Consider the following 221,178-nt stretch of genomic DNA (forward strand, 5'->3'; position numbering starts at 1 on the left):
AGCGCCATCAAATGCTCATCATATGTTAACCCAATCATAGATGGGTCTCGACCCGAAACATCACCCATTCCTTCTCTTCAGAGATGCTGCCTGTCCCACTGAGTTATTTCCAGCTTTTTGTGTCTATCTTAACCCAATCATTCCTGAGATTATTCTTGTAAACATCTACTAGTCCCTCTCCAGGGCCAGCAAATACTTCCACAGATATGAGGCCCAAAACTGCTTACAGTCTAGGAAATTACTCTCAAATCTCTCCCATTACAGAGATTACTGTGGTCCTGGTGATAATTCTTGGCAAACCCTTCTTTCATAACAGGAGGTCTCTGCTCTACCTTCTAAACAGCCCCAGTTACTGCTTGAAAAAAATTGAACAAATAGCAGTCCACAGCAATAGATAGCAGCAAATTTCTGAGTGTCACAGTTCTGCGGGAAAAGAATCTTCACCAGTCACCTAATTTAGATCTGGCCTGTGGCACTTAAACTAGTGAAGCTTGGCTCAGCCAAACCTATTCTTCAAAGCTGTCCGTTTATTCCAATCTATTCTTCCTCTCCTTCAGATCACACTCCCACATCTATCCCTGCCAGAAGTGTAGATGTGCACCTCTTTCAGCTTGCCTAAATAACTGGATACTTTTTACTCCTTTCAATGGACTTCAAACCTTTCATTTATAAAGCATTAATGGAGGACATTACACTTTAGAGATACAGACTGTAGGACCAGAAAATGTATAATATATAGTGCCCTCCATAAAGTTTGGTACAAAGACCCTTTATTTAATTATTTGCCTCTGTACTCCACAATTTGAGATTTGTAATAGAAAATAATCACGTGGTTAAAGTACACATTGTCAGATTGTAATAGACGCCATTTTTATACATTTTGGTTTCACCCCATGTAGAAATTACAGCAGTGTTTATACATAGTCCCCCCATTTCAGGGCACCATAATGTTTGGGACACAGCACTGTCATGTAAATGAAAGTAGTTATGTTTAGTATTTTGTTGCATATCCTTTGCTTCCAATAACTGCTTGAAATCTGCAAGTCATGGACATCACCAGTTGTTGGGTGATGCACTTCTCTGGAGATGCACTACCAGGCCTGTATTGCAGCCATCTCTAGCTTATGCTTGTTTTGGGGGCTAGTCCCCCAGTTTTCTCTTCAGCATATAAAAAGCATGCTCAATTGGGTTCAGATCGGGTGATTGACTTGGCCACTCAAGAATTGACCATTTTTTAGCTTTGAAAAACTCCTTTGTTGCTTTAGTAATATGTTTGGAATCATTGTCTTGCTGTAGAATGAACTGCCTGTCAATGAGTTTTGAGGCATTTGTTTGAACTTGAGCAGATAAGATGTGTCTATACACTTAAGAATTCAATATGCTACTACCATCAGCAGTTGTATCATCAATGAAGATAAGTGAGCCAGTACCTTCAGCATACCCATACATGCCCAAGCCATAACACCCCCACCACTGTATTTTATAGATGATGTGGTATGCTTTGGATCTTGGGCAGTTCCTATGCTTTGGATCTTGGGCAGTTCCTTCTCTCCTCCATACTTTGCTCTTGCCATCACTTTGATATAAGTTAATCCGTCTCATCTGTCCACAAGACCTTTTTCTAGAACTGTGGTTGCTCTTTCAAGTACTTCTTGGCAAATTGTAATCTGGCCATTCTATTTTTGCGGCTAGCCAATGGTTTGCATCTTGCAGTGTAGCCTCTGTATTTCTGTTCATGAAGTCTTCTGCGGAATGTAGTCATTGCCAAATCCACACCTGGCTCCTGAAGTGTTTCTGATCTGTCGGACAGGTGTTTGGGGATTTTTCTTTATTAGAGGGAGAATTCTTCTGTCATCAGCTGCAGAGGTCTTTCTTAGACTGCCAGTCCCTTTGTGACAAGTAAGCTCACCAGTGCTCGCTTTCTTCTTAATGATGTTCCAAACAGTTGATTGTGGTAAGCCTAAGGATTGGCTGATGTCTCTAACAGATCTAACTGTTTCTCAATCTCATAATGGCTTCTTTGACTTGCATTGGCAGAACTTTGTTCCTCATGTTGATAAACAGCAATAAAAGTTTCCCAATGTGATGGAAAAACTGGAGGAAAGACTAGGTGCTGAGAGCTCTCTTATACCTGCAATATGCACCTGAGCAATTACAAACACCTGTGAAGCCATGTGTCCCAAACATTATGGTGCTCTGAAATGGGAGGGACTATGTATAAACACTGCTGTAATTTCTACATGGTGAAACCAAAACACATAAAAATGGCTTTATTAAATTGACAATGTGCACTTTAACCACATGTGATTTTTTTTTCTATTACAAATCTCAAATTGTGGAGCACAGAGGCAAATAAATAAATGATGGGTCTTTGTCCCAAACATTATGGAGGGCACTGTAAGAGCTGCCACGTTGTGCTTTAGTAATGGCCAGTGTAGCAGGTGTTTTACGTGTCCTTGCAATTAGAGGGATCTCAATTAATGGTATTAAAATTACATTTCAATGAACTGATGAGATTTCAGTCGTGTATATGATTGTTCAATTGCTGAATACCATTTGGGTGTCGAACCACAATCCAAAATTTCAATGCGGTGGCATCTTACTGAATTTGTTGATCTACCATGGTTGGATTGCAGTCATGTATATCCCATATTACACATTGGGTTTGCCAGATGAGGTCTTTCTTTTTGGTTTGGTGCATAGCTACAATAGTTATTCATCTTCAAACTATTTAGAGATGTTTTTCAGACTGAGTTAAGATATGGGGTAAGTAGTCTTAAGGCAGCTACATCTGGCACCTGATTTTTATTGTCCTTGCTGCCAGAATGCTTGCAAATACTTTGGCCATTAAAAGTAACAAACACTTCTGGGTTTTGGCTTTGTAATTACGACTCATGTTTGCCACTGACCTTTACCATGGTCATAAGACTAGATACAGGTTGCAAGAAGTGAATGTTTCATCATGAGTTTATAGGTTCCCCACCTCACCAGACCTATTATGGCCATCTCACTTTTAATGCTGCACACATTTGCCAGAATGCACACAATAGGCATGGTTCAAGGTGCCATTTTGGAGTTGAGAGGGCAGCTATATGTCCATAACATTCCCACCTAGAGAATAAACTTATGAGCAACACCGGAAATTGGAGGAACAGCACCTCATATTCCGCCTGGGTAGCTTGCGTCCTGATGGCATGAACGTTGAATTCTCCCAATTTTGCTACCCTTGCTGTCTCCTCCCCTTCCTTAACCCTCGAGCTGTCTCCTCCCATCCCCCCCGTCCTCGGGCTCCTCCTCCTCCCTTTTTCCTCCCGAAACGTCGCCTATTTCCTTCGCTCCATAGATGCTGCTGCACCCGCTGAGTTTCTCCAGCAATTTTGTGGACCTTTGATCAAAGATCAGTTGGGTAGCTTGCACCCCAGCGGTATAAACATTGACTTCTCTAACTTCAAATAGCACTTGTTTTCCCTCTCTCTCCATCCCCTCCCCCTTCCCAGTTCTCCTGCTAGTCTTACTGTCTTTGACTACATTTTATCTCTGTATTGCCCTGACATCAGTCTGAAGAAGGATCTCGACAAGAAACGTAACCTATTCCTTCTCTCCAGCGATGCTGCCTGTCCCGCTGAGTTACTCCAGCATTTTGTGTCTACCTTTGATCAAAGTCAAATAGGTGCAGTCTGAAGAAGTATCCTGACCAAAACATCGCCTATCCATGCTCTCCAGATATGCTGCCTGACCTACTAAGCTAGTCCAGCACTTTGTGTCCTTTCAACTAGATTAAAGTTGAGCAGGGAAATATTGCATTCAATTTAATTGATCCTCTTGCACATTGTATCCTGTCTTAAGCAAGAACCTAATGTAATTATTAAAATAGAAGTACACATTGCTTTAATTATACAATGATATTGTGGAGAAGATTCCCTTGAATGTATTTTGCAGAAGTTTAGCTGATGCTAATCTATTTTTCTGCCTGTAAACTAATGTTAATCTCGGAATTCTAAAATGAAAATTGGCAACACAGAGATAAAGCCTGAATGTATTGATTGTCTAATCCTCTTCAATGTGATGTGTTTTATGCATGTGTGCTGATTTCAGGGCTATTAAGTGCTATTTTGCAGAGACACAAGAAACTGCAGATGCTGGAATCAACACAGGGCTGGAGTAATTCAGCAGGTCAGGTGGCGTTTCTGGTCAGGACCCTTCTGCAGACTGATTGTTGTACGGTGGAAAAAATGCAAAAGAAGTGGAGGCAGGACAACAGGTGAGTGGTTGATGGACAGATGGGCGAACAAAGGCGAAAGATGAAAAGGAGACAAGAATGGAGAAGTAAAACGAAAAGCTAGAGGAAAATATATACAGTGCCCTCCATAATGCCCTCCATAATGTTTGGGACAAAGACCCATCATTTATTTATTTGCCTCCGTACTCCACAATTTGATATAGAAAAAAATCACATGTGGTTAAAATGCACATTGTCAGATTTTAATAAAGGTCATTTTTATACATTTTGGTTTCACCCCATGTAGAAATTACAGCAGTGTTTATACATAGTCCCCCCATTTTAGGGCAACATAATGTTTGGGACACAGCAATGTCATGTAAATGAAAGTAGTCATGTTTAGTATTTTGTTGCATATCCTTTGCATGCAATTACTTACTGCTTGAAGTATGCGATTCATGGACATTACCATGGGTGATGCTGGGTGTCTTCTCTGGTGATGCTCTGCCAGGCCTGTATTGCAGCCATCTTTAGGTTATGCTTGTTTTGGGGACTAGTCCCCTTCAGTTTTCTCTTCAACATATAAAAGGCATGCTCAATTGGGTTCAGATCAGGTGATTGACTTGGCCACTTAAGAATTGGCCATTTTTTAGCTTTGAGAAACTCCTTTGTTACTTTAGCAGTATGTCTGGGATCATTGTCTTGCTGTAGAATAGAATGAACCGCGGGCCAATGAGGTTTGAGGCATTTGTTCGAACTTGAGCAGATAGGATGTGTCTATACACTTCAGAATTCATTATGCTCTACCATCAGCAGATTGAGGGGGGGTCTTATAGAAACTTGCAAAATTCTTAAGAGGTTGGACATGCTAGATGCAGGAAGATTGTTCCCGATGTAGGGGAAGTCCAGAACAAGGGGGTCACAGTTTAAGGATAAAGGGGAAATCCTTTAGGACTGAGATGAGAAAAACATTTTTTACACAGAGTGGTGAATCTCTGGAATTCTCTGCCACAGAATGTAGTTGAGGCCAGTTCATTGGCTATATTTAAGAGGGAGTTAGATGTGGCCCTTGTGGCTAAAGGGATCAGGGGGTATGGAGAGAAGGCAGGTACAGGATACTGAGTTGGATGATCAGCCGTGATCATATAGAATGGCGGTGCAGGCTCGAAGGGCTGAATGGCCTACTCCTGCACCTATTTTCTATGTATTATCTATGAAGAAAAGTGAGCCAGTACCTTCAGCCGTAATACATGCCTAGGCCATAACACCCCCACCACCGTGTGTTGCGTGGATGATGTGGCATGCTTTGGATCTTGGGCAGTTCCTTCTCTCCTCCATACTTCGCTCTTGCCATCACTCTGATATGTTAATCTTCATCTCATCTGTCCACAAGACCTTTTTCAAGAACTGTGGTTGCTCTTTTAAGTACTTCTTGGCAAACTGTAACCTGGCTATCCTATTTTGGCAGCTAACCAGTGGTTTGCATCTTGCAGTGTAGCCTATGTATTTCTGTCCATGAAGTCTTCTGCAGACAGTAGTAATTGACAAATCCACACCTGGCTCCTGAAGAGTGTTTCTGATCTGTCGGACATGTGTTTGGGGGTTTTTCTTTATTATAGAGAGAATTCCGGTTTCAGCTGTGGAGGTCTTCCTTGGCCTGCCAGTCCCTTTGCGATTAGTAATCTCATGAGTGCTCTCTTTCTTCTTAATGATGTTCCAAACAGTTGATAAGCCTAAGGTTTGGCTGATATCTCTGACAGTTTTATTCTTGTTTCTCAGTCTCATAATGGCTTCTTTGACTTTCATTGGCACAACTTTGGTCCTCATGTTGATAAACAGCAATAAAAGTTTCCCAAGGTGATGGAAAGACTGGAGGAAAGACTAGGTGCTGAGAGCTCTTATACCTGCATTAAGGAGGCAATTGAAGACCCCTGAGCAATTACAAACACCTGTGAAGCTATGTGTCCCAAACATTCTTCAGACTGAAGGGTCTCGACCCGAAACATCACCCATTACTTCGCTCCTGAGATGATGCCTGTTCTGCTGAGTTACTCCAGCATTTTGTGTCTACCTTTGATTAAAACCAGCATCTGCAGCTCTTTTCATGTGCAGTTACGATCCTGTTTGACCCAATGCCTTAAGTCCACTTTGCTGTAGTCCAAACTACATGCTAGGCCATGGTGTTGAGAAGGATCCTGTATGAATCTGAGGAGCAATCTTGATCAACCCAATCCATCAACAAAAAAAGCATCCAGATTTTTTTTCCAAACTGGTTGCTTCAATGTCGAGTAACATTTTACATTTGAAGAGCACTTTGAGGTTTGAGAGATCCATGAGGACGTAACGTGTTATATTTTTTTACTGTCTTGTGACGTTTCTAATTTATGATTAGGCATCCAATGAAACCATTGACTTTGTTGTTGTGGATGAAACCAATCAGTCCTGGAAGTGTTGCAGGAGAACAATATAATAGTGTCACCTGGCCCCTCAAGCTAAGCCTGCCATTAGATAGGATCATGGGTGATCTGCCCCATGACAACCCCTCATCTGTGCCAGATCAAACAGCCCTCAATTCCTGACCTTTCAAAACTTTGTCTACCAATAAATATTTCTGGCAATAATAGTTTCCAAAGCATAAGGGAGTTGGCAAACATTTCCTATGTAAGATTACCCCAGTAGTTGATATTAACAGAAAGACCATGGATTGAATGAATGGTTTGGTAAGTGATAGGAGTAGAATTAGGCCATTCAGGCCATCAAGTCTACTCCGCCATTCAATCATGGTTGATCTATCTCCCTCCTAACCCCATTCTCCTGCCTTCTCCCCATAACCTCTGACACCTGTACTAATCAAAAATCTCATCTATGCCGTAAAAATATCCACTGACCTGGCCTCTACAGCCTTCTGTGGCAAAGAATTCCACAGATTCACTGCCTTCTGACTAAAAAAAATTATCTTCATCTCCTTAAAAGAACATCCTTTAATTCTAAGACTATGACCTCTAGTGCTGGACTCACCCGCTAGTGGAAACATCCTCTCCACATCCACTCGATCCAAGCCTTTCACCATTCTGTATGTTTCAATGAGGTAGTGGTTGGGATGCTGCCCCAGAAGAGCATTGGAATAGTTGAGGCAAAAGTATGAACAATGGTCTAAGAGAAGTGAGAGCAGATGACATTACAAAGGTGGAGATCGGCAATTTTCATGATGAAATGCATGGCCAAAGCTTAGGGACAGCAAGGTTGCAAAGAGCTAGCACTTTGAAATGGAGAGGTGGAATCAATGAGGAATGAAGTTCATGGCAGGGACTGGAAGTAATGAGCCCTGTCCACATTAATGGGACAACATTTTAGCTCATTGTAGTGTAAGGGTTAAACACAAAAATTTCAGCTAAAATGTGGAATGGAGTTATTAGCTAAATTAGCAGCTCTACATTCCATAGCCTCTTGAAAACAAGATTCAGACGCGTTATCTAGAATTGACCTTGCACCTGTCCATGTCTGGGAACGCAGCCTTTTCCAGGCCATTCTATAGGGTGGTTTCACGAAAGGTCACTGGAGCATAGATCCTCACCCACGTGACCGCAAAATTTAACTGGGGTACAAACGTCACTTCCAGTACATGTTATTGATGCTGAAAATGCGAACTTTCAAACCTGTTAAAAACCGCGAAAACAGCCCGTTTTTGAGCTGTAAATAACTGTGCCAGTCGGGGTGACCGTGAGACACAGTTATCCTGCTTTAGAGTCCAGAAGATAAAGAAAAACGAAGGTAAAGACAAGAGGGAGCTGAAGGCAAAATAACAACGGAAGTTGTTGGCCGTGCAGATATAAAGATAGAAAATATCGGGAATTATCGCGTTTGCTCACTGCATTTCATCAAAACTAAGGCATTATTGATGTTTTGATGAAATGCAGTGAGCAAACGCGATAATGAGTGTATTTAGAAACATCCTGCGGCATGCTTTGCTGTGTACTCGGGGTTTGTGAGTGTGTTTTAGGATATTCGGGGATACACGAGTGTATGTGCCTTATTCAGTAGCAAAGATACTAGAGGCTCCTCTAGTATCTTTGTTCAGTAGTGTTGTAGCGGCGCCTGATGGTGCACGCAAGTGTCGAACCCGGCGTTCAGAAGCTGGGTGACCCGGGAGGAGCTGGGGTTTTTGTGCGATTTCGCTTTCACAAGCAGTTGTTCGACTGCCACCGTTGTGGCCAGACCTGTAGACCAAGGAGCGACTTATTAATAAAAGATCGTTCAAAGAAACTGGTCATCATCTCTGCACCGCTAAAGTGTAATGATTACACAGTGAATCAAACTCTGTTATCTGAATCCGGTGATTTATCGAACACGACACTCATTCAGAGCTGTTCTTGGACAAGTGGTATGACAATGCACGTGCAAACAGGTTTTATGTTAAGAGGCTTTTATTGAGCTGTAGAAGATTAATTCAGTTGAACTGAACGCAACCTGCTTTTAATTAATGCCGCCTTTGTGCATGCATTTTCAATAATCACTTGCACTTACCTCTGTTAGTGCCTGCAGCTGTAAAGCATCAAAAGATTTAAATATTGCTTAAAGGAGATAAATTGCTTTAATTTATTTTTTCAACTAACATCGGTGATCCCATTCACATGAATGGGGACAGTAGCCATTGTTGATATACCTCAGCGGAGATGGAAAGATGCATCATCTCATCTCATTACTCGCTTCTGATTAGCAATACATAGATATGGAATGTGTAGAGAGAATTCATTTTCTCCAGAGCTACTCCAGCATTTTGTGTCTACATAGAAAATTGCCGATCAGTTGTTTAAAATAAGTCAACCTATTCCCGACTGTATTATCCATTAAATCAATGGCTGACGAGCATCATGATTCAACTCATTATTTAAGGGCAGACAGAGTTCAAATAAATAGATTCTAAGCTTTTTTTGCTATCTTGTTTTGAAATCTGACCACGTTATTTTTTTTTCTATTACAAATCTCAAATATTGGAGTACGGAGGAAAATAAATAAATGATGGGTCTTTGTCCCAAACATTATGTATTCAGAGAGTTTAGATAATTTAGGTTTTATAAACATGAAAACAAAGGAATAAAGTTATTCCTAACACCCAACTTACAACTGTGAAAATTAAAAGATCCATCCACACAATATAGAAGGCATTAAAGAAACAAGTCAAATGAACATCACCAGATTTTCTCTCTACAACAGTGGCACAGTTGACAATCCAAAACATCTCAGCACATTTTCTAATGCGGAGAATTAAAACCAGTGAATGAAAGGCAGCTCAGGACATGTTCACAAGCTGATGCGGTTTGTGTGTGGGAAATTCCAGAAACATTACATGAAGATTCCTTGAAGTTCACTCACTGAGCTCTTTGTCACATGTCCATCAGCTTGTGCACTCTGCATCATACTTCAGAGGATAAGGACTCACTGTATGGGCAAGTTGGGCTAAAGGACCTCTTTCCACACTGCATGACTCCGACCCGTTACCATGATTTCAAGTAAAATTTGGTGTACAACATCTTTTTACCTAGTAATTTCTCTGGAGATTCCAAGGGAGTAAAATTTGCACAACAATGTGTACATCACCAAGTTTTCTCAAATTGCGTGAAGCTGCCTTAGCTGGAGTCACCATGTTGTCTCGCAGATCTGTGGTTTTTACACTGGATGTTGTGGTCCAAGGCCAAAAGTGCATTGATGTGGACTGTGCAATGAGTCATCACAACTATGTTGGAAAGAGATCAAGTCATTTGTTCAAGATTTCATCAAATTCAAATCAAATTTTCTCCACAGTTGACTTATCCTGGTGGTGCCAACAATACCAAGCAGATGTATTATTGCAATGATGTGCAGGGTCCCTCGGTTCTTATGTAGTACATTCAAACAATATGTGTGTCAATTATATAAATGCATGCAGTGCTTTGAAAGGAGATGCAAGTTCTTCATATTGGCTGATATTCAGCAATATATTTTACCTGCTTTAAATTAAATAGGATGATACTGGTTTCTGGGCCAGTTTATAAAAGTTTCTGGGCCAGTTTCTTCCCAGCTGTTATCAGGACACATTTAATCAGTCTTTACCATGCACTAAATGCTATCCCCGTTATTCCCATTAGAGTGTATCTGTGGACGGCCTGATAGTAATCATATATTCTTGCACTTGACTGGACAGCATGCAACAAAAAGAAGCTTTTCATTGTCCCTCAGTACACATGAGAATAATAATAAACTAAAACTAATATAATTCACCTCCTCGCAAAATGTAGTTCTACACTTTAATTTTCTCAATAATTCTCCTATATATATATATCCATTAATGTGCAGAAATAACAAGTAAAAACTGCAGCAGAACATTCATTTCAAATGTCATTTCATCATAAAATTCAAACAATTACTCTTATGTACAGTATTACTTTACAAAGTCCAGTAGATTCTTTGATAGAGAAGGAATTAATCATTTGTTGTGCATTGCTATTGAACCAGTCATTCAGTGTGATAAGGGCCATTTCCATTTGTTGCCCGGAGCAAAATCACTCAGCCGTTAGATCTCGAGAGTCACTTATACAAACACATCCTTGGGCTCCAGTACATGCACATGTAGGCATCACAGAAAAGTCTTTTAGCAAATCCATCAAGCTGCTTCAGGTTGGTATAAGCCAGCATTTCCTCTGATATCATCAGGTAATCACCTATTTGTGGACAAATCGTAATCTCTGGGATATTCTCTTCATCTAAGGCAGACAGAACAGTTTGGTCAGTGAAGGGGGAAAAAAAACAAAAACTTGCATCAGTCTATGCACCCAAGTCTAAGAAACCAATATACACATCAGTCTATGAAACCAATAGATTTAAATGGATAGAATTTGAGTGTTCAATTATTTTATCTACAAGACAAATGTTATAGTATATACCTATTTAAATTACGCAGGGGGAGTAGTGTGTGTGTGTGTGTGTGTGTGTGTGTGTGTGTGTGTGTGTGTGTGTGTGTGTGTGTGTGTGTGTGTGTGTGTGTGTGTGTGTGTGTGTGTGTGTGTGTGTGTGTGTGTGTGTGTGTGTGTGTGTGTGTAATATATCCAATAGAGCTTTACCAATTCGATCAGCCATACTGTCAAAGAACAGCCATGAATTTTTGCTGGCGCCATATTTCACAAATGACACATAGTGGCTGGTTTCAATGCAAAGTACTGCAAACAATTCCATCTTGTGCCGTGGAAAAGGGGCTTTGACGCAAACATTGATCGGAGAAGGAAATTTTCGGAATTGGTGGTCCTTCCTCCCCTTGTGGGAATGAACCTGAGGAAAAATCCCAGAGCAAAATATTGGAGACAAAGTGAGATTCAGCAGTTTTGGATTCATGAACAATGTATTAGAACATCTCATTATTAGTAACGATGTGCAAACGCTTTTAAATATAAAACTGAAAGTTAGATTCACCAGGGAAAGGGATTTACAAACAGGCTCCAACATGGCCCCCTAGCCCTTCCTGAGAGCCCACAAAAGACCAACATCAGTACCTGTACATACAACGTGGAAACAGGCCTTTTGGCTCTCACCGAGTCCGGGCCAACCAGTGATCACCATCTGACACACCAGGGACAATTTTATCAAAGCCAACTAACCTACAAACCTGTACTTCTGTGGAGTGTGGAAGGAAAACGGAACACTCTGAGAAAACCCACGCAGTCACAGGGAGAACGTACAAACTCCGTACTGACTGCACCCATAGTCAGGATCAATCACGGGGCCCTGCGCTGTATGGCAGCAACTCTACCACTGCGCCGCCCTGTGGTCAGTTGTAAATCAGCACCTACTGTGGCTTTTTCACACTAGATCTTGGAATGCAGCAATCTGTGGATGCAGGCTTTGATGATGGGAGGATGAATGTAGGTTTACTCATCAAGTTTATCTTAAGTTAGTAGTCAGAGGATGATGTTGATCAATTGGTAAGAGCACAGCATTTGATCCTGATGCACTTTAGCAGGAGTAATAAGCTAGGACATTATGCATGGGAGTGCCACATTGTTGGAGGGATGTGTGGGCTTTGCAGAGGGTTCAGGTTTGCCAGAATGCTGCCTCGATTAGAGGTATCTTAGCTTCAAGGAGAGGTTGGACAAACTTGGATTGTTTTCTCTGGAATGTCGGAGGCTGAGGGGAGACCTGATAGAAGTTTATATGAGAGATACATGGGCATGGTAAACAGTCAGAAAAACCCCCCCCCCCCCCCCCCAGGGTGGAAATGTCAAAGATTAGAGGGCAGAGCTTTAACGTGAGAGGGGCAAAATTTAAAGGAGATGTGCAGGGCAAGTTTTTACCCCCACAGGGAAAGTAGTGGATGCCTGGAATGTGCTGCCAAGGGGAGAAGTGGAGACAGATACAATAGTGCCATTTAAGAGGCTTTAATATAGACACATGAATATGCAGGGAATGGAGGGATATGGATCACTTGCAGGCAGTAGAAATCAGTTTAAATTGGCATTGTGTTCAGCATGGACATTGTGGGCTGAATGGCCTGTTCCTTGCGCTGTACTGTTCTGGGTACAACATTCAATGTTAGTGCTTGAGAATATTGAAAAACGGAGGGAGTTTGCTGCACTAGTCCAAAGAGCCTGAAGGTGGGGAGCAGCACAGGGAAACGGTACATGGGATATGTGCCTTCATCAGCTGGGGCGCAGAACATGGGAGCCAGGAGGCTATGTTACAACTTAATAAGACATTGGTAAACCGCAGCTGGAGTAGAGTGTACAGAACTGGTCACCACACTATATGTTGTTTGCGCTGGAGAGGACATTCACCAGGATGTAGCGTTTCAGCCATGAGAGACTGGACAGGTTGGCTTATTTATCCACAAGGTAGAGGGAGGCTGAGCCGGGACTCAATGGAGGACGACATGATTATAAGGAGCATAGATAAGAGTATATCGGAAACTTTTCCTCTTAGCAGAGACATTTTAAACTAGAGAACATATTTTTAGGGCAAGAACATCAAAGGGATCGGAGGAAGAACTTTCTCATCTAGGGTGAATTGGAATCTGGAACATGGCCTGAGTGGATAGAGGAGGCAGATGCACACATTTGAGTATCTAGCAGAGCAGCTGAATTGTGAAAGCATGGCAGGCCATGGTCGAAGTGCAAGTACATATGGATACCTGATACTCACATGGGGATGGAGGGCAGAAAGGTCTACTTCTATAGCGCATGACTCGATGTAATGAAAGTGTTTAGTTTTAGAGATACAGCGTGGAAACAGGTCAGTCAGCCCACCAAGTCCATACCGATTTTCCGTTCAGACCAGGGGCTATTTACAGAGGCCAATTAACCTGCAAATCTGTACGTCTTTGGAGTGTGGGAGGAAACCAAAGCACCCGGAGAAAATTACCAAGGTCACAGGGAGAATGTACAAACTCCATACAGACAGCACCTGTAGTTAGGATCGAACCCGGGTCTCTGGCGCTGTAAGGCAGCAACTCTACCACTGTGTCAGCGTGCCGCCCATAGAGTGGAACTAACTACATTTCAGTCTTCATTATTGTCTGGGTTCAAACCCATAATTTTAGATTTGAAATGATTGTGGTGTCATTGGTTTAGTACTCAATTAATTTGTTGATAATGAATCCATACCTGGCTGTTGCAAGTGTCACAGTACTGCTTGATAGCACCCGGACTCAGCATTGGATCCAGAAGGCACTGAGCACATTCATATTCTGCCACCACTCCACAAATGAAGCACTGCCTCAGAGCTGCAGAGAACAAAAAACAAAACTGCTACATTCTTCAAACACACAGAATGAGTTATCAGATTTGGCAAAGCTTGGTCTCGCTTCACTCATACTCCCAAGCAGTGATGAATCTAGGCTATGTCAGTGATGTAAAAGTTAATGGCAAAGCCCTTAACAGCAATGATGTACAGAGGGATCTTGGAGTCCAAGTCCATAGCTGAATGGTAGTGGCAACACAAGTAGATAGAGTGGTAATGAAGGTGTGCTTGCTTTCATCGGTTGGAGCATCGAGTGCAAGAGTCAGGAAGTCATGGTTAGGCTGCATTTGGAGTATTATGTGCAGTTCTGTTCACCCCACTGCAGCAAGGATATGGAGGCTTTGGAGGGGGTGCAAGACAGGTTTACCAAAGCGCTGCCTGAATTTGAGGATATTAGCGTTAGGAAGAAGTTAGACAAACTTGGATTGTTTTCTCTGGAGTGTCAGAGGCTGAGGGGTGACTTGATATAAGAATACAAATAATCAGCAGCATAGATAGGGTAGACAGTCGGAACCTTTTTTCCCCACAGGGTTCAAATATCAAAAAGGCATAGCTTTAAAATGTGAGGGGCATAATTTAAATGAGATGCACAGGACAAGTTATTTTTTTAAACAGAGAGTGGTGGATGCCTGGAATGTGGTGTTGAAGTGGTGGTGCTGAAGTCAGATATGACAGTGCCATTTGAAGCATGTGAATATACAGCAAATGGAAGGATATAGATCATATGAAGGTAGAGGAGATTTAACCTGGCATTATGTGTAACATGGATATTGTAGGACGAAGGTCCCGTTTCTCTGGTGTAATGTTCGGTGTTCTATGGAATACTATCTAGTATCGGCAGCTGTACAAAGTACTGTGGTTGCGTTCATTGACATGGAGTTGAAATCCACTGACTGGATAACAATGGTGTAGGAAGGAACTGCAGATGCTGGTTTAAATTAAAGATAGACACAATATCTGGAGTAACTCAGTGGGTCAGACAGCATCACTGGAGAAAAGGAATAGGTGATGTTTCAGGTCCAGACCTTTCTTCAGGGGAAAGTGAAATGAGAGATACAGACAGTGTTATAGAGTGATATAAAACAAATAACAAGAGTGTTAGTAACTGTGCAAGTTGATTGTTGTTAAAACTGAAGGAAATTCTGCCACCCGAATACAATCTGGTCTTTTAGTGACGATATGATCACAGCAATGTGGTTGGTTTTTCATGAGATCTTGCCTGTCATTCGATCAATGAAGGTTTCAAACACTTTCTGTGACCTATTGAAACTGGCACAGCTCTACCTATTTCAGGACAATGGCAGCCTTGCCAATGACAACCCCATCTCTTGAACAAATAAAGTATGTGGGTGTACATACAGGGGAGTCTGGTCAACCTGAAACATCACCTATCCATGTTCTGTGGAGAAGCTGCCTGTCCCACCGTGTTACTCCAGCACTTTGCGTCTTTTTTTGAATGCACATAACTTGCTGAGTAATTCATGTGACAAAATGTGTGACTAATACCATTTCAATCACTGCTGTTTGTGAGATCCACAGAAAGGACTCACAAGCTGCGGCACAGTGGCACAGCGATAGCGTTGCTGCCTTACAGTGCCAGAGACCCAGGTTCGATCCTGACTACGGGTGCCGTCTGTACAGAGTTTGTACATTTTATCTGTGACCACGTTGGTTTTCTCCAGATGCTCCGGTTTCCTCCCACATTTCAAAGACGTTCATGTTTGTGGGTTAATCAGCTTCTGTAAATTACCCCAAGTGTGTAGGACAGAACTAGTCTACGGGTGATTGCTTGACTGCGCCGACTCGGTGGGCCGAAGAGCCCGTTTTCACACTATCTCTGAACTAACAGCAATAGAAACCATCTGTATTCAATGTACTTGTGCTTTATTTCTGTGCAAATACTACTCAATGTACAAATACTGATAGCTGGATGCAATCACAGTATGGTGTTTATAGTGATTTGCTACTATTAAACCACTTGCACATTTTACATGCAATGCTGTTAAAGAAAAGGGAATCTTTATGACACAATTAACTGAATTATAAATATACAACCAATACTTACAGTTGTTGAGTAAGTCTGTAATATCTAGTTCCAGCGAGGGCATGATTTCTGTGAACATTTTAAACTGTTTTCCAAACCTTGGCATCTGCACCAGAAGACATGATGGGATCTGAAATTGAAATACCATTGGAAAGTTGGGAGATGCTAGTAACTATTTGATAATATAACCCCACATTGCCCCAATATTCCCTAATGCCAGCTTCAACACTTAATATCTACCTAAAATTTTAGATATTGTACACAGCACAGTTTAATTTAATGTATTATTGTCACATGTACAGAGGTGCAGTGAAAAGCTTTGTTGCGTGCTATTCAATCAGAAAGACTATACATGATTACAATCAGGCCGTCCACAGTGTATAGATACGGGATAAAGGGAATAACGTTTAGTGCAAGATAGTCCACTAAAGTCCAATTAAAGATAGTCCAAGGGTCTCCAATGAGGTTGATGGTAGTTCGGGACCGCTCTCTAGTTGGAGAGAGGAGTTGAGTTGATTGTCGCGTGTACCGAGGTACAGTGAAAAGCCTTAGTTGCGTGTTATCCAGTCAGCGGAAAGAATACATAATTACAATCTGGTTCAGTTGCCTGATAACAGCTGGGAAGAAACTGTACCTGAATCTGGAGGTGTGCTTTGTCACATTTATGTACCTCTTGCCTGATGGGAGAGGTGAGACGAGGGAGGTGAGACGTTCTTGATTATGCTGGTGGCCTTGCTGAGGCAGCATGAAGTATGGATGAAGCCAATGGGAGGGAAGTTGGTTTGCGTGATGGTCTGGGCTGCGTCCAGAATGCTCTGCAATTTCATGCGGCCTTAGGTGGAGCTGTTCCCAAACCGTGCTGTGTTGCACTCCGATCACAAGGTCAGAGAGACCTTGATCCACATTTTTATTTCAATTTATTGGCAGTGAAGTGCAAAATGCAGCATTGGAAAGAAAGGAGGTACTTGAAACTGGCCTAAAACTGAATCCATATTGTCATGAAAAGGGACCTTGATAGTTTGGGCATTACTCAAACTTACACCACATTATAATGCATTACAACTGTCAATTGACAACAATGAAATGCACTACAATTCACCAAGAGAGCCCATGATGACTTACCTTGTAAATCAAAACAGTTTTTCAAGCCAGTAGCACATAGAACCCTGAATAACTGAAGGAGCAATTTTACAATAAATACTAATACTATCGTAAGCTTGGTCACCTTAACTCCAACTCGCAATTCACTTGCAGCCCAAAATGCCTAGTGATTACACAACTTCTTTAAGAATGAATGGGCAGCACAATGGTGGTAGAGCTGCTGCCTCACAGCACCAGACCAGGGTTTGATCCTGACCTCAGGTGCTGGCTGCGTGGAGTTTTCACGTTATGCATGGGTTTCTTCCAGGTGCTACATTGTCCTTGTGTTTGTATGTTCATTGGCCTTCTGTAATACCACCCTTATGTGTAGGGAGTGGGTGGGTTAACATAGAACTAGCATGAATGGGCGATCAGTGGTCAGCATGGACTCAGTGGGCCCAAGGCCCTATTTCCCTACTGTATCTCTAAACTGGTCCACAAATTAAACTTTATAGTACTAGTGAAAACATTTGAAGCAGATTGTTCTGAATTTCTTAGTGGGTTTTGAAACGTTAATTGCGAAGCAACTCACTGAACATTAATAAAGTGAAATATTTAAGAGAAAAAGTTAGTGTTTTGGAAAAGAGAGCAACCAACCTCCTCAAATTTCAAATCACAGGAGAGGAAGGATCGCTCCAGGAGAAACTGTACCGTTGGCACTTTAACTGTGTCATCTTTATCCAGGATTATCTGATAACAGTTGCTTTCCTGAATTTTCTCACCCGACCTGAAGTGTGCACATGAAGAATAACACTATTCTTGTGTCCACATCAATAAAAATGTCATCACTTACAGCCATCAGTACAGTAACTAGAGACAAACTGTTAATAAAATTAGAAAGGGGTTAGGATTTGACCATAATTTATTTTCAGAAACTGTATATATATTGCAAGGAGACCAGTTTTAATTTAGGTTACCGAGGAAACATCAGAAGGAAAGAGAAAAATGAAGATGTAATGAGTTAATGAAGACACAAGGAACTGCAGGTACTGGTTTACAAAAAGAAAAGGCACAAAGTGCTGGAGTAACTCAGCGGGTCAGCAGCATCTCTGGAGAACATGGATAGGCGACGTTTCGGGTTGGGCAAGGCAAGGCAAGGCAAGTTTATTTGTATAGCACCTTTCACAACAAGGTAATTCAAAGTGCTTTACATAAACCATTATAAGCATTGGAAAGAAACACATATGAAATGACATTTAGATGTAAAACGATGATTAGATTATTCAGATAAAATAATTACAAAATTAAAAGCAATCAAATAGAATATTTAAAATAGAATAAAACCAGGAATAGAAGTTACAGTGCAGTATAGGTAATTAATAAATTGTATTGTTTACTGAAAGGCAGCGGCAAACAGAAAAGTCTTCAGTCTAGATTTAAAAGAGCTGAGAGTTGCAGCAGACCTGCAGTTTTCTGGGAGTTTGTTCCAGATATGTGGTGCATAAAAACTAAATGCTGCCTCTCCATGTTTAGTTCTGACTCTGGGGACACAGAGCAGACCTGTCCCAGACGATCTGAGAGGTCTGGGAGGTTCGTAGCTAAGCAGAAGATCAGAAATGTATTTTGGCCCTAAACCATTCAGTGCTTTGTAAACCAACAGTAGTATTTTGAAATCAATTCTTTGAAAGACAGGAAGCCAGTGTAAAGATCTCAGAACTGGAGTAATGTGATCTACTTTTTTGGTCTTAGTGAGGATCCTGCTGAGACACAAGTCCTTTAATTGGGATCCTTCTTCAGAATGATTTTAGTGGGGGGGGAGGGGGGAAGAGAAAGCTGGAAAATTGGTGGGGGCGGAACAAGGGGGTCGGCAAGTGATAAGTGGATGCAGGTGAGGGGGGGCAGGGGGAGGGGGCTGAGAGGCCCTACCTGAATTCCCATTCCTTTCTCCCTTTCCCATTCCACCTATATTCTTTCCTCCGGCTTCACATTTTGTGCCTCTTCTATCTTTATCCTCTTATCTCACACCTTTGCCCTACTATCTACCAATTGCTCCAGGATTGCCAGTTTATTTGTTCAAATCCGAGACAAAAATCAGTGTTTAAACTTTGTATGGCCACTGCAAGAAAACTCTATGGTTAAAAACGGCTGAGTTCCTTCAACAGTTTGTTTTTTGCAGCATCTGCAGTCGTTTGCAATCGCCATGGGTGGAGATCATTTTGGTTTCAAAATTATACAGGGAATCGATCATTTTCTCTCCCTTGCTGCCTCACAGCGCCAGAGACCCGGGTCCGACCCTGACCTCAGGCTCTGTCTGTACGGAAATTGCTCGTTCTCCCTGTGACCGCGTGGGTTGCGTCCGGGTGCTCCGGTTTCCTCACACATCTCAAAGACATACAGGTTTGCAGGTCGATTCACTTCTGTAAATTGTCCCTAGTGTGCATGGGTGATCGTTGTTTGGTGTGGACTCTGTGGGCTGAAGGACCTGCTTACACAGGATCTCTAAACTAAGAATATCAGAGCAATTGGTGAGTCCAGAAGCAAAGATATAAATTACTCAAGATCTTCGGGACATCCAAGCTGACACAGGACGTGAAAGAAATGCCCTCTTGTAATGAGCATGAGATTTATTTCAACGTTGAAATCAATTTGAAAAATTCAGAACAACTTTTTAAATGTAAAACAAAACTGTTATTATCGAACAAATATTTAGAAGGGAAACTCAAGATTAAAATCTGGGACAGCTAGTGACAGAAACAACACATTTTCATTACTTTTAATGCATTTTTTTCTTCTACTTTTTCTCTTGACAAAATTAAAGAGTTTAGAAATTAAAGCTAGAATGTATGACATTCGTAATGAAGGGCAATTTCAAAATTATGACAGAGCTTCCAAGTAAAGTCTTAAAAACTAGTCCAATTGGTACCAGAATCTTTTCAAATTCAGTTTGAATCATAAAAATCTGTTTTTCAAACTATACTTTGGTGATCACAATTGATATCAAGTGGGGAGAAACTGGAACAAAAAACAGAATGCTGAGATAATACAGTGGGTCAAGCAGCATCTGTGAGTGTGAAAGGCGTTTGCCGATATCCAGCCCTGATGCAGAGCTTTGGCCTGAAACATGGACATACACCTTTTGCTTTCACAGATGCTTGATAAGCTAAGTTCTTCCCTCATTGTTTTATGTTCAATCTCTTTTAGCTTCTGAGCTGGATTCGTTTAATGGACATGAACTGATCAGAAATGATGTCTACGAAGAAATGTCACTAGCTTAAAAAAAAGAAAATTACCTGATCTTTAGCAGTGGATCAACCGCCAAGACTTCATGCAGTAGGACATTGATAAACTCTTCTGGATCTAGAATGCAAATGATCAGAAGTTCACATAAACCGTGCTATTCACTTTAATTGTAGTTATTTATTACAATAGTTCAGGAAGATGGGCACTGGCAGATTGCACAGTGTACATTCATGATAGGTTAGTTACAGCTCTGATTTGAAGACAGGCACTCAGATCCAAAATAATGCTTGGTTTTGTAGGCTCTCGAATACAAAATATAATTGATGTTAAATAAACTGCAGTTATAAACACAATATCATTCAGATTTCATTAAAGGAAACCTTATTATATGTTAGGTTATCGCTCAAGAGTTTGCTAATAGAATATTCGGGTGAACACCTGTACTTGGCAAATAATTATAATTAAAAAAAATATCCTCTTGCATTTAATGTTAGATACAACCCAGAAAAAAAATGCACCCCCCATCTTAGTACATCGACGAGAAAGCATAGGGAAAACTTAAAAGGATCAAATTTAGACGTATTTTAGAATGCCATCGTTCTGAAGATCCTGGTGTTGGTCAAACATCAAGGTAATTGTATTGAACAATAAGGGGAACAAACCAAACATTAGAGGCCATAGGCTTAATGTGAGAAGGGCAAAGTTTAAAGGAGACGTGCAGGACAAGTTTTCTACAGAGGGTGGCGAGCGCTGGGACCCGCTGCCATGGGTGGCGGTTGAGACAGTTATTATATCTGCAGTTCCTTCCTACATTCCATAGACTTCCTTGACCACACTTTGTTCTAGATATGAGCATCTGTCCCAATTTCACAATAATGTATTTAGACCAACCTGGTTGCCATTCCTGATTGATGAAAAAAAAAAAACAAGGAAACATTGCAACTCAAAAATAAGGCGACATCAGGAGAATGTTTATACTTAACGAAAAATAAAATAGTTACCCTTCTCTGCCGAAACAAACGTGTCACATCCTAACAGCTTCCTCAATTTCATCACCTTCTCTGCATTCACAAACCCAGTCCTAGGATCAAAGTATTTGGTGGTTAACTCTTGGCATCTTGAATATTTATTTAAATATCCGGACCCTAAATTACAGAGAAAATTACAATTGTGCAACACTTCTACACTACACGAAATGACAAAGAATGAGTGGCAGGAAATCTTAATAAAAAAGAAGTGCTGGAGTAACTTAGCGGGCCAGACAGGATCGACAAAGGGAATGAAAAAACAACGCTTCTAGTTCGCACCCTTGAAAATGGTCCTGAACCGAAATGTTATGAGTTGGATGATCAGCCATGATCATATTGAATGGCGGTGCAGGCTTGAAGGGCCGAATGGCCTACTCCTGCACCTATTTTCTATGTTATCTGAAGGGTCTCAACATGAAACATTGCCCATCCATTCCCTCCACAGATGCTGCCTGTCCCACCGATTTGGCCCAGCACTTTGTTTTACTCAAGATTCCAGCATCTGCGGGTCCTTGTGCTTCTAGATGGAAATCGTATTTCTTAATCGTTCCAACAGCAAATTGATAGTTCCACTGAAACGTTGTATTCTCTACCAATTAATCTGGTGCCACTAGACCACTAGTCAGAAGAAATAGAAGTGTATATAATAAAGTGGCATAAGTAAAGGGGTATACAGTAAATCCTCACCATAATGGACCAAGGTGGGGGGGGGGGGGAAAGGGGGGGGAGAAGAGGAGCTGCTGTTCACGATTGCCAATTGTCTGCTATAACCTAGTGAGGGGGGTTTAAGTTTAACCCAAGCCAGGAGGGAAAAAAACCCATCGTGGGGGTGGGTTAAACCAGCGGGATTCTCAGGCCAGGGAGCCACTCAGCCCCCAGCCCCACACGCGGTGCGCCAGGGGAGAGCCCGGTATTCACACCGCCTTCTTGCTGCTCGCTCTCTCCCATCCCGCAAACTGGACCAGGAAGCACGCCACGTAATACCAGCTCGTTGGGTAACTGCCGAAAGGATGCAATGGGAGCATCGGTCTGCTATAACCAAAATCTGCTCTATAGAGGGCCGTTATTGCGAGGGCTTACTGTATTTTCAATCATTGGTCCACAATTCGTATCGCCAGTACATATGCTCGTTCAAATTTAGAAAACCCAATCTTCCACTTATGAAAATGACTGATGATTCCAGATCCGGACAAATAAATTAATCCTGCCCTCAAACAATTTGCACAGTAAGCATTGCAAAGTAGAAATTAATAACAAAAACTCTTGACTAATCTTCTATTTGATCCTAGATTTTAAAATCATTTCTTTATTTCAATAGACTTGACCAGCAAACTGAACAGAGAATGTCATTCAATCTGGAACATCACTGCCACATGTTGGCTCTTCATCATCAAAGTGGAACCAAAGACTATTTTTGCCCATAACTTTGAAATATTTTAAAAAAAGAACAAATCTTAAAATTGTCAGGTGCACGAGGCTTGGACGGCATGGACAAATTGGGCCAAAGGGCCTATTTCTGTGCAGTACAACTCATTGCAGAATCGATACTGTGATTCTCACTTACGTTCGCAATGGGTTGACTATATCCTCCCTCAGTATTTGTTGAATTTTCTCGTCATGTCCTCCGGGCTTGTGAAGTATACCATCCAATACTGAACTGAACGTGAACAAACTGAAAAATTAATGAAAAGTAAAACAATGAGGCATAACTCTGTAGAATTCATTCTTACCTATGTTGAAATAAATGGGCTGGAAATAGAACATTTTCTGTGAATGACATTCAGCTTCGAGAGGGGAATACTCCCTTCACACTTCCGGCCGTGACTGCAATTGACCCCAATCTACACTTGCCCTGTGTAAAATATCAATGGAGCTAAAGGTGAAAATCTGCCTTCAGGTATAAAATGAAGAACACACACGGGGGGGGGAAACAAACATATCCTAGAAATTATCCCAAATGTACAGACCCACTCGGGATATCTGATGCATCCTACACAGCACAGGGGCCGTCTCAGCAGAGACATCAATGTACATTCAATGAAACTCCACCCACCATCGGACACAAGCCCGTTAATTACGTTAATGTGGTCAAGTCCATTATATGCCAGCGATCGTGTTTGACATTCGCAAATACTTGGGATATGCATTTTTTTCCCTTTACATTTAAAGCACTGCAAAGGCTCCACTCCACACAATAAATGTCATAAAAACTAACTGAAAGTAATTAGAATATTTTTTTTTTCTCTTGGGAGCAAATTACTCTCCTTCATTTAAATTGACCGAGTTCACATCAGCTTACCCTGGGGAAAAAAAACAGTGCTGGAGTAACTCAGCGGGTCAAACAGCATCTCTGGAAAACATGAATAGGTGATGTTTCAGGTCAGGACCCTGTATTCATTATATTGCTCATTGAAATCGGCTGCAAGTTTTCAATAAAGTTCTCCAGTACTTTGGTTCTTATTTGCCACAGAAACCAAATTATGCACCGCATACAGTACATTATAGCCCTTGCTTTTTCTCTCTCTCCCTCTCTCTCTCTCTCTCTCTGTATCCCCTCCCCATCCCAGTTCTCCCACCAGTCTTACTGTTCCTGACTACATCTATCTCTGTCCCACCCACTTCCCTGACTTCAGTCTGAAGAAGTGTCTCGACCAGAAAAACGCCACCCATTCCTTCTCTCCAGAGATGCTGCCTGTCCCGCTGAGTTACTCCAGCATTTTGTGTCTACCACTTTTTAATCTTGAACCGCCTGTAGTAAAGTGTTATGGTACAACTGTCCAACAGCATAGAAAAATGGTACCGCACAACATCAGTGCTTTCGCAAGAACAGAGGCGGCACATAACAACCAATTCAAACCTAGAAACGGGAGCCTAACCTGAAAATTGTAGAGTCCAGGTAACAAGAATTGTAATGTCCCTGAATCCCTTTCATTCTCCCTGCCATCAACTGCTGCACCTCATCCTCATGTACTGGGGGAACATCCTCTTCCATTGTGTGATCATCTGCAATCATTTTCTCTAGTAATTGAAACAACCAAAATTAATATTTTTAGTTCTCACATATTAAATTCATAATCCAGTAAGTTAAATGTAATTCCAAGGCCAAATGCAGCACCGAAAAATATGCATGAAAAAAAAGTGTGGATTAACTTTTAGAGCCAAAACATAACATATAATCCCGGACTTCCAATAAGCACAGCAAGACTTAGTTTTAAAGGAGTAAAACTAATGATCAATCTTTTTGCAACCCCTAGCTCATAATTAAATATACAGTATGATTATCTCAATTGCAATCTTGGATGTTTCTGCTTCATAGAATGGAAACTTAGGGGTTTTCAAGTACTAAAATCGGGTTTTCTGCTGCTGTACTGGTTACACTTTAGACTTTGGAGATACAGCACAGTAACAGGCCCTTTGGCCCACCAAGTGGGAGGAAACCGGAGTACCCAGAGGAAACCCACGCAGTCACAGGGAGAATGTATAAACTCCGTACAGACAGCACCTGCAGTCAGGATTGAACTTGGGTCTCTGGCACTTTAAGTCAACAACTCTACCGCTGCACCACTTATTACAGAGCGTACTCACAACATTCATTAACAGGAGTGGCACAGTGGCTCAGCTGGTCGAGCCACTGCAGCATTGCATCAGAGATACGGGTTCGATCCTGATCTCAGGTGCTGCCTATATGCAGAGTCTGTACATTCTCCCTGTGCCACGTGGGTCTCCTTCGGGTGCTCCAGTTTCCTCCCGCATACCGAAGACATGCGAGTTTGCAGCTTAATTGGCCGCTGTAACTAGTCCACAGTGTGTAGGGAATGGATGAGAAAATGGGATAACATAGTGGTCAATGGTCAGCGTGGGCTGAAGGGCCCGTTTCCATGCTGGATCTCTACACTAAACATCTGCGTTATTCTGACCAAAAGGCAATAAAATATTTCAGAGCAGTCTTAGCAAATGTCCCAAAAAGCAAACAAAGAACAGCAATTTTACCTGGTGCATTAATTGGGGTTGTGCGCACATTCTTTAGTTCACGTGTGAGAAAACGTGCATCTGGTTTACAGTCTCCAAGCTGTATAAATAATGCTTTATTCTTTTCACAGACAAAATATTGCCTTTTCTCAAATGTGCCACCAGAGCCAGTTTTCTGCTCATAGTCCTAGAAATGATTTAAAAAGAAACGTTAGCTTCACATTTGTCTACCTTTGTTCATGAATAAACTACCTACCCCTGCCTTGAAAATATTCAAAGATATTGCTGCCATTGCCCTTTGAGGAAGAGTGCCAAATTCTCACTACCCTCAGAAAAAGAATTGATCTCATCTCGTCTCATTTATTATTGTCCTGGGTACCAGGGTACAAATGAAGGGTTTTTGTTTGTGTGCTATCCAGCCACAGAAAAGACAAATGACATATGAATACAATCAATTCCTCCACAGTGTGCAGTGAAATTTCATAAGGTCTCCAATTAGACAGATGGGAGGTCAAGACCACACTCTAGCTGATGAGAGGACTGTTCAGTTGCCGAATATTTGCCATGAAGAAACTGTTCCTGAATCTGGAGATGTGTATTTTCAAAATTCTGAAGATCCTGCCCGATGGGAGGGGGGAGAAGAGAGTGACCGGGGTGAGTGGTCCTTGATTATGGTGGTAGACTTGCCCGGGCAGCATAAAGTATAAATTAAATCAATGGAAGGGTAGCTGTTTTGTGAGATCTGTCTTAAATGGAGGTCCACTTAAGGAGGACCACTTATTCTTAAAGAGATCTCTACTTCTAGATTGTCCAAGAAGAAATGTCTCCTCGACACCCAACATGTGAAAACCCGTCACAATCTTATCTGTACACTGTGGATGAATTGATTGTATTCATGCATAGTCTTTGATTTGATTTGATCGTCCCTTTAGTTTAGCGATACTGTGCGGAAACAGATCCTTCAGCCATCCGAGTCCACACCGACCAGCAATCCCCGCACACTTACACTATTCTACACACACCAGGAACAATTTACAATTATACCAAGCCAATTCTGTCATACTTCCATAAGGATTTCACTGATTATACCCAAAATGTCACCTATTCGTTTTCTCCAGAGATGCTGCCTGACCCAGCATCTTGTGTCTATATTTGATAACATTTGTCAAAAAGCATCCGACATACTTACAAATATTTATCAAATTACATGCAATCATGCAGGTCAGAAAACAAAACCAGTAAAAAACTTACCAATTCAATTCCTGCCATCCTTTGCACCTTTCCTTCTGGTATACCAATCCATCTAATAACTCCGTAGACAAGAATGCTTCTTAATTGTACTTCAACCATTGACCCAACCTCAAGAGCAGGATTCTCACATCCCTCAAAAAGATCAGGGCTGATTTGAGTCAGAGCTTTGGAAATGTGTTTAGAAGAGTTCTTCCCACGGTCTGGAATTGAAGCAGAGGAGACAAATGACTTTGGAACTTCATTTGATTGTTCCATTCCCTTTCTTCTCGAAGATGTACTGATATTTTGGTATGGATCTTCGAATAGTTGTGTGCTCCCATTTTTTGCATCTGCTAAAACTGTAAGACAACAAGGTTAAACCACAGATATTTCATATTTATGGCATAAATATCACACAGAATTAAAAAAACCTCCGCAACTGAACAACCTACACAAACATATTAACTCAGATACTGAATACGAGTTTATCTTCCCCTTATCCCAGAAATGATTGGGTTAGCATAAGAGTACATGATAGCTTATGGCCTACACTTGCTGGAGTCTGAAAGGATGTGGGAGTATCTCACCAAAACCTACAAAATAATGGAAGGTCTAGATAGTGGAAGTGGAGAGGATGTTTGCAGTAGTGGGAGAGTCTAGGGCCAGAATAAAAGGAAGTACATCTAGACTGGAGATGAGGAGGAATTTCATTAGCCAGAGTGGTGCATCTGTGGAATTAATTGCCACATACAGTGGTGAAAGCCAAATTGTTGGGTATTTTTAATGCAGAGAATGATAGATTCTTCATTAGTAAAGGTGTCAAAGCTTATGGGGTTGATAGGGAAAAATAGATCAACCATGATCAAATAACGGAGCTGACTCGATGGGCTGAATGGTCTAATTCTACCTTCTGGACTATCTGACATGAGGAAACTTGTATCAAAGGTAAAAATCTCTCACACCACCACTCCAAAAGCAACCAAAATCCAAGCAAAAGAATAATGCGGTTGAGAGATGTTTCTCTCATGAAATCGCTGAGCTTTCTGCATGCCAATCACAGTGAGTATTGTCAGACGAAATAAAACACTTGGTACAAATTCCTTGGGGAATGGGGTTTCAAATTGGCCTCCCGAGGCCATCCGAGAAAGCTCAAACATTTGCTTTAATAGGAAAAAAAAACCTGTCTGGGTTGGAAAACAAGAGCTTTTTGATCATTCCAATTACTATTAATAATCTTATCCCAATAAATCAAAAGCAAAAGAGGGAGACTGGTGCTTGGCAAACAAATAGTCACTTCAGATTGCAGAGGTAGCTGTGGTTCATTTTAGTTTTAAGTGAAAAAACAGTTTAAAAATATGTTAGGGCAATGCTTTTTTGATTTAAAAAAAAGGATCCAGTATGAAATACTGCTCTTTGCAATTGCTATCTATAATAGATCATCCTCTATAAGTTGCTAAGGCTCTTTAAGGGCCTGACGTCAATCAGTCTGAAGAGTCCTGCTCTTAAACATCATCTGTCCATCCCCTCCCCAGAGGCTGCCTGACCCACTGAGTTCTTCCCGCACTTTGTGTTTTGCTTAACATTTTTCATCTTGGTTTTCTAAACCCTTCACCGTTTCCACAATCCATAATATCCTCCAGCCCTCTCAAAATCTCTAACTCTAGCCACCTTAATTATCACCAAATTTAATGATACCCTTGGCCGTTAAGGGATTATCTCCAGCATTGCTTCAAATTTAGTTTAATTTATTGTTGTCACGTGCACTGAGATACAGTGAAATACATGCTAATCAGTCAGCGGAAAGACGTTACGGGATTACAATCAAGTTGTGTACTGTGTGCAGATACATGATAAAGAGAATAGTGTTTAGTACAAGATAAAGTCCAGTAAAGTCTGAGTAAAGTGAGATAGATAGTAGTTCAGGACTGCTCTTTAGTTGGCGATAGGATGGTTCAATTGCCCGATTACAGATGGGAAGAAACTGTCCCTGAATCTGGAGTTGTGTGTTTTTACACCTCTGTACCTCTTGACTGATGGGAGAGGAGAGAAGAGGGAGTGACCGGGGTAAGGCTGGTCCTTGATTATGCTGGTGTCCTTGCTGAAACAGCGAGAAGTGTAGATGGAGGCAATGGATGGGAGGTTGGTTTGTGAGATAGTCTGATCTGTGTCGATAATTCTCCACAAAATATCCCAAGCAGTTCCCAGGTGTTATGCAAAAAATAAATTGTTGCCAATGAAACATTGAAACATAACATGTCAGGCACAGAATATCAATGCACTCCCGTTACAACGTTAAACCGTTCATGCACAAAATAAGCAAGCTTGAAACTACCATTGTACAATTTAATTTCTTACCAAATGGTTCTACTTCAGTGTTGCTGACCTGAATGATTTCTCCTGCATTAACCTTCACGCATGTATCACATTTCTTCCGACTTGATCTATTGTCTTCCTACATTGAAAGTGGGGTGAGAAAGGTGCAGAGAATAGAGAAAAACATTTTAAGTGAGGCGACATGCGAGTCACTGAAGCTTTAACAAGAAGAGCTCTACATAGTCTCTTCCAAGTATTACTTGCAAAATCTGAAGCAAATTAATAAAAACTACTTGTTCAGCAAGTCAGGAAGCATCCATGCAAAGAAACAAGACGTCGATGTACTGCTGAAGGATCATTAACCTGAAACATGAAATTATTTTTTTCAGCACAGATGCTGTCTGAGCCACTCAGTACTTGTAGCTCTTTGCTTGAATTTTCAAATTTCCTCTTTTAAACTTAATGATGAAATATACAGACAAAATAAATTAACACCAAGTAACAGGATTCTCTCTTTTTTATTTTCTTATGTTGACTCCAGAGCTTAATGCTACCCACAGGCACACAATAGCTCTAGGGGCATAATTTATCTGATGACCTAAAACACTCCAGACCAAAGCACTCAGCCTGCCAGATGATATCTTGCCAACGTGGCTTTTAATTATGCTGCAAAACTTACTCTGCTCTGGATCAAGGGTGATCTGTTTTTTTCCTCCATCCCATTCTAGTATCTTCTCCCTGTAAACCTGAATGCCTTTACTAATCAAGAACCCATCATTTCCCACCTAAATACCCAATGACATGCCCTCCAGTCGTCTGTGGCCATGAATCCCACAGAGTCACCACCCTCTGGCTAAAGAAATTCCTCATCATCTCCATTCCAATGGTATGTCCTTTTATTCTAATGCTGTGCCGCCTTGTCCTAGAGCCTTCCACTACCAGGAAACATCTTCTCCACATTCACTCAATTTAGGCCTAGTTCATGAATAATTATATTATTCTGGTTCATTGAAATCTGATATTAATGTATAAATAAAACCTGCATTCATCCAAAGGATCAAAATTGCTCCACTTGATACAAAACAATGACAAACTAAAGAAAAGTTAGATGATCTCCAATGCTGTTAGATAGTCCTTTTGAGCTGTGTTTTACACAAGCATCCAAATAATAAGGTACAGCTGATACAAAGCTTTAAGTTCATGGTCAAAATGCTGATTGCTGGACAAAAGATGATTAACCATGGAAACATAAGAGACTGCAGGTGCTGGAATCTAGAGCAGAACACAAAGAGCAGGAAGACCTCAGTAGGTCAAGCAGCATCTGTGGAGGGATTAGAACTTCCTCTCTCCCCACACCCCCACTACAGTCAGCTCCCCCCCCACCAGAACAATCAGTCTGAAGAAATATCCCAACTTGAAATGTCTGTCCATTCCCTGCACAGACGCCACCTGACCCGCTGAGTTCCTGCAACATTTTGTGTTTTGCAAGCGTACATTCTCATGAAGCTCACTTCCCAGAATTACATCCAGAGGAGAGGGTTTCTGATTATGCTACCAGCAATATCAAAGACTCACACAGCCCTGGCCAAACTCTCATCTTACTCCTGCCAACAGGAAGGTAGAAAAGGAGCCTTAAAACTGTGACGTCCAGGAGCAGCTTCTTCCCGGCAACCATTTTGCTATTAATCAACCTCCAAATAAGCTCTGACCTACATAGACTTTGGGGCTTTTTTTGTGTTTACACTATCGTTTGTTTAAATAAATATTAAGTGTGTGCGCATGTGTGTGTATGTATATGTATATATATGTGTGTGTGTGTGCGCGTGTGTGTGTGTGTGTATATATATATATATACACACACACACACATATATTATATTATATAATACACACACACGTATGCGTGCGCATACACTCACAAAGGAGCCTTACATATCCGCTGTGTGCTGTGCAAGTCCAGGGAGGAAAGAGCATTCTTCCCGCAGCACCATTTTGCCATTAATCTTTCCCCCAAAAGCATAAGACAGACACCATTGACATGCAGATGCTAAGGTGTGTTCAGCTCGGGCTTTACACTTATCGTTTCTTGTATGTGGACTCAATAAGAAGCAGCTGCAAGTGAAAATGTAATTATTCTGTTCTGTTTCATATGACAATGCAACATTCTTGACATTTTCCAAACTAGCAAGTGCCCAATGGTTCTTTACAATTCGGCATTGTAAATGACATTTACAAACTGAACCCACAATATTTTCTGGTTATTTGCTGCTTACCATCAAGCTTACTTGAAACAATGTTCCATATAGATCCAATTCTTTTTTTCTCGTGGAATTTTCAATATTCTTGACAATTCCTACCACCTTGTTGTTCTTTCGAAGTTGAACTACGTCATTGATTTGGACTTTAGCAATGGATCTGAAGAGCGGTTCGTTCTTAAAGAGCTCATATCGATGAGAAAGATCCTGGATATCAACAAGTAGCTCCGCTTCTTCCTTTTTGATTGCTTTATAATTTCCTGGTTGCAACTTTACCACTTGCTTGACGTTTTCCACAGTTGCGGACATTTCCTCACGTCTTGAGCGGTTGAAATATCCCAAAGACCCTCGCGGGACCTTTATTCCACATGTAGTAAAATCTTTTAACACAATACAATAACGTTTATCATTTTCAACTCCGCCCATTCTTTCCATGAGGAATCCAAGGCAAGGTTAGAACCTGAAAGGGATCATACCAATGGTAAATTTTAGAATATAAGACGCAAATGATTAATTTAGACACAAAGGATAAATATGATAATTATCTTTTATTGTTGTTTCACGAATATATTTAAATATAGCATTTTCCGATTTGAATGGATAACTTATAAAACAAAGCTTTTCACTGTACCTCAGTACGCGTGACAATTATAAATCTAAACCTTAGGGGTTTGCAGCATGAAAAAAGAATCATCATTCAATAGATTTATGAATGCCTAATACTGCCTGCCTGTAATCGTCTTCCCCTGTTCACTATACCACCAATTTTAGTGTCATTCATAAATCATAAATTTTTAAAATGCCACCTATGTTTATACCTAAATTGTTAATACTGTATAAAGAACAAGAAAACACAGCACAGACCCCTGAGGCAGACCTCTGGTTACAGGTCTTCTGTCTGAAAAACAATCCTCTACCACCATGTTTCCTACTTTCTAACCAATTTTGCATCTAATCGGCTAGCTCACCGTGGATCTCATGTATAGCAACCAACCAGACCAGCCTACATGAAGACAAACTCAATTATGCAGTTTTAAGCATGATTTGTGAATGCTCGCCACCTTAGAAGGGTCCGTGCTTAATTTCCCTCCACTGGTGCTGCCCAAACCACTGAGCTACTTCGGCACTGTGATTTGTTCAAGATTCCAGTACCTGCAGTTCCTAATATAATGCATCCATTTTATTGCTCCACTGCAAAATCTCCACAACGTAGGCCTGCTTTTAAGAAGTACTACTCTCTTTGAATCTCTCCAGATACTGCCTGACCCACCATGTTCTTCCAGTACTTTGTGTTTTGTTCAAGATCCCAACATCTGTACTTCCTTGCAAATTCCTCCAACAATTTGGATTTTTTTTGCTCTGGCTTGTTGTTATTAATGGCATTCTCCAGCATTTTTTGGTCAAGCACCCAACACCTGCAGTTCCTGATGTCTCCAGCACCTGTAGAGGACTGAATTCCTCCAGTATTGTTTTTTATTTGCTCAAGATCCGAGTATCTGCATTTCCTTGTGCCACCAGCATCTGTGGAGGACTGAGTTCCTCCAACATTTTGTTTTTTTTATTTGCTCAAGAACCCAGCATCTGTATGCAGTCTGTACGTTTCACCCGGGACGAGGGTTTGGGCCGCACAGTGGGCTAGGGCGAGGTTAGATGGGCAGAGCGGCCGCAGACCCATGCCCACCGGGAATGCAGTGCGCCGGGCCCCGGCACCTGTCTGCACGTAACCCCGGGGTTTATTCGATGCCTAGGCTGCTGTTACCGCCGCTGTCTCGACCCCGCCCGCCCGCTGCTGTTCAAGTCCACACACCGAGTACGCGAGAGCGTTTCCCGGCCGCTGTTGTGTCTCAACCCGGGACATACTCACCCCATCCCTCCGCCGCCGGACCGAGCACTGCGCCTGCGCCTGCGCCACCCCGTCTCACGTGATTCTTGCAGCAGGTACTACGCATGCGCCAACCCCCGTCTCACGTGATCCGGGCACTACGCATGCGCCACCCCCCGTCTCACGTGATCCGGGCCGCTCTCCGGGCACTGCGCCTGCGCCACCCCCCGTCTCACGTGATCCGGGCCGCGCTCCACCTCACTTGAGTCACCGACTCCCGGGGACGGATCTCTGCTGTCGATCATGTCCTAGCCGAGGGCAATTGAGTCGCAGAGTGATACAGTGCGGAAACAGGCCATTCGGTCCAGCTTGCCCACACCGGCCAACATGTCCCATTTACACTAGTCCCACCTGCCCGCATTTGGTCCACAAACCTGTCCTATCCATGTTGTTTAAGAGGGAACCTGTTTAAATATTTCTTAAACTTTGGGATAGTCGCAACCTCAACTACCTCCTTTGTCAGCTCGTTCTATACACCCACCACCCCTTGTGTGAAAAAGTTACCTCTCAGATTCCTATTAAATCTATTCCCCTTCACCCTAAACCTATGTCCTCTGGTCCTCGTTTCACCTGGCTGGGCAAGAGCCTGCATCTACCAGATCTATTCCTCATGATTTAATACACTGCTTTTCTTGAACAAAAAATTACATTTTCATAATAGTGAAAACATTTTTCATCATAGATTTTTTCTACCCATTCCTCTCTAGAATCAATTTGCTTTCTACCGCAAACGGGGAGAGTTTTAAACCATAATTCGCTCCGGTAATGTTACAATGACAATGCTCTCCTGTGTTGGATCTTCAGCTCAACACAGGCTACCCGGCCCTTCCGTCCATGTCACTGTTCATGTTCCATCTGCTCCTCCTCATGACTTTTACTTTTGTAAAATACGACACATAGTGCTGCAATAACAGCGGGTCAGGTAAAATCTCTGGAGAACATGGATATGTGACGTTTCGAATCGGGACCCTTTGTCAGTTACTTCTGTAAACCTATCGCCCCGTATTCACTTTCCCCACACATTTCTGTTTAGCCTCTGTTAAAGACACCTGGAAAGGCACAAAAAATCTGACGGTTGTGAGTTTGATCTTCACACGGGGCATTAATTTATCGCAGTGCTGCAGCGGATACAGCTGCTGCCACAGTTCCAGTGACGCAGGTTTGATCCTGACCACGGATCCTATCTGTACACAGTTTGTATGCTCTCCCTGTGATTGTGTGGGTTTTCTCCGGGTACTGCGGTTTCCTCCCACACTCCAAAGACGTACAGGTTTGTAGGCTAATTGGCTTCAGTAAAAATTATATATGAAGAATAATACTAGTGTATGCTGGTCGGTGCAGACTCGGTGGGCCGAAGACCCTGTTTCCATGCTGTATCTCTAAAGCCTAAAAGTAAGATACCCAGAATATAGAAGTGATAGGGAGGGAGGAGACAGATATTGTTAAGTAGCATAAGAAAATGAGGCAGCTGGAAGCAGGTAGATTAAATGTGGCAGATGCATTCGACCTCACCACATCTGCCTAATTCTCTTATATTTCCACCCATCACCCACCAATGTCTGTTTCAGCATTTCCTCCACCTTTACCTTCCCCACCTGACTCCATTCTCCCTCCACCCCCTCATCTGGATCCACCTAACACCAACTGTAGCAGAGGAGTTACTTGCAAATTTAGATTTTGGTGTCATCTTTTCAGTACTTTCAAAGATGTACTTTTTTTCCTTTATGAGTGTTCATTTTAAATATTAATTACAGCAGATGATTGGGAAAGATATTTATTGGTAGTGGCATTAGGTGCTTCTTTATGAATATATAATGTGCTGAATGTTATCAGTGCAATCTCAAATTGTCCTTGAGAAGATGGTGGTGAACTGCGTCCTTGGACCACTGCAACCTTTCTGATGATGATACATTCCAAAGTGCACTTGGGATGGGAGTTCCAGAGTTTAGACAAAGTGATAATTAAGAACTCTTGTCACAAGGAACTGCAGATGCTGGAATCTTAAACAAAACACAAAGTATTGGAGTAACACAGCGTGTTAGGCAGCATTTGTGGAAGAATGGACAGATGACAGCATCCTTCTTGAGACTGATTGGAGTGGGGAAAGCTGAAAAAGAGAGTAGGGGCCCCGTCCCGCAACATCGTCTGTCCATTTCCTCCATGGATGCTGCCTGACTCGCTGACCTCCTCCAGCACTTTGTTTTCAGGTCAGGAAACAAACTGGTGATATATATTTCCAAGGCAGGATGGCATGCAGTTTCAAGGCAAACCTGCAGATGGTGGTGTTCCTATGCAGCTGACATTCTTGGAGACACAAGGACTGCAGATGTTGGCTTACAACAAAAGATGCAAAGTGCTGGAGAAACTCAACACATCAGGCAGCATACCTGGAGAACATATATAGGTGACTTGGGGTCACCTATATGTGATCTCTGAAGAAGGATCCCGACCCGAAATATTCCATTCATATTCTCCAAATATGCTGCCTGATCCGCTGAGATACTCCAGCACTTTGCGAGTTTTTTTTCACCTGACGTTCATGGCCTTCTTGGAGGTGGACATTTCAGATCAAGAACTATCAGCCAGAAGAAGGGTCCCAACCCGAAACGTCACATGTCCATTCCATCCACAGATGATGCCTGACCTGTTGAGTTCTTCTTGCGCTTTGTGTTTCGAATTAGAAAAGCATTAGCATTTTAAAAATAAACAAGGTGCTGGAGTAACTCAGCTGGTCAGGCAGCAATTCTCCAGAGAACATGAATATGTGACGATTCAGGTTGGGACCCTTCCTCAGACTGATTGTAAGTTGGGGGAGAAAGCCCTTCTGGGGATTGGATAGTGGAATGGCTTTAGGTGTGAAGAAGTGAGTCGCTTGCTGCAACATACCCAGCCTCTGACCTGCTCTTACATTGAACATAGAACAGTACAGCACAGGAACAGGCCCTTCACTCCACTACATTTGTGCCGAACGTGATGCTAAGTTAAACTCATCTCGCCTGCCTGTACATGATCCATATCCCTCTATTCCCTGTACTTCCATGTGCCTACCCAAAGCCTCTTAAATGCCACTATCGTATCTGCCTCCACCACCACACCTGGCAATGCTTTCCAGCCCCCCACTACTCTATTTGTAAAAAACACTTGCCCCGTATATCTCCATTAAACTTTCCCCCTCTGACCTTATAGCTGTGCCGTCTAATGTTGGGAAAAAATGGTTCTGACTGTTTATGTTATTTATGCCTCTCATCGTTTTATATACTTCTATTAAGTCTCCCCTCAACTTCCAACGTTCCAAAGAAAACAAGTCTATCCAACCTCTCCCTGTAGCTGAAGCCTTCTAATCATGACAGCATTCTGGTAAAAATTGTCTCGTGGCAGGTTGATTCATTTCAGTTTCAAGTCAGTGGTGACCCCCAGAATATTGACACTGTGAGACTTAATAATGGTATGCCATCAAAAGTCAAAGGTAGGTGTTTTTTCTCTTGAGTCATAGAATTATGCAGAATTATGGAAAATGGCCCTTCGGCCCAACTTGCCCACACTGACCAACATGTTCCACCTACACTGGTCCCACCTATTGTATTTGAACTATATCCTTCTAAACTTGTCCTTTTCAGGTACCTGTCTAAATGTTCCTTGAATATTGCGATAGTACCTGCCTCAACTACCTGCTCCGGCAGATCGTTCCATACACCCACCACCCTTTGTGTGAAAAACATACTCCTCAGGTTCCTATTAAATCTTTCCCCCCTCACCTAAACCAATGTCCTCTGGTTCTCGATTCCACTACTCTGGGCGAGAGACTGTGTGTCTACCCAATCTATTCCTCTCATTGGAATTCCTCTTTGTTGGAATGGTTTTTGCCTGGCACTCCTGCAAGACTGCAAGGTTGACCTTGCTGTTCTTCGTGCCTGACAAGTTATTGGTAATAAAGAAGTTAACTGTTACTCACGTCTCGTGTAAATTATTCAGACACATGCACATGAGTGGTCAGTGCATGCATGCATGTGCAGTTGTGTGTCAGTGTATGTGTTGTCAATGCAGCCCAGTCCATAACACAAACCCTACTCCCATCCCAAACTCCCAATCACATCTACTCTATCTCAGGTACTTGAATAGGAAAGGTTTAGAGGGATATGGGCCAAATACAGGCATGTGGGACGTGTAGATGGGGCATCTTGGTCAGCATGGCATGTTGGGCCGAAGGGCCTGTTTCTGTGCTGTACTTTTCTATGACTATGACTTCATGCTGCCTCAGGAACACAGCCAACATAATCAAGGACCAGTCACATCTCTGTCATTCCCTCTTCTCCCCTCTCCTGTCAGGTAGAAGATAAAAAGACTTCAAGGCAGATATCAGAACAGCTTCTTCCCCACTGCTGTCAGACGCCTGAACAGACCTCCTGTACGTCACCCAACCTTTTCTGTCCAGAGATGCTGCCTGACTTGCTGATTTGCTCCAGCACTTTGTTTCTATCTTCGGTATATACTAGCATCTGCAGTTCCTTTCTACATATTCTGCGCACAGTTTTATCTATTGTTTACACAATGTAATGTACTTGTTCGTGTATGGTATGAAATGCCCGGATAGCACCCAAAACAAAGTTTTCGCCGTATATCAGTACCTTTGGTAATAATAAACCAATGGTAGACACAAAATGCTGGTGTAACTCAGTGGGCCAGGCAGCATCTTTGGAGAGAAGGAACGGGTGACGTATCGGGTCGAGAACAATACTGTACCGATACCACATGTAAAGCCTACACAGACAGCATCTGAGGTCAGGATCAAACCCGGGTCTCTGGCGTGTTGAGGCTCTCCAAGAATAGTTTAGTTTAGTTTATTGCCATGTGTACCGAGGTACAGTGAAAATCTTTTTTTGTTGCGTGCTGTCCAGTCAGTGGAAACACGATACAGGTGCACAACCTTTTATCCGAAGATCCAAATAACGAAAACCTCCGAATAGCGGACATTTTTTCAGTCCTTGAAGAAAGGTCCTTGAAAACGTTCACCGAGGGCGGCCCGCAGAGGTGACAGCGGAACCTCCGGTCGGTCCTCGAAGAAAGGGGAACTAAATCCCCATTCATAAAAGAGAAGGTGAGGGTATATTGCGCGGGAGGGTTAATAATTGACAATCTGCTGCTGCCTGCCCGCTGAGTTAAAAGTTCCCACGGTAGACTCACGATACACAGTGTATCGTGAGTCTTGCATGGGAACTTTTTAACTCAGCGGGCAGGCAGCAGCAAATTGTCGCTCCCTTCAGTTTCACCCCACCTACACCCCTCTGCTTCCCGGCCATGTGTGTGACCCCTTCCCTCCCCTCTCCAGCTCCCCGCGCATTGCACCGGCGCGGGGGCTTTGCACTGTCTTCACGTTGGAGCCAGTGCCAGTCACCGGAGACGTCAGGACCAACGGGACACCGACCCCCAGGCCCACTGCAAGCACGGAGAACCCAGAGACCCACAGCCAGCAGCAGCCCAGCCCCGTTCCAATTCCAGAGGAACACGCTCTCCGCTGTCCCCGTAGGGACAGAAGCTGATGGCTCGGGCTGTGGCCTCTCCGGCCACCCCCCTGTACAGGAGCTGAGACTGGGAACTGTGGGGTTGTTTGCAGTTGCAGAGGGAGGGGGCAAGGGCGGTACAGTTCCCAGTCTCAGCTCCATTCCAGGGGGGTGACCGGAGACGTCAGGACCAACAGGACACCGACTGCGAGCACGGAGATCCCATAGACTCACAGCCAGCAGCAACTCTAGCCCAGCTCCGCTCCAACTCCAGAGGAACCCGGGTTGCGGATGAGGAGGCGCAGCTCGTGCTGTGGGCGAACTGCCACTTTTCGCCGTAGCGGCCCATCGGGGAGCGGATTCCTCTGGAGTTGGAGGGACAGGGAGACACAGCGGCTTTTGAGAATGGTGGGCAATCACTTCCAAAGTTCTGCCCACACAGTCAGTACACCTCTCCTACACTTGTCTCCCGCACTAAGATCATCTCGCAGAGAATGATCCCAGCCTAACCCTCCCTATTCTCTCCTATTCTGCAAGAAAAAACTACATTGAAGACTCAAACTCGCGATCGAGTAACTGCCGGGATCGAGGCGCAAACTTGCGACCTTGCGGATACGAGCCGAGCACTCTACCACTGAGCCAGCCGTTAAAATCTACGCTAAAAATCTTGCATTCCGAAAGCCGAAAAATTCTGAATTACGAAAAGTGTCTGGTCCCAAGGCTTTCGGATAAAAGGTTGTGCACCTGTACATGATTACAATCAAGCCATCCAGTGTACCGAAACAGGATAAAAGGTATAATGTTTGGTATTAACACAAGACAAAGTCCAGTAAAGTCTGATTAAAGAAGGTCTGAGGCTCTCCAAATGAGGTAGTTGGGAGCAAATATCCTATAGCAGAGCAAGATAGACCACTCCTGCTAAATGCAATGGGCTGATGTGTAGTACGCAACGGCATGTGGGCCTTTTTTTCATCCATTTCCGTAACCTGACCCGACCCGACTCGCAGTGTAATCAACGTTGCGGGGGAACAGTTTGTGTTAATAAATTAAAATTCTGAAAATGAGGAGAAGATTTTTACCAAATAACTTTTCTTTTTACGAGGATGTTTCCGTGACCGGCTTCTGTCTCTGCACTAGTTATCTTTGCTCTGCTATGGGATCTTTGGTGCGGAGACGGAAGCCGGTTACGGAAATGGGGCCTAAAATTACCCATGAATCTGCCCATGACCATACAACATCTTTTTTGTCCAGTGATCTATCTTGATCGCTACAGGATATTTGGTTGGGAGGACAGGACTGCTCTCTAGTTGGTTCAGTTCAGTTTTAGTTTATTGTCACGTGCACCGAGGTACAGTGAAAAGCTTTTGTCGTGTGCTAACCAGTCAGCATAAATACCATAAATGATTACAATCGAGCCATTCACAGTGTACAGATACATGATAAGGGAAGAACGAAGGGATCGGGAGTGATTTAAGGATTCCCGTGCAATGATTACTCCTGACTCTCAGTTTGAAGAGGGTGTCGACTCGAAGCGTCACCTACTCCTTCTCTCCAGAGATGTTGCCTGTCCCGTTGAGTTACTCCAGCACTTTGTGTCCACTTTCGATGTCAACCAGCATCTGCAGTTCTTTCCTACCCATTTAATGATTTAACGTTTTCAGAATTAACCAAAGAAGCGTCGTGCCGCGCAGATGTTATTTCGAAATGTCCTCTATTTGACTCCCAGCGGGGCTCGGGGCACGGTGCGTTTGTACGTTAATGTTGTGATCAGAACCGTAAATCGCAGGAGGGAACAAAGGCAGCCGTTCCTGGCATATTCACACAGCGCTCCTTTAGAAACACGCCCAACCCCGGAAAGGGGCGGTGAAAAGACTGACCTATCCAATGTCGGTGATCGGGGCAGCAAATCCATCTCTACTTGCGATGCAACATCACAAACCATCGCCGCCCACACACACAAGCCTCAAAAACCAGTCGATGTGTACAAGATGTTAACCCTGCAGCGCGTGTGCCTAGATAAGCCGACTGGGTAATGTTTCGGGTCGAGACCCTTCTTCAGGTGGGTATCTTGGTCCGGCATGGACGAGTTGGGCCGTAGAACCTGTTTCCGTGCTGTGTGGCTCTGCACAGAAAGAAGCCCCATAACTTGTATCTAAATATATGTTTAATAAATTTATATATAAATGAATAATTGAAGTATATAAGGTAATAGAACCCCCGATACATGCACTATACATAAATGCGCATTCTATATATGGATACAAATTAATTTCTTCATGTTTAACGTATACATATATATGGATTCGTCCTCTCCCTCTCACCCCATCTTTTCACTCCTTCCACTCTCTGTCCACACCCCTTGTCCTTTCTCCTCCCCGTCATTTCTTCTCTTGCTTCCCTCCCACTTCTGTCCTCTCTTCCTATCCTCTGTTCCCCTCCACCCCCTCCCTTTCTCCCCATCCTCTGCCCCCTCCCTTTCTCCCCATCCTCTGGCCCCCAATCCATGTCTTCTCTCTCTCTCCTAATTCATGTCATCTCTCTCTTTCTCTCCTACCAATCCCTGTCCCCTCTCTCTCTTTCTTTGCACACGCACAATTGAAACGCGAACGCTTCAGTTCCGCACCTGCAGCGGCGTTGCAAACTCGCTTCCTCAATCCCCTCAATGAAAGCAACATCGCAGTGACGAGACGGACGGACGGAGGGAATGGCAACAGTGTATCACCGCGGGAGCCGGGCCACCGAGTGAGTGAACGAGTCGAGCGGGGTCGCTGCCGGGTGACATGGTATTTCGTTACAAAAATACATTGTTTCATTGAACGTATCTTTCCAGCGAAGCGATCGGAAAGGAGAAACGAGACACAATGGCAGAGGGCGAAGCCGGGCAGGAGACCAATCTCGGGGCCTACTCGCCTGTAGATTACATGAGCATCACCAGCTTTCCCCGCTTGCCCGAAGACGATGCCGGCTCCAGTGACAATGTCCTCCGGTGCCGCAAAGACGACGACTCGTCTCTCTGTGATCCGGATACAGCAGGTCAGTCTTATCACCGTGACGCCTCATCTTGATTTCAATGTCCAATTCCTTACATTTCTAGCTGTGATTTTGTCCAGACATAAATAATGTATAAATCACCTCCCCCCTCCCCCCTCCCCTCTTTAGAGGGTTTTCCAGGTGTGAAGGGAAGGGGTTTATCACATATTTTAAAAATCCAAATTAATATATGGTGCAAAATATTGGAATCCAGGGTATTTATTCGCTGGAGCTGCGTCACTAAACCTTCTAAGCATTGGGCTGCCAATGCTGCCTGTTTGTCTAACCTGCGTACTGACTCATGCTGGTTGAAGCTAGGTAGCAATCATGCGTTGCCACAAAACACGGGGAAGTCGGTGTACAGTGCGGCAAAGTCGTACTGGGAGTGGGAGGGCGAGAGAGAACTAAAGTCAGCTCAGTGATCTATCTCCCGGTTGCCAAACACTTTAACTCCCCTTCCCATTCCCACACTGGCCTTTCTGCCCTGGGCCTCCTCAAACTCAAATTGGAGTAACATAACATCATATTTCGCTTGGGCAGCTTACAAACCAGCTGTCTGACTTTTGATTTCTCTAACTTCAAGTAACCCTTGGAGCCTCTCACTCTCTGTCCCTGCCCCCAAACTAGTTGTTATACTAGTTTCACTGTTGTCCGGTTGAGTTTAACTCTGTAACTCAGTATCACCTACCCCACAGCCAACAATGGACCTTTCTTTGATCATTGTTGTTTCTTGCATACCATTCATTCCTGTGTTCTTTGTACCTCTTCATATCTCTCATTTCCCATTCCCCTGACTCAGTCCGAAGAAGGGTCTTGATCTGAAACGTCACCTATTCCTTTTCTCAAGAGATGCTGCCTGATCCGCTGAGTTACTCCAGGTTTTTGTGTCTAACTTTGCAGTAAAATTCATGACAGGCATCCAGAAGTACAAGGACACATTGGTGACGGGAAGAAGATGTTTCACGAGATGTTTCCCAACGTAACACAGACTGCTACAAATTAAGATGAAAGAAGTACAAAGTAAATTGCTTTGTGCCTTGACTGTACAAATGATAGAGATAATGGGGGAACTATTGCAACTCTTGCAGTGTGAGGGAAGGAGGTGTAAGTAGGAAGAGATTCCACCACTTTATATCTCTGCGCTGACGTAATGGCCAAGAAAGCAAACCAATGCCTCTACTTCCTATGATGGCTAAGGAATTTCGGCATGACTCCAATGGGGCGGCACAGTGGCGCAGCGGTTATCTTGCTGCCTCTCACAGCGCCAGAGACCCGGGTTTGGACATGACTACGGGTGCTCTCTGTCCGGAGTTTATATGTTCCTCCTGGGACCACGTAGGTTTTCTCCGGGTGTTCGGGTTTCCTCCCACACTCCAAATACGTACAGGTTTTTAGATTAATTGGCTTCGGTAAAATTGTCCCTAGTGTGTGTAGTATAGTGTAATGCAATAGTGATCGCTGGTCAGCGCGGACTCTGTGGGCCGAAGGGGCTTGTTTTGCACTGTATCTCGAAAGTCTAAAGATTCTTGCCAATTTCTGCAGATGCACCATAGAAAGCATCCTAATGGGATGCATCACAGCTTGGTTTGACAACTGTTCTGCCCAAGACTGCAAAATAAATAGTGAGTTGAGAATGCAGCCCAACTTCCACGCAAAACAACTTAACCCCCCCCCCCCCACCCCCATCAACTCCATCAATAATTCACATTGCCTCAGGAAAACAGCCATTAAAATCAAGGACCACTCACACCCTGATGATTCCCTCTTTTCCCATTTTTCTGTCGGGCAAAAGATACAAAAGCTTGAAAGCACATACTACCAGATTCAACAGCTTCTTCCATGCTATTATCAGACCTGTCATACGCAGAGGATGACATGACGATCTTCCAATCTACCTCATTATGGCCAGTGCACTTTTTATTTATCTGCACTTTCTCAAATAGTTGTAACTATATTTGTCCATAATTTCTCCACAGGCAGTATCTGCACTTTCCCCAATAACTATAACTATTTATCTTCTCTTTTGCACTGCTCTTTGTACTCATGTGCAGTATGATTTGCCTGGATAGCACGCCAAACAAAGTTCTCGGTACAAGTGACAATAATAAACCACCAGAATACCAGTGCAAATTTTGGTAGTGACCAGGGTTCTGTCGAGGGAACAGTTTCCATAAAATGCTAAAAATGGGGGGAGAATGGGAAGAACTGTTTGGTGGAACTGAAATATTGGATGATGATTGTTGCAGGAACAGGATGCTGAGGATAAAGGGTCCCCTACTCTGGTTCTGTGAGGGAGGAAGGTGAGATGAAGCTATCAGTTTGGAAAACAGAACAAATTTGGTGGAAAAGGATGTTGGAGGAAAAGGGGGATAAAAAAGAGTCTGGCACAGTAGCGCAGCGGTAGAGCTGCTGCCTCACAGCGCCCGAGACCCGGGTTCAATCCTGACCTCAGGTGCTATCTGTGTGTGGAGTTTGCATTATCTCACTGCAACTGTGTGGGTTTCCTCCAGGTGCTCTGGTTTCCTCCCACGGATGAGTTGGTTTGCAGGTTGAAACATAGAAACATAGAAAATAGGTGCAGGAGTAGGCCATTCGGCCCTTCGAGCCTGCACCGCCATTCAATATGATCATAGCTGATCATCCAACTCAATATCCTGTACCTGCCTTCTCTCCATACCCCCTGATCCCTTTAGCCACAAGGGCCACATCTAACTCCCTCTGAAATATAGCCAATGAACTGGCCTCAACTACCCTCTGGGGCAGAGAGTTCCAGAGATTTACCACTCTGTGTGTGAAAAATGTTTTTCTCATCTCGGTCCTAAAAGATTTCCCCTTTATCCTTAAACTGTGACCCCTTGTCCTGGACGTCCTCAACTGGCCTTTCCCAGTTGGGACTTCCCCAACTAGTTAATTGGCCTCTAGTGCGTAGGAAGTGGATGCGAAAGTGGGTAACATAGAACTCGTGTTAAAACAGGCCCTTCGGACCACTGAGCCCGCTCCAACCAGCAATCACCAGTACATTAGTTTATCCTACAATTTACAGAAGCCAGTTAACCTACAAACCTGTACATCTTTGGAAAGTGGGGGCAAACCGGAGCACCCGGAGAAAACCCACACGGTCACATGGAGAACGTATAAACTCCGTACAGTCAGCACCTGTAATCAGCATTGAACCTGAGTATCTGACGCTCTGAGGCAGCAACTCCACTGCACTACTGTGCTGCCCTAGTTCTATAGAAACAAGGAACTTCAGATACTGGTTTATAGCAAAGATAGATACAAATTGCTGGAGTAACTCTGTGGGTCAGGCAGCATCTCTGGAAAAAAGGGTGGATGACGTTTTTGTTTGCTCCAGATATGCTCTGCCTGTCCCACTGACGTACTGCAGCACTTTGTGTCTTTCTCTTACACTAGTTCTGTGTTATCCCCTGACTGATTCAAAGACACTGAGCCCAATGGAATTTAAACAATGACATGTATCAGAAGAGAATAAATGCGTGGAATGTCTCCACCTTGCAGGAATTATTGAGTTCCTCTCCTCCCTTGGCCTGATGTAATAATACGGTGAATGCAATTCTTGCCAAGCCTCCTTGGCAGACCCTGAAGCTACTTGTGGTAATGAGGTGTGCTGCCTCTACACCCCTGCAACACTTTGGTGTGGTTCCAACTGCATACTCCATGTACTCAATATAAATTTACCTGTACAAGATAAATTCAGATGTAAATATCATTGTAGAAACATAGAAAATAGGTGCAGCAGTAGGCCATTTGGCCCTTCGAGCCTGCACTGCCATTCAATATGATCATGGCTGATCATCCAACTTGGTATCCTGTACCTGCCTTCTCTCCATACCCCCTGATCCTTATAGCCACAAGGGCCACATCTAACTCCCTCTTAAAGATAGCCAATGAACTGGCCTCAACTATCTTCTGTGGCAGAGAATTCCACAGATTCACTGTGCAAAAAAATGATTTTCTCATCTCGGTCCTAAAAGATTTCTCCCTTATCCTTAAACTGTGACCCCTTGTTCTGGACTTCCCCAACATCGGGAATAATCTTCCTGCATCTAGCCTGCCCAACCCCTTAAGAATTTTGTAAGATTCTATAAGATCCCCCCTCAATCTTCTAAATTCTAGCGTGTACAAGCCGAGTCTATCTAGTCTTTCTTCATATGAAAGTCCTGCCATCCGAGGAATCAGTCTGGTGAACATTCTCTGTACTCTATCGATGGCAAGAATGTCTTTCCTCAGATTAGGAGACCAGAACTGTATGCAATACTCCAGGTGTGGTCTCACCAAGACCCTTTACAACTGCAGTAGAACCTCCCTGCTCTTATACTCAAATCCTTTTGTTATGAATGCTAACATACCATTCGCTTTCTTCACTGCCTGCTGCACCTGCATGCCTACTTTCAATGACTGGTACTGTACTGGGAAAAAGGGAAATGAGGACAAGGAAACCACCTTTGGATGTGGTGCAAAGAGCAAGTTGGTTAGGCAGTTGTTCACCAGCATAATCAAGGACCAGTCTCACCCTAGTCACTCCCCTCTCCCATCAGGCAAGAGGTACAGAAATGTGGAAACCTCCAGATTCAGGGACAGTTTCTTCCCAGCTGTTCTCAGGCAACTGGGCCATCCTATCAACAACTGGAGAGCTGTCCAGAGCTACTATCTACCTCATTGGAGATATTTGAACAATCTTTATTCGGACTTTACCTTGCACTAAGCACCTTTCCCTTTATCCTGTATCTGTACACTGTGGATGGCTTGATTGTAAACATGTATAGCTTTTCCGCTGACTGGATACCAGCAACAAAAAGCTTTTCACTATATCTCAGTTTGTGTGACACCAAACTAAATTAAAGTAAACCTAACCAAAGAGCTCAGAATAGGCCATGTATCCCATCATGTCTGCAGCACTCTTGGCCGACCATTTGCCTCAGTTCCAGTTTCCCTTCCATCTCCATCTCCCTTTGAACCCTTTGTGCTGAAAACCCATTAATCGGGAGTTGGGACACACCAACCTTGCTGCATGGAAGCGGAGGGGCGGCTGCTGGAAGCGACGGACTTATGCCCCTGTCCCACTTAGGAAACCTGAACAGAAACCTCTGGAGACTTTGCGCCCCACCCAAGGTTTCCGTGCGGTTCCGGAGGTTGCAGGTGGTTGCCGGAGATTGCAGGTAGTGGAAGCAGGTAGGGAGACTGACAAAATCCTCCGGGAACCACACGGAAACACTGGGTAGGGCGCAAAGTCTCCAGAGGTTTCTGTTCAGGTTTCCTAAGTAGGACAGGGGCATAAAGTTACGTTAGTTTATGTATTGTCAAATATACAGTAAAATGCTTGTTCTGCATGCTATCCAGCCAAACCTTAACGTAGACACAAGGAACTGCAGGTGCTGGTTTACAAAATAAGATACACAGTGCTTGAGTAACTTAGCAGGTTAGGCAGCATCTGTGGAGAATATATAGTACATGAGTACAATAGACTCTCTTCTGGAACAGCACGCAGAGAGTCGCCACGTTCTGGCGCCATCTTGCAACTCCCAAGGTGATTGTAGTCTCTTATTTTCTCACTTCAAGGCCCGGTATCCGGGCGGCAGAGGATCGATGAGGTCTGGCCCAGCGTAATGCCATCGGCTCCTTCCGCCGCCGCTCCGTGCAGTTGCTGCAGGCTGTGTGCTCCATCCGCTCGCTCGCCCGGTTGCTGCAGTCCTGGAGTTGGCAGAGGCGGCCACGGGAGGCCCAACAGCAGCCGGACAAGCGGGCAGATCCAGCGCAGCCTGCGGCAGCTGCACTGAGCGGCGCTGGATGGAGCTGACGGCATCAAGCTGGGCCAGGCCAACTCACACCTCATAGATCCTGTGCTGCCAAACCACCGGGCCTCAAAGTGAGAATGTGAGAAATCGCACATCTTCGGGCTTTTCAGTGATTTGGAAGTTTTGTAAGATGGCACCGGAACGTGGTGACTTTCTACGTACTGTTCCAGAAGAGGATCTGTTATAATAATAATAATAATAATAAATAATATAATAATAATAATATCTTGTATTGTCATTGCACATAAGCGCAACGAGATTTGGTATGCAGCTTCCATCCGATGTCATAACATAAATAACTAATAACATTTAGATTTAGATACCCCGAGAACATGGATTGTAAAAAGAACAGTGAAATAGTCAAAACACTTCAAACTTTAGTTCAGACTAAAGTGCAGATGTGTCTGTGCAACGTGACCATCCGAGGGAGACAGTCCAGGGGGGTGGGGAGCACTCTAGTCTAGTATGATTTGGCCGGATAGCTGGTAAAACAAGCATTTCACTGTATTTCTGTGCACGTGACAATAACTAAACTAATCTAATTGCAGTCTCAAATTTATTCAGTGACTGGACACCACAGAACTGTGAAGGAGACAATTTGCAGAATTGGATGTAGAGATTCCTGACTCCACGTCTTGAACTTGTTTCCTTTATTGAAAGACACAGTGTGGAAACAGGCCCTTCGGCCCACCAGATTCACCTGACCACTCACACAAATTCTATAGTATACCACTTTGTTATCCACTCACCCACTTACTAGGGGATGTTTAACAAATGCCATTTAACCTATAACCGGCATGAATTTGCAATGTGTGAGGAAACCGGAGCACCCGGAGGAAACACAAGCTGTCACAGGGTGAACATGCAAACTCCACATGGACAGCACCCAAGGTTACGATTCTGTTTCTCAATAGCTGCTGCCTGACTTGCTGATCTTTTTCAACCATTTCTTGTTCATTTTTGTTTCAGATTTACAGCATCTGAAATGTTTTGCTTTTTCAGCAAATAGATCAAGTGTCATAAATTCTCTTTGCCACGTTGAAAAAAAAAAGGAATTAATTGTGCAAAGGAATTTGGCAAAGAGTTTGTGAGATCAACTCTGACATTTGCACTTGTGATGTGGGCTGGAACATTTAAAGAATGCTGTTCCATTAGTATATTTGCGTCAGTGTGCACATAAATCTCCCATCCCTTTTACTTTATTAAATGTTCACGGCACATAAATATTAAATAGATTGTTAAATGAACAGCGCAGCTTCAAATTAACTTTGTGAAGCAGTCAATAAAATAAGCTGTGAAAATGGGGAATTATAGAATCCAGAGACATTGAGTCACACAAAGCAGAATTGGGTCTTTCGGCCCATCAAGTCTGTACCCACCATCAAGCCCACATTTACACTAACCTTAAACTAATCCTCAATGCAACGTGGAACTCAGCGGGTCAGGCAGCGTCTGTGGAGGGAAAAGACGATGTTTCGAGTCTAGATCCGTCTGTCCATTCCCTCCATAGACGCCACTGAATTCTTTCAGCTCTTTGTGTTTTGCTCAAGATTCCAACATCTGCAGATCTTTGTGTTTCTCTCCACAGTTGCTGCCAGACCTGCTGAGTTACTCCAGCATTTTGTGTTTTAGACTTTAGATATACAATGTAGAAACAAGCCCTTCAGCCCACTGAGTCCATGTCGACCAGCGATTGCCCCGTACACTTGCACCATCCTACATAGTAGGGACAATTTACAATTTTACAGGAGCCAATAAACCTACAAACCTGCATGTCTTTGGAGTGTGGGGGGAAACCAGAGAACCCGGAGAAAGCCCACGCAGTCACAGGGAGAACGTACAAGCTCCATACAGACAGCACCCGTAGTCAGGGTTGAACCCGAGTCTCTGGCGCAGTCAAGAGAAAAGACTAATGCCTTTAATATCTCACGCTGGGCGCAAGATTCCAGCACGTGCAGGTCCTTACGATGCTCCCCCCACACTCCAAAGACGTGCAGATGCTGGCTGACCCGCTGAGTTATTCCAGCATTTTGTTCTTTGTTCATGATTCCAACATCTGCAGTTTCTCGTGTCGCTACAAAACCAAGTGATCTGATTTTTTTTGTATGTGGAATCTCTGTGCAAAAAAAATATGCTGCTGCATTTCCTGTAACAATGACAAGATTCATTGACTGCAGTGCCGGGTTGTGATAAAGTGCTCTGTATGAATGTGTGTTTGTTCACTCTTTAAGGTGGGGCTGTGAAAGGAATAATGTAGAATAAAGGCATTCACAAAGAAAATGTGAATGACTAAACTCCCTGTCCCACTTACGTGTCCTTGGCACGCTAATTATGCGACCTCGTGGTCCCGCGAAGGTCGCGCGCGACTTCATGGGCCCGCAAAGCCGTCTGGAGCACATGACGTAATTCGAAGATGAACACAAAATGCTGGAGCAACTCAGCGGGACTGGCAGTATCTCTGGAGAGAAGCAATGGGTGACATCTCGGGTCGAGACTCTTTTTCACCTCGAAAGAAGGGTCTTGACCCGAAACGTCACCCATTGTTTCTCTCCAGAAATGCTGCTGGTCCCGCTGAGTTACTCCTGCATTTTGTGTCCATCTTCAATTTTCTTGGTCCCACTGTGGGAGTAGAAGTGTGGGTGGATCCGGACCGCAACAGTCGTGAGCCCCAGGCCGAGCTCGGCGATCATTTGCCTGCTGCTGCTCCTGTTGGAGGTGAGACGTTGTGCCATGGCAGGGTCTTGGGTCTGTCCCACTCTGGCCGCAGTTACCCAGGCCGTTGGCGCGCGAAAATTTCGTTCGCTACAAAATTTCAGAGCGCCGCGCAATACCGCGCACAACTCCATACACCTCCGCGCTTCTCAGTGGGACCGGCCCCGCGCGTCAACACGATGCCCGTGCGCCTCAACGCGATGAAGAGGTCGCGTAATTTGCGTGCCAAGGACACGTAAGTGGGACAGGGCCTTAAGGAATGTGGAGCTAACAGAGAGAAGTGGCAAAGTGAGTAAATTCAGACGTAGGCTGCAGCAGTCCAGGAGCCTGACAGAAGAAAAGGGCCGCACAATGGCTGCCTTACAGTTCCAGAGACCCGGGTTCGATCCTGACTACAGGTACTGTCTGTGCGAAGTTTGCACATTCTCCATGTGACCGCGTGGGTTTTCCCCGGGTGCTCCGGATCCCTCCCACATTTCAAAGGCGTGCAGCATTGTAGGTTAAATGGCTTCTGTAAATGGCCTCTAGTGTGCAGGATAGTTCTAGTGTATGAGTGATCATTGGTCGGCAAGGACTTGGTGGGCCGAAGGGCCTGTTTCTAAGCTGTAGCTATAAACTAAAACTAAACTAAAACAACAAGCTGGTGTCAAGAGTGAATACCATTTTACAAATGAGCTTAAAATCTCACTGCTTTCTTTGCATGAATGCAAATAATTCAGCTGAAGTATCATATGAAGTATGCGCTCGAAAATTAATGCATTTTTGTTAGTTACCGAATTAGTGGAATAGTATGACTCCTGAAAGCACGCCTACATTTTTTCTGAAATTTACCTCCCTTCCCCTCCCAAAAGAAGGCAAGATAATTTAACACAAAGATTGCTGCTCGCAATAAAGAAGCTACAACTAATGATAGTCACAAAATGCTGGAGTAACTCAGCGGGCCAGGCAGCATCTCTGGAGAGAAGGAATAGGTGACGTTTCAGGTCGAGACCTTTCTCCAGACTAAGAATCAGGGGAGTTTGACACTCGATATATGGAAGGGTAAGGTGTGAAAACGACAGATTCAAGCAGACGATGTTCAGGAAAAAGGTAGAATGGTTCATCGTTAGCTGAGGAGGTGACAATGACATAACCATCAGTAAAATTAATCAGGAGGAGAGTGAAACTAGTCGGAGAACTAGGGTGGGGGAGGAAACGACTGATGATGTGGTAGCAAAACAAATGGCAGAATCCAAGAGTTTGGAGCAGGTTCAATGGTGAGAATATGATTACTTTCAACACTTGCTATTATTAAAGGGTAAAATAGACAACACCATCCTGTCTGCCCAATTAAACCCCAGAATCATCACCTTGGTGAAGTGTTGCACTTTGGGAGGTCAATATTAGGGGGAAAGGGTCTGAAGAACGGTCTGGACTGAAATCGTCACCTATTCCTTTTCTCCAGATATGCTGCATGACCCGCTGAGTTACTCCAGCACTTTATGTCTATCCAAGGGGAAAATATACAGGTTGAACACCGATTTTCCAGCACACGGTTCCAGAGCCTATACTTGCATGATTTGCATCTTTGCATTTCACTTCTCATCTTCTCTCCTCATCTGACACCCTTTTTCCCCCCTTTCACCTCCAGTTTTTGCCACCTGTTTGTCAATCAGCCCTCCTTACCAGTGTCCACCAATCACTTAGTAACAAAAAGAGTAAGGGAATGACGCAGCAAGTCAGCAACATTTCTGGAGGGCACGGATAGGTGACATTTTGAGTTGCGATCCTTGGTTCCTCCAGCACTTTGTGTTTTACTCAAGATCCCAGCATCTGCAGTTCCCTGTGCCTCCACCTACGAGTTGTCAGGATTTGCCACAACCCAACCCCTCTCCCGCCTACTACACTCAAGGATGATGACCTGAAACGTCGCTTGTCCATTCCCCCTACAGTTTAGTTTAGGCATACAGCACGGAAACAGGCGCTTTGGCCCGACAAGTCTGTGCCGACCAATGATCACCCCTATCACAAACACTATCCTACACACTAGGGACATAGAAACATAGAAAATAGGTGCAGGAGGAAGCCATTCGGCCCTTCGAGCCAGCACCGCCATTCATTGTGATCATGGCTGATTGTCCCCTATCAATAACCACTGCCTGCCTTCTCTCCATATCCCTTGACTCCACTAGCCCCTAGAGCTCTATCTAACTCTCTTAAACTCATCCAGTGATTTGGCCTCCACTGCCCTCTGTGGAAGGGAATTCCATAAATTCACAACTCTCTGAGTGAAAAAGTTTTTTCTCACCTCAGTCTTAAATGACCTCCCCTTTATTCTAAGACTGTGGTCTCTGGTTCTGGACTCGCCCAATATTGGGAACATTTTTCCTGCATCTAGCTTGTCCAGTCCTTTTATAATTTTATATGTTTCTATAAGATCTCCCCTCATCCTTCTAAACTCCAGTGAATACAAGCCTAGTCTTTTCAATCTATCCTCATATGACAGTCCCGCCATCCCAGGGATCAATCTTGTGAACCTATGCTGCACAGCCTCAATCACAAGGATGTCCTTTCTCAAATTAGGAGACCAAAACTGTACACAATACTCCAGACGTGGTCCCACAAGAGCCCTATACATCTGCAGAAGAATCTCTTTACTCCTATAGTGAAATCCTCTCGTTATGAAGGCCATCATTCCATTAGCTTTCTTCACTGCCTGCTGTGCCTGTAAGCCAATATTCAGTGACCGGTGTACAAGCCAAAATAACAGACAAACCTGCACGTCTTTGGAGTGTAGGAGGAAACTAGAGCTCCCGGGGGGAAAAACCATGCGGTTACAGGGAGAACGTACAACTTCGTACAGAAGGTGGCAAAGACTTTCCCCTTTCCCCGCACCCCCCCCCAACTCTATCACTCTGAATTTGTAGGAAGGAACTGAACATGCTGGTTTAAACCAAAGATAGACACAAAAAGCTAGAGGAAGTCAGCGGGACAGGCAACATCTCTGGTGAGACGTAATGGGTGACGTCACTCATTCCTTCTCTCCAGAGATGCTGCCTGTCCCGCTGAGTTATCTCCATCACTCTGAAGATAGATCTGAAGACAGCACCCGAGGTTAGGATTGAATCCAGGTCTCTGGCTCTGTAAGGCAGCAACTCTACCACTGCGCCACCATGCTACCCTTATTGCTGCCTGTTGACCCATTGACTTCCTCCTGCGTTTTGTGTTTTGCTCAAATCTTTCCACCCGCTCTCCTCGCTTTGTAGATCCCGACGTGTTCCTGAAAACAGCTCGCCTTCAACGCCTGCCTTCCTCCTCCTCGGAGATGGGCAGTCAGGAGATGTCACCGCTGCGTGTGACCAACAAGGACCCGTTTTCCGCTGACTGCGTCTGTCGCCAGGATGGGCTGACTGTGATCATCACTGCCTGCTTAACCTTTGCCACCGGAGTCACCATAGCATTGGTCTTGCAGATATACTTCGGAGACCCACAGGTATCTATTCAACCTTTACTACAAAACAAAATGCACACCCTACCTATTGATCAAACACTGTTCCACATTTCAGTGCATGCCAATAAGCAATCAAGTACATTGGAAACGTTGGTACACAAAAAAGCTGGAGAATCTCAGCGGGTGCAGCAGCATCTATGGAGCGAAGGAAATAGGCAACGTTTCGGGCCGAAACCCTTCTTCAGACCCGAAACGTCGCCTATTTCCTTCGCTCCATAGATGCTGCTGCACCCGCTGAGTTTCTCCAGCTTTTTTGTGTACCTTCGATTCTCCAGCATCTGCAGTTCCTTCTTAAACATTGGAAACGTTGATGCTGAGGTGATTATGTTTGCTGAAATCACGCTCCTGTCAACAATATGGCTCTCTTTAATTAGGTAGTTAAATGGTGGCAGAGTGGCAAGGCGGTAAAGTTGCAGCCTTACAGCTCTAGAAACCCAGTTTCAATCCTCACTACGGATGCTGTCAGTACGTAGTTTGTACGCTCTCCCTTTGACCACGTGAGTTTCCTCTGGGTGCTCTGGTTTCCTCCCACATTCCAAAGATGTGCAGGCTTGCAGGTTAATTGGCTTCTGCAAATTGCCCCTGGTGATTAGGATAGAAAGTCAAGTCAAGTCAAGTCAACTTTATTTGTCACATACACATACAAGATGTGCAGTGAAATGAAAGTGGCAATGCCTGCGGATTGTGCAAAAAACTACAGAATAGAATAGAACAGAATCAGAATTGACATAATAGAAAAAAACCCAGCAATTTTTAAAAGACACAACACACCAGTAAATTAGTCCCTGGTGAGATAAGAATCCTGATGGCCTGTGGGAAGAAACTCCGTCTCATCCTCTCTGTTTTCACAACATGACAGCGGAGGCATTTGCCTGACCGTAACAGCTGGAACAGTCCGTTGCTGGGGTGGTAGGGGTCCCCCATAATGTTGCTGGCTCTGGATCTGCACCTTCTGATGTATAGTTCCTGCAGGGGGGCGAGTGTAGTTCCACAGTGCGTTCGGCCGAACGCGCTACTCTCTGCAGAGCCTTCTTGTCCTGGGCAGAGCAGTTCCCAAACCAGATTGTGATGTTGCCGGCAAGATGCTTTCTACAGCCCCTGAGTAGAAGCACTGAAGGATCCTCAGGGAGACTCTGAATTTCCTCAGCTGCCTGAGGTGGTAAACTAGTGTATGACGTGGTTGCTAGTCTGTGCGGACTCAGTGGGCTGAAGGGCCTGTTTCCATGCTGTGTCTCACAAATCTAAATAGCAAGTATGTACAGTGTTGAGTTTAATAGGAGACAATTAATTCCCTTAAAAGGATGATCAATCTAGGGAGGAATAGATCATAAAAAGGTTAGAAACATAGAAAATAGGTGCAGGAGTAGGCCATTCGGCCCTTCGAGCCTGCACCGCCATTCGATATGATCATGGCTGATCATCCAACTCAGTATCCCATCCCTGCCTTCTCTCCATACCCCCTGATCCCTTTAGCCACAAAGGCCACATCTAACTCCCTCTTAAATATAGCCAATGAAATGGCCTCAACTACCTTCTGTGGCAGAGAATTCCACAGATTCACCACTCTCTGTGTAAAAAATGATTTTCTCATCTCGGTCCTAAAAGACTTCCCTCTTATCCTTAAACTGTGACCCCTAGTTCTGGACTTCCCCAACATCGGGAATAATATTCCTGCATCTAGCCTGTCCAACCCCTTAAGAATTTTGTAAGTAGAAGAGCTGTCTTTCACCCAAAGTGTAGTGGAAGTGTTTAGGTTTAGTGTAGGTTAAGGTTTAGGTTTATTATTGGCACCTGTATCGTGGTACAGTGAAAAGCTTCATTTTACATGCTATTGAACCAAATCAGATAATGCTATACAATCAAGCCAAACTCAATCAGAATAAGTAGAGGGAAGGGAAAGATACAGTGTGCAGTATATAGTTCTAACTTCTCAGCATTGTAGTACATCAGTTCGAGCGACAAAGTCCAATGTCTGCGTGAGGATAGAGGTGAATCGGACAGTACCCTAGTTTGTGGGATACCTTTCACATTTAAAAACTACCTGGATGACCCAACAGAGCTGTCAACCAAGAGATGGAAAGTGGGCCAGCTTCTTTGATTGTCCAATAGCTTTGGATAGTCCAATGGACGTCTAGAAAGCCCAACAGCTTCTTTGATATGATGGGCTGAACGGGCTCCTATGCTGTGGATATTTAACATTTAGTTTAGGGATACAGCTTGAAAAAGGCCCTTCGGCCCACTGAGTCCACACTGAGCATCGGTCACCTGTTCACACTAGTTCTATGTTATCCCACTTTCTCATCCTACACACGACGGGACACTTTACGGAGGACATTAACCTCCAAACCCGCATGTCTTTGGGATGTGGGAAGAAACTGGGGCACCCATGCAGTCACAGGGAGAACATGCCAACTCCACAGAGACAGCACCCGAGGCCAGGATCGAACCGGGGTTCCTGGCGCTGTGAGGCAGCAGCTCTGCCAGCTGCGCCATTGTGCTGCTCGTAATGAAATTCATCTGCTGCCACATATTATAGTAATACGAGGGGATACCTGGATATGGGTGGGCAAACAAGTTTGAGTGGTTTTGTGGGATACTGGTTAGGGTGCCTTTAGGACATTGTACAGCAAAACCCTTGTTCGGAATCGACTGGGAAACCTGCTGCAATAACAACATTGCAGAAACCACAAGCAACAGTCATAAACAAAGGAAGTTTTCTGCCGATGACTCTACATTCCCCTCTTTTTCCGTGTAGATCTTTCACCAAGGAGCTGTGGTTACAGACGTGGCCCATTGCTCCGCAGTTGGTACCGAAATACTGAATCGTGGTGGCTCTTCAGTCGATGCAGCTATCGTGTCTGCATTGTGCTTAGGAATAATCCACCCCCACAGCTCTGGAATTGGAGGGTAGGTGCTTGAGGACTTAAGAATCATTCACAGAAATGTTCTTCGTTGTTCGCACAATTGTTGTTGTTCTACTGAGAGGGTGACATGTCTTTACACTCAATTCCCTCTCTGCCCAACTTGTGGATTCCTACATTAAAAAAAATGACTTTTCAAAGTTGTGTTGTGAAAGTTTAAAGTGAAGGAGGTGTTTTATTGTCATATGGCCTGAAAGATAACAATGAAATTGTTACTTGCAGCAGCACAATGGATGTGTTTGGGCAGGGACTGCAGATGTTGGTTTAGACCAGGGGTCGGCAACCTTGTTCTGCATAGCGGCCGGGACGAATGTCTGTGAGCAGATGGCAGGCCACATCTATCACCTGTACACATGGATCCCGCCCCGGATGGCAGGCATCAAATCGCGTGTTCACAGGTAGACAAAAATGCTGGAGAAACTCAGCGGGTGAGGCAGCCTCGTGCAATCCTTGCATGTCTCACCTGCTAGAGTTTCTCCAGCATTTCTGTCTACCTTCGATTTTTCCAGCATAGGCAGTTCTATCTTAAACGTGTTCACAGAAGGTGCGCGGCCATGCCGGCGGCTCTGCGCAAGATGCGGTACAGCCAGAGCTCGGCCGCGCTCGGGGCACCCGGCTGCTGCCCGGGGTGCTCGCCCGCTGCTCAGCGGGCCGGATTATTACAGGGGTGATTTTGGGTTACGGGCCGCATTCGGCCCGGGGGCCGTAGGTTGCCGACACCTGGTTTAGACTGAAGATAGACAGACACAGTCTGAAGAAGGGTCTTAATCCGAAACCTCACCCATTCCTTTTCTCCAGAGATGTTGCCTGACTTGCTGAGTTACTCTGACATTTTGTGTCCATCTTCCTTGTAAACATAGTACTCTGTGAACACCATAAACAAGAAAAAAAAGTTCAGCATGTGTGTGTGTGTTACAGCACCAGGGACCCGGGTTTGATCCTGACTATGGGTATTGTCTGTATGGAGTTTGTACGTTCTCCCTGTGACCACGTGGGTTTTCTCTGGGTGCTCCAAGTCCTCCCACACTCCAAAGACGTACAGGTTTGTAGATTACTTGGCTTCGATAAAATTCTAAATTGTCCCTAGTGTGTAAGATAGTGTTCGTGTGTGGAGTGATCGTGGGTCAGCACAGATTTGGTGGGCCGAAGGATACATTTCCACGCTATTATCTCTAAAGTCTAAAATAAGAGTGCATGTACAGGAAAGGTTGAGAGAGATATGGTCTAAATGCTGACAGGTGGGACTGGTGTAGATAGGGCACATTGGTTGGCATGGGCTAGCTGGGCCGAAGGGCCTGTTTCCATGTGCTATGATTCTACAACAATGAATCTATGCGAAAGCCAAGTAAGAATATCAATTTCCCGTTTTGGTACTTATGACAATAAAACACTCTTGACTCTTCCATCGTATCTGTCACCTTGACAGCACAAAATATATTGAAAGTCTCATTGCCTTCCAAGTAAGGTCCAGTAAAGTTGTCTTCTGATCACCCATGTCCTTTCTCACAGGGGTGGAGTTATGTTAGTTCATGAGATCAGGAAGAATGAGAGCCTCGCCTTTGACTTCAGGGAGACGGCTCCAGCAGAGGTTGAGGAGCAGATGTTCACACATGGATGGGAGGACAAGGTCAGTGGTTTTCTCCACCTATCTCTCACGTTCCAAAGGCAAAATACCGCAGATGCCAGAGTTCCGAAATAAAGTCGAAAATCTTGGAAATGCATTTGGGGAGCATTTCAGGTCGATGACATTTCATCAAAACTTTGCAATGGGTTTGCTGCTTGTTCAGACATTTGGTGAAGTGCATGAGATGCCGGCCCAAGATAAGGCACTGGTCAGACCGGATTTGGAGTATTGTGAGCAGTTGTGGGCCCCATATCTGAGAAAGGTTGTGCTGGCATTGGAGAGGGCCCAGAGGAAGTTTACAAGAATGAATCCAGGAATGAGTGGGTTAACATATGAGGAGCGTTTCACTGCACTGTGGCCTGTACTCGCTGGAGTTTAGAAGGATGAGGGGCGACCTCATTGAAACTGACCGAATAGTGAAAGGCCTGGATAGAGTGGATGTGGAGAGGATGTTTCCACTAGTGGGAGAGTCTAGGATCAGAGGTCATAGCCTCAGAATAAAAGGGCATACCTTTATAGATGAGGAGGCATTTCTTTAGTCAAATTGTGGAAAATCTGTGGAATTCATTGCCACAGAAGGCTGTGGAGGTCGTCAATGGATATTTTTAAGGTGGAGATTGATAGACTTGATTACTATGGGTGTCGGAGGATATGGGGAGAAGGCAGGAGAATGGGGTTGAGAGGGAAAGATAGATCAGCCATGATTGAATGGTGGACTTGATGGGCTGAATGGCCTAATTCTGCTCCTACAACATCAACTTTTAAGAATATTTCAGGTCGATGAAATTTCATCAAAACTTTGCAAGGATTTTTCTGTTTGCTCAGCGATTCGGTGAAGTTCATGAGATGCCGGCCCAAGAGGGCGCAGCTAGTGGATATGCTGCCTCATGGTGACGGAGACCCAGGTTGAATCCTGACCTTGGGTCCTGTCCGTGTGGAGTTTGCACGTTCTTCCTGTGACCACCGGATGCTCCGGTTTACTCCCAAATCCCAACGAAGTGCGGGTTTGTGGGTTAATTGGCCCTTTGTAAAATTGCCTCTAGTGTGTAGGGAGTGAATGAGATAGTGGGATAACATAGAACTAATGTGAACGGGTAATCGATGGACAACGTGGACTCGATAGATCGAAGGGCCTGTTTCCATGCTTTACCTCTAAACCAAACTAAAGGGCCGGTCCCACTAAACGAATTTACCCAAGAGCTCTCCCAAGTTTAAAAAAAAAATCAAACTTGTGGTAAGTACGTTGAATGTGAACGTAGCGGGTACGTCGGAGCTTGGGACGTCTCTTAGCGGCTCGTAACGCTAACGGCAGGTACTCAGGAAACGCAGCAAGCTCGCATGTTGAGAAATGTCCACGAGAAGTACCTACGAGCGGCTATTACCGTAATTCTCCGAGTTCGAATCGGGAAACTCGGGAGAACTCTTGAATTACCTCGTACAGTGGGACAGGCCCTTAAAGCTAAATATTGAACAAGCAGCCTGAAGAAGTGACCCAACCTGAAATGTTACCTATCCATGTTCTCCTGAGATGCTGCATGACCTACTGAGTTACTTCAGTATTTTTTGTCCTTTGATGTACTCTAGCATCTGCTGTTCCTTGTATAAATATTAACTTCCAATTTGTAGCCTTGAGTTTGAATTTCAATCTTGTTTGCCATTTATGGTTCTAGTCCCCTCTCTACCCTGGGCAAATCTTTGTTCAAACTACCCTGGCTACAATAGACAAAAGGACTCCTTTGGCTGCCCTCCACAGTTGCATGTTTGTGGTGGGACAACCAAATGGAGTTGTCTATAGTTCTTCAAGAGATAGGGCGGCACAGTAACACAGCAGTAGAGTGACTGCCTTACACCACCAGAGACCCGGGTTTGAACTTGACCACGTCTGCTGCCTGTACAGAGTTTGTGCTTACTCCCTTTAACTGTGTGGGTTTTCTCCGGGTGCTCCGGTTTCCTCCCACACTCCGAAGACGTACAGGGTTGTAGGTTAATTGGCTTCTGTAAATTGTAAATCGCCTCTTGAGTGTAGGGTAGTGCTAGTTGGTCAGCGCGGACTCGGTGGGACGAAGGGCCCGTTTCCGCGATGTATCTCTAAAGTCTGAAAAGGTCTAAAGCAGAGGTGGGGAACCTTTTCATGTTGGAATGCCGCATTAAGTTAGCTGTAATCTAATAAGGCCGCATCCAAGAAACATCAATTAGATATACTTCAAAATGTACATTATTTTGTTAAAATAGCCCTCATGACTTACTAATGTTTTAATTGTGGCCGTCAGTTGGGGAGGATTATGTCGTTGAATCTTCTTTTACTCTTTGGTATTTTAGATAGGTTCATTTTAAGATTAAAATAAAAATAATAAGAGGAACAAAAGCATATTAATAAAAATAAAAGGATTTATTCTACAAAATTTGGATTCATTCAAAAGGCCGCACTTAATGGCCTAGAAGGTTGCATGCGGCCTTAAGGCTGCAGGTTCCCCACCCTGGTCTAAAGCTAACTGTTTTACAGGGAGAATATACTTTAGAGACGGTTAGTATTGATAGATTGGCATTGTAACATCTTGTTGTCTTGCTTGTGCAGCCAGGTCTTTTAGTCGCTGTCCCTGGTATGATAAAAGGATTTCACCAAGCCCACCAAGTCTATGGCAGGTAAACATCAGACCAAGCAACATGGGAATATTATTAATATCATTTTCAGTTTTTTGCCTCATCTTTTACATTTGGTTTGCTTCAGAACTATTTGATTTTTCTTAATTTGTTTGTTTAAGAACCTAACCTCTGCTGTTTTGTGCTATCCTGGGTTCTGCTGCTTTAATTTATGAACGTGCATCAGTCACCTCAGAAAGCACTAAGAATGCAGTAGATCGTTCCCCTTACAACCAATCGCCTCAGGCTGCACTAAACTAGAATGGAAGCAAGTTGTCCTACAACCTGAAGAACTGCCGAAGATAAAGGAAGAATATTTGATGAGACGCAGCAAAGATAAAACTGCTGAGTCAGAAGTGTTTTAAGCGAACATTTTAATTTCTGCTCTAAAAGCGTTTGCAAGTTCCCTTCCAAGTCACAAACCGCCCTGTCTTGGAAAAACATCACCGTTCCTCCGTCATCACTGAAACTCATGACCCAACAGAACCGTGGGACTCCTTTAACAAAAGGACTGCTGAAGCACAAGAAAATGGCCGCAGTCTCATTCTCGAGGGCAAGTAGGTGTGGGCAATAAATCCTTGCTTCAATGATACACTGGTCAACCAGAGGGGCACCTTCAGCAACAGACTGGTTCCTCCAAGATGCAGGACAGAATGCCACAGGAGATCCTTTTTCCCTGTGGCTATCAAACTGTACAACTCCTCCCCCTTCAGTCATGGGGTAGACTGACTATTCTTCCCCCCCCCCCCCCCCCCACCCCAATGTTTGCACATCCCCAATCCTTTCCACTCGTCATTTTAATTTCATGTTTCATGTACCTTGTATTTTATGATGACTGTATGCAGATCAATTTCCCTCCTGGGTTAAATAAAGTTCTATCGTATCGTATTATCGCATGTAGCCAGGTGCAGTGAAATTATTCAGTAAAATTATTGCCATAAATAAATACAATCCCAGATTAAGTACAAAATGTGCAGAAACAGCCCATTGGCCATAGGCAAGAGTTGCCAGGTTTTGGCACCATTGTCAAAGTCCCATAAAGGCCCATTGCTGCCGTTGCCTCCCTCCGGATTGCCAGTGAACCATCGTCCTCTCCTCGCCCGGTCACCTTCAGCCATCGTGCCCCCCCCCCCCCCCCCCCCCGCCGGTTCTTCATACTGGCCCTTTGTTCCAGCGTCTGTCGCCGACTCCCTCCACCCTCTCTGGTCCTCAGGAACAAGCAGGGGCCGGGTTCGGCGGCGTACATCCTTCAGGCGGGTTTCCCGGTTCCGCGCCTACATCCGGGGGATTGGGGCGGCTTACATCCCGACGGGTTCTTCTGCTGTGTGGCCCATGAAAGGGCTAACTTGATGTGCAGAAAGTCCAGAGCCTTGAATTAGATTCTAACAACATTGAAGGGGAATCATTGACATATTAATTTGCAGCGAGACTTTTTGGTCAAGAACTGTGTATCCTGTACAAGATTGTCCAATAATGTTGCTGTTACTTCTTCCTTTCTTCAGGATCTCCTGGTCTGAGTTAATGTCTGCAGCATCAAAAGTTGCACTGGAAGGTTTCAACGTCACTCAAGAACTTGGTTGGTAGAATTTTTTTTATTCCTCCGATATGTAATTCAGGGCAGCGCACTGCTATTGGGAGAGTGGGAAAACTGCTTTAGCTTCAGTTTGAGATATAGCACAGAAACAGGCCCTTTGGCCCACCGAGTCCATGCCTGTCGTCGATTACCCATTCACACTATTTGTATGTTATCCCGCTTTCGCATCCATTCCCTGAACAGCAGGAGAAATATACAGAGGCTAAGGAACCTCCATCCAAGACCGCAAGAAATCGCAGAGAATTGTGGACGCAGCCCAGACCATCACACAAACCAACCTCCCTACCATTGACTACATCTACATTTCACACTGCCTCGGCAAGTCCACCAGCATAATCAAAGACTAGTCTCACCCCGGCCACTCCCTCGGTACACATGACAATAATTAACCAAACTGAACTGCCATGTATGTATTTCTAAGTACATTGGAAGACTTAAAATGTCACCACGTCACTCTCTCTGAGCAGGGAAACAATATTCTGTTGTTTGAAATGTTTTGTTGATCAAGACCCCCTAATGATTTGTTTTTAGCCTAACTTGATTTTGTTGTTTTCTGTGATTCCAGCTAAAGCAATTGATCAAGTAAAGGACAAAAATGTATCCGAGATTTTCCGTGAGATTTTCCTGCCACATGGACAGCCGTTACGGTCAGGTGCTTTCATGAAACGCTTGGATCTGGCAGCTATTTTCGACGCAATTGGTCTGGAGGGCGTTTCGGCATTTTACAAAGGAAATATCACAGAGGAAATGGCTTCAGAGGTAAAGAAGTCAAGAGAATCAAGATTGCTTCATTTTCATGTCATGTATTGTCAACAGATCAATGAAATTCTTACTTGTGGCAGATTAACAGGCCCATGTACACAGTAACGCACACATAATATAGAACAATCAAAAATACATTAAATTAACAGTTGTAATAATAGGTACATTACCCAATTGCACCAAAGTAGTGCATAACCTGAAGTTTGTTGTGACTTTAGACTTTAGAGATACAGCGCGGAAACAGGCCCTTCGGCCCACCGAGTCTGTGTCGACCAGAGATCAGCCCAAACACTAGCACTATCCTACACACTAGGGACAATTTACAATTTTTTTTTTGCCAAAGCCAATTGATCTTTGGAGTGTGGGAGGAAACCGGGGCACCCGGAGAAAACTCACTTGGTCACAGGGAGAACGCATAAACTCTGCAGAGACTGCACCTGTAGTGAGGATTGAACCCGGGTCTCTGGCACTGTAAGGCTGCTGTGCTGCTCTAGGTTGTGCAACCAAAGACACAATCCAAAGAAGATCATAGCTGCTGAGGTTAGTGTTGTGCAGTGTCCAAGAGTGCTGGGATTAAACAATTCTTAAACATGATATTCACGGCTTTCAGGCTCCTCTACCTTCTTCCTGATGGTAGAGGCGAAATAAGAGCGTGGCCTGTAAAGTGTTTGTCTTCGATGAGATTGGCTGCCTTTTCCCCATTCTCTGTGGTGGTAATTGCAATTTGAAACAGTTTAATCTGCATGACACGGTTTGCTGCAGATAAGCACTTGGCTATTTTGGGCATATTGCTGAGGTAAGGTTTGTATAGAATCAATTGGCATGGACTGAAGCAATCTGTAGAAGCCAAGATAATGAAGCATGCACTTCCTCTGCTTCTTCTATCATTAGATCTATCAATGTGTAAATATGATTACCAATAAGCCTCACATTTGGTTCAGTATCCCAGCACTACATTACAACGTACTTCTGATAATGTATTCCTTCAGGATCCTGTAGATACAGAGACCCCCATTTACATAAGAGTTACGTTCCGTGAACGCTCACACAAGTCGGATTTTACGGGTTGGAGTCACCATTCCCATCCCCTGCCCGAATCTGAGTCACACCATGGCCTCTCCCTCTTCCCCCTTCTCTCATCAGGCAAAAGCTATAGAAATGTGAAAACGGACACCTCCAGTTTCAGGGACAGTTTGCTCCCAGCTGTTATCAGGCATCTGAATCATCCTACCAACAACCAGAGAGCGGTCCTGAACTACTATCTACCTCTTTGGTGACCCTCGTACTATCCTTGATCGGACTTTGCTGGCTTTACCTTGCACTAAATATTATTCCCTTACACTGGAAATGGATCAATTGCAATCGTGTATTGTATTTCCGCTGACTGGATAACACACAACAAAAGCGTTTCACTGTACCTCAGTACACGTGAAAATTAATCAAAGTAAACTAAACTAAAGAAGGGTCTTGACCAGAAATGTCACCCATCCATGTTCTCCATAGTTGCTGCCTGACCCGCTGAGTTACTCCAGCACTGTGTGTCCATCACTGGGAGAATTAACTGCAGGGGCCGCGGAACGTTTTTGAAAGTTTGGGGGGCTGAGCAATCACTGATCACCGGCCTCAGGGGTACCCGATGAGGGAGCAGAGCGGGGGGAGGGTGGGACAATTATTTTTTGTTGTTGTTGCTCGACCTCCAAAAACTGGGGGATAATACAGGCCATCCCCCAACTCTCAGGCCGACTCTCTCTCTCTCTCAGGGCCGACTCTCCCTCCCTTCCGCTCGGTGGCTAATCACAGTGCTTCGTTCACTGCCCCATATCTCGACTGAACCGCGCTGTGATTAGCCGTTGAGCAGAGGGGAGGGAGGGTTTTGGAGGGGCAGTCGGTTTCCGCCGCGGCTGGTCGTGGTTTTGCCACGCTCACTGTGCTATTGTTCTGAGATTCTGGATGGCAGAGGTCCTCAGAAGAAGAGAAAAATACGCCTGCGGGCCGGATAATTTTGGGTTATGAAGCAAGTCCTGCCAAAAAAGTGATGGGGCTGCAGCCCCCCCTTCTTCACCCCCCCCCTCCCCCCCAGTTCCGTGGCCCATGAACTGTCTCAGTGACGTCAGGCTGCAGTCTGGGCCATTTCTGTAGCGCACGACCTTCTGGGTAAGCCCCTCCTCCATTGCCGGATGGTTTCCGATGTAAACAAGAGTGATCGCACAATGTTGTGGAAATTACAAGCTGCATTTATTGCACTGGGGATTGGGTACAGAATCATTTACATAGGTATGAGTTTACGTAAGTCATCTATTGCAAAAGTCCGGGAGTGTCTCTACCGTGAATAGCCTTACGAAGAACTTGGTGGTTCTCAAGAGCTTAACACTGACTCTCTTCTGTCTTTCCTCGCAGGTTCGGAGCAAAGGTGGAGTACTCTCCGCAGAAGACTTTGCTAACTACAGTGCGATTGTCCAGAAGCCCATTGAAGGATCGTACCAAGGTAGGCACTGACCTCAGCATAGAGGTTGAAGAGGCAGGAGGGAATAGTTAAATCTTCCCAGACCCTACCAAACCAGGAAGCTACGTGGGGATATCACCTTCTGCAGGATTTCCGCCAGGTTTTATGCCATCCTTACTTAGAAATATTATGATGGTCTTTCACTGTCTCTAGATCTAAATCCTGGATTTCTTTCCCAGAAGTGTAAAGGGAATAATATCCTCACTTCAAAATACATCTCTGTGCCCATCAAAATGTCTTTAAATGACATTGGACGGGTGCATGGATTGGAAACATTTAGAGGAATATGGGCCGAACTCAGGCTGGTGATGGGGTACTGTAGATGGGGTATCTTGGGCTGAAGAGACTGCTTCCGTGCTCATAGAGTCATACAGTGTGGAAACAGGCCCTTCGGCCCAACTTGCCCATGCCGACCAACATGCCCCATCTACACGACTCCCACCTGCCTGCGTTTGGCCCATATCCCTTCAAACCTGTGCTATCCATGTACCTGTCTAAATGCATCTTAAACTTTGGGATAGTCCCTGCCTCAACTACCTCCTCCGGCAGCTTGCTCCATACACCCCCACCCTCTGTGCTATAAAGTTACCCCTCAGGTTCCCCTGGAGGCACCTCTGGCCAAAGCTGTTCCAGGTACAGTTACAACACTGGCATCTGCCTGACAAGGGGGAGATTGCTCTGCAGTGTGCCCTGATCCCAAAAAGCAGGACAAATTCAATCTGGTTCAAACGTTCGGCCCTCAATCATCAGTAAAATGGTCCTGCAAACGAACACATTTCTCACTAATAACATGCACACCAATGCTCAAAGTAGGTTGGAGAGCAGGAGGAAAGAGTAGGCTCAGTCTCAAGAACAATCTCAACCCGAAACATCATTATTCCTTCTCTCCAGAGATGCTGCCTGACCCGCTGAGTTACTCCAGCATTGTGTGTCTATCATCAATGCTCAATATGGCTTCACGATCATAAACTTCCCAAAAATGCTCAATATAGATTTATGATCATAACCTACCCACCAATGCTAACCAACAATCGGCCTATCAGGGAAACACCATGCCTGAGGTCATCTGTTGCCGGCCTGATTTGTCCTGGTCTTTTCTTGCTTCCAGTCCCATCCCCCCCTCCCACCCCGGACAATATCTGAGGAAAAGTCCCAACCCAAAACGTCACCTGTCCGTTTTCTCCAGAAATGCTGCCTGACCCGCTGAATTACTCCAGCACTTTGCGATTATGATCGTTGCTCAATATGGCTTCATGATCTTTACAAAGAAAGTTATTCTTTTGGGGAATGGGCTGGTCAACAGTAACGGTTATTTTGTGGTGTTTTGCAGGTCGCTTTGTGCTGACTGCTCCCCCCCCACACACGGGAGCCGCTCTTGTTGCTGCCCTCAACATTTTGGAGGGATTTAACATAACGACCCAGGCCTCCAGGAACCTGACCTATCACCTCCTCACAGAGGTAGGGCTTGTGGACCCTGGTGTAAGGTTGGCCTCATTTCAGGCAGTTCCTTGGGTTTGAGGATGTCTTGTTTCCACTACAGGTGTCCTGGCTCTGCGATGACGGATGAGGCCAGTCTAGGACCCGCAGGTTCCACCACAGGCAGGGTAGAAGACGCCTGATGGGACGGGCGGATGGGGAGTTTGTTAGATGGCTCAGCCCTTCCATTATGTACCTCAGGATGTTGTATGCCGTGGATGGTTGACCTCAAAGTTCTCAATTCCTCACAGTTCCAAGTGACCCTCCACTTTGAGAATTCATGGGTCAAAGATTCCCGTTGGTCATAGAGTCATGGGGTTGTGCAGCACCAAAGTGGGTCCACCGGACCGACTTCATCGTCGGTCCCTCACTAAGACCATCTGCTAGTGTCTTGCATTATCAATTTGCTTTCTTTCCCCAATGTTGGCAGATGGTTCTCACCGTTCATTTACAGCCATCTTTCTGGGAATGAGGGTTGCCCATTAAGGAGTAGGAAGGTGCACGAAAGGCCACCACACCCTCCCCTGTGTAAGACCTCACGAGAGACCATCATTATGTCTATTGTAAAAGGGGGCTGTTGTTTGTTGGTGGGATCAGGTTGATAGTGGACCTTCTAAATGGCTTCCTGTCATTCTGGAAATACAATGCTAACTGCTGCCCATGCCGTTCCATCAAGTGTCCTTCCCTGACCCAGGAACATGGGTCGGGTCACATTTGGTCAAGGTCCTGTGTGGGAAGGGGCCGGAATGCACGGAGATCCTGTTCAATGTTTCCATCACGTGGAGGTATAAAATGGACATAGCTGGGAAGAGGGAGACCGAAAGCCATGCTGAAATGAAGGAATTTTAGGGTTCATTTGGAAATGCATTCCAGAAAGCAAGCCTCTCGGTTTGAAGTGGAGACACAAAGAACTGTAGATGCTGGAATCTTGAGCAAAACACAAAGTGCTGGAGTAGAGGAACTGCAGATGCTGGTTTACACAAGAAGACAGAGTGCTGGAGGAGCTCAGTGGGTCAGGCAGCATCTCAGGAGAAGATGGATAGGTGACGTTTCGGGTTGGGACCTTGATGCAGACTGATTATGGGCAGGAAGAAAGCTGGAATAGAGGAGGTGCAGGACAAAGCCTGGCATGTAATAGGCTAACACAGGTGAGGTGGGCTATTTGACAGGCACATGACAAAAGCCTGAGATGAAAAGACAGAAGGTGCGAAACAAACGGATTGAAGAGCTGTGAATTGTGAAGCTAAAGGAAGGGATGCAGGTGGAAGGGGTGGGGGATGGAAGATGTAGGTTCGAGTCCCGGTGAGTCAGAGGGAGGGGGCGCGGCTGGAAAGAAGACAAGGGAGGGTTGTGTGGGTGAAGAAGGGAGAAGGATAGGGTTATGTAGTTACCTCAAATTGGAGAATTCCATATTCATAATATTGGATTGTAAGCTAGCCAAGTGGAATATGAGGTGCTGTTCCTCTAATTTGTGTATGCCCTCACTTTGGCAAAGGAGCACTTGAGTAACTCAGCGGGACAGGCGGCATCTCTGGAGGACATGGGTAGGTGACGTTTTGGGACGGGGCCCTTCCTCAGACAGAACCCCTACAATTCACTACAATCAGTCTGAACAAGGGTCCCGACCCAAAATGTCACCTATCCACACTCTCCAGAGATGCTGCCTGACCCGCTGAGTTACTCCAGCACTCTGTGTCAGCATTTGGTATAAACAAGCATCTGCAATTCATTTTTATTACAAATTATTTGATCATCAAATGTGCTCATTATCACAAAGATCGCCTATTTATTGTTTGTGGGTCTTAAATACTTCTTCACTTTCTTTTCTCTAGACGTTGAAAATTGCATTAGGTCTTGCAAGCAGCCTCGGAGATCCTTTATTTGACCCAACAACAACTGAGGTGACGGAGAAGATGATTAGGTGCGTGATCTCATTTACATTTACCGGTTCTTTACCTGTGTAAAGTTGGGTCAAACGTTTTAAGACTAAATCTTTAATCATTTCCATCAGCGGCAGATGTCAAACGCAGCACAAACCAACCTCCCTTCTATTGACTCTATTTGCACCTCACGCTGCCTCGGCAAGGCCACCAGTGTAATCAAGGACGAGTCGCACACCAGACACTCCCTCTTCTCCCCTCTCCCATCAGGCAAGAAGTGTAGACGTTTGAAAACCCACACCTCTTCCTCTCCCTCCTTCCCTCAACACTCCCTCCTCTCCCCCACCTCCTCCTCACTCCCCAGTGCCACACCTGAACTCACACCTATTTCTCCCCTTCCCCCTCCCCTACTACCCTCATTCATTCCTCCAGCTTCACAATTCCCGTTTTTGTCTCATCTCTGGCCTTTGTCCAAACATCTGCCTCTCAAAAACCTCTTATTAACCTACTACCTGCCACGCTTTGTCTTGCCCCTCCTCTTTTCCAGCTTTCATCCCCCACCCCCTTCCATAGAATCAGATGGAAGAAGGGTCCCAACCTGAAATGTCACCTATCCATGTTCTCCAGCGATGCTGCCTGACCTGCTGAGTTACTCCAGCACATTGTGTCATTTTTTGTAAACCAACATCTACAGTTCCATGTATCCACATGGGTAGATTGAGGTGCATAGAGTTATGGTAGCACGGTGGGGAGGGTGGGGGGATGGTGTCCATTATTACCGATGGTCTGCTATAACCAAGCCTGGGAATGAAGAAACACAACATTGGGGTGGGTTAATTAAGCCGGAATCCACAGGCTGGAGAGCCGCAGAGCCCCCAGTCCTACACGCGGTACTCGCGCCTGCTCTCTCTGCTCCCGCAACCGGAAGCTGCCGCCACGTGGCGCCAGCTCATTGGGAAACTGACAGAGTGGGGGGGGGGGGGGGGGGGGGGCAGTGCAACGGGAGCCTCGGTCCGCTATAACCGAAACGCGCTACATAGAGGTCCGTATTGCGAGGGTTTACTGTATTTATTTTGCTCTCTCCCTTCAGCAAATTAGAAGCCAATTCTCTGCGTCAGCTGATCAACGAAAGTGTGGCATTTCCCCCAAACCACTATCTACATCTCAATACCCTGGAGACTGGACCTTCCGCAAGTCAGGTCCATGTCATTGGGCCTGATGACTTCATCGTTTCCATTGTGAGGTAACAGCACAGCAATGTTTTTATAAGAGACTTTGATCCTTTCTGGAGTCGGGTCCAGATGGAGCTGATTTTTTTGAGGCAAATTGACTTAATTATACCAGGCTACATCAGTATAACATCCTTTGTATTATCACGAGAATCATAATTCTTTGTAGTGTCTTTCATCGAAGTATAATGATGCCCTCATTTATATATCGCCTTTTGCACCAAAGTATCTTGAAACATGTAGGTGGCACAGTGGCGCGGTGCCTTACAGTTGCTGCCTTACAACGGCAGGGACCTAACCTGATCCTGGTCACAGATGCTGTCTGTTTGGAGTGTGTACATTCTCCCAGTGACCACGTGCGTTTTCTCCGGGTGCTCCAGTTTCCTCCCACACTCCAAAGACGTCATCGCCCAGTTTGATGAAGGGCTCGACCCGAAACCACCTATTCCTTTTCTCCAGAGATGCTGCCTGACACGCTGAGTTACTCCAGCATATTTTGTCTATCAAGTTACAATGTATGTTTCTACAATACATTTTTAAATGGGAAAGAAAACATCCATTATTGGCATGAGCTCCTTCATTGCATTGTTCTCAAAATTATAGACTATTCCCAGAATGTGATTCTTGAAAAAAAATAACTAAACAATGAAGACATTTTTACTATTGGCACCAAATCACTACAAGGTTCTTGTTGTATGTTTCATGATCTTCTTTATTAACAAAAAACATTTAAGTTTCATGGGCCGTTCCTGTTTGTCTCCTTTAATATAAGTTGGTCATCATTATCCAAACTTACAAGAAGATCATTTGTCTTTGGCCGATGTGCTTGGTGAATAATCTTTAATGTATCATATGTGTACCTCTTAAATGGTGGGGGAAGCCCAGGCTTTGAAGATATCTGGGATAGCATCAGACCCCAGTCCTCCCATTGCATATATTGGCCCTATTTCTGCTTGCACGATAATTGTTACTGCTATTGAAGATGTTCATTGCCCGCCAAGCATTTTTAAGATATATGAGCTGTATTATTCCATTCAAGATATTTTGCAACAAGTCAAAAGTGTTGAATTGTCATATGCACCGAAAATGGAACAATGAAATTCTTACTTGCAGCAGAAAATAATACCCATAGGTAACATGATAAATAAAAAAAGTTTAATAAGTTAAAAACAATATTAGTGCAAAACAAAAGCCCAAAGTCCCACGTGCAACCAAGACAGTTTGTTGTGTAGAAAGACAGTACATAGAAACAAAGAACAGCAGATGCTGCTTTATACCAAAGATACAGCAGGTACAAAGTGCTGGTGTAACTCAGCGGATAAAAAGAGGTCCTGACCCAAAACGTCACACATCCTTTTTCTCCAGAGATGCTGCCTCACCCAGTGAGTTACTCCATACTTTTATACCTACAGTCTGTAGTGCGTTATTTGCGGATTGAAAACAAATGCTGTTCATTCAGATAAGGAAAGGATGATTCAGGAGGTTTCTGTAACAGATGGAGCATCTTGAAACCAAGCAGGAACTGCAGGAGTTCTTAACCTTGAAACATGTTTGTGTTCACCTTGTGTCCAGCTCCCTGAACCGGCCGTTTGGCAGTGGGATCATAACACCCTCCGGAGTTCTTCTGAACAGCCAAATGTTGGACTTCTCCTGGCCAGACCAAACACAGGACAATTCGACGGTGAATATGGTAAGCAAGTTAAGAGGGTTTAATTCTTAGTGTGCAGGAAGGAACTGCAGATGCTGGTTTACACCAAAGATAGACACAAAATGCTAGAAGGAGTTAGATAGAGCTCTAGGGGCTAGTGGAATCAGGGGATATGGGGAGAATGCAGGCACGGGTTATTGTTTGGGGACGATCAGCCATGAACACAATGAATGGCCTCCACCTGCACCTATTTACTATGTTTCTATGTTAGAGTAACTCAGCAGGACAGGCACCATCTCTGCATACAAGCAATGGGTGACGTTTCGGGTCGAGAACCCTTCTTCAGACTGAGAGTCAGGGGAGTGGGAAACGAGGGATATGGGATATACTCCATTTTTGATCTCTCATTTTCATACCCCTCCATATCTCTCATCTCCCTCTCCCCTGACAGTCTGAAGAAGGGTCTTGACCCGAAACATCACCCATTCCTTCTACCCAGAGATGCTGCCTGTCCTGCTGAGTTACTCCAGCCGTTTGTATCTATCTTGGGTATAATTCTTAATTTTGTAAACCCGGACCCTAACCCTGAAGCCCATGGATGAGTTTGCATTGGGCTGACATTCCCTGACATCACACGGAACCAGCCTGCTGATGTGCATCAATTTCATTCAATGAAATGCTGCAGTGTTTTTTACACTACGTGTCATGACTGGATTCTTGACGACACCATGAGTGACATTCAAATCCTTGTCAACTTCTCTTGGCTCAGTAACTGTCCTCACATTTAAACAAGCTGAGTTGAATTCTGTCCATCTCCTTCCACAGACACTGCCTGACCCGACGAGTTCCTCCAGTACTTTGTTTTTGCTCACGATTCCAGCATCTGCAATCCCTTATGTATGCATGCATTTCGTTGTCTCTGTACTGTACACTGACAATGACAATAAATTGAATCATTTCATTTCATTTCATTTCATGTTTCAGAGTCGTCGCAATTTCACATTAAATAGTTAGCTAATCAGATTTAGGCTTAATGTAGGATGGAGCTGTAGATGCTGGTTATACACTGACTATGGTGTATGCTGACTATGCTGGTTATACACTGACTATGGACACCAAATGCTGGAGTAACTCAGCCGGACAGGCAGCACCTCTGGAGAGAAGGAATGGGTGATGTTTCGGGTCGAGACACTTCTTCAGACTCGGGTCAACAGCATAATAAGTTCAACAGCATTATAAAAGACCCCACACATCATGGACTGTTCACTCTGCTGCCCTCGGGCAAAAGGTATCGTAGTATTAAGAGCAGAACGGCCAGGTTTTGCAACAGCTTCTTCCCCCGAGCAATCAGACTCTTGAATTCCATATAATGTGCAGCCACTATTATCTATTTTATCTTTTTTTATCAATTTTATCCTTTTGCCATTTTATGTTGCACGGTGAGCCAGATGCAACAAAATTTCGTTCAGACTTGCATTTGTTGGTGTATTTTTGAATGACAATAAAGTCTTTGATTGATTGATTGATCGGAAGGTTCGTCATTGTCACACGTACCGAGGTACAGTGAAAAGCTTTGTCTCGCATGCTATCCAAACAGATCAGATACACCATACTTAAATACAATCAGTTCAAACTCAAGTACAATAGGTCAAGCAAAGGGGAAGATACAGAGTTGCAGAATATAGTTCTCAGCATTGTAGCAATTTATTCCAGAGATGTCAGCAGTGGGGTAGAGGTGAATCGAAGAGTTCCCTAGCTTATGGAAGGACTGTTCAGAAGCCTGATGACAGAGGTTGAGATGAGAAGACATTTCTTCACCAACCACCCAGTGGTTCATGTTTGGAACTGCCTACCGAGAGTCTGTCGGACCTTAATTGCGGAGTATGTTTAATGCAGAGAGTGATCGTTTTTCGATATTAAGGGATATGGGGTTCGTGGTGGAAAGCGAAGCAGAGGTAAAAGATCTGCTGCGTCCTTGCCGAGAGGAACAACAGGCATGACGGGCCAAATAGCCTACTCCTACGAGGAGTGCCGCTGAGAACAACCCATCGGGGGGGGGGCACCGAGAACGCAAGGGGACCCACCGGAGGGGCGCTGAAAACATAGGGGGACAAGCAGAGGGCCGCCGAGAATGTTGGGGGGACCTGGGGAGGTGGAGGGGCTGTTTGCTGCTATGTGGAGTTTGCAGATTATAAAACTGTTCCATTAACTTTTTATAATTTTGTCAGTGCCAGAAAAGTGTCGACTCCTGTGTCCTGCCTAGGTGAGGTCTGCTACATGAATGTTACAGGGTTGTATGCAAAACAAAGCATTTCACAGAACTTATGGACATGTGACAATAAAGTATAGTTGAATCATTGCCTCTATGTCTAATGTTTCAATGTGATTTGACCCCTGTGACACAACAGAACACGATTCCTGGAAGAATGTGGCCTTGAATAACTCCCGCTTTTCCATCTCTATCTTTGTTTCAGAGAAACATTATTCAAGCTGGCAAACGGCCCTTGTCGTTTCTGTTGCCGACCATAGTGCGGCCGTTACGAGGTGTGTGCGGAACCTATCTTGCCCTGGGAGCATCCAGTGGGACCAAAGCCTTGAGCAGCATTACTGAGGTCAACAGCATTAATGTGTATTATTTAGCTTGCATTCCCTTGTCTCTACAAGATTGAGAGATGATCAGATCGACATGTTTTAAAGAATTATGAAATCATGAGAGGAATAGATCTGGGTAAACGCACAGTGTCTCTTTCCCAGAGATGGGGAATTGAGAACCAGAGGACAGGTTTAAAGTGAGGGGGGGGGGAATTTAATAGAGGGTTAACTTTTTCACACAAAGGGTGGTGGGTGTGTGGAACGAGCTGCTGGAGGAGATAGTTGAGGCAGGGACTATCGTGACATTTAAGAAACATTTGGACAGGTACATGGATAAGATAGGTTTAGAGGGATATGGGCCAAACGCTGGCAGGTGGGACCGGTGTAGACGGGTCAGTGTGAGCCTGTTTCCACGCTGTATGACTGTAAGGCCCACGCGCTCACAGGGAGAATGTAAAAATTCCACACATACAGCACCCGAGGTCAGGATCGAACCCGGGTCTCTGGCGCTGTGAGGCAGCAACTCTACCTGCCGGGCCACTGTGCTGCCTTCTGCTGTCCTGACGAACAGGTAACATTGGATAAAGGAGGGCAGGGAGTGGCTCATGGATAATTGGGCAGAATAGACTTTTGCTGATGCAGGCACTATGGAATTCCATGTATAATAAAAATCTCATTCACCTATATAATGTTGTCTTTGTCCTACATCCATACAGGTTTTGTTGAATGTATTCTCTTTCCACAAGCTACTGAACGAAAGCCTTGCCCTTGGCCGACTCTACGCACAGCTGCAGCCAGATGTTTTGCTTGTTGACAGTAAGTACATTAAAACCATCTTTTGTTCTTTGCTAATAGTTATTTCCAGTGGATGAAAGAGGCATTAGGCTAAAGTTGGGAAGGGACCCTAGCGGGAATGACGGAGGTGCAGCAACGGCAGGAGTTTCTGGGAGTAATTTGTAAGATGCAGGATCTTTTCATCCCAAAGTTCATAGGTTCTAGGAGCAGAATTGGGCCATTTGGCCCCTCGAGTCTACTCCACCATTCAATCGTGGCTGATTTATCTTTCCTTCTCAACCCCATTCTCCTGCCTTCATCCCATGTCCCCAGACACCCATTCTAATCAAGAATCTGTCAATCTCCGGTTTAAACATATCCATTAACTTGACCTCCACAGCCATCTGCCACAATGAATTCCACAGAGTCATCACCCTCTGACTAAAGAAAGTCCTCCTCATCTAAAGGTAAGAGGTAGTGGAAGAAAGCCATGATTGAATTTGCAGAGGAGACTCCATGGTTCCAATGGCCTAATTCTGCTCCTACGACGAATGAACTTATAACATACATCCCAGAACTTCAGAGGTGCCGAAAGAATTCACAACCAAAAGCTGTAGCTAAGTTGTACATGGGTCGACATTCACTGGGGTGGCAGAGTGGCGCAGTTGGTAGAGCCACTGCCAAGCACCACCGGAGATCCGGGTTCGATCCTGACCTCGAGTGCTGTCTGGACAGAGTCGGCACGTACCCCTGGTGCTCCAGTTTCCTCCCTATCGCAAAGACTTGCAGGTTGGGAGGTATATTTGGCTGCTGCAAATTGTTCTAGGCTTGTCGATAAGTGGCAGGATCTGAGGGAAGTAGATGAAAATGTCAGGAGAGTTTAAAAAAAAAAATGGGATTAATATAGGACAAGTATAAATGGATGGATAATGGTTGGCCCAGACTCGATTGGCAAAAGGACCTGTTTCTGTGCCTAATCATCCTATATTTCTTTTCATCGACTATGAATTAGATCACTGTTTAAAAACGAGGTGTGGCCCATTTAAGATTGAGATGGGACTGAACCTTTTACGTTCAGAGATTCAAGAGCTTTGAAACTCTTTTCCCCAATAGAGAGTGGATGCAGAATATCTGACTGTTTTATTTATAAGAGAGTTTAGGCTTCGCTTAGGTTTAGTTTCAGTTTAGTTTAGTTAAGAGATATTGCGTGGAAACAACCCCTTCCGCCCACCGATTCCGCGCCAACCCACAATCACCCATTCACACTCGTTCTATCCCACTCACTAGGGACAAATTACAAAAGCCAATTAACCGACAAACCTGCACGCCTTGGGAATATGGGAGGAAACCGGAGCACCGGAGAAAACCCATGGGTCGCAGGGAGAACCTAAAAATCCATACAGACAGTACCCATGGTCAGGATTGAACCCAGGCCTCTGGCGCTGTAAGGCAGCAACTCTACCGCTGTGCCACTGTGCCAGAGGTAGATAGATTTTTGATAAGCATGTGTGGGTGATGACAATCTCAAGGGACAGCTGGAAAAGCAGGGTTCAGATGGCAAGTAAATCAGCCATGACCTGTTCGTGGGGCTCGAGGGACAGAGTGGTTGTCTCTTGCTGCCTAATTCAGATGTATGTATGATCTACATTGGCTAGCATGGACAAAACGGGCCAAATAGCCTTCTTCTGTGGTAAATGCCTCTGATCCCATGACGTAACACTCAACTCTTTCTTGTCAATCAGATGAATTCCCTGACGAAGATGTGGAATTCCTCATGGAGAGAAATCACACGGTGGTGAGAGAAGACTCCTTTTCCTTGGTCCATGTCGCCAAGAGGATCAATGACTTCATCACTGGTGCCAAGGACCCCCGGAGTAACGAGGCAGCAGTGGCTGTTATCTCCTAGCCAAAAATTCAGCCAATATCTGTTTGTCTTTCCTTCTTTTCCTTTGTCATTTTGGTTCGCTGTGAAGTCACAAAAATGAGAGACAAAGGTTAGTTGCAGAGAACAATAGTCTTGGAAAACAGTAAAGAGGAGAATCCGAATCCTACTTGAGTTTGTGGGAAGGAACTGCGGATGCTGGTTTACACCGAAGATAGACACAAAATGCTGGAGTAACTCAGCGGGTCAGGTATCATCTCTGAAGAAAAGGAATAGGTGACGTCTCGGGTCGAGACCTTTCTGATTTGTTCTGTACCTTTTCACACCTCTATTTTCCCTCTCCCCTGACTCACAGTCCGAAGAAGGGTCTCGGCCCAAAATGTCACCCATTCCTTTTCTCAGGAGATGCTGCCTGACCCACTGAGTTCCTCCAGCATGTTGTGTCTAGCCTTCTTGAGTTTGATGTTTCTAACTTAAGACGGCCTACCTTCTGTGGTTTACCAGTGTTGTTTGTACTGGAACCTAAAGAGCAGTTAAAATATACACTGCAAATCATTCTGCCTCGGAACATTTGCAAAATGTATACTTGCTTGGCAAACCTCTGCCTGCTTTCGCCCCTCCCCCCCATCTCCCCCGCTTTCCATAGAGTCATACAGCGTGGAAACATGCCCTTCGGCCCAACTTGCCCACACCAATCTACATGACGCAATCTACAGTCCCATTTGCCTGCATTTGGCACATATCACTGTAAATCTATACTATCCATGTACCTGTCTAATTGTGTCATAAATGTTGCAATTGTCCCTGCCTCAACGACTTCCTCTGGCAGCTCGTTCCATACACCCACCACCCTATGTGTGAAAACATTACCCCTCAGATTCCTATAAAATGTTCCCCCTTTCACCTTAAACCTATGTCCTCTGGTGTCCAGTGATCCCGAAGATTCAGAAGATCCTGTAACTTTAAGTCATCGATATATTGTGACGTCAATGATATAAATTCATAATTTCTAGGAGTAGAATTAGGCCATTTGGCCCATCTAGTCTACGATGCCATTCAATCTTGGCTGATCTATCTTTCCCTCTCAACCCCATTCCCCTGCCTTCTCCCCATAACTCCCGACACCCGTACTAACCAAGAACCTATCAATCTCCATCTTAAAAATATCAATTGACTTGGCTTCCATAGCTGTCTGTGACAATGAATTCCACGGATTCACCATCCTCTGGCTAAAGAAATTCATCATCATCTCCTTACTAAAGCTGCGTCCTTTTATTCTGAGGCTCTGGCCTCTGGACTCTGAGGCAATGGCCCTAGATTTTCAGTGGAAACATTCTCTCCACATCCACTCTATCCAGGCCTTTCACTATACGGTAACTGACATGTTCACTTCCAATAAGGTAATCATTAATCAGTTTTGGTGAATTAACATAACTTTATTTTTGATTTTACTTTTTCTATTGAGCACCATTATCTGGTGTATAATCAAACATGCTGTAAGGAAGAAAGAACATATCCATCTAGTTTATTTCCCCTTGACTCTCCTGTTGCTTCTCTCCTTGTCTCAACCCAGATGGAGTTACATTATGTTGCAGGCCTTGGGTTTACTATTGGCATTGAAAACACTATTGACTTCCTCTTCTGCCTGTGCTAAATTCATAATGTATTAACTTGTGCATGTTAAAATCCATCTTTGAAGATGGATACTGTTACAGTCAATAGAAATCAGACATCACAGTGGCACAGCCAGTAGAGCTGCTGCCTCACAGCGCCAGAGACCCGGGTTCGATCCCGTCCTCGGGTGCTGTCTGCGTGGAGTTTGCACGTTCTCTCTGTGACCGCCGGGGTTTCCTCCTCGTGCTCCGGTTTCCTCCCACATGCCAGAGACGTGCGGGTTTATTTCCCGTTTGTTAATTGCCCTTAGCGTGTAGGGAGTGTGTAGAACTAGTGTGTGAACGATGATCGGCGCGGACTCGGTGGGCCGAAGTGCCTGTTTCCATGCTGTATCTCTAAACTAAACTAAAGGAATATCAGTAGCGCAGTTCAGCACGTGCATACACATTTTGTGCATGTGATTGAGGGAACACAGAATCATTTCTCAGTCGCTGGTGCCAAATATCTCAACGTTGGCCTGTATTTATTTATTTATTTATTTTAAAAGACATGCCGTCCACTGTGCTTGTACAGTGTTTTCCGGCTTATCGATTCTCAGGAGCCGACAAGGTGGGTTTAAGTAACCCAGCATTGAGAACAAACAGTGCCAGTTTCTTTCCATGAATTCCTGCCCGTGAAATTCTGTCGCACTCGAGGCCCAAGGCATCTTTGCACAAATGTCTTTCACACTGAATGTGCACGGGGTCAGGTGGGTTGCCAATGTGCTGTGGTCCGAGTGGGAAGACGTGATAGTGTAGGGAAGTGATGGGGGGGGGCTACAGTTTGTATGGGAAGGGAGCCAGTAAGATTGTAATCCTGGGGGTGGTCAAAGTTTGCATGCGATTTTGTTGGGAAATCAGTAAGGTCAAAAGTTGGAGGGGCTGCCAAGATTAGGCTTTGGGAGGGGGAGGGGCTCTTCAGGATTAGGACCATTGAGGATAGAATCAGGGCTCAAGGTTAGTTGGATATGTGATTGAGTTTGTCGGGCGGGGAGATTCAGTCACCCACACAAGTAGGGGCCTTGAGAAAAATTAAAAGCAAACAGCTTTGCAATAAAACATAGCTGGGGAAACATGGATGCCTCCATGTCAATGGATGGGGTAAAAACAGACCCAATTAAATGTAGAAATAAGGAAATGCAGATGTTGATTAATGCACAAAAGGACACATTGTTTGAGGCTGGAGCAACTCAATAGGACAGACAGCATGTCTGGAGAACATGGATAGGTGACGTTTCGCGTCCAGACTCTCGATCTGGAACTGGGATTTGTCTCGGTCTGGAACTGGGCCTGGAATCCAGGTGAGTTGACGGCCCCAGCCTTCTGGTGGCCGGAGGAGGAGAGGCGAGGATCGGCGGAGTCATTGTTCAAGCCCGGTGGTTAGAGTGCAGGTCCCGACCCGAAACGTCACCTATCCGTGTTCTCCAGAGATACTGCCAGATCCGTTGAGTTACTCCAGCACTTAGCTTCATTTGGCCACTGAAATGTAGACAAGAATATTGCACTACATGTGTTATAGGCTACTTGGTGTCATTCACAAGCTCGCTATGAATGCAAGTCATATACAGATGATCAGGAAGAAAGATTCCAACATGCAGTTCCTTCATAGGCTTGGGGTTTTGATAAAATTAATTTCAGTAGCTCAGACAGACCTTGTGTTGTGACCTTGTAGTGAACTTGTAGGCCAGCAAACATTCTACACCAGGACGTTACAAAAATAGATTTAGTTCGAGTTCCAATGAAAGTCATTAACCTGAAATGTTGCATCTGATTCCTTCTCCCCACATGCTGCCTGACTGGCTGAGAATTTCAAGCTGTTTCTGTTTTTATCTTAAATCCCTGCATTCCTCTCTATTTCCATTGTGAATCGTTTTAAGCAAACCAAATTTCAAACTGGCATGACAGTACAGTGGCGCTAGGTGCCATTTGTTAAAATGTAGAAACAATGAACTGCAGATGCTGGTTTATACCAAAGACAGACACAAAGTGCTGGAGTAATTCAGCGGGTCAGGCAGTATCTCTGGAGATAAAGGAATAGGTGATGTTTTAGGTCGGAACCCTTCTTCAGACCTCGCTGTTCGGGACCATGTTCCGTTCCACGAGTCTGAAGAAGGGTGCCGACCTAAAACACCATCTTGTCCATTTCCCTCCAGTGATGCTGCCTGAGCCACTGAGTTCCTCCAGCACTTTGTGTCAGGAGTGTGGGTAAGTTAGCAGCTGGACCTAGTGTCTAGATTATTTGCATATATCCTGTTCCTTTTAAACTCGCAGGAAAATTCATTACAACTGAGTAACATACTTTAAAACATTAAATGAAAGTGTGTTTGTGTATTAAGAGGAGGAACATCGTTACAGGCTGGAAACGTTGCCAGTTCATTTGTTACCCTCCCCCACTACACACAACATTTTCTCTAGAACTTAATGACAACTATAAGATGGCCATTCTTATGAGACACCACAGTCAATGTTATTCCTTTTCTCATCTGATGGACTTTCCTACAGTATAATTTAGTTTACTCTAGTTTATTGTCACGTGTTCCGAGGTACAGTGAAAAGCTTTTGTTGCGTGCTAACCAGTCAACGGAAAGACTATACATGATTACAATCATCCATCCACAGTGTACAGATACATGATAAAGATAAAGCCAGTGAAGTCCGATCAAGGATAGTCCGAGGATCTAGGTGCACAGCAGTTGAGAGGTACAACTCTGGAAGATTTTTCCGAGTTCTGGGGCACATACCATTTGTAACAACGACTCCAAAAACCTCCCTGCTTAATATCTAGAACTAAGGCAGAGGCTAAACTGCTCCATATAGCATTCTGGTTGATGTATTTACACACAGAAAGTGCTCCACAGAAGCAGTCCATTGCGTCCAAGTGTTCTGTGTTGGGTTGAATGCTCCACAGTAAACTCTTCTCACTCGCCATTGAATCCATCAGCATGATGTCTCCATTTCCCCTCACGTGTGTCACCAGCTTCCCTTACAATGCTCTTAAATGCATCTGTGCTGATGTGAGGCGTGAATGATGCTTTTCCTTGTAACTATAAATTTGTTTAACTGTGAGCCATACCTGCTGACATTGATGATCCTGTATCAAAAGGCAGAAAATGTGGGGATTAAAAAAAAAGTAAACACTTAAATAAAATGTGCATTGTGCAGGGTTGAGTTGTTATTTCTTGATGCACCACCCATCATTTTGTAATGGCTTGCCAGATCACTTAATTATGGAGAAATTATTTAATTTGTTGCACAGAACAAGACCATTTGTGTTTAAATAATTCAAAACCACATCCACTCTCTCCTCTAAAGTATTGCATTTTCTGCTTCTAATGGTTATCCAATTTTCCCTTAAAAGATCTACTCATCTATCCTTCAATTATTCATTTGAATAAAGAAATGTCTATCTCCATCTCCTCGTAATTTACTGGTTCTAATTTACTCAATTGTTAAGGGCGGCATAATGGCGCAGCAGTAGAGTTGCTGTCTTACAGCGCCAGAGACCCGGGTTCGATGCTGACTACAAGTGCTACCTGTACAGAGTTTGTGTGTTCTCCCTGTGACCGCGTGGGTTTTCTCCGGGTGCTCTGGTTTCCTCCCACATGCCAAAGACCTGCAGGTTTGCAGGTTAATTGGCTTCTGTATAAATTGGGAAATTGTCCCTAGTGTGTAGGATAGTGCGAGTGTAGTCGACGTGGGCTGAAGGGCATGTTTCCACACTACCTCAAGTCTAAAGTAAAGTTAACCTTACTGCAGTTGAGAATTATTTCTGATCCCAACTTGGAAAAGAACTTCATGTTTAATATAAAATGTCTGCATTGAACACCTGTATAATTTATTGCCAACGCTGCAACTGATGTTTGCACAATGCATGATACGTTTCTTCCAAGTATATTCTTACTGCCTTATATCAACATAATTCAAGCTTTTGTGCATTTCACTTTATTCAACTGTATCTTTTTTTTCAGCTTCACTAAGTTCATGAAAAAGCATTTATTTCATAAAATGTAAGAAATTCTGCATGGGATACTCCTCCACATCTAATATTACTGCAATCCTTTCTCAATTGTTCATTGTATCCTTTAGCTGCAGCAACCTTTTCACTGATTTGGGTGTGTAGGGTTGCAATGACCTGCTCGTAGAATTTTCCTTCTTGCTAAGAATGATGGATGCACTGAATCATTCTGGGCTTGGCTTCAGTACAGGAAGGCCCAAACAATTGGCAGAGTGATGGGTCAATCGTACTTTATTGTCACATGTACCTAGGTACAATATAATTTCTTTTTTTTTTGCATACAGTTTAGTTTAGTTTAGAGATACAGAGCGGAAACAGGCCCTTCGGCCCACCGAATCCGCGCCGACTAGCGACTCTCACTCGCTAACACTATCCTACACACACAAGGGACAATTTACAATTTTACCAAGCCAGTTAGACCACAAACCTGTACATCTTTGGAGTGTGGGAGAAAACCAGAGCACCCGGAGAAAACCCATGCAGTCACAGGGAGAATGTACAAACTCGATACAGACGGCTTCCGTAGTCAGGATCGAACCCGGGTCTCTGGCACTGTAAGGCAGCAACACTACTGCTGCACCCTCGTGCTGTTCCCCTCCCCCACCCAGTTCAGTTAGAATCTCACCATACATAGATAATATCATACTCAAGTATAAGAGTGGAAGAGCAGTAGATTGCACTGAGGCAGTTCACAAAAGTTGCCACGTTTCCAGGGCCATCTTTTTGTACCATTGAAGTTCAAAGTTGTTTAAAATGTGGAGTCTTAACTTGGCCTTAAAGGCCCGTTGTCCCGGCAATGGCACTGGGTCGGTGTTGCTGGGGTCGCCCTGGCCAGGTGATGTCATCAATTCCCTCCACCGCTCTAAACTGTCGCAGATCGTATCCAATTCACGAGCTCGATCACCGGGAGCAGCGCCCCGTCCAATCCTGCCCAGTCAGCAAAGAGGAAAGAAAAAGAGACGGAAGTAAATTAGAAGGCTTGTGAAACCCTCTCGTGCAAATTGGCTGCTACTCTTCCAATTGTGATTGCAGTTCATAACCACATTAATGGGTCTAACAGCACTTGGAGCCATTCCATCAGCTTTAAAAGCCTCTTGAAAATATGAATCTCACTTTCTTGAGCCAGAATGGGATCAAGTTATCTAGGATGAAACATTGCTCAAGCAAGTGTCTCTGTTTTCTAACTAATTTGGTCAGACAGGAGAGAAATCTGACCTTTATTTCGTGCATTAAGTGTGCAATGTATTAATGTGCCTAAAATTTGGTTTTAGCTACTTATTACAACACAGAAGGAGTTCATTTGGCCCAGTAGTTCCCTGCAGATCATCTCCTTATTTCATTTAACTCCTCATGAACTTCAACTCTCCTTTGATTCTTTTACCATTTGCTTTAGACATTAGAGACACAGCTTGGAAAACAGGCCCTTCAGCCACCGAGTCTACACCCACCAACGAACACCCATACACTAAGTTCTATCTTACACACAGGGAACACTTTACAGAAACCAATTAACCTATAAACCTGCACGTTTTTGGAATGAGGGAGGAAACCGGAGCACCCAGAAGAAACCCACGCGGTCACAGGGAGAACGTAATGAACGAGTTTAAAGATTTAGAAGTTACAAAAGGGATTCTGCTGTGGATTTAGCAATAAGTTGAATGCTTAACCTTTCTCCTACAACACTAGCAAGTGTACAGCACAATAACAAATGTTTTCACCTTTCTCCTACAACACTAGCGAGATTACAGCACAATAATATGAGTGTTTTTGCTCTTTGATATAAATGATTAGAAAGACATTCAGACAACTCGTTCCTTTACTCTATAGAGTGTAATGTACAAAAAATAAATCAACAAGGTCAAAAATCAAGAGTGCTTGAATCTGCAAAAAATAGCTCCTTCAGCATAACCATATATGGGCTAACCTTTCCTCTATCGGAAGAACCTGTCAATCCTCTGACTTTAACAGGCAAGAGACGGTACAATGCTCTGTAAGATAGAATTGCTGATTATTAGGGTAATTCCAGGTAATATCTGATTGAACATTACCCCGGTGTGTGGAGAAAGAGAGACTCTGTAGTCTGTATTTTACATACTGTAAGAGTTGACTCCCACACCCACCTGGCGAAATAAAGACGTTACTGTATTACTAACTTTTGGGTTGTTATCTGTTTGAGGCAAATTGAACAATAACAGTACAAACTCTATACAGACAGCACCCGTAGTCAGGATTGAACCCTGGTCTCTGGTGCTATAAGGCAGCAACTCTACCGCTGCACCACTGAGCCACCCACTCTTATCTGTTTTTGTTATCTGCAGAATTGGATAATATGCAATAGCCTATTAACCTACCAGCTCATCTTTGGGATTTGGGGAAGATTAGAGCTCAGAACAGCCAGCAGAAACCCATGGGATCACAATGAGAATATGGAGGCTCTATATTGAAAACATGGAGATCTTAGTCCAGGGAGGTTTGAGGCAGCACTGTGAGAGCTACGCCAGTGTGCCAGCCTTCACTGACTTCCAATATCAGCAGCAGAGTTTAATGGGTGTTCAGGCAACACAGTGGCACAGCTGCCGCCTCACAGAGCCAGAGGCCCATGTTCGATCCTGACCTCGGGTGCAGTCTGTGATGAGTTTGCACGTTCTCAATGTGACCGCGTGGATTTCCTCCGGGCGCTCCGGATTGTCACATCCCAATGACATTGCTGGTTTATAGATTAATTAGCCTCTGTAAATTGCCCCTAGTGTGTAGGGAGTGGGCGAGAAAATGGGTTAACGTAAATGTGTTTTACTGCATTGCGTACTGTAAGTAATTCAACCAACAGTGGACAAATTTCTATCTCAAACTCTTCGGAGAGGAGAATTTTTAAGTGTTCGTGGGTGAAAGTACACTTTGTGCAGAAGTGATGGATGAGAGAAATGCTCCCTCTACAGTAACATAATGGGAGAGTGTGCATCCATTTCAGAAATTAAAAGTGGAGACACAACGAAATGCTGGAATCTTGAGCAAAACACAAAATGTTGGGGAAACTCAGCAGGTCAGGCAGTATCTGTGGAGTCACAGAATCATACAGCATGGAAGCAGGCTCTTTGGCCCAACTTGTCCATGCCAATCAAGATGCCCCATCTACACTAGTCCCACCTGCCTGCTTTGGCCCCTGATCCTTCTAAATCTTTCCTATCCATAAGGAATAAGCAGACACTGTTTTTGGTTGGGATCATCTTCAGACTAATTTTACTGGTGGGAGGGAGGGGGGAACGCTGGAAAAGAGAGATGGGGGCGGGTCAAAATCTTCAAAGCAATAGGTGGATACAGGCGAGGGGGGGTTTGAATGGAAGATGGTGGAATAAGTGACAATGGCCAAAGGTGAGAAGGACAAAAAGGTGTCAAATAAGGAGAGAAAAGGAGAAGTAAAATGTAAAGCCAGAGGAATATGGGTGGAAAGGAAAGTATGATTTTTTTTGTCAGAACTAGCTTTTGCCAGCCAGCCTTATCCCCTTCCCATCTTCCTCAGACCATATATACATCAATGCTTTCCTAATCAAACATTGACTAGCAAAGGATGACACATCCATTGTACAAATGGACAGACTACGTTTCTGGATGTGACCAGACCTCAGACTGAAGATGGGTGCCGACCCAAAATGTCATCTGTCCATTTCCCTCCACAGATGCTGCCTGACCCGCTGAGTTCCTCCAGCACTTTGTGTTTTGCTCAGGATTTCAGCATCTGCAGTTGCTTGTGTCTCCAGGCTGTGGTGGCAGGCGGCGGACCGTGGAGCCGTGCGTAACCCCCGGCAACAGGCCTGGCTCGCCCGCCGGGGAGCTTGGTAACCCGTCCTCGAGAGGGAAGCTGCCGAGCCTTGCCCCTGCTCATCGCCGAGAACCGGAGAGCCCAAGAGGAGGGTGGAGAGAGATGATGGTAGACGCAAGGAACAAAGGGCCAGTAAGGGGAACTGGGGTCTTACCTTCCTCACGCTTAAGGTTGGCTGCGGGAGGCACCCCCGGGACACAGAGAGGGATGACGGTCAATAATGCCAATACCAATGTGAAAAGAACCATTATTTCTGAACTGCGGGTGCAGCGGGAACTATTGCAAAAGGCAAGAGTTCCAGGACAATGCACAGCATAGTTGTCTCTTTTTTTTTAACCAGTTGCATTGTTATGATCTAAAATGGGCTGCTTGGAAGCTTAGTAGAAGCAGATTTAATTTCAAGTGAGTTATCGAAAGGCATAGACACAAAATGCTGGAGTAACTCAGCGAGACAGGCAGCATATCTGGAGAGAAGGAATGGGTGATATTTCAGGTTGTGACCCTTCTTCAGTGAGTCAGGGGAGAGGGAGACAGAGACACGAAAGAGTATGGTGTGAAAACGAAAGATCAAAGGAGACGCTGACGAGTTCATTGTTAGCTGAGGGGAAGGTGACAATGAGGCATACAATCAGAAAAATTTAATCAGGAGGACAGTGACACCAGTCGGAGAACTAGGATGGGGGAGGGTTGGAGAGAGGGAAAAACAAGGGTTACTTGAAGTTAGAGAAATCAATATCCATAGCGGGAATATTGAAAGGGATGGACCATAATCCTGTGGGTGAGAGGACTATTAAGTTGCCTGATTACAGCTGGGAAGAAACTGTCCCTGAATCTGGAGGTATGCACTTTTGAACTTCTGTAGCTCTTGCTCGATGGGAGAAGAAGAAGTGACCGGGGTGAGACTGATCCTTGATAATGCTGGTGGCCTTGATGAGACAGCATAAAGTTTAAATGGAGTCAATGAAAGAGAGGTTAGTTTGTGAGATAGTTTGGGCTACGCCAGGTCTCCCTTCAAACTCTAACGCTCAGAGTAAACAATCCAAGTTTTTTTCCCCAACCTCTCCGTACAGCTGATACGCTACAATCCTGACAGCATCCAGGTTAACCTCCTCTGCACCTTCTCTAAAGCCTCCTCCTGTAATGGGCCGACCGGAAATAAAGACAATACTCCAATGTGGCCTGACCAAAGTCCAGAGTAAACATTTCTGGCACAACAATAGTTGCGTGAACACTTTCTCCTCACTCCCACCTCAGCTGGATCCACACCGGCTGGTCACAGCAGAAACCCTCCTATCCATGTACCTGTCCAAATGTCTTTTAAATTGAAACATGAATCATTTAGATAGGTACATGGATAAGGTAGGTAGAAAATAGACAATAGGTGCAGGAGTAGGCCATTCGGCCCTTCGAGCCAGCACCGGGATATGGGATATGGGCAAATACAGACAGGTGGAACTAGTGTCAATGGGACATACTGGTCGGTGTGGGAAAGTTGGGCCGAAGTGCCTATTTCCACGCTCAATAACTATAATAAAGGGTATGATAGTTTTGTCTCAACTACCTCTTCCAGCAGTTCATTCCGTATACCCATCAGCCTCAGTGTGAAAACATTTCCATCTCAAATTCCATCTCACCTTAAACCTTAAAACTGTGCCCTCTGGTTCTTTGATTCCCCTACTCTGGGTTAAAAACATCTCTGTGGATCTACCCAGCCTATTCTTGATCTAATGGGCAGGATGTCCTCCTATGCTAATAGTTGGGAAGTTGAACCAGATCAATGGGGTACTTCCTCCCTTGATTCTGTCCAGAGATCCCGACAGTCCTTTCAGGTTAGGCAGAGGTTTACTTGAACTCCTCCAACCTCATCTACTGTATCCGTTGTTCCAGATGTGGACTCATCAGCGAGACCAAATGTAGACTGGGCGATTGTTTCGCTGAACACCTTCGCTCAGTCCGCTGTAGCCTATGTGATTGCCCCTAGTTGCCAAACACTTTAATTCCCCTTCCCATTCCCACACTGACTTTTCTGTCTAGGGCCTCCTCCATTGTCAGAGTGAGGCCAAATGGAACGGCACCTCCTATTTTGCTTGGGCAGCTGACTGGTTAGCACGCAACAAAAGCTTTTCACTCTACCTCGGTACACGTGACAATAAACTAAACTGAACTGAACCCAGCAGTATGAATATTGAAGGTAGACACAAAAACTCAGCGGGTGAGGCAGCATCTATGGAGAGAAGGAACTGGCGACGTTTCTTCAGCCTGATGTCAGGGGAGGGGGCAGGACAAAGATAGAACGTAGTCGGGGACAGTGGGACTAGTGGGAGAACTGGGGAGGGGCAGGATGAAAGAGAGCAAGGGCTACCTGAAGTTAGAGAAGTCAATGTTCATACTGCTGGGGTGTAAACTACCCAAGCGAAATATAAGGGGCTGTTCCTCTGATTTCTCTAACTTCAAATAACCCTTTTAATCCCTCTCTCTCCGACCCAAGCCCACCCTAGTCGTCGTACTAGTTTCACTGTCGCCTGATGAGTTTCATTGCCTGCATAACTCGTATAACTTGTATAACTGTATATCTGAACAAGGGTCTTGACCTGAAACGTCACCCATCGCTTCTATCCAGAGATGCTGCCTGTCTTGCTGAGTTAGTCCACAATTTTGTGTCTATCTTCAGTGTAAACCAGCATCTGCAGTTCCTTCCTACATAATTCCAACAATACTGCAGGGCGGCCACGGTGGCACAGCGGTAGAGTTGCTGCCTTACAGCACTGGAGACCCCGGGTTTGATCCTGACCTCAGGTGCTGTCTGTACAGAGTTTGTATGTTCTCCCTGAGATCAAAGATTTACAGGTACAGGTATGCAGATTAAATGGCTTGGTGTATGTGTAAATTGTCCCTAGTTTGTGTCGGATAGTGTTAATGTGCTGGGATCGCTGGTCGGTGCGGACTAGGTGGGCCGAGGGGCCTGTTTCCACGCTGTATCTCTAAGCTAAATTCATTAACACCTAGCCCAAGGCCAACAATGGACAGTTTCCAAGTCAAGTCAAGTCAAGTCAACTTTATTTTTCACATGCAGTGAAATGAAAGTGGCAATGCCTGCAGATTGTGCAAAAACTACGGAACAGAATAGACAGAATCAGTATTTACATGTTAGAAAAAAAACAACAATTTAAAAAAGACACAACACTACAATAAATTAGTCCCTGATGAGATAAGAGTTTACAGTCCTGATGGCCTGTGGGAAGAAACTCTGTCTCATCCTCTCTGTTTTCACGGCATGACAGCGGAGGTGTTTGCCTGACCGTAGCAGCTGGAACAGTCTGTTGCTGGGGTGGTAGGGGTCCCCCATAATATTGCTGGCTCTGGATCTGCACCTTCTGATGTAAAGGTCCTGCTGGGGGGGGGGGGGGGGGGGGGGGGGGGGGGGGGGGGGGGGGGGGGGGGGGGGGGGCGAGGGGGCGGGGGAAGGGTAGTTTCCATAGTGCTTTCGGCCGAACGCACTACTCTCTGCTGAGCCTTCTTGTCCTGGGCAGAGCAGTTTGGTGTCCATGTCAGATCTTCTGTGATGTGGACTCTCAGGTATTTAAAGCAGCTCACCCTATCCACAGTAGCCCCATTTATCTCCAGTGGCATGTAAGTCCTCGGATGTTGTGCCCAAAGATCATATAGCAAGGACGATAGACTACTCGACGGAAAAGATGTAGTACGGTCATAGGCAGACTAATGGGTAATTTAAGGCCCCATTTTCATAACCGTCTTCCGTCTCCGCACCAAAGATCCCATAGGTTAATAGTGCGGAGACGGAAGCCGGTTACAGAAACATCCTCGTAAAAATAAAATTTGTTTGGTAAAAATCTTTCCCCATTTTCAGAATATTCATTTATTAACACTAACTGTTCCCCCGCAACGTTGATTACACTGCGAGTCGGGTCGGGTCCGATTACGGAAATGGATGAAAAAAAGGCCGTTCCGTTGCGTACTACACGTCAGCCCATTGCATTTAGCAGGAGTGATCTATCTTGCTCCGCTATAGGATCCTTGGTTGTACCCTTCTAAAGTCCACAATCAGCTCCTTAGTTTTTATGACATTCAAGAGGAGGCTGTTATCCTGACACCAGAGTGCCAGATCAGCCACCTCCTCCCAGTAGGCCTTCCCATTGTTATCGGAGATCAGGCCCACCGCCACAGTGTCCTCAGCAAACTTGATTATGGAGTTGGAGCTGAACCTGGCCACACAGTCATGTGTGTGTAAGAGGTACAGTAGGGGGCTGAGGACGCAACCCTGTGGGGATCCTGTGTTCAGGGTAAGGGTGTTCGATGTATGTCTTCCCATCTTGACCACCTGGGGCCTTGATCATTGTTGCTTTTTGCATATCTTTCATTCATTTGTTCTATGTACCATCTATGTCTCTCGTTTTCCTTTCTCTTGACTCGCAGTCTGAAGAAGGGTCGCCTATACATTTACCCCAGAGATGCTGAAGCCGATGCTGATGCTGCCTGGCCCCGCTGAGTTAAGCCCCTGTCCCACTTAGGAAACCTGAACGGAAACCTCTGGAGACTTTGCGACCCACCCAAGTTTTCCGTGTCGTTCCCGGAGGTTGCAGGTAGTGGAAGCAGGTAGGGAGACTGACAAAAACCTCCGGGAACTGCACGGAAACCTTGGGTGGGGCGCAAAGTCTCCAGAGGTTTCCGTTCAGGTTTCCTAAGTGGGACAGGGGCATTACTCCAGCACCTTGTGTTCACCTCCAGGTGAGCATCTTTGAGGATGGGTCAAGGCAACAGGTGGGGGGCGCGATGACGCCATCACGCAGGCGGTCCACGGGTTGATTGGCCGGATGGCGGACCAATGGGGAGGCAGCTTACTGGCGGCCAACGGGAGCGCGCGTGTGAGCGGGGTGGGTTGTGGGTGGGTTGTGGCCGCTGTGTTGACGGGCGCCGGGAAGCGGGTCGTTGCTGCCGCCGCCACCGCGGGGTCACTCACTCACCGGCCCTGTGGGGGAGCAGCGGCCTGCACGCCACGCCACGCCGGACAAGGAGCAGAAGGAGAGGACCATGAGGGCCGGGGCCTGACCTGACCCAAGCCGGTGAGTACCTGGGCCCCGCTGGGGAAGGCAGCGACGGGCCCCCCGAGTGCGATGCGATCCCCAGGCCGCCTCTTACGCAGCGGCCGGCGACGGGAGTAAGCACCCGAGGCCCCGGGCTTCGCCCACCGTGTCAGGCTGCGAGCCCACACTCACTCACTTGCTCTCCCTCTCACTCTTTGCATCACTCACTCCCCCACTCTTTCACACTCCCTCACTTTCACTCACTCACTCACACTCACAAACTCTCACACACTCTTACAACAACTCACTCACACTCTTTCACTCACTCAGACTTTCACTCACACACTAACACTCACTCACACACTAACACTCACTCACACATTAACACTCACACACACTAACGCTCACACACAGACTAATACTCACTCACTCACACACACTCTAACACACACACACACACTAACACTCACACACACTAACACTCACACACACTAACACTCACACACACTAACATTCACACACACACTAACACTCACACACTCTTAACACTCACTCACACACTCTTAACACTCACTCACACACTAACACTCACACTCTTTTGCTCGCGCGCACTCTTGCTCGCTCGCACACTATATCGCTCACTCGCACACTTTCCCTTGCTCACACACTCTTTTACTCCCCCTTTCCACCCTTTCTTCCCCCTCTTCCCTCCCTCAGGTTCATCAGATGGTTTAATTATAGCCCAGGGAGGGTGGGAGGCGAGAAGGTTGTATTTATTTTCTTTCCTGAGGATGATAATTGAGGGCAGGCCAACCCCCTTCTGCAGCTTTGCAGTCTCAAAAATACGGTCTGGCTCCAGCTTGCTGCAGAGTCTTGCCTGCCACTTTGTATTTATGACATGTCAATCTTCACTTGTACTGTGCATCTTCCTCATGTTGTGCCTTTGTCATCATTGACCTTGTGAATGTCTAAATTGAGTGCAGGAGGGTGGAAATATCAAGTACTAGAGGGCAGAGTTTAAAGGAAGTGTGTGTGTGGGGGGCAGGTTGTTTTACACAGAGTGGTGGATGCCTGGAAGGTGGCAGAGGTGGTGGTGGTGTTTAAGAAGCTTTTAGTTTGGCACTTGGATGTGCAGGGAATGGAGGGATACGGACTATGTGCAGGCAGAGGAGATTAGTTTATCTTGACATTGTATTTGCCATAGACATTGTGGGCTGAAGGTCCTGTTCCTATGCTGTATGGTTCTAGGCCATCCATCCCATCATTTCAAAAGACTTTGGAGATACAGCATGAAACATGAAACGATTTTCAGCCCTCCCTGTCTGCACTAACCAGTGATCACCCATTACGCTAACATTATACTACTCACTAGGGATAATTTAACAATGTTACCAAAACCAATTAACCTGCATTCTCACAGAGAGAATGTACAAATTCCATACAGACAGGACCCGTAGTCGGGATCGAACCTGGGTCCCTGGCGCTATAAGGCAGCAACTCTACTGCTCTGTGGCCCAAATATTGACTCTTTGCTGGCCAGGTATTCTCCCTTGCTCTTTTCTGTAAGATTTTCTCTTTTAACTAACGTTTAAGGTTATTGTTGACTTGGCTTCCACTTGCCTTTTGTGGAGTGTATGCATTCCTCCTGCAAGTGTCAGTTTTCTTGTTGACACAATAAAGAGTGTACAGTGGGAATTTAGGAGGATATTGCTATGTCTGAACAATTCTGGTTATGAAGACCAATTGATTGTAATGATTATTTTCATTTGAAAAGGGAGACTGGAAGGAATATAATATTGTAGAAAAAGAAAATAGGTGCAGGAGTAGGCCATTCGGCCCTTTGAGCCAGCAGCGCAATTCAATATGATCATGGCTGATCATCCAAAATCAGTACCCCGTTCCAGCTTATTCCCAATTTCCCTTGATTCCCTTAGCCCCAAGCTAAATCTAACTATCTCTTGAAAACATCCAGTGAATTGGCCTCCACTGCCTTCTGTGGCAAATAATTCCACAGATTCACAACTCTGGGTGAAAGTTTTTCCTCATTGCAGTCCTAAATGGCCTGCACCTTTTACTTAAATTGTGACCCATGGTTCAGGACTCCCCCAACATCGGGAATATTTTTCCTGCATCTACCGTGTCCAATCCTCTAAGAATTTTATGTTTCTCCGAAATCCCCTTTCATCCTTCTAAATTCCAGCGAATACAATCGCAGTCGAGCCATTCATTCATATGTCAGTACTTCCATCCTGGGAATTAATCTGGTGAGCCTACGCTGCATTCCTCAATAGCAATAATGTCCTTTCTCAAATTAGGAGCAGAAATTGCGCAAAATACTCTAGGTGTGGTCTCAACAAGTCCCTGTACGACTGCAGTAGGACCTCCTTGATCCTAAACTCAAATTCTCTTGCAAAGAAGGCCAACATGCCATTGGCTTTCTTCACTGCCTGCTGTACCTACATGCTTACTTTCAGTGACTGATGCACAAGTATATCCAGGTCTTGTTGCATCTCCCATTTCCCTAATCTGACACCTTTCATATAAAATCTGCCTTCCTGTTCTTGCCATCAAAGTGGATAACCTCACATTTATCCACATTATACTGCATCTGCCATGCTTCCGCCCACTCACCCAACCTATCCAAGCCACCCCTGCGGTCTCATAGCGTCCTCCCCGCAGCTCACACTGCCACCCAGCTTTGTGTCATCCGCAAACTTAGAGATGTTACATTTGATTCCCTTGTCTAAATCATTAATATATATTGTAAACAACTGGGGCCCCTAGCACTGAGCCTTGCAGCACCCCACTAGTCACTGCCTGCCATTCTGAAAAGGATCCGTTAATTCAATAGACAATAGGTGCAGCAGTAGGCCATTCGGCCCTTTGAGCCAGCACTGCCATTCATTGCGATCATGGCTGATCATCCCCATTCAGTACTCTGTTTCTGCCTTCTCCCCATAATTCCCGACTCCGCTATCTTTAAGAGCCCTATCTAGCTCTCTCTTGAAAGTATCCAGAGAACTGGCTTTCACCACCCTCTGCGGCAGAGAATTTCACAGACTCTTTGCTTCCTGTCTGCCAACCAGTTCTCTATCCATGTCAATGCCCTACCCTCAATACCATGTGCTCTAATTTTGCACCCTAATCTCTTGTGTGGAACCTTGTCAAAGGCTTTTTGAAAGTCCAGATACACCACATCCACTTGCTCTCCCTTATCCATTTTACTTGTTACATCCTCAAAAAATTCCACAAGATTAGTCAAGCAGTAAGCAAGGCATTTAAGAAGGAACTGCAGACGCTGGAAAATTGAAGGTACACAAAAATGCTGGAGAAACAATAAGCAAGGCAGATCTATTTCCCAGAACACATGTTGAGAGCACCTAGATTTACAGAAGGGTTAGAGATTGAATGGAAAGTAACCGTTCAAAATTAGGGAATATCTAAGTGGTGGTGATATTACGCTGCATTTAACAAATGTACTTGGATGAATATTTGAACTGTGACATGAGGCTTTAGCCCAATATCACCAGTTTTTGATTGAAATAGGAACAATAAACCTGCCAAAAAATACAGAATTCAGTTTACTACTTAGTGACATTGATACAAATATTTACTTGTGTATGCCCTGCAATATTTTAAAATCCAGCACCTATTAAATGCCAATGCGAAGTGCTGGAGTAACTCAGTGGGTCGGGCAGCAGCTCCGCGGAATATGGATAGGTGACCTTTTGAGTGTGGACCCTTCTTCAAACGTCTTAAATGGTCCTGATACAAAACGTCACCTGTCCACGTTCTCCAGAGATGCTGCCTGACCCACTCAGTTGCTTCAGCACTTTGTGTCTTTTTTTGTAAACCAATATCTGCAGTTGCTTGTTTCGTCACCTATTCAGTTTGTTTACTTTACTAAATTTTGTACATTTTTTGCTGGTAGTTTGAACAGCTGAAGTGAATAGTAGTGCAGCAAAGGTTAACTTCTTTAATGTTATTTACAGATAGATGTAAAGGAGGAAATGTTATTTTACTTGAAGAAGAATGCTTTATTGCAGAAGTAGTTGTGTTGGAGGAACAATACTCAGTTTTTTGTTTTACTAGTTCTGCTTTCCATCCACACTTATTTATTCGTGTGAAAGGAGCCACATTGTTCATTTCAGAAATTACGCTTATGAAAGATAGTAAATTTGAGATTTTTGAGCTTTACTTTCAACTGAGAACTGACAGGTGGTCTACTTATTAAATTGTCACGTGAATGGCTGTTGAAATATTTGAATTATGTGTTAGAAATAGCACTTTGTTTTATAAATGATTAATTTTAATTCACAAGATGTGAACGTCACTGGCAAGGTCAATATATACTTTTAACCTTAAACATTTGTAAGCGAGGAGACAAACTGCAAATGCTGGAATCTTGAGCAAAATAGAAAGTGCTGTAGGAACTCAGTGGGTGAGGCAGCATCTGTGTGAGGGAATGGACAGATGACGACATCCTTCTTCGGACTGATTGGAGTGGAGAAAGCTGAAAAAGTGAGTGAAGAAGCACGATGTCTGTCCATTTCCCTCAGATACTGACTGACTCGCTGACTTCCTCCAGCACTTTGCGTTTTGCTCAAGATTCTAGCATTTGTCTCCATTTTACTACTACTCTCTGAAATTTCCTCAAAGTATGCATACTTTGAAGTCCTCGTCTCTACAATGGGAATTTAGTCACATTTCCAGGTTCCCATTCATTTATTCCCAATTGATTTAATTATTTGACTATAAATTCTTCAGCTGTCTTGGTGTAACTCTAATTCAGTCTTAAAATTTGGTTCACATTCATTAGAGAAACCAGGAACTGCAGATGCTTGTTTACAAAAAGAAGGGACACTGTGCTAGAGTAACTCAGCAGGTCAGACAGAGAACATGGATAGGTGACATTTCAGGTCAGGACATTTCTTTGGACTGAAAGGGTTAGGGTTCTTCAGTCCGAACAAGGATCCTAACCCGAAACGTCACCTATTCGTGTTCTCCGGAGATGCTGCCTGACTGAATAACTTGACTTGACTTGACTGCTGAGTAACTCCAGCACTTTGAACCTTTTTCCCCATCATTTAATAATCTAGTAGTTTAACCAAAATGCTACGTTGCTGACTGACATAAAAGAAAATCAAATGTGCAAGGAGGTGTGAAATGTTTTTGGTTTGCATTTTTTTTTGGAATTATCTATATTTCTCATGAAACTAGAGTTAAATTTGATTGCTGGGTGCATTCAAGTATGTGACATAATTGTTAATTTAAATATGTCAACATTAGTTCTGTTAAAATTTGTTTTCAGATTGAAACAATCAGTTTTGGCAAAAGCTTGTTTCATACTAAGTTACATGCTACACTTTAAGTAACTGTTAGACAGGGATTCTGGAACAAAACACAAACTGCTGCAGTAACTCAGCAGGTCGGGCAGCTTCCATGGAGGGAAAGGACAGGCGATGTTTCGGGTCGGGTCCATTCTTCAGACTGGTTGCATTGAGGGGTGGGAGGAACCTGGAAAAGAGGTAGGAACGGGACAAAGCCTGGCTAGTGATGGGAGAAAAAAGGAATTGTTAGGACTGTTAGGCTGTGGACCGAGCATCAAAAATGTGTCTAGAAATCAACTTTTGGGACCCATGTCTTGGAACTACATTAAATTTTGCACAGATTTAGATGAAATATAATTGAGAAGGAAATTATAACTCGTCAGTGCCAAAAGTTGCACATTAATTAATTAAACTAATTAGAAAATGAGATCCCCATATTACACCATGGGGAGCCTATTTCCGTGTTGCAGTCTCTTTAAACCATATATTATGATACCATATGTACATATATATATAAATGTGTGTGTGTGTGTGTATATATATATTTGTGTATATAAATATATATGTGTGTGTATATACAATTACTGCCATATATGTGTGTGTGTGTGTAATACACACACATACACACACACACACATACACACACACACCCACACGCGTGAATATGACTGTAATCATATATAATTATGTATAATTATATTATGTAAAAAGAATATAATGAATATAATTGTGGGTTTTTTTTTGAATGAGACTGCCGCAGAGGTCCGGCTCCTGAACCAGCCCCGTTTACTGAACCCCACTGACTGCCAGTGTGCAGAATGGGGGGGTCACAGCCATAGTGGGACTGGGGCAGTGCCAGGCTGAGGGAAGGCTAAGGCGTCTTCCACTGACAGGAAAATGCCCAACCCTAACCCTAACTCGTCTCCCTTCCAGAGCTGCCCTCGTCTGAAGATGGAGCCACTTTGGGACCGGCTGCGGGCTCTGTACGTGTGACCCCGCAGCGAGTCTACCTCGACCAGCATGCCATTCTAGTGGTGATGATGGTGGGAAGCAGTATTGGCCCGCACATGAATAAAGCCCTTTTTCCTACAGATGCTGCCCGACATACTGAATTCCTCCAGTAGGTTGGTGCTCCAGATTCCAGCATCTGCATTCTTAATTTTGAATTTTTTTTAAATACAGAGCACGAAGAGCAGAAGCCATAACAATGATTAATATATTACTGAAAGTATGCTTCTTTATCGTATGCTGATCACTTTCTTAGATCAGTGATTTTTGGTCTAGTGCATTTTTTTTGGTGAAATGTTCCACTTATTGAGATTGCTATGAAATTATATTTTATTTAGATGAGAATTGCAAAAGTATGCAAAGTCTTTATAGTCTGGGCACCCAGTGGCACTTGCATGTTGTATTGGCAATGCATTATATTTGTAGACTTTATTACTTTTTTGTTGATATGACTTGAGTTAATGGTGTTTAAATGGACTGGGGCGAGGTGGTTCAGAGGAGAATTTCAATTCCTTGGATTTAATTTATTGAGCTCATGTGATGTCTGCTGGTGTATTTTTGTTTTCATTCTATTCATTTAAGGCTTTTACCAAAGTTCTAGAGTATCCCTGTTGCAAAGTTTTTTAGATCGGACAATCTTTTGTGGTCTAGATTCACAAGAAATTTGTTGGATAACTTTTTTCTCATTGTAACATTCTATGCCGTCAGACTATTTTGAGAGGAAGCGGGTTTCGTTTTTCGTATGGTGTATTGGTTTAGTTTTGTTTTTCATTTGATGTATGCACCAGATATTTTGTGTAGATTTTGTTCTTGCCCTTGCTTAATTGCATCTGATCAGTAGACTGTTCTTTAAATGGCCTCTCATTGTACCACTCGTTTGATTGCTAACCTGGGCAAATTGAGGCTGTTTTTGCAGTTATAGAGTCAAAGACATGCAGCACGGAAACAGGCACTTTGGGCCAACTGATTCATCTGACCAAAATGCCCACCCAAACTAGAACCATTACCTCAATAAGCGAGTTCGGTATTCCGACTGCGCATGCCAAGGTCATAGGTCACTAGCTATAAAACAGTCTTGGCAACGATGGTGCTGTATTGTGTGCAGGCTTGCATTTCGTCCGTAGTCTGGGTCGGCTCTCTGTCGCTGTGGGTGCTGTTGAGTTTCTATTGGGCCGTCCCCGTCCCCTCCCCGGTGTCCAGGGTGACCCTGGGCTGGCGGGGTGGCCCCGGACCTACAGCTGGCGCCTCAGCTGCTGGGTTGGCCGGCAGCCTCCCACCTCAACCCCCGGGGTCTTCGCTTCACCTCTGGGTTGTGGGTGAAGTGGCAGCGGGTACTTATTGGCCACCGTTTTATACCCACAGTGCACCAGGCAATATCATCTGTGCACTGAAGCTGATGTTTTAAACCAAACTAAATGGATGAGGAAGGGCAAGATCAATAATGTCACATTAAAATGTGTGAAGTTTTTGAAGGAATGAAGCTGAAAGGATTCAGTATGATTTTGATATTTATGACTAAAGATATTCATGACTTATGGGATCTTTGCATTTCCCATTTCTTTTACAGCAAGCTGCTATATGAACAGACTTCGTTTCCATCTGTATGTTGTCCTGGCTGATTTTTACCCATTTTTGGTGATGCACATCCCCAATGAATCATGGTTTTCATAGAAAATATATTTTGTTGATTTCAGTCACCGGCCTCATTCTACAGAGCCAATGTGCAAACTGATTTACTTTGCCACTGATCCTAATGTAAAGGATGAAATTTAGTCATGAAACAGTGGTAGAAATTTGATAGTCCATGTTCCAATCAGGTTGAAAGTACACTTAAATAAACAACAGTTCCCCTTGCTGGGTGTTAAATTGAAAAGCTTCTTGTTGAGGATAGTACTCTTTAGGTTATCTGATCCATTTATAACTGGAACATGGTTAGAGACATAGAAACATAGAAAATAGGTGCAGGAGTAGGCTATTTGGCCCTTTGAGCCAGCACCACCATTCAATATGATCATCGCTGATCATCTAAAATCAATACCCCGTTCCTGCTTCCCCCCCCCCCCCCGCCCCCCATATCCCTTAATTCCTTTAGCCCCAAGAGCTAAATCTAACTCTCTCTTGAAAACACAGAGTAAATTGGCCTCCACTGCCTTCTGTGAAGAAGTTTTTCCTCATCTCAGTCCTAAATGGCCTACCCCCTATTTTTAAACTGTGACCCTGGTTCTGAACTCCTCCAACACCAGGAACATTTTTCCTGCATCTAACCTGTCCAATCGTTAAGAATTTCATGTGTTTCTATATGTTTTCCTCTAATCCTTCTAAATTCCAGTGAATACAAGCCCAGTTGACCCATTCTTTCATCTTATGTCAGTCTCGCCATCCTGGGAATTAACCTGGTGAACCTACGCTGCACTCCCTCAATAGCAATAATGTCCTCCCGTAAATTAGGAAACCAAAATTGCACACTACTCCAGATGCGGTCTCACCATGGCCCTGTACAACTACAGTAGCACCAACATTGCTCCTGAAGTTAAATCCTCTCAATGAAGGCCAACAAGCCATTAACTTGCTACACATCCACTGGCTCTACCTTATCCATTCTACTTGTTACATCCTCAAAAAATTCCAGAAGATTAGTCAAGCATGATTTCTTCTTCATAAACCCTTGCTGACTTTGACCGATCGTGTCTCTGCGTTCCAAATGCGCTGCTATAACATCTTTAATAATCGACTCGAGCATCTTCCCCACTACCGATGTACGGCTAATTGGTCTATAATTCCCAGTTTTCTCCTTTCTTAAAAAGTGGAATTACATTGGCAACCCTCCAGTCCACAGGAACTGATCCACAGTTAAGAGAACTTTGGAAAATTATCACCAATGCATTCACGATTTCTAGGGCCACTCTGGGATGTAGACCATCAGGCCCTGGCGATTTATCTGCCTTCAGTCCCAACAGTTTACCTGACATCTTTTCCTGACAAATGAGGAATCCCTTCAGTTCATCCCGCCCACTATATCCTCGGTCCCCTTGTATTTCTGGGAAATTGTTTGTATCTTCCTTAGTGAAGACAGAACCAAAGCACTCGTTTAACTGTTCTGTCATTTCCTTATTTCCCATTATAAATTCACCTCTCTGATTGTAAGGGACCTGCATTTGTGTTCACAAATCTGTTCCTTTTTCCATATCTAAATAGGTTTTTGGAGTCAGTTTTTATATTCCCCGCAAGCTTTCTTTCATGCTCCCCCCCCCCCCCCCCCCCCCCCCCCCCCTCTTAATTAACCCCTTTGTCCTCTTCTGTTGAGTTCTAAATTTATCCCAGTCAACTGGTTTGCTGCTTCCTCTGGCCAATTTATATGCCTCACTTGGATTTAACACTATCCTTGATTTCCCTCGTTAGCCACGGTTGAGCCGCCTTCCCCATTTTATTTTTTTCCCCAGACAGGGATGAACAATATTTGGAGTTCATCCATGCAGTCTTTAAATCTTTGCAATTGCACCTCCACCATCAACCCTTTAATTATAATTTGCCAGTCTATCCTAGCCAATTGCCATCTCATACCTTCAATGTATTTTTTCTTCAAGTTTAGGACCCTAGTCTCCGTGTTAACCTTTTCACTCTCCATCCTAATGCAGAATTCCATCATTTTATGGTCACTGTTGCCCAAGATCGCTAACTAATCCTTCCTCATTACACAATACCCAGTCTAGGATGGCCTGTCCTCTAGTCGGTTCTTCTACATATTGGTTTAAAAAACCATCCCATATACATTCCAGGAAATCCTACCCTGCTACCAATTTGGTTGGCCCAATCGATATGTAGATTAAAGTCGCCCATGATAACTATACTACCTTTGCTACACGCATCCCTAATTTCCTGCTTGATGCTATCCCCAACCTCCCTACTGCTGTTTGGTGGTCTGCATATACAAATCCAACAAGCGTTTTCTGCCCATGGCTATTTCGGCTGCATCTAGAAAAGGGAGTTAAATTCTTAACTTGAATTGCCTTTGGAAAGACTAAAGGCACAATTTTTCATGTTATTGGCACCAATACTGGGGGGGGGGGGGGGGGGGGGGATAAAATTCTGCAGTTTGTATGCAACTTCACCAAAAAAGGTAGGGATTTAGAGTCCTCGTGAAGAGGAAAATGGAGTACTGTACTCGAGACTTTAAACCTTCATAGGTGGGCTTTAAGGTAAAAGATGGTATTCATAATCAGACATGTTGCGGGGTGACGCCTGTTTGGTCGTGAGAAGTTGCCCAAATAGTTGTACCTTTTCCTGGTCACTGGATTTTCAACATTTTGAACATTTTCGGCAACCTGCTACGACTATGACGGGTGCCAGCAAGTCACCGAAAAAATATCGTAAGTGTGACAGGTCCTTTATTCTTCTTCTCTTGAGAGAGAATAAGTCAATCTGCATTGTACCTTGCATGACTCCAGACCTTGTTAAAGCTCCTAGGATAGTTTTTTTTACTGTAGAACAATGGATGCACTATTGAAACCGAGAGGGATTATGTTAAATTTGAGCCAGATTTAGTTAACAGCATTGGAGAGTGTAAACATGTTGACATTAGTGATTTAATGCAAGTTTAATGTAGTGTTTGAGTGGGGGAAATGTGAAACAGCTGCTAAAATTTAAGATTTGGCTAAAGCCAACTTTCTTGTGAGGAGGCTGAGATTCTTATGGTAAACTGGACAAGTCTAGATAAAGGATTAATGAGTAAACTGACAGATCAATGATAAATTATCTTTTTAATTGTTAACTTGAGACAGCGTTAACTCGAGGGACAAATGCTCTACTTGCCAAAAGAAATATAGCTATGGCAATGAATTAGCAGCAATTTATGTTTAATGTGGATATATTGCCAATTAATAATTTGCTCTTTAGACATGTCACTTCGAATTGCTTTAGTCCATGTGGTGAGATGCCCCCACAGTGCTGTTGGGTAAGTAGCCAAGATTTCAATGTAGCAACAGTGAGGGATCTCACTGCACTGGCAATGGTTGATCTCAGCTTAAATATTGTTTTGGTCTTGCAGGCTCGGACTGCTTCACTCTGAGGAGTGCAAATGGACTGGAACTTTGCACAATAGTGAGCATCCTTGCCTGAATTGGTGAGATGGTTATTGATAAAGATTTGAATTTAGGCAGAACCCTGAGGAATTCTGATTTTAACTGAGGATTTCCTCTGACAACCGTAACTCTCTAGACTTTAGAGGTACAGCACGGAAACAGGACCTTTGGCCCACCGAGTCCGCGCCGACCAGCGATCGCCACGTACACTAGCACGCACTAGGGACAATTTACTATTTTACTGGCCAATTAATATACAAACCTGTACATGTTTGGAGTGTGGAAGGAATCCCGTGTACCCGGAGAAAACCCAGGCAGTCACAGGGAGAACGTACATACTCTGTACGGACAACACCCATAGTCTAGCAATGTTACAAAAGTTTCAGATTAAAAAAATCAAGTCTGTAATTTATCCCATCAGATAAAGCATAAAAATAAGTTTAATTTGACACCTAATTCACTTTCATATCTCAAGTATTTAAAAAGTTATGGCCATTTTCATACTCGGAAATTAGCATCTTGTTCCCTATTGATTTTCTATGGACATAACAAAAAAGCTGTGATCGTGGGCAGTCAAAAGCCCATAGCTTTCTTAAAAATTAAGAGAACTGAATGAAATTTTCAGTTATCGTAGATTGAAGCATTCTGAAACAAATATAAAATAATCTTACTTGGATGACCTGAAATTAAAACATATAATTAGTTAGTTACCCAAGTGTAGCAAATTTTAAACTTCAATTACTAGATCTAAACATCTATCCATTTCTTAATAAATGATTAACATTTTTAAATAGCCCAAGTGTCCAAATAATATTCATAAATAATTCACAATAAAACATGATTTTGAAATCTCATTTACATTAATTTATAGGCCAAATGGAAGGAATTTAGTGTTCAATTGCTGTAAATTAAAGTCCATTTTAAATCAGCTTTCTAGTGGGATCCTGTGAACGCGCTGGTTTAGAACGTTCACATTGCGCTGGATTTGTGCCCTCAAATGCCCAGAAAAATACTGCGGGATATAAAGAGCCCAAAATGAACTATTCGCTATAGTAAACTTTGTATAAAGGGGTCTTAAGAAGCCATTTTTAATGTAAAAATAAGGTACATACCTTTTGTTTGCTTTATAAAACCCTGTGGCTGCGAGAGGTCGTGGGTTGAGAGAGTGATTTTTAAACTACTATAACTATTATACAAGGCCATAAAAACGAATATTACCTTTTGCGACGGGGTCTTTCAGCGATTTTTCGTTAATGATTTACTAGGCTGAATATTTTCGATTGCAACAGCCTAGTAAAAATCGCGTTTTAAACCCGCCCCCTCTAAACAGTGCCAAAATCGCGCACATGGGCTAGGACAGATTCTCAACGACGATTCAGGTACGCTTTGCAACATACCTACATAGTCAGGATTGAACCTGGGTATCTGTGGGCGGTAAGACAGCAACTCTACTGCCCCATAGCTCTTTCTTTCACAAGCAATAAGCGGTGCTGGAGGTGTTTACTTTAGTTTATTGTCATGTGTGCTGAGGTACAGTGAAAAGCTTTTGTTGCATGCTAACCAGTCAGTGGAAAGACAATACGTAATTCCATTGCGCCATCCAGTGTACAGATGCATGATAAATGAAATAATGTAAATTATGTTTATTGCATAAAAAAAGTCCAGTAAAGTTCAATCAAAGATTCTGTTTGTTGATCCCAAAAGACATAGTATTTAGGCAAGGATGATGGTTATCTGTGAATTGGCAATTTGTTAATAGTGTCCAATTCAAGTTTAGTAAGGCAGTGAATATCGAGTCTTTTTGAATGCAAGGTTAAGAAATAAGCAAGCTACAGAGCCCTGTGCCAGTTAGGTTTAATCATTTTAACATTCAGGAATGATGATTTGAAGAAACAAAAATCTCATTGTAATCTAAATGCAGAATCATATCTCTTAATTTGTTTATTGTTAGAAAATAACACTGGGATTAAACACTGGAGATGGAACTATGAAAGGAAAGCAGTGTTTGATAAAGTTATTGGAGATTTTTGTGAATGTAACTGTAGAATGGATAAAGGATGACCAATGAATGTCATATATTTAGATTTTTAGCAGCCCTTTGCTTCAGTCCCAATGGAAAAAGTCCAAAATTAATACCAATAGGATTTAGAGTTTTCTACTTGCGCGTGTTATAGTTTGGTTGGCAGGAAACCACGGTACGATGGCGCAGCGGTAGAGTTGCTGCCTTACAGCGCCAGAGACCTGGATTCGAACCTGATGATGGGTATGTCAGTATGGAATTTGTACGTTCTCCTCATGACCACGTGGTTTTTCTAGGGGTGCTCTGGTTTACTCCCACATTCCAAAGACGTCCAGGTTTGTAGGTTAATTAGTTTTGGTAAAATTGTACATTTTCCCTAGTGTATAGGATAGTGCTAGTGTACGGGGATCGATGGTTGGCGCACGCACGATGGGCCGAAGGGCCTGTTTCAGTTCTGTATCTTTATAAACTAAACAAATAGGGTGGTCTTGCTGGCAGGTGGTAACTGTTGGGGTATGACAAGGAGCTGTGCTTAGGTCCTAGCTCATTGTCGACTGCCCCAAACTGGGTGTAGAAAAAAATTGAGTGCCTGAAATCACTTTCAGACTGATATTATACAGACTTTGTGAGTGGGTGGTTACTGGCGGGACTTTTTCTTGAAATGTACTTCTTTAAACAAATGGAGCAATGTGGTTATGATTTTGCTGGTTCTTGGGATATTGGTAATACTGGGAAGGTTACATTATTGTACAGCTCACATTTCCTAGCAAAAATATTAGTGGTAAATTTGTTGTTTCGCATCTGGATCCTTTGAGGGACTCCGACCCGAAACGTCAGCCATCATTTTTTCTCCCGAGATGTTGCTTGACCCGCTGAGTTACTCCAGCATTTTGTGTATATCATCTGCATGCTTGGATATGCCTGCTTTCTATTTTGTCGTCCAAATGAATTATGAAAATGTTAAGGAAGGAGCTGCAGATGCTGGTTTAAACCAAAGATTGATACAAAATGCTGGAGTAACTCAGCGGGACAGGCAGTATCTCTGGAGAGAAGGAATTGGTGACGTTTTGGGTCGGGACCTCGCTCCTTCCTTCTCTCCAGAGATGCTGCTTGTCCCGCTGAGTTATATGACTGCTTTTTGCATATACTTATAAAAATGTTAAATTGATATGCCTTAAAACTCTACCGCTGCGCAACCGGGCGGCCCCACAGTCCCTGGTGTATTGAGGTGAGCAGCCACATGTTTTGTATCTGGTCTCGCTGATGTGTGCCTTGCAAAGTTGACACAGTGAACGCTGCACAATTCGTTTGAGTCAGGTCACCGATCTTCATTTAAAAGGCTTTAATTAATGTTCTAAATCACAGAAAGTTTAGAGTGCAGGGATTGTCAAAGTCTAAGGTTAGGGCTTCTGATTCCTTTGCTTGAGATGTACTCCTTGTTTGGGGGTAGCCACGCCAGCAATGCTTCCAGTGCAATGGGAGCCCTGCAGTTGCATGGGTCCAGCAGGATGTAAATATGAGGCAAAGGCTGGGCCGAATGGGATCTAGCTTAATTAAAGATGAATTTGAGAGGTGTTGAAAAGATAAAATTATTGTCATTGTATTGAAAATTATTATTGTAATCCAAATGTGAGTAGCAGTAATGTTCGATACAACACGAGCAAACATTGTGAATCATATCATCGTGTATTTCGTCCAAGATGCTCAATTTGCATTAACCTGTTTTTATTTGACCATTAGCTTCTATGGCTCACCATCAGTCCTCAGTCTGAAACGAAATGGACTCTGACGACCTACCTAGTTTGGAAGGCATGATCAGCACCGTGTGGTCTACACCCATTGAGGGAATTAACCTGGTGTTACAAGAAGCTCATCTGAATCTGGAAGTTGGCGAGGATGACTTTACAGTTTGGATTGCTTTCAAGGGGAACATGAAGGATGGTGATTTTTCAAATAAACTGGATCAAATTGTTAATAACATGCCATGCCTTCTGAAAATGGGTAAGAATTGTATTCCAAGAAGTTCTTCAAAAACATCACCTTTTCTTTTGCAAACCAAAGTAGCTTTTGCCTCGTTGTCCATGCTGTTCATGTAAGATAATGTGGCTATAGTGTTATGATTAATAGAAATGGGCCGTACAAAACTTATTTGCAATAAGAAGTTTGACATCTGTAATGGTGACATTCATAACATTGCTCGCTGTTTATTCATGATAATGTTTTGATCAATTGGGTATTGGGAGCGACTGAGGGTAGCTTGTATCTTCATTCCCCATTGGGTTTCTGAAAATACATTAGCATGGAACTCCTAAATTACCCTGATTTTTAATAAAATAACAACGCAAACTATCAATGCTACCCTTCCTTGATATGTCCACTGCTGATCAATAAGAATGATGATTTTAAAACGGCAATATTCAACCCACATTTGCTTAGATTGTGGAAAAATGTAACAAGCAGCCTATTGAAGATTTATATGCCCAGGAAAATGGGACCGAACAAGTATAATATTGTTGGCTACCCTTGGACATTAAAACATATTCAAATTTATCCTCTGATCTTTGCTGTTGGAGAAAAGAAAGTAATCTTAACCCTAGTTGAAAATAATGTATTGGGTTTAGGTCTATTATTGTCACATGTACTGAGGTACAGTGAGAAACCTTTATCTTACATGCCATCCAATAACAGATCAGATATACAGAAGCAAGGAACTGCAGATGTTCGTTTACAAAACGGACACTGGAGTAGCTCAATGGATCAAGCAGCATCTCAGGAGAACATGGATAGGTGAAGTTCCAGGTCAGGACCGTACATTAGATTGATTGTGGAGGTGCAGGGAAAGAAAGCTGGAAGAGGAGAGGCAGGTCAAAGCCTGGCAGATAATAGGCTGACACAGATAGGTGAGAAAGGTTCTTTGGGCTAATCGTTGGACAAAGGGCAGAGATGAAAGGACAGAAGCTCCAACTTAACTTGCACCTATTTTTCCCTTCCTCTCTCCTTCCTCTTTCTTTACAATTCGTCAGTCCAAAAGACTCTCATCATGTCTTTCCATCTGTGGCCTTTGTCCAACCATCTGCTGATCAAATAACGCTCCTCACCTGTGTAGGCCAATTACTTGGCAGGCTTTGTCCTGCACCTCATCCTACTTTCTTCTCCTCCCTTCCCCCCCCCCCCCCCCCCCCCCCCCCCACACAATAAGCCAGAAGAAGGGTCCCAACCCGAAACATTGCATATCCATGTTCTCCTAAGTTGCTGCCTGAGCTACTCCTGCACTTTGTCTTCAGATCAGATATATAATACATAGAAAAGAAGGGTCTCGACCCGAAACGTTGCCCATTTCCTTCGCTCCATAGATGCTGCTTCACCCGCTGAATTTATCCAGCATTTTTGTCTACCCTCATAAATAGATGGTCAGTTCAAACTCGAGTGCAATAGATAGAGCAACGGGGAAGATAGAGTGCTGAATATAATTCACACCATTGTAGCGCATTAATTGGCACCCTACTGACAAACTGCAAAATGTTTGCTAATGTGTAGTTTTAAATGAAGAATTATTTTGTAGGAAGAGCGTCAAAAATCATTAACGACTATGAAACATTTGGTAACCTCTACTAGATTCGAACAAACTGAAGCTCGGGAAAGTGGAGCCATGGAACAGTGTTCGTGTAACGTTTAATATTCCCCGAGAAGCTGCAGAGCGGTTACGACTGTTGGCTCAGAATAATAACCAGCAGTTGCGGGACTTGGGCATTCTTTCTGTTCAGATTGAAGGTATCCTATGTGTTTTATTGTGAGATAAATAGATGTTTTAGCTTAGTTGTGAAGAGATTCAATAGGATACTACAACTATGGATGTAAAGTTTGCAAGTATGTACCAGTGCACTGAACAAAATCTAAAGTAAACGTTACTGTTCTGAAGTTTTATCCTTGCAGAATTTGATTACCCAACAATGCCTGATGGATTCCAACTACCTGCATTTGGTTCGGGTCGGGTATCAATTAGAATTAGAAGTCATGGGGCTTTGGTTAATTTGGACTGGCCATGCCAAGAGCCAAGATTGTTTTATTGTCACATGTTCCAAAATGGGACAATGAAATGATTACTTGCAACAGCAGAACAAATAGGTAAATATAGTATTCTGTAAAATCCATAATAAACAACAATAAAAGCATACTTTCAAGACATGGCGTTTCTGGGACCAGGTCACTTTTGATTCCCTTCAGTGCTCACACTTTACAATAACATAGCAACAAGCAATGAAAGTTTAACGGAATTTAAGCATTTCTATAGTAAACAAGAAGCAACATTTACGAGAAAAGAACGAAAAATTGCAGTATTTTTTTTACTGACCAATGATTCCAAACAAAAAAGTGAACTCCTCTCCCCCCCTCTCCTCTCCCCCCTCTCCTCCCCCCCCCCCCCCCCCCCCCCTCTCCCCCCCCCTCCTCCCTCCCCCCCCCCCTTTCCCCCGTCCCCCACCGCCTCCCCCCCCTCCCCCCCCCTCCTCCCCCCCCTCCTCCCCCCCCCCTCCTCCACCCCCCCCCCCCCTCCTCCCCCCCCTCCTCCCCCCCCCCCTCTCTCCCCCCCCCTCCCCCTCCCCCCCTCCCTCCCCCCCCCTCCCCCCCCCCCTCCTCCCCCCCCTCCCTCCCCCCCTTTCCTCTCCTCTCCTCTCCTCCCCCCTCCTCCCCCCCTCCCTCCCCCCACCCTCCTCTCCTCCCCCCCTCCTCTCCCCCCCTCCTCTCCCCCCCTCCTCTCTCCCCCCTCCTCTCCCCCCTCCTCTCCCCCCTCCTCTCCCCCCCTCCTCTCCCCCCCTCCTCTCTCCCCCCTCCTCTCCCCCCCTCCTCTCCCCCCCTCCTCTCCCCCCCTCCTCCTCTCCCCCCCCTCCTCTCCCCCCCTCCTCTCCCCCCCTCCTCTCCCCCCCTCCTCTCCCCCCCCCTCCTCTCCCCCCCTCCTCTCCCCCCCCTCTCTCTCCCCCCCCTCCTCTCCCCCCCCTCCTCTCCCCCCCCTCCTCTCCCCCCCCTCCTCTCCCCCCCCCTCCTCTCCCCCCCCCTCCTCTCCCCCCCCCTCCTCTCCCCCCCCCCTCCCTCTCCCCCCCCCTCCTCTCCCCCCCCCCCTCCTCTCCCCCCCTCCTCTCCCCCCCCCTCCTCCCCCCCCTCCTCTCCCCCCCCTCCTCTCCCCCCTCCTCTCCCCCCTCCTCTCCCCCCCCTCCTCTCCCCCCCCTCCCTCCCCCCCCCCTCCTCTCCCCCCCTCTCCTCTCCCCCCCTCTCCTCTCCCCCCTCCCTCTCCTCCCCCCCCTCCTCTCTCCCCCCCCTCCCCTTCCCCCCCTTTTGAAAAATATTTCGGTCAGATGAGCTAATTATCTATATAAAAGGTTTTGTCCAATGTATTTCAAATTTCCAAAACTTTTTCTTTCCAGGTGAAGGAGTTATTAATTTGGCTTTGGTACAGCAGAGAGCCCAAGAGATCAGAGTAAATGGGCCAGTGAATCCGATCCGAATGGAACCAGGATTTTCCTTGCAAGGAGGACAAGGTATTTTGAAACAATGCCAAAGTGGTCCATTCAAAATGCAGTTCTACAATCCGTTGCTTGAAATAACCCATGCCTGTAGTTGTTTTCTTTTGACTGATGGAGTAAGATAAAGGTCACAAGGTCATTGTGGACAAGAAAGGCCATTTCAGCTATCTCCATCAAGCATATGACCCTTTTAAGTTATTCCAAAATTTTGCTTCCAATACTTTCAAGCATTCATTTTCTGTATTCATGATTTATTTCCATCCTTGTACATAAGTACTGTAGGTAAATGGATATTTGGCATGTTTTATATTAAATGATTTGGATTAAATGATTTAATTCAAGGAAACCTGAGTTATATCTAGATTCCTAAGAGCTATGAGATTGAATAAACCAGTGGCTGAAATGAAGGTGACAGTGAAAACGGGACATTATCAATTGGTTAAAGAATTGTACCAGATAACCAGGGGAGGCGATTAAGGACGTGTGTTTAAAGTGGTTAGTATTGATCTGGTGATAAAATAATTTGTATCTGATAAAAAGCCAACTGTCTATGTTTAGGAATTACATTGTCTGGAAAAAGAATCCTCCTGAGGAACGAAAGCATTTACAAAGATTTTAAATTTGCACATGTGCTTGTTAATGTTGAGATGATGTGATTAGGAACAGGAAGAAATATAATTTGGGAGAAAAGGGTTTGTCCAGGTACAAGTACTGTTGAGGCAATTAGAATTTTCCAAAATAGGGGTGGCACAATGACGCAGATGGTAGTGCCACTGCCTCACAACGCTAGAGACCCGGGTGCTGTCTTGTGTCAAGTTTGCACTTCCTCGTGACCGCGTGGGTTTCCTCCGGGTGCTCCGTTTTTCTCCCACATTCCAAAGACGTGCAGGTTTATAGATTGTTTTGTAAATTGCTCCTAGTGTATAGGGAGTGGGCGAGGGAGTGGGATAACATAGAATTAGTGTCCACGGGTCATCAGTAGTCAGTGTGGACTCAGTGGGCTGAAGGGCCTGTTTCCATGCTGTATCTCGCAAACTAAAACTATTCAACAGGATTGTAATTCCGTGTTCTATATTTAAAAATAGGTTTGATAAGAGTTAACAATCCATCTGCTCCCATGCTTCACTCGAGCAGCAACATGACAGCTTCATTGGTCGCCAGTGGAGCAAGTTCAGAGATGATGCAAAATAGATTACCGCATCCCTCCACTCGACCCACCGCACAACCTGGTAAGAACGGGAATGTTTTGCATTTAAAACTTTTTATCCTTGCAGGTAATTGCACTCGCAGACAAAATGGTTCTCAGTGAGAACAGTTCTTTCAGTTTTAACGTGGACTTTGGTATGCAGAGTTTTAACTTTTTTGGAATGTACATTTTTTTTGATGAAATATAGTTTTGCCTGGATGCAGTATTAAAGCACAAACAGGAGGCTTTTGACACTCTTGCAAATTCGTCCTTGGTTACTAAGTTTGTTTATATGAAAATACATCTTCATGCTTTCCAACTGTATACAAATTTGAGCTGCTACTTTCCATAACTAGGAATGCTTTTAACTATGTCAGCGTGTCAGTGCGCAGTTTTGTTGCAAGGAAGGAGTAAGGTTTCAAAATGGCGGATTATTTAAAAACATACCCTTTGACTACTCACACCAGCAGACTGCTATCCCATGATATAGCGTAAAACCCTGATTAAAATTGTGATTGTTTTATTTATTTTTTTGTTGGCTCATCCCTCTTACCTAACCTTATTAGCAACCTAACTGCTGTTGCCAATTTTATTTTCATAGGCTATGAAAGGTTAGAATAATGGTCTTTAAATGACCTGATTTCCTTATGTAAGCCCCAGCCCCCGCCCCCGCCCTTGCCCCCGCCCGCCCCCCCAGCCCCCGCCCAAAATGAATGTTTTGGGACAATGACCCAAAGATAGAGCTGAATTATTGATTCTGTTTCCCCTACTGCATTGACTGTTATGCTGAGTATGTTCAGCATTTTCTGTTCTTGTTTCTAACTGAAATTTTCCAAGGGCATTCAAAAGTCGTATTTGTTACCTCTTTAAAGACAAATATAATGTTGTAATGTTAAATTAAAAAAAAATGATGTTGGGGGAGTCCAGAACCAGGGGGCACAGTTTAAGAATAAGGGGTAAGCCATTTAGAACGGAGACGAGGCAACTCTTTTTCACACAGAGTTGTGAGTGTGGAATTCTCTGCCTCAGGGGGCGGTGGAAGCCAGTTCTCAGGATACTTTCAAGAGAGCTATATAGGGCTTTTAAAGATAGCGGAGTCAGGGGATATGGGGAGCAGGCAGGAACGGTGTACTGATTGTGGATGATCAGCCATGATGACATTGAATGGTGGTGCTGGCTTGAAGGGCCAAATGGCCTACTCCTGTACCTATTGTCTATTGATCAGCGATCCTTGCACACTAACACCATCCTACACACACGAGGAACAATTTACAATCTTTACCAGGCCAATTACCCTACAAGCCTGTATGTCTTTGGAGCTTAGGGAGGAAACCGGAGCACCCAGAAATATCCCCATCAGGTTACGGGGAGAACGTACAAACTCCGTATACACAGCAACCGTAGTCGGGTTCGAACCCGAGTCTCTAGCGCTGTATGGCAGCAACTCTACTGCTGTGTCACTGTGGTAGAGGAACTCCAGTGGGTCAGGCAGTGTGGCATGCCAGTGAAATGCTTTTGAAGCGTGGAATTGTATTGGAGAGCATTATTGGAACATTTACAGTTTGAAAATGACTTTTCATATTTTAAGCAGGTATGGATTCAGTGCTTTCAACTCTAAACATTCAAGCATCGGGGCACCACTCAGGATCATTGCCCCAGCAACCTCACATTGTACAAGCAATGTCAACCAGTCGACAGATAGCACCAGCCAATCTGCAGCAACACCAATTACAAGGCGGGCGTTCACCGTTTAATCCAGCTCAGATTTCCATTGCTGGCACATGGAATCAAGTGGCTTCAGCGGCGATCCAATCCCCAGTCACCCAGGGTGGTTTGGGAACTTTGGGAAATCCAATATGGAAGAAGGCTCCCATGCCTGGTCAAATGCAGCCTCAACAGCTTCAGGCGAGGCCTCCCCTGGCAACAGTACAGACCCCTGCTCATCCTCCACCACCATACCCCTTTGGAAGTCAACAAACCTCACAGGCTCATCAAACCTTTTCTCAGCCGTGCACCTCGCCGCAGTTTGCTTCACCACCGCCAAAGAGTCACCAGGGAGGACCACCCCGAGTTCCCACACCCCTGCAGCAAGCTCACCTCACTAACAAGTCTCCGGCCTCGTCTCCTTCTACTTTCCAGCAAGGCTCCCCTTCCTCCTCTCCAACAGTCAATCAGCCACAGCAGCACCTTGGGCCGAGAACACCACAGAGCAGTTCCCTCTCCCAGACATTTCAGCCAGCGGTGTGCCAGAGTTCTCCTAATCGAGGTCCCATTGTTCAGCAAGGAAACTTGCCTGCCGGGTTTATGATGCAGGCAAATCAGCTGGCACAGAGCTCCCATTCCACCTTAGGAGGTAAGTATTTGACTTTTTTTAATCTTCAGTGATGTAGATGGAAGCTATAATGTCACCCATTGTTAACTGATAAATTGAGGAAAATTGCTGTCAATTTTATAGACATCTGTTCAATCATTTCTTTTTTTATTTGTTGGTCTTTTGCATCTTTAGTTTAGTTTATTGTCACGTGCACTGAGGTACAGTGAAAAGCTTTTTGTTGCGTGTTAAGCAGCCAGTGGAAAGATTAAACATAATTACAATCTAGCCGTCTACTGTGTACAGATATATGATAAATGAAATAACATTTAGTGCAAGGTAAAGTCCGATTAAAGCTAGTCTTGAGTGTCTTCAATGAGGCAGATAGTAGCTCAGGACTGCTCTCTATTTGTTGGTAGGATGGTTAATTTGCCTGATAACAGCCCTGTTGTGATTCCCACATTAAAACAATGGCTTTGTGGTGTAGCAAAGGAACAGCTCTGTCGGCCCATCATGTCTGGGCCACCCATCAAACGCTTATTTATACTATCCTTTTATTAAATTGGCCGTTCCCATTGGCTGTCCACAAGATTCTACCACTCTCGTACACACCACAAACCATTTATGGGCATTCCTACCAACCCACACATCTTTGACACATGGGAGGAAACCAGAGCACTTGAAGGAAATCCACACAATGACAAAACGTGCAAACTCTACACAAGCAGCACCAGAGCTGCTGGTAGTTGGTGGTAGTTGAGGCAGGTACTATCGCAACATTTAAGAAGCATTTAGACAAGTGTATGTATGGATAGATTTAGAGGAATATATGGGCAAAATGCAGTCAGGTGTGAGTAGTGTAGATGGGGCATGTTGGTCAGCGTGGACAAGTTGGGTCGAAGAGCCTTTTTATCCACCTGTATGACTCTGGCTCTAGATTGGGATTAAACATGGGTTGTTGGAATTGGACCAGAAGCTCTACAAGCTGGCTGTATTCTCGGGTGTAAAATGTTTCGGGATGTTTCAGGGTTGTAAAATGCCTTCTATATGTCAGAGTTTGTCGCTTCCAGCAATATATCTGGAGGTGGAATTAAATTTAGCAAATACAGTGAAATTATGTATCCATTTCTCCTTTGTTTCAGGCATGCCGAAGCGTCTTCCACCAACCTTTCCTCCTGGTCAGCCTAATCATAACTTCACGCAATCACAGATAAACCAAGCAGTTGCATCTGCCACGTCAATGAACAGTGGTATTCTGCAGGTGCCGCCGAATCAGAATGCACCGCATCCAGGTTGGCTATGTCGGGATAAAAAATGGTTGGGTTAATGTTAGGGTCTGGTTCAAGGGAGAAATTTGGGGCCTCATAGTTGTGGTTAACTGACTGGTAGCCCTATAATCATACTTAATTTTTGAGTGTATTTAATCTTTATGAACAGGTTTTTTGCTATTCTGAATATTATCTAGAGGAAGAGGATTTCCTCATTTAAATGAGAAAATAGAATTCCTCTCAGCAGAGGGTCAACAGAGCTTTGGGGCAAATGCCCCCCCCATGTGCCACAAGGGAAATGTGAGAAATTCATACATGCATAATTATTTTCGAAAGTTCACTGTACCTTTGCAATTTTGTTTCTAGGTGGTCCAAATATTGCTGCTTCCCAAAATCCTATGAATGTACAGTCTCATGGGCCAACTAATATGATGCAAGCAAATCTTCTTGGACTTCATGGGAGTATGAATAACCAGCAGTCTCTCAATACTCAAGTGAATATGGGTAACATGCAAGGGCAACAGGGCCTTCAGTCGCAGTTCATTGGGATGCATCAGCAAATTGCATCTTCACAAGGCCAGGTGATGAATGTTCAAACTCAAGGTCTTCATCCGTCAAGCCAGATGATTATTTCTCGTCCTCAGCTCATCCAAAACCAAATGATGATGGCGACGTCCCAAGGTCACAACGTCATTGCACCTGGACAGAGGATGACTCCGCCCAAGCAGTTGCATCCACAGCAGGGTCAGCAAATAATGACTACGCACGGGCAGTTAATAGGTCCCCAAGGCCAAGCAATCTTGCAACAGAGCCAAATGATGGGGCTCCCCGAGCAGATTGTTGTTCGGCAGGTGCAGGGAAACAAACAAGGTTTCACTAATCAGAACCAACAAAACTTAATTGTGGGGCCGGGCCAGATGATGAGGGGACCTGCCACAAACTCACAGGGTAATATAGTTCAATTTTCCACACAGATGATCCAGCAGAATCCTCTGAATGGGAATTCTCAAGGGATTGGCATGCAGGGACAAGGGCTTAGAACTTCAGTGCCTCATATAACTCAGCAGCATGGTGATCATACGACATCAACCAGCGACATGAATGTAACACAGATGCTGCCTGATCTTCAAATGCAGCAAAATGCAGTTGCCTCTCATTTGCAAACAATGCAGCCAGGTCATTCTGCTGGTTCCCATTTTGCAGCCCACGGTATGACCTTCAGCTCTCCTTACAGCACCACGGCAAGTGGGAGTCAGGTGTCGTTGGTCACTGCCTCTGGTTTTCCGAACAATAAAGATGTCACTCTGACTAGTCCATTGCTCGTCAACTTGCTGCAGAGTGATATTACGTCGGCGCAGTTTGCTATGACCAACAAACAGAACAACCAGGCTGTCAACAAACCCAAGAAGAAGAAGCCATCGCGTTCGCAGAAGAAAAAGAACAGTGGATCTCAACAGCCGGAAGAACAAGCACAACATGTGTAAGTTTACCAAGGGTTCTCCATGGAAGCATGGAATTTTGAAAGCTTTGGCTATGATAAGTTTTTCTGGTAATACAGCACCTTTCTTGGTTGTGTTTGAAATGCTGCCCTTGTTGCAGTTTTGTCTTGGTTGTGGTGATCTAAATTAATCTATTTTTTGATAATTATTTTATTTTTCTTGTCAGTTTTTTCCACTTGCTTACCCACCCTCTGAAAATACTGATCTATTTGCAAGGCTGTGGCTCAACAGGATACCAAAGTTCTTGGGTCATTCCTCATGCAAGAGCCAAGAAGGTTTGTATCAAAAAAACGACTCTGCAGTGGGATGGGCATCACAACCACACCCAGTTCTGTGTTTGCCCAATCTCTGCATTTCAACAAGATTGCTGGGTGCCAATCAAGAGCAAAGGTGCTGCCTAATGTCTCCAGTTATTCTTGCTGTGGAGGCAACTTGCAACTTGTTTCATTTGATTTTAGCTTGTCTATCTTGTAACTGAGGAGAGATCAGATCTTGAACCGTCTCTATACGATCCAGTCACTCACTGGTATAACTTGGTCATCTCAGCAAATTAAATCATAATGTGACACATTCTTCATTTCCCTCGACCTTGGCCCAAGGAGTCACGGATTTAATCATTTGGTTCTGGGACATAAATGAGAAACGTTCCTGTCAAAGCAAGATTGAAGTTGAGCTTGATTGTCTCCTTTGCATTCTTTATCTACCCAGCAGTGGACTAAATAAAAGTTTTTCGATAGTGTTTTTCAGAATCAACCTTCATTATTTGGTACAAAAATGTATTACTTTGAGTTTAGTTGTCACATGTACCGAGCTACAGTGGAAAATCTTTTGTTTCGTGGCAACCAGTCACTGGAAAGACTATACATCATTGCAATCGAGCCATCCACAATGTACAGATACATGATAAAGGGAATAACGTGAATAACGTTTGGTGCAGGATAAAGTCCAGTAAAGACCAAGTAAAATAGTCCGAGAACCTCCAATGAGGTAGATAGTAGCTCAGGACTGCTCCCTTGTTGTTGGTAGGATGGTTCAGTTGCCTGATAACAGCTGAGAAGAAACTGCCCCTGAATCTGGAGGTGTGCATTTTTCACACTTCTAAACCACTAGCCCCACGGGAAGGGAGACAAGAGTGGGCTGTTGTGCGAATCACCATTGATTTTGCCGGTGGGCTTGTCATGGCAGTGTGAGGTGTAAATGTCGTCCATGGAAGAGAGGTTGGTTTACATAATGGTCTGGGCTGCGTCCACAATTCTCTGCAATTTCATGCGGTCTTGGTTGGAATTGTTCCCAAACCATGCTGTGATGCATCCCGATAAAATGCTTTCTACGGTGTGTCTCTGTAGTTGTTGGGGAATTCTATTTTCTATCTTTATCTTGCTGGAATACAATGCTGTCAAACTACAGATTTATTTTAGCGTAGAACTATGTTTTACCGTAGGTTGGTGATTCTTTTCACTTTGTACGTCAGCAGTTTCTCAGTGGACAACGCATGGAGGCAGATTTGTCAGAAGCAATAGCAATAATTTAAAAGGATAGACATCGCCACTTCCTCTTCCAACAGCTTTTATTACAGTGGGCTGGAATATCTGCCTTCAGAATTTAACTAGTATATTGTGGGGGTGGGGAACAAATTTATAATTTCCTTCTCTGGCAAGTATAGTGTATTTTGTAGCTGCCAGAATGTCTCCAAAATCTCTCCCTGCCAATAAAGCAAACTAAAGTGCAGTTATTGTAATAGTTGAAAATACAATGGCCAATTTGCACAGCTAGGTTTCAAACCTGGCGAGAAATGATCAAATTTGTTCTCGTGGTGTTGTTTTGAATAATCCACGCTAGGAGACCAATAATTCCACTTCACAAAATGTCTACCAAAGAGGATGTACAGCTGAATTGGAAGATCCCACACTCAGTTCTAGCTTAGAATGGCAATGAAGTGGTATTTTATTTTCTCAATTCTTTGAAGTTAATTTAGGATCTTTTCTAATTTGAGTGAGAATGTAATTGCCCAGGTTGTTTTTGCATTGTTTGGATCAGTTACCAGCAGTGGGTTATTTGATTTATTATAAAACCAAAAAGGTATTTGCACACTAGTTGAGATTATTCTAATTGGAATGATTCATGTACAGTCCACCACCGATTTTCCTGGCACCCTTGTTTCCAGAACCTTGCTGGATTATCCATTTTGCAGGACCAACTGAGGTCACGTGATAATAACTCAAAAATACACCTGTGCCCCACTAATTATACCCCTCTCATGTCTCTAAAGAACATTTGGACTGTTAAAAACATAAATAAAGCAAACATTAAATGTAAATTAAATTTATAAATCAAAACTTGCCTTTCTTAATGAGTTGGCCGAGGAGAGTTGGAAACAGTTCCTTTGGACCTTGCAGCGTACTTGCCCATTATAGTCGTGTGATTTCTGCCATGATTAGGGCCAAACTCTTGACTACCAAAGAGTTGTGCTGTCAGCTGATTCAAGAGGTCCTATTAAACTTTAAAACACATCTCAAGGTGGGGAGGCGGTGGGGTGTGAAAAACCGTTCATCTTGGCAGTGGAGTAAACTCAATCACCAAAAGTATTGTTAGCTTCTTAACATGTGATGTTTTATTTTTTCTTAGATGTCGGCCCTTGCTTGTGCGTGTCCCACTCTGCCATTATACACACACACACACACACACACACACACACACACACACACACACACACACACACACACACACACACACACACACACACACACACACACACACACACACACACACACACACACATATATATAATATAATATCTATATATATCTATCTATCTATCGTTGCTTCAAGTTTTGTGCAAGGCTTATGTGCTTGAAAAACAGCGCGTAAATCAAAAGTGCCTAAATTAAATATACGCAGTCAATTTAAGCACATTATTACAAAAATACCAGCACATAAATTGTACTTTGGTATTAAAGGAACCAGTGCATTATGTCAAAAATGCATAAATCAAACATGCGTGAAATGCGAGGTGCCTGTATTAATATTAGTACAATATAATTTTACAATTGCAAGTGTTTCAAGATTATGATTGTGTCCTTTATGTACATTTACGGTTTGTTCGTGGCGTTTGGTCATCCACTAATTAAATTTAACATTCAAAAAACAAAATTAATTTAGCAGGTAGTTAATTGTCATACTTTTCGAATCATGATCAACCTTTCGTCTTTTGAAAGTAGATTTGAGTAAAAATGAAATACAACAGAGAAGTATTATTGATGTTCCACATCTAGAAATCTGATCCTTGAGTTTGCATCACTAATTCTTTCCTACAATTATTATGATGTTAATTAATTTTCTTCCTTTATACAAGGAATCTTTTTCTTCCCCCCCCCCCCCCCCCCCCCCCCCCCCCCACTCTGCGGCATAAATGTTTTATTTTTGTGGTTGGTGGGATTTGCTTGTACTATAATTTTTATTCTCTCGTTCTTCCTTGTTTGCATTATCCTGCTCAAGTTGACAGTATAAATTGTATTTTGTGGCTCATGTTCCATTACAGTAAATTGGTTTCATTGGCAGTTTTATGAGCCCTGGGATCAGAAGTAAAATAATGTAGCATGCCATGGCCCCCAACATTGCAGATTAAATCGATTTAATTTAGTATAATGGATCGTAAACCACAAGTTGCAGGCTTTCTGATGTTGCAGTTCTCTGGAGTAATGAATGAGGTGAGGTACCATTATGTGTATGTACCACGGTTAAAACAATATTAATTGTTGTAGGGTTTCTGATACCCGTCAAATGCAGCCTGGGCTGGATGATGGCGATCCACAGCAAATGACAGGAGAGCAGGGTGTAGGAATGGACCCAGCAGCCAACAAATTATCTGAATTTGCAAATCGATCTGCCGGTAAGTAATTTGTATAAGAGAAGTCTTGGTACTTCCGTGTAAACAAAAAAAACAAAAACAAAAAAAAAATTGTATGTAAAATTCTTCATATGTAAAGTTCTTCAAATCTGAAATGAAAACATTCATTGAATCTGTTGACCACTGAAGGAAAATGTTTCATTGTTTTGGATAACACCGTTTCAAACTACATTTAAATGCTCGCAGCAGAGAAAAAAACATTTCCACATAGGAAAATAGTTCAAGATCAAGTTCAAGAGAGTTTATTGTCATGTGTCCCAGGTAGGACAATGAAATTCTTGCTTTGCTTTAGCACACCAGAACATAGTAGGCACGAATACTGAACAGATCAGTGTGTCCATATATCATTGTATAAATATATACACACATGAATAAATAACCTGATAAAGTACAAATAAACAGATAATGGGCTATTAATGTTCAGTGTTTTGTCCGAGCCAAATTTAATAGCCTGATGGCTGTGGGGAAGTAGCTATTCCTGAACCTGGTCGTTGCAGTGGCTCGGATGGTGTGGGTCCTTGATGATGCTGCCAGCCTTTTTGAGGCAGAGACTGTGATAAATCCCCTCGATGGAAGGGAGGTCAGAGCCGATGATGGACTGGGCAGTGTTTATTACTTTTTGTAGTCTTTTCTGCTCTTAAGTTTCCAAACCAAGCCATGATGCAATCAGTCAGCATGCTCTCTACTGTGCACATGTAGAATTTAGAGAGAATCCTCCTTGACATACCGACTCTCCGTAATCTTCACAGGAAGTAGAGGTGCTGATGTGCTTTCTTTATGATTGCATCAGTGTTCTCGGACCAGGAAAGATCTTCAAAGATATACACGCCCAGGAATTTGAAGCTCTTGACCCTTTCCACCATTGACCCGTTGATATAAACGTGACTGTGGGTGCCCATAAGTCCACAATCAGTTCCTTGGTTTTGCTGGTGTTGAGGGCCAGGTTATTGTGCGGGCACCATTTGGTCAGTCGGTCGCTCACTTCTGTACTCTGACTCGTCCCCATCAGTGATACGTCCCACAGCAGTGGTATCGTCAGCGAACTTGATGATGGAGTTTGCACTATGACCGGCTACGCAGTCATGAGAATTGAGTGAGTACAGCAGCGAGCTAAGCACGCAGCCTTGAGGTGCTCCCGTGCTGATTGTTATCGAGGCTGGCACATTTCCACCAATACGAACTGACTGTGGTCTGTGAATGAGGAAGTCGAGGATCCAATTGCAGAGGGATGCGCAGAGACCAGTTCTGCGAGTTTGGTAACCAGCTTGGAGGGGATGATTGTATTAAATGCCGAGCTGTAATCAATGAATAACAGCCTGACATATGAGTTTTTGTTGTCCAAGTGGTCCAGAGCGGAGTGGAGAGCCAGCGAGATCGCATTCACCGTTGATCTGTTGTGGCGGTAAGCGAACTCCAGAGGGTCCAGGTTTTTGTCGAGGTAGGAGTTGATTTGCGCCATGATCAACCTCTCAAAGCACTTCATCGCCACAGACGTTAGTGCCACTGGTCGATAGTCATTGAGGCACGTCACCTTGCTCTTCTTGGGGACCGGTACAATTGACGCCCTTTTAAAGCAGGTGGGAACCTCAGACCTCGGAAGTGAGACGTTGAAAATGCCCGTAAAAACTCCAGAAAGTTGGTCCACACAGGTTTTTAGAACACGACCGGGTATACCATCAGGTCCAGGTGCTTTTCGAGGGTTCACCCCTCTGAAGGATTTTCTACGTCGGCGTCTGTGACTGTGACTGAAATACCATCACAGCGAATGGGGGCTCGAGAAGGCACATCAGTGTTCTCCCTATCAAAGCGTGCGTAAAACGCATTGAGCTCGTCGGAGTGATGTTTCGCCGACATTCGAGCTGCCTCCTGATCTCGCCTTGTTGGGGTGATTGCATTCAAGCCCTGCCACAGCTGCCGAACATCAGTCTCATCCTCCAGAAAGTCCCTTTTGGCCTTTTTGATGGCCTTACCAAGGTCGTATCTGAACTACTTGTAGACCACTATCATCAGGCATAAATGCCCGGTGTCTGGTCTTCAGAAGAGTGCGGATTTCATAGTTCTTTCAAGGCTTCTGATTGGGAAACACTTGGAAGGTTTTTGTTGGGATGCAGTCCTCCACACATTTCTTTATGAAGTCTGTAACGACTGTGGCGTATTCATTCAGGTCCGTTGCCGAGTCCCTGAACATTACCCAGACTACAGACTCCAAACAGTCCTGTAGTTGTTCCTCTGCCCCCCCCCCCCCCCCCCCGACCAGCTCTGTGCAGTCCTCGCATCGGGACTGGGGGGCGGGGGGGGGTGCGCTCTTCAATTGCTGCCTGTGGGCAGGAAGAAGCAGCACCGCGGTATGGTCGGATTTACTGAAGTGAGGGCGAGGGATAGAGCGATAGGCATCCTTGATGGTGGTGTAGCAGTGATCGAGGGTGTTTGGTCCTCTGGTGCAGCAGGTGACATGTTGGTGGAAGTTTGGGAGCGATTTCTTCAGGTTGGTTTTATTAAAGTCCCCAGCTATAATGGTAAACGCCTCGGGGTAAGACGTCTGGTGCTTGTTGACCACGGCGTGTCGCTCCTCCAGTGCCAGACGGACGACTGCCTGGGGTGGGATGTAGACCGCGGTCAGGATGATGGAGGTGAATTCCCTTGGGAGGTAGAAGGGACGGTACTTCACCGCCAGATGTTCAAGGTGTGGAGAGCAGGAGTTGGACAGGACATCTGAGCACCATGCAGAGTTGACCATGAGGCAGACACCCCCTCCTCCCTTTCCCAGATGCCACTGTACGGTCCGTACAGTGGATGGACAACCCTTCAGGCTGGACCGCTTAGTCTGGGGAGCTGGGGGTGAGCCATGTCTCCGTGAAATATTCTAACTTTTGAGATTTTAAGTTTGATTAATTGACAACTAAACTTCCTAAATAATTTTATTTTGGGATAATGTCACCCTTAGCTTTATCTTCTGTTTTATTCAATTAAGTGGCATAAATACCTATTACAGTTATAATCTATTAGTGATTTTTTTTCTCTGCTGCCTAACTCCAACATTCCCAAAAAAGTGTGTAGAAAGGAACTGCAGATGCTTGTTTATACCGAAGATGGACACAAAGTGCTGGAGTAACTCAGCGGGTCAGGCAGCACCTCTGGAGAAAAAGCATGGGTGTTTCGGGTCGGGTCTGAAGAAGGATTTTGACCCGAAACGTCACCCATCCTTTTTCTCCAGAGATGCTGCCTGATCCACTGATTACTCCAGCACTTTGTGTCTATTCCCCAAAAAAGGCAGGTTTCAAGAAATAGTGGGTCAATTGATTTTGGTGTTTTCTCAGGATCTTCCTTGTTTAGAAATTGTAATGATTTGGCAGGTTGCTCATTATCAATTTTCTGTTTTGTGTGTTCTACACAGGATTCCACCTGCAGGCAGTTGACCAGAGAGCACTACAACAGACGTCCATTCAACCCATCCAGCACTCCCAACAACAGCAGCAGCAGCAGCAGCAACAACAACCCCAGCAGCAACAGCAAATGATGATGATGTTGATGATGAAGCAGCAACAGCAACAACAGCAGCAGCAGCAGCAGCAGCAACAACAACAGGACTTGGCAAAACCAATTAGAATTCCAATGACCCCCAATACAAAACCATCAAAACCAACCTTGACTCCAGATGTGTCAAGAATGCCAATGAACACAGTTGGTAATAAAGCAGTCATGGTCAGCATGCCTGGCCAGAGTGGAGTGCCACCATCACCAGATAAATCAAGGATGCCATTATTGGTTGGCCATCAAGCTGGCAACACTCTAAGGAAGATGACTTTCCAAGAAAGTATACAAAACATCCCATCATCAGTCCCCGAGGAAGGCAATCCAACTGCTCATCATCCTGATGGAATGGGAACTGACCTTTTGCTTCCCACTGGAGTCCAACTTAATCCAGGGCCACAGCCTGTTCCCCTACCAACTCAAGTGCTCATCTCCGGGACTAAGCCAGGACATTCGCAGATCCCAACACAAGGTGTAAGTCCACAACAGCAGGGACCTCTTCCTTTGCAAGGTGCTCACAGCCTTCATTTTCCGAATAATACTACCACTACGACGCAAACCTCAAGACCGAAAACACCGAACCGAGCAAGTCCCAGACCCTACTTCCCCCATACACCCACCAGTAGACCGCCCAGCACAGAACCTTCTGAGATCAGTTTATCGCCCGAAAGGCTGAATGCTTCTATCGCAGGTCTCTTTCCTCCTCAAATCAACATTCTCTTGCCTCCGAGGCAGCCCCCCCTAAATAGAGGGTTTGATCAGCAGGGTCTAAATCCAACAACACTGAAAGCAATTGGACAGGCCCCAACCAGCATTCCTCCTCATGCCACCAACCCTTCTGTTTCCACAGCATCGCAAGCAAATAAACTGGATTCGGTCATAGTCAGTTCGGCTAAACAGGTTACTGCAAAACGTTCGACTCCCAGTACGAGCAGGAGAGCTAGCACTGGGGCCAGTAGGAAAACTGGTCAAAGTTCAGGCAGACAAAGTGGGAAAGCCCTGAAGTCAACCTTGACCCTTCAACAGAGCCCAGCCCTTATCCCAAACATGGATGTACAAAAGAACGTTCTGATGAATGCTGCACAAATTCTGTCAAATCCAATTCCCGGAAGTTTGAGTGATCCCACCAATACAGCTCCAACTGCTCCAAATCCACAAATGTCTGCCAGAATTCCGGCTAACAACCCTGAAGAAAGCGGTGGCAACAATGCGTTGAAACAGTTCTCTGGTAACAAGGAGCAGGTGACTTTTGAGTACAATCCTCAAAGCATAAACAAGTTGGAAAAGAAAAAAGGGCCTGAGATTCAAGCAAAAAGGGGAACAAAGCCGCTAGAATCCAGTAAACCTGGTGGATGTGGCGATGATAAGAGCCTTCGATCTTTACGAGAAGTTCCAATTTCATTTAATCAACTTTTGGATACTTCTGGCAGTCCTAGTGCTGCCATTAAGACCGCTAGTTCCAATCAAATGGAACAATCTACGCCTGGAGATAAAGAGAAAGCAGCGGCACCCGATGAACCTGTTGTTAAGGAAATTCCTAGCACATCATCACAACTTGTTTGTGACGCTGGTTTAGCACCGATTCGAACGGAAGCAGGAGAATTAAATACTAATGTGACTCAGAGCGGTCCAACATTGGTGCCTACACCAGTCGTGTCTGCATCCATTTCTATTTCAAATCCAATAACAGTGTTTTTGAATTCCAGTCCTATTAAGTCTACAAGCAATGTAATTGCACCTACACAGACTCAGTCCCAGCCTACAGTTGTTTCATCTGTTGTCCCAATGCCGAGCTTGGGGAGTAAAGTAGTATCTGAAGTACAGCCAGTGGTACCGACCGGTTCACAGCCAGCATTTATTACCGCACCTGTATTTATAAATACATCTGTATTCCAGGTTGTTAAAGAACCTTTGCTACCACAATCAACCACCGTTCCTAAAGTAACTTTACCTTCGACTTCTTCATTGGTATCCCAGTCTGTTACTGTAATCCAGGTATCTCACACTGCTCAGAGTTCATCATGCTCTGCGGTTTCAACTACCCCATCTGTTAATAGCACCATTAACTCTTCTTCTGCATCAACGAGTAGAATGCTGGCTCCAAGGTCATCTGCATCCCCAGTTCAACCACCATCCACCTCTCCGGCTCCTCCAAACATCTCCTCACCATCTCCTCACAGGTCAGCTGCAGACTTCAACCTCAGTGAATCTCTCCAGAATAACGGCACGGTTGACCAAAGCTCTTCAGCTTCATCCCATCCAACAACAGTTGCAACATCGCCTACTTCAGCTAGCCCAGGTAGCTCTAATAATAGTAGGCGAAGTCCAATATCATGCAACAAAGGAAGAGGGAAAGTAGATAAGATCGGTCAATTCCTTATGACCAAAGCGTGTCAGAAGGCATCCCCAGATAAAAAAGATGACCCACCGGCATCTGAATTGGCTTCCCCTGGTGTTGATGATCAGGGGCAAAAAGCAGCACTTCCTGGTAGCCCTGAAGGAGAAGTTGCTCCTACAGAAACTAATCAGACCAATATTCCTTCTCCGGCTTGTCAACCAGATCTAGGCACTTCTGCTAACATCACACTCGGTACAGCTAGCAGCTCTACTTCTTCTGTCTCTGTTTCTTCACCTGCAAGTACATTGAATAGCACCTCTCAAAACAATGTCACATCAGCTGCCAGCCCCCAAAGTCTTGAGCCTGAATCAGTAGTACCTGTTGGTGATAGCAGTCTTGCAGTCTCACAGTCTGAGGGAAGTTGTTCGTCAGCAGAGAAAGTGGGAGCAGATAAAGAACACCTACCAACTACAGGTATCTAATTGGTACTGTGCATGTGTTTGCCGAATTCTGTGTGAATTAAGTAAGCATCAGCACATTGTCTTATTTGTTATCATTTTACATAGCCTGTAGTTTAACCACCATGTTTGCATCTTTGAGTTGTTTCTAAAATTAAGAGTAATCATCGCTCCACCAATGGACCATAATCTGTCACACCATTTAGCTTGGCATTGCATGCCTTGATTTTGAGCCATATTTCAGTTTATTGGACAGTTTGAGAATAGAAAGTAAAATTTGGCAATGTAATGTCAAATTTTAATCCAAATTATTCTCTGTTGCATGAGTCCAACTTTCTAAAATGTGTTTTGGTTACATTTTTGATTAGTTATTTAATCACAAAATCTCGATCATTGTATGATTTCTGTCAGTCATTGTCCTTCACCTTCATATTAAAAATATTTTTTTGTTGCAAAAGTATTGCTAATTTCAAGAATGTTAATCTCCAGGAGACACCAGAAATGTAGAACAAGTGCAGAACAGAATCTTCGCCCCACAATGTCTGTGCCGGACATGATGCCAAATTAAAAGACAGACACAAAAAACTGGAGTAACTCAGCGGGACAGGCAGTATCTCTGGATAGAAGGAATGGATGACGTTTTGGGTCGAGACCTTTCTTCAGACCATTGAGACCCGAAACCTCACCCAATCCTTCTCTCCAGAGAGGCGTCCAGTCCCACTGAGTTGCTCCAGCTTTTTGTGTCTATCGTCGGTTTAAACCAGCATCTGCAGTTCTTTCTTACACATGTTGCAAAGTTAAATTAATTTCTGCCTATACATGATCCATATCCCTGCATTCCAATGTGCCTACCATTTCACCCAGTTAATCCTTGAAAAAGAATTTGAATGAACACAGTGTCTTTTGCAACCATGGAGCTTTCTAATTCCAGCCAATTAAGTATTTTTTAAAAGTGCATTTGCCGTTGCACTGCATGAAAATGTGTCAGCTATTCTGTGCACTACAAACATCTGAAGTCACTCAAGATTCAAATGTTTTACAGTAAATATGGGCTCTAACATGCATCTCAAACAGAAGCTTAATCTTTTTTTCAAAACATTTACCTGAGAGAATTGCTAGTGACCCTTGATGTAAACTTCTAAAAGATTGAACCCCTCTTTTTCTCTGAAGGGATCACAATGCTGGAATAACTCAGTGGGTCAGTACACATCTCTAGGGAAGATGTATAGGCGATGTTTCGGGTCGAGACCCTTCTTCGCACTCCAGTTTAAAGAAGGGTTCTGACCCAAAGCGTCACTCATCCTTTTTCTCCAGAGGTGCTGCCTAACCTGCTGAGTTACTCCAGCACTTTGTGTCTGTCTTTTGTTTTAGATGTTTAGTCAGTCCTTTGTTATAATAAGGACTCTTTCTGTGTTTGGCAAAATCCATGAACAGCCTTCCTTGTTCAATTACTCAAATATATGGTCCACCACCAAGTTCCATCTGCTGAATGATTCCAGGCTTGTGTGCATACATTTTCAATAACAAGAGCACTAGGATGATGAGATGGATGAACTCCAGTTGCATCCTCTGCTGCTTCAGAATGCAATTATGCAATTCCTACAGTTCTCTGGTGCTGAAGCCAATACTACCACAAAGGATTTCAACCATTATAAATAAGTGTCCAAAGACTAATTTCATCTTAATTAGGCACCAATGGCATTTAAAAGACAATTTAAATTATGTAATAATAAGACAGTAATGCCAGTGCCAATTCCATTGGAATTGTAGGACTTAAAACGTTTAACTTATGGAAGGGTATGACTTGGATGAATACAACCTTTGGGGGAAATGAAGGTTTGTCAATGTAAAATTGCCTGTGAATGCAGTTTAGAAGTTGTTTTCTACATTGAATTACTGGAGTATGGAAGGTTTTGTAGCGGAAAATAACTTTTGCGACCTCTTGGAGGAATATCTAGTCAAATGTTGAGAATGTGGGTAGTGATTTTCGATTGCTTTAACATGTATTGGAGCATATATAATGATCAACTAGTTGCTTTCTCTGTTGTATGCCAGTGATATTTAGGATAAGCAAATAAGGCTTTTTACAGGACTTGTATTTAGATGGGGGGAGGGGGGGTGTTCATGGATGGAACAGTTTGGTTCCATCTGGTGCTAGTTTCATAGTACTAGTTTATGGTATATTATCATCACTGCTCTGATTTACTAAGTGATGATAATACAATAAGAATTGTGTGCAATGTACAGCATAGAAGTTGGCAAAAAAAGAGAGCAGCTGTAGGAAGTGAGCGGGTCAGGCAGCATTTGTGGATGGAATTGAACAGTCGATGTTTTGAGTCAAGACCCTTTACCCAGATCTAGCTGAAGGGTCTCAACCTGAAGCATCGCCTCTTGTACCTCCATAGAAATAGACCATTTTGCCCAGTGGTTCATGGAATCTGAGCTGTACAAGCCATTTCCCATCAAGCCACATCTGCTCCCATGACGATAACCTGCTCTTCATGATGTACCTCACCAGCTTCACCTCAATACACATCTACCATGTATCTCAGTTATTTATTATGATAATGAACTTCATTCACATTCCAGCCACTCTGGGCAAGGAAATTTTACCTGAATTCTTCAATTAATTAGTTTTCTATCTTAGGAGTTTTACTTCTCCCCTTCTGGTTGACTATTTTAATTCTTTGCATGCCTTCATCTTTATCAGATCTATTCTTCCCTTTGGAACAGAAATTTGAATGTTTATTTGGTTTGAATTGTTGCAGCTTTCTGTCTAGTTTTACCACTTGGTCCAGTTCACTGTTCATTGGTTCTAGGAGCAGAATTGGGCCTTTTGGCCCGTCGAGTCCACTCAAAACACAAATCAAAGGAAGATTGCAACAGTGTAGGTAATCTACTGGCACAAGTATCAATTTTGACACATTCCTTTCAACATTTATATTATTCCCGTATTTCAAGTGCATATTCTCTCCTTTCCCCATCCCCAACTATTTTTCAGGCAAGGAGGCAAAAATTGTACAAACGCACAATAATTTGGTTGCTGAATCTGAAATAAATCACTGTAACATTCTTGTATATGGGTGTAGAACAAGTGGCAATGATGGTTGTGCCTGCAATATTGACTACTGGTAATTTTGAATGTCAGATTTATTTGAGATGGCTAAGCAGTGGTAGATGCGTGACAGAACCTATACTTCATTGCAGAGAAGTCACAAAGTGCTGGAGTAGCTCAGCTGGTCAGGCAGGAAGCCTGGAGAACATGAATAGGTGATGTTTCTGGTCGGGACTCTTCAGTCTGACCCGTAACGTCTCCTATCCATGTTCTCCAGAGATGCTGCCTGATCTCCTGAGCTACTCCAGCACTTGTGTCTTTTGTAAACCAGCACCTGCATTTCTTTGTTTCAATGCTTCATAGTGAGTTTATTTCGGAGTACTATTTCTTGAACTCTTAATTTTGGATTTTGGATTTTTTTTTTTCTTCTAATTTTACTTTCCTTGGAACTTTATTTGGCTTTCAAACATACAAGTTTCCTGGCTAAAGATGTATGATGTAGCTTCATGCAGTTGGAAGGAGACCATCCTCCTGTCTGCTCCCCATACATAATTATTTTTCAAGGATGCCACCAATTTCCTTTTGAAAGTTGTTAAATGTGCTTTCACCGCTTTCAGACAATTTGCTCCAGATCATAATATCATGCTGCAAAAATCTTCATCTCCTGGTTCGTTTGACAATTGATTAACACAGTTACTCTAATCTCTGTGTCTTCTGTCAGTAGAAACAATTTTTCCCCCTTTCTATTCTTATCTGAAGCCCTCACTTCAAACATTAAATCTCTCGTTATCTTCTCTGGTTTCTAAATGAATTGTTAAGTAAACTTTTCCCAGTTCAGTCAAGGTCCAGCTGTAAATTGCCCTCAGGATGGGCAGAGATTGCGTATTTTATTCTCCTTCTTTAATTAGCGAAATTGGGAATTCATAAATGGAACTTTTTGAGTTGAAATGCTGTTGTTTTAATAGTGATAATTAATCACCAATATGCTGCATTTGTTTACTTTGTAAAGTTAACAATACTCTGCTCATTGGCATTTACTAATGGCAGCAAATGTAAATGTTATGCATGCAAACATTTCCATTGGGATTTTAATTACAAAAATATTTGATTCCCATTTGATTTACTCATGGTGACATTGTTTCCATATCTTTCAAAATATTGGCATCCCATCTCCTGTTTTTCTGTACTTTTGCTAGTTGTGCAAAGAAAAGAGTCTTTGGAACATTCGGACACAGGACTGCCAGCCACAGGTAAGTAATTGAGGTTTTAATTATCTTTGTACACTGTATTGTGCACATTCCTTATAATTTACAAATCTTTCAATTAAAAATACTTGAAACAATCCACTGGGATATGAATTTCAAATTGAGTTGGAAGCTTGTCACTAATCATGTTTCCTTGTAACAATACTAATGCACGTCATGATGTGGCTTATATTACCATTATACTGAAGTCTAGATTTGGCTGAATGTTTGTTAGTTTTTAACCATCATTTTTTGAGCTGAAAGGATGATGGGGAATTTATTTAGCTCGAGGGTGGTGAATCTGTGGAATTCATCGCCAAGGATGGCTGTGGAGCATCCAAATATTGGCTATTTTTAAAGCAGGGGTTGATGGGTTCTGGATTAGTAAGGGCATCTAAGTTTACACGAAGAAGGCCGGAGAAGGGCTGAGAGGGAAAAATAGTTTGCCATGATAAAATGGCGGAGTAGACTCGATGGGCCTAATGGCTTGTGGTCTAAATGTGTCCGTGTCCCAGAAATGAAGGGTATTTAATTAAGCATTGTGCATAACTACTTTGACAATTCCTGGCATTTGGAAAATGCACATTTTAATTTTGTTCATCCTTTCACTTTTTCCTCTTTATTCTTTCTCCACTCATCCCGATTCCAAACGGCCTGGTGGACTGTACGGGTACCACTGCCAGTTAAAATTGACTAATAGGTCATTTAGCGTAAGGTGATGTAATGATCAAGTCCCTCAGCTAGCAGTGGGAATTCTGAGACATCAGCAAGTGGTGTGACTTTGACATCAACTATTGCCTCTCAGGAAATTAAGTACTCGTACACACATTTTTAAAAATCTTGAAATTAAACTACTGTAAACGTGAAACTACTGGATCGTCATAAAAACCCACATAATTTGTGGGCGACAGGGTGGTGCAGCGGTAGAGTTGCTGCCTTACAGCACCAGAGACCCGGGTGCCATGCTAACTATGGGCACTGTTTGTACAGAGTTTGTACATTCTCTCCATGACCTGCATGGGTTTTCTCTGTGTAGGGAAGTGCTAGTGTATGGGGATCACTGGTCGGTGTGTACTGGTTGGGCCGAAGGGCCAGTTTCTGCGCTGTAAACTAAACAAATTTGATATCTTCCTAGTCTGGTTCCAGGTTCACTAATGTGATTGACCTTTACTGCTCAGTTCGGGGGCAATGAAGAATTAGTATTAAATGCCAGCAATATACACATTCTATGAACACGTCACAGTCAGCAGGAGAATGGAGGATGGGTAGGATTGGGACAAAACTTGAGTTTGTGTAATACCAAGGAACCAACGAGGGGAAATTACTTAATTACCTCTTTCTCCCGTTAATGGTTCATGATGTGTTACTGATTGAGGCCTTGCAGTTTGTAAATTGACTATGTTTGGCAACCTTAACAATAACTGCATTCCAAAAGTTCTCCCAGGTGTGAGAATTTAGTTTAGAGATAGACACAAGCCCATCGGCCCACTGAGTCTGCACCAACCAGCAATCACCGGTATGTGCGCTAGTTCTATCCTACATACCAGAGACAATTTACAGAAATCAGTTACTCTACAAAGCTGCATGTGCTTGGAATGTGGGAGGAAACCGGAGCATCTGGAGAAAATCCACGTGGTCACTGGGGGAGCATACAAACTCGTACAGACAGCACCCACAGTCAGGATCGAACCTGTGTCTCTAGTGCCGTAAGGGAGAAACTCCATCGCTGTGCCACTGTGCTGCGTGACTAAATGTGCAAAACTAAAATGTGTCTATTGATAAGCAAAACGCAAAGTATAGAGGAAATCAGTGGGTCAGGCAGCATCGGGGAGAAGAGACAGGCGACATTCAAGGTTGGAATCCTTCAGATGAAGGGTCCCAAGCCAACACGTTGCTAGTCCAGTCCTTCCCCAGATGCTGGCAAACCCACTGAGTTTCTCAAGCAATTAGTATTCTGCCCAAGATTCCAGCATCTGCAATTTCTTGTATCTCTATTTTGCATGTTACCTCACTAGCTCGCATGCTTCGGTGATTTAAAGATGGAGTAGTCTTCATATAATCTTCCCTGAATGTGTGCCAAGCTATTTATTATTCAGCAATGTTTCATTTTGTTTTCAGCACCCCAAGTTGTTCCAGAGCAAATATCTCCCAGTTCAGTGCAACACGGGACCATGGTAAAAAATGGTAAGATGGTCACATTCAAAATATGAATGTCCCTGAAAATGAATAACACTCTTAATCCTCAGTGGTACAGTCTTTCATAGCCATTCACTTTATTGTAATGATGCATTGGCATCTAGACTTTTAGACTTTAGAGATACAGTGCAGAAACGGGCCATTTGGCCCACTGAGTCCGTGTTAATCAGCGATCCCTGGGGACAATTTACAATTTGACCAAAGCCAATTAACCTACAAACCTGCACGTTTTTGGAATGTGGGAAGAAACCGGAACACCTGGAAAAAAACAATGTGGTCACAGGGAGAGCGTACAAACTCCGTACAGACAGCACCCGTAGTCAGGATCAAACCTGGTTGTAAGGCAGCAATTTTACCGTTTAAGGCATGGAGGGTTTTGTATTTAATCCCTGTTCTATATTGAGCAAGCTGGTTACAGCTAAAGCAATGGTGGGGTTGTGAAATTATTATGGAAGCAAACAATCACTTGGCATTCTCACTGGTCGGTTCAAAGAAACAAACTGACTGGTGGACTGGTAACACTGAGATGACATTTAAACTTGGCTCGGAACTTTTTTGCCTCATCAATGATACGTGGCCAGCAATTATCTTTTTGAGAGTTGGGTCCGTCTCAAAGGCCTTTAGAGCATACTTCTTGTGGAATTTGTCGGGTTTCTCTCTTCTCTTTCAGTCTCCCCATTTTATCTCTCTATTAAAAGTGGAATTCTTGTTAACAGCAGTAAAAAGGATTGTTAAAATGAGCATTTGCCAGATAAAATGTTTTTTACAGCAATTTGTTTTTGTGTGTGCAGGAGAAGACTTGAATGTTGCGAGTGAAGCGGGTCAGAGGTAGGCATATATACTTTCATGAATGTATCGTAAAGGGGCTGTCCCAATGGGCGACCTAATTGGAGGGTTTAGAGGAGTTTGAAAAAAATGTCATGTTGAAGACCTCCTTCGACTATGTAGAAGACTAGCTACGACTAACTTCAGGAAAATTGGAATAGTGAAGAGTGCAGACGGCCCCCTTCGATCTCCTTCGACCTCCCTTTGACCTCCCTTCGACTGTCATGAAGACTATCTACGATTACCTTTGAATACCCTCGATTACCTACGACTAACATGCTGACCTACTACAACTAAATCTACGAGTAAAAAAAGTATCGATTTTTTTTTCCCCCATGGCGACCTTTTTTAACTCGCGGCCATTTTTCAACATGTTGAAAAATATGCTGCAACCTAACTGAGGCCTCGTGTACACGGGGACTACTCTCGAGCATGAAGGAGAGTTACAAAGACCTCCTAGGACCTAGCGTCGACCATGATGCGAGTACGAGTCGAGGGCAAACTCGCCAGAACTCGCAGATTAGGTCGCCCAAGTGGGACAGGCCCTTTATTCACAAATTAGAGATGTCAACGTCAAAGATTTGTATAGAGTTTGCCGGTTTAAATGATTAGTGGAAAAATTCTATTGCATTAACTTAGGATATGAATTTTAGTTTAGAGATACAGCCTGGAAACAGGCCATTCGGCCCACCGAATACACGCCAACGAGCAATCGCCCATACACAAGTTCTATCCTACAAACTAGGGACAATTTACGGAAACCAATTAACCTACAAACCTGCGCACGTCTTTGGAATGTGGGAGAAAACTGTAAACCCACACGGTCACAGAGAGAACGTAAAAATTCAGTACAGACAGCTGGTAGTCGGGACCAAACCCAATGTCCCTGGTGGTGTAGGGCAGCAACTCTACCACTTATATCAATCTTGGAGTTAGTTTTGGATCCAACTAGGTTTCATTGCCACCAGTTGGATGGGTCATCCCAATTTCTCTTTTTGAGCGAATGGAATGATTCCAAAGAGGGAGGCTGGAATACTGTCTTGTGGTGAAGTATCTCTCCTTGGCTTAAGTGATTCTTTCACGATAGTGACATGGTCAAGAGGCAAAATCACCTGCCATTGTGCCTCATGCAGGATAGCAAATCCCGTCCATTGGGCGGCCAAGTCTGTTGGGCCCATTGTATTGAAAGTTACCCATTATTATGTGTCTAAAATCCACATGTGGCTCCACGTTTGTAGGAAAGATCTTCTGATGCTGCTTTATCCTGAAGATAGACACAGAATGTTGAAGTAACCTAGTAATCAGGCAGCATCGTGGGAGAAAAGGAATAGGTGACGTTTCAGGTTGGACCCGAAGAAGGGTTCTGACCCAAAAGGTCACCTCGTCCTTTTCTCCAGAGATGCTGCCTAACCTGCAGAGTTACTTCATTATTTTGTGCCTATGCCTCTAAAAGTTGTTACCTTTTTGCTTATTGTGTGGATTTGGTGTTTTTGTTTGAAGAAAAATCTTACTAACTCATTTTTCGATGACAGTGAAGCAAAAAGCACTCTGGAGAAATCCAAAAGCCCCACCAGAAAAAATGCAAAAAGTGAAAAAGAGAGTGAGGAGGCTTCATCATTTCAGGAATCTTCTGAAAACGGGCAGCGGAAGAGGCCTTCCAGACCTGGCTCTACATTAGGGGGCGCTAAAGGTAATCCTAGTGCTGTTCTTTCATATTCAAGCTGTTCAAAGGGAGCGGTTACCATCTGGGGTACTGCTTGCCTGCTCATTATCTTGTCTACGGGCACCTGGCCACTGTGGCTCCTCCGTTATCACAAGGCTGGTTGCTTTACCCTGAGCAGCCGGCCATTTCATATCACACGTGCTTAACTCCCTTCACCCTGGAACAGGGTCACCTGGACTTCACCCCTACGGCTCCTGTGAACCATTGGGCTTAGAAGTTTATTGTTAGCCTGTCATATTTATGCTGAGGGGACCATCTTATCACAACATTAAAAGAACATTTGGACAGGTACATGGATGGGATGGGTTTAGAGGGATATGGGCCAAACGCAGGCAGGTAGGCCTGCAGTAGATGGGGCAAATTGGGCCAAAGGGTTTCCATCCTGTATGACATATGCCCCATAGAGGTCAATGATCTCACCGAGGCCCTGTCAATTGCTGCGCATGTCCTACCCCGGTTTAACTTCAAAAATGCATCACTTTGTACTTGGTTGAGTTAAACTACATTGTTGCCATCCTTGATGCCCATCTCTCAGCCCCGAGTCCCCCTTTTCCCTCTCAGCCCCACTATCTCCCACCCCAACTCCTTATGTCCTTCCACCCATATCCCTCCCTCCGGCTTTACATTTCACTTCACATTTTCTCTCCTTTCCATCTTTTCACCCCTGCCCCATGTCACTTGATTGATTGGCAGATGGGTGGAGTAAATAGCAACGGCTACAAGTGAAAAGGAGACAAAAAGGATGTAAAGCTATAAATATAAATTTCCTCGTGTCTGACACCATTTGACTGCTTTTCACCTCTAGCCTTTGTCACTTACTCAACCTCTCTGCAAATCACTTCCTCCCCTTTCCCCCCCCCCCCCTCCTATCACACTGGCTTTCTTTCCCCCCCCCCCCCCCCCCCTCCTACTTCTACTTCAATCAGTCTAGCACAGGGCCTTCACCCAAAACATCTGTCCATTCTTTCCCCAGATGTTGCCTGATCAACTGAGTTCCTCCGGCACTTTGTTTTGCTCAAGATTCCAGCATCTGTGGGGGGGTTTTGTGTGTGCATTGTATCTCTGTGTAAACCTGCTAATTGCAACATGTACCTTTCCTTAGTTTAGTTTATTGTCATGTGTACTGAGATACAGTGAAAAGCTTTTTGGTTGCGTGCTATCCAGTCAGCAAAAATACTACATGGCTGCAATTGAGCCTTCTACAGTGTACAGATACAGGGAATAATGTTTAGTGCAAAATAAAGTCTGATTAAAGGTGGTCCGAGGGTTTCTAATGAAGCAGATGGTAGCTCAGGACTGCTGTCTCGCTGGTGATAGAATGGTTCAGTTGCCTGATAGCTGGTGGGAAGAAACTGTCACTTAATCTGGAAGTATGTGTTTTCACACTTGTACATCTTGTCTGATGGGAGAGGGGAGAAGAGGGAGTGTCCTAGGTGAGACTCGTCCTTAGTTATCCTGGTGGCCTGCCGAGGCAGTGTGCAGTGTAGATGAAGTCAATGGAAGGGAAGGTTGGTGTGACAGTCTGAGCTGCATCCATAATTCTCTGCAATTTCTTGCAGTCTTGGATGGAGCTGTTCCCAAACCATGCAGTGATGCATCCCGATGAAATGCTTTCTAGGGCGCATCTGTAGAAGTTGGTGAGAGTTGTTGGGGACATGCCAAACTTCCTAAGCCTTCTAAGAAAGTAGAGGCATTGGCCTGTGGCTCAGAAGTATAGTGGATAGTGTTTTAATATTTCCTGTTCTTTCTCCTAGATACCAGTACAGCCACCAGCCCGACCCAAACAAAACGAAGGAAATCCAAATAAAATCTCACAATTGTAAACCTGTGAAGTGTAAATGTTTGTGAATTTAAATAATTTTTCCAAGCTACTTTTCTGGCATGAATTTGTGTATAGAGTACTGTTTTAATATTTGTCCCACTGAAATGTGACTTAAAAAAGTTTTTTGAATTCTGAAACTCTTTTAACAAGGTAAAAACCTGTTATTCAGCCAGTAAAACCCCGACTGGAAAGTAGTTGTACTGGTAATTTCTGTTGCAAAGCTAAAGTAAATTGCCAGCTTTTTGTCTGTCACCAATATAGTATGTTATTTCTAATTTAGTATTTACTGACTGTTAAATTGTGTTCAAGTCTTAAATACTGTATGTGAATATTTGTATGAGGGTGTAATAAAGCCCATCTCCACTGGATGTTGAGTGTGAAGCAGTGTCCCGTACCAGCAAGTTATACTTTTAGTTCACTTAGACCATGTCTCCCCTTATTTCAAATGGAAAAATAATTCTACATCTATTCAAATGGAAACCAGTTTGACAACCAATGAGTCTGAAAAAGGGTCCCAACCCAAAACATCTCCGATCCACGTTTTCCAGAAATGCTGCCTGACCTGCTGACTTACTCCAGCACTTTGTCTCTTTTTTTGTAAACTAGCATCTGCAGTTCACTTAAGTTTCTGCATTGATGGATTGCACTTCCTTCCAACGGCAGCCCATCTCCAAGTTCATAAGTCATAGGTGCAGAATTGGACCATTTGGCTCATTGAGTCTACCCCGCCATTCAATCGTAGCTTTCCCTTTCGACCCCATTCTCCTGCTTTCTCCCACAGCAACAGAGACCCGGGTTCAGTCCTGACCTCGGGTGCTGTCCGTGTGGAGTTTGTACGTTCTCCCTGCGACCATGTGGGAATCCTCCGGTTTCCTCCCGCATCCCAAAGATGTGTGGTCAATTGGCCTCTGCAAATTGCCCCCTAATGAGTTGGGAGTTGGCGCAAGAGTGGGATAACATAACTAGTGTGAATGGCTGATCAATGATCTGTGTTGACTCAGTGGGCTGTTGTCCTCTGGTAGATTTTGATGACTCGGCATCATCACCAATAAGGTTGTAGTGACTGCCAACTAAGCTGGCTTGAATTTTCGAGACCTGGAATAGATGAGAATGAATAATGCTCCCTCCACTGTTCAGGTCCAGGAAAAAACAAAGCAGCAAAGCTAGTTGTAATAATTTATACAATGCTTTTATCATGACGCTACAGCACCTCTACAAAGTTAAATGTCATTTTGTTTTCCGACCACGAATAATGCATACCGGCACCTTTTTGTCTACTACAAAAATGCACTGATTTTGAGTATCGGTTGGTAATTAGCTAACACTCTTCATCCCAGTTTAACAATATTTCCACTAATCATACCTCTTAAAATTTTGTACAGATGTGTAGTTTACCCCACTTGTATCAATAACATTAAATGTTCAAATGAAAAATGTTCAAATGAGAATTAATTACAATTGGTAATAGCCTTTTATTATATTTGGCAACGCAGTTCTGTGATCTAGAAGGTGTTTCATAATGTATTTAGTTATAACCGTGTGCAAATGGTGCAATATCGACAATTTCCCGATGACATTCGTACAAATCTCCATAAGGAAGAAGATTTGAATTGCAGGTTAGAACAAAATCTCTTAGAACTGCCATTGTGACTTAAACCTAGCACAACCTTCCTATTCTTACCTCCCTCCTTTGCCTTAATAATCAAATATATTTTTGGACGTGCTCAATGATAGACCTCTGAGTAGAAATTTAGCTTTTACAATCCTCTGTGAAGGAACTTCAGCCCAATCATAGTGATACGTAAACGCAGGTCCTTCGACCCAACTTGTTCACACATACCAACATGTCCTGTCGATACTAGTCCCACCTACCTGCATTTGGCCCATATCCTTCTAAACCTGTTCTGTCCATGTACCTGGATAAATGCAGCTCCTACACCCACCACTCTTTGTATGAAAAAGTTACCACTCGGGTTTCTATTAAATCTCCCCTTGACCCCCCCCCTCATCATAACCCTATGTCCTCTGGTACACGGTTCCTTATTAACTAATATCTTCCAACAAAACTGATCTGATTCTAGTTATGCTAGTCAGATCACCATTATCCCTCATCCACAAGGTCAAGGCTTTTGTATGTTCCAATGTGATCACCTTGTTTCTTCCTCACTGTAGATTATGTAGGGGAGGCGCAGCGGTAGAGTTGCTGTCTTACTATGCCGGAGACCCGGGTCGATCCTGACCACGGGTGCTGTCTATTTTTGAGCATGCAAGGGAAGAGCCAGTGTAGTGTACCTGGACTTTAAGAAAGCCTTTGATAATCCCACATAGGAAATTAGTGGGCAAAATTAGAGCATGTGGTATTGGGGGTAGGGTACTGACATGGATAGAAAATTGGTTGGCAGACAGGAAACAAAGAGTAGGGATTAACGTGTCCCTTTCAGAATGGCAGGCAGTAACTAGTGAGGTGCCGCAAGGCTCAGTGCTGGGACTGCGGCTATTTACAATATGCATTCATGATGAAGGAATTAAAAGTGGCATTAGCAAATTTGCAGATGAAACAAAGTTGGGTGGCTGTGCGAATTGTGAGGAGGATTCTATAAGGATGCAGGGTGACTTAGACAGGTTGGGTGAGTGGGCAGATGCATGGCAGATGCAGTTTAATGTGGATAAATGTGAGGTTATCCGCTTTGGTGGCAAGAATAGGAGGGCATATTATTATCTGAATGGGTGTCGAGTTAGGAAAAGGGGAAGTACAACGAGATCTGGGTGTCCTTGTACATCAGTTACTGAAAGTAAGCATGCAGGTACAGCGGGCAGTGAAGAAAGCTAATGGCATGTTGGTCTTTATAACGAGAGGAGTTGAGCACAGGAGCAAAGAGGTCCTGCAGTTGTACAAGCCCCTGGTGAGACCACACATGGAGTATGGTGTGCAGTTTTGGGCTCCAAATTTGATGAAGGACATTCTTGCTATTGTGGGAGTACAGCGTAGGTTCATTAGGTTAATTCCTGGGATGGTGGTACTGTCATATGTTGAAAGAATGGAGCAACTGGGCTTGTATACACTAGAATTTAGAAAGACAAGGAGATTTGGAATAAAGGTAGATGGGAAAGAATGAGCTGTTTTGAAAAGGAACCCTTAAGACTAACAAAAGCCATTAGTGTACCAGGAATAGACACAAAATGCTGGAGTAACTCAGCGACACAGGCAGCTTCTCTGGAGAGAAGGAATGGGTGACGTTTCAGGTCGAGACCCTTCTTCAGACTCCAGGGAGGCTGGTTAGATGCATGGGAGTGGATTACAGAATATAGGAAGTACTGCTAGCTTTGCAACCTAAACATGATGGAAATTTATAACAAAGCACAAGATGCTGATGCTTGTGTGCCCATGAATTTCTGGGCTAAACTGGACTGAAGCAAAGTAAAACTAGGCAAGAGACTCAAGGAATAGGACTGCCCCTGATGATGGTTTGCACAGAGACTGGTGAAAACTACAATAAATTACGGTCAAGGTATTGTTTCCCAAGTAAATATACTTCTCATCCGAGTCTCTGTAAAAAGGTAATGGCTGATTAGGAACATCTTTAAAGTTCCAGGTTAATTATTATCACCTTGATAAAGTGTTAAGTTTCAGAACAACTCTGCCTTGAATTCCAAAACAAACTAAATATTGGAACTTGTAGATAGGTCATGTATTAGAGCAACTCCACACAACTTGTACCAGACAATATACAGTGCAATGCTAATCAATTCTAATATTGTGTCAATGTCCTGTGCAAAATACAATGCAAAATAAACTCCAGCAAGGTCCATTAGGGATAACTAGACAGTTTAACACCATTACACCACTAACGTGGCATTATCAGAGTGAGAGACTGAAATATTGTATATAAAGATTTGGAATATTCCACAAATCTTTAAAAGAAAAATCATTGCAATGCTTCAGTTAAGAGGGGTGCAGCTGGTAGAGTGCTAGAGGCAAAGGTTCAATCCTGACCTAGAGTGCTCTGTGGAGTTTGCACGTTCTCACTATGACTGCATGGGTTTCCTCCAGGTGCTCTGGTTTTCTCCTAAAGACGTGGGTTTGTACATCAAAATTCACCTTAATGTGTAGGGAGTGGATGAGAAAGTGGAATAATAGACCTCGTGTGGAACACCTGATCGATGATCAGCGTGGGCTGAAGGGCCTGTTTCTACATTGTATATCTGAACTAAACACAGCACAGTGGCGCAGCGGTAGAGTTGCTGCCTTACTGTGCCAGAGAGCCGGGTTTAATCGTGACTATGGGGGCTGTCTGTGTGGAGTTTGTACGTTCTCCCTGTGACCGCGTGGGTTTTTTTCCAGGTGCTCTGGTTTCCTCCCACACTCCAAAGACGTGCAGGTTTGTAGCTTAATTGGCTTTGTTAAAATTGTAAATTGGCCCTAGTGTGTAGGATAGCGTTAGTGTACGAGGTGATTGCTGGTCACAGCGGTCTCGGTGGGCCGTAAGGCCTGTTGCTTTGTATCTCCAAATTAAACATACAATTCCAAAACACATTAAGGACACACCACAATTGGCTTTTTTTTTTTGAAAAAAGTGATTTTTTTATGAAAATAGTGAAGTCAGCAAGTGGCTCTAACAATAAGCACTAACGCAACATCCATAATCCAGTTACAATTCACACGTCCAATATTTAGAAACACACATCGGAAACAGTTATATGAGACCAAAAAAAAACACACAAGCTGCCCTTTGTTTTGCATAGGACTTTACTGTTGCCATTTAAGTGTCAATTTCTGTTCACCTACACACACATCTCAGATTAAAAACCTTTCACTACACCCCAGAATGGAAGGCACATACACAAATCAATGAGAGGTAACACAAGCCATATAACTAATTTGAAGTACCGGGTACTTTTTCTCAACATGACTGTATATAGTGATAATATAGTGACAGTATAGATCCTATGCCCATCTATACTTGGACTTGGAAATTATCCCAGCTAGCTTGGTGACCCACACGGCTGATAGATTTGTATTAAATGCAACAATCCACCACCCCCAGTTTCTTGCAGAAATTATGCTGCTTACACATGGGCACATTGCTGTAGTTAAAATGGACTTCCCTTCACCATTGACTTTGCAGCAAGTCACAGCCCCCCCTAACCACCCCCACCTCAATCACCAGCAGTATTGTCAATAAATAACCATTAACATTTCTGATGACACATTCAGATTGTAGTGAGGACAAGGAACCAAATACTACTATTTGCTAACACAAAAATGTGTGGCGTCTTAGGAATACATACACAATTATTAATAGAACCACACCATTTAAAAGTCAAGAACAACCTCTAGTATCATGTTTCATTCTAATAGGTTTGGATGAAGTGGTATGGCGATATAGTACTATTCGGCTGTGGATGTTACAGTATTCAAGTTATAAATATTACACACATCAAGAATGGGAAATTAAGTGGAAAATGGAAAGCAAGCAGAAGTGAAATTACAAAAGGGAGCTCATTTTGTAGGCATTTATAAGCAGATTTAACAGATTAATTAGCCCATTTCAATCTTGTAACATTCTTTTTGAATTTCAGTACCCTGAAATATCAGTTGCATTGAATAATAGACGTCACTTTCTCAAAGCCGTAGCTTGGTGCAAAGAGGAGAAAGGCCATTTTAATATTAGCTTCACCTCCCCTATTAAGATTTTGCTTTAAATTCAGGCAATATATAAACTTAAAAGGCAATGCACAGTGAACTGAGCATTGCACATTAATCCTTGCATTAGATAAATGAGCTTCTTAGGAAGTGGTGATTCACAAAGCAGACAATTCCAATAATGATCACAATTCAAGGACTTGTTTCTCAAGGTCATTGTCCTCTTAAGTCGACCAAGCAGGTTGTGGTTCAGATGTCTATCACAGAAGAAGTGAACAAAAATATAGGTCCACCACTGAATTTCCAGCAACTGATTGTCCAGCACCTCCTTTAATCCGGACAGAATTACAAGAGTGCAGACTGGTTTGCAAGGCAGCTACAGATGACATGACATGTGACACCTGGGCTACCGGGCCCGCACCTCTGTCCCGAAAGAGTTAATTCGCTATCAATTTACATTTAACATTAGTTTTATTTAAGTTCCCAGCAGTCCGTGATGCTTCGGGGACACGGGAGGGGTATTGATAGTGGGTCAGAGGTGGATTGTAGAATTCATATTTACGTGACCTCTTTTGGTCCCGCAAAACGGATAATCCAGTCGGGCTCTGGAAACTAAGGGTGCTGGAAAATCGGTGGTGGACCTGCGTGTCAATGCGAACCAAAAAGTCTTGAAAGGTGGAGTGGCATCTGTCGGCTTTCAACCAGGTGTGTCACTTCGAACGTGACACAGGATACAATAACCCAACCAAATCTGGATTCTCAAAATAGCACTGATGGGAAATTACAGTAAATGAAGCTGCTGCTTTATTTGTACAGTAGCAATCTCCATCCTGAGAGAGAAAAGTTACTATATTCATTTTCTTATAGCCACCCTGAAATCCTTGATGAATAAGAGCCAAAACAAAATATGTACATAAGCCTCATGATTCTTATTTACTGTACATAGATATTATTATATAATTTAAATTAACACACTGTGTTGTGTATTGTCCCTGAGAGAGTCTGTGCCGTGTAGTTTAGCAGGAACAACTGCAGCTCACACAATCACATATATCCTTAAATAAATTATTTAAAACATACATCACCAGCACACTCTCATCACAGTCACTGACAAGCAATTCTATTTCAGAGCTCTGGTCTCAATAGCACAGCAGATATTTTAAAACCTTTAGTTGTCGTTGTTGTATTCAAGAAATTACAATACTGTCCACAGACTTACACGTTTTCAGTTACAAAATTAAAGTTGTAGAATTCTATAAGTTCAGCACCACACTTGGTTGATCCAAATTTAGACTGTAGTGTTAGGGCCTTCTTTTATAACAAGGCATTCAGTAAGTAGGTAGATAGAAATCACTCTGGAAAGCCCCAGTTACACTAGTCTAGGCTCAGTGCAGTGTAGGTATCTAATCAAAGCATCACACCAGCACCACATTTATAAATTGGAGTCAGAAACTTTCCATCAGTTCCCAACCCCTCCCCCCCACTGAACATTTTGTCAGTTCAAAACTGGAGAAAGTTAATCTTCAGAGGGGAAGCAATGAAAACGAGTTAAACGTTCTTAGTATTGGTGACAAGGTTATTCGCAGGTTGGGATGGAGGCAGTAAAGAATAGACCGCAAACGTCCGAGATTGATCAGGAAGGGTTGATGTGGAAGATATCACCTACAAAATGAACAAAACTGTTCCAAATGCACAATAGTGTTCTCAGCACCTTGAATGTAAAGATCACAGTACAAACTGTGACCTTTGTTAGAACTCTAGCATTTTTTTTTGGTTCATTTCAGATTTCCAGCACTTACTGCATTCATGTGTACAATCTACATTGCATGGTTTATTTGATTTGAACTTGAACTTATTTCCACTTGTGGAATAGAACTTATTGTGGTACATTGTTGCGGAGTGTACCTTCCCAAGGCAAAGCGCCTTTGACGCAGCTATTTGAGGGCCACATATTTCAATGAGTTTGCCCTCAAATAGGCACTTTCTCATTCATCGGATTCAATGTTTGTTTGTAAATGGCACAGAGATGAAGGACACTAACAAAATCATTGAGAAACGGGCCTAAAGCTACAGTATACTGTGCAGGATATAATGTGTCGGAAGGAACTGCAGATGCTAGTTTAAACCATAGATAGACACAAAATGCTGGAGTAACTCAGCGGGATAGGTAGCATCTCTGGAGAGAAGGAACGGGTGACGATTCGAGTCGAGACCTTTCTTCAGACTGATGCAGGGTATCATTCCAGGCAGATCCGAGCCTGTGATTCCCACACAAAGAGAGTTGCCAGTCACAATTTAACCAGGAAGTGATGTTCCAATTGTAGGCTAAACCTTTAAAAGGTCAACAATAATATCAACTGTATATCTCTGGACAAGAATGATATCAACTGATTTCTGGAAAAGAATGATATCAACTGTATATCTCTGGACAAGAATGATATCAACTGATAAAAAGTAATTCAAGGAAACTTTTAGTACACAAATTTTAAAAGAAGAAAGAATGGAAATCATGGATTTATAAGAAGGTACTGGAGCCTGAAATCTGCAACATCCAGATTCAGGAACAGCTTCTTCCCCACAGCCATCAGACTATTAAACACAACTTCAAACAAACTCTTGACTTGACTTGACTTGAAACTCTGAACTATAACAGCCTATTGCACTTTATCTGTTTATTGATGTGTGTGTATATATATATTCTATGGTATATGGACACACTGATGTGATCTGCACTTATGACTACAATATCCTGCGGTGCTGCAGCAAGCAAGAATTTCATTGTCCTATCTGGGACACATGACAAACTCTCTTGACTTGACTTGCCTCGGTTTAAAGGGAAAAGGCACAAAGTGCTGGAGTAACAAAGTGGGTCTGACAGCATCTCGAGGACATGGCTAGATGGCGTTTCGTGTCAAGACCCTTCTTCAGACCAAAAGATACAATTGTGATGTTTAGTAGGATTTCAGATGAGCACATGGTTGTGCAGGTAATGGAGGGATGTGGAATATACGTGCAGGCAGAGGAGATTTGTTTAACTTGGCATCATGTCCAGCGTGGTCATTGTGGGACAAAGAGCCTGTTCCTATGTTGTACTGCTAAGTTGCACTACTTACTAAGTCGTTCCTCTGTGTTGTACTAAGCAGGTCAGGAAGGTGAAACCGAGTTAATGTTTTAGTCAAAGACCCATCAGAATTGGGGCTTAAATTCATATTCTCTGGATCACTAGTCTGCTAACAAAATAATTGGATGACGCTGCCTTGATAATCAGAACTAAGTTGGTACATTGAAACTTTAAATGCAAGATTGGGGTTAGTGTATTTTTCATTGTTGAAACACTGACTGGTTAAGGATTCTTCTGCTGCATTGGTTAGCCAAGTAAAACAGCCGACCCTCTGAAGAAGGGTCTCGACCCAAAACGTCACCTATTCCTTTTCTCCAGAGATGCTGCCTGACCTGCTGAGTTACTCCAGCATTTTCTCCATCGTCGGTGTAAACCAGCACCTGCAGTTCCTTCCTACACATACAGCCCACCTTTCTGCAGTCTAACTTTCCAAGTGTCTTTTGGGAAGAAGGAATACAAGTATTTCAACCTTTCACTGAGCAGTAAAATAGAACAGTACCGTAGTCCAGAAAGAGGCATCGAACGGTTTCCCCCAAAATATATCCACAATCATATAATTTTTCATGCTGGTTGATTAATCTAATCCAGTGGGTTTTCTCTGGGTGCTCCGGTTTCCTCCCACACTCCAAAGATGTACAGGTTTGTAGGTTAATTGGCTTCAGTAATATTGTAATTTATTCCGAGTGTACATGACAGCGCTGGTGCGTGGGGAATCGCTGGTCGATGCAGACTCGGTGGGCGGAAGGGCCTGTTTCCACGCTGTATCACTAAAATTAAAAAGGTGATTAAGAGGCCAGTTGGTATAACTCAGATTCCAGTGTGGCCAAGGATTTGTAGGGTGGAAAAAGGGACTGCCATCCATTTTGATGAGCGATGTGATTAATAGACTCCTACTGGAAGTGAAGTTCACTGGAAAAAAAGCACATCAGTGTTTTAATTGTGAATGAACGTGGTTCTAAAACCAACAAATAGACATCAGATAACAGCAGAACACAAAGTACTGGAGGAATTCAGCAGGTCGGGCAGCATCTGTGGAACGAATGGACAGAGAGTGTTTTGAGTCAGAACCCTTCTTCAGACTTGGGTTGGGACCCTTCCCTCGACCCAAAATGTGTCTGTCTTTTCTCCCCACAGATGCTGCCTGACCCGCAGAGTACCTTAACCACTTTGTGTTTTTGCTGAAGGTTCCAGCATCTACAGTTTCTTGTGTCTCCTGGCATCAGATAAGACAACTTCATCCAGAAGCAAGCGACATCTGCATTGCGGCCTAATCAAGCAAGTAAGTTGGCTTCAGATAATACAAAAGATTGAGATAGTTCCAATGCGGATTGCAATGAGGATACTTGCCTTAGATATGGACAGTGTTCATTTTGGAGGGACTAATGTGTAGGTCCATGTAGTGACAAAAATCCAGTGGACACTATTGATAGTGTTGGATTTGGAGGAGGTTCCAGCAGAAATAGTTATTCTATGTATCAATTGTTGAATGGAGCTAGTATATTATTCTGATAATGGTGCTGTGTGTCGAAAAAGCTTGATCAATGAGATTGTTGACCTTCTTGTGAAGCCTAGGAATGAGGCAACATCTAACATGACCTTGTGTGATGATAAAAGAAGGGAGATCTTTGATTCTGGGACCAGCAAGTGATATGCAAAGCTCAAGGTCAAGATTATGAATGTTCAGAAATTACATGAATAAAAGGCTAAGACTTCTCTGAACTGGGATGTGACAGGTTCAGGTGAGAGGGACCAGGGAAATCGCAAAAGGAGATTTCCTGAACCAGTGAGAAAAATCCAGAGTACTCCGTAAACTTAGCAATAATTCTTTGCGAAAAGGGCAAAAGGCAACTGTATCCATTTTAATCCTGATGCGTCTTCCCAGAGATATGGATTGAAGGTGAAGAACGGTCGACACACTTGAGTTGCAAGTGGAGTCAGGCTGAGTTAAACCGACAGAGCTGACTGCTGCCGGCTGGTAGTAGGCAGGTGCAGTTGACGCTTCCCATTCCCCACCCATTGGCACCTTGACATTGCAACTTGCCTGAAAGCATTCACAGGGCAAAGCGGGCACTAGGTTCTACCAGCCAATGTAACTGAGGCTTAGTTAGGAAGGGAAGCTCAAGCTCGTTTACGCATTTCCTAAAGATGAAATAAAAGAGGTGAGCCAAGCAGAAAAGGACAAGTTGGAGAAGGTCCCAAATGATGTGTCTTTGTCGGAGCATGGAACAACTTTTATTTTAAAAGAGCTACGCTCAGAACCGAAAGGCCAGCTAAAATGAAAACCTTGTGCGGTGAAGTGCACAGTTTGTCCGAAGTTATTGTTAATGCCATCCGACTGCCCCCTAGCGCCCGGGTTTCATGAAATGGTTTAGTAGTTGTATTGGCGTCGGGGTGGCTGGTACACAAAGTTGCCTTGATGTTTGGTCCGGTGGTAGCGACACTCCCTTGCAAGGTTCTGCCTCTGAATCCCGTTGCGGCTCAGTTGACGTTTCTCCGCCCGTTGTTTCGCCCGTTGGATGCGGCGGATCTGATTGGCCTTTTCCAACGCGCCAGTTCGTCCCAAGACGGCGGCAGGAGCTGGTGGTGCCCACCGGTCCACCCTGGCACGAGTTGTGTGTCTACAAATAGAGCAACAAGGCACCGTTCAAAATTGTGTCGGAGGGAATTGCAGATGCTGGTTTAAACCGAAGATGGACACAAACTGCTAGAGTAACTCAGCAGGTCAAGCAGCATCTCTGGATGGAAGGATTGGGGGACGTTTCAGGTTGAGACCCTTCTTCAGACTGAACCATTCGTTCAGAAACGTCAACCGTTCCTTCTATTCTGAGATGCTGCCTGTCCCCGCTGAGGTACTCCAGCTTTTTGTGTCTGCATTTCAAAATGTCTCTGCTGCCATTGAATTTTCTAACACTGAGAGAGCATTCATCTCATTACATCCACACCACACCTCCAGATTCAGGGACAGTTTCTTCCCATCTGTAATTAGGCAACTGAACCAACTAAAGAACGAACCTGACCTCCCATCAACTTCATTGGAGACCTTCGGACTATCTTTAATGGGACTTTGATGGGCTTTATCTTGCACTAAACTTTATTCCTTTTATCCTGTATCTATACACTGCAGAGGGCTCGATTGTAATCATGTACAGTCTTTTCACTGACTGGAGACTTTTCACTGTACCTCAGTACAGGTGGCAACAATAAACTAAACAAAACCTTTGTTTTTCTTCGCATCAATGGGTTTCTTGATTATCACAGGTACAGTGAAATGTCTTTTTGTCTACAGCTCAGCAAGACTATCACCATACATAAGCACCATCCCCTGGTTAGTACAGAATGTACAGAACAGCTCACTGCCTGCATGCAAAGGTCACCATCTTGGCGTCATTTTACAGTCCCAGCTGCAGCTAGCCACAAATGGACTTTATTGGATTTTATCCTGCACTACCCCTATTTATACTCACAGGAAAAGATTCACAGGAAAAGGGTATACTATTTTTTACATTCACAAGTAAAATGAAAATAAAAATATGTGTTTTGGTATTAATAGGACTGACATCCAATAATCTGGAAAGTCTGCTGGTCAGGCAACAACAGAGACACAAGAGTTCCAGATCATCGGAGTTATTGTGTATATTCAATCATATTGCAAGGGCTAACTCAGTGCATGAGTAAGAGAAGGAGTGACACTGTGATGCAGATGGTGGAGCTGCTGCCTCACAGCACAAGAGACCCTGGTTCAATCCCAACCTCGGATGCCATCTGTGTGGAGTTTGCACGTTCTCCCTGTGACCGCGTGGGTTTTCTCCGGGTGCTCCGGTTCACTCCCACATCCCAAAGACATGCGGGTTCATTGGCCTCTGTAAATTGGCCATCGTGTGTAGGAAGCGGATGAGAAATTGGGATATAATAGAACTAGTGTGAACAGGTGATCGATGGTCAGCATGACTCGGTGGGCTGAAGGGCCCGTTTCCATGCTGTATCTCTAACCTAAAAACAACAGCTCACCAAATCTTCATGGAAAAGGTTAAGGAGCATTTGGGAACAGGGGAGAGGGGGAGTAGAGGAGAGATTAAGAAAAGGAGTTCTAGAGCTTAGTGTGTGTGGGGAGTGGATGAGTAAGTAGAATAAGATGGAACTAGTGGGAGCAGGTGATCGAAGGTCAGCGTGAACTCGTGGGGCTGTAGGACCCATTTCCATGCGGTATCTCTAACCTCTAAAGTTAACTGCTTTTTTTTTGCATTTACGTAGCAATTTGTTTTTGTTATGTAGCTTAAACAATCAAAGGTAAAGGCGCTTCCAATCTCAACTACGCCCCTTCCCCCCCCCCATCCCCCTTCATTTTCTCCCACTCAGGCAGTTCTTACCCACTGTTGACTTGGCTGGGCTCCTCCCGGGTACTGATGTTGGTGTTGCTGTCGGCATATACAGACATACTCGGGTGCTCAATGAGTAGGTTTTCCAGGGGGCTGCTCGCCACTTGGACCTCATCCTGGCCCTCTGCAGTAAAACAGGGGGGAGGGGTGACAAACCAACTCTCGTCCAAAGTGCGGGGTGAAGAACATGGAGGTGAGGAGTCGCTGCCACAGTGACAGCGGGGCTCAAGGGAAGAAGGGGCCGGTGGAGGGGTGTCGTCAGGCACTTGGGTCTCCACCATCACCAACACTTCTTCACTTGAGGGGGAATTGCAATCATCTACATTTGCAACGTGCAGGGTTATAAAGGGGGGGAGGGGGGGGGGGGGGAGAAGGTGTGGAGGGGAGGGGGGGGGGGGGGGATGAGAGGGAGGGGGGGGGAGGGGAGTACATGCAATCATCCACAAGCGTGAATGGTGGTCACAATAACAGTTTGTGCGAGATAATCAAAAGAAGAATCCAATTGAAGGGGGTTGAAGGGAAAAGGAGGGAAGGGGGGTAAAAAAAAACAACAAAAAAAAACAAAAGAGACTGATTAGTCATTTTTTTCAGAATGACAGCATTTTTTTTTTTTAAGTCATAGGTCCATCAAGAGCAGACTGCTCAAGAACAATTTGCTCTATGGAACAAATTCCCTCTTGTAACAGTCTTGGGTTCCACTTCCCAACAGGTCTGATGAGAAGGAACAAGTTACAGGTTATTTTTGGAGCTGGGTTAACGAGGAAGCAGGAGGTAATATCTCTGCAGCGGCAGAGAACAGAGCAAAAATCAACGATCATAACCCAAATGTACGTGCATTACATAGAAACATAGAAAATAGGTGCAGAGTAGGCCATTCGGCCGTTCGAGCCTGCACCGCCATTCAATATGATCATGGCTGATCATCCCAACTCAATATCCTGTACCTGAGTTCTCTCCATACCCCCTGATCCCTTTAGCCACAAGGGCCACATCTAACTCCCTCTTAAATATAGCCAATGAACTGGCCTTAACGACCTTCTGTGGCAGAGAATTCCAGAGATTCACCACTCTCTGTGTGAAAATTTTTTTCCTCATCTCGGTCCTAAAAGATTTCCCCCTTATCCTTAAACTGTGACCCCTTGTTCTGGACTTCCCCCAACATCAGGAACAATCTTCCTGCATCTAGCCTGTCCAACCCCTTAAGAATTTTGTAAGTTTCTATAAGATCCCCCCTCAATCTTTTAAATTCTAGCGAGTACAAACCAAGTCTATCCAGTCTTTCTTCATATGAAAGTCCTGACATCCCAGGAATCAGTCTGGTGAACCTTCTCTGTACTACCTATATGGCAAGAATATCTTTCCTCCGATTAGGAGACCAAAACTGTACGCAATACTCCAGGTGTGGTCTCACCAAGACCCTGTATAACTGCAGTAGAACCTCCCTGCTCCTATACTCAAATCCTTTAGCTATGAATGTTAACATACCATTCGCCTTCTTCACTGCCTGCTGCACCTGCATGCCTACTTTTAATGACTGGTGTACCATGACACCCAGGTCTCGTTGCATCTCCTCCTTTCCTAATCGGCCACCATTCGGATAATAGTCTACTTTCCTGTTTTTGCCACCAGTGGATAACCTCACATTTATCCACATTATACTGCATCTGCCATGCATTTGCCCACTCACCCAGCCTATCCAAGTCACCTTGCAGCCTCCTAGCATCCTCCACACAGCTAACACTGCTCCCCAGCTTCGTGTCATCCGCAAATTTGGAGATGTTGCATTCAATTCCCTCGTCCAAATCATTAATATATATCGTAAATAGATGGGGTCCCAGAACTGAGTCTTGCGGTACCCCACTAGTCACTGCCTGCCATTGTGAAAAGGACCCGTTTACTCCTACTCTTTGCTTCCTGTCTGCCAGCCAGTTCTCTATCCACATCAACACTGAACCCCGGGAATTACCACGGGAAATCTTCTTCATTCCCACGTTCCGCCAGTGAATCTGTGGAATTCATTGTCACAGACGGATGTGGAGGCCAAGTCATTGGGAATTTGTAAAGTAGAGATCGATAGATTCTTGATTAGACAGTAGACAATAGACAATAGACAAAAGGTGCAGGAGTAGGCCATTCGGCCCTTCATGCCAGCACCGCCATTTAATGTGATCATGGCTGATCATGCACAATCAGTACCCCGTTCATGCCTTCTCCCCATATCCCCTGACTCCGCTATCCTTAAGAGCCCTATTAGTAAGGGTGTTAAAGGTTATGGGGAGAAGGCAGGAGAATGGGGTTGAGAGGGAAAGATAGATCAGCCATGATTGAATGGCGGAGTAGACTCGATGGGCCGAATGGCCTAATTCTGCTCCTATGATATATACATACCAATCATGTTCAGTCACTCTGACATAATACAACTTCTACATTTAAAAGTAGTGCCCATTCATCTTATGGTATAAATGGTAATTCAGAAGGATCCCCTCTCCTTGGGGAGGTTTCCCTGCTCAAAGGCGTGTGGCTTTGTAGGTTAAATGGCCTCGGTGAATCGTCCCTGGTGTGAAGAGTGTGGATGAGAAAGTGGGATAACATAGAACTAGTGTGAACGGGTGATCGATGGTCGGTCGGTGTGGACTCGGCGGGCCCGTTTCCACGTTGTATCTTTGCATCAATTCAATCAATCAAGAATTCCAAGGTACTCAAAAATGCTGGAGAAACTCAGCGGGTGCAGCAGCATCTATGGAGCGAAGGAAATAGGCAGCGTTTCGGGCCGGTTTCGGCCCGAAACGTTGCCTATTTCCTTCGCTCCATAGATGCTGCTGCACCCGCTGAGTCTCTCCAGCATTTTTGTGTACCTTCGATTTTCCAGCATCTGCAGTTCCTTCTTAAACAATCAAGAATTCCATCCTTTTAGTTGGGAGGCCAATGAAGTTTCGCGAATGTGAAGACAGACACAAAACGCTGGAGTAACTCAGCAGGTCAGACAGCATCTCTGAAGAAAAGGAACAGGTGACGTTTCGGGTCGAGATCCTACAACATTTTTCTAATGTGAGCAGAGCGTGGCTGCTCTAACACTATCCCAGGGTTCAGCTTAGAAACGAGGATTTCAAAGCAAGGATGGGCACACGTGGACCTGCCCTTCACTTGGCTCCTGTTGCTTGGGCAGGTCCATTAATTGTCATATTGGAGAGGGTATTCTCCAGCAAGCCTTCCTTTTAATGGCCATCACTTATCCCCTCGAGTACGTGCTGGTGAGCCGCTACGTTGAACTCTCATGGTCACGCCCTGAACTGGGCGGGGAGCTTTCAGGGTGGCACAGTAGCGCAGTGGTAGAGTTGCTGCCTTCCAGCGCCAGAGACCCTCGCTGGGTGCTGTATGTATGGCCCGCTTCCATGCTGTTTCCCCAAATCTACAAACCTTCCCGCTGCCTGACCCACTGAGTTACTCCAGCACTTTGCGTTTACCCATCACACAAGTTGTATGTTATCCCACTTACTCATCAACTCCCTGTGCGCAAGGATTAATTTACAGAAGCCAATCGACCTCCAAACCAACCCCCCACCTTTTTAGAGAATGGGAGAGCAATCTCGAAGGCACAAAAGTAGGCCATCTGGCCTTGTTTCCTGCCGTTCAATAGCTTTTAAAACACAAGATCAAATTGCTCTGTCAACCCTTCTTAATAATGTACATCAGACCGTGTTTTCTATCTATTATTCACAGCATCGCCACGCATTTCTCTAGTCTCGTAGGGATGTAGATGACAAGTGAAGCAGCTTATCCAAGAGCTAAATAGGAACATTATCAGGGCAGTCGCATCCTAGTTCTAAATACAGAGAAGGACACAAAGTGCTGGAGTAACTCAGCGGGTCGGGCAACATCTCTGGAGAAAAAGGATGGCTGATGTTCCGGGTCGGAACCCCTTCTTCAGACCGAAAATAGCTTTTTATTATAAACCAGCATCTGCAGTTCCATGCTTCTTCATTTTGGGCTGCTCCACTGCAAAATATCTTCAAGATAGACTTACTTTGAAGACCTCCTCCTCCTCTCTCCGATGATAGTTATGTGACACCCCCTCTCACTGCTTCCCCACTCTGATTTCTGCTGCCCTCCTCGAGTCGAAAGAAGGGTCCCGTCCCAAAACGTCACCTATTCATGCTCTTCAGAGATACTACCTGACCCGCTGAGTTACTCCAGCATTTTATCCCTTTTGGAACTTTGAATAAATCAGTTACAGGTCCTTGTCCCCAAAATTTGTTTGATTCCCATAACTTTTGTCTTGTCCACAAGCCTCCACCATCCCTCATCTTCCTCCTTTACCACAGTGTCCAAGGGGCAGCCTAACCATGTGTTCTTCCTATCCCGACATCCAAGTTGAAGCCCAGTGCTGGTTTTTGCAGGGCTCTGAAGTCTAGACTCTGGAGTCTGAAGAAGGGTCTCGACCCGAAACGTCACCCATTCCTTCTGTCTGAACATGCTGCCTGTCCCGCTGAGTTACTCCAGTATTCGGTGTTCCTTCACACAGCAACAACTTCCGAATCAGTTGAGACCCAGAGGCAAGGGAATACCGCTCCCAGTACCAGTAGAAATATCAGCTGCACTTCACGCGTTCACCTGTAGGAGTCAGCTGTCCACAACGCACAGTTAAATCAGAGTATTCGTGGAACTGCAGATGCTGGAATCTGTGACCTGTAATGTGAAGAGCTGTAGGCTGCACTGGATTTAAGCCTGAAGAAAGGTTCCCAACCTGAAACGTTCTTTAGCGATGCTGCCTGACCCGCTGAGTTACTCCAGCACTGTGTGCCCTTCTCTGGATTGTTATCCTTCTGTTTCAAGGATTATCCAGTTAATGATCCAATGCACTCACTACTACAATACTGGCACAATGGGGTCGAGGTAGAGTTGCTACCTCACAGCGCCAGAGACCCGGGTTCAATCCTGACTATGGGTGTCTGTCTCTACGGAGTTTGTACATTCGCCCTGTGACCGTGTGGGTTTTCTCCGGGTGCTCCGGTTTCCTCCCATATCCCAAAGATGTGCAGGTTTGTAGGTTAATTGGCTTTGGTAAATAACCCTAGTGTGTAGCATAGAACTTGTGTGCCGGTGATTGTTGGTCGGCGTGGACTCGGTGAACCGAGGGGCCTGTTTCCACACTGTAACTCTAAACTTAGCTGAACTAAATATGGACTATTTCTATGTATTGCTTATTTATATCAGTACTTCTTCAATTTCTTTTTCCTAGACATGGAAAATTGCATTCGCTCTTGTAAACAGTCTCAGAGATCCTTTGTGTAGGAAGGAACTGCAGATGCTGGTTTACACCGAAGATAGACACAAAATGCTGGAGTAACTCAGCGGGAGAGACAACATCTCTGGAGAGAAGAAATGGGTGATGTTTCCAGTTGAGACGATCGGTCTGAAGTTACTTTGTAATGTGAAGAGCTGCAAGCTGCACTGGATTTGAGTCTGAAGAAAAGTCCCCGACCCGTAACGTCACCTATCCATGTTCTCCAGAGACGCTGCCTGACCCCTTGGGTTACTTCAGCGCTTTCTGTCTTTTTTTAGTTATCTATCCTCAGAGATCCTTTCTTTCGTTCCACGGCAACCAAGGTGACAGAGAAGATGATTTGGAGATGTAATTTTTCGGGTCGGGACCCTTCGTCAGATTCATTCCAGTCCATTCCCTCACACAGATGTCACCTGACTCATTGAATGCCTCCAACACCTCGTGTTTTGACCTTAGTTAAATGATACATCCGAAGAAACGGAAGATCAAATAGAACAAGTTGTCCAACAACTTTAGGCTGTGCACGCCACACAAAAGAAGAAGATACATCCGAAGAAGACCAAGACATACCGAACGCACAGTCTCTCCCCCAGAGTAGGGGAATCGAGAACCAGAGGGCATAGGTTTAAGGTGAGGAGGGAGATTAAATAGGAACCCGAGGGGTACCTTTTTTTTTTTTTTACACAACGGGTGATGGGTGCATGGAACAAGCTGCCGGAGGAGGTAGTTGAGGCAGGTACTAATGCAATGTTTAAGAACATTTAGACAGGTTCATGGATAGGACAGGTTTAGAGGGATATGGGCCAAAAGCAGGCAGGTAGGACTAGTGTGTATAGGACATGTTGGTTGCTGTGGGCAAGTTGGGCCAAAGGGCTTGTTTCCACACAGTATGACTCTGAGTACACCAAGCCTTTTAACATGGTGGTAGCAAAAAACATTCACTGCAAGAGTACATTAAATCTGTACTTAAAAAAAACCTGCCAGGACACAGGGAAACTGGATGGATGGCCCTTGAAGATCTGAACTATAGGGGGAGGATGGGCAGGCTAGGACTTTACATCTTGGCCGCAGGGTCACCTTACAGAGGTGTATAAGATCATGAGGATAATAGGGTAGATGCACAGAAGTCTTTTATCCAGAGTAAGGGAATCAAGAACAGAGGACAAAGGTTTAAGGCGAGAGGGGAAAGATATGATCGAAACCCAAGGGACAACGTTTCCACACAGAGGATGGGAGGTAAGATGGAACGAGCTGCCAAAGATAGTTGAGGCAGGTACTGTAATAACATTTAATATGATATTTGGACAGGTACATGGATAGGAAAGGTTTAGAGGGATATGGGCCAAACGTGCGCAGATGGGTCCCGTGTAGATGGCATGGGTATGTTGGGCCGAAGGACCTGTTTCCGTGCAGTATAACTCAATGGCTCGATGAGTGGGACTATCTCATCTCAGAGAGCCAGCATGAACATGACGGGCCAAATGGTCTTGAGTCTATATTTTGCACACAATATTCCTTCCAGCTAACATGCAGCTGGAACGAGTGACTGGAACTGGTGCCAGAGTTTGCATACTAATGACCTGAGGGACAGTTGCGGGCTGTTCCAAACAGGTTATTCTAGAGGCAAAAAAAACTAGGGGGAAAAACAAGCATGGAATATCTAAGCAGAACAGCAAGTTAAAAGGGGCAGGTTTTCATTGTCAAATTTCACCCACACGCAAATTGATTGGAGCTGAGTGAGCTCCTGGTTTTATCCCAGGACAGGTGGTCCCACCCACTGGTGGTCTGGAAACTGGTGGTCCCGCAACTGATCGGACAAAACTACGAGAGAGCATTTGAAAACCCAACACCACCCCCGAAAATGTGGCGCCTAGGCCGGGCGAGGCGGCTGATCCCGACCTCATTGGGACCTCCGTGGCCAATCAGCGCGTTGAATTTCCCCCTGTTTTTTCCCTATGGCTAACTTCTTAACTTTTTTTCGAATTCTTTGTGTCTAAGGGTCTTTTTTTTTTTATCACTCTTTCACACACTTGCTATCCAATCTCACTATCTTTACTTTTTTTCTTTTTAAAGTTTAAAATATGAAGTGGAGCAAGAAATATATTATGCTATTCTTGGCTTATATTATTGTAATGTACACTACTTCTAATAAATAAAATTATTATTATGCGGCCATTCTTGCCCAGCCGGAGCCCACAGATATTTGTAATTTGTGGGCCGGTATCACAGCCCCTCGGCTGCCCAGGGAGGCAGACGGTTCCAGTACCGTTGGACTCCACTCACAGGCAGTGACCTCTGTTGGTCCGGCAAAACAAATAATCCACAAGGCTCTGGAACCGAGGGTGCTGGAAAATCGGTGATGGACCTGCACGTGCTTTGCCAGATTCACTCGGAGGGACCCGTCTCTCTGAACTACAGTGTCTGGGGTGGGCAAGATGACTATAACCAACTGCATTAGTTTAGTATAGAAATACAGCATGGAAACAGGCCCTTTAACCCACCGAATCCATGCTGAACATCGATCACCTGTTCACAAAACGTCTATCTTGCCCACTTCCTACACTCCCTAGAGCGACACAATTGCACAGCGGTAAAATTGCAGCCTTACAGCGCCAGAGACCCGGGTTCGACCCTGACTGTGGGTGCTGTCTGTACAGAGTTTGTACGTTCTCCCTGTGACCGCATGGGTTTTCTCCGGATGTTCTGGTCCCCCCAACACTCCAAAGGCATACAGGTTTGTCGGTTATTTGGTGTGGAAGAAAAGTTAATATCCTTCCTAACTTAATTTTGATTGGAATTGAACAAAGTAACACAAGGGTGTTTTGGGTGTGATAGTTGGCATCTCTCGCTTGACCAGGTGCAGAAGAGTTTGTGTATATCGAGAAAGTAAGATTAGACGTATTACCTCTTGTCTGGGAATGTGTTGAAGGGTGGATGGTAAATGTAAACATGAAATGGTAGAGAAGATAACGAAGCTTGTTTTCCCTTCTGTGAGGAGTTACAATAGATCACCCGCGTCCCCTTCCGCGAGTAGCGTAGATACATTGCAGTAATTGAGAGGCTTATGATTGGCTTGGAGAGGGGATGGAGGCGTGGGCCACCTGAAAGGTGAGATAGCATAATGTCAAGATGCCCTTGTATTGTGTTTGACTTGTATTAACCATCTGTTGTTGAATAAGATTGACATAAGCGAAAAGAATGTTATGACTAATGAAATAATTGTTACCCATGTAGTAGATTGTGTATTTTCAGTTGGCTGTATCTATCGAAAAACAAAAGTTGTTTTCCTGCACATTATAACTGTCGGCTTATTCTGCGGTGAACTCAGAGAACTAGTTTTCTGCTGCCAACTCTCCATGAGATCCTGCAATAAAGTCTCTTGAAGCAAACCTGCAAAGTCTGTAACTTTTCGTTTTTCCTTTAATTTCCCACTATATTAATTAATTGGCTTAGGTAAATTGTAAAAATGGTCTCTAGTGTGTAGGATAGTGTTAGTGTACAAGGTGATTACCGGACGATGTGGACTGGGTGTACCGAAAGGACTGTTTCCACACTGTATCCCTAAATTCTAAACACTGATTGGGCCATTTCAATAATGGCAGGGCAATTTGGAAGGCGCAAAGGTAGGCCACCTGACCAACCCTCTTACAAACCTGTACGTCTTTGGGATGCGGGAGGAAACCGGAGCACCCGGAGGAAACCCACACGCAGTCACAGGGAGAACGTGCAAACTCCACACAGATAGCACCCATAGTCAGGATCGAACCATGTCCCTGGCGTTGTGAGGCAGCGGCTCTATCAGCTCTTCAACCCCTTCCTAAACAACATCCTTTTATTCTGATGCTGTGGCCTCTGCTCCTAGACTCTCCCACTAGTAGAAACATCCTCTCCACATCCACTCTATCCTGGTCTTTAACTATCCGGTAAGTTTCAATGAGGTCCCCCCTCATCTTACTAAACTCCATCGAGTACAGGCCCAGTGTCATCAAACGGTAATCACATGTTGACCCATTCATTCCTGGGATCATTGTTGTAAACCTCCTCTGGACCCACTCCAGCACCAGCACATCCTTCCTCAGATATGGGACCCAAAACTGCTCACAATATTCCAAATGCGGTCAGACCAGTGCCTTATAAAGCCTCAGCATTACATCCCTGTTTTTATCTTCTAGTCCTCCTGAAATGAATGCTAGCAATGTATTTGCCTTCCTTACTACCGATTTGACTAACAAATTAACTTTTTGGGGAATCCTTCCACAGCACCCCCAAGTCCCTTTGCCCCTTAAATTTCTGGATTCTCCCCATTTAGAAAAAAGTCTATGCCTTTATTCCTACAACCAAAATGCATGACTCCATATTCCGCTACACTATATTTCATCTGCCACTTCTCTGCCCACTCTCCCAACCTGTTCAAGTCCTTCTGCAGAATCCCTGCTTTCTCTACACTACCTGCCCCTCCACCGGTCTTCGTATCATCTGCAAACTTGGCTACAAAGCCTTCAATCCCCTTATCATTGATATCAAATCATTGTTTTGAAGAGTAGCAGCACTGGCCCCTGCGGTACTCTGCTAGTCACTGGCTGCCAACTAGACAAGCCCCCTTTATTGCCGACGATGTACTTTAAGAAAAAATTCATCCACTGCAGAGCATCAAACTTCACAACCTTTCATACTTCTATCGTTTCCCTGGACCTATGGAAAAATGATTAACCATAGAAGGCATCAAAATATAAATCACTTAACATAAGGTCATAAGTGATAGGAGCAGAATTAGGCCATTAGGCTCAGCAAGTCTACTCCGACATTCAATCATGGCTGATCTATCTCTCCCTTCTAACCACATTCCCCTGCCTTCTCCCCATAACACCAGTACTAATCAAGAATCGAACCATATCTGCCTTAAAAATCATCTTAGTGCCAAGGTACTTTGTAAGTGTGAATTTGATTTGGATCTGTAGATATATTTGTGAATAAAAGCACATGGTAACGTTCTCTCTAGCTCAGTGGGAAATTGTTTCCTACTCACTAGAAATGCTTTGTGGAATTAAATTTCAAGAGAGAGATTCTCAAGAAGAGCTCTACTGGCGGAAGCTGAGGTAACGTGCTTGGTAACCCACCTGGAAAGTCGACGATGAGCCAGCCGTCATCCTCCTTCTCGATCAGGCTGGGATCGGCAGCCTCGGGGCTGATCTCTTCCGTTTCCCCATAGAAAAAGCTGGTGAGTCGGTGGAACATGGTGGACTGGCTGTGAGGGCGGCCCGCTGTCTAACGGCCAGGTGGACAACCAATCTCCGAGGGACTGGCAAGAGGCTGGTAGCGGGCGAGCAACGTGCTGGGATCTTTCCTCCCTCCCCTGGCGCTGGCCGGGCAGTTGACCGCAGAGCAGAACTCAAAGGGCTGTCATAAGGTGTTCACTTGCAAAGAAGGCCTGCGATGGAGCAAAACAAAGAAGGTCACGCACTCAATTCACAATGAGGGATAACTCAACTAACATTGTGGAAGGAAGGAACTGCAGATGTTGATTTATACTGAAGATAGACACAAAAGTGCTGGAGTAACTCAACAGGTCAGGCAGCAACTCTGGAGAAAAGAGATGGTTGGCATTTTTGGTCAGAACCCTTCTTCAGACTGAAAACTTAAAACTAATGCTGTGTTTTTCTTCCCCACTCCCCAACCCACAATTGAACGAGGAATATCAGTATTAAAGGCGGCACAGTGCAGTAGCGGATAGAGCCACTCCCTCACAGTGCCGGAGACCCCAGTTCGATCCTGACCTCAGATGCTGTCTGTGTTTGGAGTTTGCACATTCTCCCTGTAACTGCATGGATTTCCTCCCGGTGCTCCAGTTTCCTCCCACAGCCCCAGTTCATGCGGGTTTTGAAAGTTAATTGGCCTCAGAAAATTGCCTCCAGTGTGTAGGGCGTGGATGCGAAAATGGGATAGTATAGAACTGGCGTGAATGGGTGATTGATGGTTGGCGTGGACCCAGTGGGCCAGAGGGCCCGTTCCCATGCTGTATCTCTAAAAAAAAACTTGCAGCATGTTCCACACACTCACTTGAAAATGTTGCTCCTCAGTTGCCCTTTAAGCACAAGGATGAGGGGTGATATTGTGGAGGTGTTTCAAATCATGAGGGGAATAGATAGGCTGAATGCACAGTCTTTTACCTGGGGGGAAAGGGAATCAAGAACGAGACATAGGTTAAGGCGAGAGGGGACATATTTAATAGGGACCCAAGGGGCTACGTTTTCAGATGGTGGTGAGTGTATGGAACGAGCTGCCAGAGGACGTAGTTGAGGCGGGTAGTGTAACAACATTCAAAAGGCACTTGGACAGATACTTGGAGAAATATGTACAAATTGTGGGTAAATGAGACTAGCACCCTTGTTGTGCCGAAAGGCCAGTTTCCATGCTGTATGGCTCTGTAAGGTCACCCTCATCCTTAAAGATGTATCAGTCAATCCGGGGAGTATTTAGAGGTTGACGTCTAAGTAGCATGAAAGAGAGATTGGAGATGGGGGAGGGAGAGGGGGGGAGACGGAAAGAAGGATTGATGGGTTTGCTTCAGACATTCAACAGGCTGAATGCCACAAGAAAATATATTTCCATGCTTCAAAAGCATTTCACTGGCATGTCCCCACACTGCCTGACCCACTGGAGTTCCTCTAGTACGGTGGCAGCACGATGGCACAGCGGTGGAGTTGCTGCCGCACAGCGCCAGAGACCCGGGTTCGATCCTGACTATGGATGTTGTCTGTGTGTGGTTTATACGTTCTCCCTGTGACCACGTGGGTTAATTGGCTTCGATAAAAATTGCAAATTGTCCCTTGAGTGTAGGATAGGGCCAGTGTACGGGGTGATCACAGGTCAGCGCGGACCTGGTGGGCTGAAGTGCCAGTTTCTGCCCTGTCGCTCTAAATCTAAAAACTATTCATTTGTTTTTTGGTCAAGTTTATTTTTCATCGGATGTCACAAGTGCTTAATGGCCAAAGTGCTGAAAGATTTCAATGACTGTGAGGCCTTTTAAATATTGTTTCTTTTAAAGTTATCTATTGAAAGCTTAGTTTAGTTTAGCGATACAGCCCTTCGACCCTCTGGGTTAGTAGCGACCAGTGATCCACACACACACTAACACTATCCTATACACACTATGGGACAATTTACAGAGGCAATTAGCCTACAAACCTCTATGTCTTTGTAGTGTGGGAGGAAACTGGAGCAACCGGAGAAAACCAAAACGTACAAACTTGCTACATCAGCATCCATAGTCAGGCCCAAACCCTGGTCCCTGGCACTGTAATAAGGCAGCAACACTGCCACTGCGTCACTGTGCCACCCGCAAATTCTGAATAGCTAAGACACAGCGGCTATTTACTGTATTTTGTACAATGGAATGTTTCACCCTAGACTGGGTCAAGCCTCGAAACAAAATGTCTCATACGTTACAATTGGAATTTTGTTTTGCAGCCCAGAGTTTCACATGCTACTAAATCAGATTAACAAAGCTACAGTAATTCTTTCCAGGAGAACGGGAGTGCCTGGGGCAGTAGAAATAATTCAACTTGGTGAGATAACAAATAAAACAAAGTTTAAGGTCACGGAGGAAGCACGTCCAATAATGTACAGAAACTTTGAACTGCGAAACCATGTTTTTCAAAGTAATGCTTTTGATGGATTGATTAGATGATACAGCATGGAAACAAGCCCCTTCGGCCCACTGACTACATGCTGACCATCCATCACCCGTTCACACTGGTTCTATGTTTCGCATGCACTCTCTACGCATGTTAGAGAGGCCAATTAACCTCGGGTGGCAGGGTGGCGCTGCCCGGGTTCGATCCTGACTATGGGTGCTGCCTGTGTAAGGCTTCTCCCTGTGACCTGCGTGGGTTTTCTCCAGGAGCTCTGGTTTCCTCCCACATTCCAAAGACATGTGGGTTTGTAGGTTAATTGGCTTCTGTAAATTGTCCCCAGTGCGTAGGATAGAAGTGGGGCGATCGCTGGTCCGCACGAACTTAGTGGGCCGAAGGGCCTGTTTCCACGCTGTATCTCTAAACTAAACTAAACGTTTGAGTATTTTGTTTCACACTACGTCAGATTACACCACAATCTCCGCACAATGATGGTGTTCTGCATCCCGCCATTGTATTTATCGGATCCATCATTACCATGCACGCTATTTACGCTACAGGTTTCACTGCGCCCTGCTGTAAATGGCAATAAACTAATCGAACCATTAGAGTTTGAAAGGCAGTGTAGGCATTTTCTAATCCCTGCTTCTTGATGAAGTTCCAGTTCAGCTTCCAATTTTGGTTCGATACCATTTCATGGAAAAAAGAAACCGAAATAAAAGCAGTCCAAAATACCACATTAGTGTGAAATTCAGTCACAACAACCTTCCGCAAATCCCAACCGACACCAACCCTCAACGATGCAGCCCCCTCAAAGTTATTCTTTGAAAAGAGTTTTAGTTTAGCTCAGTTTAGAGATACAGCACAGAAACAGGTCCTTCGTCCCGAGTCCGCACCGACCAGCGATCCCCGCACACTAACACAATCCTACACACCCACTAGGGGCATTGTCCTTTACATTTACCAAGCCAATTAACCTACAAACCTGTACGTCTTTGGAGTGTGGGAGGAAACCGAAGATCTCGGGGAAAACCCATGCAGTCACGGGGAGAATGTACAAACATCGTACAGTCAGCACCCGTAGTCGGGATTGAACCTTGGTCCGGAGCTGGATTCGCTGTAAGGCAGCAACTCTACCGCTGCGCCACCGTGACCGTTATTAGGATCCCATCGCAAACTCTCTCTCTCTTACTCATTGGTTACATAATTGTTCTTAAAAATAATTCCTCAACCTTCATTTCCCTACAATAAAGTCAAAGCGTCCGGCAATGTGAAAACAGGCCCTTCTGCCCAACTTGTCATTGCCTACCAAAATGCCCCATCTACACTAGTCCCGCCTACTGCGTTTAGCCAATATCCCTCTAAGCCTATCCTATCCATGTACCAAGTGTATTTTAATTGGTGTTATTGTACCTCAACTACCTCCTCTGGCAGCTCAGCTCGTTCCATACATTCACCATCTTCTGTGTTGAAAAAGTTGTTCCTCAGATTCCTATTAAATCTTTCCCCTCTCATCTTAAACCGATTTCCTCTGATTCTTAATTACCCTACTATGGGGAAAAAGGCTCTGTGCATTTACTCAATCTATTCTCCTCATGATCCTATACACCTCTGTGAGGTCACTTATCATCCTATGCTACCAGGGATACATAGAAACATAGAAAATAGGTACAGGATGGAGCCATTCGGCCCTTCGAGCCAACACCGCAGTCCTAGCCTAACCAACCTCTCCCTATAGCTCAGGCCCTCAAGTCCTAGCAACGCCTTAAACCTATGTCCTCTGGTTCTTGATCCCCAACTCTGGGCCAAAGTCACTGTACATTCACCCTATCTCTAAACCCTCCTGTACTCCAAGGAACTAGGTCCCAGGCTGCCCAACCTCCCCATACAGCTTGTGCCCCGAGTAAATCCTTTTAATGATCTCCCCGCCCCCTGCAGTATGGTGCAAGGAAGGGATTAACAATTACCTTGGTTACCTGATCTGCTTTCTGGATTAAGTATAATTTTGTGTTACCATGCTCCCTCTGTTAATAACAGATTATAACTAGAGAGCAGTCCTGAGCTACCATCTACCTCATTGGACACCCTCGGACTATCTTTAACCGGACTTTATCTTGCACTAAACATTATTCCCTTTATCCTCATCTGAATACTGTGGACGGCTTGATTGCATCATGTATAGTCTTTCCGCTGACTGGATAGCTCGCAACAAAAAACGCTTTTCACTGTACCTCTGTATGCGTGACAACTAAACAACTAAATAATATATGTGTAATTGAGGTAGAAAGGCAATAGGACTTTTTATATTAGGTACAAATAACTTATGGATCAGTTACTCTGAAGAATTTCTTTGGATATTAAAACTCTGGATTAAATAAATACAATCTGGAAAGAATGCAGAGTTAATAATACTTCACTTGGGAACAAACCTTGCATTGTCCTACATTTAATCCAAACTTAGATCTTGGATTCAGCGAAAGAATTCTAAAGCTCCATCTCTAAGATTTTAGTCCTAGTGGCAACACGATCTTAAATGAAATGCAAGCTAATCACAGGCACTGCCAACCAACTAATTGTGGCTTAGCCTTCCTTCTTCCCTCTTGCTCCAAATCCCCACATCAACCCCTCTATCCACAATGTGTAGTTAACACATTGTTAAAGAGCTGGGGCAGCAGGGCGAAGGCCGCGGACGCCAATAGGATTAACAGAACCATCAGGAACGCTGGCTCCGTCCTGGGGGCAGAGTTGGATTCGTGAGAGGTGGTATTGGAGGGGAGGATACTCCACAAACTGCGGAGAATCCTGGACAATACAGCTCACCCCCTCCATGACACACTGGTCAACCTGAGGCACACACACACACACACACAAGTGATGGTGGAGTCAGATAGGACAGTGATATTTAAGAGTATTTGCGATAGCATACGGATATGGAGGGATATGGTTTATGTACAGGCGGGTAGATAAGGTGGTATCATGTTTGGCTCAAATGTTGTGGCCACAGGGCCTGTTATTGTGCTGTACTTTTCTATGGTGGATGTTAGACATAGAAACATAGACAATAGGTGCAGGAGTAGGCCATTCGGCCCTTCGAGCCTGCACCGCCATTCAATATGATCATGGCTGATCATCCAACTCAGTATCCTGTACCTGCCTTCTCTCCATACCCCCTGATCCCTTTAGCCACAAGGGCCACATCTAACTCCCTCTTAAATATAGCCAATGAACTGGCCTCAACTACCTTCTGTGGCAGAGAATTCCACAGATTCACCAGTCTCTGTGTGAAAAATGTCTGGCCACCCCAAAGCAATTTATAGACAATAGACAATAGGTGCAGGAGTAGGCCATTCAGCCCCTCGAGCCAGCACCGCCATTCAATGTGATCATGGCTGTTCATCCAAAATCAGTACCCCGTTCCTGCTTTTTCCCCATATCCCTTGATTCCGTTAGCCCGAAGAGCTAAATCTGACTCTCTCTTGAAAACATCCAGTGAATTGGCCTCCACTGCCTCCTGTGGCAGAGAATTCCACAGATTCACAACTCCCTGGGTGAAATTTGTTTTCCTCATTTCAGTCCTAAATGGCCTACCACTTATTCTTAAACTGTGACCCCTGGTTCTGGACTCCCCCAATACTGGGAACAATTTTCATGCCTAGTTATAGCAATAGGATAGATTTTGTTATCAATGAAAATGAATAGATAAGTAATGTTCTATGTCTGCCTGCATCCAAAGTGAAGCGACAATACTGGGGGCTGGAACGATGTGGCATTTAGCGAGCTTTCAGAAAAGGCAAACACTTTATGAACAGACCATAATGAAACATTAATGCAGGTTAGGCGGTCCCCAATTTACAGGCATTTTATGTTTTCCTAACTGATTAGTGCTGTCAGGTTGAGAGCCACAGTTATGCATGCATGCAGTGTCTTCATCTGATATGAAGGGCTTCAGCAAAACATACAGTAGGTACTTTGGTAATTAATCTGCCAGTGCAACACAATAGACTCTACAAGCTGAATAATGGATAGGTGACGTTTCAGGTCGGGCCGCTTCTTCAGATTTCATAAGTCCATAAGTTATGTTCATAAGTGATAGGAGCAGAATTAGGCCATTCGGTCCATCAAGTCTACTACGCCATTTCAATCATGGCTGATCTACCTTTCCCTCTCAGCCCCATACTCCTGCCTTCTCCCCATAACCCATGACAACTGTACTAATCAAGAATCTATCAATCACCGCCTTAAAAATACACATCCACATCCTCCACAGCAGTCTGTGGCCATGAATTCCACAGATTCATTACCCTCGGATTAAAGAAATTCCTCCTCATCTCCTTTCTAAAAAGGTACGTCCTTTTATTCTGAGGCTAGACTCTCCCACTAGTGGAAACATCCTCTCCACATCTACTCTATCCAGGCCTTTCACCATTCAAGAAGTTCAAGTTTAGTTCTTGAATCTGATCCGTAACGTCACCTATCCGTGTCCTCTGGAAATTCTGCCTGAGTAGACCCTGAGTTACTCCAGCAGATTGTGTTTTAATTTGTAAACCAGCATCTGCAGTTCCTTGCTTTCTCTATTCACTTGCATATTTAATAACTGGCAGGCAGTGTACCATCTTTGTTCTTAGATTCTCGGGTATTCCACAAAATTCAAAGAGAAGACCCTTCAACTCACCCCAACCAGGGCAATTCCCACAGTCCGACAGGAGAACACAATTCCTTGTAACCCGTCTTCAGAGTCGTTAGCAAACTGTACCATTGAGCAGTGTAGGAAAAGGATGGGCAAACACAAACACGCCTGCATCAGATGATGAAAGATCCAAGCCATGTTACATGCGGCTCTGAGTCACAGAGTGGCTTGCAGGAAGTTGCATTATTCGGTTAATAGCAAAGACTCCAAACAGTTCAATCATTCCAATCAGCAGGGATCAACCCATATGTTTTGGTCCTGATGCAATATGCAAAGTTATTGCATTGATCTGTTTAAAGAAATACTTTACATGTGACGTCATTAATTCCAACTAAATAAAACAACAAGTGGTCAAGTTAAAGTGCACACGGAAAATAAAAGACTACAATGTCGATGCCAACTTGTCTTTGGGAACATGGTTCTTATGGTATTAGTTCAGTTTAGAGATACAGCATGGAAGCAGGCCATTCGGCCCACCAAGTTTGCATCGTCCAACAATCACCCGTACACTAGTTCTAACCTACACATTAGGGACAATTTACAGAGGCCAATTAACCGACAAACCTGCATGACTTTGGAATTTGGCAGCACCTCTGGGGAAAAGGAATAGGTAACGTTTTTTGGTCGAGAGCGTTCTTCAGACTGAGAGTCAAGGGAAAGGGAAACAAGAGATACAGACAGTACATAGGACAAAAGAATTATAGATACGCAGAAAGCAACGATAATCTTAGAAAGGTGGAGCCCACAATGGTCCATTGTGGGCTGTGGGCGAGGTGATAACGAGTTGTACAGAGAGTGGAACTCAACAGGGCGACAGTGAAACTTGTACGATGACTAGGGTTGGGAGTGGCTCGAGTTATTCAGCACTTCATTCCCAAATCCAGAGCGCCAACTTGCCAACTATCTATTTGCCCACACACACTCTGTTGGCAAGTGAATGCGTCCACCAACCCCAAGTCACTGAGATGTGCCAACCTGCCCATCTATCTACTTTGAAGAATTTCTCCTCCTCTCTCCAACACCCAATGTTAGATACAAAATGCTGGAGTAACTCAGCGGGTCAGTGGGCATCTCTGGAGGAAATGGATAGGAGACGTTTCAGGTTGAGACCCTTCTTCAGACTGACAGAGGGTGCTGCAGAACTCCCGTTGGAGATCCCATTGGCATTCACTTGCCAACAGAATGTGTGTAGTTTAGTTTATTGTCACGTGCACTGAGTTACAGTGAAAAGCCTACACATGATTACAATCATGTCGTCCACGGTGTACAGATGCAGTATAAAGGGAATAACGTTTAATGCAAGATAAAGTCCAGTAGAGTCTAATTAAAGATAGTTCAATGGTCTCTAATGATGTAGATGGGAGGTCAGGAGCACTCCCTAGTTGGTGATAGGATGGTTCAGTTACTTTGAAACAGCCTGATAACAGTCGGGGTGAACCTGAATCTGGAGGTATGGGTTTTCAAATGTCGAGTGACTGGGACGAGACTGGTCTTTGATTATGCTGGTGGCCTTGCATGAAGTGTAGATGGAGTCAATGGAAGGGAGGTTGGTTTGCGTGATGTTCTGGGAGACCTGCGGCCTCACTACACCAGATATCCAGGTTCAATCCTGACCTCAGATGATGTCTGAGTGGAGTTTGCATGTTCTCTCTGTGTCCGCGTGGGTTTCCTACGGGTGCTCCAGTTTCCTCCCACATTCCAAAGATTTACCGGTTTGCACGTTAGTTGGCCCTCTATAAAATTGCCCCTAGTGTGTAGGGCTTGGATGAGAAAATGGACTAACAGAGTGTGAATAGGTGATCGATGGTCAGATTGGACTCAGTGGGTCACAGGGGCAGTTTTTTATGATGTATCGCTAAGCTAAACTAAAACATTTTGGGAAATAGGGGGAAGAGGAATACAAACACCTTGATTGGATTCAGCAAAGAGTTGAAACACACTGGAAATCAAAGAGAATACAATTCAATTCTCTTTGAGAGATTTAATAGGAATGTGAGGACCAACTTTTTCACTCAGAGGGTGGTGAGTATATGGAACGAACTGCCACAGGAGGTATTTCATGCAGGTGTTATAATGGAATTTAAAAGACACTTTTTGGCAGGTACGTGGATAGGAAAGGTTAGAGGAATATGGGCCAAATGTTGGAAAATGGGACCAGCTTCGATGGGGCATTTTGGTTGGCATGGACATGTTGGGCCAAAGGGCCTGTTTCCGTGCTGTGTGACTCTGTGGGTATGCGCCACCATATTCAGGAACAGCTTCTTCTCCAGTTATAATGCTTCTGATCAGCCCTTCCATAAGCAAGGGCAAGATCAATTCTCCTCTACCTCATTGGACTTTGTCTTTGGAACTGTTACGCTACAATGCTGAGAACTTCATGCTGTATTCTGTATATTTCTCTTCGCTTTGCCCATTGTACTTAAGACATAAAGTACTAGAGTAAGTCAGTGGTCAGGCGGCATCTCTGGGACTCATTGATATGTGATGTTTCGGGTCAGGACCCTTCTTCAGACCTCACTTATAACTTCCCCGACCCATGAATTCCAGAGATACTGTCTTATCTGCCGTGTTACTCCAGCACTCTGTGTCTTCTTTTTAGTAATCCAGATCTGTCATTTCTTGAGCGTATATTGCACTCATTTTTGGCTTGATTATATTTATGTATTGTATTATCAGATTCTATTGCTTAACCTTTCACTATACCCCAGTACACGGGATAATAATAAATCTAAAATCTAAAAAGTGTTTTTTTTTATTTACACATAATGGCCAAAAACTATTAACAGCTGAAATTACTCCGCTGTCAAGACCTCCATTACTAAACCAGTAATAGTTTACTATTACTATTAAACTAGTAGGTAACTAGTAAGCTATTATTAGTTTAGTAATAAAGGTCAGCTGTTGAGACCTATATTACCAAACAAGTAATAGTTTACTAGTACTTTTAAACTTGTAGAAACAAAGAAACATAGAAATTAGGTGCAGGAGTAGCCATTCGGCCCTTCGAGCCTGCACCGCCATTCAATATGATCATGGCTGATCATCCAACTCAGTTTCCCGTACCTGCCTTCTCTCCATACCCCCTGATCCCCTTAGCCACAAGGGCCACATCTAACTCCCTCTTAAATATAGCCAATGAACTGGCCTCAACTACCCTCTGTGGCAGAGAGTTCCAGAGATTCACCACTCTCTGTGTGAAATGTTATTACTAGTTTGGTTATAGAGGTCTATAACTAAACTAGTAATAGTTTACTAATTAACTATTAGTTGTTAAGACATATATTACCAAACAAGTCATTGTTTACTAGTACTATTAAACGTACTTGTAATGTTAATACTAGTTTGGTAATAGAGGTCTCACCAGCTGACCTATATTACAAGTACTTATAAAGCTACATCTGTTAGTTGCAAGTGCGGACAAAGATACAATCATTACAAGTGCTTATAAAGATACAACAGCTGAATTGTTTTGGGGGGCGCAAGGATAATTCAGCCGTTGTATCTCTAAAAGCACATGTCTCTGCTCCAAAGTGTTGCTCCAAAACCGTTCAGCCCATCGCAGGTCTACTGGAAGATAGGTTGGCGAGTACCACGGAGATGGCTCCTTTAAGAAGCATTACGTCATTGTGCGGCTGCGTTTTATGTTAATAACCTTCACGTCACCTTATTGACTAATCGTAACTATCCAATACCGGCAAAAAAAAATCAGCTGTTCAACAATAGGAGAGCAAATCCAGGCTTGGATCAAACTGAACCCCCATAAATATTCCTAACTGTGGAGGAAAAGCTCTGGGTTTGAGTCTCCAATTACAGTCTCGCCATTTGATCTGACCACAAGAATAAATATAACTGGTACAGTTAATCCGCTTCCGACAGCCCGTCTGGGGAAAAGGAGGTATTATTATTATTATAGAACAAGGTCAGAGTTTGACGTACATCATTGTTGCAATCAACATTTCGAATGGATATACCGAGTTACTGGAAAAACAAGCTATTTATATATATCTCGCAGTAGCAGATCGGTGGGAGGGTGAGGGTCAGAGCAATGACAATCACATTGGGAAGGATAGTATATCAGGAAATATTGTAAATACCATTCCAGATAGACAAAAAAAATCCTAACATTAACTATTACACTAAAACGGAATATCTCCAACACGGCACTAATTATGAAATACCTCACATCAAGTGCATCCTCCAAGTTGCACAAGCGGTTACACAAGTAGTTACAAAGAGAGGGGGTAAAAAAACCCAACTGACCTGATACACAAGGAAAGATGTCATAATAACCGGGGTGAGGGGGGTGGTGAGGTGGGGGAGATAATTCCAAGCCAACGTTACTTAGGCTTACCTGCCTTCTTGTTTTTTGTAAGGAGTCCGCAGACTGCACCATGGAAAGCAAACAACAAACGAAAAAGACACGTCGCGGGGTGCTCAAGTGAGGTAGAACGAGATAACTTAAAATAAAAAAGTGCAGCCAGCTCATTTATTGAGGGGGAGGGAGGGAGAGAAAGATACTCTCCTTGCAGGGCAAGTCTCCCCAGTCGCTGTCTCCCTCATCTGTTATTTCAGCTCCAGCTGATCCCACGGAGTGTATCAGTTTTTAGAATGTCATGAACAGCTGATCGGCCTCCGAGAGGGGCGGGGCCAGCCCGCTGTGTGACGCAATCCCGGCCTGCCCGCCAATCAGGGTCGCCTTCATCCCCATCCCACGTGACCCAGCCCTGGCCAATTTGTTTTCAGGGTGAAGAAGGTAGATTGAGACTTACAGCCACAATAACACATGATGTCATTTTTTAAATGGAAATACGGCATTGGAAAATAAAGAAATATCAACTAACGTGGGATGGGCAGACGATGTTTTCACTAGTGGGTGAATCTAGGGCCACCAGAGAGGGAACAGCCTCAGAATAAAAGGACATACCTTTCGAAAGGAGATGAGGAGGGATTTCTTTAGCCAGGGAGGGTGGTGAATCTGTGGAATTCCTTGCCAAAGAGGGCTGTGGAGGCCAAGTCAATGGATATTTTTAAGGCAGAGATTGACAGATTCTTGATTAGTACGGGTGTCAGGGGTGACGGGAGAAGGCAGGAGAATGGGGTTGAGAGGGAAAGATAGATCAGCCATGATTAAATGGCGGAGTAGACTTGATGGGTCAAATGGCCTAATTCTGCTCCTAGAACTTATGAACTAGATGTATGAATAAATTCCTTATGTAAATTCCTTATATTATCTACTCGTCATTTTAATTTCACGTTTCATGTATCTTGTGTTTTATGACTGTTGGCAGATCAATTTCCCTCCTGGGATAAATAAAGTTCTATCATATCAGGAAGGCTTCCCGACTGGGACTGGGAACGCGGCCGGAGGCCTTTGTCCAGGTGCCGCGGTCTCAATGCCGTCCGGATCACCGCGTGGAAGCCCGGGTCAGGGCCCGGCTGGGGCCTCGCTGGTCGGAATCCGGATCGGCGGAGCGGCCGAAGGAGCCCGCGGCTGGGTCCCCGGGTCGGCACCACAGAGGCGTGACGTGGGGCGTCAACAGCGGTGAGGCCTCGCAACGATGGGGCCTTGGCGGTGGTGAAGCCTCGTGGCAGGGCGATGCCTCGAGGGTCGACCCGTAGTCAATGGTCAATGAGAGCTTGGAGGACTGCCATGAAGGGGGGGGGGGAAGAACAATGGAGGAGGGGGGGGGAGGGGACAAAGCACAATGGGGATCCAGCATGGGGGACCGGTGGGGGACAAAAGGGGGAGCTTTGTCAGCACCATAGGCGGCTGCTATTTGTATACATTGTGTAAGCAAGCAAATAATTTGACTGTACCTGGACAATAAAATATTCCTCCTATCGTATGGGTGCCACAGTGCCTCACACCACCAGAGACCCGAGTTCGATCCTGACCTTGGACGCTGTCTGTGCGGAGTTTGCACGTTCTCCCTGTGATCGCTTGGATGTAGGATTCCACCAGGTGCTCCAGTGTCCCAAAGACATCCCAAAGACATGCAAGTTTGTAGGTTAATTGACATTCTGTAAATTACCTCTAATATGGAGGGAGTGGATGAGAAAGTGGGATCACATGATTCCACTGCATCACATGATTCCAAAAAGTCGATGAAAGGAGACCAACTCCTTAAGAATTGGTCATATTTATCTATTAGTCGGAGTCTCATTTCTTCAAGGCGTGCTATGTCCATCATATTCCTAATCCACATTTTAACAGTTGGTGTGGTTGTATTTTTCCAAAATGTAAGTATCAATTTCTTTCCAATTATTAACCCATAATTTAAAAAAACATTTTGATCTTTATTTAAATTGGTATCTTCTCCTATTATTCCAAATATAATCCATTCCGTTTTGGGTTCTATTCTTGACTTAAAAAGCTTTGTAAATATATCAAATATATCACTCCAAAATTTATTCAACTTTGTACATCCTACAAAGACATGCAAGTTTGTAGGTTAATTGACATTCTGTAAATTACCTCTAATATGGAGGGAGTGGATGAGAAAGTGGGATTCGTGGTTGGTTGGTTCTTGGTTTCTTGGTCCTCCAAAATATTCCAAATGGAATTTAAACTGGAGGTGGTGAAGGGAGGGCTTAAGCCAGAAAGGGTTATTGGGAAGAAAGAGCTACTTTAAATTTAGTTGCATCTGGTTGGGTAACTATAGTTGGGTGGAGATTATTCCATGCTTTAATTGTGTGGGAGAAGAACGAATTGCTGTACACATCTGTCTTTGTAGCTGGGATCACAAATTGGATCGAATGCCCTCGTCTGCTCCTAATTCGCTTGGGTTTGGTGTAGGTCTTGTAGTCTATGTCAAGCTGACCATTTAATATTTTGTAAAAACAGGTCAAACGGTGAGCTTCACATCTGTCTTGGAGAGGGTTCCACCCCAGAGAATTCAGAAGTTTGGTGACACTCGCTTCTCTCTCATAGGTGTTAGTAACAAATCGAGCTGCCTGTCTTTGGACACGTTCGATGGAAGAAATGTTTTTATTTGTGTATGGGTCCCATGCTGCAACTGCGTAGTCCAAATGAGGTCTAACGAGGGTAAAGTATAGCTTCTCTTTGACAGAAGTTGAACAATGATGAAAGTTGCACCTCAGAAAGTTTAGGACACCTGTTGCTTTCACCGTTGCATGATGAGTCTGACCATTCCAACGCAGATCATTCTGCAATTTGATGCCAAGATACTTGGTTTGTTTGGATTCTTCAAGGGTGGCACCAAGTATATTGTAAGATGTTTCGCCTGGATTCCTCTTTCTGGTGACACGCATAGTTTCACATTTGGAAGGGTTGAACTGCATGCCCCATTGTTGTGACCACTCAACCATAGTATCGAGATCCTTTTGGAGAGCATCTTCATCATCAGCTGACTTAATTGGACGGTACAGCAAACAATCATCAGCGAATAGTCTGGTCGTACTTGCGACTTTTTCATGGATGTCATTTATGTAAAGCAAGAATAGGTGTGGGCCAAGTACTGTGCCCTGAGGTGTACCACTCAACACTGGATGCCAATTGGAGCTCTTTCCGTTCACACACACACGCTGAAGACGTTTTGTCAGGAAACTGGAAATCCATCGATTTCGTGTTGGAACGAATACCATAGAAGTCAAGCTTCTGAAGCAGTCTCTGGTGTGGGATGACATTAAATGCTTTAGAAAAGGATGACATAGAAATAGTGTAAATGTATGATCTATGGTTAGCATGGACTTGATGGGCTGCAGGGCCTGTTTCTATGCTGTATCTCTAAAACTAATATGTTACATATTTGGAGCTCCTTGGTATCCACACTAGTACTTAGCTCATCAACCACAGAGAGCTATGGTACTGTATTATAAAAAGTACAAAGATGCTTACGGTTAAGAAGGAACTGCGGATTCTGGAAAAATCGAAGGTAAATGAAAATGCTGGAGAAAGTCAGCGGGTGAGGCAGCATCTACGGAGCGAAGGAAAAGGTGATGTTTTCTTCTTCAGAAGAATGGTCTCAACCCGAAACATCACCTTTTCCTTCGCTCCATAGATGCTGCCTCACCCGCTGAGTTTCTCCAGCATTTTCATCTACCTAAGATGATGATGGTGAATCACTGTATTTTCAGGAGTTGGCAGACTGTTGCTGTTTCCTTTAGTTTTGTTTAGAGAAACAGTGTGGAAACAGGTCCTTCGGCTCACCGTGTCCGTGCCAACCAGCGATCACACCCTACACACTAGCATTACACTCTAGGGATAATTTACAATCTTTACCGAAGGCAATTAACCTACAAACCTGCATGTCTTTGGAATGTGGAAGGAAACTGGAGCTCTGAAGACATGGATAGTTGATGTTTTGGGTCGGATCTATTCACCCTACGCAGTGCATCGTTGCAAAAATAATTCGAGGAGAACAGAGAAAATGAATCAAGGATGTTCTCAAAGTCTCATTGAGTCACAGCGTGGAAACAAACCCTTGGGCTCAACTTGCCCATGCTGACAAGATTCCCCATTTAACTCATTTCCCCATGTTGGGCCCATATCCCTCTAAACCTTTTCTATCTGTATACCTATCAGTGTCTTTTAAATGCTGGTACAGTATCTGCCTCAACTACCTCCTCTGGCAGATCGATGTTACATTATTCACCTTGAGAATTCGATGATACTTTATTGTCACATGGTCACATGTACCGAGGTCATTCTTTGTGTAGGAAGGAACTGCAGATGCTGTTATACCGAAGATAGACACAAAATGCTGGAGGAACACAACTAGTCAGGCAGCATCTCTGGAGAGAAGGAATAGGTGACGTTTGTTCTTTGCTTTGTATATAATACTCAAAGCACACAAAGAGTTGCCACATGCTGACAAAGTTACAAAATACTCATTAGAGTCATGCTGGTCCCTCTGTTCTCGGCATCCCCCCACCCACTGGGTCCTTTGTTCTCAGTGCCCACCCCTCGCCAGGTCCCTCTTTGTTCTACAATCATTGAATCCCTGGCCTACAACCATTCAACATGGAGGAGATATATCCAGCAGGTCACTGGGCCCTTCCAGACGTTACCATGTCAGCTTCCAGGCCCCGTCCACAAATGGTGCAATGAGTGCACCATATTTTAAAGAACCCACTCACCTGATCTCCCCAGCACGACTACGAACCCTGTAAAGGGCATTTTAGTTACTTCAGAACTCACAGATCTAGAGTAGGTGCAATTGAACCTCTTCCCTGAGGGACTGCCAAAGAAGAAGAAGGCCAGAGCTTGTCGGAGCAACTTGTATATAGTTTAGTTCAGTGTTCTACCTTGTTACTAATTCATTATTATTCTCAAGAGTCATTGTCATATGTCCCAACAGGAACGATAAAGTTCGTACTTGCAGCAGCAAAAAAAAAGTTCAGCATATATTATATCCTGAATACAGTATATATTATACACCGCAGGAGGGTGGCGCAGCAGTAGAGTTGCTGCCTTACGGCGCCAGAGACTAGGGTTCGATCCCGATGAAGGGTTCTGTCTACACGGAGTTTGTACGTTCTCGCCATGACCATGTGGGTTTTCTGCTTTCCTCCCACACTTCAAAAACGTACAGGTTTGTCGGTTCATTGGTTTGGTATAATTGTGAATTGGCCCTAGTGTGCGTAGGACAGTGTTAGTGTACAGGGATCGCTGCTCCGTGCTGACTCGGTTTCCGCACTGTATCTCTAAACTAAACTAAAGATTTCTAAAAACTTGCCAAGAAACAAACTGATGGACGAACTCAATGGGCCCGGTATTATCTGTGAAGGGAAATAAACGGGCATCGGCTGCTGTCTGTGTGGAGTTTGCATGTTCTCCGTGGGGGTTTTCTCCAGGTGCTCCGCTTCCCTCCCACATCCTAAAGACCCGTGGGTTTGTAGGTGAATCTGCCTTTCCGAATTGGCCCAGGTGATGGGTGGACGATGTGGACTTGGTTGGTCGAAGGGTTTGTTTTCGTGCTTTATCTCTAAGGCTAAAAGCTAAAATCAGCACAGCACACCTTCCTTCATTTTGTTTTTGCTTGCGATTCCTGCATCTGCAGTCTCTTGTGTCTCCACGTTTAGTTTAGTTTAGTTTATTGTCACGTGTACTGAGGTACAGTGAAAAGCTTTTGTTGCATGCTAACCAGTTACAATCGAGCCGTCCACAGTGTACAGATGCATGATGAAGGGAATAACATGAATAACATTTAGTGCAAGACAAAGTCCTGTAAAGTCCAAGGGTCTTCAAGAAGGTAGTTGGTAGTTCAGGACTCTTCTTTATTAAATCACATTGCCTTCCGGATAGCTCTATTATTCTGTAGCCGTCGTGATCAATTGCAGAAGCCGTGATATGCGCATAAAATATGTGACGGACATTTTTCTTGCGGAAGGTGTAGTGTTTATTTTTATTCAGTCAAATTCTTCAGGCTAATCCCAACTGCAAACGATGGCTGAGTGATTAAAATCTCTGTTGAACAACTACCCTTTTCTATTACCCCCCCTCTTCCACATGCAGCTCTGCTAAGCTGCTGCAAGTCTGAAGAAGGGCTCCGACCCGAAACGTCTGCCTGACCCGATGAGTCACTCCAGCGCATTCTGTCTTTCTTTAGTTTGATTCTAATTTGTCAAGAGACATATTTGTACTTGCCAAGATGTCCAATGCTTTTCTTCGCCCTTTCTTGTGTCGTGCAGTTTTCAGGACGGTGGGGCAAATGGTCAGCCTTCAGTCAGTGCCAAAGTTGCCAGAAGATCAGCATATGTCAATGCCATGTCACTGCCAGGAGCAAGGTCTGTGTGGGAAATGAAACAGATGGCAAAGGTGGAGAAAGAGGTCCAGAGGGGCAGAGTGATGCCACCTCATCCCATCTCCATCTCTCATTGTGTCATAAGATATAGAAGTGTGAAAACGCACACCTCCAGATTCAGGGACAGTTTCTTCCCAACTGAACCATCCTACCACAACTAGAGAGCGGTCCTGAACTACTATCTACCTCATTAGAGACCTTCAGACTATCTTTGATCAGACTTTACTGGCTTTATCTTGCATTAAACATCACTCACGTTATTCCCTTTATCATAGAAACGTAGAAACATAGAAAATAGGTGCAGGAGTAGGCCATTCGGCCCTTCGAGCCTGCACCGCCATTCAATATGATCATGGCTGATCATCCAACTCAGTATCCTGTACCTGTCTTCTCTCCATACCCCCTGATCTCTTTAGCCACAAGGGCCACATCTAACTCCCTCTTAAATATAGCCAATGAACTAGCCTCAACTACCTTCTGTGGTAGAGAATTCCACAGATTCACCACTCTCTGTGTGAAAAATGTTTTCCTCATCTCGGTCCTAAAAGACTTTCCCCTTATCCTTAAACTGTGACCCCTTGTTCTGGACTTCCCCAACATCGGGAACAATCTTCCTGCATCTAGCCTGCCCAACCCCTTAAGAATTTTGTACGTTTCTATAAGATCCCCCCCCAATCTTCTAAATTCTGGCGAGTGCAAGCTGAGTCTATCCAGTCTTTCTTCATATGAAAGTCCTGCCATCCCAGGAATCAGTCTGGTGAACCTTCTCTCCTCTATGGCAAGAATGTCTTTCCTCAGATTAGGAGACCAAAACACAATACTCCAGGTGTGGTCTCACCAATACCCTGTACAACTGCAGTAGAACCTCCCTGCTCTTATACTCAAATCCTATTGCTATGAATGCTAACATACCATTTGCTTTCTTCACTGCCTGCTGCACCTGCATTCCTACTTTTAATGACTGGTGTACCATGACACCCAGGTCTCGTTGCATCTCCCCTTTTCCTAATCGGCCACCATTCAGATAATAGTCTACTTTCCTGTTTATGCCACCAAAGTGGATAACCTCACATTTATCCACATTATACTGCATCTGCCATGCATTTTCCCACTCACCCAGCCTATCCAAGTCACCTTGCAGCCTCTTAGCATCGTCCTCACAGCTAACACTGCCCCCCAGCTTCGTGTCATCCGCAAACTTGGAAATGTTGCATTCACTTCCCTCATCCAGATCATTAATATATATTGTAAATAGCTGGGGTCCCAGCACTGAACCTTGCGGTACCCCACCAGCCACTGCCTGCCATTCTGAAAAGGACCCGTTTACTCCTACTCTTTGCTTCCTGTCTGCCAGCCAGTTCTCTATCCACATCAATACTGAACCCCCAATACCATGTGCTTTAAGTTTGCATACTAATCTCTTATGTGGGACCTTGTTGAAAGCCTTCTGAAAGTCAGAATGTATCTGTACAATGTGGATGGATTGATTGTAATCATGTACTGTCTTTCTGCCGACTGGTTAGCACACAACAAAAGCTTTTCACTGTACCTCGGGATAATAAATAAACTTAAACTAAAGGGCCTGTCCCACTAGGTGATTTTTTTAGGCGGCTGCCAGCGACTGTCAGCGACTGTCATAGTCGTAGCTGGTCGACAAAAAAACGGCGACTGGACTAATGGGCCTGTCCCACTTGGGCGATTTTTTAGGCGACTGCCGGTGAATACGACAATGGAATTCACCAAAGTCAGCGCCGGTGACAACCTACGTCACCTGGCGACAAGCTACGTCACCTGGCAACAAGCTACGTCACCTGGCAACAAGCTACGTCACCTGGCAACAAGCTACGTCACCTGGCGACAAGCTACGTCACCTGGCGACAAGCTACGTCACCTGGCGACAAGCTACGTCACCTGGCAACAACCTACGACAAGCACACGGTCGCCAACTGTTTTTGAACATTTCAAAATCCAGCGGTGACCAGAAACACTCTATGACTCTTTGGGCAACTGAGGAGACTACTCATGTCTGAAGAAGGGTTTCGGCCCGAAACGTTGCCTATTTCCTTCGCTCCATAGATGCTGCTGCACCCGCTGAGTTTCTCCAGCATTTTTGTGTACATACTCACGACCATACAGGCGACACCCTGGCGACCATGTGGCAACAGCCTAGTCGCCGGGAGTCGCCTATAAAATCGCCTAAGTGGAGACAAGCCCTTTAGCTAAACTATACTTAGTAACTTTGTCAACACCAGATACAGGGATGACTTTGGGTACCTGTGTACAGTATTAATGCAAAAACAATGAATGTCACTGTACCCAGGAACATGTGACAATAAAGTTTCATCGAAAGGACTAATTCTGCTCCTATGTCTTATGATCTTTTGTCATGCTTCTTCTTATTTATCCCTGGTTATTGGTTAACAAAAATAACACCTAATTGTTTTAAGTCTCTGCTTTTAATCCTCCCTGTGTCCTCTGCTGTGCTTACACTGACCAAATAGGATGTATTCTGGGGCCTCTTTGTCATCAGGACAGAGACCATCTGTTGTTACCCACTGCCACTCTTTGTTCAGTTCCTGTATCTGCCAATTGCAATGACATTATCATCCATCAAACTCCAATTAACACGATGGCTGTTCGAAAGAGGCACAGATATTAAGGCTAAAATTACAATTAAAACGAAAGAACACACTATCAGATACAAATACAATGCAACATGCCAACGATTGCTCCAACCCCCTTCCAGCACACATTAGTCATAAAACAACTCAAACAAACTGGCAGATTACCTCTTATTCCAACCCAACAACCAGCTAATCTGTTTTTGCTGATTATATTAAACTGTCATATATTATACTGTTCTAATGATTTTGTTATATGGGGAGGGGCAAAGTTTAAAGGAGATGTGCGGGGCAATTTTTTTTACACAGAGGGTGGTTAGTGCCAGAGGTATTGATGGGACAGATACAATAATGGCATTTAAGAGGCTTTTAGATAGGCACATGGATATGCAGAGAATGGTGGGATATGGCTTATGTGCAGGCAGATAGAATGGTCTCGGTATCATGTTCAGCACTGACATTTTGGGCCGAAGGGCCTGTTCCTGTGCTGTACTGTTTTATGTTCTAGGTTCTACATTATTCTATATTACTTATCGGTATATTATTCTATATAATATAATATCTGTGCCTCTTTAGAACAGCCATATTATATCATTCTATATTAATTCCCCCTCATCCTCCTCGACCTCTTTGCATTTGCTTTAGACTTTAGAGATACAGCATGGAAATAGGCCCTTCAGCCTACTGAATCTGTGCTGACTAGTGCCCACCCTGTACACTAGCATTATTCTACACATTAGGGACAATTTACAATTTTTACCAAAGCCAAATAACCTACAAACCTGCACGTCTTTGGAATGAGGGAGGAAACCGGAGCACCCAGAGAAAACCCACACGGTCACAGGGAGAACGTACAAACTCCATATAGACAGCATCCATAGTCAGGATCAAACCTGATTTTCTGGCGCTGTGAAGCAGCAACTCTACCAATGCGTCAGTGTGTTTGGTTCCATATTATTGGTCCTCATCCTCCTCATCTCTCTGCATTGTTTGATATATCCATCATACCTTACTTCAACCAATGTCAGAAAAGGGACCGTCCTAAAACATGCCTGTCCATTTCCTCCCCAAATGCTGCCTGACTTACTGAGTTCCTCCAGCACATAAATGGGCCTGTCCCACTTGGGCGATATTTTCGGCGACTGCCGGCGACTGTCATAGTCGTAGCAGGTCGCTGAAAAAACAGCGACTGGACCCCCCCCTACGACAACATCTACAACAACTTACCTCCTGGTCGACGTCAAGCTATGGCAAGCTACCGACAACAGGCAACCATTAAGACGTCCACCTACAACCACACGCTACGACAAGGTAAGACCATTCAGCGGCCGGTACCTGTCGCCGGTTGACGTAGGTGGTCGCCAACGGAATTTACCAGTCAGCACCGGTGACAACCTACATTAACCTGGCGACAGCTACCATAGCACCTACATCAGGAGAAGTCAAGGTACGCTCATACAAACCCACTGTCGGCAAAAATGTTTCAACATGTTGAAAATTCTGTGGCAACCAGAAAGACGCTACGACCCTTTGTGCGACTGAGGAGACTATTCACGACCATGTGGGGACAACCAAATCACATGTAGTCGCCTAAAATATCGCCTAAGCGGGACATGCCCATTACGTTTTGCTGAAGATTCCACATCTAGTTTCTTGTGTCTCCTGTTGTCTCTCGTTCAGTTGACTTGTTTCCACTCTCGCCCCTTCCAATTACAACTGGACTGCTTCTGCCTTGACTATTGAGTCATTCCACGCATGTTGCAATCCGTGAGATCGGAGAAAACTCCGTGTATCCTTGTCCTTAAACCTCCATGTACCCCATCCTTTTCCACGGTTGCCTAGTCACGTGGAATGAAAAGTACGGGAAAGGAGAGTGCAACCATTTAACAGCCAGGAAAAATGTCCATGGGAAATTCCTTGAGGAACTTCCTTCCTGACTCTCATAAAACCAAAGCAGAGATGGCATAGGAAGGCACGGTGGCGCAGTGGTAGAGTTGCTGCCTTACAGCGCCAGAAACATGGGTTGAAACAGTAGCCAGAGCAATAGGGAAGATACTGAGTGCGGAATATAGTTCTCAGCATTGTATTGTATCAGTTTCCTGATCACACATCATGTTTTTCCTTGTCCAAGATGTTACTCAAAATGCATTCAGTCATTACTCTATGACTGTGTTTCTTAACCTGGGGGGGTTGAGACCCCCTATGGGGGGGTCGTTTGGGGCTTTGCCAGGGGTCGAGAAGGGGACACAAATAACATATCAATTTGTTGAGCCCATGTTTAGGAACCTAACAAAGGTACATACCACATACAGTGTTTAGTTCGCATATGCGCGTACTGGTGCCAAAAAGGTTACGAACCACTGCTCTAGCTGGTAAATAATTTTATAAAATCTCCATATAAAATTATTTATGTCCACCAGGAACTTAAATCATTTCAACAAGGGAAATATTTCTCTTGCTCAGCCACTTGGAAATGATTAACAGAATGCTACAATTATTTTGGTGACATTTTACCCTGGATTTACATTTACAGGTACCCTTTACATATGGAGACCACGATTATGCTGAAATTACCATACACACATCTCCAGATTACCTCCTCCCTCAACTCCGTCTCCCTATACCTCCTCCCGCGATCTGTCGAAGGAACCCAACAGTCCTCTCAGGTGAGGCAGAGATTCACTTGCACCTCCTCCAACCTCATCTACTGTATCCGCTGTTCCAGGAGTGTACTACTATATTTCGGCGAGACCAAGCGCAGACTGATCGATTGTTTGGCTGAACACCTTCGCTCAGTCTGCCTAGGCCTACGCAATCTCCCGGTTGCTCAACACTTTAGCTCCCCTTCCTATTCCCTTTCTGTCCTGGGCCTCCTCCACTGTCAGAGTGAGGCCACATGCAAATTGGAGGAATAGCATCTCATATTTCACTTGGGCAGCTTACACCTCAGCGGTATGAACATTGATTCCTCTAACTTCAAGTATCCCTTGCTTTCCCTCTCCCTGCCCCTCCCCCACCCTGGTTCTCCGACTAGTTTCACTGTCCTTCTGATTAATTTTACTGACTGTATGCCTCCTCGTCACCTTGCCCTCAGCTAACAACGAACCATCCTACATTTCCTTATCTTCACCTGCTTTGAACTGTCATTTTCACACTCTACCCCTCTGTATCTCTCGACTCCCCTTCCCCTAACTCTCAGTCTGAAGAAGGATCTCAATTTGAAATGCCGCTCATTCCTTTTCTCCAGAGATGCTGCCTGTCCCGCTGAGTTACTCCAGCATTTTGTGTCTATCTTCGATTTAAACCAGCATCTGCAGTTCCAGCCTACATCGCCAGATTCAGGGCCAGTTTCTTCCCAGCTGTTATCATGCAACTGACCCATCCTACCAAACACTGGAGAGCGGTCCTGAACTACTGTCCACCTCATATGAGATCCTCAGACTATCTTTAATCGGACTTTACTGCCATTATCTTGCGCTAAATGTTATTCAGGTTATCCCATTTATCATGTATCTCTGTACAATGTGGATAGTTCGATTGTAATCCTGTATTGTCTTTCCGCTGACTGGATATCATGCAACAAAAGCTTTTCACAGTACCTCAGTACACGTGACAATAAACTAAACACAAATTCAACTCAAACAAAAACTGAATCTAGGACATGAAAAAATAACCATTTCTCGTTCCACAGATGTCACCTGACCTGTTGAGTGTTTCCAGCATTTTATGTTTTGATGTGAATCATTTTGTTTTATGGTAACATTTTAATGATTAAAAACTGTATATTTGCTGATTACAGTCTCACAATCATCCCTGGAGCATCTGGAAAGCAATTAGCACTCAGACATCGATTTAGTTGCCCGAATGTCAGGTCCAGTTTTCTTTCCCTTATGAGTCTTTGTGTAATTCAATTCCTGGTCCGTTCTAAGTGCAGATGTGACGTCTAGCCTTCAGTTAGTAGTAACGTTGAAATCAATGCTGATTACACTCTTTCCCCCACCTCTGTGGCTCAGTGAGTGGTATATTTGATCCACGAGTCAATAAGTTCATAGCTCAAATATTACTCCAGAGACCGGAGCAGGAAAAGATAGTGCGGCAATATTCCCGAAGAAGGGTCCCGACCCGAGACGTCAACTCTCCATGTTCTCCGGGGATGCTACCTGATCCGCTGAGTTACTCAACCACTTGATGCCTTTTTTTGTAAACCAACACCTGCAGTTTTTTGTATCTACCGAGTGCTACTATAAAGTTAGTCAAGAGTGTTTTATTGTCATATGTTCCAGATAGAACAATGACATTCTTACTTGCTGCAGCACAACAGAATCTACAAGTGGGAAAGAATGTATATGGTATGCTTGCCTTCATTGGTCAGTGGTAAGGAAGGCATGTGGTATGCTTGCTTCACCACCAACCAATGAAAGCAAGCATAACATATGTGTAGGAAGGAACTGCAAATGCTGGTTTAAACCAAAGATAGACACAAAAAGCTGGAGTAACTCAGCGGGTCAGGCAGCATCTCTGGAGAGAAGGAATGGATGACTTTTCGGGTCGAGGCCCTTCTTCAGACCATATGTCAGGAAGTTATATTGTAGGGCTTAGGTTAGGCCGCATTTGGAGTGTTGCGTGCAATTCTGGTCACACCATTGCAAGGATGTAAGGGAGGCTTTAGAAAGGGTGCAGAGGAGGTTTACCTGGATTCTAGGTTATTATCCACAAGAAGAGGTTGGACAGACTTGGATTCCGTACCTCCTGCCCGGCGATGGCAGTGAGAAGAGGGCATGGCCCAGATGGTGGGGATCCTTGCAGGGGCGGCACGGTGGCGCATCGGTAGAATTACAGTGCCAGAGTCACGGGTTCCATCCTGACTGTGGGTGCTGTGTGTACCTACAGATTTGTAGGTTAATTTGCTTTGGAAAAAATTGTAAATTGCCGTTAGTGTGTAGGATAGTGCTAGTGTACAGGGATCGCTGGTCGGCGTGGACATGGTGGGCAATAGTGTCTGTTTCTGCGCTGTATCTCCAAAACTAAACTCGATGATAGATCCCGCCATCTTGAGGCTGTGCCTCATGTAGATGCTTCTGATGGTGGGGAGGGCTGTGCCGGTGATGGGCCGGGGTGAGTCCACCGCTCTGTGTTCCTGTGCATTCTGGTAATTCCAAATTCATTGGAATTACCGAACCAGGCCATGATCAACCAGTCAGGATACATTCTAAAGTGTGATCTGGTGCCAATAATCTCCTGAAACGTCTACAAAGCCAGGGTGCTGGCTCATCTCCTTCATGGTCACATCTTTATGCTGGGTCCAGGACAACTCATCTGAGATGTTAAAACATGGCTTTAAAGATACAATGTGGAAACAGACCCTTCTGACATCCTCAATTAGCCTTTAGACTTTAAAGATACAATGTGGAAACAGACCCTTCGGCCCACCGAGACCGTGCCGACCAGCGATCACCCCGTACACTAGCGCTATCCTACACACTAGGGACAACTTACAATTTTACCGAAGACAATTAACGTACAAACCTGCACGTCTTTAGAGTGTGAGAGGAAACTCGAGCACCTGGAGAAAACCCACTTGGTCACAGGGAGAAAGTACTCTCTGTAATAATTTTGGTCCTCCAGCATACACATGTTGCATTGCTTCCTGTTTCCATTTGCATCCTCCCCTGTCTTCAGAAACACAATTCTATTAGAGTCATCGAGTTATCCAGCATGGAAACAGACCCTTCAGCCCAACTCGCCCATGTCGATCAAGAAAGCCATCTACACTAGTCCCACCTGCCTGCGTTTGGCCCATATCCCTCCAAACCTATCCTATCCATGTACCTGACCAAGTGTCTTCTATCTACCCACCTCCCTCTGTGAGAAAAAGGTTCCTCCTCAGGTTCATATTAAATCTTTCCCCTCTCACATTCAACCGATGTCCTCTGGTTCCTGACTCGCCTCCCCTGGGTAAAATACATTGTGTGTCAACATCATCTATTCCTCTCCCCCTTCTATTCACGAATACCTAGATTTCTTAGCTTTAAATAAATGGCTTCCTATTTCAAAAGAAGCTGTAATTATTCTGTGAGACAGAGGTCACGCAAACCTAGCAACAGGACAACATTAATTATACACTCCTTACAATGCCTCATAGTTTCTGATAAACAGGTCCTTCTGGTTGGAGATCATTAGTGAGATACAGTAATTGAAAGATATGAAGTTTCCATTGAGAGCCGTACATTGATACGGCAAAGAAACAAAGATGCTGCCTAACCCGCTGAGTTACTCCAGCGCTTTGTGTCCTTTGTTTCACCCAAACTGTGAGCAAGGAGTGGTTGAAGATATGTTGTGGGTTGTGAGTTGTTGTGGGTGGAGATTTACGTGTGGATGTGGGCCTTGATGTGTTTGGAGCCTGTCATGGGTAGGGGCTTAAAATGGGTGGAGATGTGTTGTGGGTAGATACTGTGTTCCGTTTAGACTAGTTCAGAGATACAGCACGGAAACAGGCCCTTTGGTCTACCTAGTCCGCAACAACCGGCAATCCCCGCACACTAGCACTAACCTACACAATACGGACAATTTACAATTTTTTGCCTGTCTATTAACCATCAAACCTGTACGTCTTTGAAGTGCGAGAGGAAATCGGAGCAGCGAAAGAAAACCCACACAGGTCACGGGGAGAACGTACAAACTCCGTAAAGGCAGCACCCGTAGTCAGTTTCAAACCTGGATCTCTGCCACTGTAAGGCAGCAACTCTATCACTGCGCTATCGTGCCGCCCCAGATGTGGATGGAGATTTATTGCGTGTGGTCTCTTTTGTGGGTGGGACTAGTGTAGATGGGTTTCTTGTTCGACATGGGCAAGCCGCACGTGGAGAGCTAAATCCCAGCGAGCCGTGGCCGTATCCCAACGGCGGGCCTGGCTTAGCCGCCGCGGAACTTTGAACCGCCCGGAGAGGGAATCCGCGGAGAGAAGGATGGAGGGAGATGGCGGCAGATGCTGGACAATGGGTCCAGTGAGAAGAATCAGGAGAGGGGGGGCCTCACCTTCCGCCTCCCTTGGGGGTGGCTGCAGGAGACATCCCCCAGGCACAAAGGCTGAAGAGGGCCGGACAAGGAGCGGGGCGACGATTCGCGGGACGAGGGGAACGGAGGCGACGACTGCAATGGGCCCTTGTGGCCAACTGCAGCTGGGACAATACATGGCTCCAAAATGGCGCCTCTTGCATATGGACTCAGTGGGCCGTTCCGTACATTCCGTACTAACCGGGGGGACGGCGCTTATGTGCGGGGATGGTCTTGGCGATCTGTATGCAATAAAAGTGTTTCACTGTCGATAGACACCAAATGCTGGAGTAACTCAGCAGGTCAGGCAGCATCTCTGGAGAAAAGGGATAGGTGACGTTTCGGGTCGAGACCCTTCTTCAGACTGAGAGTCGGGGAAGAGGGAAACTAGATATGTGTAGGACAAGGTTCAGAACAAATCGGAGCCGGCATGAATGACCAAGGAAAGGTGGAGCCCACAACAGTCCATTGTTGGCTGTGGGAGAGGTGATAGTGGAAGGATATATGGATGCGAACAGTGGAACTAGCAGGACTACCAGGATGGGGGCGGGCAGAGAGAGAGGGAATGTAAAGGTTACTTGAAATTCACTGCACCTTGGTATATGTGATAATAAAGAAACCATTGAACCATTTGCTGGGCCTGTTACCATGCTTTATCTCTGATCTATCCTAAACTAAATATTAGTACATAATGAATTTCCTACGTAGTAAATGTTAAATATAACAGCATTTTCTACATCACCAGCAGAGCAACCATGGCACTGATTAAGTGAATTGATTGTAAAGATACAGGATAGAAGCAGGCCCTTCGGCCCACTGAGTTCATGCCAACCATCGATCACCAGTTCACACCAGTTCTCCCACATGTTATCCCACATTCACACCCACTCCTTACACAGTATACAACACACACCAATTGACTTACAAGCCCACACATCATTGGGATGAGGGAGGAAACCAGTGCACCTGGAGGAAACCCACACAGTCATAGGAAGAGCGTGTAAACTCCACACAGAGAGCACACGGGTCAGGGCATTGTACCACATTATATTGGATCATGAACATTTAAAACACGTATGCCAATATTTCCATTGATTTGTACATTAGTTTATACTATAAAGTTCCTTTTCAGACAACACATTTGTTGGTCCTTAATTTGATGTAAATTCAGTTTGCCATTCTATGTCGAACTGCTACATAAATTGTTATACGAGTCTGTCGTAACGTTTCAGTCCATTAGAATTAGGAGCAAACATAGATTATTAGTCTAAAGATGTACAAGTTCTAAATTCATTTGCCAAAGGGGAAGGGAAAAGGGGTTGAGGGAATGGAGTTTAGTTTAGTTTAGTTTAGTTTAGAGATAATGTGGAAACAAGCCCTTTAGCCCACGGATTATATGCCGACCAATGATCACCCAAACTACTTCTGTCTTATCCCAGTTTTACAGCCGATACACAAGGGGCAATTTACAGAAGCTAATTACTCTACAACCTGAGGTAGACACAAAGTGACATGGAGAGAAGCTCCGGCCGCCGGCCCTGCGGTCTGCGGTGCTTCTGCCTGCGGCGCGGCGGGGACTTTAGATCTTCGACCACTGCAGCCTGCACATCTTGAAGCCGCGGTCTCCGGTGGGAAAGCACCGAGTCAGGACTTACCTGGACTTACCTTGTCTGCACATCTGGACGCCCGCAGCGGCGACTGCGGAGGGTTGTGGTCCCGACCACGGGGGGAAATGGAGGAGGACTGACCAAATTTTGTGCCTTCCACCGCAGTGATGAATGCTTGGTGGATGTTTGTGTTAAATTTTTATTGTGTATTCTGTATACTTTTTTTTATTGTACCGCTGCTGGCAAATTCATTTCACTGCACTTTATGTGCAAGTGATGAATAAAACTTGACTTGACTTGGCTTGAAAGTGCTGGAGTAACTCAGCGGGTCAGGCGGCATCTCTGGAGAAAAAAGGATGGGTGACGTTTCAGGCCGGTACCCTTCTTCTGAACCCTTCTTCTGGAGTCTGAAGAAGGGTCCCGACCCGAAACGTCATCCATCCTTTTTGCTGCCTGACTCGCTGAGTTACTCCAGCACTTTGTGTCTATCTTTGGTATGAACCAACATCTGCAATTCCTTGTTGCTACAACCTAAATACCTGCACGTCTGTGGAGTGTGATGGGAAACTGAAGCCCCCAGAGGAAACCCTTGTGGTCCCAGGGGGAACGTACAAACTTCGTACAGATAGCACCCATAGTCAGGATCGAACACTGGGACCAAGAACCCAATGAGGTTTACAGTGATAATTGATACAGACGTGAATGTTATAAAAAGCAGAGTAGTGGGCTAAAAAATAAAACAGCTGCCTGTGCAGAGTAAGATTTGGACAATAACATTGTCAACATGAGCAAAAGACGATAGAGTAAAAGTGGGTGGTATTTGTCAGGGAAAATATGATCTATTACAAAACAAGAATGAACAAAGCAGCATGGATAAGACACGAAGGAATATATGAGCTCAGAACAATGATTCACTTGCCTGTCAGAGGTCAAAATGCTGAAAGAAAATGTAAGGAGACGAGTATAGAAGGGAAACATAAATCAGCATCACTTCAATTGAATTATCAAGGAATATAGAGCACTTTTGTAAGATAGTCTAGCAACACATAAATCATGGTGGAAACAAAACAATGGTCAGAGCAGTGATTGTGATTTGGCAGAATTCTCACTCCTCTTGTTTCAGGGTTTATCAAAGAGGTGATTGAAGCGGGCATGGATTTCAGATGGCGAGATTGGAAGTGAGAAGACTGCATTTAAAGCAAAGGAAGAAATATTGAATGTTCAATCAGATCCTAAAACCCAGAGCTTGGCGAATTGCATGCACGTTTTTATGTGACTCACTGGAAGAGATAGCTGAGGCCGGGATTGCTACATGTATTAAATATTTATGAGAAAAGATGATGCAGCATATGATTGGTGGATGGTTAATATAGTTAGTGGAAAGGACTATGTGCAGAAGACCTGTTGACATGCCAATTGATGGAGAAGATAGAAAATAGTGATCAAAATGAACTGCAGATGCTGGTTTACACTAAAGATAGATACAAAATGCTGGAGTAACTCAGGGGGTCAGGCAGCATCTCTGGAGAACATGGATCAGCGAAGTTTTAGGTTGACATTTCAGAGATGCTTCCTGATCCGCAGTTACTCCACCATTTTGTGTCGACAGAACGGAAAGTCGTTTAGTTTAGTTTAATTTAGAGATACAGCATGGAACCAGACCCTTCGGTCCAGCGAGTCCAATCAGACCATCAATCGCCCATTCACACGAGCTCTATGTTATCCCCCTTCTCGTCCTACGCATTAGTGGTCATTTACAGAAGCCAAATTAACTTGAAAACCTGCACATCTTTGACATGTGGGAGGATCCGGAGCCACACAGTCACAGGGAGAACGTGCAAAGACCACACAGACAGCACCCGTGGTTAGGATTGAACCTGGGTCTTGTGCGCTGTGAGGCAGCAACTCTACCGCTGAGCCACTGTGCCACCCACTCATCTTGCAATACCCAGAAAGCAAAATTATTACAATGCTTGGAATGCATACCTAGGTTTAGATTTACATAGAAAATAGGTGCAGGATTAGGCCATTCGGCCATTCGAGTCTGCGCCGCCATTCAATATGATCATGGCTGATCATCCAACTCAGTATCCCGTACCTGCCTTCTCTCCATACCCCCTGATCCCTTTAGCCACAAGGGCCACATCTAACTCCTCTTAAATATAGCCAATGAACTGGCCTCAACTACCTTCTGTGGCAGGGAGTTCCAGAGATTCACCACTCTCTGTGTGCATTTTTTTCTTCTCATCTCGGTCTTAAAGGATTTCCCCTCTATCCTTAAGCTGTGACCCCCTTGTCCTGGACTTCCCCAACATCGGGAACAATCTTCCTGCATCTAGCCTGTCCAACCCCTTAAGAATTTTGTAAGTTTCTATAAGATCCCCCCTCAATCTCCTAAATTCTAGCGAGTACAAGCCGAGTCTATCCAGTCTTTCCTCATATGAAAGTCCTGACATCCCAGGAATCAGTCTGGTGAACCTTCTCTGCACTTCCTCTATGGCAATAATGTCCTTCCTCAGAAGGACAATCTTTGTCAGATTTAGAGGGCACAGCCTCAGAATAAAAGGATGTATGTTTAGAAAGAAGATAAGGAGGTATTTCTTTAGCCAGAGGGTGATGAATCGGTAGAGTTCATTGCCGCAGATGGCTGTTGAGGCCAAGACACTGGGTATTTTTAAAGTGGAGATTGATAATTTCTTGATTAGTAAGGGCATCAAAGAATATGGGGAGAAGGCAGGAGAATGGGATTGAGAGGAAAAAATAGATCGGCCATGATCGAATGGCGGAGTAGACTGGATGGGGCTGAATGGCCTAATCCTGCTCCTGTGTCTTGTGTTCTTATGAAAACAGGCCCTTTGGCATAAATTGTCAATGCCGACCAAGATGCCTCATCTACTCTAGTTGCATTTACCTGCGTTTGATCCATCTCCCTCTAAACCTTGGAACCAAAGTTATGGTGACACCATAACATTTCGGTCTGAAGAAGAGTTCCGACCCAAAACGCCACCCATCCTTTTTCTCCAGGGCTGCCTGCCTCGCTGAGTTACTCCAGCACTTTGTGTCGATCTTATAGTGACACCATCTCAGTATCAATTTACACCTCAACATTTTGGCTTTGATTCCCAAACTAGGTCATGTTGTGAAAATCGATCCTTAATAACATTGGTATAGTTCTCAGAACATTGGTAAAGTGCCTAGACCCTGATGTAACAGAAACAGTATGTGACTTATTTAGTGACTGGAAGGTCATAAGTCTAAATTCAGGGCCCTGTGAAGTCTCCACCTTCCCTGTTGCTGCCTGAGCCTTTTGAAAGCTTCTTATCAGCGTTTAAATGTTTCATAGAATGGCATGTCTGCATTTTTCGCAGCAAAATTTCCACAAAGCATCCTATCTTAAAAATGTTTGTGCCTTAGCTCGTGTTTCCTTTAAAGGAGAATTGCAGGAGAGGGGATGATTCAAAGGATTATCAAAGTGTCCTTTGGGCACACTGTGAATTAGTGTCAGCATCCACTGCACTGAATACCTTGGGAGCCAGAGTTGTAAACCAGCCCAGGCTGACAGGATGGGATTAGAATTGTCTTCACCATGAAGACACCACACATGGATCTTGTAGTGAACACTGTATGCTGCACAGGTGGTGGAGCTGCTGCCTCCCAGAGCCCCAGACACGGGTGGAGTTTGCACGTTCTCCCTGCGACCGCGTGTGGTTTCTCTGGGTGCTCCAGTTTCATCCCGCGTCCCAAAGGTGGATGGTGGTAGGTCATCTGTAATTTGACCCTCTGTAATTTGCCCCTAGTGTGGGGGAAGTGGATGCAAAAACGGGACAACATAGAACCAGTGTGTGGGAAGGAACTGCAGCTGTTGGTTTACACCGAAGATAGACACAAGCTATACGTAACGAAGAAGCTGGAGTAACTCAGCGGGCCAGGCAGCATCTCTGGAGAAAGTGATGCTTCGGGTCGGAAACCTTCTTCAGGTAGGTAGAGAGGGCCTGAACAAAAGGCCAGTCACGGTGGGCGCAGCGGTAGAGTTGCTGTCTTCCAGCGAATGCAGCATTGGAGACCCGGGTTCGATCCTAACTACGGGTGCTGTCTGCATGGAGTTTGTACCTTCTCCCCGTGACCGGCGTGGGTTTTCTCCGAGATCTTCGGTTTCCTCCCACATTCTAAAGACGTACAGGTTTGTAGGTTAATTGGCTTTGGTAAATTGTCCCTAGTGAGTGTGGAATAGTGTTAATGTGTGGGGATCGCTGGTCGGCGTGGTCCCGGTGGGCTGAAGGAGCCTGCTTCCATGCTGTATCTCTAAACTAAACTAAACTAAACTAAACTAAACTAAAACATGGCCAGCAACATATGACCTCAGAAAGGGTGGTCAGAACTGCTGTGTGACAGACACAAAGTGTTGGAGAAAGCCAGCGGGCCAGGCCAGGCAGTAATTCTTGAGTAGGCCATCTTGGCCTTCGAGCAACACGCCATTGATATGATCACACTGATCATCCAACTCAGTCTTCTCTATACCCCTTGATCCCCTTACAAGGGCCACATCTAACTCATCTTAAATATAGCCAATGAACTGGCCTCAACTACCCTCTGTGGCAGAGAGTTCCAGAGATTCACCACTCTCTGCGTGAAAAAAGTTCTTCTCATCTCGGTTTTAAAGGATTTCCCCTTTATCCTTAAGCTGTGACCCCTTGTCCTGGACTTCCCCAACATCGGGAACAATCTTCATCTAGCCTGTCCAACCCCTTAAGAATTTTGTAAGTTTCTATTCCCCCTCAATCTCTAAATTTAGTATAAACCAAGTCTTGTAGGATCTTTTTTACACAAAGCTCTTTGTGAATGGCCAGCAGAACATTCCATGGAATGTGAATGGTCTCACTTGGTCCCGTTTCCTTTTCTGTAGACAACGAATGGCCAAGCAGTGTCACCTCCAGCTCGAGACAACGTCAAGCAGTGTCAGTACTCTGACTTATCTCTCTTCTACTCGAGCATTAAATGTGTGATCGCCATCTGTCACAGTATTATCTCTGGAGCCCCTGTGTTTGCCTCTTTGTCTCTGCACTGCCCAGCCAAACACTGATCTTCCTTGCTTCCCAACACAACTGCTAGGATTCTATATCTCCAGCCATGCTGGCTACACCACGAGTTTAACCATTAATCCTTGGAGACGCTCAGATAATGATGGAGGATTAAATATCATAAACAATTAGTATTGAATGAGAAAAAGTACCCTTTAATAACTGGGGCATGTTAGAGGGACTGGTTGAAGTTCTACTCTGGGCAATTTATCGATTGACCACCTGGATCTGTGATCAGTAGTCATAGAATCATACAGCACAGAAACAGGCCCTTTCAAGATTCAAGATTCAAGAGAGTTTATTGTCATGTGACCCAGATAGGACAATGAGATTCTTACTTTGCTTCAGCACAACAGAATATAGTAGGCATGAATACAGAACAGATCAGTGTCCATATACCATTATATAAATATATACACACATGAAAAATAAGCAGATAAAGTGCAAATAAACAGATAATGGTCTATTAATGTTCAGAGTTTTGTTTCAGTTGAGTTTAATAGCCTGATGGCTGTGGGGAAGTAGCTATTTCTGAACCTGGACGTTGCAGTCTTCAGGCTCATGTACCTCTACCTAAAGGTAGCAGGGAGATGAGTGAATGGCCAGGATGGTGTGGGTCCTTGATGATGCTGCCAGCCTTTTTGAGGCAGCGACTGCGATAAATCCCCTCGATGGTAGGGAGGTCAGAGCCGATGATGGACTGGGCATTGTTTACTACTTTTTGTAGTCTTTTCCCCTCCTGGGCGCTCAAGTTGCCGAACCAAGCCACGATGCAACCGGTCAGCATACTCTCTACTGTGCACCTGTAGAAGTTAGAGAGAGTCCTCCTTGACATACCGACTCTCCGTAATCTTCTCAGGAAGTAGAGGCGCTGATGTGCTTTCTTTATAATTGCATCAGTGTTCACGGACCAGGAGAGATCTTCAGCAATATACACGCCCAGGCCCTTCAGCCCATACCAACCACGCAGCCCCATCTGCACGAGTTCTACCTTCTTCTTCTTCTTCTTGTGTTTGAGGCAGCAGACGTCTGCAGCAGAATGATGCCATCCAGTTCGACATCCGTAGGTGCCCGCCCTAAAAAGGGCGCAAGCTCCGGGTTGGCGCCAAGCTGCGGCGCTGCTGCTGTGTGTCTGTTTGTTGACTGGGCTCACCACGGGGAGGTCGACAACATGAGCCCCGACTTCTACCTGCCTGTGTTTGGCCCATATCCAGGCAGCATAGTGCACAGCGGTAGAGTTGCTGCCTTACAGCGCCAGAGACCCAAGCTCAATCCTGACCTCGGGTGCTGCCTATATTGGAGTTTATACGTTCTCACTGTGACCATGTGGGTTTTCTCCGGGTGCTCCGGTTTCCTCCCACACTCCAAAGACGTACAGGTTTGTAGTTAATTGGCTTCGGTAAATTTGTTAAATTGTCCCTAGCCTATGGGATAGCGTTAGTGTACGGGGATCACTGGCCGGCGCGGACTCGGTGGGCCAAAGGGCCTGTTTCCGCGTTGTATCTCTAAAATAACTAAAGTATAAAGACTATTTGCAAACCCCTACAGTTCGGCATGCAGTCAGGAAGATTTTAACTCACTCCCTTTCCACTCATCGGGCCCAGATCAGCGCAGCCTCGGTGGGTCGAAGGACCTGTTTCTATGCTGTATCTCCAAAGTCTACCGTCTAAAGTAAGGTGGATGGATTTCCGCTGGTTGCTCTGGGACCTTTCCCACACCCGTGACGCTTTTTATCAGTCATTGAGCAGTGATAGTGTCTCTCTCTCTCTCTCTCCATCAGTACAATCTAGCCTGCGGTTCCTGTCCCATAGCCCTGCTATGTGTAATACATAACACCAAACATAACCTCTTTCTATTTACCACACCAACTCATTTGGTAATGGTAATGGTAATCATTTCTTTATTATCATGTGGAGCAAGGTGCAGTGAGATTTATTTCTTGCACACAGATCAGTGAGATTATTGCCACACATAAGTACAATCCCCAGTTGGCACATAATGCACGGAAATATCCCGCTGAATTCCTATGCAAGAGTCGGCAAGTTTGGGTGCCATTTCACAGCTGGCCATGAAGACCCGTTGCAGCTGTCGCCTCCATCCAGTCATCCGGTGACCCGCCGTCCCTCTCCTCGCCCGGCCCACCTCCGGACTCTGTGCGCTGGGGGTGCATCCTGCAGTGACCTAGCGGGTGCAGAATGTAAGACCCCCCCCAGTTTTTCCTACCGCCCTTTGTCCAACGTCCGCCGTCATCACAGACTGTCTCCACCCCTCTCTCTGGTTCCCGGTCTTCGGGGATGAGCAAGGGACCGGGCTCGGCAGCATCCCTCTCCCATTTTCCACGGAGCCCGGTTGCTATCATGGAGAATGGCCACGACTCACCGGGACTTTCAGCCGCGATCGCACCCTATCACAGATATTCCCTTTGTTTCCCACCCTCGCCTCTCTGATACAGGTCCACCACCCATTTTCCTGCACCCTTGGATCCAGAGCCTTTCTGGATGATCATTTTTGCCGGACTAACAGAGGTCTCGGCCTTCGGGGAGGCCCATTTTCGGGGGGGCTTCCGGGGTGGATTTCGTCCCGAGGCCAGTTGCCAGAAAATTGGAGGTGGACCTGTACTAAACATAACCCATTCCCTCCACAGATGCTGCATGACCCCCTGAGTTCCTCCTGCACTTTGTGTGTTTTGCTGAAGGTCCCCGCAGCACCTGCAGTTCCTTGTGTCTGCTTCATTTCTCTGCTTCATTTCTTGCTCAGTTCTGAAGAAGATCTCTCAGTCAAGAAATGTTAACTCTGTTTCACTTTTCACAGATGCTGCCGGACCCGCTGAGTGTCCCCAGCATTTTCCGTTTTATTTCAGGATTATATTTGCTTTGGCAGTGCATTTCACTTGCGATGTGTTCTTCAGAAGAACTGTGAGGATTGATGCTGTGCCCAGTATCAATGGTCTGATATTCATGTAATAATAGCCATGTAAAAACTGCTTTTGCTGCTATCTTTTCTGGCTAGATGGTGATAGCTCTTGAAAGGCTGACAACTGCTGCAGTATTTTTATACTCTAACCAAAATAAATGAAGCTGCAATACCCATCATCCCATCAGAGCTTTCTATAAACAGATATCTCCCACAAGCTGAGGTGCTTACGTCGCAACTTTTTAATCACAGAATGTTGTTTATCACGTTATCACTGAGGGTAGCACGTTGGCGCAGTGGGAGAGCTTCTGTCTCACATGGCCAGAGACCCCAGTCCGATCCTCAGTTCAGTTTGTACCTTCTCGCTGTGACCACGTGGGTTTTCTCCAGAACTCCGGTTTCCTCCCACACTCCAAATACGTGCAGATTTGTAGGTTAATTGACTTTTGTAAATTGTAAATTGTCCCTAGTGTGTAGAATAGTGCTAGTGTATGGGGTGATCTCTGGTCGATGTGGGCTCGGTGGGCTGAAGGGCCTGTTTCCACGCTGTATCTCTAGTCTAAATCAGGAGGAACCAACATCAGCTGAAGTTTAGTGTTGTTTTGTGCATTCAAACCGGACTTGATGACAAAGTGCATTTTCATAGATTCACGGAGAGTCGTAGAGTGATACAGTGGAAACAGGCCCTTCGGCCCAACTTGCCTGCACCGGCCAACATGTCCCAGCTACTCTAGTTCCACCTGTCTGCACTTGGTTCATATCCCTCTAAACCTGTCCTATCCATGTACCTGTTTAAATGTTTCTTAAATGGTGGGATAGTCCCAGCCTCAACCACCTCTTTTGGTAGCTCGTTCCATGCACCCACTACCCTTTGTATGAAAAAATTACATCTCGGATTCCTATTAAACCTTTTCCCCTTCACTTTGTCCTCTGATCCTCGATTCCCCTACTCTGGACAAGAGACTCCGTGCATCTACCCGATCTATTCCTCTCATGATTTTGTAAACCTCTACAAGATCGCCCCTCATCCTCCTGCGCTCCAAGGAATAGAGACCCAGAGCTCACATCCTCTAGTCCTGGCAACATCCTCGTAAATCTTTTCTGAACCCTTTAAAATTTGACAATATATTTCCTATAACATGGTTCCCAGAACTCAACACAATCTTCTAACTGTGGTCTCACCAACGTCTTATACAACTGCAACATGACCTCTCAACGTCTGTGACTGATGAAGGCCAATGTGCCAAAAGCCTTTTTGACCACCTTATCTGCCTGCGACTCCACCTTCAAGGAACCTGCACTCCTAGATCACTCTGCTCTACTACATACCCAGAGGCCTACCATTTACTGTGTAGATCCTTCCCTTGTTAGACATCCCAAAATGCAATACCTCACACTTCTCTGTATTAGATTCCATCAACCATTCCTCAGCCCATCTTGTCTAGGAAATGAGGCAGGTCCAGCCATCTTGTTTCCTCGTGCAAAAGACCCAAAGTGCCGGAGGAACTCAGTGGGTCAGGCAGCAACTGTGCAGGGAATCGACAGACAACGTTTCTTGGGACTTTTTCCAGACTGACAAGTATAAGGGAATAAAGCTGGAAAAGGGAGGTGGGGCAGGACAAAGCCTGGCAAGTGATAGGTGGAGACACAAGGAACAACAGATTTTGTTTAGAGATGCAGCATGGAAACAGGCCTTTCGGCCCACTGAGTCTACGCCAACCAGCGACCACCCGTACACTAGTTCTATGTCTTACACACTGGGAATAATTTACAGAAGCCAATTAACCTCCAAATCCGCACGTCTTTGGATTGTGGGAGGAAACCGGAGCATCCGGAGAAAACCCACACGGTCACAGGGAGAACGTACAAACTCCGCACAGACAGCACCCGTACAGGATCGAACTTGGGTGTCTGACGCTGAGAGGCAGCAGTTCTACTGCTGCGCCACTGTGCCACTTAGGATTGTAAGGATGCTTTAACTCATTCTAAATTTTTTAATCAAATTAATAAATAAATACTAGATGATGTGTTGCCAATTGTCTCTGATGTATTGAAATTTATTGAAAGCTTTAAACCTAGGTTTTTCTTGTTTTTATATGATTTTTATAAGCGCATGTGAAAAACTACGGCAGAATGGTTAGTTGTAATCCTGTTTCTATTTTTTTTCCCTTTCACAAAAATATCCTTTAAAGCCTGCTGTTGCCATGGCGGCGTTGCCCATTTAAATTGTCCATTTAAAAATAACAATTCAAATTCCAAACTTGTTCTGTTTACAAGAATGTTTTCTTAAGATTTGGGATCAAGGGCCAAGTATTTTTGTGCTTCCATGACATTATTCCCGAGATAATTCCCCAACTGGATTTGAAATGCTGCATCTCTATTTACAAATAAGGATATATCTTTTTTATTAAACATAGGGTCAGTGTAAAATGTGCAACCTCTTTGCAGTTCGGAAATGGGAGAGCTTTAAAATGGCAAAACCTTAATGAAGAAGTAATACTAAATTGTGGCATGTTTGTTACGATGGGCATTGGCAATGATAAGACAATCAAGAGTCAACAGTCAAGAGTTCTCAGGCGACTGAACCATCCTATCAACAACTAGAGAGCGGCCCTGAGCTACTATCTACCTCACTGGAGACCCTCAGACTATCTTTAATCGGACTTTACTGGACTTAAGGGCCTGTCCCACTGTACGAGGTAATTCAAGGGATCTCCCGAGTTTTTTAAAAATCTACCTCGTGGTAAGTACGTAGAATGTACGTAGCAGGTACGTCGGAGCTCGGGACGTCTCTTAGAGGCTTGTAACGCTAACGCCAGGTACTCGGGAAACGCGGTAAGCTCATGAAGATTTTCCAACATGTTGAAAAATGTCCACGAGAGCCCTGAGTACCTACGAGTGGCTATTGCCGTAATTCTCCGAGTTCGAATCAGTGGAAACTCGGGAGAACTCTTGAATTACCTCGTACAGTTGGACAGGCCCTTAAATGTTGCACTAATGTTGACATTGTATTCCTTTTATCCTGTGTCTGTACATTGTGGATGGATCGATTGTAATCATGTATAGTCTTTCCGCTGACTGGATAGCACGCAGCAAAAGCCTTTCACTGTACCACGGTGCACGTAACAATAAACTAAACTGAGTTAGACACAAAATGCTAGAGTAACTCAATTGTTCAGGCCGCATTTCTGGAGAAAGGGAATAGGTGACGTTTCAGGTCAAGGCCCTGCTTCAGACTTCAGGAGTCTGAAGAAAGGTCTTGACCTAGGTCATAGACCTAGAATACATCATCACCTATTCCTTTCCTCCAATACTATTAAAATAACTCCAATACTAGCACACTAACGCCCAAAGTCCTTAGTGCAACCAAAGACAGTCCATAGATCATAGTTTAGTGTTTTTAATGGTCATGAGCATGTTGATTGTTGGGAAGTAGAATTCATGAACCGGGTGGTCATGATTTTCAGACTCCTGTACAGATGCTTCCTGATTTACATGAGGTTTCATCCAATTTTCTCCCACATGCCAAAGATGTACAGATTTGTAAATTAATTGTTTTCTGTAATCTACACTTGGTGTGTAGGGAGTAGATAAGAAAGTGGGATAACGTAGAACTAGTGTGGTCAATAGTCGGTGTAGACTCAGTGGGCTTTCCATGCTGTATCTCTTCAAAAACGTCCTCTGGCAGCACATTCCATATGACCACTATTTTCTGTTTGAAAAAAGTTGCCCCTCAGTTGCCTTTTAACTCTTTCCACACTCACATATCTATGCCCAAGATAGACACAAAGTGCTGGAGTAACTCAACAGGTTAGGCAGCATCTCTGGAGAAAAGGGGATGGGTGAACAAGGGTCCCGACCCGAAAAGTTTCCTATTCTTTTTCTCCAGAGATCCTGCCTGACCCGCTGAGTTACTCCAGCACTTTGTGAATGTATTTTTGGTGTAAACCAGCATCTGCATTTCCTTCCTACACATTAAATCTATGCCCTCTTGTTTTGCATTCCCCTACACTTGGAAAAAGACTGTGATCTTTCAACTTATCTCTATATTTTTATATAAAGTATATTAATTATATACTTTTATAAAGTACTAGACCAAGTGCCAACCCATTGGGTCTGCTCTCCCAACGCACCCGTTCCCTACCCGTAGCCCTCATGGGAGGGGTAGTCCTCCAACTCAAGCTGTTCCCAAACGTAAGATTCCAGCAATCCCCTTGCCTCCCTCAGCAGTGCTCTTTAAAATCAATTTCCAATTGTACTTGACCTGCGTTGCAATAGCAATTCTCCCTCCCCCTGCTAGTCTATCCATTGTGACATCATCAGTTGAAGCTGCCATTGTGACATCATCAGTTGAAGCTGCCATTGTGACATCATCAGTTGAAGCTGGTCATTGAAATTCAAGGTATTTTGATTTGTTTTTAACTTTAATCAGTAATAAGTCGAGAAATAAAGCATAAAATGTTCCGTGAAAGTGATCTGCCTAGAGCGGAAAAATGTGAATCAGAATATGTAAAAATCTTGTGAAAGTTGGCATTTTTAAAGCTTTAATCGCGAATAACATGTCAAATATAGAATGACATTTTCATTGAGGCTGATCTCCGCTAGCTGAGCAATTGCGACATCATCAGTTGAAGCTGCTGGTTTTAATTTCAAAGTCTTTTGACTTTGTTAGACTTTTAATCAGTAATGAGTCGAGAAAAAGTCGAGAAATAAAGCATAAATTGTTCAGATAAGATGATCCTGGCCTCGATGGGAAAAATGTCAATCGGTATATGTAAAAATGTAATCGTTACAGTGTGGTGTTTTTGCAAAGATGTAAAGACAACCACATATACACACACATATACACACATACAAGATCATACTTTTAATATGATATAAAAAGGTATATATTTGATATTCCTCTAAAAGGTCATACTTCAGCCTCCAGAATGCAATGTTTATTAGAAGTTCTTTTCAGACTGCCCATACGCACACACAGATCACAAACATAATGATGTACATTATATAATGGCATCACACTTATTTACACCAGCTACAATGCTTCCCTGTTAAAAACAAGTGTGAAACTAGATTAATAGCATTTACAAATTAGCAAGATTAATTTGGTGTCAAATTCTGTCAACATTTGTATCCGTCCAGGTGTTGCTTGTGTTGAATAAGGAGACTACAGAGATATTGGTAGTTTTAATCTTCACTCCTGCTGAAGATGGCACGTCTTGGCTCTATTCAGTCATATTTTCCGCGGCAACTCTTGCTCAACAATTGCCAGGCCTTAATCTTCCTCACCATTTGGTGAAGTATTTTGTACTGTGATCAAACGAGCAGTTTTGAGAATCTCCCACCCATCCCTCCAGGATAATTTGTGAAACTGTATAGCTTCACAGTCTCTGCAACACCACATTTATCATCCCAGACCTGCCTTCAGTGATACTTCATTGCCACGTGTACCTGGGTACAGTAAGATCACACAGCAAACCTCGCCGACGTTTCTGGTGCCGACAATGTTACAATAGGTTCATGCAGAAGTCTATATTTCCCGGCAGCGGTGAACGAGGGCTGCCGCCGCACGTGGCAACAGTGCGACTCCCCCGCTGGGTCCCCCTTCGCTCTCGGCAGCTCACTGCCGGGTCCCTCCTTTGTTCTCGATGGCCCCCCACCAGGTTGCTCTCGACGGCGCGGGTTCCTTCCTGCTCTCGGTCGCCCGCCCGTATCTCAGAAGCCTCTGCCGCCACGCGACACATCTCGGGTTCCATGGTGTGTGAGCCAGGCCTGGCGTCGGGATGAGGCCTTGGCTCACTTTGTGGTCTTAGCACACAACCCTCACTGTGTAATTTGAGCCTCTTCCCTGTACAGCATGCGTAGTGGTGTCGATTTTCTTTTTCCCCCACATTCCCCTCAAGGTTGAACCAGACATGTACATCTTCCCAGGCAGGCGAGAACGTGGTGAAGTTTGGGAAGATACAGCAGGACATTGACAGGGAACGGCAGGGCCCTGGGGAATGGTGTTGAACAAAGGACAAACCAGGAACTGAAGATGCTGTTTCCATGCTATACCGTTAAATCAGTTAAAAAAAAATTGCATCTTCAATGGTTCATGTTGGCGAGGGGTACACACACACACCTCCAGGTTCAGGAACAGTTTTTTCCCCAGCTGTTATCAGGCAACTGAACCATCCTATCACCAACTAGAGAACGGACCTGACCTCCCATCTAGCACATTTTAGATCTGGACTTTATCTTGCACTAACGTTATCCACTTTATCCTGTATCTGTGCATTTTGGATGGTTCGATTGTAATCATGTGTAGTCTTTCCACTGACTGGATAGCATGCAGCAAAAAGCTTTTCACTGTACCTCGTAATACGTGACAATAAACTAAATTAAACCAAACTAGGTCTCAATTGAAAGTTCTCATTATTGTTTTCAGTTCATTGTTTCACTCTTACCTGACTCGTTCATCCCCTCCAGTCCTGCAAGTGTACGTACTTCTAATTCTATCCTCTTGATCATCCCTGAATTCAGTTGCCCCATTTAGGCAAATGTGACTCAGCTTTCTGGGCCACAGGCTCTGGACTTCTCTCTTTCATTTTTTCTACTTCCTTTCTCGATCTCCTTTAAGACGTTCCCTAAAACCTTTCTCTTTGCCCATTCATAAGGTCATGGGTTATAGGAGCACAATTAGGCCATTCGGCCCATAAAGTCTACTCTGCCATTTAATCATGGCTGATCTACCTTTCCCTCTCAACCCCATTCTCCTGCCTTCTCTCCATCACCCATGACACCTGTACTAACCAAGACTCCATCTCTGCCTTTAAACATATCCATTGACTTGGCCTCCACAGCCTTCTGTGGCAATTCACCACAATCTGACTGAAGAAACTTCTCCTCATCACCTTCCTAAAGGAATGACTTTTATTCTGAGGCTATGACCTCTGGTCCTAGACTCTCCCACTAGTGGAAACATCCTCTCCACATCCACTCTATCCAGACCATGATTTAGATCAGCCCAGATGCAGATGGTTGGCGGGAGAATCAGACAGGAGTTCAAAAGCGTGTGAAATAAGTGAAAGAACGGATTGGTCAGGTTGTTATGAGAGCCAACATGGACGATGGGCCGAATGGCCTTCTCCTGTGTCATAAAGAAATACGAGCAGCTGTAATACTTCCGTGTATGGATTAGTGTTAGGTTCTGCTCGCTAACATTACCCAGGAAGTTCCTCCGTCTCGTTTAGATGCCAAATTAATCCAAGATGCAACTATAGTATTCTTTCTATGTTCACCTGATCTCAACGGGATGTGTAGGAAAAGAACTGCAATGCTGATTTATATCGAAGATAGACACAAACTGCTACAGTAACTCAGTGGGGCAGGCAGCATCTCTGGAGAAAAAGAGTAGGCGGTGTATTGGGTCGGAACCCTTCGTCAGACTGTAAGCCGGGGTGTGGGGTGTGAGGGGAGGATAACCGCGAGGTGAGAAGAGGCGAGATCAAATCAGGGCGGCAACAGATGACCTCAGGAAGGGTGGAGCCCACTGAATCACAGTCCCAGAGCACTTTCATCCCATCCATCGCTTCAGTTTCACTTTATTGCAAAACAAGTGTGAGTAAAGACAAAACAGACATTGAAATTCAATGCGCAGGAGAACAGGGGAGAGTTTGCAATGTGGCCTCGTGTTTGATCTGTTCCACCAGCATGCACCATTCTAATCTAATCTCCAACCTTTTCAAATTCTGTCATGTTGATCATTTGTGTTACTCTTGCGTTACAGCTTTCAATAACAGCCCACAGTTGCAAATTTTAGACTTTAGACTTTAGAGATACAGCGTGGAAACAGGCCCTTCGGCCCACTGAGTCCGCGCCGAAATGATCACCCGTACACTAGCACTGTGCTACACAAACCAAGGACAATTTACAATTTTTACATTTTACAATTTTATCCGCTATTTAACCAACAAACCTGCACGTCTTTGGAGTGTGGAGCTGTTTGCAAGAGCTAATGCAATTTTCCATGTCTAGGAAAAAGAAATTGAAGAAGTGCTGATATCCACATGCAATGAATAGAAATAGTTTAGTGATGTTTAGAGGTACAGTGTGGAAACGGGCCCCGTGGCCCACTGAGTCCACGCCGAACAGCGATCACCCTCACTAGTTCTATCCTACACACTAGGGATCATTTACCAAAGCCAATTAACCTACAAACCTGCACATATTTGGGATGTGGGAGCAAACTGGAGCACCCGGAGAAAACCCACGCAGTCACAGGGAGAATGTACAAACTCCTTATGGACAGCACGTGTGGTGAGGATGGAACCCGGGTTTCTGGCGCTGTGAGGCAGTAACTCTACCGCTGCGCCACTGTACCCCCCAGATAAGCATGTTTATTTCAAAAGAAAATGATCTTCTTGCTTGCTTTAGATATTGGCCTGAGTTCCTTTATTTGTGGACTTGAGCCTCCGCAACTTCCTCTTCTCCTGCTCTTTAACATTGTTCTTCATCGTACAGCAAAACCCCGACAATTCCGGTACACTCGAGTCTTTGGTGCAAGTGTAGCAGATACCTTCATGCTCTTTTATAGAGCCATAGTCATACAGCACGGAAACAGGTCCTTCGGCCCATCTTGCCCATGCTGACAAATATGCCCCATCTACGATAGTCCCACCTGCCCACGTTTGGCCCATATCCTTCTGAACCTTGGAACCAACTCAGTATTTAGTTTAGTCCCCAAAAGTTTGGCTTTGGTTTCCACACTGGAAATTTTGGGATGGCACAGTGGCACAGCTAGGGTAATTGAACCAGTCAGGCAGCATCTCTGGAGAAAAGGGAAGAAGGGTTCCAAGGCTCATAGTGGCACAGCTGTAGAGTTGCTGCCTTATTGTACCAGAGACCTGGGTTCGATCTTGACTACGGGTGCAGTCTTTTCGGAATTTGTACCTTCTTCCTTTGACCGAGTGAGTTTTCTCCGGGTGCTCCGGTTTCTCCACACACTCCAAAGACGTACAGGTTTGTAGATTTATTTGCTTTGGCAAAAATTGTAAATTGTCCCTAGTGTGTAGGATAGTGCTAGCGTATGGGGTGATCATTGGTCGGCGCAGACTCGGTCAGCCGAAGGGCCTGTTTGTGTGCTGTATCTCTAAAGTAAAATCTAAAGTCTAAAGATGCTGCCTGACCCGTGGAGTTGCTCCAGCCTTTTGTGTCCAACTACTTAAAACACTGCAGCCAGTGTTCCTCATTCAGATTAGGATTCCTCATTCCTCATTCCTCACAGGGTGGCACGGTGGCATAGCGGTAGAGTTGCTGCCTTATGCCCCTGTCCCACTTAGGAAACCTGTACGGAAACCTCTGGAGACTTTGCGCCCCACCCAAGGTTTCCATGCGGTTCCCGGAGGTTTTTGTCAGTCTCCCTACCTGCTTCCACTACCTGCAACCTCCGGCAACCACCAGCAACCTCCGGGAACCGCGCGGAAACCTTGGGTGGGGACGCAAAGTCTCCAGAGGTTTCCGTTCAGGTTCCCTAAGTGGGACAGGGGCATTACAGTGCTTACAGTGCCAGAGACCAGGGTTCAATCCCCACTATGGGTGCTGAGTTTGCACGTTCTCCCCCTGACCGTGTGGGTTTTCTCCGAGATCTTCAGTTTCCTCCCACATTCCATGTAGGTTAATTTACTTGGTATAAATGTAAACATTGTCCCTAGTGTGTGCAGGATACTGGTCGGTGCGGACTCAGTGAGCCGAAGGGCCTGTTTATGTGTTCTAAACTAAAATAACATCTCATGTCTCAATTCAGTGACCTCAATCCAACCTGGAATGTACATGGGAATGATGCCATTTCCCATTCCAAGTCACTCACCATCCACTGGACCTCCCTTCCACCAGGCACTGTGGAGCAACCTTCCATGGATAGACTGCAGTAATGCAACAAGGTGACTCACCACCATCTCAGGATTCATTAGGGATGGGCACTAAATAGTGGTCTTAGTGGGTTGCACCCACATCCCATGCATGAATGAACCAAATAAATAGTCTCGATGGACAAAAATAGGCTCTGACTAATATTTACCATGGTTAAATATCTAATCAGAAGGAAGAATTTCCACTTTGAGGCAAGCTTGTGGGTGGATTGAACCTTCACCTGCGTCACTGGTAGATGGGGCAGAGAGGGATCATAGGTTTGTTTAATTATTATTGTCATGTGTACATTGTTGAGGTACCGTGAAAAGCTTTGTGTTGCGTGCTGTCCAGTCAACAGAAAGACTATACAGCTCGAAGCCATCTCATGATTTGGACTAGACACCTTTCCAACTATCCACGGTCCCACGAAAAAAGAGAAAACAGGTTAATAGTTTAGTTTATTGTCACGTGTACCGAGGTACAGTAAAAAGCTTTACGTTGCATGCTATCCAGTCAGCCAAAAGACTATATTTGATTACAATCAAGCCGTCCACAGTGTACAGATCCAGGGTAAAGGAAATAACATTTACTGCAAGATAAAGTCCAGTGAAGTCCGATTAAAGGGCCTGTCCCACTTACACGACCTTTCCGGCGACTGCCGGGACCCGTCATAGGTCGTCGAAAATATTCAACATGTTGAAAATTCAGCGGTGACCAGAAAGACGCTACATCTCTTTGGTTGACTAGGGGGGGACCTCTCACGACCATACATGCGACCCCTGGAGACCACTCACGACCATACAGGCGACCCCTGGTTCCACGATACCTGCGGTACCCGACCCTGCAATACCCGCAGCATGTCGCCAGGGTGTCGCCTGTATGGTCGTGAGAGGTCTCCTAGTCACCCAAAGAGTCGTTGCATCTTTCTGATCGCCGATGAATTTTCAACATGTTGAAAATTTTCAGCGACCTATGATGGGTGCCGGCAGTCGCTGAAAAAGTCGCGTAAGTGGGACAGGCCCTTAAAGATAGTTTGAAGGTCTTCAATGAGGTATATGGGAGGTCATGATCATTCTCTAGGGAGAACGTACAAACTAAACACAGACAGCATCCGAGGTCAGGATGGAACCCGGGTCTCTGGCGCTGTAAGGCAGCAACTCTACCGCTGAGCCACTGTGCCACCTTAGACTAAATATTGTGCCAAAAAAATAACAAAACAAGCCCAAAATCCCTAGTGCAAACCAGGCAATTTGTACATAGTGCACATAACTCAGCAGGTCAGGCAGCATCTCTGGAGAAAATGGATAGATGACGTTACGGGTCGGGACTGTTCTTCAGACTAAACAATGTTCCTGACCTGAAAAGTCACCTATCCATTTTCTCCAGAGATGCTGCCTGACCTGCTGAGTTACTCCAGCATTTTGTGTCTATCTTTGGTATAAATCAGCATCTGCAAGTCATTTTTTATTACATCCAGGCAGTGTGTAGTTTAGTCGTAGTGCGTAGTGTTCAATAGCCTGATGGTTGTAGGGAAGAAGCTGTTCCTAAATCTGAACGACCTTCTTCCCGATGGTAGGAGTGAAACATGCGTGTGGCCGGGGTGGTGTTGTCTGACTTTTCTCATTGAGTTTCAGGGTCATCAAGGTAGATTGCAGCCTCAAAGGGTCAGTCAATATATTGATGTGCCTCTGGATCCATCAAAATAACAGCAGCCGCCTGGTGAATTCAGCAGTCAGCACAGACGGAGTCAGCGGCAGAAACTACACCATTGACAGCAAGACTAGAACACTGAGCTGCCTCTGTTCACAGCTCCGCTCCTGGCATTCAAGCAGCTTCGTGTGTTGATAGTTCCACTCGGATAAGCAACGGTGCAACTTAAGGGCCCATGTCTATTTAAAGCTGCCCTCCCATCAAAACAAAGTCACAAATCCCCAAGCTGCATGCAGCTGCTATTTATAGGAGGGCGTTTGAAGCGTTTTGAGGTTTTGTCTTATATGTTCAATTCATTCATGGGTTTTCAGTCGCAAGAGTCGTACAGTGTTGAAACAGGCCCTTTGGCACAACTTGCCCACGCCGACCAACATGCCACATCTACACTAGTCCCACCTGCCTGAGTTTGGCCCATATCCCTCTAAACCTATCATTTATAGTTTGGCCCATATACTCTAAACCTCTAATTTTAAGTAACGGATACAAACGCTCCCCTCCCCCCTCACCCTCTCCCTCCATTAAAAGTCCATTAACCAGTTCCACAGTTCACAACGATGTGTCCCTCTTGGGATCTCACTGTCCCGAGCCAACAATCAGCTTATCAGGGAACCTCCCTACCCGATAGCTACATCTGTGTCTCGGACATGGTAGTGAGCAACACACAGGTGCCCCACAGGGGATAGTCCTCTCTTCCTTTCATCTATATCTCGGATATCTATCTCAGACTCCTGCCACCTGCAGACGTTTTGGGTGACTCTACAATTGTGGGCTGCATCAGCGAGGGGAGAGAGGTTTGGCCAACGACTCTGTTGAGTGGTGTGGGCTGAATCACCTGCAGCTCAACACCAACAAGACTAAGGAGTTAATGGTGGACTTTAGGAGGAGAGGAACACCCCTGTCCTCTGTCTCCATCAATGGTGTGGATGTGTAGTTTGCCAAGGAGTACTAATACCTTGGAGTACTAATACCTGGACAGTAAACTGGACTGGTCCAGGAACACTGATACTTCATTCATCATCATTGAAAACATTAGCGACGCAGTGGTGCTGGTTTCCAACGGTAACGGTGACGGAAGCACCACACATCTCTGTCCTCCAGTTCCTGCGGACTTCCGCCGCTGGAAGTATAGGATTGTGATGTGTGTGCTTTATCATCATTCCTTACAATGCTATGTACGACAGTGATCGCAACTTCTACTGAAGTGTGGGTGGCTCGCTAGAAGCTCATCCGCCCTTTGACAGGTCTTGTTTTTGGTTCTGCTGGGGGTCCACAGCCCCCTCCTCACCTGGCAATTCAGGTGGGGGAGACGGTTTAGTCACCGACTATCCGACCATGGAACAGGTAGCACGGGATTACCTGTGGTGGGGGGGCACTCCCACCTGACCTGACCTGAACACTGATACCCTGTACAAGAAGGGACAGAGCTGCCTGTACTTTTTGAGAAAGCTCTGCTCCTTCTATGTCTGCATCAAGATGCTGCAGATGTTCTACCAGTCGGTGGTAGCCAGTGCCATCTTCTTCGCTGTCGAGTGCTGGGGCAGCAGGACAAAGGCTGCGGACGCCAATAGGATCAACAAACGCATCAGGAAGGCTGGCTCCCTTCTGGAGGCGGAGTTGGATTCATGTGAGATGGTCTTGGAGGGGAAGATGCTCCTCAAACTGCGGAGCATCCTGGACAATACAGCTCACCCCCTCCATGACACACTAGTCAACCTGAGGAGCAACGTCAGGAACAGACTGGTTCCACCAAGTTGCAGAACAGAACGCCACAGGAGATCCTTCTTCCCTGTGGCTATCAAACTGTACAACCCCTCCCCATTCTGTCATGGGATAGACTTACTCCCCCCCCCCCTCCCCCTCTCCAATCTTTGCACATCCCCAATCCTTTCCACTCGTTTTCATGTTTCATGTACCTTGTGTTTTATGACTGTTGGCAGATCAATTTCTCTCCTGGGATAAATAAAGTTGACAGCTGTTGCCGGCCTTGATTTGTCCTCGCCTTTTCAGTTCCTCCCCCCTACAATCAGTCCGAAGAAGGGTACCGACCTGAAATGTCACATATCCTTTTCCTCCAGAGATGCTGCCTGACCCACTGAGTTACTCCAGCATTTTGTGTTTACCCTGCTAAACCTGTCCTATCCATGTACCACTAAATGTTTCTTAAGTGTTGCGATAGTACCTGCTTCAACAACCTCCTCCAGCGGCTCGTTCCATACACCCACCTCCCTTTGAGTAATAAAGTTATCCCTCAGGTTCCTATTAAATCTCTCCCCATCGCCTTAAGCCTATGTCCTCTGGTTCTTGATTCCCCTACTCTGGGTAAAAGACTGTGCATTTACCCGATCTATTCCTCTCATGATTTTGTACACCTTTAGAAGTTCACCCTCATCCTCCTGTGTTCCAGGGTGTAGCTGGCTGGGCTAGAATGAGCCATTGGATCAGTGAATGCCTAAGTGGGTCAGTTAAGAGTTAACTACATTGTCTCAGATGTGGAATGTAGACTGGCTAAAGTTAGCAGAATACTTCCCCTGATCACCCGTCCGGTTTTATATGATAAAAAGCATTAATGGCAGCATCTATTTCCCTTTGCAGCTTTATTTAGCCACTTGAATATAAATTCCCGGTGAAGGCAGTGGAGGCAAAGACCATGGAGTTATGTAGACAACAGCTGCCTAACCTCATGGGACCACAGGAACAACATCAGCCGTTATATATCACCTTCAAAGCAGGAAAGACGGCTGCAGAGATGTTGTCAAAACATAGACACCACAGGCACTTAGGGGGAAATGAAGGTAGGCGGCTGAGGGCTAGGTGTTGGGTTTAGGATTTTTATTGTCACTTGTACCGAGATACAGTGAAAGTTATTTTTTGCACGCTATCCAACGGAACAGATGTAGCATACATATAGTATATACAATCAAATCAAACTCAAGTACAATAGATAGGGTGGCACAGCGGTAGTGTTGCTGCCTTACCTTACCAAAGGCCCGGGTTCGATCCTGACCATGGGTGCTGTCTGTACGGAGTTTGTACTTTCTCCCCGTGACTGTGTGGGTTTTCTCCGGGTGCACCGGTTTCCTCCCGCACCTCAAAGACGTACAGGTTTGTAGGTTGATTGGCTTTGGTAAAATTGTAAATTGTCCCCAGTGTGTCGGATAGAACTTGTGTGCGGGTGATCGTTGGTCGGCGTGGACTCGGTGGGCCGAAGCGCCTGTTTCCACGTTGTATCTCAAAAACGAAAACTAAAAAAACTGGATTTCCCCTAACAATGTGATTCCTATAGAGGGTCGGACTGTTGGAGTTTATTGGTGTCAATGTGGGTGGGTGCAGTGGTATAGAAGACTCTTTATTATCTGCAGGAAGCACATGCCCTTATCCCTTTGTGAATAACAAAGTCTCCGGGGAGGAAGCGGCCGTTCCAGACATTTCCAAACCGCTGAGGAGTGTTCTCCCGACGCCGGAGCTCCATCATCCGGCAAGAGGGCCTGAAAACAACGGACTGGCTGCGGAGGCCACAAATAGGCCCCAACCTCCGATGATCCCAGAGGAACAGGACTGAACTTTCTGGTGCCGTTCCCCACAGTGGAAAAGATTGATTCTGCTGTAAGGGGGACGTTCATGTTAAATTCTATAATGTGTTGTGTCTTTTTTCTCTTTTACATTTTTCTATGGATGTACGGAAACCTAATTATTTCTTCTATGTAAAGCACTTTGATTTCAACGCGAGTTGATTTAAACGTGTTATATAAATAACATTTACTTACTTACTTTGTTCACTTTCTGTAGCTCGATGTCACATTTTATCTGATAAAAGATCCCAAAATGTTTCACTGCATTAAGTGGGCTATATAAATGCTAAGTTGTTGTCACATCTGCTGCCAGGTAATTCCACGGCTCATCAACTTTAGAACAATAAATAACATTAAACATGTAACCATGTGCATTATGGTAATCTTCATTGCATATGATACTTGCCTAATGTGAATTATGTCACTACATTTGGATTGGAAACTGTGTACATCGTTTTGTTTTAAAGGCAATTTTGGATTCCGTAAAGAAGTACAAAGCCCAGCAGAGGGTCATTGACTGGCTGGGGTTGTGGAGTCATGGAAAGCTGTACCATACAGGAGGTCAGCCACCCCCATTGCATCTCTGCTGGCTTGCTTTTAACGCTGGTGAATTAGAATTGAGTTTAGAGATACAGCATGAAAACAGGCCCTTCGGCCCACCCACGCCGACCATTGATCATCCGTATAATATTTCCATGCCCTGCACACTAAGGACAATTTACAGAAGCCAATTAACCTACAAACCTGCATGTCTACGGGATGGGGGAGGAAACCAGAGCACCCGGAGGAAGCCAGTGCGTTCAAAGAGAGAACGTACGAACTCCACACAGACAGTACCGGAAGTCAGGATCGAACCCAGGTCTCTGGCGCTGTGAGGCAACGGCTCTACCGCTGCGACACCGTGTCCGCCCGAATTAATCTTGGTTTTGGTTGAGTTAAATTATTTACTCACACACAGTCCGATAAAGTACTGCCATACCTGAGCACCATCCCCGATTAGCAAAGTGTACAGATATAGTCCACTGACCTGTATGGAAGAAGTGCCTCGTTCAAAGTTCAGTCCACGCTCTTGGTCTTATGTGCCATCGCCTTCCCCTGTACGTGTGGATCGTCCTGCGAACCAACGACCCTCTCCTCGCACGTCCGATCATTTAAAACTAATTTGTTTTCTCATTTCAACTGTCTGAGAGTGAAAAATTCAAACCGCAATCTCAATGCAGCCACCAACCACATTGTAGTCTTTGAAACCCGGGTTAGAATCACGGAGGGATGGAGATTTATGGCACCATTGGAGGCCATTCAGTCCATCTTTTCCATGCTGGGGAAAAAAAGCCCAAAGATTAAACTCTCTTCCCATCTTTTACACTCCTTCTACCTCACTGCCCACCATTCGTCCACTCCTTTTGGTCCAATGCTTGTCCAACATTTAAGAAACATTTATACCGGTGCATAGGTACATAGATAGGACAAGTTTAGAGGGATATGGACAAATTGCAGGCAGGTGGGTCCAGTGTAGATGGGGCATGTTGGTCGGTGTAGGCGTTGGGCCGAAGGGCTTGTCTCCACGCTGTATGACTCTAAGACTCTAATATCCTCCTTGAATTATTCTGTTTTTCATCTCAATCACTCCGCGTACCGGTAAGATTAATGAGTTGTTTCTTCCTAATTCCTTTCTGAATAAATAAATACATTCTGAATAAATGAAGCATTATCTTTATGACCTTTCATTCAGATATTGCACACCAATAGATTATCTATTGCAACACTGAGGCATTCTTCATTGGCACTACTGAAAACTTGGACATAATTGACTAACCAATTAACCTGATTGAATTACTCAATTAAGTAAACATTTGATCACAATGCTCCATGGAATAAAGCATACATAAATCATTTTGCTATTGAAAGAATGACTTTCACTAGGCTACCTCTAAATGTTTCCTATTCTGCTGATGTCAGTTGCCATTACACCACAAACTACATTTAATGTGACCTTATTAAAGAAAGCCTTTGACTGGCTACAAAGGTTGACATTTCCTTTTGATGCACAAATTCCTTCTGAAGTAAGGATGCAGGCTGGTTTAAAGTAATGAATAAAAATAGTAAACTCCAAGGATACTCAGTGGATCAGACACCACACGCTGAGAAGCTCCAGTATTCATTCAGATTTCCAGAGGCGGCACGATGGTGCAGTGGTAGAGTTGCTGCCTTACAGCGCCAGATCCTGACTACGGGTGCTGTCTGTAGGAGTTTGTACGTTCTCCCTGTAACCGCGTGGGATTTCTCTGGGTGCTCTGATTTCCTCCCACATTGTAGTAACGTACAGGTTAGCAGGCTAATTGGCTCAGTAAAATTGTAAATCATCCCTAACGTATGTAGGATGGTGCGAATGTGCGGGGATCGATGGCGCGGGATTGGTGGTGGAAAATTTGCTACCAAGATCCTAAAGATCCATCTTCAAATCTCTCACCTCCTCTCTCTCTCTCTTTCTCTCTTTCTCTCTCTTCCTTTCAAAGCTACCTCTACAATCTTTAACCCATCTGTCCGAGTGTGAATGGTGTCCATTTTTGTCAGATAATTCTCTTCTGCAGCATCTAGGGATATTTGTGATGGGTTAGAAGTGCTACATGAACACAACTTGTTTTGTTGCTTTTTTTCCAAAAGGTACGGCATAACTTGAACCGTGTTGCATTAGGCTGTGGACAAGAAACTGAAGGAGCTCCATTTAACAACGGCCTAAAACCAGGTTGCTAATTCTCCAGTCTCCCGATGCTTGAGTGTTTTTGAAAGTTGGTCAGTTTATCCTTAGGTGAAAAAAGACAAATACTGAAAAACTCCTCCATCCCTCCACACACTCCTGGCGCCCTGGTCTAGAATGCTGGCTACATAGATACGCATTGTGTACAGTTGTGGTCACCCCATTACAGGAAGGCTGTGGAGGCTTTAGAGAGGATGCAATAGATGTTTACCAGAATGCTGCCTAGATTAGGAAGTGTTAGCTACAAGGAGAAGGTGGATTAACTTGGATTGGTTTAGTTTAGTTTAGTTTCGTGATACAGCAATGGAAACATGCCCTTCGGCCCACCGAATCCACTCCGACCATCGATCACCCGTTCACAGTAGTTCCTTGCAATCCCACTTGTAATCCCACCTCTGAGGGAGCGCTGTATGTATGTATTTATGTATGTATTGTTGATCTATGTGCCACTGTTTGTAGCATGTTAGTACCTGCACTAATGTAAAGCACTTTGGTCAACGAGAGTTGTTTTTAAATGTGCTATTGAAATAAAATTGACTTGACTTTCTCATCCACTCCCTCCACGGGAGGGGCAATTTACATCAGTCAATTAACCTACAAACCCACAAGTTTTTGAAGATGCGGGAGGAAACCGGAGAACCCGGAGGAATTCCACGCGGTCACAGGGTGAACGTGCAAACTCCGCACAGACAACTCCCGAGGTCAGGATGGATCCAGGGTCTCTGGCGCCGTGAGGTAGCGGCTCTCGCAACTGCGCCACTGTGCTACTGCGCACTGCGTTTTCTCAAGAATGTCGGAGGTTGAGGGGCGAACTAACAGTAGTTTATAACGTTACAAAAGGCATAGATTAGGTAGACAGTCAGAACTTTTTTTCCCCAGAATGGAAATGTCAAAGGTTAGAGGGCATAACTTTAAGGTGAGAAGGGCAAAGTTTAAAAGACATGTGCGAGGCATTTTTTTTACATAGAGAGTTCCGGGTGCCTTGAACATGCTGTTGGTTTGGTGGTGGAGGCAGATACAATAGAAGCGTTTGAGAGGCTTTCAAATAGGCGCAATAGATAAGCAGGAAATGCAGGGGGTCTGTATCACGTGCAGGCAGAGATTAGTTTGACTGGGCATCATGTTCGGCACAGACATTGTGGGCCGAGCGGCCTGTTCCTGTGCTGTACTTTTCCAAGCTCTATGTTCTATATAATGCAAACGCACACCTCGAGATTCAGAGACAGTTTCTGCACAGCAGTTACCAGGCAACTGAACCATCCTATCACCAACTAGAGAGGGGTCCTGACCTACCATCTACCTCATTGGAGACTCTCGGACTATATTTAATCAGACTTTACTGGACTTTATCTGGCACTAAACGTTCTTCCCTTTATACTGTATCTGTACACTGGGGACAGCTTGATTGTAATCATGTATATTCCTTCCGCTGACTGGTTAGCACCCAACGTGCCTCAGTACACACGACAAGTAAACTAAATATATGAGAGTCCGTGTCAGTATCAAGTTGACTGGGTGTTCCCACTGGGGTGGGTTTAAGAAGGCAGCGTAAGGCAACTGAACTGACAGGATAATTCAAGACTGAATGACCCCAAAGTGTCAGTTCCTTCACAGTACCATGAAACGAGGTGCTGCTCACTTTAACGTTGCTTATGTCCCTGTTGCTTATGGTCAAAAATAGTGCACCTGTGATTTGGGCAGACCTGAGCATGATTCTTTTCCCTAGGATAGAGGGATCAAAAACAAGAGGGCATCGGAGGGACATCGGAAGTTCCTTGTTTCTACAAGAGGACACATGTGTAAGGTGGGGGGGGGGGGGGGAGGGTTCATAAGTCTTAGAAGCAGGTTTAGGGCATTTAGCTTAATGAGTCTACAAAAAGTCCAAGGTCCGGCCCACGGGTCGATGTAGTGGAGTGTGTACAGATACAGGACAAAGGGAATAACGTTTAATGCAAGGGAAAGTCCAGTAAAGTCTGATAAAAGATAGTCCGTGGGTCTCCAATGAGGTAGATGCAAGGTCAGGACCGCTCTCTAGTTGTTGATAGGATGGTTCAGTTGCCTCATAACAGCTGGGAAGAAACTGTTCCTGAATCTGGAGGTTTGCGTTTTCACACTTCTGTCCCTCTTGCCTCATGAGAGAGGGGAGAAGAGGGAGTGACCGGGGTGAGACTGGTCCTTGATGATGCTGGTGGCCTTGCCGAGGCAGTGTGCAGTGTAGATGGAGTCAATGGAAGGGAGTTTGGTTTATGTGAAGGTCTGGGCTATTGTTTGTATGTCTTTATATATTGAACTTATTTTTATTATTTATTATGGCGTCCACTGAGTAGTATGTTTACATAGTATAGTGAGAATCAGGTGCGATCCTGACTACGGGTACTATCTGTATAGAGTTTGCACGTTCTCCCTGTGTCCGTGTGGGTTTTCACCAGGTGCTCCAGTTTCCTCCCACATTGCAAAGATGTGTAGGTTTGTATGCTAACTGCCCCTAGTGTGCAGGGCACAAAACCTAGATAACAGAGAACTAGTGTATGGGGTGATCGTTGGTCGGAGTGGACACTTTGGGCGAAAGGGCCTGTTTCCACGCTGTACCGTATATCTGAACTAAAGTAAACTATTTATTCTGCTGCTGCAACTAAGAATTTCATAGTTCCATTTCAGAACAGATGACAATAAAACACTCTTGACTCTTCTCACGTCACTTGTATATTTACAAGGATGTAATCAAGTCTGGAAGGTTTGAGTTATATGATCAGGCTGGATAGGCTGGGCCTTTATCCCTGGACTGTAGAGGCTGAGGGGTAGTCTTATTGAGGTGTGATTTTTCATTTAATTTAGTTTAGTTTAAACATACAGCGCGGAAACAGGGCCTTTGGCCCACCGGATCCACGCCGACCAGCGATTCCCATCCACTAGCACTATCCTACACACCAGGAACATTTTACAATTTTTACCAAAACTAAATAACCTACAAACCTGCACGTCTTTGGAGTGTGGGAGGAAACCCCACACATTCACAGGGAGAACGTACAAACTACATATCCGTACCCGTGGTCGGGATCAAACCTGGGTCTCTGGCGCTGTAAGGCAGCAGGTCTGCCGTGTTAAATGACATTTTCAATTACAAATCTAATTCTGTTTCTTCCTTTGTCTTTAATTCTGGCAAATGGACTTGGTTTTGGCTCGTACAGAGTTAAATGCTTGTGTTAAAGAATTGTTGTACAAAAGAGAAAAAATAATGCATGGATCAGAATTGGAAAAAATATATTTCATTTGTCTTGACAGGTGCTGGAGTACAACGGTGTTATTATAACCATCAGCTCACAGCTCTCGTCATTGAGATAGAGTCCAAGTACCAGTCACAGACCAGACTAATTGTAGTGTCTGCAAGTGTAACATCAAAACCTCACAGTAAATAGACATGAAAGAGAGAAAAGCAGAACAGAAAGGGAGGGAGAGTTGGGTTGCGATTGCCACAGGGAGATACTAAACCCTCGTTATAATACACAGTGCGGGGTGGGGGGGATGGAGCCCATTATTGCTGATTGTCCACTATAACCGAGTAAGAGATTACTGAGTAATAGAATAGAGTATCAGTGTATTAGTAGAAACATGGTACTGCAGATGCTGGTTAATGCACAAAAGGACACAAAGTGCTGGAGTGCGGGTGAGGGTCGGTGGTGGTGGTGGTGGAAGCAGCCGGGGAGGCAGTACAAGCCAGCATCAGCAGCCGAGCCTGTCAGTGAAGGTCAGTCAGTCTGTCCGCTATAACTGAAATCCGTTATAAAGTGGTCCACAATCACAAAAGTGTAGTGTACGTCTGAGCAATCACTCGCATTGCCAATCCTCAGAATGAGATGCTGCTGCCACCTTCAGTTGGTAGGGAGCACTGCAGGGACTGAAGATACAAGGGCCATAAACACCTCCATTAGTGGTGCAGAGGGGGTTTACCAGAGGATAAACGCTGGAGTAACTCAGCGAGTCAGGCAGCATCTCTGGAGAAAATGAATAGGCGACGTTTCAGGCCAAGACCTTTCTTCAGACTGAAAGTCAGGGGAGAAGAAAACTAGAGGTGTGAAAAGATACAAAGAACAAATGATCAAGGAAGGGTGGAGCCCACGATGGTCCATTGTTGGCTGTGGAAAAGGTGATAATGTGGAGCTACAAACAGTGTAACTAAGCAGAACGACAGTGAAACTAATAGGATGACTAGGGTGGGGAAGGGACGGAGAGGGCGGGAATGCAAGTGTTACTTGAAATTAGAGAAATCAATATTCATAGCCCGCTAATCCAGCCTACTGAGTCCTTGTCGACACAACGCCAAAACAATAAACAAATATCGTCAGCATTGGGAGAGGTTGGGTAGGCTAGGACTTTATGGTGGAATGCATGCCCCATTCAACATCAATGGTGCCGAAGTGGAAATAGTTGAGAGCCCATTACAGAGACCAGAGTTCCCACATTTGACTCCAATTGACTTCACTTCACAGTGCCTTAGAAATGCAGCCAAAATAACTCAGCCAAAATAAAAAGCAGCCA

General features: G+C 44.5%; 4 protein-coding genes across 11 annotated transcripts; 2 read left to right on the forward strand and 2 right to left on the reverse strand.

Annotated features, from left to right (window-relative positions):
• Positions 1-10,489: 10,489 nt before the first annotated feature.
• cyldb (cylindromatosis (turban tumor syndrome), b) lies at positions 10,490-33,124 on the reverse strand. The gene is made up of 14 exons (XM_055652191.1): positions 33,004-33,124; positions 31,158-31,599; positions 28,928-29,024; positions 26,594-26,793; positions 25,364-25,529; positions 24,250-24,391; positions 22,938-23,045; positions 21,347-21,426; positions 20,396-20,462; positions 17,763-17,892; positions 16,047-16,155; positions 13,846-13,964; positions 11,317-11,521; positions 10,490-10,959 (listed from the first exon to the last, which is right to left on the reverse strand). Exons 2-14 carry the CDS (start codon positions 31,572-31,574, stop codon positions 10,784-10,786), a joined length of 2,016 nt encoding a protein of 671 aa, XP_055508166.1. The 5' UTR covers positions 31,575-31,599; positions 33,004-33,124; the 3' UTR covers positions 10,490-10,783.
• A 7,808-nt stretch (positions 33,125-40,932) lies between these two features.
• On the forward strand, positions 40,933-81,908 carry LOC129707278 (glutathione hydrolase 7). Of its 2 annotated transcripts, XR_008725167.1 has the most exons (17): positions 40,933-41,261; positions 41,350-41,552; positions 53,323-53,549; positions 56,323-56,474; positions 57,998-58,115; positions 60,688-60,755; positions 62,255-62,328; positions 62,912-63,105; positions 65,506-65,593; positions 66,942-67,069; positions 68,920-69,008; positions 70,058-70,210; positions 71,769-71,886; positions 74,319-74,456; positions 75,153-75,252; positions 76,953-77,325; positions 77,518-81,908. XR_008725167.1 is itself a non-coding variant. In XM_055652192.1 (16 exons), exons 1-16 carry the CDS (start codon positions 41,224-41,226, stop codon positions 77,114-77,116), a joined length of 2,052 nt encoding a protein of 683 aa, XP_055508167.1. In that variant the 5' UTR covers positions 40,933-41,223; the 3' UTR covers positions 77,117-81,908. The 2 variants fall into 2 exon arrangements, 1 of the variants encoding a protein (XP_055508167.1); XM_055652192.1 differs by having other exon boundaries at positions 76,953-81,908.
• A 9,572-nt stretch (positions 81,909-91,480) lies between these two features.
• Positions 91,481-139,381, forward strand: ncoa6 (nuclear receptor coactivator 6). Of its 3 annotated transcripts, none has more exons than XM_055652193.1 (15): positions 91,481-91,657; positions 106,795-107,055; positions 108,670-108,825; positions 110,472-110,585; positions 111,656-111,799; positions 113,345-114,109; positions 115,210-115,359; positions 115,702-116,815; positions 120,596-120,723; positions 124,136-127,084; positions 131,320-131,373; positions 133,486-133,551; positions 134,355-134,391; positions 135,921-136,078; positions 137,866-139,381. In XM_055652193.1, exons 2-15 carry the CDS (start codon positions 106,833-106,835, stop codon positions 137,916-137,918), a joined length of 6,111 nt encoding a protein of 2,036 aa, XP_055508168.1. In that variant the 5' UTR covers positions 91,481-91,657; positions 106,795-106,832; the 3' UTR covers positions 137,919-139,381. The 3 variants fall into 3 exon arrangements, with proteins under 3 accessions (XP_055508168.1, XP_055508170.1, XP_055508169.1); XM_055652195.1 differs by having other exon boundaries at positions 124,136-126,571; XM_055652194.1 differs by having other exon boundaries at positions 113,348-114,109.
• A 9,526-nt stretch (positions 139,382-148,907) lies between these two features.
• On the reverse strand, positions 148,908-173,297 carry LOC129707280 (tumor protein p53-inducible nuclear protein 2). Of its 5 annotated transcripts, none has more exons than XM_055652196.1 (4): positions 173,028-173,297; positions 161,476-161,786; positions 151,066-151,393; positions 148,908-149,316 (listed from the first exon to the last, which is right to left on the reverse strand). In XM_055652196.1, the coding sequence occupies exons 2-4, from the start codon at positions 161,591-161,593 to the stop codon at positions 149,067-149,069; spliced, it is 696 nt and encodes a 231-aa protein (XP_055508171.1). In that variant the 5' UTR covers positions 161,594-161,786; positions 173,028-173,297; the 3' UTR covers positions 148,908-149,066. The 5 variants fall into 5 exon arrangements, with proteins under 5 accessions (XP_055508171.1, XP_055508175.1, XP_055508172.1 ...); XM_055652200.1 differs by having other exon boundaries at positions 151,066-151,198; positions 173,028-173,282; XM_055652197.1 differs by lacking the exon at positions 173,028-173,297 and adding an exon at positions 172,855-172,919.
• Between the last annotated feature and the right edge of the window lie 47,881 nt (positions 173,298-221,178).

This window comes from Leucoraja erinacea, chromosome 21 (assembly GCF_028641065.1).
Source record: "Leucoraja erinacea ecotype New England chromosome 21, Leri_hhj_1, whole genome shotgun sequence".
NCBI classification, from domain to species: Eukaryota; Metazoa; Chordata; class Chondrichthyes; order Rajiformes; family Rajidae; genus Leucoraja; species Leucoraja erinaceus.

Coding starts and splice junctions, on each gene's coding strand:
- ncoa6 (XM_055652193.1), top strand. CDS start 106,833: ATGGACTCTGACGACCTACCTAGTTTGGAAGGCATGATCAGCACCGTG. Junction 133,552..134,354: donor CGGGACCATGGTAAAAAATG/GTAAGATGGTCA, acceptor TTGTGTGTGCAG/GAGAAGACTTGAATGTTGCG. Junction 134,392..135,920: donor GCGAGTGAAGCGGGTCAGAG/GTAGGCATATAT, acceptor TTTCGATGACAG/TGAAGCAAAAAGCACTCTGG.
- LOC129707278 (XM_055652192.1), top strand. CDS start 41,224: ATGGCAACAGTGTATCACCGCGGGAGCCGGGCCACCGA. Junction 62,329..62,911: donor CAACGTCACTCAAGAACTTG/GTTGGTAGAATT, acceptor CTGTGATTCCAG/CTAAAGCAATTGATCAAGTA. Junction 71,887..74,318: donor ACAATTCGACGGTGAATATG/GTAAGCAAGTTA, acceptor TCTTTGTTTCAG/AGAAACATTATTCAAGCTGG.
- cyldb (XM_055652191.1), bottom strand. CDS start 31,574: ATGGAAAGAATGGGCGGAGTTGAAAATGATAAACGTTATTGTATTGTG. Junction 29,025..31,157: donor TGTTTCAAGTAAGCTTGATG/GTAAGCAGCAAA, acceptor CTTTCAATGTAG/GAAGACAATAGATCAAGTCG. Junction 11,522..13,845: donor GTGACACTTGCAACAGCCAG/GTATGGATTCAT, acceptor ATTTTTCCTCAG/GTTCATTCCCACAAGGGGAG.
- LOC129707280 (XM_055652196.1), bottom strand. CDS start 161,593: ATGTTCCACCGACTCACCAGCTTTTTCTATGGGGAAACGGAAGAGATC. Junction 151,394..161,475: donor GCTCATCGTCGACTTTCCAG/GTGGGTTACCAA, acceptor TTGCAAATGTAG/ATGATTGCAATTCCCCCTCA. Junction 149,317..151,065: donor CCCAGCCAAGTCAACAGTGG/GTAAGAACTGCC, acceptor CTCTATTTGTAG/ACACACAACTCGTGCCAGGG.